Source organism: Hemitrygon akajei, chromosome 5 (genome assembly GCF_048418815.1).
Source record: "Hemitrygon akajei chromosome 5, sHemAka1.3, whole genome shotgun sequence".
Classification (NCBI taxonomy): domain Eukaryota; kingdom Metazoa; phylum Chordata; class Chondrichthyes; order Myliobatiformes; family Dasyatidae; genus Hemitrygon; species Hemitrygon akajei.
Window position 1 is genome coordinate 19,666,805 of NC_133128.1, and position 288,358 is coordinate 19,955,162.

At 41.2% G+C, this 288,358-nt stretch overlaps 2 protein-coding genes across 7 annotated transcripts; both read left to right on the forward strand.

Moving 5' to 3' along the window:
- Positions 1-27,834: 27,834 nt before the first annotated feature.
- On the forward strand, positions 27,835-178,230 carry LOC140727522 (bromodomain and WD repeat-containing protein 1-like). 6 transcript variants are annotated; one of them, XM_073044923.1, is made up of 40 exons: positions 27,882-28,139; positions 28,251-28,309; positions 28,409-28,438; positions 28,672-28,731; positions 37,726-37,876; positions 40,463-40,561; positions 40,653-40,813; positions 53,035-53,256; positions 54,241-54,341; positions 61,147-61,217; positions 63,949-64,049; positions 66,198-66,238; positions 70,174-70,272; positions 75,394-75,544; positions 80,793-80,927; positions 82,901-83,029; positions 88,208-88,433; positions 90,004-90,186; positions 94,722-94,905; positions 98,029-98,122; positions 99,505-99,648; positions 105,521-105,588; positions 127,135-127,315; positions 128,934-129,050; positions 135,014-135,121; positions 139,165-139,289; positions 140,306-140,388; positions 141,151-141,262; positions 146,207-146,268; positions 150,331-150,486; positions 150,620-150,740; positions 151,986-152,111; positions 154,485-154,563; positions 154,703-154,744; positions 156,063-156,206; positions 158,129-158,281; positions 160,304-160,473; positions 161,751-161,992; positions 168,191-168,340; positions 172,527-178,230. In XM_073044923.1, exons 1-40 carry the CDS (start codon positions 28,103-28,105, stop codon positions 173,246-173,248), a joined length of 5,439 nt encoding a protein of 1,812 aa, XP_072901024.1. In that variant the 5' UTR covers positions 27,882-28,102; the 3' UTR covers positions 173,249-178,230. The 6 variants fall into 6 exon arrangements, with proteins under 6 accessions (XP_072901028.1, XP_072901029.1, XP_072901027.1 ...); XM_073044924.1 differs by having other exon boundaries at positions 94,767-94,905; XM_073044925.1 differs by lacking the exons at positions 27,882-28,139; positions 28,251-28,309; positions 28,409-28,438; positions 28,672-28,731 and adding an exon at positions 37,199-37,327.
- A 6,923-nt stretch (positions 178,231-185,153) lies between these two features.
- On the forward strand, positions 185,154-213,486 carry psmg1 (proteasome (prosome, macropain) assembly chaperone 1). Its single transcript, XM_073044976.1, has 7 exons — positions 185,154-185,335; positions 188,568-188,677; positions 199,395-199,549; positions 201,770-201,832; positions 205,030-205,228; positions 208,088-208,224; positions 213,282-213,486. Exons 1-7 carry the CDS (start codon positions 185,232-185,234, stop codon positions 213,354-213,356), a joined length of 843 nt encoding a protein of 280 aa, XP_072901077.1. The 5' UTR covers positions 185,154-185,231; the 3' UTR covers positions 213,357-213,486.
- Positions 213,487-288,358: the final 74,872 nt, after the last annotated feature.

A 288,358-nucleotide genomic window follows, 5' to 3' on the forward strand; every position in this document is an offset into this window, starting at 1 on the left:
ATGGTTTCCGAAGTGTAAGCTATGTCACCACATACAACCTTTGGCTTCTTTTTCTTGTGGATATGCTCAATAAATCCATAATAGAATCAATGAAAGACTGCAACAGCTGGGTGTTCAACCAGTGTGCAGAAGACAACAGACTGAAAATACAAAAAGAGAGAGAAATAATAAATATTGAGAACATGAGTCCATAGATTGTGGAAACAATTCTGTCATGGGACAAGTGGCATTATCTCCTTTAGTTCAAGAGCCTGATGGTTGAGGGGTATCACTGCTCCTGAACCTGGTGGTTTGAGGCCTGAGGGTCCTGTACCTACCTGGTGGCAGCAGCAAGAAGAGATCATTACCTGGGTGGGGGTAGGAGGGAATCCCTAATGATGGATGCTGCTTTGCTGTAACAATGCTCCCATCTGTTTGTGCTGGATGGTGGGAAGGGCTTTACACGTGAGACTGGGACATATCCACTACTTTTGTAGGAATTCCTGTTCAAGGAGATTGGTGTTCCCATACCAGGCCATGATGCATCCAGTCAATATGCTCTCAACCACAGAGGTTTGTCAAAGTTTTAGATGTCATGCCAAATCTGTAAACACATAAGTAAGTGGAGGTGCTGCTATGCTCTGTTGTTGCACTTAAAGTGCTGGGCCCAGGACAGGTCCTCTGTAATGATAATAAGGAATTTAAAGTTGCTGATCCTCCAGTGAGGACTGGCTGATGGACCTCTGGTCTCCTCCTCCTGAGGTCCATAATTAACTCTGGTCTTGCTGATACTCAGTAAGAGGTGGTTGTGGCACCACTCAGCCAGATTTTCACTCTCCCTCCTATGTGCTGGTCTGTCGCCACCTTTGATTCAGCCTACAACAGTGGTATCATCAGCAACTTTGAAAATGGCATTGGAGTTGCATTTAGCCACACGGTTATAAATGTAAAATGATAGACTGGGGTGGGGGGGGGGGTTCTAATCATACAGCCTTGTGGTACACCTGTGCTGATGGAGATCATGCAGGAAACGTTGCCAATGCAAACTGACTGGGGTCTGCAAATGAGAAGTCCAGAATCCAATTGCACAAAGAGGTATTAAGGCCAAGGTCTTAAATCTTATTGATTAGTTTTTTGGGGACGATGGCATTGAATGCCAAACTGTAGTTGATAAGGAGTACCCTGATGTATATGTCTTTGCTGTTCATGTATTACAGGATTAAGTGAAAGGACAATCGGATGGCATCTGCAGTGGACCTGTTGTGTCAGAGCCAAAACAAGCTGCATTAGAGTTTAAAGAGATTTTGTGCTACTCTTGCATTTTCCACTCAAATCTAAGCATTAGGTTAAATACTTAGATTTTTATATTAATAACTAGTGGCCTTAGCACTCCACCATCTCTTTCAGTTGAATGTTCAATGGCCACATTGGAGGTACTGATCTCATGGAATAAATGTGTATATGAAAGATAAATTTTATCTGTTAAAGCAAAATGGCAAAAATATAATTTTACCCATTAAATGGAGAAATATTTATCAGTCAAAATTAAGAAAATAAGTAGTTAATCCAATTATTGGGAGTAGGCCAGTGGTGAGATTAGGAGTGTCAAGCTTTGGCTCGAAAGAGGTGTTGGCTCTGGGTAAGCTTCTGTTAAGGTCCCATTTTTTTATCTGTTATGTTTCTGTACCTAGTGTAGTAAATGGCTGTTGTGTGTTCTTTGTGCCAAATGTTACGAGTCTCCCAGGGAACTACACCTGCGTGAAGTGCACCCAGTTGCAGCTCCTTGAAGACTGTGTTAGGGATCTGGAGAGCAGCTGGATGAGCTTTGGCCTGTACGGAAGAGTGAGGAGATAATCAGAGTTAGGGGGGAAGTAATCACCCCAGAGTTGCAGGAGGGCGACTCAGGAGAAATGGAAATGTGAATAGGCAATTTGTGCAGAGCACCCCGTGGCCATTCCCCTCAATAATAAGTATACTACTACCTTCCGGGGAATGGCATGGAGACCAGGTTACTGGCACTGAGTACAGTTATAAGTCCGTGGTGCAGAAGGGAAAGGGGGAAGAGGGGAGCAGTAGTGATAGGTGACTCAATAGTGAGGGGAACAGACAGGAGATTCTGTGGGTGTGAATGGGACACCCAAAAGGTATGTTGCCTCCCAGGTGTCAGGGTCAGGGATGTCTCAGACTGCACCCACAACGTTTTTGAGAGGGAGCCAGAGCAGCCAGATGTCTTGGTACGTATTGGTACCAATGACATCGGAAGGAAAAGCAAAGAGAATTTAGAGAGCTATTAGGAAGGCTGAGAAGCAGGACCTCCCGGGTAGTAATTTCCGGATCACTGCCAGTGCCACGCACCAGTGAAGGTAGAAACAGGATGATCTGGCAGATAAATGCGTGGCTGAGAAGCTGGTGCGGGGTGGGGGCAGGGCTTCAGGTTCTTGGATCATTGGGATCTCTTCTGGGGGAGGTATGACCTGCTCAAAAGTGACGGGTTGCACCTGAACCCGAGGGGGACCGATATTCTCATGGGCAGGTTTGTTAGAGCTGTTGGGGAGGGTTCAAACTAATTTGGCAGGCGGGTGGAAACTGGAGTGAAGAGACTCGGGATAGGATGGATGGTATAAAAGCAAAGACAGTGTGCGTTAAGAGACAACACGAGGAAATCTGCAGATGCTGGAAATTCAAACAATACATACAAAATGCTGGTGGAACACAGCAGGCCAGGCAGCATCTATAAGGAGAAGCACTGTCAACGTTTCAGGCCAAGACCCTTCGTCAGGACTAACTGAAAGGAAAGATAGTAAGAGATTTGAAAGTAGTGGGGGGAGGGGGAAATGCAAATTGATAGGAGAAGACCGGAGGGGGGGGGGGGGGATGAAGCTAATAGCTGGAAAGGTGATACAGGGCTGGAGAAGGGAAAGGATCATGGGACAGGAGGCCTCGGGAGAAAGAAAGGGGGAGGGGGGAGCACCAGAGGAAGATAGAGAACAAGCAGAGTGATGGGCAGAGAGAGAGAAAAGAAACTAAATATGTCAGGGATGGGGTAAGGAGGGGAGGAGGCACAAACTAACGGAGATGGGAGTAGACTCTCACATGGTGGATTGGATAGTGGACTACTTGCCAGAGAGACCTCAGTATGTGCGGTTGGGAGACTGTAGGTCTGACACGGTGGTCAGCAGCACAGGGGCGCCGCAGGGAACCGTACTCTCTCCGGTCCTGTTCACCCTGTACACATCAGACTTCCAATATAACTCGGAGTCCTGCCATGTGCAGAAGTTTGCTGATGACACGGCCATAGTGGGGTGTGTCAGGAATGGACAGGAGGAGGAGTATAGGAAACTGATACAGGACTTTGTGATATGGTGCAACTCAAACTACCTGCGTCTCAATATCACCAAGACCAAGGAGATGGTGGTGGACTTTAGGAGATCTAGGCCTCATATGGAGCCAGTGATCATTAATGGAGAATGTGTGGAGCAGGTTAAGACCTACAAGTATCTGGGAGTACAGTTAGACGAGAAGCTAGACTGGACTGCCAACACAGATGCCTTGTGCAGGAAGGCACAGAGGCGACTGTACTTCCTAAGAAGGTTGGCGTCATTCAATGTCTGTGGTGAGATGCTGAAGATGTTCTATAGGTCAGTTGTGGAGAGCGCCCTCTTCTTTGTGGTGGCGTGTTGGGGAGGAAGCATTAAGAAGAGGGACGCCTCACGTCTTATTAAGCTGGTAAGGAAGGCGGGCTCTGTCGTGGGCAAAGTACTGGAGAGTTTAACATCGGTAGCTGAGCGAAGGGCGCTGAGTAGGCTACGGTCAATTATGGATAACTCTGAACATCATCTACATAGCACCATCCAGAGACAGAGAAGTAGTTTCAGCGACAGGTTACTATCGATGCAATGCTCCTCAGACAGGATGAAGAGGTCAATACTCCCCAATGCCATTAGGCTTTACAATTCTACCGCCAGGACTTAAGAACTTTTTAAAAGCTATTATTAATGCTTTTGAGATAGTGATTTAGATGCATATCATATTTTTTTACTGAGTTAAGTATTGTATGTAATTAGTTTTGCTACAACAAGTGTATGGGACATTGGAAAAAAGTTGGAATTTCCCCATGGGGATGAATAAAGTATCTATCTATCTATCTATCTATCTAATGGAAGTTAGAGAAGTCAATGTTCATGCCATCAGGTTGGAGGTTACCCAGCTGGTATATAAGGTATTGTTCCTCCAACCTGAGTTTGGATTCATTCTGACAGTAGAGGAGGCCATGGATAGACATCAGAATGGGGATGGGACGTGGAATTAAAATGTGTGGCCACTGGGAGATCCTGCTTTCTCTGGCAGACAGAGCGTAGGTGTTCAGCGAAACGGTCTCCCAGTTTGCGTCGGGTCTCACCAATATATAAAAGGCCACACCGGGAACAGTATACCACACCAGCCGACTCACAGGTGAAGTGTCGCCTCACCTGGAAGGACTGTCTGGGGCCCTGAATGGTGGTGAGGGAGGAAGTGTAAGGGCAGGTGTAGCACTTGCTCCGCTTACAAGGATAAGTGCCAGGAGGGAGATCGGTGGGAAGGGATGGGGGAGGGGGCGAGTGGACAAGGGAGTCACGTAGGGAGCAATCCCTGCGGAAAGCAGAAAGGAGGGGAGGGAAAGATTTGCTTGGTAGTGGGATCCCATTGGAGGTGGTGGAAGTTACAGAGAATTATACGTTGGACCTGGAGGCTGGTGGGGTGGTAGGTGAGCACAAGGGGAACCCTATCCCGAGTGGGGTGGCGGGCAGATGGGGTGAGGGCAGATGTGCGAGAAATGGGAGAGATGCGTTTGAGAGCAGAGTTGATGGTGGAAGAAGGGAAGCCCCTTTGTTTAAAAAAGGAAGACATCTCCTTCATCCTGGAATGAAAAGCCTCATCCTGAGAGCAGATGCGGCGGAGACGGAGGAATTGTGAGAAGGGGATAGCATTTTTGCAAGAGACAGGGTAGGAAGAGGAATAGTCCAGGTAGCTGTGAGAGTCTGTAGGCTTATAGTAGATATCAGTAGATAAGCTGACTCCAGAGATGGAGACAGAAAGATCAAGAAAGGGGAGGGAGGTGTCGAAAATGGACCAGGTAAATTTGAGGGCAGGGTGAAAGTTGGAGGCAAAGTTAATGAAGTCAATGAGCTCAGCATGCGTGCAGGAGGCAGCACCAATGCAGTCGTCAATGTTGTGAAGGAAAAGAGGGGGACGGATACCCGTATAGACTTGGAACATGGACTGTTCCACAAAGCCAACAAAAAGGCAGGCATAACTGGGACCCATGCGGGTGCCCATGGCTACACCCTTGGTTTGGAGGAAGTGGGAGGAGCCAAAGGAGAAATTATTGAGAGTAAGAACTAATTCCGCTAGATGGAGGAGAGTGGTGGTAGAGGGGAATTGGTTAGGTCTGGAATCCAAAAAGAAGCAAAGAGCTTTGAGACCATCCCGGTGGGGGATGGAGGTATATAGGGACTGGATGTCCATGGTGAAAATAAGGCGGTGGGGGCCAGGGAACTTAAAGTCATTGAAAAAATTCAAAGCGTTAGAAGTGTCACAAACATAGATGGGAAGGGATTGAACAAGGGGGGATAAGACAGTGTCAAGGTATGCAGAAATGAGTTCGGAGGGGCAGGAGCAAGCTGAGACAATAGGTCTACCTGGACAGGCAGGTTTGTGGATCTTGGGTAGGAGGTAGAAACGGGAAGTGCGGGGTGTGGGAACTATGAGGTTGGTGGCAGTGGATGGGAGATCCCCAGAGCTGAAGGTTGGTGATGGTATAGGACCATCTCTTCCAGCTCTTAGCTTCATCCCACCCCCTCCGGTCTTCTCCTATCATTTTGCATTTCCCCCTCCCCCCACTACTTTCAAATCTCTTACTAACTTTCCTTTCAGTTAGTCCTGACGAAGGGTCTCAGCCCGAAACGTCAACACTGCTTCTCCTCATAGATGCTACCTGGCCTGTTGTGTTCCACCAGCATTTTGTGTGTGTTGTGTGCGTTAAGAGAGTCAGGAAGGGTAGGCAGATGATAGGATAAAATTGCAGCCAGCAGTGTGAGTATCAGGATGCAGAATCAAAAAGGGTAGCAAATGCAGCACTAAAAGTGTTATATCTCAATGCACGGTGTATAAGAAATTATCTTGTTGCACTTTTACAGGTTGTTGGGTATGATGTGGCCATCACTGAATCATGGCTGAAGGATGGTTGTAGTTGGGAGCTGAATGTCCAAGGTTACACGTTGTAGAAGTAAGAAGGTCAGCAGAGGGGGCGGAATGGGTCTGCTGGTAAAGAACGTCATCAAATCAGTAGAAAGCTGTGACAGAGTATCCGAAGATGTTGAATCCTTGTGGGTTGAGTTAAGAAATTGCAAGTGTAAAAGGACCCTGATGGCAGTTCTATACAGGCCTCCCAACAGTAGCTGGGATGTAGACCACGGATTACAACAGGAAATAGAAAATGTATGTCAAAAGAGCAATGTTCTGATCAGCCATGGGAGATTTCAGCATGCAGCTTGATTGGGAAAGTCAGTTTGGAAATGAATCCTAAGAGAGTAAGTTTCTTGAATGTCTACGATAATGGCTTTTTAGAGCTGTTTGTCATTGAGCCTACTAGGGTATCAGCTATACTGGATTGCCACAATTCAGGACATTTACAGAGACAGGTGAATGAAAAGAGCCGGAAGGATAATTGGGCACCCAAGTCATCCCAACCACAAACTCTTCCAGTTGCTAGCATCCAGGAAACAGCATAAAAGCCAGTACTAACAGGCTCCGGGACAGCTTCTTCCACCAGGCCATCAGAATGATTGATTCATGCTGAGACAATTGTATTTCTATGTTCTATTGATTGTCCTGTTGTACATACTATTTATTACAAATTAATATAAGTTGCAGATTGCACATTTAGATAGAGACATAATGTAAAGGTTTTTACTCCTTGTGTGTGTGTGAAGGATGTAAGCAATAAAGTCAATTCAATGTAATGAAACGGAGGCGATTAGGGAGCTTAATGTAAAAGACCCTTAGGAGACTGATCACAATATGATGGAGTTCAACTCAAAATTTGATAGGGGGAAAGTAAAGTCTGATGTATTTCAGTGGAGAAAAGGAAATTACAGTGGTATGAGAGGAACTGGCCAAAATAAATCGGAAGGAGATACTAGCAGGGCTGCCAGCAGAGCAGCAAGGCATGACTTTCAAGGAAAAAATGAGGAAGGTGCAAGATAGATGTATTCCAAACACAAAGAAATTCTCAAATGGCAAAATAGTACAATCGTGGCTGACAATGGATGTCAAAGCTAATGTAAAAGCAAAAGAAAGGGCATAAAACAAAGCAAAATTAGTGGGCAGATAGAGGATTGGGAAGCTTTTAAAATTCTACAGAGTGCAACTAAAAGAAACATTAGGAAGGAAAAGATGAAATATGAAAGCAAGCTAGCAAACCATATCAACATGGATAGTAAAAACTTTTTCAAGTATGTTAGAGAGATGAGAGTGGATATAAGACCACTAGAAAATGACCCCAGAAAAATAATAACAGGGGCCAAGGAGATGGCAGATGAACTAAATGAGGATCTTGCATCTGTCTTCACTGTGGATGACACTGCCAGATCTTGAAGGGTGTGGGTGAAGAGAAGTGAGTGCAGTTACTATTACAGGAGAGAAAATTGCTGAACGACCCAAGGGTACATAAGCCATTGTGGAGGCATTAGTAATGAACTTCCAAAAATCATCGGACTCTGGCATGATGCTAGAGGACTGGAAAATTGCAAATGTCACTCCACTCTTTAAGAAAGGAGGAAGGCAACAGAAAGGAAATTATAGACCAGTTAGCCAGTTAGCTTCAGTGGTTGGGAAGATGTTGGAATCAATTGTTAAGGATGAGGTTATGGAGTACTTGGTGACACAGGACCAGATAGGGCAAAGTCAGCATGGTTTCCTTAAGGGAAAATCTTGCCTGATGAACCTATTAGAATTCTTTGAGGAGATTACAAGCAGGATAGATAAAGGGGATGCAGTGGATGCTGTATATTTGGACTTACAGAAAGTGCCACACATGAGGCTGCTTACCAAGTTAAGAGCTTATGGCATGACAGGAAAGTGACTGGCATAGTGGGCTGATTGGTAGGAGGCAGTGAGTGGGATCTCCTCTTGTTTGTGATGGGAATAAAAGGATCCTTTTCTGGCTGGCTGCCAGTGACTAGTTGTGTTCCGCAGGGGTCAGTGTGGAGACCACTTCTTTTTATGCTGTATATCAATGATTTAGATAGTGAATAGATGGTGTTGTTACCAAGTTTGCGATGATACAAAGATTGCTGTAAGTGCTGGTAGTGTTGAGGAAACAGGATACAGAAGGACTTGAACAAATTAGGAAAATGGGCAAGAGAGTGGCAAATGAAATACAATGTTGGAAAATGAATGGTCATGCACTTTGGCAGTAGAAATAAATGTGTAGACTATTTTCTAAACCAGGAGAAAAGCCAAAAATCTGAGATGCAAAGGGACTTGAGAGTCCTTGTGCAGAACACCCTAAAGGTTACTTTGCAGGTAGAGTCGGTGGTGAGGAAGGCAAATGCAATGTTAGCATTCATTTTGAGAGGTCTAGAATACAAGAGCAGGGATGTGATGCTGAGGCTTCATAAGGCACTGGTGAGGCCTCACCTTATACTGTTCAAGAGTATTTTGAACAGTTTTGGGCTGCTCATCTAAGAAAAGATGTGCTGGCATTGGACATTGGAAAAAAAGTTGAATTTCCCCATGGGGATGAATAAAGTATCTATCTATCTATCTATCTATCTATCTATCTATCTATCATACGAGGAACATTTGATGGCTCTGAGTCTGTACTTGCAATTTAGAAAGATGAGGTGGGATCTCATTTAATCCTTTAGGATGTTGAAAGGCCTAGACAGAGTAGATGTGGAAAGGATGTTTCCCTTGGTGGGGGAGTCTAGGACAAAGGTGCACAGCCTCAGGATAGAGGGGCATCCATTTAAAACAGATGCGGAGAAATTTTTTTAGCCAGAGGGTGGTGAATTTGTGGAATTTATTACCACAGGCAACTGGAAAGGCTAGGTTGTTGGGTGTATTTAAGACCATAAGACATAGCAGCAGAATTAGGCCATCTGGCCTATTGAGTCTGCTCCACCATTCAATCATGGCTGATCCTATTTTCTATCTCCTCCTCAACTCCAGTTCTGGTCTTCTCCCCATAACCTTTGATCCCATGTTCAAACAAGAATCTATCAATCTCTGTCTTAAATACACCCAACAATCAGCTGCATGTGGCAACAATTTCCACAAATTCATCACCCATTGGCTAAGGAAATTTCTCTGTATCTCTGCTTAAGGCGGAGCTTGATAGGTTCCTGATTGGACATGGCATCAAATGTTACGGGGAGAAGGTCGAGGAGTGGGGCTGAGGAAGGGATAAAAGGATCAGTCATGATTGAATGGCGGAGCGGACTCACTGGGCTAACTGGCCTAATTCTGCTCCTATGTCTTATGGTCCTATTTTAAATACTTTAAAGCAGTTCAGTGACGACTGTATTCGTAATCTAGATCCTATGTGAGTTGAATTTGTGTGCCCTTATCAAGTGCTGAATGGATTAGTAACTTTTAAAAATTAAACTCGGCCTATAGCAGGATCCAAAGTGAACAAACAACATATCCATATCAGGAGACACACAGACTAGGGTTAATGTGAAGAAGTGGGGAACTGGTTGAAGGAGCTTCGGTGAGTTTCTGTAAAGAATTGTCTTAACAGTGTAACTGACTTGGCACTTAACAAGTTGAAAACTCCTTCCACCAATCACTTGAGAATTGCACAATTCTTTGCAGATTTTTCCTTGAAAACAGATTTGTTTCAAAAGGATTCTACTCGCAGCTGTTAGTGTAAAGCTGTAACAGCTTGAGTTGTTGGAGCTCAGTCCCAGTGTCCTCTGTAAGGAGTTTGTATGTCCTCCCCGTGGAATGCATGGGTTTTCCCCAGGTGTTCTGGTTTCCTCCCACAGTCCAAAGACATACCAGGTAGGTTAATTGGTCATTGTAAATTGTGATGTGATTAGATTAGAGTTAAATTGGGAGTTGCTGGGCAGTATGACTTGAAGGGCCTATTCCACGCTGTATCTCTAAATAAATAAGCAACCATTCTTGCGCTGTCACAGAAACATGAAATTTAAAGCTGGATCGAGGCCATGTGGCTCATAGAGTCTGTGCGAAGAGCAATATAGTTTGTCCAATATCCTGCCTACTGAGCAACTATTTTTCTCCACTTATCATCTTGATGCAGGATTTCAACCCAAAACATCGAAAATTCCTTTCCTCCAACAGATGCTGTTGACCTGTTGAGTTCCTCCAGCAGACTGTTTGCTGCTCCCAGCTCCAGCATCTGCCGTCTTTAGTGTTTTCTTATCATTATATCTACCACCTCCACTTGAGTATTTCAAAACATAAACCCTTTGCATAAAATTTCTTGTCAGCTTGATCCTTTTGCTATTTTGATGCACGACTCTTCTACCAAAGTTCTTCATCTTCCTTATGAAAAGTTTTCACTGGAAAATTCAATCTAGCATACCTCTTCACTCTTTCTAAGGTCTTTACAACTTCCTTGAAGAATTGTGCCCAAACCAATGCTTAATGTAATTTCCAGGAAGTAAATAAAAAAATAGTTCAAATAACCAAGTATTCCTTTCCCATTTATAATGAGACATTTACAAATGGCCACTATTACCAGCCCTTGGAACTTTACCTCCCTGCACCCCTCTCTAACTTTTCCAGTATCTATGTTAGTTTGTTTATAATGAGATTTTGATGTCATTGATCATCTAAGTTGCTCTGTGAAAGTGATCACCTTGAACCAATTTGATACAACAGAAATTGTCTCATGGAAGTGGTAGATGCAGATATGAGAGTGATATATAAGAATCATTTAGACAGAAATGTGAACAAGGGGTTGAATAGAGGGATATAAACATTGTGCAGGCAAAAGGTAATAGGATTGGCATCATAACCAGAGGAGGCATCACTGGCGCAGATATCGAAGGGCCTGTTCCTTTGCTGGTCTAATAACAAAAAAAAAAGATTCTGGAGTATTCTGTGTGACTCCCTTAGATATGCTCTCCCTTTCAGTATGATCATAGGTGATCAGTCATGAGTTTCGACTTCATTTTTTTACTTGATTTTCCATCACGATATTTCCCCTATAGTCCAAGAATTGATGTCAAATTTTCCTCACCTAATGACTGTATCCATAGTTGGTTGTGATATAGAGCTCCAACAACTCTCTGGGAGAAGAAATTCTCTCTTAAATTGCTGTATGCCCTTGGTTCAAGATTCCTCTATTAGGTCAAACTTCCTTACAACTTCTATCTGTTAATCCATCTCAATATGAACAGCTCTCTGAATATTACAGAAGATTACAATTTCAATGTTGCTTGGATTTCCAGCATCTGCAGTTTTCTCTTGTTTATGGTTTCAGTCTTTTCTGATTTCCATCTGGTCCTTAAAAACTGAAGCACGAAGGCACAGGAGGTTTTCCTAAAATAGTATTGAATAGTGTTTACACAGTCCTTGAAATGTGGTCACGCCAAAGTCCTATATATTTGTAGCAAGATGTTCCAGTTTTTTATTCTTTAGTGTTCAAAGAATCAACCAGATTGTCGTAGGAATTTGGACCAGACCAAGACATGACAGAACCGGTGCTTTTCATTGTCACAGTTTTTTATAAAACTGTAACTATTTTTTCCAACTTGTCATGTCTTAACATACCTAATTTAATAGGACTTCCTTTTTTTTCCTAGTCTGAAATGTGGAGATGAACTGGGAGCATCTGATGATGAGTGGTCAGGGCAATAGAATGGCCACAACATATTTGATCTTGATTGCCTGAACCTTTTTTGATAGCAACAGTGGTAACTTAGAAGAGGCAATGCAGTTCAGGTGCTGAAAAATGTATAGAAGAAATCTAGTAGTCTCCACGTCCAGCACTGTGCACAGAAAACTGGTTTGTTTTGAATATTCCAGAACAATATAGTCTGCTCAAAAAGAATTTTGCACAGCAATCACAGCAGGGGCACAATGGTAACTTATGCCTGGAAGTATCTGGTTAGATAACCAGAAAATTTCAAAATGGTCTCAAAATTGTCAATTAACATGGAGAATGGTCTTTTATTCTACAATAAATATGTCAAGTTGATTTCTAAACAATGGTGCTTCTTTAACAATGCAAGTACTGGCAAGCCTCAATCAAGAGGTGTGTCGTAAGTTCTACCTGCCCTAACAAAAGATGACTAGATGACTTGCACCTTAAAATATTTCCATCAACATACCAGAATATGGATTCCTTGTGCAGTCAACACTTGATAAAACACACACATTGGGATGAACTTTAATTTTTAATTTAAGACTGTCCACGATAAAGTGAGGCATATTGATAGATAACAACATCAAGAGCAAATCAATAAAGGTGCTGAAGATTTGGTTGGAGGAGTCTTTGCCAAAAAGACCAAAGTTGATAATATGCAATGCCATTTAGATATAATCAGGCGGAATTTGATAAATGTGTAGTGTGTGCAATATGTGATCTAAATGGCCCAAGTCAGGTCCATTTCCTCAACATAATTATTGCAATCACCCAAACCATTTGCTACTTTGGAGATGAAAGGCTGAACAAATTTAAAGCAATGGGTCTCCGATGGCAAGCTGATCCTGATGATCATCTTAATCAGTGGTTATCCTGAAAGGTTTGTGTACTCTGTATGGAATTAGAAAGTGCTGAAGTTTCCATTTGCTTTGCCATCACTAAAAATATCCAGTAGGCTGGATAGTGATGAGGAAGACTCTCTATCCACAGTCCTTTCAGTACACTAGAAATCTCCACACCATGTAAGCTGTCCTCAGGGTTGCAGCAAGGAAAGGCTTTCAATGCACACAAAATACTGGAGGAATTCAGCAGGTCAGGGAGCATCTATGGAGGAGAATAAGTAGTTGACATTTAGGCCTGCAAAGTCGACTGTTTATTTCCCTCTATAGATGCTATTTGATTTGCTGAGTCCCTCCAACATTTAACGTGCTTTGCCCAAGATTTCCAGCATCTGCAAAATCCCTTGTGTTTATAAAGGACATCAAACACTTGCTGTTGGAAAAGTCTGAAGGAGTTGAATTGGTGTCTTTTCCAATTCATTCCCAACAGATTGGTAACGTAGGTATTTGTTCCACAAACTTTCCAGGGTTGCCTACCAGGACAGTGACAATGGGAAATGGAAGACTGCTAACTCAATGGAAGAAGCACTATGGTTGACCTGAAGCTTACTGTCCTTCCAGCATAAGAAACTATTCACAATTTAATGTTGCCAACGCAATATGGGTTATGAGTCGCATGATGTACTCATTGGAGATCTTACCAATACATTGGACATGAGCCAAACCTATTGTATAATGCCTTCTCTACCAACATACTATGCTCAAAATGTAAAATGACAGAACCTCTGCCTCTTATTAAAGTTCTGTAAAATAATTAGAAATGCATGGATTGTAGAAGTGTAAAATTGCTCAAAGTTCAAGGTAAATTTTATTATCAAAGTCACCATATACAACCCTGAGATTCATTTTCTTGCTTTGTGAATATAATTAGTAACTCTTACACTTACTCAGCACTAGTTATTAATCACTATAAAGCATTGTGGACTGAAAAAACATGGATTGACAGAAGCAAGTACTTTTTGATCAAGCCTCTCTCCTCTTACAGTCTTGCTCAGGCAGTTGCTTGACTGCTCTATAGGAGTGGGACAAACAACCTTGAGGGTCAGACCTTAGCATTACATTGAGGGGAAAGAATCAATGCTCTAATTCAATAAAGTGTCTACTCCAAAGCATATTAATTTTCAAAACCGTAAAGCAATCATGGTCAGGTAAATGAGAATTTGTAACCATCATTTCTAATGAGTGTCGGTAAAACACCAGTATACAAAGTTAGCAAGCAGAGGGCTGGAAGGAAACAGTTTTGTTGAAAAGTCTCCAGCTGTGGGAAGTTGCAGCAAAGTTCAAAGTAAATTTATCATTAAAATGCATATATGTTATCATATGAGATTCACGTTCCTGCAGGCATTCACATTAAAACCAAGAAATAGAATAGAATTAATGAAAAACTATACATAAAGACTAACAAGCAGCCTATGTGCAAAAGAAGACAAACTGCACAAATACAAAAAACTGAACAAATCTATAGAATAATAACTAAAACCGAATCAAAGAAAGACTGCCCAAATAGGACATTCACTCAGATTGCAGAAGACAACAAGCTGTGCAAATTCAAAAAGAAGAAACAAAAATTGCTGTAAGAATGGATATACGAATTTTAACGATGTACTTAGTTTTGTGAAATAAATTAAAGATAATGTGAGTATGGGTCTAAAGAGCAGATGAGCTGAGCAGAGCAGAAAATTGTAATAAAAGGGGAAGGATGCTGAAACCTTTTCAGCAAGATGTAATCTTAATCCAATGGAAGCAGGGCTGGCAGCAAAGTAGATCAGGGAGGGACAGTAATTTTTATACTAATTTGCAATGGTTATGTAAAAAAGGGGGTGAATAGTAGAAAGTGAAGCTGTAAAGCAAATGAGAGTTAGGTGTCATCTGTCGTACAATGGTATGGTTTTGGGTTCAAAACCCACTCCTAAGACAGGACCACAAATAATAGATTGACTCTCTAATGTAGTGCTCTTAAGGTTTTGGATGCAGTGTTAAATTAAGACATTGGCTGCTCTATCAACTGAGTATAAAAGATTCTTTGACACTAAACAGCAGGGAAGTGCACTGACTAATTCAATATTGCCACTAAAAATCAGATTATTTGTTCATTATCACCTTGCTGTTTGTGGAAACATGCATAGCTGTGATATTTCATGCATCCAAAAATGGCAAAACATTTGCTGTCATTGGCATTGAGATATCCTAAAAGGAGATTTAAGTTACTATATAAATGGAAAATTTGTATAATTGGCCACAGATCAGAAGATGTTAAAAATGCTCAACAGAATGGGCAACATTTAGAGTCATAGAAAAGTACAGTGCAGAAACAGACCTTTAGGCCCATCTAGTCCATGCCAAAACCACTTAAATTGCCTACTCCCATAGACCTGCACCAGGACCATAGCCCTCCATGCCCCTACTATCCATGTACTATCCAAACTTCTCTTAAACATTGAAGTTGAGCTCACATGCACCACTTGTGCTGTCTACTAATTCCACACTCTCACAACCCTCTGAGTGAAGACGTTTCCCCTTATGTTCCCCTTGAACTTTTCGCTATTCACCCTTAACCTATGACCTCTGGCTGTAGTCCCACCCAACCTCAGTGGAAAAAGCTTGCTTGCATTTATCCTATCTATACCCCTGATAATTTTGAGGACCAAAAATCAAGAACAAACCATTGACCTTAATTAATGGGATGGGTGGAGAGAAAAGTTGCAATACCTTTGTTAGGATGGATGCCAAAGTTATAGATATCCTTCTCTCATCAAGGTAACCGTTATTGTAAAATGGAGCAGTTAGAGACAGAAAAGAAACAAAAGAACAGACTTAAACTGAAATATTTAGCAAATTCTGTGAAGAACAAAAAAATTGGTTTCTTGAAAAGTTGAAAATCATGATAGCCAAAGGCTACTATACCTGTATGTCAAGATGAAAGGTGAAGTACTATTGTTTAATTTTACAATGGGCATTGTTGGGATAGTGTAATCAGAATCAGGTTCAATACAGCAGCATATGTCATGACATTTGTTAACTTTGTCGCAGTAGTAGAATGCAATACATAATAAATATAAGAAAAAAACTGAATTACAATAAGTATATATATGTATATTAAAGAGTTAAAATAAATAGTGCAAAAACAGAAAATAAATTTTAAAGTATTATTAAGATAGTTCTCATGGCCACAATGTCCATTTAGAAATCAGAGAACAGAGGGGAAGAAGTTGTTTCTGAGTTGCTGAGTGTGTGCCTTCAGGCTTCTATATCTCCTTTCTGACAGTAAAAATAAGAAGAGGGTGTGTCCTGGGTGGTAAGATTTCTTAATGATGGATGCCACTTCTTCAAGATGACCTGGATGCTACAGAGACTACTGCCCATGATGGAGCTGGCTAATTTTACAACTCTGCAACTTACTTCAATCCTGTGCAGTAGCCACCACACCACCACCACCCCCTCTATACCAGACAGTGATGCAGACAGTCAGAATGCTCTCCATGATACAGCTGTAGAAGTTTTCAAGTGTTTTAGGTGACAAACCAAATCTCATTAAACTCTTAATGAAATACAGCCACTGTCTTGTCATCTTTATAGCTACATCAACATGTGAACAGGTTAGGTCCACAGAGATACAGTATTGACACCCAAGAACTTGAAATTGCTCACTCTCTCCACTTCTGATCTCTATGAGGATTGGTTCATCTTCCCTTATCTTACCCTTCCTGAAGTCCAGAATCAGCTCTTTGGTCTTACTAACATTGAGTGCAAGGTTGTTGCGACTAGGAAGGGGAGGAGGGAAGAGAAGAGAGCGGTAGTGATAGGGGATTCTATAGTCAGGGGGGCAGATAGGAGATTTTGTGGGGAAGATCGGGAGTCTCGGATGGTATGTTGCTTCCCTGGTGCCGGGGTCCGAGACATCTCAGATCGGGTGCAGGTTATTCTCGAGAGGGAGGGCAAGAATCCAGATATTGTGGTCCATGTAGGGACCAATGACGTGGGTAGGATGAGTGAGGGGGTCCTGAGTAGGGAGTTCAGGGAGTTAGGTGCGAAGCTGAAGAGCAGGACCTCCAGGGTAACAATCTCAGGATTGCTACCTGTGCCACGTGCGAGTGAGGCAAGGAACAGGAGGATTATAAAGATTAATACATGGCTGAGAGGATGGTGCAGGAGGGAGGGCTTCAGGTTTGTAGATAATTGGGCCTTGTTCCAGGGAAGGTGGGATCTGTTCCGAAGGGACGGTTTACACCTGAACTGGAGCGGTACTAACATTCTTGCATGGAAGTTTGCTAGAGCTTCTTGGGGGGGTTTAAACTAAATTTGCAGGGGGCGGGGATCCAGAATGTGAGAGAGGATAGCGAGAGGAAGAATAAAGGACAGGTGGGGACTACACGGTTCCGGAATATTAAGTGTGTAGTAGAGGAAGGTGGGGCGGAACAAGTGATAAGGAGGACTCGTGTACAGAGGGATGGTCTGACGGAACATGGAGTTAAATGTGTTGAAAGAATAAGTAAATGTAGGAAGGACAACAAAATTCTAGGGGCGTATAGCTTGATGGGAGTTTGGGGAGCTGGGTTAAGCACAATAGGCAGCGATTCAAACAGAGAGAGGAGAAATGGGTTAAAAATTCTATATCTGAATGCACAAAGTGTCAGGAATAAGGCGGATGAGCTTGAAGCCCAGGTGCGAATGGGTAACTATGATGTTGTTGGGATAACGGAGACATGGCTGCAGGGAGATCAGACCTGGGAAATGAATGTACAAGGGTATACGTGCTATCGTAGGGACAGAAATGTGGGCAGAGGGGGTGGGGTGGCCCTGTTGGTGAGGAATGAGATTCAGTCCTTTGCAAGGGGGGACATAGGGTCAGGAGAAGTAGAGTCCAATTCTCTGGATGCTTTCAAGAAGGAGCTAGATAGGTATCTTATGGATAGGGGAATCAAGGGATATGGGGACAAGGCAGGAACCAGGTATTGATAGTAGAAGATCAGCCATGATTTCAAAATGGCAGTGCAGGCTTGAAGGGCCGAATGGTCTACTTCTGCACCTATTGTCTATTGTCTATAACACCACTCAACTAGCTGGTATTTCTCACTCCTGTATGCCCTCTCGTCACCATCTGAGGTTCTGCCAACAATGGTTGTATCATCAGTAAATTTATAGATGGTATTTGAGTTATTCCTAGCAAAACAGTCATGGGTGTAGAGAGAGTAGAGCAGTGGGCTAAGCACACATCCATGTGGTGCACCTTGTTGATCGCCAGTGAGGTGTAGATGTTATTTCCAATCCACACAGATTGTGGTCTTCCAGTCAGTAAGTCAAAGATCCAGTTGCAGAGGGAAGTACAGAGGCCCAGGTTCTGTAGCTTTTCAATCAGGTCTGTAGGAAAGATGGTGTTGAATGCTGAGCTTTAGTCAATAAACTGCATCCTAACATTGGACAGAGGCCAATATGAAAGGGGTGAATCATTAAAATGAGAGGTAACTGGGAGCTCAGGGTTTCTCTTGCAGACTAAATGGAGGTTTTCTGCAAAGTATTAACCCTATCTGCATTTTATTAATGGGTTTTCCAGATAGCTAGATAGATGCTTTTCTTATCTGATGCTTGAGGGGTAATAACTTCCTGAAACTGGTGGTGAGAGAGCTTAAGTTTCTGTATCTTCTTTCTGATGGCAGCAGTTAGAAAAGAGCATGACCTGGGTTGCAGGGGTCCCTGATGATGGATGCTGCTTTCCTGCAACAGCACTCTGTTTAGATGTGCTCAATGGTGGAGAGGGTTTATCCTTGATGGATTGGGCCGTATCCACTACTTCCTGCAGGATTTTCCAGTCAAGGGTGTTGTTTCCATTCCAGGCAGTGATGCGGCCAGAATATATGCTCTTCACCACACGTCTAAAGAAGTTTGTCAAAGTTTTAGATGTCATGCCAAATCTTTGCAGACTTCTAAGGAAGTAGAGGCATTGCCGTGCTTTCTTCTAAATTGCACTTATGTGTTGGGCCCAGGACAGGTCCTCTGAAATGCAAACACCAAAGAATATAAAGCTGCTAACCTTCTGATCTCCCGATGAGGCTGGCTTTGCAAAGGAATCTATTATAGATTCCTCTGGTTTCCTCCTCTTGAAGTTATTAATCAGCTTCTTCTTCTTGCTGACATTGAGAGAAAGGTTTTTGTCATGGCACCACTCAGCCAGATTTTCAGTCTCTCTCCTATATGCTGATTCAGCCAAGGTCAGCAAACTTAAATATGGCATTAGAGTTGTGCTGAGCCGTATAGTCATAAGTGTAAAGAGAGTAGAGCAGGGGTTTTAACACACAGCCTTGTGGTGCATCTGTGCTGATAGAGATTATTGAGGAGATATTGTTGCCAATCCAATCTGACTGGGGTCTGCAAGTGAGGAAATTGAGGATCCAATTGCACAAGAAAATATTGAGCCCAAGGTCTTAAAACTTATTTTTGGTGGAATGGCCAAAGAAGTAGCAAATGAGATTAAATGCAGAAAAATTCTAAGTATATATTTCAATAGGTTAAACAAAGTGAGGCAATCTAAACCAGAGGAAAATTAAAAGGTGCACAGAGAGAGATCTTTGAGTATGTATGCACAACCTATTAAAATTGACAAGTAAGGTTGAAAAAGTAATTATATAGAATAGCAGCAAGTTTAGAGGCATCTTAATGATGCAATTTGATGGAAAGATTGGCCACAGCCCAAATATTGTGTCCAGTTTTGGGAAAACACTTAAAAGAACAATATGAAGGGCACTAAGAAGGTTTAGAAGAGATTTATTATAACTACCTTGAGGAAGAGTGACTAGTTACAGGAAAGGAGATGTCACAATGTCTCCGGGAGAAGATGGGCTTGTCTTGCAACAAAGGCATTTCAAAAGAATCTGTTACAGGTAATTAAAATCATGAAGAGTCTCAACAGAATGGATAAAGATAGGCAGTTTCTATTAGAAAAGTGGTCAAGAATCACTAAACATGCAAGTTTAGATATGGAAGATATTTCATGATATTTACTTGAAAGGAAGTGGAGAATTGGAAATAGCATTGACTATTGGATTCAATGTGTCAAAGGGCTTCCATCCATGCTGCAGTTTTTCAGCAATTCTGCTAATGTAGGGTAAAGACCGTGTTGCATCATGGGGCTAAATTATGGTGGAATGCAACTCCACTGCTATGGATGGCCCGTGGTGCCTCAAGCGGCCCATTTTGAGTTATCATTATCTGTCCTGGTTATTCATTTAAAACAATGCCAAGAAACACATCTGAAAGGAAAGTATTCTGGAAGACATAAAGTAGGAAGTCCTAGTGATGTTAAAGAAAACTGAGCAGTGTAAAATTGGCTATCGAGTTGCTATCACCAATTTTGTATGTATTTTGCATCTCATCGTTACTCAGATTGACTTTACTTTTTCCTCAGCAGAAGAAATGGAATTATTGTCATTATTTTTCCATCAAGTCTTTAGAAAAGAACTTTAGTGAGAAGGTGCAGGTAAACACGTAAAGTTTCTTTTTGTTGTTCAACCTTAGTTCTTGATTCAGTAAAGACATCATGGTAGTTAGGACAGTGGATTGCACCTCCTGCAAGATGTGGGACTGGGAGTCAGGGAACCTCATGGTCTCTCTGATGAGGGAAGTGCAGCTCCTGACAGACTGGTCAAAGAAATGGATCCGTATATGGAGGTAGTCAGGTTCATAATGGAATAATAACCATAATAGAGTCAACAATAGACTGCACAAACTTGGGTGTTCAGTGTGCAAATACAAAAAGAAAGAAATAATAAATAAATAACCAGTAAATATTAAGAACATGAGATGAAGCATCCTTGAAAGTGAGTCCATAGGTTGTGGGAACATTTCAATAATGGGGCAAGTGAAGCTGAGTGAAGTTATCCCCTTTGGTTCAAGAGCCTGATGGTTCTTGAATCAAAGGGGGTAAAAGGTGGAAAGGTAGAATAGATACTGCCCAGAAAGTACAGGGCTTTAGGAATGAGGCTGAAAAGCAGGACTATGAAGGTACCTCTGGAGTATTCACAGAGCCACATGCTAGTCAGTAGAAGAATAGAAAGGTAGAACAGATGAAAGAGTGGCAGGGCAGGGATTCAGGTTTTAGATCATTAGAAACTCATCTAGCTCCGGGATGATCGGCAAAGAGGGACAGATTGCACCTTAACTGCTTGGGAACTGATATCCTAACCAGGAGGTTTACTGCTACTACTCAGGAGGGTTTAAACTAATTTGATAAGGGGGTGGCAACCAGACCACCAGGTCAGAAAGGGGAGGGATGGAGAGGAAGACAGGTGTAATGATAAGTAAAACCAGACAGGAGTAATGTAATAAACACAGTGGAATGGAGGGGTTGAAGTGAATATTATGGGTAAGAGTGATGAACTTAGAGCATGGATCAGTACATGGGACTATAATGTTGTGGTTTTAACAGACAATTGAGGGAAGGACAGAAATAGAAGCTTAATGTTTCAGTTTTGAATGTTTTATGAAAGTTAGAGAAGGAGGCAAAAAGGCAGGTGGTAGTTTGGGTAAATTACACTATTACAATATCACAGCCACACTCGAGGAGAACATAGTGGAAGGCTCATCCCCTAAGACTATATAGGTAGAACTCAAAATTAAGAAAGGTGTAATTACTCTGATGTGATTATACAACAGATATACCCCACCCTCTCCAAATCTAATAGCCACCATGATATTAAGGAAGAATAGGAAAAAAATGTGAAAACAATAGGGTTGTTGTAATGGGTGACTTCAAATTCCCTAATATAAACTGGGACCTCCTTAGTGCAAGGTGTAAATGGGGCAGAATTTGTTCGGTGCATCCAGGAGGGTTTCTTAAATCAGTATGTAGATCGTACAAGGAAGATCATTCTGGATGTGGTGTTGGGTAATGAGCCTGGCCAGGTCCTCTCAATAGAAGAGCAATTAAGGAACAGTGATCACAACTCATTCAATTTTAAGATAACTTAAGATAAGTATGGATCTTGCAGAAGAATAAATTGGAGCAAGGCAAGTTACAAGAATATTAGGCAGGAACTAGGGAGAGTTAATTGGGAACAGCTTTTTATTGAGCAAATCCACATCAGACATGTGGAGGATGGTTAAAGAGCAACTGCCCATATTAAAGGACAAATTAGGTTCCAGCAAGACTCAAGAAGAGAAAAGAAACATTTGCAAGGTTTAGCAATTCAAACAGAGCCCTTAAGGATTATAAAGAAGCAAAAACAAAAAATGAATGGAATTAAGAAAGGCAGGATGGGCCATGAAAAGTTCTTTGAACATTAGGCTTAAAGAGAATCCCAAGGCACTCTATACATAATATTAAGAGCAAGAGGATAATTAGGGTGTAAGTAGGACCTCTCAAAGATGAAGGAGGGGAGATGTGCTTGCAGGTAGAGAATGTAGATGAGGTCCTAAATGAGTACTTGGCAACCGTATTTACCAAGGATAAGGGTGTGGAGGATAGGGAAATTGGTGTGGAAGGTAATAACATGCCAGAGCATTTCAAAATAAAGGAGGAGGTAGTGCTGGGTATTTTAAAAAAAACATTAAGGTGGGTAAGTCCCCAGGGCCTGATAGGATATTCCCCAGTTTATTGACAGAAACAAGAGATGAAATTATTGGGGCCTTGACCAATATCTTCACTTCCTCTCTTGCCGCAGGCGAGATCCTCTGGGACTGGCTAATTGCTAATATTGGTCCATACACAAGATGAGATATAGGGATAATCCTGGAAACTAGAGACTGATGAGTCTTATGCCAATGGCAGAGAAGTTACTGGAGAGGATTCTTAGATAGGAATTATGAGCATTTGGAATCCATTGTTAATTAGGGAAAGTCAGCATAGCTTTGTCTGGGGCAAGTCATGTTTTACTCACTTGATTGAGTTTTTGAGGAGATTATGATGAAGGTTGAACTGTAGATATTGTCTACATGGACTTTAGTGAGGTGTTTGACAAGGTCGCTCATGGAAGGCTCATCCAGAAGCCTAAGATGCATGGTGTGGGATCTACAGTAATGGGTTATTTGGATCAGAATTGGTTTGCCTATAGAAGACATAAGTTAATGGTTGACAGAACTTATTTTGGTTGGAGCTGTGATTAGTAATGCTCCACAGGGATCCATACAGAGTCTTCTGCTGAGTTCAATAGTTGCAAAGTTATGTTGCAGTTTTCTCAAATTTTAGTTAGGAAGCATCTGAACTCTAGTTAGCATGGTTTCCTTAGGGCAAAATCTTGCCTAACAGATCTGTTGGAATTTTTTGAGGAAATAACATACTGGATAGACAAAGGAGAATCAGCTGAAGTTGTTTATTTGGATTATCACAAGGCCTTTGACAACGTGCCATTCATGAGGCTGCTAAACAAAATGAAAGAACATGGTATAATAGGAAAGATACTAGCTTGGACTGAACTTTGGCTTACTGGCAAAAGGATGCCCTTTTCTGGTTGGCTGCTAGTGATGAGTGATGTTCCACATGGGTCAATGTCGGGTCCTTTTCATATTACATGTTAATATGATGGATGATGGAATTGTTGGATTTTTGGTCAAATTTATGGATGATACAAAGACAGTTAGAGGGGCAGGTAATGTTGAGGAAGCAAGAAGTCTGCAAAAGAATTTGTACGAAGAATGGGCAAAGACATGGCAAAATGTAATGCATTGTGGGAGGGTATGGTCATATATTTTGGTAAAAGGAATAAAGGCGCAGACTTTTTTTTTTCTAAATGGGGAGTGAATTTAGAAATCAGAGGTGCAAAAGGACTTGGGAGTCTTGTGCAGGAGTCCCTAAAGGTTAACTTGCAGGTTGAGATGGTTGAGAAGGCAATTACAATGTTCATGTTCATTTCAGAAGGACTAGAATATAAAAGCAAGGATGTAATGCTAAGGCTTTATAAGGCATTGTTCATACCTCATTTGGAGTATTGTGAGCAGTTATGCGCCCCATACCTAAGAAAAGATGTGCAGCATTGGAGAGGTTCCAGAGGAGATTCACAAGAACGATCCCAAGAATGAATGAGGATGTCTGTGGGCCTGTACTCACTGGATGGAGTTCAGATGAGGGGGATCTCATAGAAATCAAGGACATCCTTTTAGAAGTGAAATGAGGAGTAATTTCTTCAGACAGACAATGGTGATGCTGTTTAATTCATTGCCACAGACAGCTTTGGAGGTCAAGTCATAAGGTACATTTAAAGAAGAGGTAAGTTCCTGATTAGTAAGGGCATCAAAGGTTACAGGAGAATGGAGTTGAGTGGGAAAATAAGTCAGGAAAGATGGAGCAGACTTGAAAGGCCAGAAGGCCTAATTCTCCTCTATGTCTTATGGTCTTATTGACTTCAATTCTGGTCATCTTATTACAAGAAGTATGAGGAGGCTTTGGAGAGATTGCAATAGAGGTTTACCAGGATGCTGCTTAGATTGAAGTGTATGAGCTATAATGAGAGGTGAGGCAAACCCAGGTTGTTTTCTGTGGGGAATGACTCACTTATTCTAGTTCTTGATTTAGAAAGCACCAGTGGAAGTGAAACCACCAGCCTATTTTTAGAAACAATTAGATGCTGAAGGAGCACTAGGTATTTCTAGGCCTTAACTTATTTAAGGTGGGAGATTCATTTTAAATCTGTGATTTACAGTATTCTTTGTCAAATGTTTCTTAGGCACATTGAATTAGATATAAAAATCATATACTTTTGTAGTATCAAAACAAACATTTGACAAACTATGCCTTTGACAGTTCTCTGAAAGAGAGGACATTACCTTGCCTTTTCTCAAAACTTTACCAATCCTCAAATCAGAGGACATTACACATCCTCTCATTTGACATTCATCCTAAATAAATTAACATTAACTATCCTCAGTTATTATATGAAAATTTTAATTTAACAATGATCTATTATGAAAAGCCTCCTGTTCTCTGGTCATCATGTAATTAATGGCATTCACTACTGGATCATTTTAACTTTCTTTTAAGCACTTCAGCTGTTTTACAGTTTAAAATAACCAATTTCTTAAAACTCTGCCATTCCATAATACTAAACACAATGTCAGTTGGCATAGTTGTACAACATTGATAAAGGACTGAATTGCCAAAGGTTCTATTGTTGAAGAGATGTTAAACTATCTGCTTAAAAGCTTGAATGCTATTAAGAATAGGAATATCAACTCAGACTGATGTTTCCCCTCTAACCAAGCTGATAATCAACCCTCAGTCATTGCTAGAATAGATGGCTTTGTCAAATATCTCGTTGGTGTAATTTCATTATACAAAATATTGTTTCAATGTTCTGTATTATTAATATTGAAACAACATTATGGTTATTAGTCTATTATGGATTAACTATGCCTACTTTGATAATAAATTATGCTTACTTTGATAATAAATTTACCTTGAACTTTGAAGATTAAACAGTTTGAGATAGTCTGGATGGCTATCAGTTAATGTTTCTCTAATGAGCCAAAAAAAAGTTCAGGTGAGAATACCTGTCAGACCTCTATTTCCAAAAAGCAGTCTGCTTTGTTTTTGAGATGTGGCTAGATTTGTTGTGTACATTAAATAATTTAGTTCAATCTGCCAATGAAATATAGAATTTTGTTTCTTCGCACTTCAAAGATTTTTGTCCAAAGTCCTTCTGCAGGTTATAACTTGCCAAGTGATTGTCTAAGTAAATTTTCCAAACATGGTAAGCGTTCCATCTCCGTCATCCTTTTGTCTCACATACCAATAATTACAAATGATTATTTTTCTCTCTCCCAACTCCTCTACCAATTAATTTGGTCTTCCCAGTTACTTAATTTTGTATACAGGGAAATAGATTCTCTCTGTTTATCTCATTGTTGGGCTGAAGAAATTAAAAATCTGTGGACAGCTTGCTGGTGCAAATCAAAGATTAGTGGACAAGTACATGAAACAAATATCTTAGTTCTTCCAGTTGGTGGAACAAGTTTTCAGAACTGACTTTGTGGATTAAAGTAATTACTGATATTTTGTTAGTCAGAGATCATTTCCAAGTAAAAAGTTATTTGTGGTATGCTGTTTGATAAGGCAGAATAACCAACACAGGTTTCTAAGAGGAGTTGTCTATGTCTGTGAACTGAAGTGGCCTGATCCCAATACCGGACTTGAACTGGCTATAATTTGTGTGAAATGGCCTGATTCAACAAAAAAAAAGCTAAGAAATTACACTGATGACATATGGTGAGGTGGTTGTCAACTGTAGTCTTAGGCCAAAGCCAATGAGGGGTGGACACATGATGCCCTAATGTATGTTCTTTGAGGGAGAACTCAGGAAACTAATTAGTGAGAACTCAGTGAAGACCAATTATCACAAGGAAAACCACATATCTGGGGCAAAGAGATCACTCAGTTGGCCAACAGGAGATTCCATTTTGTGTGAGAAATGAAGTTTGAGTATAGATCCAAAATCAACAATAAAATTTAGAAAATACATGCGTTTCATATAGTAAGTACACAATAAAGTTGCAAGTTGTTTGAATTAAGGTTTGTGTTTTTAATCACCTAACCCAAATTTGTTAATCAAGAGTCAACGCCATTTAGGTCTCTCATAATTTACATAGCTCAATTGTAAATCTTTTCCCAGTCTCCCCTCATATTTGTAATCTATCAGTTTGCAATATTTCCTTTGCAATTTCTTGCACCTTTTTTTGGTGTGGTGCTGTGACCAGAACAGTGCTGAAGAAACTTTAAACTGAGTCAGATTCAATGAGAGATTATCAACATTTCCACCAAAGAAAATGAAGTAATTTGAATGTTAGGTAAAATCTATTCATGTTGCTGCAGATAACAATTTTACCTATTCATAAAAATTGAAAGAATGCTCTGGTGAGAAAAGATAGTTATTTTTGAAGGTGGAACTTGAATTTGTGTGAAAGCTACTTGGCTCTACTTCAATATAAATTAATAAGATTAAAAATTATGAAACATTTTCTATATGCTGCTTACCTAAATGAGTTATATTGAAATGAGTCTTTATGATAGAGTTTTTCTTAATGCAGGCACACATTTTTGCAGTATTTATTCCATACCTAAAATTAGTCAAAAGTGCAAGTATAACAACATAAACAATAAAATTTACAAATCTTTATTGAAGTCGTGGTCAGGAAGGAGAACTTACTGCAAGTGCTGGTAATTTTGGAGATAACAATTATTAACTCTTTATCACAAAAAAAAATTATGCCGAGCGGGGACTACCTTCTAATACTTGATTCCTTCTTCTCCATATTATCAGGTTCTTAAACCGAACTGAAAATCATTAACGCTATCAGACTATATTTTTGAACTTGCGATTGTGCATTTGTATTTATATTGTCGTGTAATTTACGTTTATATTGGTAATATATTCTGCTACTGCGAAAAGCTAATGTTCATAATTTACCGTCTAAGTACGCCGAAGACGATAAATTTGGAACTTGATAGATTAGTCAACAGCAAACATAGGGAAATTATGAGAGATGTTGTCAAACACTTAACAGCCTTGCGGAGCAAAAAATATTACTTGGGGCAGAGGGCAGGCCTCTTATTAGAAAAGAAATACTATTATGTAAGGCAGAATAATTCCTCCTCCATAACGCTCCTCGACAATTAGTTTTAAGAGATACCCAGGGAAATGTGAATATCCGAAAAGTGACGAGTCAGAGGGACACTTGAAGTTATCCACGCTTTGGCTAATAGGGTATATTGAACGCAAATAATCATTTAATGAGCTGATTTCAACGTTAAGAAAGAGCACGGCAACCCGAGGGAAAGAGCGAGCGATCCCGGAGCTGAACTCTCACCGCCGTCAGCCCGCCGCCATCTCGCGGTGACGTTGCAGGAAGGCGGCAGCGGATCGATATAATCGCTCCCTCCATCTTCTTCACTCCCCAAAACACTGATCTGCTGCCGCCACACCGGAGTCTCTTTTTTTGTCTTCTTTATTTGCATTAACGCCGACCCGTGTTCTTCATCCACCGTGCTTATTACCATTCGTGGCCCCCACCAAAAGCAGCAGCTTTCCTCTGCAGTCGCTCTTTGGTCGGCCTTTCATCCATTGCACCCACCCCCCCTTCCTCGTTACTGACGCTTGGAACTCTTTTTCCATCCGCGTATGTGTACGGCCGACTGAGGCCGGCCTCAGCACTCCCTCAATGGCGACTGAAAATCTTGATTAAAGAGACTGGAGGCGGCCGGGCCCGGGGCTGAGCGAAACAGCGGCGGGATAATTCTGTTCCGTATATAAAAGCACACAATATACAGGGAAAAATATTCAAAAATATACATAATTACAAACAAAACCTCACGTATTAAAATCCTTCTTTGAAATTCAAGTACACAATTAAAAAATAAGGAAAAATGGCCGAGACAACCGCTATCTCTTCATTAGAATCAGGTAAGAGCAACATGCAAGAAAAGAAACTTAAAACACCTCAGTTGTTTGTTTTAAAAGGCAACGCTGCTGAAGAATAAAGAACCTCTTGTCTTTCCCCCCACCTTCTCTCAGAGCTCTACTTCCTAATCGCTCGCTTTCTCTCGGCCGGTCCTTGCCGAAATTCGGCGGAGGTGAGTGGTTTTTCTTTCAATTTAATAGCTCGGGCAACAGGACAACCATCTTCAGTTGTTACACCAACGAATAAAATATTTTTCTGTCTATTTTGGCAGGTACTGTTGCGAGAGCTGGAGGAGAAAGAGGTGGGTAGAGAGAGAGAGATGGTGGCAGCGACCGCTCAGTTCGTCTTCTCTGTCCTTTACTCCGTATGCTGCTCCTGTTCGGCCTCTTATGTCACTCCAATGCTATCTGATTTGACGGTTCTTTTTTCCCCCTCACTACATTAGTTTAAAAAAAACTCACCTGAGCTAGATATTTAAAGACTTGACATTTCGCTTTTTTTCCTTCCTTATAAACTCTCGCTTTCCTCCTCTAGCTGCTCCCAAAGCGTCTTGACTGGGAAGGTAACGAACACCACAGAAGCTATGAAAACTTTGTAAGTGTTTTTATTTAATATTTAATATTCTGTAATTGGTATATAGAAGTGAGAACTTTTATTTTAGTATTTAATTTTGGTAGGCGCAATTTCAGAAAAATCTGATTGAATAATGTTTGCCAATAGTTTGCCTCTTTTTTTTTAACTTGGGGTTATTTTGGGGTAAAAGGTGTTAAAATTGATAAATCGTTGAGAGACTAAATTTATTATATTTTTCTCTCGAAGTGGGAGTGGTTCAGGACAAATCATTCCGAAGTCGTCAGCACTTTACATAATTGGTCAAGACCCAATCATGATTTCGCTTTCATGCGCAGGAGCTTTCGCTCAGTTTGGTGAGCCAACGGCTGATTGGCTGATGGGAAAAAGATGGTTGTTTTACACTACGCATGCTTCAAACTTTCGGAGTGCTTTTAATGTGCGCGGAGATTTTATTACTGAGACGGCAGAAAGGATGGCATTAATATAAATTACTTTGAGTATACATTTGGTCATTGATATTCGAAGGAGAAAATAGATCGCAGATCCTGTGAGTTTTGAAATAATCGAAAATGCTGGAAATAAGACATCAAAGAATAGGAAAGTTCACGTTTCATGCTCACAATTTTTCATCGGAACGTTAAAGAAAAGTTTCAGATGCAGGGTCATGGATCTGAAATTCGCCCCCCCCCCCACCGAGATGCTGCCTATAGTATATTGTATTTCCAGCAATTTCTGTTTGTTTCAGATTCTCAATGGTCCCTTGGAATGAAGGTCAAGGACGTTAGAATAACCTGCCATTTGTTGATGGAAGTTCATTTTGCTTTAATAATGTTGTGTTCCTGATTTGATTGTAGCATTTTGATACTGGTTTTGGGCAGATGCTTATAATTATCCTTAAGTTAGAAAATGAAACTTTTGTTTCATTAAATTACTCACACTAATTGAGTTACATTACTCTTAATACGTCATTTCAGATTTTGTTGCGCCATTTCACTCATAGAGCAAAGAACTCCAGAGCTGTTTTGTGGGTGTCTGGGTGTCATGTATCTTGGTATTTCCTTATTTTGGTGGTTCAGGCGAGAGGGGTCACAGCCCTACGGATGCCGAGAGAGAGGATAAAAGGAGCAGATTATGGCAAGGTTTGTACTTTTGGACTGCACAGGTGCGGAAGGTGTTGACATCAGAGGCCTAATCTCAGCTGCAAATAAAAGAAGGATCGCCTCAAGCAGAGCGGCCATTGCTTGAGTGTGTTAGTGATAGTGTGAAGGCTTTGGTGTGAATAGGTGAAGGCACAGTTAAGAAGGGACAAGCCTTTTTCTTTTTTGGTATAGAATAGTCATGATGGAATGCTCCCCCTGTCAAATGAGGGAGTGACTATATTTGAAAAGTGCACTCAACTTCAGCGCCTGACTAACCAGATCAAGGAGTGGAGCTGGAGTTGGATGTACTTGGGATCATTTGTGAGTTGAAGATATTATAGATGTGACTTTAGAAGAGGTAGCTGCATCCAGAGTACAGGCTTTGGTTAACCACTAGGAGAAGTAAGGGGATTAAGAAGCCATTGTAGGGTTCCCTTGTGGCCATTTCCCTCAGCAACAAGTATACCCCTTTGAATATTGCTGGGGAGGATGACCCAGTAGATCATGGCACCAGCTGCCGGGCTCATTTCTGAGTTTCGTGAGGGAAGGGTAAAATTAGGTACTGCTGTATTTATAGGGGGACTCAATTGTAAGGAGGGCACAGAAAGGAGATCCCGTGGCCGCAAAAGAGGCACCAGGATAGTGTGTTGCCTCCGGGGTGCTAGGGTCTGTGATGTATCAGAGCAGCTGCGGGGTGTTCTCACCAATGATGTAGGCAGAAAAAGGGAAGAGGTGCTATGCAGTTGAGTATATAGAGTTAGGAAAGATTGTAATTCCAAGGTTGTAATCTCCAGATTATTCCCTGTGACACAGGCTCGTGCAGGGAGGAATGGGGTGACAGCACAGACGAATGAGTGGCTGTGGAGATGGTGCAAGGGACAGGGTTTCAAGTTCTTGGATCATTGGAACCTTTTCTGGGGAAGGGGTGACCTGTAAAAGAGGGATGGGTTGCACCTGAACTGGAGGGAAACCAATATCCTGGCTGGAAGATTTGCTGATGCTACCTGGGAGAATTTAATCTAGTTTTACAGCGGGCTGGGACCTAGGTCAGTAAGGGAAGGATCAGAACAGAAAGTAGATGTCAGGGAAGGTACTGAAAGGCAAAATTAAAATAACAGGTCTGTTGGGTTGGATAGTTTGAATTGTGTATATTTTAATGCTAGGTGTTAGGGTGATGAACTTAGAGCATGGATTAGGTGATTAATGTACCTTTTTGGAAGTTTTAGAAAAGATTGAGGAGGAGGTAAAGGAGTTGCACTACTAATGAGCGACAATATCACAGCTGCACTCAGTGGAGACCTAATGGAGGGGTTAGACACAGAGTCCATTTGATTAGAACTCAGGAATAAGAAGGGTACAATTACGCAAATGGGATTGTAATACAGACCCCCAAATAGCCACTGGGACATTGAGGAACAAATATGTAATCAGATCAAGGAAATGTGTAAAAACAATAGGGTTGTTGTCATGGGGGATTTCAACTTCCCTAACATAAACTGGGACCTTGGTGCTACGGGTCTAGAAGGGGTAGAATTTCAGTGTATCCAGGAAAGTTTCTTGAATCAATATATGGACAGTCCAATGAGAGGAGGGGTCATACTGGAGCTGGTGTTGGGGAATGAGCCTGGCCAAATGACTGGCCTTTCAGTGGATGAACAGTTAGGGAGCGGTGAGGACAACTTATCTTTTAGGATAGCTATAGATAAGGATGGGCATGGTTCTTGTGGGAGAGTTTTAAATTGGAGTCAGGCAAACTACGAGGGCATTAGGCAGGAACTAAGAAGTATTAATTGGAAATACCTTTTCTCTGGCAAGTCCACATCAGATGTGTGGAGGATGTTTAAAGTTCAATTGCCCGAAGTATGTGAAAGGTATGTTCCTGTTGAAAGGAAGGATGGGGATGGAAAAGTAAGAAAACCTTGGATGTCCAGAGAGGTGAAAATTTAGTCAAGAAGGAAAAGTACATAAAGCTTTGGGAGTTGTAATCAAACGAAGCACAGGAGTATAAGGAAGCCAGAAAAGAACTAAAGAAGGACATTAGGAAAGCCAGGAGAGGCCATGAAAAGTTCTTGGCAAGTAGGATTAAGGTGAATCCCAAGGCAGTTTATACATGATCAAGAGTAAGAATAACTACGGAGAGGGTGGGACTACTCAAAGATAAAGGGGGTATCATTTGCCTGGATGCAGAGAATGTGAGTGAGGTACTTAATGAGTACTTTGCTTTAGTATTTATCAAGAAAATGGAGCTGGAGGACCTGGAGATCAGTGCTGAGTGTATAAATACATTGAGCATTTAGAGGTCAAGGAGGAGGAAGTGTTGGGCTTCCTAAGGAGTATTAAGGTGGATTAATTCCCAGGTCCTGATGGTATTTACTCTGGGTTATTGAAATAGGCAAGAGCTGAGATTGTTGGGCACTTGTCCTCTCTAGCCACAGATGAGGTCCCAGAGGCCTGGTGAGTGGCTAATTTTGTAACTCTATTTAAAAAGGGAGCAAAGGACTGGTGAGACTCATGTCAGTTGTATGGAAACTGCTGGAGACAATTCTTAGGGATAGGGTATATGAGCATTTGGAACCTCATTGCTGAATTGGGCAGAGCCAGCATGGCTTTGTGTGTGGCAGGTCATGCCTTATCAACTTCTGACAAGTTGACCAGAGAGATTGATTGGGTAGGGCACTGGATGTTATCTACATGGATTTTAGTAAAGGGTTTGTCAATGTTCCTCTTGAGAGGCTAATCCAGAAGATTAAGATGCATGGTACCTGTGGCAAATCGGCTGTTTGGATTCAGAACTGGTTGGCACATAGAAAATGGAGGGTAGTGGTTGAAAGGACTTATTTCAGCTGGAGTTCTGTAATTGGTGGAGTACTACAGGGATCTATGCTGGGAGCTCTGTTGTTTGTAATGTATATAAGTGACCTGGATGAAAATGTAAATGGGCGGTTTAGTAAATTTGAGGATGACATCAAGATTTGTGGAGTTGTGGATAGTGTAGAAAACTGGCATAGAATATAGCATGATACAGACCAGTTGCAGATATGGACTGAGAAATGGCAGTTGGAGCTTAACCCAGATAAATGTGAAGTATTGCACCTCAGTAAGGCGAATGCAAGGAGACAATACACTAAGTTGCTTCGCAGGGAGATCTTGGGATCCAAGATCATAGCTCCTTGAAAGTGGCTATAAAGGTCGATGTGGTTAAGAAGGCCTATAGAATGCTTCCTTTTATTAGTCGAAGCGTTGAATTCTAAAGTCAAGAGGTTATGTTGCAACTCTATAAAATTCTGGTTGGGCCACTTCAGGAGTATTGCATACAGTTCTTGTTGCCCCAGTATAGAAGATCTTTGGAGAGGGTCTGAAGAGTTCACCAGGATGCTGCCTGGGTTAGAGAGCATGTGCTATCAGGAGAAGCTAGATAAACTTGGGTTGTTTTCTCTGGAGCATCGGAAGCTTAGAGGAGATCTAATAGAGATTTACAAAATTATGAAAGGCATAGATAGATTGAACAGAGAGTATCTTTTTCCCAGGATTCAAGTGTAAATGCCAGAGGGCATGCACTGAATGTGAGGGGGTAGGTTCAAGGGTGATGTGAGGGGTAAGTTTTTTAAACTCAGAAAATCGTCGATGCCTGGAATGCACTGTCTGGTATTGTGGTAGAGGCAATTGTATTAGAGGCATTTAAGAGACTTTTGGGTAGGTACATGGATATAAGGAAGATAGAGGGATATGGACAATGCTGTAGGTAGGAGGGATTTGTGTTTGAGTGCTTTTAATTTGTTTTTTAGCTGGTTCAACACAACATTGTAGGTGGAATGGCTGTTCCTGTGCGGTACTCTGCTATGTTCTATGATCTTTGCTTATGTTTTTTCCTGAAATAGTGAATTTTCTAATTTATGAAAAATAAGCATTAACTTTCAAAACAAGGAAATAGTTGAGACAGGTACAATAATATTGAACAATACATTTGGATAAGTAATTGATAGAAGATAGAACATAGAATAGTACAGGCCCTTTGGCCCAGTATGGTGTGCCCACCCTTCAACTTCCTCCAAGATCAAAAATGAGACCATAAGTTTTTTTCAGATATATAAAGAGTAAAGGCGAGGTGAGAGTAGATGTTGGACAGCTGGAAACTGATACAAGAGAGATAGTAACAGGATAAGTAAACGGTGGATGAGTAAGTATTTTGCATCGGTCTTCACTGTGGAAGACAGTAGTATTCTGGAAGTTTGAGAGCATTAAGGGACAGAAGTGAGTGCAGTTATTACTAGGGAAATGGTGCTTGGGAAACTGAAAGGTTTGTAGGTAGATAAATCACATGGACCTGATGGACTACATACCAGGGCTCTAAAAGAGGTAGCTGAAGAGATTGTGGCAGTGTTAGTAATGATCTTTCAAGAACCAATAGATTCTGGCATGGTTCTGGAGGACTGGAAAATTGTAAATGTCACTCCACTGTTTAAGACGGCAGGGAGGCAGAAGAAGGAACATTATTGGTTATTTAGCTTGATGACAGTGTTTGGAAAGATGTTGGAGTCGATTGTTAAGGGTGTGTTTTGGGTGTACTTGGAGGCACATGACAAAATAGGCCAAAGTCAGCATGTTTTTTTAAGGGAAAATATTGCTTGACAAATCTGTTAGAATTATTTGAAGAAATAACGAGCAGGATTGGCAAGGAGAATTGGTGGATGTTGTGTACTTGGAATTTCAGAAGGTCTTTGACTAGGTGCAGCACAAAAGGCTGCTAAACAAGATAAGAGCCCAAGGTATTACAGGAAAGATTCTAGCATTGGCTGATTGGTAGGAGGCAAAGAGTGGGAATAAAGGGATCCTTTTTGGTTTGGCTGTTGGTGAATAGCGGTGTTGGGATTGCCAGAAATTTGGATGATGAAATTGCTGGCTTTGTGGCCAGGTTTACAGATGATATGAAGATGGGTGGAGGAGCAGGTAGTGCTGAAGAAGTAGAGAGGCAGCAGAAGGACAGGGATTAGGAAAATGGGCAAAGAGGTAGCAGATGGAATACAGTGTTGGGAAGTGTCTGTTCATGCACTTTGGTAGTAGGAATAAAAATAGTCTATATTCTTAAAAAGTCCAAGGTGTGCAAGATTCCATACAGGTTCAATTGTAGATTGAATGGTAAAGCTGACAAAGGTGAATGCAATGTTAGCATTCATTTCAAGAGGACTAGAATACAAAAACAAGGCTGTTTAAGGCACTGGTGAGGCCTCACTTTGAGTATTGTAAGCAGCGATGGGCCTCTTATTTAAGAAAAGATGTGCTGACATTGGTGGGGATTCAGAGAAGGTTCACGTGAATGACTCTGGGAATGAAAGGGTTGTCATATGAGCAGCAATTTAGAAGAATGGGGGTGGGGGAGTGGGAGGATCTTACTGAAAGCTATCAAATGTTGAAGATAGTGGATGTGAAGAGATGTTTTGTATGGTTGGTGAGTCTAGGGCACAGCTCTAAAATAGAGGGATCTATACTTAGATGAGAAATGAGGAATTCCTTTAGCAAGGGAGCAGTGAATCTGTGGAATTCGATGTCACAGGTGGTTGTGGAAGTCAGTCATTGAGTGCATTTAAGGTTGTGGTTAATAGGCTTTTGATTAGTCAGGGAATGAAAGGTGTTGAAGAGAAGGCAAGAAAATGGGGTGGAGGGGAAATGGATCAGTCATGATGAAATGGTGGAGCAGACTCAATTGGCTGAATGGTCTAATTCTGCTCATATGTCTTAATTGTCTCACTTTAGTTATCCTCCTGTTTTTCATGTATCTGCATATCATGTTGGGGTTTTCATTAATCCTACTTGTCAAGACCACCTCGTGTCTCATTCTAGCTCACCTAAGTCCCTTCTTAATCTTGTTCCAGGCTAATTTATAACTTGCCAGAGCTCTCTGATCCTTGCTTTCTAAATCTTAGGTATGCTCTTTTCTTCCTCTTGACGAGATGTTCCATATCTCTTTTCAACAGTGGTTCCTTTATCTTACCATCCATTCCCTGTCTCAGTAGGACAAACCTATCCAGAACCCTGTGAAGCCCTCCACCTCTTTTTCCTCTCTCCCTGTTCCTTTTGAAATATTTAAACCAAGAACATACAGTCACTATTCCTGCACTTGTGATTGCCAAGTCTCTGTCCTGGCCACAACACTGTAGTCCCAAATACAGACCCATGTTTTAAGTTAATCACTTTTCATATTAAACTGGCCACGTTTCTACCCATCCAAATGACTGGGTAAGGAAGATTCAGGGAGCTATGAGCCAAATGCAGACAATATGACACAACCTTGATTGGCATGAATGAATTGGGCTGAAGGGCCTGTTGACCTGCTTTGTCAGTCTGTGACTCTGAAAATGTAAAATTCTCAGCATACTTTTCTTTGTGATGTACCCTCACAGCTCCAAAAGCTTTGATTTAATCCTGATCTCCAGGACTGTCTGTGTGAAATTGCTTCATGTTCCTGTGATTGGATAGGTTTCATTTCCTTGGATACTCCAGTTTCCTTTCACATCTGAATTGATGATTGGTAGGTTATTTGGTCACTGTAAATCATCTGCAATATAGGTGGAATACCTGCAATGTGGGCAGAATACTGAGGAGGTGGTGTTGTTAGGTGTGTTTGAGAATATGTACATGGCACAATGCAGTTGATGAGATTGCACAGAACTGGATGATTCTTGTGTCACGTGAAAATTTTACCTTGTACAGACAGGTAATCAAGCATCTTTTCATATGTTACTGAGATGCTGGACGATGCTAAGGATGTTCTACGAGTCTGTGGTGGCCAGTGCTATCATGTTTGCTGTTGTGTGCTGGGGCAGCAGGCTGAGGGTAACAGACACCAACAGAATCAACAAACTCATTCGTAAGGCCAGTGATGTTGTGGGGGTGGAACTGGACTGTCTGATGGTGGTGTCTGAAAAGAGGATGCTGTCCAAGTTGCATGCCATCTTGGACAATGTCTCCCATCCACTCCATAATGTACTGGTTAGGCACAGGAGTACATTCAGCCAGAGACTCATTCCACCGAGATGCAACACTGAGCGTCATAGGAAGTCATTCCTGCCTGTGGCCATCAAACTTTACAACTCCTCCCTCGGAGTGTCAGACACCCTGAGCCAATAGGCTGGCCCTGGACTAATTAACACTTGGATTTACTTATTGTTATTTAATTATTTATGGTTTTATATTGCTATATTTCTACTCTATTCTTGGTGCAACTGTAACGAAACCCAATTTCCCTCGGGATCAATAAAGTATGTCTGTCTGTCTGAGATGGAAATAGGGTATGTTAGGGTTGATTCTTAGCACAATGTCAGCTACAGTCCTGCGCAAAAGTCTTAGGCACCCTAGATTTTATTGAATGGTTTTAGATGGCGTGGCCTTCACAGGGACCTGATTTCAACATCATGGAGGCTGTCTGCAATTACCTGGAGAGACAGACACAAGCGAGCCAACAAATGTCTGCAAAAACTGTGGTAAATTCTCTAAGATATTTGATACAACCTAGCAACCGATTTTCTTAACAAATGCATGACAGTGTACCTGAGATGCATTTTTAAAGACAAAAGGTGGTCATACCAAATATTGATTTGATTTAGTCTTTTATTGTTTACTACACTTTATAGTAATTTTTTTATATTCAGAAACTTTATATTATTTTTGTAAGCATCTTTGCTTTACAGAATTTTTACATGTGCCTTAGACTTTTACACTGTTCTACATGTACAGTATCTGTTGTCCTTACTGGAAGCTATCAGCCATATATACATTGTATTCTACCTAATCATATGGTGCGCCTCTGCACTGCTTACTTTTCATGTCCAACCGTGAATGAAAATGTAAAACATTAAACAATCCCTTTGTGATGTTACAGCTTTTATCAAATCGGCATGTGCCGCCTGATTTCCTGCTACGGATATGCCAACGAATTGGCACATTGCTGGATAAGGAAGTTCCTCCAAGTGTGTTTGGAGTACAGTCCCTTCTTGGAGCGGGGCGACAATCGTTGCTTCGAACTGCAAAAGGTAAAGGCTTTCATGAACAGTCTGATGGGCTGTTCAATTGTCTAGGAAATTGAATAATGCAATGACTCACACCCTCTGTTACTGAGGTGTGGTGTTTGCAATGTCATAAGTTCTTAATTACTGGACTGAGTAATATATATAAGCATGAGATTAACCAGAGACAAGATAGGCAAATCAGTTGCCTGTGCTGTGAATCTTTTTGGTGCTTTAAGTTTTGTTTGTATCTCAAATGCTGGGTCATGATCTGGAGTAGGCATTTTAATTTGGTCTGATTATTTCTTTCTCTCTTCCACGGTGTCTAACTCATGACCAAAATGTTAGTTATAGTTGTTTGTTTTCTCTTCTCCCATTTTACGTCTAAGTTTTTCCCGCTTTTTCGTAGTATTGCCTTGTCTGTTGGATATGTTCATGATGCTTAGCTGCTTGGGTCTAACTTCTGTATTGTTTACACAAGACCATTGAAGAGAAAAGTAGCAGTTAAGTTGTTAAGAGTAGTACCTATTGTCTGATTACTTCGAGATGTTATTTTAAAGATATTCTTATCAGGGTATTTCAGTTCCACTTTTTGCTGTGTATTGTTAATTTCCTTGCACTGTTTTTTTTAAAAAAAGATACCATTCATTCAAAAGAAGTGAAATCATGATTCTTAAAGATTGCAACTTATTTCTCTCATGCAACTGCTTCTGAAAATAAACTGTATTGATACCTCAGGGTGATAATTGCTTAATGTTTTTCTACTCATAGAAATTAAGAAGCAGACAATATTTATAGCTAACTTTTGTTCCATTAGGAGAGTAAACTGTGGCTGTGGTGTAATTATTTATGGATGTGCAGAACTGAACAAATTCAATTTTTCTTGATGTGTTTTTAATAAAAAAATAACCTTTTTGCACTGCCCTATCACCAAAAAGAATGAGATTTCTTAATCTTTACCTTTTGTTATTGACTATCCTGTTCTTTCCAAAATAGTGCATATTATTTGATCTGTGTGTCATTGTAAGATGCATAGTTGCTTTAAACTGGCCAGCCTGTGATTAGAGGGGGCAGGAAATGGAAGTAGGTGGGAGCCATACAGTCCGTCAAGCCTGCTGCACCGTTCAAAGAAAGTAAAACTGATTCTGTGCCTCCAGCTCACCTTTCTGTCTGATTTGTGTCTCTCTTGTAGCTATTCATTGAATACTCAACTAATTACCAAATAAATATTCATAATTTCTGGTTTTGAGTCCTTAAAGCTAGGAAGGTGGTTGGCTTTATTGGTCTTTATTGTGAAAAGAAATGTATTGCAAAAAAGATGTCCTTACTGAAATTTTATGGATTTCTATGAGATTGTAGTTAGAAAATTGTGTACAGGTCTAGTCTTCATATTAAAGGAAAGACATACTGCTTGTAGAGGGAGTACAGTGAAGGTTCACTGGATATATTCCAGGGATTTTGGGAAAGACTATTATGAAGAAAGAGGAAATGGACAATGTCCATGATCTCTATATAAGAATGAGAGATGACTGGGTAGATTCGGGGATAGCATTTTCCCTGACTAATGCATCTTGGAACTAGAAGTTATTCTCTGAACAAGGGATCTGCTGTTCAGGATGGGTGAGGGGAAAAATTTCTTCACCCATAGTGTCGTGAAACTTTGGAAATGTTGCCCCAAGAGTGTTGTGGAGGTTCAGTTGCCAACTGCATTCAAAGCAGAGATGAGCAGATTTTTGAATATTGATGTAATCATGGAATATAGTTTTAGTCCATGAAAGGGGTGCTGAGGTAAAGATCACTCATTATTGAATGACACGGTTGACATGAAAGTGGAGCAGATCTCATATTTCGTTGGAATGGATGTTTTAATTCAATATATAACTTTTGAAGATTATTTTACTCATCAGTATCAGCTCTGCTAATAAAAAACATTGTTTTTCTGCAAACTTGATAAAATCAGCAGATGATAGAAATCAAAGCAACCCACTCAAAATGTTGGAGGAGCTCAACAGGTCAGGCAGTATCTACAGAAAAGAGTAAATAGTTGTAATTTTGGGCCATGGGCCTTCATCAAGAATGTTTCTCTGCAATTTGGTTGAGTTTTACCTGGTTATCCAATCAGCTTGATGTATCATAGACTAATATTTTGCTAAGTACCAGTTACTTTGATAAATCAATGCAGTAAGCTCGTGACAAAATTTGAGGGAAAATACGTGGCGTGGCGGGGTGGAAGTGCATCTCTACCAAAGGCGATGTAAGGTGCTTCTTCCCTCCACTAACCTGTAGGTCACCCTTGGGTAAAGTGTAGCACTTACTTAGCCTGAATAGAATGTGCTGCCTAGTATGGTGGTTGAGGCAAATACATCAGATTTTTAAGAGATGCTTGGGTAGGCACATGCACATAAGGAAGATGGAGGGATATGGATGTTGTGCAGATAAGAGGGAATAGTGTTCAGGTGTTTTTGATCTGCCTTGTAGCTGGTTCAGCACAACATTGTGGGCCAAAAGGCCTGTTCCTGTGCTGTACTGTTTATGTTCTATGTTTAACTTTGACCTCCCTCTACCTTAAGTCATTGGATAGATTGATTAATGATGTAACTTTCTTGTTTTAAGATTCCAAACAGGTAGTATGGAGAGGCACAGCTTTTGCATCTCTTCATAGAGGGAGACCACCTGAAATGCCTGTTTGTTATGGGAAACCACCTAGCGTGGGTAAGTGTGAAATTTGTTTAGTTCTGTTTTGAAAGTATATTTGATTGGAATTTCTCAGAATATTCACTCCGGTTCAATCTTCTGATTTCAGTGGAAATTGTCCGTGGCAGACAATTGACAGGATATGGACGTTTTAGTTCAATTTTTCCAACCAGCACCTTTCAGCAAATAAAGATGCATCGGAGGATTCTTGGACATCTGTCTTCTGTGTATTGTGTTGCTTTTGATCGCACAGGTCACAGGATTTTTACTGTAAGTATTCCGTGTCAGCTTATTTTGCGCTTTGCTTTGAATTTGTGCACTGAATAGAGATATTGAGTGTTTTCCAAATAGTATGGCATATCAGCGAGCTAAATTCAATTTTTGAACTGTGAGGCCAGTTGTTTTCAGATAGAAGGAAAACCATATTCTGGAATGCTTGTGTAGACTTTGTAGGGGTACTTTTGAATACTTGGGTAACAGATGTATATGGAATTGTATTTCTGCAATAAATAAGTGAGCACGATCAACAAAGATCTTTTAACATCTTTATTCTCCGAAATGGAAGGGCAAATTTTTTTTCTCTTTTGAAGTTATCAAAATGTTTAATACTCTCTAGCAGGTGCTGCCTGATCTGTTGAGCTTTTCCATTTTTTTCCCCTCTGTTCTGCATTTCTGGCTTCTGTAGGTTTTGTTTATCAAAACCTAAAGTTGGGTTTAAATGACTTAATAAAGGAATAATACAGGTGATCAATATTTTAAATGTCACTTAAAAACCACAATCACATTTAGTATCACTGACTTGTATAATGTGAAATTTGTTGTTTTGTGGTAGCAGTATAGTGCAAAGACGTCAAATTTCTTTAACTTGCAAACAAATAGTGTAAAACTAAACAAATAATGAGGGTAGTGTTCATGGACTTTTGAGAAATCTGAAGGAGAACAAGCTGTTTCTGAATCATTGAGTGTGGGTCTTCAGGCTTCTGTATTTCCTCCCTAATGCTAATAATGAATAAAGGGTATCTCCCAGATGGTGAGGGTCCTTAGTGATAGATGCCACTTTCTTGAGACAATGCTATTTTTGACAACATATGGTTGTTGACCATGATAATATTTCAATCAAACTAATATTTCAATTTGCTGGTCATAAGCATTGAATGATGAGATTAAATACTTAAAATGGCTATTTTTGCTTTTTAAGATGTTCATTTGTATTACAGCTATTAGTGCAAAGTTTCTTGTTTTCTTGTAGCTTAAGTTTTCAAGGTTTTTCTTAAAAGTAAATGTTTAAGTGTAATAATTGTTAGGTTTTTGATTAGGATAAATGGCTAAACATGTGTTTCAGTTTATTAAATTAACACATAACTTGCTTCAGTTGTGACTCATTATTTTTTAAACACCTGTAGGTGTGATTCATGATTAATCACAAGCTTGTATAAAACAAAATCAAGTGTGCTATGCAGTGTTGCATTTCTTATAGAGAATTGTTTGTGGCCTTTCGTGCATTTTTTACATTATGGTTAGTTCAGTCTTAAAGTTCAGATCTTTGTTACTTGTCTGATGCCATGTTTGCAATTAAGTTATTTCTGGATGCTATATGATTCTGCCTGTGCCTGGTCTTTTGAATATTTTATAACTTAAGAAGTAAGAGTAGGCTAAGACCACCTTTGAGTTTGTTTCATCATTACGTAAAATCATGGCTGGCATCATTATTATCCTAGGTTAAAATGAAATCTAAAAGTATATCTCTGTCAGCCTTGAATGTACTTAATAATTCTTCATTCTTATCCTTTTAGCATCGGGCGTTGCAAAAAATATAATCCCATAACATGCATCCCTAACTTTTAATCTCTTACTCCAGCCTCCAACTAAAGGGACAAACTTGTCTATACCTTTCCCAGTTAATAATTAATGTGTTTCCATAAAATCACCACTTTCTTCTTTTGTGTAACATGTAGGTCCATTTTGCTAAATATTTCCAGACATCTTAACAGTTTCATTCAGAAGTCAATGTAGAGGTTTTTGTTAACTGCTTCAAATTATATCCTATTTTAAATAAGAAGATCAAAGCAAAAGTATCCAGGTGCAGATTCACCAAGGCTATATGAAGTTGTAGCAAATCTTTGTTATATTTGTTCTTTATTTACCTTGCGATGAGGCCATTGTTACAGCGGTGCTAGAAAGTTCATGAACCCTGTAGAATTTTCTTTTCAAATCTTTTTATTACTATTGTTATTCAAAAATAGCACAAGTACGTCAAAGTAACAACACTTACAATGTTTCATAAAAGAAGAAATTATCTTGAGGATTGAAAATTTTTGTGAATTAAAAAAAAACTCTACTAAGCAAGAAAAGTGAGGTGGAAAAAAAAGAAACCCATTGGAGGTACAACCCCAGAGCCATGCGTCATACAAAAAGCTTCTAAAAATAAACATCAAACTGCCAACAAGAAAAAAAGATAAATCAAAAAAAGTTTACATTTAGATGGTGGAGGAAATCTATCAGTTAACTGAAATGATAATAACGAGCAAATGAGGCCCATCTCTTCTCAAAATCAAATAAAGGTTCAAAGGTTCGACTTCTAATTTTCTCCAAGCTAAGACACAACATCACTGAGACAACCATTGTGACAAAGTAGGAGCAGATATATCCTACTATTTCAACAAGATGGCCCTCCTAGCTATCAGTGTAACAAACGCAATAGCATGTTGGTCAGACACAGATATACCATGGATATTTTGAGGAATTATTCCAAAAAGCACAGTCAATTTATTAGGTTGTAAATTGATTCTGAGTGCTTTAGAAATTGTCGAAAAGACTGACTTACAAAACTGTTTTAATATAGAACATATGTGTCAGTGTAGCTATCTCAGTTTTACATCTATCACAATACCTGTCAACATTGGGAAATATTTTAGAAAGTCTCTCCTTCATCAAATGGTAACAATGTACAATTTTAAATTGAATCAGTGAATGACTAGCACAGATTGAAGAAGAGTTGACCAACTTCAGAATCTGTGTCCAATCCTCCCATTTAAAAGTCAAATTGAGTTCCTTCTCCCAATCCTGTTTAATCTTAAGTAAAGGACGCTTATCCCATTGTAATAATAAATTATAAATTCTTCAATAGAACCTTTTAATGAGGGGTTCATATTCATAATTGTATCTAACAAGTCAGCCTCCAATATGTAAGGAAAATTACTTAAATATTTTTGTAAAAAATGTCTAACTTGAAGATATTGTAAAAAGTGTGAATATGAGAGAGAATACTTATCGATTAATTGTTCAAAAGACATCAATCTGCCTTCTTTAAATAAATCCAAAAAAGAATTAATAACTTTATTTTTCCAAAGTAAAAAAAATTGGATCACTCCAAGAAGGTTTAAAAAAGTAATTAAAATAAATTATACTACAAAGTTTAAATTTTAAGAAGTTAAAATTGCGGAACTGGAGCCAAATTTGTAAAGAGTGCTTAACCACAAGATATAGGTTTAAATTGGCAACTTTAGCTAATTGTATAGGTAGAGCAACTCCTAATAACGAAGTTAAATAAAACTGTTTCACAGCTGTCAGTTCCAGGTCTACCCAAATTGGCTGATCATTCCTATCACCCCAATATAACCAAAAGGACATGTACCGTAAATTAACAGCCCAATAATACATTCTTAGATTAGGCAAAGCAAGACCTCCGTCCTTTTTCAACTTTTGCAAATGACATTTACCAATTCTTGGTCTTTTATTATCTCAAATAAAAGATAGAATAATAGAATCAATCCAATCAAAAAACATCTTAGTCAAAAAAAACAGGAATATTTTGAAATAAATATAAAAATTTTGGTAAAATCATCATTTTAACTACAGGAATACGACTAACAAGTAAAAATGTAAGTGGGTTCCATCTACTAAAGGAATACCTCAGAGTCCACTAAAGGAGGAAAATTGGCTTTATAAAGATCCTTATTTTTTAGTAATTATAACACCTAAATATCTAAAAGAATCCGTAACTTTAAAAGGAATATTATCATATATAGAGACAGATTCATTTAAAAGAAGTAATTCACTTTTACTAAAATTTATTTTATATCCTGAAAAGTCTCCAAATTTGTCAAATAATTTTAGCAAAGCAGGAATAGATTCTTCAGGCTTAGATATATATGCCAATAAATCATCAGCGTAAAGAGAGATCTTGTGCATTGTTTCACTCACAAAAATCCCATGAATATTTTCGGCTTCATGAAGAACAATAGCAAGGGGTTCTAATATTAAGTTAAATAACAAAGGATTTAATGGACAACCTTGTCTTGTCCCCCATGATAGCTGAAAAAAAGACCTACAGTTATTAGTGACAACAGTAGCAATAGGAGCTTTATATATCATTTTAATCCAATTATTGAAATTAATACCAAAACCAAATTTTTCTAAAACATTAAATAAATATTTCCATTTGACTCGATCAAATCCTTTTTCAGCATCCAAAGATATAACGCACTGTGGAGTTTTAGAAGAAGACGAATATATAATCTTAAATAATCTGGGAACATTTGAGAAAGAATAACGACCCTTTATAAAGCCTGTTTGATCTTTAAGAATGATTTTACCCAAAATACTCTCCAACTGATCGGCCATAATCTTTGAGAGAATCTTAGCATCAACATTCAATAATGAAATAGGTCTGTATAGGTCTGTATCTTTATCCTTTTTGAGAATTAAAGAAATTGAAGCTTCATTAAAAAGTAGAGGGTAAATCACTTTTCACAAAAGAATCTTTAACATCTCCAACATATATGGAGAAAGCAATTTTCCAAATTTTTTATAAAATTCTACAGGATAACCATCAAGTCCTGGGGCCTTATTAGATTGCATTGAAAAAATAGCTTTATGTATTTCAGATTCAGTAATTTGGGCATCAAGAGTTTTTTGATCCTCAGCAGAAATTTTAGGAAAAGCAATCTTTCATTAAAAAAAACCATTCATTTCAGAAGAGTCTACTGGACATTGAGATTTATAAAGTTCAGTATAAAAATCTTGAAAAATCTTATTAATTTCTTCATAATCCCGAGCCAGGGTACCATCTTTACTACGAATTTTCAAAAACTACCTCTTGGCTCCAGCTGATTTTAATTGAGATGCAAGTAGTTTATTATTTTTATCTCCAAACATATAAAATTGGCTCTTTAACTTAAGTAGATAACCTTCAATTGGATGAGTTAATAATAAGTTATATTGTGATTGAGAAGGTTTAGGAGCATGAAGATACGTATGGCCAGATTTGGGAACAGCTTCTTTCCAACTGTGATAAGACTGCTGAACAGATCCTGACCCGGATCTGGGCCGTAACTTCCAAATATCTGGACCTGACTTGCACTACAGTACCTTCCCTTTTCTATTTTCTAATTATGATTATAATTTAAATTTTTATTATATTTACTTCGATTTGTACTTCAGGGAGCATGAAGCGCAGAAACAAATCACTTTGATGATTGTATGCTCTAGTATCAATTGTTTGGTGACAATAAAGTATTTGTATTTGAAGTTCCACCCTTTTAAATAAGTCAATATTAGGGGAAGTTGCATAGATATTATCTAAATCTTTAATTTGTTCCGAAATTTTATCTAATTCTGCTTTAGTCTGTTTTTTAAGTTTAGTTGAATAAGAAATAATCTGACCACGTAAAAATGCTTTGAATGTATCCCATATAATTAATTTAGACATACCTCCTATATCATTAGAAAAAAATTCTTTTATCTGGCTTTCGATAAAACTGATAAAGTCAGTGTTTTGCAATAAAGTCTGAGGCATGCGCCATGGTGGACAGCCAAAAATGACATCGTCAAACTCAAAGGAAAACTCAAAGGCGCATTATCAAATATAGCAATAGCGTCATATTCACAGTTTTTAATATTAGGCAAAAAACGGGGATCAATTATAATATAATCAACCCTCAAATATTTTTTATAAACGTGAAAAAAAGGAATATTCTCTTATCAGGGTGTAAATGCCTCCATAATTCGATCAACTCAAAATCGGTCAAAAAGGAGTTAATAACTGACGCAGAACGATTTGGAAGTCGCTGATTAGTTGAGTTTTTGTCAATCATACGATTTAAACAACAGATAAGATCCCCACCTATTATCAACATATGCTCATTTAAATCTGGCAGTAAAGCAAATACTTTTTTTGAAAAAATAAGGATTATCTAAATTAGGACCATACAAATTAACCAAAACAACCTTTCTATTATAAATCACTCCTTTAACAATTAAAAATCTACCATTAGAATCTGATTCAGTATCCTCTTGAGTAAATATATTAGATTTAATAAAGATAGACATGCCCTTAGTTTTGCTCTGAGAAGTAGCATGGAGTTGTATTCCATTCCACCAGATCAAAATCTATTTTGATCTCCCGCCCTGATATGCGTCTCCTGAGCAAAAATTATATCAGGTTGGAATTGATTAATAATTTTAAGTCTTTTTTTGTTTAATAGGATGATTCCAACCACGTACATTCCAACTTATTACATTAATCTGTTTAACTGCCATACTATAATTTTATTCCAATTTACTTTATACATGCGCAGAACACATACCAATATGGGATTATCAAAGATAGCGGTGATGAAGAATACAGCCATATAGAAAACACACTTGCTCTGGAACCACCAAAGGAAAAAAAACTCCTAACTCTAAACCCACCCACCTTCCCAAAAGCCCGAAACAAAGGCAAGCAAACTAAGATAGATGCGAAGCCATGGGCCACTCTGTTGGTCTCGTCTCTCCCAACCCCCTCCCAGCCATTGATCTTTAATTGCCTTATTCTGATCTTGAATTGATCTCTGTGTACGAACGATATCTTCAGCCCATGCTGGCATTTCATCAGATCTTTCCTTTGGCATCTTTCCTTTTCCATTACCTTTGTCTGTAGGTTCATGCGGATTCTTCTCACTTCTTGTAGACATAGACATATTACTCCCCTTCAAGAATCAGCAATTAAAAATTTTAAATTCAAAATTTAAGCTGGGGGGAGGGAGAGAAAACTAAGAGCAGCACAGAATTAGTGCTACTCCATTGACAGACAGAGGCGGTCTCCCCCTCCCCTGTAGAATTTTCTATTTCTGCATAAGTATGACCTAAAATGTGATCAGATCTTCGTGTAAGTTCTAAAACTAGATAAAGAAAACCCAATTAAATTATAAAACGCAAAAAACATTTATTTGTTGAGAAAAATTACCAATATTACATGTATTGTTGGGAAAAGTATATGAACCCCTGGGGTAATGCCTTCTACAAAAGTAATTTGGAGCCAGCTGCTCCAATCAGTGAGATGTGGGTTGTGGAGATGACCTATAAAAAAGGCACACAAAATCAGGTTACTGACAGAGCTTGCTCTTCTCAGGAAAAATCTGTTTATATGCACCATGCTTAGATCAAAGCAACTTTTAGAGGACCTTGGAAGAAGAATTGTAGAGATGGGTCGAGCTGGAAAAGGCTACAAAAACATTTCTAAAGATCTGAGTGTTCATCAGCCCACTGTATGAGAAATTGTCTACAAATGGAGGAAACTCAGTACTGTTGCTACTCTCCCTAGGAGTGGGCATCCTGTAAAGATCACACCAAGAGCACAACATGCAATACTGAAGGGGATGAAAACGAACCCAAGGGTAACAGCAAAAGACCTGCAGAAATCTCTGTTCATGTGTCCACTATAAGAAAAACATTGAATAAGAAGGACACCCTGGTGGAAACCACTGCTCTCCAAAAAAAAATCATTTCTGTACGTCTCAAGATTGTAAAACACCCCTCAGATGTTCTACAGTGGTGCTTCTGGGATAATGTTCAGTGAACAGATGAGACAAAAGTTGAACTTTTTGGCAGAAGAATGCACATTTCTATCTTTGGAGGAAAAAAGGCACTGTACACCAACACCCAAACCTCATCCCAACTGCGAAGCACGTTGGAAGGAGCATCATGGTATGGGGCTGCTTTGCTGCCTCAGGGCCTGGATAGCTTGCAATCGTTGAGAGAACAATGAATTCAAGATTATATCAAGACATTTTACAGGAGAATGTCAGGGTAGCAGTCCATCATCTGAAGCTTAATGAAAGTTGGATAATGCAACAAGACAGTGATCCAAAAGACAAAAGTAAATCATCAACAGAATGGTTTAAAAATAGGAAAATTCATGTTTTGGGATGGCTGAGTCAAAATTCTGACCATAATCTTATAGAAATGTTGTGGAAGTCCTGAAGCAAGCAGTTCATGCAAGGAAACCCACCAATATCCAAGAGTTGAAGCAGTTTTGTAAGGAGAAATGGTCTAAAATACCTCTAAGCCAATGTGTGGGACTGATCAACAGTTATCAAAAACGTTTGGTTGAAGTTATTACTGTACAAGGGGTCACAGCAGTTATGGAAAGTAAAGGTTTGCATACTTTTCCCAGCAAATGCATGTAATATTGAATAATTTTTCTCAATAAATGAATGACAAATGATGTTTTTGTGTTATTTAATTGGGTTCTCTTTATCTAGTTTTTGGATTTGTGTGACTATCTGATCACATTTTAGGTCATATTTATGCAGAAATAGAGAAAATTCTGCAGGGTTCACAAACTATCTAGCATCACTGTACCTTGCTGTCTTAATCATTTGTTGTTCCTGCAGATAACATTCCTGTTTCAGAAAAATGGCATGCAGATCATATATAATGGTGTAGCTCACACCATTCAATGTGTTTTTCTGTTTCTACTATTAAAGCAGATATTCCCATGCTTCAGCTTGTACTCCAGCTGCTATCTTTTCTCATAATTGACTGAAAATGTCAATATCCTTTTGTAGGCACACAAGAAAATGTGAACAGGATAGGCTATTGAGCCCCTCCAAGTTTGGCTGCCATTTCACATGATCATGACTGCTACCCCATGGCTCAACTCCTGTTCTGTAACAGATCCCCTTCTGGTGATTTGCAGTTCTCTGGGGTAGAGTATTCCAGAAATTTGCTACCCTCTGTGAGAAGACCTTATCTTAAAAATGTCTGTCATTTGAGAGACTCCTGCTAGTGTAAACACCTCTTTTCAAAACCACGAACATACCCTGTCTTGCTCCCATTTGTATGTTGTATGTTTCAATTAGATCGCCCTTCATTTTTGCAAACTTTTTTGAAAGTTTGATCCTCATCTCAGAAGTTAGATTGAGGAATCTTGGTCAGTTGACGTCCTTCTCGCAGTTTGTTTTCCTCCTCTGTCAGCATCCTTGGAAATACTACACTTGGTTACTTTATCCAAGTCACTAAAATAGAGGGATCCCTGCACTCCAAGGCACCCTGCTCATTCCAGTCTGCTGAATAGAAATGTGCACATTCATTTCAACCTTGTGTCACAAACATGAGAAATTTGCAGATGCTTGAAATCCAAGCAACACACTGAAATGCTGGAGGAACTCAGCAGTCCAGGCAGCATCTGTGGAAAAGAGTACAACAGTTGACTTCTTGGACCAATACTTCATGTCCTTATTTTGAGGTTTCTAAGTGACACCTTATCAAACGTGCCTCAGAAATCTATTTTGTCCATTGACATTTTCTTTACCTACTGTTAGTTACATTCTCTAAATTTGTTAGGCAATTTTCACAAAACTACATTGGCATTGTTTAGTTGGCATCAAAAGTCCTGCTAAGCATCCCCATATTGTCCAACAGTCTCTTGACAATTGTTGCCTATAATTTTCTGGCATCTTTCACCTTCCTTTATTGAATAGTGGTATCATCATTAATGTTTTCTATTCCTCAGAAATCTTTCCAATATTAGTGGAAATATTTATGCTACCCGTAAAGGATGTTACCAGGACTTGAAGGACTGAATTACAGAGAGAGATTGAGTAGACTGAGATTCTTCCTCTGGAGCAAAGGAGTATGAGGAGTGATCTCACAGAGGTAGATATCATGAGGGACATGTGGTGAATGTGCACTTTTTTTTCCCCCTAGAGTTGGGGAATCAGAACTAGAAGGCATAGGTTTAAGGTGAAAGGTGTTTGGTTTAACAGAACCTGAGGGGCACCTTTTTCACCAGGAGAGTAGTCATTATATCAGAATGAGCTGCCAGTAAGAATCATTGAGGCAGGTACATAAACAACATGTGTAAAAAGTATACGGTTAGGAAAGGTTAAGAGAAAACATGGGCAAATGGACATTCTTAAATGGGAATCTTGGTCTCTATGGACCATTTGGACCAAAATGCATGTTTCCTGCTGTATGATGTCTACACTGGTCCTTAAGCAACATCAGGTGAGATCCACCCTGAGGAAAGTGAATGCGAGTAAGGTAGCTGGCCCAGACGGAGTGCTTGGCTGGGTACCGAAAGCATATGCTGACCAGCTTGCTGAGATGTTTACAAGTATATTTAACCTCTCATTGCAGCAAGCTATTGTTCCAACATGCCTTAAAACCTCCACCATCATCCCAGTGCCCAAAAAATCAGCTGTGAAGTATCTGAATGACTATTTCCCTGTACCGCTGACACCCATCCATAGCCATGAAGTGCTTTGAGAGACTTGTGCTCTCACACATTAAGGCTACAATCCCACCTGATCTGGACAAACACCAGTTTGCCTACCGGGCAAACCGCTTCACAGAGGATGCAATCACAACAGCCCTCCATATTGCTCTGACTCACTTTGAGGAACTGAACACTTACGTGAGGATGTTATTTGTGGATTTCAGTTCTGCATTTAACACAGTCACCCCCCATAAACTGGTCAGCAAACTGAACACTCTTGGCCTTGGTTCCTCCCTGTGCTCATGAGTCATGGACTTTCTCACAGACCGACCACAGCAAGTCAGAGTTGGTAAGCACACCTCCACCACTCTCATCTTAAAAATAGGCACCCCGCAGGGCTGTGTGCTGAGCCCTATGCTCTGTACACTCATCACACATGACTGCACCTCCATCTATACCTCCAACTCCATAATTAAATTTGCAGACAATACCACAGTGGTTGGCCTGATCTCGGATGAGGTGGATCATCTGATGAAGTGGTGTAAGGACAACGACCTGGTCCTTAACACTTCTAAAACAAAAGAGATGATCATTGACTTCAGGAGATTAAAGGACAGAGTACACACCCCCCTCCATATACATGGAGAGGTAGTGGAAAGTGTGGAAAACCTAAATTTCCTTGGAGTTATGTTGTTAAAACAGTTGACATGGACCACCAACACCTCGCTGCTTGTAAAAAAAAAAAAGGCACAACAAAGACTCTTCTTCCTCAGAAAGCTGAAACAGGCCAAACTCCCACAAAAGCTGTTGCTTAACTTCTACAGAAGCACAATTGAAACCATCCTGACTAACAGTGCTACAGCGTGGTATGCCAGCTGCACATCCGCTGAGCGACAAGGCCTGCATCGTGTGAAGGCGGCCCAGCGAATTGTCAGGATGGAGCTCCCAGGACTGGACACCATCTATTCCAGCAGACTCAGGAGGAAAGCAATCAACATAACCAGAGACACCACACACCCCAGCCACTCCTTGTTTGACCCACAGCAGTCCAGCAAAAGGTTCAGGACACTAAAAACCAGAACATATAGAATGAGGAACAGCTGCTACCCCAGAGCTGTGGCCTCCAATACACCACTCCCACAGAACAATGACTGAAACTATCAGCACACACATGCACACACAAGGACTCAAATACTTGCACTAACGGCACTTTGTGCATTACTGTGATATTCTGGTGCTGCTGCAATTTATTTTCTGCTACTTATCTATTTAATACTGTTTTTCTATTACTTTTTTTTAATCTGCTGCTTTATTTAATTGCCTGAGAGGAAGCCAAACAGAGTTTCATTTTATCCATGTATAATGACAGTAAAGGTCATTCAATTCAATTCAATTCAATTCAGTGCTGTAAGTCTTTGACTCTGTCCATCCACTATCTCTGGACCTATGTCTTTTCAAACCCAGGAAAACAGGCAGTTATGTCTGGGATTTGTCAGCTTTGATCCTAATAGTTTGCATCATATTTCGAAGGGATGATATGCTGCATCTTGTGAATGGAAGGGTTGAAAATCTAAAATGAACATTGAAATTAATTCTATTCTTAAATTCAGTCACATCAACTCCATCTTTGGTGATTGGTATGTTTTGCCAATTTCTGCTGTAGCTGTTTGTGACAAAATAAATCTATAGATTTTATGCATCTTGCATCTCAAAAGCTTTATCATTGTCATTTCATTTTAGTAGGATTTGTGTACAAGTTGTACCATCAAATGTTTTGTGAATCAGTTTGATTTGAGCTTCAATTATAGGCAAAATAAGTCTATCAAATTAATTTTAAGCTCTCATGTAATGATGTGGCAAATTCTACATGTGAGTTACCATGGTAGCTTGCACCACATAAGGTTAGGTTAAATTAGAGGAGTGGAAAATTAAGTGAGGTAAATGGGGGTTTAAAGGCTCTATAGAATTCAGAAAGTTGTTCAGCAACACGTTAATAATTATGTTCCAGGGCTCTGATGATTGTCTCGTAAAGATCTGGGCCACACACACTGGTCGATTACTCTCTACCTTGCGTGGCCACTCTACTGAAATTTCTGATATGGCCGTGAATTACGAGAACTCTATTTTAGCTGCTGGCAGTTGTGATAAGCTAATTCGAGTGTGGTGCTTGAGAACATGCGCTCCAGTAGCTGTGCTACAAGGACACACGGGATCCATTACTTCTTTGCAGGTAATATTAAAAATATGTAAAGTTTATGAAATTGTAAATACTATATTTAAAATCGTAATCAATAGGTTTGCTCTTTTCTTGATTCTACCAGTTTTCATATGGTGACTTAAGGATTTCATTCTGATGACAACAAAATTACATAAATTTCTTCTGCATAACCCTGAACTTAAAAACAATGATTTCAGCAAGTTAGCTCTGAAAGAGCTTGCATGTGCCTGCACGGAACAGAATTATGTACTTACTTTAAAAATCAGGCTTCTGCCTTTTAGTTTCATACAAATTAGTTCAGAAAAATAATTAACTGCAAAGGGTTCTAAAAAAACTTTTCTGTAATTGAATGTAGGTATGTAAAAGTCTTGCTCTTTCATTATGTGAACTGGTTGTTGTAACGTGATACTCAAATACTTCGATATATATAATTGCAGTAGATTCTTATTGGGGGAGAAAAGCGCAGCATGCTGATACAAATTGGAAGTTATTTTACAATCTGATCAGTCATTGTATTTTTCAACATACTTTTTAAATGGTTGTCCAGTCATTTTTGTATCAGCATCTCAAATTGACAATGCAACTCAGGCAAAGTTACTGGAATTCAGAATTTGGCATTAAAAATCCAGTTGGAAAGGTTGTCTGGATAGACATTGGGGTTAGATGCCATTGAGTGCTCCAATTATAGTTTTGAAATTTCAGTTTTGGCCACCATCTAAACATATAAATATTGTACATGATGTGTGAGTGCCCGGAACACAGATAAATGTTGATTCAACTACTTTACACATACGAATGTCAAAATAAATTAGTAAATAGAGATTCAGTATTATTAATGAGGTTTTGTCATTTAAAATTAAGTTTTTAATTTGTTGCAGCTGCATTAAAGCAAAGAATGTGATTCATCTATTTTTGCTGCTATTATGTAAATATGATTGAACTATTTACAATAGTCCTTGTGTTTTATGCATGATGCTGCTTTCTACAATTTTCCAGTTTGGTCCAATGAGTAAAGGCTCAGTCCGGTACATGGCCTCTACAGGATCTGATGGGAGTGTGTGTTTTTGGCAGTGGGATTCAGATACACTAAAGTTTAAGTAAGTTTTACTAAGTATTGATCAATGAGTGACATAAAGTGGCTATTTTGTAAATTGGGAAAATTATAATCTTGGTTTAATAATTTACCGGTTCTTTTAAAATATTTATTTAGTCTTTGCTGATATTTGTATGCACTACCACATTTGTAATATTTTCAAAGAGTAATAATGACCATTATTTATAAAACCTTCAATGTCAGTCAGAATAAATATTCTGAAATGACAAAGGAAATAAAATTGATTTTTTTCCCACATTGAAAATGATTTCTCACTTCCCGAAAATAATTTTATTCTCAAACAATAAGTGTGAAATATTATTGTACCATATCATTGGAAGCATGACAATAGTCAAAAAGAAAGAATGACAAAAAGATTTCAAGGGAGCAATTACAGTGAACAGAAATGTTTGTTCATGGTCAATTCGATACAAAATTATTTTCTCAATTGGTTACAAATGCTTTGCTCTCTGGATTTAGCAGATTAATTTAGGGTTATAATTGAAATTACAATATATGAGCGTGAACAGATCAAATGATTGAGAAGCACTATGTTTTTGCAGGCATGGTGAAATTTTCACATGCCAAATTTAACCAATAATGGGTCAATGATTCTTGATCTGAAAAACATTGCAGCAGCTGTTTGAGCACTTGAAATGTTTTAGTCTCAATGAATAAGAGACATTGTATAGTTACAGATCCTAAAAAAAGAATAGTTCTGATTGGTTAATGCTGTCATATGATTTTATGTAATGCTGCATATGTGAAACTCTGATAGAATTATACAATAGTAGGCACAGTAGAGGGCTATTCTCTATTGAAACTTTGCCACTTCCAGATGGAACAATCCAACCAACCTGCTTCTCCATTCTTTTCCCTGTAGCTCTGTACATTCCTAATTATATATTCAATTTCCTTTAAGGATCTAATCTTATTTTCACCTCCTGTGCAGGGGATAAATTCCAGATCCTAATCACTCTTTAAATATTTTTCTTGCATTTTCCCCTTGTTGATTTTTATTTGCTTAAATTTTAACCTCTGCCTTTCTGGTCCTTGAGCCATCTATTATAATTAAGTTTCCTTTACTTGATTAAATGCATCAAGACATCAAAACCTCTATCAAATGTCCTCATGATGTTTTGTTTCAAGGAAACAAGTTCCAGCTGAAATGTTGCTAAATATATCATCTGTCGTGTTTGAAAGGAATGCCAAGGTTGATGCAGGGTAATCCAGTTCATTTAACCTCGATGTCATTTTCTTTGTAGTGGTTTGATGCAAATGAGTAGATTGCTGGCTTTTCAGAAGACATTCAATTCAAAATCTACAGAAATGAATCATGTCAGACCATGTTTGTTCAGCAGGTTTCCTTTCCTAAAGATTTTAGTAATAGTCTCATCACTATTAAAACAATGCAAAACAATGCTGTCACCAGTTTGGTTTTAATTCATTAATTTCATTAGCTGTATTAATATCCACAAGCTGATACTTAAAAAAATTACAGTTTTTTATGCATTGTTGCTCATCTGCAGAATGTAGATATTGTGGAAAAGGCAAATTCAAATCCCATATTGTGCATGAGATGTTGGGAATGAGACTTTGTTGTGATCTTGTTCAGAGCATTCTGACTGGCTGCATCACCACCTCTGACTTGAGACTTCAATGCACAGGATTGGAAAGGGCTGCCAGCTACTATAGCTACCTTATGTTTCTTGCAACAAGCTGTGATCTCTTTACAAATGTATTCTTCTAAGACCGTAAGACTGTTGTGTGGTCTGTAGTATAGCCCCATTAACGTGGTCATACCTTTCTTATTTCTTAGTTGCATCCATAATGCCTCATTAGATGAATTCTTCAGTCTCTACTGACGAGGCACTGCCTTGACTAGTAACGCCACCCCTCCTGCTTTAATCCCTCAGCTCTGCCACATTTAAAGCAATGGAACCCCAGAGTATTGAGCTGCCAGTTCTGTCCCTCCTGTAAACAAGTTTCACTAATGGCTTTCTAGAGTGGAAGTCAGAGGAGTGGGTGACAGAGGTAGACAGAGTAGGAGGGCTTTTGGTTCAATGGGGCTTTGTCGATAGCGTGTCGAGGCGAGGTAAGCTACCTGTGAGGAATAGGAAGTATGTCTGTGAGGCCAGTGTTCTTTAGTGGGTGTCAGATGTGGGAAGTCGGGGAGACTCCCAGTCTCCTGGATGGCCGTATCTGTGCCAGGTGCGTCGAGCTGCAGCTCCTTGGGTTCCCCATCAGGGAACTGGAGCTGCAGCTCGATAACCTTTGTCTGGTCAGGGAAAGTGAGGAGGTGATAGAGAGGAGCTATTGGCAAGTAGTCTCACCGGGGCCTTGGGAGACAGGTAAGTGGGTAACAGTTAGGAGACGGAAGGGCAAGAGTCAGATACTAGAGAGTACCTCTGTGGCTGTCCCCCTTAACAATAAGTACTCCTGTTTGAGTACAGTTGGGGTGGGGGGAGGAGAACAATCTACCTGCGGGAAGCAACAGTGGCCGTGCCTTTGGCACAGAGTCTGGCCCTGTGGCTCAGAAGGGGAGGGAAAGGAAGAGGATGGCAACAGTGATAGGGGACTCTTTTTAGGGGGTCAGACAGGTGATTCTGCAGATGCAGGAAAGAAACACAGATGATAGTTTGCTTCCTAGGTGCCAGGGTCCAGGATATTTCAGATCACTTCTACGATATCCCAAAGTGAGAAGGTGATCAGCTAGAGGGCATAGTACATATTGGTACTAACGACATAGGTAGGAAAACGTCCTGAAAGTAGACTACAGGGAGTTAGGAAAGAAGCTGAGAAGCAGGACCTCAGAGGTAGTAATCTTGGGATTACTGCCTGTGTCACGCGACAGTGTGTATAGGGATAGAGTGAGGTGGAAGATAACTGTGTGGCTGAGGGATTGGAGCAGGGAGCAGAGATTAAATTTTTTGGATCCTTGGGACCTCTTTTGGGGCAGGCGCAACCTGTGCAAAAAGGATGGATTACACTTGAATCCAAGGGGGATGAATATCTTGGCAGGGAGGTTTGCTAAGGCTGTTGGGGAGAATTTAAAGTTGCTGAGGAATTGGGACCGAACTGAAGAGACGAAGGAAGGGGAGGTCGGCTCACAAATAGAGGAAGCTTACAGGGAGTGTGAGAGGGAAGATAGGCAAGTGATAGAGAAATGATGTGCTCAGACACATGGGTTGAGATGTGTCTATTTTAATGCAAGAAACATCATGAACAAAGTAGACGAGCTCAGAGCATGGATCAGTACTTGGAGCTATGGTGTTGTGACCATTACAGAGACTTGGATGACTCAAGGGCAGGAATAGTTACTTAGAGTGCCAGGCTTTAGGTGTTTCGGAAAGGACAGAGAGGGAGGCAAAAGAGGTAGGGGCGTAGCACTGTTGATCTGAGATGGTATCAAGGCTGCAGAAAAGGAGGAAGTCATGGAGGGTTTGTCTACTGAGTCTCTAGGTGGAAGTTAGAAACAGGAAGGGGTCAATAACTCTATTGGGTGTTTTTTTTTAATAGATCTCCCAATAGTAACAGGGACATCGAGGAGCAGATAGGGAGACAGATTCTAGAAAGGTGTAATAACAACAGGGTTGTGGTGGTGGGAGATTTTAATTTCCCCAAATATTGCTTAGCATCTTCCTAGAGCAAGGGGTTTAGATGGGGTGGAGTTTCTTACGTGTGTTCAGGAAGGTTTCCTGACACAATATGTAGATAAGCCTAGAAGAGGAGAGGCTGTACTTGATCTGGTATTGGGAAATGAACCTGGTCAGTTGTCAGATCTCTCAATGGGAGAGCATTTTGGAGATGGTAATCACAATTCTATCTCCTTTACCACAGCATTGGAGAGGGATAGGAACAGACAAGTTAGGGAAGTGTTTAATTGGAGTAAAGTGAAATATGAAGCTATCAGACAGGAACTTGGAAGTATAAATTGGGAGCAGATGTTCTCAGGGAAATGTATGCCAGAAATGTGGCAAATGTTCAGGGGATATTTGCGTGGCGTTCTACATAGGTAAGTTCCATTGAGAGAAAGGATAGTAGGGTACAGGAACCATGGTGTACAAAGGCTGTTGAAAATCTAGTCAAGAAGAAAAGAAAAGCTTAAGAAAGGTTGAAAGGCTATCAAGGAGCTTAAGAATGAAATTAGGAGAGCCAGAAGGGGCCATGAGAAGGCTTTGGCAAGCAGGATTAAGGAAAACCCCAAGGCATTCTACAAGTATGTGAAGAGCAAGAGGATAAGCCGTGAGAGAATAGGTCCAATCAAGTGTGACAGTGGAAAAGTGTGAATGGAACTAGAGGAGATAGCAGAGGTACTTAATGACTTAATACTTTGCTTCAGTATTCACTACGGAAAAGGACCTTGGGGATTGTAGGGATGAATTGCAGTGGACTGAAAAACTTGAGCATATAGACTTTAAGAAGCAGGATGTGCTGGAGCTTTTGGAAAGCATCAAATTGGATAAGTCATCGGGACCGGATGAAATAGACCCTTGGCTGTTGTGGGAGTTAAGGGGGGAGATTGCTGATCCTCTGGCAATGATCTTTGCATCATCAAGTGGGACGGGATTGGAGGGTTGCAGATGTTGTTCCCTTATTCAAGAAAGGGAGTAGAGATAGCCCAGGAAATGATAGACCAGTGAATTTTACTTAAGTGATTGGTAAGTTGATGCAGAAGATTGTGAGAGGCAGGATTTCTGAACATTTGGAGAGGCATAATATGATTAGGAGTTGTCAGCATGGCTTTGTCAAAGGCAGATCATACCTTACGAGCCTGATTGAATTTTTTGAGGATGTGACTAAACACATTGACGAAGGTAGAGCAATAGATGTAGTGTATATGGATTTCAGCAAGGCATTTGAAAAGGTACCCCATGCAAGGCTTATTGAGCAAGTAAGGAGGCATGGGATCCAAGGGGACCTTGCTTTGTTGATCCAGAATTGGCTTGCCCACAGAAGGCAAAGAGTGGTTGTAGAATGGTGATATTCTGCATGGGGATCGGTGACCAATGGTGTGCCTCAGGGATCTGTTCTGGGACCCCTTCTCTTTGTGATTTTTATAAATGACCTGGGTGAGGAAGTGGAGAGATGGGTTAGTAAATTTGCTGATGACACAAAGGTTAGAGGTGTTGTGGATAATGTGGAGGGCTGTCAGAGGTTACAGTGGATATCGCTAGGATGTAAAACTGGGCTGAGAAGTGGCAGATAGAGTTTACATGGAAGAGCCGGTTTAAGAGCTGAGAGGCAATATTACAGTTTTATAGGACCCTGGTCAGACCCCTCTTGGAGTACCGTGCTCAGTTCTGGTCACCTCACTGCAGGAAGGATGTGGAAACTATAGAAAGGGTGCAGAGGAGATTTTCAAGGATGTTGCCTGGATTGCGGAGCATGCCCTATGAGAATAAGCTGAGTGAACTTGGCCTTTTCTCCTTGGAGCGACGGAGGATGAGAGGTGACCTGATAGAGGCGTATAAGATGATGAGAGGCATTGATCGTGTGGATAATCAGATGCTTTTTCCCAGGGCTGAAATGCCTAACACGAGAGGGCACAATTTTGAAGGTGCTTGGAAGTAGGTACAGAGGAGATATTGGGTAAGGCTTTTACACAGAGAGTGGTGAGTGCACGGAATGGGCTGCCGGCGATGGTGATAGAGGAGGATACGGTAGGGTCTGTTAAGAGACTCCTGGATAGGTACATGGAGCTTAGGAAAATAAAGGGCTCTGTGTAACCCTAGGTCATTTCTAAACTAAGTACATGTTCAACACGGCATTGTGGGCTTGAAGGGCCTGTATTGTGCTGTAGGTTTTCTGTGTTCCTGTGGCTAGAATGTCAAAATTCCAAGTGTTGATTCCTGCCCTGAGCTTATCGACTTTTCCTATAATACTACTTGCATTGAAATATGCACAACTCAGTTCACTCATTGAACCATGCGCAACCTTTTGATTGCTGACTTTGTCTGAGGTCTTACTAACATCTGTCTCCACAGCCTCTCCACTGTTGGCACTCTGGTTCCCATTCCCCTGCAACTCTAGTTTAAACCCTCACTTTGCAATATTAGCAAACTTTACTGATAGGATATTGGTCCCCCTCCAGTTCAGATGCAAACTGTTCCTTCTGTACAGGTCCCACTTTCCTTGGAAGTGAGCCCAATGGTCCAAAAATCTTATGCCCTCCCTCCTACTCCAACTGCTTAGCCACGTGTAAAACTGTATAATCTTCCTTGTTCTGGCCTCATTTACAGGTGGCATGGGTAGTAATTCTGAGATCACAATTCTGGAGGTACTACGCCTAACTCTCAACTCCCTGTGCATAACCTTATCACTCATCCTACCCATGTCATTGGTACCCACATAGACCACTATTTCTGATGTTCATCCTCCCACTTAAGTTTGCTGTGGACTCAATCCGAGATGTCCTCGACCCTGGTACCAGGGAGACAACATACTCTCCTTGAATTCAATCTTGAATTCCTTTCAATTCTGAATTAGCGATTGAAGTTTACAGGAGCGGTTGAGACCATGCTGTGCAATGATTTGTTCTTCATTTATCTTCCTTTTCTATATGCTTTCCTTTATAAACTTTATTTGATGGCCATTTGGGCACCACTTGGGTTATATCTCGGCAAAATGGCTTAATTACAAATTTTCAAGAAGGCATTGGAGTTAAAAACAGTAGGTAAGACTGTTATTTCAGCTTTGATTGTTATAACACTATGTTATCATTCATCTGAAAAACAAAGAAAAACAGTTATTGAGAGGTTTAGCTAAAAAGACGTATTTTTCTTTAATCTTGAATTCCTTTCAATTAGGAATCAGCCATTGAAGTTTACAGAGAGGTCGAGACCAGGCTCTCCAATGATTTGTTCCTCATTTAGCATTGGTAAGTACGAGAAACACTTTGTACTTTTTAATTTTTATGAATCCTGAAAGTGATTGCCTGAAATGGAAGGCTATGAGGATAATTTAGATCAGCTGTGTTTGTTCTGCTCTGAAACATAGGATGCTGGACGGTAACCTTAAAAAGATTTATAAAATTTTGAAGAGCATAGATAGTCAGAATTGACCTAATTATACATTCATTCAGTAAGTACAATTTAGTAAATCCTTTTGCGGGTATTTTCAGAAGTGATCATAAATGTTTGAAACTGCATATGTTTATTCTTTGTCTCTGGGAGATAGGTGGAGTTTGCAGAGTTGAGTAAGAATTTTATGTATTGCGAGATTGTACAAATGTGTTCACTAATAGAGAGGTACCAATTCTGCACTTTGGAACTTTTAATGCTTGTTGTGGAATAACTTGGTAGGGAAGGTTTGTGCTTTTGCCAACTTGTTCAAAAATTTCCATAGACCATAAGAAATAGGAGCAGAATTAGGCCATTTGGCCCATCAAGTCTGCTTTGCCATTCAATCATGGCTGATCCTTTTCCCCCCTCAACCCTATTTCCCGGTCTTCTCCCCGTAACCTTTGATGCCGTGATCGATTAAGAAACTATCAAGCTCTGCCTTACAAACACCCAATGACCTGGCTTCCACAGCTGCCTGTAGTAACAAATTCCATAAATTCACCACCCTCTGGTTAAAGAAATTTCTGCACATCTGTTTTAAATGGACACTCCTCTATCCTGAGGCTGTGCCCTTTTTTCCTAGACATTCCCACCAAGGGGAAGCAGCCTTTCCACATCTACTTTCAAAAACTACTTTCCTCCTTTCTTAAAGAGTAAGAGTGATATTTGCAATTTTCTAGTCCTCTGACACCATGCCAGAGTCCAGTGATTTTTTGAAAGATCATTACAAATGCCTCCATAATCTCTACCACTACCTCTTTCAGAACCCTAGGGTGCAGTTCATCTGGTCCAGATGACTTGTGTCTTTCAATATTTTGAGCATCTTTTCCCTTGTAATCATAACTGTACTCACTTCTCTTCCTTCACAGCCTTTAACATCTGGCACACAGCTAGTGTCTTCAACAGTGAAGATTGATGCAAAATACTCATTTAGTTCATCTGCCATCTCTTTGTCCCTTGTTATTATTTCTCCAGCCACATTTACATACCTGAAAAAGCTTTTACTATCCGCTTGTTTAGCTTGCTTTCATATTTCATCTTTTCTTTCCTAATGATTCTTTTGGTTGCTCTCTGTCAGTTTTTAAAAGCTTCCCAATCCTCTACCCACTAATTTTTGCTTTTCTTGTAGTAGTAGTAGTAGTAGTAGTAGTAGTCAAAATACTTTATTGATCCCAAGTGAGAAATTCTTTTGCTACAGCAGCAACATTTAAAAACACACTTAGCGGTGTGCAGACTTAACTAATAAAGTACAGAATAATAATATACACAATAATAATTTACCAATGTCCATCAATGTATGAAAAATAAAACAGACTATTGTACTATGATGTGTGTTCTCCTGTCGCACAGATGAATTGTTGTATATGCTTATTGCATCTGATAGGAAAGATTTTCTGTAATGATCCTTGTGACAGCAGAACTGAATGAGTTTGTTTGAAAGAGTGCTCTGCTGCTTATTCAGTAGGACATGAAGAGGATGTGCCAGATTGTCCATAATGGATAAGTTTGCTTTGTGACCTCCTCTCTACCACTAACTCAAGAATCCGGGTCCAGCCTTTTTGATGAGTTTATTTAGACTTTTTGCATCACCAGCACCGATGCTGCTTCCCTAACTTAAAGCTGCAAAGAAGACTGCACTTGCTGCAACAGACTGGAAAAAGATCTCCAACATCCTGCTGCACACATTGAAGGATCTCAGCTTCCTTAGAAAATAGTCTGCTCATCCCCTTCTTGGAAACAGCCTTGGTGTTGGTTTTCCAGTCATGTCTGTTGTTGAGGTGAACACCTAAGTATTTGTACTCCTGCACCTCTATGCCCTCTCTTTTGCGTTTACATTAGCTTTGACTTCCCTTGTTAGCCATGGCCCCGCCCTCTCCAGGATAAGCCTACACTGTTGTCCTTGTCCACTGAACCCTTGTGGCTGCACCAAACTTCAGTGTGTTCCTCAGTACCTACTCTTGCAGTCTGGATTGTGTTATTTGGAAGCATTCCTCCACAGCCATCTCAATGTGCTGGCAGACCAACAAGTTCCAGGCAGACCAAGGGCATCATTCACAGAGTTGATGATTTGCCAGCCGTGGCCGATGTCCATCTCCATGTGTGCCCCTGAGAGCAGCCCGTACGTCAGAGGGAGCTCTGTCACGCGGCTGCTCTGGGTGAACTGTGACACAGGCCCTTGCGTCTTTCTTCATACCCTCTTTGCAAACCCAGTCTGCAAAAAGGTGAGCAATCATCTTATCGCCATTGCAACCATGCCGCAGGCAATTCATGTGGGGTAGAATCAATTACAATGGTTTAAAATTCTTGTCAAGCTATATGCGTGTATAGTGGTGCTGGAATACTGCACCTGGGTTTTCACCAGAAATTTGCCATACTGAACCATTAATTACATAAAAGTTGAGGGTTTATTGTACTGGACTCTTAGTGCTTTCAGTGTTAATGCTGTACCATGTTGTATCTGTAGAAAATCTGAACTGAGAGTTCTGTATTTTTGTCTGCAGTTTTTCCATTCTTCTAATTTACATATTAATTATTTTCTCTCATAAGGTGGTATGTTCCTAGCAGCTGGCAGCAGTGATCATGTGATTAGAATATATTATCTGGGATCTGGAACACCTGAGAAGATTTCTGAATTAGAATCTCACGTGGTAAAGATGTTCCTGAAGTTTTGAAGCACATTTTATTTGACTTCTGATTACTGCTTAATAATTTGGGATTATTGTTTAAAACAAATATGTTATCTGGTAGCTTTTAAAAACAATGAAATTGCTTTCAATTCAAGCATTAGTCATTAATCAAATTGCTTTACCTACACAATTACCATTGATTGCATCTCTTTTTAATAGTAAATGATTGCCTACTTAGTTCAATGGGACAATTGTGTTCAAGGGAGAGAGAGTTTTGTGGAAAAAGGCACAGTTTCAGGTGCCAAAACAATAATTAGAATTTCCTAAACTTGTTTCATCTGTTTAAAGAATTTATATTGGTTTAAGGGAATCTTAAAAATTACATCTAATGATGCTTTGAGATTCACTAAAACCACTCTGCTCCAAATATTGTTACACTATTGGCTCAAATGTAAACTACAGATGTGAATTAAAACATTGAACTGAGAGTGTTGGCCTGCGATATCAAGGTGATATTTGAATGAATATCATGTCAAGGACTCCTGGTAAAACTGAAGCCAATGATAATCAAGGTAATTCTACTGCAGCAGTTCCCAGCCTTTTTTATGCCATGGACCTCAGCCATTAACTAAGGGGTCTGTGGATCCCAGGTTGGAAACCCTGGCTGGGCCACATCTCATTCAAACAAAGATACTGGAGGTCAATAATTTAAGCCCAAAGACAGTTGCAGGAGTTCCTTACTGTAGTAAACTTAACTGACAGTATCATTCAGTGTGGAAACAGACCCATAAAATGTGCTGGCATTTAAACGTTTATTTACATGAATCTCATTTCGTTTTTGCCATGTTTCCATTAATCTCCCCCAGATTCTTTTTTTTTAACCAGGGACAGTTTATATCAAACAATTAATTTACCCACTTACATGCCTTTAGGATGAGGAAGGAAATCAGAACATTCAGAGGAAACCTATATGAAGCATAATAGTATCCAGCAATCAAAACATTATTAGTACATCTACATTTTCAGACTTTCACTACTCTGTCCATTGTTAGTCCTTGTGTCTAGTGTGTGCCATCTACAAAGAACGTTACAATTATTTGGCAAGGTTATTTTGGCAGCATCTCTCCACTCCCAAACATGCCACTAGATTTTTTCGAAGCATTTCAGGAGCTGCAAGATAATGCCACCACTTGAAGGATACTTAATATAACATCCTATCTTGGAAATAAATTTTTGCTGGTTTAAATCCTGGAAATTCCCCCTCACATTACTGTGTGAGTAACTTCACCGGAAGGATTTCAATAATTCAACTATATGGTTCACAATGAGTTAAGTGGCATGAACAATGCTGGCCTTGTAGTAATATTTACCTCCCATAAAATAATCGAACAAAATGACTTTATGGAGCATGTTTTAAATATTTGTACAAGAATGACCCAATGTCTTGCCTCTTTCACACTGATGGCCCTCCCGGAGAAAAGCATGTGCGTTCTGGTGTTTTTCTTCAAAGCTAATTAGTTCATGAAGCAAGCTTTCTCTTCCACTGTTTTAAATTAATGTTGTATTGAATCTTTCTTTCTAATGGAGGTACCTGTATCTGGAAACAATTGACTTGACATCAGTATTGTCTGTTCATTTCAGGCTAGCTTACAGTTAGTGACCAGAATATGAGCATAAGGAACAGGAGGAAACATGTGGCAACTTGAGCCTGCCCTTCTATTAAATAAGTTAATAGCTGATATGACTATTATTCTCAACACTTTTTTCTGCTTGATTTCCATAATCCTGTACTTTCAAGTGTTGCTGAAAAGGCGGCTTAACATATGGTATTGTGATTCAGAGGTGTGATTAACTACTAAGCCAAATGCCAATAACCAGTGTAAAGAAATGGAATGATCAAATGCTTTCAATGTCTGAAATCCAAAGAATAGGTTAATAGGTCCTTTGTCAAATGCCGACAAACTTGTCTTTCCATTATTTTAGCTTACTTTTCTGCAGAATACATAATATATTTATTTTTGTGGGCAGCCTTCTATGTAACAAAAAATGTATCAATTGTACAATGCAATGAGATTATTGTTATATGTGACTGGCGTTAAAATAGCTGACATACAAGCTGTGTTTTGTTAGTATTTTCTTAAATATTGACATTTATTTTTACTGTTCCAGGACAAAGTAGACAGTATTCAGTTCTCGAACAATGGTGATAGGTAAATATTTTATATATTACTGTATGTGTTAATAATGTAATAACATTGTTATTTTGGTTTGCTGTCTATAATGCTTCCTGGCAATTACTGGAAATTCCTGATTATAACTTGTTCATAACTAGATTACCATTGCAACAGTTTTGTTCAAAGCAACACACTTAATCTGCTGAGTATATATGTTCACATTAGTTAATACAGTAATTTTAATGAAGTGATTTTCATCTATTAAAAGTTGCATGGTTTTGTTAGTTAAAGGGTATTCTGAAGATAGTAATTTACAAACCTGTTTATTTTATGTAATCTTGAAAAGAGACTGTAAAACATAGAGGCAAAGTTCAGACATTCAGCCCATCTCCTGCTTTATCCCTGTAACCTTTGACACCCACAGTAAACCGGAACCCATCAACCACCTCCTTAAATTTACCCAACAAATTGGCCTCCACAACTTTCTGAGGCAAAGAATTCCTTAAGTTCACTACCCTCTGGCTAAAGAAGTTCCTCTCATATTTGTTCTAAATGGATGTCCTTTTATTCTAAGTTCTACTCTCTAGGTCTAGATTCCCTCACTATAGGAAATATCCTCTCCATTATCCACTCTAGGCCTTTCAGTATTCAATAGGTTTCAATGAGATCACCCCCTCCCTCATTTTTCTATACTCTTTTAACAAGTACAGGCCCAGAGCCATCATTTCAGGAATCATTTTTGTGACCCTTCTTGAGACCCTCTTCAATGCCAGCACATATTTTCTTAGATAAGGGGCTCAAAGCTGTTCACAGTACTCCAAGATGGTCTAACCAATGACTTGTAAAGCTTCAGCATTACATCCATATTTTTATATTCTTGCCCTCTTAAAATGAATGCTAACATTATATTTGCCTTTCATTCCACTGACTAGACCTGCAAGGTAATCTTCAGGGAATCCTGCACATGGACTCCCAAGTCCCTTTGCACCTCTGATTCGTTTATTCTTTCTAACAAATGTATGACCATACACTTCCCTACACTACATTCCATCTCCCACTTCTTTGCCCATTATCTCAATTTGTCTTGTCCTTCTTCAGACAACTTGTTTCCTCAATACTACATGTCTCTGCACCTATCTTATTGTTTAAAAACCTGTTCACAAAATCATCAGTTCTGTTATCAGTTGTAATTGTAATACCATTGTAATAATACTATAAGCTCTTAACTTGGTAAACATCCTTGTGTGGCACCTTGTCAAAGGCCTTCTGAAAATCCAAGTAAGCACCATCTACCAATTATCCTTTGTCTTTCTAGTTATTTTCTCTAATAATTCCAGAGATCTGTCAGGCAAGAATTCCCCTTAAGGAAAATATGTATTCTAAAATTGAAAATATAATCATTGTAAATTTGGTAATATATGTAGTAGAATGAATTTATGAAATAAAAGGTGTGTAATTTATTATTTTGATGGGGAATTATAACCAATTTAATAACATTTAAAGTAATTATCTTCCAGATTTAAGGTGCCATTTAAATGGGCTCTAACTCAACAGTAATCTGTTGTTGTTATAGTTATCAAAGTGGTTTTGTCTTAACCTATTTTTCTCGTTACTTAAGTCCTATCACCACTTTTAGGGCATAGGCTGTTGTCAGCAGCTCATTTAGTGTCTTCTGTTGTGGGCCAGTCTTACACATTGTCTCTAGGTGTAGCCCATCTTCTTTATATATCCTGTCTGTCTCATGGATGAGGTTCTTTGGAACTACTGCTGGTGTTTCTGTAGCACTGGGTTTTTAAGGAATAGGATTGTGCTATCCCCACAGCCAAACCAATGCATTTCGCAGACAGATGGAGTTAACTGTTTCTCTGCTAATCATTTATTAACATTGGCATTATTTTAGTAATACAGAAACTGAAAAAAAAGTTGCCAGATTCCTTGCATTTTCAAAGCTTATCTTTTATAAGCAAAAGGATTGCAAGAGACAGAATTTTTCCTCTGGAACACCAGAATAACAATCCACGTGTGGAGCCAAAACAGATGGGGCTGATCTTAAGTGAACAGTAGAGATAATAAAGTGGTAGTAGAATGGTAGAGGAATGAAAGTGGTAGTAGAGGATCTCCTCTCTGACTGGAAGGCTTTGTTGCTTGTCATATATGTCAATGATTTGGATGATAATGTAGGTAACTGGATTAGCAAATTTGTGGATGACACCAAGATTGGGGGTGCATTGGACAGTGAGGAAAGCTTTCAAAGTTTACAGAGGGATATGTATGTGTATTTACTCAGGAAATGGATCCAAAATCTATAGAAGTGAGGCTAAATGCTATCAACTTCATGGCCCCCCTTTACAGATTACAGAGCAGGAGGTCTTTGCTACCCTGAGGGAAATCAGGGTGGATGAATCCCCAGGGCCTGATGAGGTGTTCCCTCAGACCCTATGAGAGGCAAGTGCAGAAATAGCAGGGGCACTAGCAGGGCTACTTAAATCAACCCTAGTGACATGGGCAGTACCAGAGGATTGACTGTGTTGTTCTGCTGCTTAAAAAAAGGGCTCTAAACATAAACCAGGAAATTATAGGCCGGTGAGTCTGACATCAATGGTGAGAAAGTTATTGAAAGGTATTGTAAGGGACTGGATATTTGTATTTGGATAGACATGGACTGATTAAGGATAGTCAGCATGGCTTCATGCATTGTAGGTCATGTCTAACCAATGTTATAGAGTTTTTGAAGAAGTTACCAGGGAAGTGGATGAAAGTAAGGTAGTGGATATTGTCTACATGAACTTTAGTAAGGCATTTGACAAGATCACACATGGGAGGCTGATCAAGAAGGTTCAGTAGCTCAGCATTCAAGATGAGGTAGTAAATTGGATAAGACATTGGCTTTGTGGGAGAAGCCAGAGAGTAGTGGTAGAAAGTTTCCTCTATGACTGGATGCATGTGTTGTTTAATATCCAGATCATTGATATAGATGACAATGTAGTTAACCGGATCAGCAAATTTGCAGATGACATCAAGACTGGGGGTCCATTGGATAGTGAGGAAGGCTATTGTGGCTTGCAGTGGGATTTGCATCAGCTGGAAAAATGGGTTGAAAACTGGCAGATGGAATTTAATACAGACAAGTGAGGGGGTAGGACCAACCAGGGTAAGTCTTACACAGTGAATGGTGGGACACTGAGTGTGGTAGAACAGAGGGATCTGGTAATATAGGGCCATAATTCATTAAAACTGGTGTCACAGGTAGATAGGGTTGTAAAGAAAGCTTTTGGCACATTGGCCTTCATAAATCAATGTATTGAGTATAGAAGATGAGATGTTATGTTGAAGTTGTATGTTGGTGAAGCCTGATTTGGTGTATTGTGTGTAGTTTTGTTCATCTATCTACGGGAAAGATGTAAATAAGATTGAAAGAGTGCAGATATAATTTACAAGGATGTTACCTGGTCTGGAGGACCTGAATTATAAAGAAAAATTGAATAGGTTAAGTCTGTGGAATGTAGAAGATTGAGAGGAGATTTGATAGAAGTATATAAAATTATATATTTCTGGATATAATGGATAGGGTAAATGCAAGCACGCTTTTTCCATTGAGGTTGGGTGGGATTATAACCAGTGGTTATGGGTTAAAAGTACAAGGTGGGAGGTTTAAGGGGAATATGAGGGGAAATTTCTTCACTCAGAGTTGTGAGGGTGTGGAATGAGCTGCTCGCACAAGTGGTACATGTGTGCTTGTTTTCAGTGTTTGGGAGAGGTTTGAATAGGTTCATGTACAATAAGGTTAAGGAGGGCTATGGTCCTGGTGCAGATTGATGGAAGAAAGTAGTTTAAATGGTTTTGGCATGGACTAGATAGGCTGAAGGACCTATTTCTCTACTTCTACAATTCTATGGCTCTATGTTCTTCGCTTATATTTGGGTTTTGCATCTGCATGATGAAACTTTGTCTTGCTTATTTTTATAAATTAGATTTGTCAGTGGTAGCAGAGATGGAACAGCACGAATCTGGCGGTACCAGTCCCAAGAGTGGAGAAGTCTCTTACTGGACATGAGTGCCAAATTGCCAGGGTAAGATTTGGGATTTTCTGTTCTTAAAATTTGTATTGTCATATATGAGTATCTAAACAAATGGCTGTAAGGTATTTAACTGCAGGTGTATTAGCATTCAGATTTATTTGTTTTTTGCTTTGCGTAATATAGTTTTTCACTGAATATAGTTACATGTTGCTTTTCACATTGGTGTTTTCTGCACACAAAATGCTGGTGGAATGCAGCAGGCCAGGCAGCATCTATAGGAAGAAGCACAGTTGACGTTTTGGGCCGAGACCTTTTATCAGGACTAACTGGAAGGAAAGATATTAAGAGATTTGCGAGGGGGAGGGGCAGATCTTCCTATCATTTCGGATCTCCCCCTCCTCCTCCCACTTTCAAATCTCTTACTGTAGCAATGTGCTACACACAGCGCTGAAATAATGACACGCAGTCGGTAAGTCGTTTCGAGACTAGTTTATTCAAACTTCACGGTGCTGGAATTTAAATCCCTAGTGCCCGCCCTTTCCGGGCGGAAATGACATCAGAGGTGCATTACCAAAGTCTCCGCCCGCGCGCTGGCTATTTGTGAGCCGGTTTGCCTGTGCAGAAAGTGGGTCGCCACATAACCACCCCCCCCCCCAGAACCGGCGATACACCCCCCAATGTCCACAGTCTGGATCAGCCTCTGTTTGGGAGGTCTGCCTGTGCGCCGCGGTGCCTGAACCTCGACCGGCTGCGCCAAGTCCACATGGGCAGGTTTGAGTCGGTCAACTGTGAAAACCTCCTCTCTCCCCCCAATGTCCAGAACGTACGTGGACCCATTGTTGTTGATCACCTTGAATGGCCCCTCGTACGGCTGCTGTAGCGGTGCCCGGTGTCTGCCCCTTCGTACAAACACAAACTTGCAGTTCTGCAGGTCTTTGGGTACGTGGGTCGGGGTCCGTCCGTGCTGTGAAGTTGGTACGGGGGCCAGGTTGTCGAGCCTTTCGCGTAGCCTGTCCAGGACTGCTGCGGGTTCTTCCTCTTGCCCCCTTGGGGCTGGTATGAACTCTCCCGGGACGACCAGGGACGCGCCGTACACCAACTCGGCTGATGAGGCGTGCAGATCCTCTTTGGGTGCTGTGCGAATTCCAAGCAGGACCCAGGGAAGCTCGTCCATCCAGTTAGGTCCTTTCAGGCGGGCCATGAGAGCCGACTTAAAGTGACGGTGGAAGCGTTCGACTGTGGGTGGTAGGCAGTCGTGTGGTGCAGCTGCGTTCCCAATAGGCTGGCCACAGCCGACCACAAGCTGGAGGTGAACTGGGCGCCGCTGTCGGAGGTAATGTGGGCTGGTACCCCCGAAGCGTGCTACCCAGGTTGCGATCAGTGCTCGGGCGCAGGAATCGGCAGATGTGTCATTGAGCGGGGACCGCCTCTGGCCACCTCGTGAACCAGTCTACCATCGTTAGGAGGTACCGCGCTCCTCGGGACACTGGTACCACGATATCCACATGAATGTGGTCGAACCTCCGGTGGATGGGTTCGAACTGCTGCGGTGGGGCTTTAGTGTGCCGCTGCACCTTGGCTGTTTGGCACTGTGCGCACGTTCTGTCCCATTCACTGACCTGCTTGCGAAGTCTGTGCCACGCGAACTTGCTGGAGACCAGTCCTGATAGATGGGTGCGCCAAACCATGTATGGAGTCGAAAACTCGCTGCCTCCAGGCTGCCGGGACGATGGGGCGAGGTTGGCCGGTAGCCACGTCGCACAGGAGGGTCCTATCACCTGGGCCTACGAGAAGGTCTTGCAGTTGCAAACCCGAGACTGCAGTCCTGTAGCTGGGCATCTCGTCGTCTGCCTGCTGCGCCTCCGCCAGTGCTGCATAGTCCACCCCCAGGGACAGGGCCTGGACAGCTGGTCTGGAGAGTGCGTCCGCCACGACGTTGTCCTTTCCTGAGACATGCTGGATGTCCGTCATGTACTCGGAGATGTAGGACAGATGTCGCTGCTGGCGAGCCGACCAGGGATCGGACACCTTCGTGAACGCGACAGTCAACGGTTTGTGGTCCGTGAACACAGCGAATGGCCTGCCTTCTAAGAAGTACCTGGAATGCTGGATTGCCAGATACAGTGCCAACAGCTCCTGGTCGAAAGCACTGTACTTGAGTTCGGGTGGTCGTAAGTGCTTGCTGAAGAACGGCAGGGGTTGCCAGCGCCCCTCGATGAGCTGCTCCAGCACCCCACCAACTGCTGTGTCGGATGCGTCCACCGTGAGGGCGGTCGGAACGTCCATTCTGGGGTGCACCAGCATCGCGGCATTTGCCAAGGCTTCCTTGGCTTTAACGAAAGCGGCTGCGGCCTCCTTGTCCCAAGTAATGTCCTTGCCTTTACCCGACATCAGGGTGTACAAAGGGCACATGATACGGGCTGCTGAGGGGAGGAAACGGTGGTAGAAGTTCACCATACCAATGAACTCCTGCAGGCCTTTGACCGTGTTGGGCCGGGCAAAGTGGTAGATCGTGTCTACCTTGGCAGGCAGAGTTGTTGCCCCGTCTTTGGTAACCCTGTGGCCCAGGAAGTCGATGGTATCGAGACTGAACTGTCATTTGGTCGGGTTGATCGTGAGGCCGAAATCACTCAGGTGGGAGTAGAGCTGGCGGAGGTGGGACAGATGCTCCTGACGACAACTGCTGGCTATAAGGATGTCATCCAAATAGATGAACGCAAAGTCCAGGTCGCGTCCCACCGCGTCCATTAACTGCTGGAACGTCTGTGTGGCATTCTTCAGGCCGATCGGCATTTGGAGGAACTCAAACATGCTGAACGGGATGATGAGTGCTGTTTTGGGGATGTCTTCAGGGTGCACCGGGATTTGATGGTATCCCGGATGAGGTCTATTTTGGAAAAGATTCTTGCCCTGTGCAGGTTTGCTGCAAAGTCCTGTATGTGCGGCACGGGGTAGCGGTCTGGAGTGGTAGCCTCGTTCAGTCTGCAGTAGTCGCCGCATGGTCTCCAACCCCCAGCTGCTTTGGGCACCATGTGCAGGGGGGAGGCATATGGGCTGTCGGACCTTCGTACAATCCCCAATTCCTCCATCCTCTGAACTCCTCCTTTGCCAGGCGGAGCTTTTCCAGGGGGAGCTTTCGTGCGCGGGCGTGGAGGGGTGGTCCCTGGGTCGGGATGTGGTGCTGTACCCCGTGTCTGTGCATGGCTGCCGTGAACTGCAGTGCCAGAATCGATGGAAATTCCGCCAGGATTCTGGTGAATTCGTTGTCCGACAGTGTGATGGAGTCCAGGTGCGGGGCCAGCAACTTGGCTTCACCCAGGGAGAACGTCTGGAAAGTCTCGGCATGTACCAGTCTTTTCCCTTGCAAGTCGACCAGCAGGCTGTGAGCTCGCAAGAAGTCCGCCCCCATGAGTGGTTGGGCCACCGCGGCCAGTGTGAAGTCCCATGTGAACCGGCTGGCGCCGAACTGTAGCTGTACTGTGCGGGTGCCGTAGGTCCGTATCGTGCTGCCATTTGCGGCCCTCAGGGTGGGTCCTGGCTTCCTGTTGCAGGTGTCATACCCCGTCAGGGGCAAGACGCTGATCTCCGCTCCGGTGTCGACCAAGAAGCGGCATTCTGACTTTGTCCCAGACGTACAAGAGGCTGTCCTGGTGGCCTGCCGCCATAGTCATTAGCGGCATCTGGCCCTGGTCCTGGCCCTTGCAGGGCGGGCAACAACGGCGGGCTTTTGTGCCCCACCGCTGGTGGTAGAAACACCACTGTTCACTGACCTCCTCACTCCTGCCTCTGTGTTGTGTGTGCCCCACTGCCGGGCCTGGTCTGGTCCGCTGTTGGGCGCGTGGCCTGGTAATCTGACGGACGGACGCCGCACTCTCCCTCTTGGCTTTCCACAGCATGTCTGCCCGGGCTGCCACCTTCCGGGGGTTGCTGAAATCTGTGTCGGCCAGCAGCAGATGTATGTCCTTGGGCAGTTGCTCTAGGAACGCTTGCTCGAACATGAGGCAGGGCTTGTGTCCGTCAGCCAGGGACAGCATCTCGTTCATCAATGCTGATGGCAGTCTGTCTCCCAAACCGGCCAGGTGAAGTAGGCAGGCACCTCGCTCACGCCATGAGAGGCCAAAGGTTCCAATGAGCAGCGCCTTGAATGCTTCATATTTGCCTTCTTCCGGGGGCGATTGTATGAAATCTGCAACCTGGGCGGCCGTCTCCTGGTCAAGGGCGCTCACCACGTGGTAGTAATGCGTGGAATCAGAGGATATCTGCCGAATCTGGAACTGGGCTTCTGCTTGGCTAAACCACATGCATGGTCGCAGCGTCCAGAAAGTCGGCAGTTTTAGTGAAACTGCGTGAACAGATGAAGAGTCGGTCATCTTTGGTCCAAATCCCGTTTGGACCATCGGGGTCACCAATGTAGCGATGTGCTACACACAGCGCTGAAATAACGACACGCAGTCGGTAAGTCGTTTCGAGACTAGTTTATTCAAACTTCGCGGTGCTGGCAGTTAAATCCTTAGCGCCTGCCCTCTCCGGGCGGAAATGACATCAGAGGTGTATTACCAAAGTCTCCCCCAGCGCGCTGGCTATTTCTGAGCCGGTTCACCTGCGCAGAAAGTGGGTCGCCACATTACTATCTTTCCTTTCAGTTAGTCCTGACGAACGGTCTAGGCCAGAAACGTCAACTGTGCTGCTTCCTATAGATGCTGCCTAGCCTGATGCATTCCACCAGCATTTTGTGTGAATTGCTTGAATTTCCAGCATCTGCAGATTTCCTAGTGTTTGGGATTTTCTACTGAGTAGTGTTGATAAAATTTCAAAGGGGTTTTGCAAGTACTTCATGCTATAATTGTACACGTGGAGAATAAGAAGCAAATTCAGATTATTTTCTGACAAGTGAACTACCTTAATCTACCTCAACAGAGGTTTATGTGGCTTAATTGTAACATTCTAAAAGTACAATTATTTTTGACATGCTTTATTACAGCTATATTGTAAATGTCTCCAGCATTGATGAAATGAATGATGTTGATGAGGAACTAAAAGAGAAGGAAATTTGAGAAAATTCCAATGTATTCCCTGAATTTATATTTTAATATTGTGTTACTTTTGGTTTTCAATCATTGTGATATTTGCAAGTTATTTTTGATTTCTCTGTATTTATTGTATTTTTAATAGTGACGCTAGTCCAGGTGATGATAAGATCACAAAACTTAAAGTAACAATGGTGGCATGGGACCGTCATGACAATACTGTAATCACTGCTGTCAACAACCATACTTTAAAGGTGTGGGATTCTTATTCTGGACAATTGCTGCATATCCTAATGGTGAGTAGTAGTCAAATTATATGTTGAGGATTAACTCACTGCAAAACTGACTGACCAGTGTTGAGTAATTTAATATTATCAGGTGCATTACTTTAGTCACTATGAAAGGCTTACATGTAAATAAGCTCATGTTTTTCTCAGCTTATCCATCTCAAGATCTGCAGTTTGCTTTAAGTTCTGGTAAAATTGAATAAATATACAAATACCAAGTCTGTTTGTTTACGAATTGTCATGGATACATCATATTGGTAAACATGTAGGTGGACTTGAATATCTTAAGAAATGCTGTAGGAATCTTGATCTAAGCATTCATTGTTGACACCTAATGGAATATCATAATGAATAATGTTATACTATCAAATGAATATGAAGAACATATTAAACTCTCTCCCTTTGCTTATCTCTTATCATTCAAACTGGCTCCCTCCCCTATTTTTGAGCTAATGTATTAATTTTTTTGAATTTTATAGTTTAAGTTTATTTCCTTTCCTGGATTTTGGGATCCCATTATACAGTTTAGCAGTGTGAGAAGCATACCAAAAAATTGTGCTGAGGCAAACGAGATTTATTTATCTAGAGAGAAAACCCTTCTGGCCTATTGAGCTGTGCCGCCCACTGACCCACCTATTTAACCCTGCTCTAATTACAGGATGTTTGCAATGACCAAGTAATATGTTAACCAGCACATCTTTGGACTGTGGGAGGAAACCCATGCCCTCACTGGAAGAACATACAGACCGTCTTACAGAGGATGCTGGAATTGAACTCTGAAATTTGATGTCCTGAGCTGTAGTAGCATTACGCTAACCGCTACTTTACCATAGTGCCCCAGTGTTAAAAACAGATACAAATAGAATCCAAATGATTAACCAGCACTATTTTTCTGTGTCCTCATTTCCAAAGCTTTAAACAATTTATGTTTGTTTTACAATTACTTCTTGGAAAACCATATATAGATTTGATTGTATTAATGTCACTTTTGACTATGAAACACACGCACTGAATACTTGGCCTCCTCTTCAATAATACCACAATTATTACACATAGAAAAGACAAACTTAACATGGGGCAGAATATTAAATTTCAACTGTCAGGGGTTGACTTGGTAATAACATTGTTGTTTGAATTGGTAGGTAGAGGGCTTTAACCCTTCTTGCAACAGGTGTGCACTTTGCTGACATTAGTGCTTACTTTCAGTTTTGATGTAATGCGACAAAATTTTCATGATCCACAGGGTAGATTTTAAAAAAGCTTAATAAATATGATTGTGTGCTTTAATGTAATAAACTGGGGTTTTAAAATATATGCAAGCATATCAAGCAATGTGCAACACTCACGGATCTCAGTTGTGCAAAATTGTGCTGTGAATGTGAAAACTGTGAGTGATGTGGCTCCCGTCTCCTATTTGTGGGTCATTTAGTAGTAAATGGCCAATCTCAACAGCTGCTGAGAAGTTAGATATATCTATTTTGTTCATGTCTTTTGTTGATCATTCGCCACTGCCTTCCTCACTGCTGGTCTTTTTGAGTTCACCCATTCTTTCTGATGTTGCCTATCTTGCACTTTACAAACCCATGATCCCTCCGTGCTCCTCCAAACTTGATGCTTGTGGTATTCACTATCAGAATGATAGTGTAGAAAAGGCTGTGGCAATTAAGTTATTTAAGGGCTATCCCAATGCTTGCATGCCTTGGGCCTCATGATGGAATATTGTAGCCAGGTATTTTTTACGAAATTCATGCATGCATATTTAATTTTGACCTTTTGTCTATCAGTTGAGATATTAAATGGATGTTCTGCCTGCAAATTCAAATAAGGCTGGAGTGTTTTAGTCACTGACCAGAATAGATTATCTGATCATTATATCAGTCCCCTTTGTGGAACATTACTGTGTGTGAATTATTTGCTGTTCCTTGCAATGCAGCAGTGAGCACACTTCAGAAGAGCTTTGATTGTGTTGGCCACAAGATGTGTTGTGAAAGCGCAAGTTTTTCTTTCCTTGGTTCTGCATTTGTTGTACAGATCAAATCCAGGGAAACGCAGATAAATGCTGCAGTGTGCATTTAAAAAACAAATAAAAAAACAAACAGTTTTATCTGGAAAAGGTAAGTTGGATGACTTTGGTATCAGAAATTTAAATACTAAAGATTAGAATTTGTATTCTCATAACATTTACAGTTGTATTGCCTTTATTTAAGCTGGAGTGAAGCTGAGAAAATAGAGAAGAATTTTGTCATAGTTTTCAAGAAACTTGTTTAAAGTTGGCTCCTTTTGTATAATGCATCACTTTGAAATCAGTTTTATTTGTGTAGATTGTGCCTTTTCCTAGCTGTGCAGGATTTGAAGCATTTGGCTGAAGGAGCTAGTTATGGAGAAAATGCATTTGTACATAAGGTGACTTCTGATACCAAAATTATCACTGTTGTAAACCTTTTACCCATATCCTTGTTGAAGAGGTTGTAATTTTATCAGTGTGTTCAAATGAAATTTTAGTAAATAAGATTCTATACCATATGAAAAACAACACTTTCATTCATATGGTACGAAATTTTGATTTCATACCCAAGAATGAGTGTTCAAAGTAGTTCCTGGAGAGTAGAAGATAAAATGAAGCAATCATGTGGGTTTTTAAAATGAATGTGACATAGGAGACTGCAAATGTTGGAATCTGGAACAACATAAAGCTGGAAGATCAGACATCAATTAGCAGGGAAATGGACAGTCAATGTTTCAGACAATGTCCACTGAGTTCCTCCATTTTTTTGTGTTGCTTAAACAGATATAAACTTCTTGATGCTTATTTTGTTTCATTGAAGTAAAAATTATAATTGAAGTTTGTCTATATGAAAATAACTAATTTATGAGTTTCGTACAGAGTGTCTAATTTTTTTCTAAGTTTGGAATATGACTGAATGTGTCTTTCATAGTCTTCAGTGATGAGATATAGAGAAGTTATTGTTGTATATTCTGTTTTGTAAATAGATTGGGAAATGATTTGAAAGGATTGGATTCCTAATGTTGGCCTGAGGGGATTCCTTTTTGTGAGAAGATGGGCAGTTTTTTAAATATTAGTTTCCCCTTCACTTTACACATGACTTACTGATCCCTTTAACTACATACACTGACCTTTAGCTTTCCTCACAGCATTAATGATAGAATCAGTTATTCACAAGAGGTACTTTTGTTTGTTCTGTGGTTTCTTATAAACTGTTACTATTGTTCCTGCTCTATTATTGCTATCTGCTTTCTCTTTAATTTGCTTCCTGTCAGATAAAGGAATGGATATTATCCCTGAATTACCTCTGCAGCTTTCATTTCATTCCCTTACATTATTACCTTTCTTCCTACCTTGTATGTATCTTCAGAACAATGTCATGAATTATTCTTTGGTAACGAAACATCAGACTTTTCTGCTGATTTCAACATTGTCTATCACTTCAGATTTGTGAAATGTGCTTTCTTTCAAATACATGGTAGATCACGGAAACAGGCTGTTCAGCCCATCATTTCGAGCATAATGTTCTGAATATTTTTGCATGTCTGAAAGTGCAAAATCAGTTTACAGTGCATGTCTTACTTTGGCAAGATTCTGCTTTTAATCTTGCATGTTGGTAGTCCTTGACATGCATAAATCAGCTGGACAAATGTTGAAACCTTGATGCTGCTGAAGCCTTGTTACACATCCATGAATACATCCAAGATTGTTCACTAAATCTGCATGGTTGCAGAGTTAGTTCACAAAAAGATAAGAGAGGTTTAGACTGCGGAGTGGTAGCAGGACTTAGACTGAGCATGGTGAACTGAATCATGCATGCTTTGGCCTAGTAGGTATGAATTTTTTTCAGCACAGGCTAGATGCATGTTCAGCAAAGGCATGTTTCTGTGCTGTTCTACTCTATGACTCTTTGATTCTATGAAATATGAACTTTTGGTTGCTTTTAACCATGACTGGTGATCCATGGCCCATTTTTAATGTGAAGAATTCAATTTGAAGTAATTAGTGTTGTTAAGCCTAAACACTTGCATTAGTGGGGAATGTTGCATAATAGTCTTTTAACTTGTTTCTAATTGTCTTTCTGTAATGAACTTGGGGCCATTTAACCACTGGATACTTTGAAAGTTTACAGGGAAAGAACAACTAAGTTAATTGAATAACTGAGTTAAAATGGATCACAGAGCTTCAGATATATACACATGTGGATGAAAATCAGAGATGGCTGGAACATTGGAGCATGAATAAGCTATTGCATCATTCAATATTATAAAGGCTGATTATCCAAATACCCTATTCCAGCTTATTTCCCACATTCCTTAATTCACTTGCCTTAAGAAGAGCATCTAACTTGTTCTTAAATTTAATGCATGATTAAATTTCAACTGCTGTCAAAACATTGCAAAAAACTGCCAGTAATGTGAATAATTTCATGATAACTGCTGGCACTGTCTAGTCAATTTCATTCAGTTGTACAGCAGAAAAAGCTGGAAATACTTGGGCAACATTTTTCAGAAAGAAACAGTTAACCTTTAAGGCCAAAGATCTTTTATTGAAACTGGGAGAGAGACAAGAACAAGTTATTTTTTTCAAGTGCAGAGATGGTGTGTTGGGTGTGACATGGGGTTAAGTTATAGAGGTCCTCTGATTTAATGGGGATACTTAGAGAAATGGTTAGTGAGACAGAGAAACATAAAGTGGAATAAGATAGAAGATGAATTGGTGTGCCGCACAATAGGGCACAAGATAATAGACAAAGTTCAGAATGAGGATATGATTGAGAATTAAAGTGGTGTGAAATAAGGACTGCATCCAGGTGCTCTGTAAAATACTCACCCAATCTGCAGTTAGTCTCATTAAAGTAGAGGTGACTGTATTGTGAACACACAATTAAATACACCAGATTGGAAGAAGTGCAAGTGAATTGCTGCTTCACTCCTCTTTTAGTGCATCTTGGTCTGAATGGCTGCTATTTGAACACATCATGCATTTTTAAAAAATCATTACTGATGCTTGTGAATAGAATACCTATACAACTTATCTTTACAGCAATCCTGCCCTCACGCTAACACCCCGGTTCCGTTTGTGTTTGTGCTTATTTTCTCTTCAACTTAAAGGTTTTTTTTCCTTTTCTCTTGATTAGTTTTGACAAAGGGTCTTTGACCTCAAACTTTATTTCTCTTTCACAGTTACTGCCTGATCTGAATTATGATTTCATTTTCAGCATCTATATTTTAAAAAAATATTTTATTTTAGGGTCATGAAGATGAAGTGTTTGTTTTGGAGCCTCATCCATTTGACTCAAGAATAATTTTGTCTGCTGGTCACGATGGAAATATCTTTATTTGGGATATTACTAAAGGAACAAAATCTCACCATTACTTTAACATGGTAAGTGCACTAACTTGAGCAGATGTAGTAAACAGCAGGAAAGTAATATGCATAACATAAAAGGACCAAATAGGAAAATAGTGTGAAGACAGATGACAAGATGTGATAAGTAGAATTGAAAACATGAAAAGCTAGTAAATAATGCAAGTTTCAATCATTTGGACATTTACATTTTGTCAATATTGCATATTTTGAGAAGAACCATTGGACTTTGGTTGTTTTCAGAACATTACTTGGTATTGTCCAGAAATAAAGAAGCCTTTATTTGTTCTTTTTGAACTTTTTTTGTTCTTTGGAGATTCATATTCTTTGAAAAGTTAACATCTTAGGTCTTATAGGCGGTTGTAGATGTTTCTGGTATGTCAGGAGTTTGGACCATTGTGACTTGATGTGTATTCCATTTAGGGGTACAGAAAATGTTTTTGAAGGACCATTTGTCTGTGGGAGTGCTTCAGTATTGGGGAAATGGGATTAACATGGGGGGTTAAAGGCTGGTTATCACAAATGCATTTTTTGGAGTAGTAGAGATCCTCAAAGATTAATTTTTATTTCTGTTATTTACTATATAGAACATAGAATAGTACAGCACATTACAGGCCCTTCGGCCCACAATGTTGTGCCGACCCTCAAACCCTGTCTCCCATATATAACCCCCCACCTTAAATTCCTCCATATATTAATATATGTATTAATGATACAGGGCAGGGTGAAGAGTGTAACATATTCAAGTTTGGGAACTTGGACAAGGGTAAAGTAAATGGTAAGAAATGACGAAGAACAGTGAGAACATTGGGGTTCTCTGAATGCGGTAACTCAGGTATTAGAAAGGATGGTAAAGAAGTTATATGGCATGTTTTCTTTTATAGGCTGGGGCATAGAATAAAGAAATTGAGAAGTAGTGTTACAAATTTACAGAACTGGTTGGACTGCATTTGGAGTATTGTGTGAAGTTCTGGTCAGCACAATATGTATGAAAAGTATGGCTGTGCTGGGGAGTGTATAGAGGCGATTCACTGGGATGTTGCCTGAATTGGAGGACTTTACTTATGGAGATGGAATGGATAGACTATATTTGGCTTGTCTGGAATGAGGAAGCCTGTGAGAATTGAACTGAAAGTCTTTAGAATCCTTGGATATACTTAAGACTGAAATAGAATTCCAGTCATTAAGTAAAGAGCAGATGGGGGGGGGGGGAAGGGCAGGAAAGTGGACTTGAAGAATATCTCATCAATTATAATGTTAGCAAAAGGGGTGTAAGCTTGAGATGTCAATTTGCATACTTCGACTTCTTACTCAGTGCTAAAATCTGGGATAAAAATCAGACTTTTAAGTGTGCCTTTATTGTTCTTATAGATTCCACTTTAGCATTTGTTTTCATTCTTTCTCACAATTAACTCTGATCTGCAAGTGCAAGCAAAATTCAGTAAATATACTTGATTGATTTTCACTTTGTGCGGCATTGTTATTGTTTTACCCTGTTTTACTTCAGTGCGTTATGTGATGACTTTGATCTGTATGAATGGTATACAAGAAAAGCTTTTCACTGTATCTTGGTACATGTGACAATAATAAACTAAACCACTAAATGTACATTTTTGTAGTTTTTGGCTTCCAGTTAGTTTTGTTCATTTTTTTAACATAGTACCTTAGTCAAATTGTTTTTGTTTGAAATCCTTGTGTTTAATTTTGTTTGATTGAATTAAATAACTTGTTCCTAGTAAAAGAATATTTGTGTTGAATCAGATCATCAAGTCTCTTCTACCTCTTTACAATAAAGCCACGATCATGAGCTTTCTAAATAAGTTTTTCAGACTTACCTTTGTTTTATAATTCTGGTTTTTTCATTCTAAGCTGTTATTAATGCATCTTCCATGCAACCTGAAGTGTGTACTTTGAATAGGGTGCAATTAGATGTGGTTCAAAAAATATATTTAAGCATAATTGCATAGTTAAAATCCATGGTCTTCTTACAGATTGAAGGTCAAGGTCATGGTGCTGTATTTGACTGCAAGTTTTCACCAGATGGCCAGCATTTTGCTTGCACTGACTCACATGGACATTTGCTTATATTTGGATTTGGATGCAGTAAATTGTATGAAAAGGTAAGTTTTTGTGCTGTCTTGTTTTTTATGATCTTCCAAAAATGCATTAATTGTAATAAACAAAGTCTACAGTGGTGCATATGGGAGGAAGAAAACAAAGTAACGGTCACAGAATTGTACAGTATGGAAACAACCCATTTAACCCAACTCATCCATGCCAAATACTGGGCTTCCTTGTGTACTAATCCCATCTTTCAGCACTTTAACCTTTACGCTTAAGTGATTGAAGTGTTCATTGTAGAGATTTAAGTGCTTTCAGTGACTCAGCTTCAGTCACTCTCAGACAGTACATTCCAGGTACTTGCCAAAATCTGGTGAAGAAATAGCCCTTCATATCCACTATAAATCTCTTCCACTTTACCCTGAATGCATGTCCTATAGTTTTACCTACCTCTGATATGGAGGGAAAGTTCCCTGTGGTCTATCCTATCAGCATTCTTCATTATTTTTTAAACCTCAATCATGTCCCATCTGAACCTTCTTTGCTCCAGGAAAGACAGACATATAGCTTTTCCAATCTCTCTTCACAACTGAACTGATCCTCTGGCATTATCCTGTCACATTGCTGATTAGAGAGGAGATTAACGCAATAGAAAGGAAGGACATTAGCATGGAGGATGTGGAATCGATATGGGTAGAGCTGCATAACACTAAGGGGCAGAAAACACTGGTGGGAGTTGTGTATAGACCACCTAACAGTAGTAGTGAGGTTGGGGATGGCATTAAACAGGAAATTAGAAATGTGTGCAATAAAGGAACAGTAGTTATAATGGGTGACTTCAATCTACATATAGGTTGGGTGAACCAAATTGGTAAGGGTGCCGAGGAAGGGGATTTCTTGGAATGTATGCGGGATGGTTTTCTGTACCAACATGTGGAGGAACCAGCTAGAGAGGAGACTGGGTATTGATCAATGAGGAAGTGTTAGTTAGCAATCTTGTCGTGCGAGGCCCCTTGTGTAAGAGTGACCATAATATGGTGGAATTCTTCATTAAGATGGAGAGTGACATAGTTAATTCAGAAACAAAGGTTCTGAACTTAAAGAAGGGTAACTTTGAAGGTATGAGACGTGAATTAGCTAAGATAGACTGGCAAATGATACTTAAAGGGTTGACGGTGGATATGCAATGGCAAGCATTTAAAGATCGCATGGATGAACTACAACAATTGTTCATCCCAGTTTGGCAAAATAATAAACCAGGGAGGTAGTGCACCCGTGGCTGACAAGGGAAATTAGGGATAGTATCAAGTCCAAAGAAGGAACATATAAATTAGCAAAAAAAAGTGGTACACCTGAGGACTGGGAGAAATTCGGAGACCAGCAGAGGAGGACAAAGGGCTTAATTAGGAAAGGGAAAAAAGATTGAGAGAAAGCTGGCAGGGAACATAAAAACTGACTGTAAAAGCTTTTATAGATATGTGAAAAGAAAAAGATTGGTTGAGACAAATGTAGGTCCTTTACAGTCAGAAACAGGTGACTTGATCATGGGGAACAAGGACATGGCAGACCAATTGAATAACTACTTTATTTATGTCCTCCTTAGTGAAGACAGAACCAATCTTACGGAAATGGTAGGGGACCAAGGGTCTAGTGAGATGGAGGAACTGAGGGAAATACATGTTAGTAGGGAAGTGGTGTTGGGTAGATTGAAGGGATTAAAGGCAGATAAATCCCCAGGGCCAGATGGTCTGCATCCCAGAGTGCTTAAGGAAGTAGCCCAAGAAATAGTGGATGCATTAGTGATAATTTTTCAAAACTCCTTAGATTCTGGATTAGTTCCTGAGGATTGGAGGGTGGCTAATGTTACCCTACTTTTTAAAAAAGGAGGGAGAGAGAAACCGGGGAATTATAGACTGGTTAGCCTGACATAGGTGGTGGGGAAAATGCTAGAGTCAGTTATCAAAGATGTGATAATAGCACATTTGGAAAGCAGTGAAATCATCGGACAAAGTCAGCATGGATTTGTGAAAGGAAAATCATGTCTGACGAATCTTATAGAATTTTTTGAAGATGTAACTAGTAGAGTGGATAGGGGAGAGCCAGTAGATGTAGTATATTTAGATTTTCAAAAGGCTTTTGACAAGGTCCCACACAGGAGATTAGTGTGCAAACTTAAAGCACACGGTATTGGGGGTATGGTATTGATGTGGATAGAGAATTGATTGGCAGACAGGAAGCAAAGAGTGGGAGTAAACGGGACCTTTTCAGAATGGCAGGCAGTGACTAGTGGGGTACCGCAAGGCTCAGTGCTGGGACCCCAGTTGTTTACAATATATATTAATAATTTAGACGAGGGAATTAAATGCAGCATCTCCAAGTTTGTGGATGTAAGGAAGCTGGGCGGCAGTGTTAGCTGCGAGGAGGATGCTGAGAGGATGCAGGGTGACTTGGATAGGTTAGGTGAGTGGGCAAATTCATGGTAGATGCGATTTAATGTGGATAAATGTGAGGTTATCCACTTTGGTGGCAAGAACAGGAAACAGATTATTATCTGAATGGTGGCCGATTAGGAAAAGGGGAGGTGTAACGAGACCTGGGTGTCATCGTACACCAGTCATTGAAGGTGGGCATGCAGGTACAGCAGGCGGTGAAAAAGGCAAATGGTATGTTGGCATTCATAGCAAGAGGATTTGAGTACAGGAGCAAAGAGGTTCTGCTGCAGTTGTACAAGGCCTTGGTGAGACCATACCTGGAGTATTGTGTGCTGTTTTGGTCCCCTAATCTGAGAAAAGACATTCTTGCCATAGAGGGAGTACAAAGAAGGTTCACCAGATTGATTCCTGGGATGGCAGGACTTTCATATGAAGAAAGACTGAATCGACTAGGCTTATACTCGCTGGAATTTAGAAGATTGAGGGGGGATCTTATTGAAACGTACAAAATTCTAAAGGGATTGGACAGGCTAGATGCAGGAAGATTGTTTCCGATGTTGCGGAAGTCCAGAGTGAGGGGTCACAGTTTAAGGATAAAGGGGAAGCCTTTTAGGACCGAGATGAGGAATTACTTCTTCACACAGAGTGGTGAATCTGTGGAATTCTCTGCCACAGGAAACAGCTGAGGCCAGTTCTTTGGCTATATTTAAGAGGGAGTTAGATATGACCCTTGTGGCTAAAGGGATCAGGGGTATGGAGAGAAAGCAGGTACAGGGTTCTGAGTTGGATGATCAGCCATGATCATACTGAATGGCGGTGCAGGCTCGAAGGGCCAAATGGCCTACTCCACCTATTTTCTATGTTTCTACATCATTGGTGACCAGAACTGCATGCATTACTCCAGCTGAAGCCTAACTAAGGTTTTATAAAGTTGTAGCATAATCTCCCTATTTCTGCATTCATTTTTCTGACTTATGAAAATTAGTATTCTATTTGCCTTCCTACCACATTATCTGCCTGTGTTGCTACCTTCAAGGGTCTGTGGGATTGTATTCCAAGTCCCTGTCTTCCTCAATACTTCCTGAGATCTTACCATCCCTGGTTTATGTACTGGCCTCAGTATCCCAAATGCATCACCACAGTTTCCTGGAGTAAACTCATCTGCCATTTCTCATCCTACTTCACCAACAAGGATATCACCCAGTAGCTTAAGACTACGTTACACACTATCAACAACTCTTCCAATGCGCATGTCATCTGTGAACTTGATGTTCATGCCTCACACTTCTACATTCTACAGGTGTTTCATTTATTTTGCAACAGCATGATTATGGCTCAGCACACATCCTTGTGAGGTACCACTAGTCACAGGCATCCTGTTCTAAAAGATATTCTTATACCATTGCTCACTGTTCCCTATTGCCAAACCAGTGGTATGTTGAATACCAGGTGAAACGTGAAGTCTTTGGGGGTAACTACAAGTCTGTGTCTTTGCTGTTGCTTTGCTCACATTTGAGTGCTCGGTGACAAGTGCCGATGCTTTTTTTTTGCCGGTGGTTGGGGAGGAGGGATTGTTGCATGCTGCTGCTTACGCACGGGAGGGAGGAGCTTGGGCAGGGGGACTTTAGAGTTCTAACATGTGGCTGTCGTTCATTCTTTGGGGGTACTCCTCTGTTTTTGTTTTTGTGAAAAAGGCATTTCAGGATGTATATTGTATACTTTTCTCTGACATTAAATTGTACTTTTGAAACCAATTTTAGATTCATTTTGCCAACATGTCCTGGACTCCGTGGGCCCTAACCTTTGAACCAAATTTCCCATGTAGGGTCTTTCAAAAGCCTGACTAAAGTCCATGTAAATCATGCTGACTGCCCTGCCCTCATTAATACACTTCATTACATCTTCAAAGAATTTATTCAAATTGGTCAATGTCCCTCCTTTTCCTGGTGACATTAATCATCTCCCTTCTGAGCAGTTTCTCTCCCATTCAGCACCTTATCTATCATTGATGTTAGGCTCACAGGTCTATAATTACCAGGCTATTCCCTGCTACCTCTCTTGAAAATAAGCTGGCCAGTGGTGTAGTGGCACCCACATTGGACTTCGAGGTGAGTGGTCCCGTACCAGCTGGCTCCTTGCATGCTTTCCATCCGTGCTGGGTTGAGTGTCAAGCTAGCAACTCGTAAAACAAAAACAGACAACTGCTAAAGAAACGGCAAGATTGCTGCCTGATGTGCCACAAATCGCAGAGAGGAACAACAATGATCCATCAAAAGGGGGACAAAGTTTGGGAGAATTTTAGTGATGTTGAATAGGTGATTGGTATGTTCAGAAAAAAATTCTGTTTAATTTGCCAGTGATAGTGTTAGTAAATATTTTCCATGTTGGCTTCTATACTTAAAAACTCAACCATGTTGCTTTTTTAGCTTCTGGTGCTTTTGATACCTTTAGTAATAGAGACATCAACGTTTTCAACTGAAGTGGAACATTTGGTTATTTGTCAACGTCTTCAGATGAAACAAGTGCAAGTGGTACATTTTTTAAAGGTTGCATATTTGGTTTATTTGATTCATCTTAGTGGTATGACAGTTTAGGAGCCTGTTCAAAGGTTGTTGAAAGAAATTGAACCAAGGAGTAGTCAAATTAAAATCTATTTTGTGATAAAATTGCAGTACTTGGCACAGTAAGTTTGTTTTTCTGAGACTGGAAGTGAAGAAAAACAACAAATTTCAGGTCAGTGATAGGAAAATTGATTCTAAAAACTTTGTATGTACACTATATAAAGAATAAATGCTTTGTTTACAGATTCCAGAACAAATGTTTTTCCATACTGACTATCGGCCATTAATTCGTGATGGAAACAACTTTGTCTTGGATGAACAGACTCAACAGGCTCCCCATCTCATGCCACCACCATTTCTAGTGGATGTGGATGGGAATCCTCATCGAACAGAGTATCAGCGATTGGTGCCAGGACGTGAGAACTGTCAAGATGAACAACTCATACCACAGTTAGGATATGTGGCAACAAGTAAGTGTGTTAGTTGGCTATCAAAACAAATGGATTCAATATCTTAAACAATTAAAGGCATGGTACTGCTTTGTTTGGATTTCTATATTTACCTTCAATTTGAGTCTAATGGAATTTCTCATTTAAAAAAAATTGGCAGAATATGTTCTGCACATCATTTAATTTAAGATTTTTGTATTTTCTCTGTAGAGTGATCGTGCAGTGATTTCTTTGGGAAGAATAAAGTATTTAGTTCACCTCAAAGATGTCTAAAGTTGCTTTACAACTAGGGAAGAAGTTCTAAAGATTGGTCGTAACGTAGAGATTTCAGAACCAATTTGAACAGGATTTCTTGGAGAGCAAATAAACTAAAAGTAGGAGGAAGTCCAAATGCAGAGTTGTGGATGCAGAATATGTTTAAAGTTGAGATAGATTTTGAGACTGCAGCAGAGCTGAAGGCTAGAAGATTAGGAAGATGAATAGAATTAATGCTAATGATTCAAAAAGTCAAACCTTGAATGGCAGAGCAAACTTGAAGACCTTTTGACTGTCACCTTGAAATTCACTGACTACTTATTGAGAATCTACCATTGTCATTATCCCAACAGTCACCAGTGAATAGAAACATTGTTGCACCAACCGCAAAATTCAGTGGTCATTAAAACAAGTCAAAAGCTGAATTGAGTAAAATCTCAAGAATCTCATATGCTTGGGACTTTGAACTGGTAAATCTTCCAAATATTATTCCTATTAATACCCAAACATATTGTTAATTGCTATGTTTTTACATGTTACATAGTAAAATAAATTTTCCAGAGAACGTGATAAATTTAAAGGGAGTATTAGAACCAGGGTCTTGTGACAAATGGGGATCTTGGCAAACAGCACCTGCTGTGTGAGATCCTAAAGCATTGTGATTTCCAAATGTTTGGCGAGTGCATTATTGAAATTCCACTATTTTGTGGTAAAGGACTTCCCTTGAGGCTCAAAGCCTTTCCACCATTGATAAGATGTGTCAGAAATGTAATGGAGTGTTTCAACTTGCATGGATGAAAGCTACTGAAACAATAGTCTATTAAGTTAGATGCAACTGAAGTAGCATGCATGAGTGGCTCTTCATCCATTCCCTTAAATTTTATTTTCAAGTTCCATGTTCTAACAGATTTACAAGTATGTTGCTGTGCTTGACAGAACGTAATGCTTAGGAAGCTAGAGCAAGCTGGATCTTGTTTCTTGAGAGGAATAAGAATTCTGGAGTGATGAGAATGTGAATTTCATGCAGCAGTGTATTGAACAGTTGCATTTCAGAGGATTAAAGCATAGATGAGATAGGAAGGAATATTATGATTTGGGGGGTAAGTTTTTAGTTGTCTAGTTTTGAACGAAAAAGTTTTCATTTTCTTCTCAAAGTTGCGTAAAATACAGACTTAAATGAAACTTTTCACCATTCCTGTGCTAATCTTTCCCTTATTCCGTTTAGCAACATTTTGACTCACCCTTCCCTGGCCAGACCTTTCACAAAAAACTGCTTCAACTTTATGTAACAATATTATTCTTTTAAATATTTGTCAAATGTTTGATGCATTGATAGGTGATGGTGGTGTTATGGAGCAAGTAATTGGGCAGCAAACAAATGAACAAGATGAACAGAACGCAGAACTTAGTATTCTGGATGGCCTAATTCAAAATTTGCAACAGGAGCAAGACCAGCGGATGGGAACCGAACAAAATGAATTAAATGGTCCACATAACAGAGTCAGCACACCTGCAAGAGGTACATTTCTTACTGTAATTTGAATATTCCCCAAAGTGTCTGTTGTATGGTCGCAGGAATTTTGAAACTTGGTATGCAATTTTTTCAATAAGGTTCTCTCCAATGAGGAGTAACTTAATGTAATTCTCTAATCATTCTGAACATGTTGCATCCTAATTTAAGCCAATCATGTGAGCTTTTCTTTAATCAAGGATACACATTCAAACTGCTTTAAAAAAATACAAGAAATTGAATAGATTGCCAGCTAATCATGGCCTATCAGATATAAGTTGAAACACTAAAATTTTGGAATGTTTCCATACAGCACAATAAAAAGGTATGAAATTATGTTTGAAAGGAATCTTACAAGTGACTAAAATTGAAAACAGAATAATAAATATAGGAAATATTTCAGTGTTTTAATGATTTTTAACATTAATAATGATTTTAACGTCGGTAGTTTTCAAGTTTAGTCATTTCAAATACATTATTTTTTTAAGATGTGATACTATTACAGTGTTATAAATGTGAATTTAGAATTTATTTTACTTTTAGATTGAAGTCATTGTTCACAACTCTATCTATCAAGTTTACATCATCCTGATGTTATCATGTTCAAATTATTGCCTTAGATATTATCTTAAGTACAACATTACTGTGCAATCTGCCAGTATGCACTAATAAATGTACCACTTGTAAGTGAATTAATGTTGAGGTGTTCAAAATTCAAGTTCAAAGTACATTTATTATCAAAGTATGTATGCTGTATGCAACCTTGAGATTTGTCACCTTACAGGCAGCCTCAAAACAAACCTGGAAGAACCAGTCATAGCTAATACAGGAGCTCATTAATTGCAGGCCATGGTCTCAGTTCGGTGTAGAGTCAAGTAAACTTTGCTGAGCAGCAAGCTGAATACTGGCCTGGCCCTGACACACTGACCTTTTTAATCCAGTCCAGCATTTAAATTGGCTAAACAGTGCATCGTTCCTTGCTCTCAGAGCTGGGGCCTGATGCTTCAATGTGCTCTCGCGCCTGAGGCCTGCTGCCTTGATTCAGCCCACACCTGACCTTTAAAATCTGGCCCAACAGTTAAATCATCAAGTGTTAGCTTGTTCATTGTTCTTGGCCTGGGCGCAGCTGTCTCTACCCTGCCTCAAAGTTCAAAGTAAATTTTATTATCATAGTACATATGCGTATGTCACTATATACAGCCCTGAAATTCATTTTCTTTTAGGCATACTTAACAATCTTATAGAATAGTAACAATAAAAGAAACAGTGAGTGACCGCCTGAAAAGAGAGTTCAGCCAGAGTGCAAAAAACAACAAGCTGTACAAATGCAAATAGAACAAACAAAAATAAGATAAATAAATAAGCAATAAATTTTGAACATGAGTCCTTGAAAGTGAGTCCATTGGTTGTGGGAATAACATTTCAATAATAGGGCAAGTGAAGTTGCATGAAGTTACCCTGTTTGTTCAAGAGCATGATGGTTAAGGGATAGTAACTGTTCCTGAACTGGGTGGTGCAAGTCCTAAAGCTCTTGAACCAACTTCCTGATGGCAACAGCAAGAAGAGAGCGTGTCCTGGATGATGGGAGCTACTGATGATGGATGCTGCTTTCCTGCAACAGCGTTTCGTGGATGTGTTCAATGGATGGGAGGGATTTGCCCGCGGTGGACTGGGCTGTATCCACTTTTTTGTAGAGTTTTCCGTTCATGGGCATTGATGTTTCCTTGCCTCAGTTCTGCCACTTTGAATTGGCTCCAGATCCCCTCCAACAATGGTCGTGTATTGGCTCATCTCCTGCTCTCAGGTCCAGATCCGTCGCTTGATTCGACCTGAACATGCCAAGCCACAACCATTCTGCACCTCTGAGACTTCAGTTCACACTGCAAAAAATGCCAGTTTGTACTGGTCGTTCAGAAGCTCAGCTTTTAAAGGGAAGTTGCATGCTTTTGATTGGAGTGATCATTTTTCAAAAAAAAAATAGTTAATAGTTTTGTTTGCTGTCAGCAAGTGGTCTTTGTGCATCACCGGTGCCGTCTTAAACCGGGTATGATGATAGTGTTTGCTTTTTAAATTGTTTTCACATAGGTGATTCAGTTTTTTTGAAGAAAGTCTGTATAAGTAGGATAGGTATGCTATTTTATTTCACTGTGATTGAACTCTCTGAATATCAGGTTCATATATGTAAAAGGTCATAATTTGTCTTTGCTTCAAAAGAATGAACCAATGTCAGTTGGCATTTTTAAATGTACAGTCAGCCCTCCTTATCCGCGGGGGATTGGTTCCGGGACCCCCCCCACGGATACCAAAAAACGCAGATGCTCAAGTCCCTTATTTAACCTGTCTCAGTGCGGTGGACTTTAGGACCCTGGGGAACTCTGGACCTAATTTGGTCTGTCTCAGTGCAGTGGACTTTAGGACCCAGTGGAGCTGCAGACCTTATTTAACCTGTCTCAGTGTGGTGGACTTTAGGACCCATTGGAGCTCTGAACCTGTAGTGTTTCTGTTCCTTTGATGGAAAACGATCACGATTGAAAATAAAGTGGAAATAATAAAGCCATTGGAAAGAGGTGAAACGCCATCGGCCCATTGGAAAAGCATTTGGGCTACAGTCGGTCAACGATCGGAACAATTTTAAAGGATAAAGTGAGATGAATGGAGCATGTGAAAGACCCTGCCCTGATGAAAGCTACAATTATTACTAAGCAATGCAGTGGTTTAATTATTGAAATACATATGTTTCTTAAGTGTTTTATATGCATAGAAAGATGAAATATATACTGTATACTAAGACAAACGCTTGACTAACTGATGCTAAATAATACTGGATGTACCTGTTCCGATTTAGAGAACTTCCAGATTTTCCTTTTGATTCCCGATCCGCGGTAACCTACGCACATCCTCTCGTATACTTTAAATCATCTCTAGATTACTTATGATACCTAATACAATATAAATGATATGTAAATAGTTGTTATACTGTATTGTTTAGGGAATAATGACAAGGGAAAAAAAAACTCTACATACTGAAACAACAAGTGCTGGAGAGAGAACTTAGGGTTTTCCCGATCCGCGGTTGGTTGAATGCGGAACCTGTGGATAAGGAGGGCCAACTGTAATTAAAACACTACTAGATCATTATTATATGCATGAGAAGGCAGTTTCTTCCCATTTTGGAAGAAAATTGATTTTCTAACTGTTGGGTTGGAGATGATATCGAGCCTTTGACATTTTATCTTTATTACCTTTGTTCATGGCTTTCTAAAAAAGGGGAATTGAGATCCAAGCCAAAGGACAGAGATACTTGGCTGTGCACTGATCGTGTCATATTAATTAATTGCAAAGTAATTGGTTATTGTTTTCCAGATTTTTAAGGAACCAAAGTTAAGGCATATTGCCTCAACTTTGCCATTAAACATAATTTATTTTCTATATTTGTAGAAAAATTCTTTTGTAAGCATGAAGATGAAAAATAAAAGTCATGTATTGGTTAAACTTGCATGCTCTTTAAAGTCCTTTACCCTCATTAAGTTTAATTGCCTTTCTTGGATGCTGGGGAAGGTGGCAGATGTACGAGAGCAAGTGCTGAATATTATTGAGGAATATATGAATTATTATTAATAGCTGTGCTTATTGATAACTTTAGAGTAGAAAAAAAATGAAGAGACTTGTATAGGAATAGAGTACAAAATCAGGGAGGTTTTTTTATCATTTAATAATTTAGGTCAGCAATACTATTCTGATTTATAAGGATTGTCTTAGAATTGAAGATGTTCCTATCAAGAAAGATTTAGCAGTTAGGGAATATTTTCTTTGGGTAAAATGGAAATTGGATGAAAGTATTAAATTATGAAGGGGTTCAATAGTGTTGATGAGGAGGAAGGACTTTCATGAATAAGTTAAAAATCAAATTATAGGAGCTAGTATATAGTCATGAACAGATAAGTTGAAGATAAATTTCAGAGACAGTTTCTTATACAGAAGGACGAATTTTGAACTGCCACAGTAATCAATGTTTTCAAGAATAGACAATGTAAACAAGTAAAAACAAGGAATAGTGCCATATGGTGGGAGGAACTAATTGGAGTAAGATGAGTTCAAACATTTGCATTGGTCATCCAGTCTAATTTCCCCCTTTAGTGCTGTGGATTTGAAATAACCTTGTCCATCTTTTATGACAAGCCTTTAGTGCTAAGGACCACACTGCATTTTTGGAAACCAAAATACCAGAGAAACAAAGCAGTTTGAAATATAAATAGAATGAGACAGATTTTGATTTGAAGAAATATGTCTGCAGCTCTGAAATCTATTGTTTCATTTGAACTGTCTCCCATTTTAAAATAATGGAGACAAATGTTTACTTGAAATGTTTACTTAATTATGGAGATTAATATTGAACTTGGGGCTGGCAAATAACAGGTTTTACTATGTATTTAATACATTTTCTATTATCTGCAATGCTAAATGTTTATATTTTGCAGGTTAAATGATAATTTGATAATCATGCTTGAAGTTTTTATTTGTTTTTGTTCATTTTGTTTATCAAGCTATAAGGAACCCAAGCTCTGATGTTTTGTCACCACCAAATGTAGGATTGCGTCGAAGTGGGCAGATTGAGGGTGTTCGTCAGATGCATCATAATGCTCCTCGTAGCCAAATAGCAACAGAAAGGGACATAATGGCCTGGAAACGAAGAGTGGTGGTACCAGAAATACCACCAAGTGTGAACAGGTATGAAAGTATCTAAAATTGGTTGCTCTGAGATTTATTGGTTTACTTTGTATAATGAAGATTTTTTTCCATCAGGCTCTCCTACAGTAAAATTCGGCCACAGATGTAAGAAATGGGAGCTAAAGACGGTAGTCATTCATATTTGGAGAGGTATAATATGATTAGGTTTAGTCAGCATGGCTTTGTCAAGAACAGGTCGTGCCTTAGGAGCCTGATTGAATTTTTTAAGGATGTAACTAAACACATTGATGAAGGAGGAGCAGTAGATGTAGTGTATATGGATTACAGCAAGGCTTTTGATAAGGTACCCCATGCAAGGCTTATTGAGAAAGTAAGGAGTCATGGGATCCAAGGGGACATTGCTTTGTGGATCCAGAATTGGCTTGCCCACAGAAGGCAAAGAATGGTTGTAGATGGTTCATATTCGGCATGGAGGTTGGTCACCAGTGGAGTGCCTCAGGAATCTGTTCTCTGGAACTCCTGCTCTTTGTGATTTTTATAAATGACCTGGATGAAGAAGTAGAGGGAGGGGTTAGTTAATTTGCTGATGACACAAAGATTGGGGGTGTTGTGGATAGTGTGGAGGGCTGTCAGAGGTTACAGCAGGACATTGATAGGATGCAAAACTGGGCGGAGAAGTGGCAGATGGAGTTCAACCCAGTATTAATGGTCAGACTCTTGGCAATGTGGAGAATCAGGATCTTGGGGTCCGAAGTCATAGGACACTCAAGGCAGCTGCGCAGGTTGACTCTGTGTTTAAGAAGGCATACAGTGCACTGACTTTCATCAATCATGAGATTGAGTTTAAGAGCCGAGTGGTAATGTTGCAACTATAAAGGACCCTGGTTAGACCCCTCTTGGAGTACTGTGCTCAGTTCTGGTTGCCTCACTATAGGAAGGATATGGAAACCATAGAACGGGTGCAGAGGAGATTTACAAGGATGTTGCCTGGATTGGGGAGCATGCCTTATGAGAATACATTGAGTGAACTTGGCCTTTTTTCCTTGGAGCGATGGAGGATGAGAGGTGACCTGATAGAGGTGTATAAGATGATGAGAGGCTTTGATTGTGTGGATAGTGAGAGGAGTTTTCCCAGGGCTGGGATGGGCTAGCACAAGAGGGAACAGTTTTGAGGTGCTTGGAAGTAGGTACAGAGGAGATGGTAAGTTTTTTTACGCAGAGAGTGGTGAGTGTGTGTAATGGGCTGCTGGCAATGGTGGTGGAGGTGGATATGATAAGGTCTTTTAAGAGACTCCTTTAATAGGTACATGGAGCTCAGAAAAATAGAGGGCTATGGGTAACTCTAGGTAATTTCTAAAGTAAGGACATGTTCGGCACAGCTTTGTGGGCTGAAGGGCCTGTATCATGCTGTAGGTTTTCCATGTTTCTAATTAAAGCAGAAAAAGGACTTGGATGAATTGCTTTTCACATTCTTTTAAAGTAGTGGTCGCCAACCCTTCGATCGCGATTGACCGGTTGATCTTTGAGACTCCCAGTAGATCCCGAAAAAAAAATGAACAAAAAAACACAGATACTGTTGAGAGATTGTTTCCGGTTTGTGGGTTTTAGTTCCATTCTTTCTGCCCAGTGTGCATGTGTGTAGCTCCCCTGCACTACACAGTGTAATTCAATGGTCCCCAACCATCGGGCCGCAAGGAAATGATATGAGTCAGCTGCACTTTTCCTCATTTCTTGTCACACCCACTGTTGAACTTGAACGCAAGCGAGGTCATCAGTCACCTAAACGCAGTGGTACCCTCGCGGCAGAGATCACTGGTTGGCCACAGGCAGCAGGCGGGAAGCGCAGTTGCTACCGGTCCGGAGCGCGGACAAATGGGCACTGCCTCTAAACCTGTTCAGCACCCCGAATGTTCGTGGGGAAGCTGATGCTAAAATATTCACAGATGACCTAATTCGGGCTCAAGGTTTCGTAAGTATCAGAGCAGCTACCGCGCTGCGATCTACTAAAACAAACTTTTGTTGGCCGATAGATCCTACGGGGAGGGCGCGGGCCTGTCGCACTCTTCGCTCAGTCGGCCACGCTCTCTGGAATGCGACCGCTGAGGCCCCAGCACGGGGACCTTTGGCCCTGACCTGGTCCTCTCACCCCAGCCGCACCTGGCCAAGGCGTCTGGCGGCGGGCGGACGGAGGCTGCAGTTCAGGCCGGGAGGCTGTACGAGGCAATGAAGCCCTCAAAACGGCTTCGGCACCTTGAGTCCAAGCACCCTGCACTTAAAGACAAATGCGTTGAGATTTTTCAGCGGAAAAAACGTGAGCAAGCGAGACAGAAACTAAGTGCCGAGAGCCGCGAAAACTAAATTGCGGAATAGACTGGACATAAGGAACTTGTATCGGTGTATTCCGGTCGTGCTTAACACCACTCCCCCCCCCCCCCGTCGGCTGGTCCGCAAGAATATTGTCAATATTAAACAGGTCCGCGGTGCAAAAAAGAGTGGGTACCCCTGGTGTTTATACATTATTTCTACTTCTGGGTTGCGGGGGTTTACTTCCGGTCTTTTCTGCCCTGGTGCACATGCATGTAACTAGTCGATCTCGCCTTTAACTAAGACCAAGGTAGGGGATCTTGGGCTTAAAAAGATTGGTGACCACTATTTTAAAGTATTGACTAAGATGTGAGCTAACTCCTCCTTGAAACAAAAAATGCTAAGGATTTTTCTTTTGCATCCAACTGAGAGGGCTAACAGCTGCCTCAGTTTAAAACTATGCAAGAAAAAAAACAGGACCTCCAATTGCTTGGGTCTCTCCTACACAGAATGTATCAGTACAAGTTGAATGCTACATGTGCACCAAGTTTGAGATGAGTGTGTCATCGCTGATCAACTGGCATGTGGGCTTTAATATGGTAAAATATTAAAAACAGCAGTTGGCTCCATGTTTCATTTCCAAGATTACTTCAAGAAAATACTGTTCTGTGATTCCACTTCACTTTTCTAAGTTGATATTTGTAATTTGTGCCTGAGCTTGAGATAATTCCTCTGAGTTCATCCTTTTGCCCTTCTTCACAAATGAGGATTGCATGCTACCTTGTATTTTAACAAGTTTAAAATAATAATTGATACTTGTCCCAATTTTCATTATATTAATGGAAGGTATGTATTCAGCTTGCAGGAAGATTTTAGGATTGCCAAAAGTGAGGAGGAAATTGCCCTATATGTAAGAGAGAAGAAAAAACGATCAATTTATTCTGCACAAAGGGTAAGTGCTTTAACTGTACAATTATTGTACATAAACAGAAATGCCATAAATACTTTCTGTATTGAATTAAATCCAATCTCAAAAGATATTTTACAGATTAAAGTTTGTGAATTTAGGATTGGATATAGGCTGTTCCACAATAAAATTAGATAACCAACTTAATATTAACTTAATAATCTGTATACCTTCCCTCAGTTAAAGTATTCAGGCATACATAATCCAGATGAGGTTCTCCCAAGATTTTACACAACTGCTGTAAGACTTCTCTTAATATCAAAACTTCCTGAAACACAGGAAATTTGAGGCCCAACTAGCCTACTCAAGCTTATAAGCTTGCTCCATTATTTAATTATAAAATATCTGATATAATTAATGCTCAACTCTGCATTTCCATCTACCAATCAAAATACCAGAATGAGAATTCTTTTCTGATCCGCTTTTAATCTCTTAAGGAAAAAATTGGTACTGTAAGCAGTAAACCAGATGTGGTATCACTAATGCTGTATGTAATTCAAACATTATTTTCATATGCTAGTGTTCTGTCTCTCTGGCAATAGCACTCCCACTTTCCTTATTTGTTGTTGTATCAGTCTTTTCTGAATATTTTTTTTTTGAAGTCTATACTATGGCACCAAAATCTCATCTATCTTTCAAGAGTAGAACAATCTCCTGTTATCTAGAGAATATGCTTGTTTATTTTTCTTGCCAAAATGGGCTTTTTCCCATTTGCCCACCTTGTATTCTATTTGTGAAATCTCTGCCCATCTCCTTAATTCTTTGCAGCCTCTTGTCCTATTCACAATTTACTTTCCTGGTTACATTATAGACATCAGAAAATTTAGCAAATATACTTTCAATACCTTTACGAAATAATAAATTTAAAGCATTGAGATCCAAGGACTGATTGCTCTGGAAGCCACCTGTGTGTTCTGCCAATTAGAATAAGACTGCCATTGCTAAAAATGATGGAAATTTGTAGCCCTAATAGAGAATGGTCAATTTATTACTTTCTGCATGCAAAATACATAGGTTTTTGCAATTTTTTGATTTATGTAAATGCTAATCTCTAATTATCAAAGAGATTTAAAACTAATCTTTATTTTAAGTCTGTTTTAAAACTAGACTCTCCTATACAGTGCAGTATTAAAATATCAGAACTGAGTGAATGCTTAGCTTGTAAACCAGGGGTTCTGGCATATTTTTTACTGCATGTGACTAAACAGATACATTAGTTTTTTTGTTGTTTTCAACAAGCTGCACTTTTTAGCTCTACATAGAAATAATTCTCCTGCATTGTTTCCTTGATATGTCACCTTACATTGTTACATAATCAGCTTAATGTTTTGCGATGGAAAAATTCAGTTTTCTTATATTCATTTTAGAATGATTCCTTGGATTCATCTGAACGTACAAAAAGAAAAATGAGGGGACGCCGTTGTGAGCAGCGTAAATATCGAACTCGAGCTGCTGTTGAAGAATTGGCTGAATTTTTCCAAGAGGAAGCAGAAGAAGTTAGCACAGAAGAAGTTAGTGATATTAGTCTTAATCCCAGAAATAGCAATTTCATTTAATTTGGACTTTGACTGTATTATTTAGTACTCAATTGAAAACTTCGATTTGTGTACAGATCTGAGAGAGATTATAGGATATTGATAGTAAAATAGAAATTATGAAATTAACCTTAATGTAAGTAGTTACATCTCAAGCAATGCATTTTTTAGGTGGTAGAAACCTGATGTAAAATTTGTAATTTTAAACCAGATGGTTTGGACAATTTACCCAAAATTTATAAAGTTTGGGAAATACTAAGTCAACAGTCTTTTGGTAGGGTAGCATCGTGTATTTGCCTTAAGCAAATGCATGCATTTCTGGTACATTTAAAACTGCTTATTTGATTGTAGCTGGGAATTATTTTAATTGTTGTGGGATTATAGTTGTTGCACAACGCTGAAAGTGGAACTCTACCTTTGAGAGTTAAGTGGTGTTAAATTCTCTGGAGTATTACTTTAGCCCATTTGGAATGTAGTTCCAGGACATGTTGAATTCAATTTTAAAATTGTTAGGCACAATTGTTAAGCTCTGATGCCATTTTCTTAAACTCACCTGCAGCAGTGTTTATAAAACCGGAAGATATAGGAACAGAGTTAGGATATTTGGCCCATCGAGTCTGCTGTGCAATTTCATCATGGCTGATCCATTTTCCTTCTCTGTCCCAATCTCCTGCCTCTGTGCTGCAACCCCCACCCATATCTCTTCCTTGCCCTCATCAGTCAAGAATCTGTCAACCTCTGCCTTAAAAGTACTTCTAGACCTAGCCTCCACGGCTGCCTGTGGCGATGAATTCTATGGATTCACCAGTCTCTAGCTGAAGAAATGCTTTCTCATCTCCATTCTAAAAGGAAACCCCTCTATTCTGAAGCTGTCCTCTGGTCTTAGACACTCCCACCGTAGGAAGCATCCTCTCCACATCCACTCTATCAAGGCCTTTCTCCATTTGATAGATTTCAATGAGGTCACCTTTCATTCTTCTGAATTCCAGTGAATACAGGCCCAAAGTCATCAAATGCTCTTCATATGACAAACCATTCAATCCTAAAATCATGTTCATGAACCTTCTGTGAACCCTTTAGTTTCAGCATATCTTTTTTAAGGTAACGGGCCCAAAACTGCTTTCGGTACTTTCAAGTGAGGCCTCACCAGTGCTTTATAAAGTTTCAACATGACCTCTATGCTTTTACCTTATAGTCCTCTTGAAATGAATACTAACAACAGATTTGCCTTCCTCAGCACAGGGAATCCTACCCAAGGACTCCCAAGTCCCTCTGTGCCTCATTTTCTTTGTATTTTCTTTCCATTTAGAAAACTGTCAACCCTATCAAGTGCATAATCATATACTTCTCGACACTGTATTCCACCTGCCATTTCTTTGCCCATTCTCCTAATCTGTTCAAGTCCTTCTGTAGCACCTCTATTTCCTTAAAACTATCTGCCCCTCCACCTATCTTTGTGTTGTCTGCTGACTTCACAAAAAGTAATCAATTCCATCTTCTAACTCATTGATATATAATGTATATCATTGTATATAATGTCCCAACCCAGACCCCTAAGGAACACTACTAGTCACTGCAGCCAGCCAGAAAAGGCTCCCTTTATTCCCACTCTTTGCCTCCTGCCAATCAGCCACTGCTTTATCCATTCTAGAATCTCTCCTCTAATAGCATGAGCTCATAGCTTGTTAAGCAGCCTCATGTCTAGCACTTTGTCAAAGGCCTTCTGAAAGTCTAAGTACACATCCACTGAATCTCCTTTGTCTACTTGTTATTTCTTCAAAGAGTTCCAACAGATTTTTCAGGCAGCATTTTTCCCTTGAGGAAGCCATGCTGACTACAGCCTATTTTATCACTGATACCGCATCCTTAATAATTGACTCCAATATCTTCCCAACCACCGAGTTAAGACTAACAGGCTTGTGATTTCCTTCCTTATGCCTCTCTCCCTTTTTGAAGAGTGGAGTGACATTTGCAATTTTCCAGTCTTCCAGAACCATTCCATAATCTAGTAATTCTTGAAAGATCATTACTAATGCCTCCACTATCTCTTTAGCCACCTCCTTAAGAAGCTTGGGTGTACATCGTCTGGTCCAGGTGATTTGTCTACTTTCAGACCCTTCAATTTCACAAGACCCTTCTCCCTAGTAATGGCAACTTCACGCACTTGATGACACATGATGCCTGGTTCTTCAAACATACTGCTAGACTGATGTAAAATATTTATTCAGTTCAAATGCCATTTCCTTTTCCCCCATTACTACTTGTCCAGCATCGTTTTTCAGTGGTCTGATATCCACTCTCACCTCTTTTACATTTTGCATATCTGAAGAAACTTTTATGATCCTCTTAATATTATTTGCTAGTTTACTTTTGTATTCCATCTTTACTTATTTAATTGTTTTTTTAGATGCCTTCTGTTGATATTTAAAGGCTTCCTGATCCTCTAACTTCCCATTAATTTGTTCTATTATATGCCCTCTCTTAGGCTTGTATATTGGCTTTGACTTCTCTTGTTAGTCATGGTTGTCGTCTTACCTTTAGAGTACCTCTTCCTTTTTGGGATGTATATATCCTGTGCCTTCCGAATTGCTTCCAGAAATTCCAGCCATTGCTGCTCTGCCATCATCCCTGACAGTGTTCTTTTCCAATCAATTCTGACCAAGTCTTCTCTCATGCTTCTGTAATTCCCTTTATTCCACTGTAATACCTGATACATTTGACTTTGGCTTATCTTCTCAAAATTCAGGGTGAATTTGATTATATTATGATTACTTGCCCCTAAGGGTTCTTTTACCTTAAACTCTCTAATCAATTCTGGTTCATTGTACAACACCCAATCCAGAATATCTGATCCTCTAGTGGGGTCAACCACAAGCTGCTCTAAAAGGCTACCTATTAGTCATTCTAGAAATTCCCCATCTTTGGAATCTAGTACCATCCTGATTTTTCCAATCTACCTGCATTTTGAAATCACCCATGACTATTGTAACATTGCCCTTTTGGCATACATTTTCTATCTCCCATTGTAATTTGTAGACCTTATCCTTACTACTGTTTGGGGGTCAGTGTATAACTCTCATCAGGGTCTTTTTACCCTTGGCAGTTCCTTAGCTCTATCCACAGTGATTCAACACCTATGTTAACTCTTTCTAATGATTTGATTTCTTTTTTTTTAACCAACAGAGCAACACCACCCCCTCTACCTTCCTGCCTGTCCTTTTCATACAATGTGTACCCTTGGTTATTAAGTGCCCAGCTATAATTTTCTTTTTCATGATGCAATAATGCCAGGAACATCATACATTCCAGTCTGTAACTGTACTGCAACTTCCTTGACCTTGCTCTGTATACTGTGCACATTCCGATATAACACCTTCAGTCCTGTATCCACCCTTTTCTTTTCTGTCAACCTTTTACGTTGCAACCCATCCTGTTGACTGCTGTTTTGCCCTATCATCAGCCTCTCCTTGCCTCTGTTTATAAACCAACTACTTTATCTTCAGCACCATCACTCCTGTTCCCATCGCCCTGCCAAATTAGTTTTAACCCGCCGGAATGGCTTAAACTAATCTGCCCAAAATTCAGATAATTTCAAATTAAGAATTTTGAAGTAGCTGCTGCAAGCGTAATACACTGATTTTTTTTTAAAAAAGTAAAGCAATTGTCAATTCTTGACAAAATGGTTTGGAAGGGAGCTTGCTAAAGGTGCATTTAAGTGATAAATGATTTATTGTTATCCTTTCCCTCCTGAAATAATGTCTTCCTCCTACATAATGGATGAAATAAGGATGTAACACGTATCTGAGAATGAATAACAACTTCAGTCATGACCCATGTGTGCTGAAGATGATGATGTTTGGATATCTTTTCAAGAAACTGGTTGTTGCCCCATTAGGATTGATGAAGTTCAATGTTCAAAGTAAATTTATTGTCAAAGTACATATATGTCACCATATACAAGCCTGAGATTCATTTTCTTGTTGGCACAATAAATCCATTAACCATAATAGAATCAATAAAGACCACATGAAGAGGCAGGACAACCAGTGTATGATAGACAATAAACTGCAAATACAAAAAAAGGAAATAAAGGAATTATAATAATGATAAATAAGCAATAAATATTGGGAACATGGGATTAAGTGTCCTTGAAAGTGAGTCCATTGGTTGTGGGATCAGTTCAGTATTGGGGCGAGTGAAGTTATCCCTGGTTTAAGAGCCTGACGAATGAGGAATAAAAACAGCTCTTGAACCTGGTGGTGTGAGTCCTGAGGTACTCTGTACTATCTTTCTGATGGCAGCAGTGTGAAGAGAGCATGACCTGGGTTCTGGGGGTTCCTGATGATAGATGCGGCTTTCCTGTGACAACGCTCTGTCTTGATGTGCTCAGTGGTGGCAAGGGCTTTACCCATGATAGATTGGACTATATCCATTACTTTTTGTAGGATTTTCTGTTGTTCAAAGGCATCGGTGTTTCCATCCAAAACAATGATGCAGCCAGTCAATATACTCTCCACAACGCATCTTTGGAAGTTTGTCGAAGTTTTAGATGTTACACTGAATCTTCGGAAACTTCTAAGGAAATGAGAGTAAACGATTGGTCAATATGCTGAGGCCAAAGTCCTGACCATGAATAATGAGATAGGTGAAAATCCTTGATACAGTAAGATTGCAGATGCTGGAAACCTGGAGCAACACACACAAGATGCTAGAGAAATTCAGCAGGTCAGGCAGCATCCTGATGGCCCAAAAAGTGAAAATTTTTGTTATTTTGTATGCTGTATGATGCCTGTTTGTTGCTGGTCAAGAGTGTTGTATTTCGATAGATAAAAATTCATAAATAACAAGCCAATGGGTTTATAAAATCTATGCTATTCAAGTTTATTCAAATTCATTGTCAAACCAGTTCTCAAATTGGTCAACTCAACCTCTCTTTGTGCTCGCCATTGCCTTTTACAGTTTAAGATTGTTCATAGAGCCCATATGTCTAAATCTAAACTATCTTGATTCTACCCTGGCATTAGTCCGCTCTGTGATAAATGCAAGAGGGGCGTGGCCTCTCTCATCCATATGTACTGGCTCTGTCCTAGCTTGGAGAAATTCTGGAAAGATGTCTTCACTACATTATCGGGTATTCTGAATCAGCACCTAGAACCAAACCCCTTAATTGCTCTGTTCGGTTTTTGGGGCGAGACAGATTTATGTCTGGGTCCGACCAATTGCCGAATACTATCCTTTGCCTCTCTCCTGGCTAGATGCTTGATCCTCCTTAGATGGAGCGATGTTGCCCCGCCCACTCATGCGCAATGGCTTAATGACATTATGGCCTGCTTGGACCTCGAAAAAATTCATTATTCAGTTCTTAATTCGGATCTAAAGTTCCATAAGGTCTGGGGACCTTTTATCGAGTACTTTCATAACCTTCCTCTTGACTAGGGTTTTTTTCTTTTTTTTTCTTCTTTTCAGTCCTTTGCTTTCAGCTCCCTTTTTTTTTCTAGTAGTAGGCATTATTATCCTCTGTTGCTAAGTGTATTCACAGTCTGGGAGTTTGACTGTCCTGACCTATACTCTTTATATTGTGTTGTGGTCGGTCTGGAGTTGTTTTTTTTCTTGTGTTGTGGGGCTTGGGGAGGACACTAAGCTTACTTGTCTTTAATTTAGGTGCTTTTTTGTTAAATTCTCTTCCTTTGTAGCATATTGTTATTGTATGCTTAATTTTGCACTGTATTAATGCTCCTCATTGGGATTTGGGGTTTTTAATTTGTAAAATGTTTTGAAAAACTAAAAAAATTTTTTAAAAAAAATTCATTGTCAAACAGTGTAATAATGAAATATTATTGTCTCTTAGGAGAGTAATTCAGCAGAGGGCAGTGGAGGCTCTTCAGAAGAATGGCAGAGCGAAAGTAACAGCTCAAGGTAAAATGGCAATTAATTCAAATTGTATGTTTATACTTTTGATTTGCTGTAAAATACAAATTTGATTGCATTTAACTTGATATCATGGAAGATACAGTGGCATGCAAAAGTTTGGGCACCCCTGGTCAAAATATCTGTTACTCTGAATAGCTAAGTGAGTAAAAGATAACCTGATTTCCAAAAGGCATAAAGTTAAAGGTGACACATTTCTTTAATATTTTAAGCAAGATTACTTTATTATTTCCATCTTTTATAGTTCCAAAATAGTAAAAATGGAAAAGGGCCTGAAGCAAAAGTTTGGGTACCCTGCATGGTCAGTACTTAGTAACACCCCCTTTGGCAAATATCACAGCTTGTAAATGCTTTCTGTAGCTAGCTAAGAGTGTTTCCGTTCTTGTTTGGGGGATTTTTGCCCATTCTTCCTTGAAAAAGGCTTCTAGTTCTGTGAGATTCTTGGGCCATCTTGCATGCACTGCTCTTTTGAGGTCTATCCACAGAGTTTCGATGATGTTTAGTTCGGGGGACTGTGAGGGCCATGGCAAAACCTTCAGCTTGCGCCTCTCGAGTCCATTGTGGATTTTCAGATGTGTTTAGGGTCGTTATCTTGTTGTAGAAGCCATCCTCTTTTCATCTTCAGCTTTTTTTTTTACAGATGGTGTGATGTTTGCTTCCAGAATTTACTGGTATTAAATTGAATTCATTCTTTCCTCTACCAGTGAAATATTCCCCATGCCACTGGCTGCAACACAAGCCCAAAGCATGATCGATACACCTCCGTGCTTAACAGTTGGACAGGTGTTCTTTTCATGAAATTCTGCACCCTTTTTTCTGCAAACATACTTCTGCTCATTGCGGCCAAAAAGTTCTATTTTAACTTCATCAGTCCACAGGACTTGTTTCCAAAATGCATCAGGCTTGTTTAGATGTTCCTTTGCAAACTTCTGATGCTAAATTTTGTGGTTAGGACACAGGAAAGGTTTTCTTCTGACGACTCTTCCATGAAAGTCATATTTGTGCAGGTGTCGCTGCACAGTAGAACAGTGCACCACCACTCCAGAGTCTGCTAAATCTTCCTGAAGGTCTTTTGCAGTCAAACGGGGGTTTTGATTTACCTTTCTAGCAATCCTATGAGAAATTCTCTCGGAAAGTTTTCTTGGTCTTCCAGACCTCAACTTGACCTCCACCGTTCCTGTTAACTGCCATTTCTTAATTACATTACGAACTGAGGAAGCGGCTACCTGAAAATGCTTTGCTATCTTCTTATAGCCTTCTCCTCTGTTGTGGGCATCATTTATTTTCATTTTCAGAGTGCTTGGCAGCTGCTTAGAGGAACCCATGGCTGCTGATTGTTGGGACATGGTTTGAGGAGTCAGGATATTTATAAACCTTTGAAATTTGCATCACCTGGCCTTTCCTAACAATGATTGTGAACAAGCCATAACCATAACAAGCTATTGATGGTCTGAGACCTTTGTAAAAGTTATCTGAGAGCTCAAATCTCCTGGGGTGCCCAGTCTTTTGCATGGTGCTCCTTTCCTTTTTTTCCCCCCGCTCTGAAATTGTACAAAACAAAAATAATACACTAATCTGCCCTAAAATGTTGAAAAGAATGTTTCATCTTTAACTTTATGACTTTTGGAGATCAATTCATCTTCTACTCACTTGACTATTCACAGTAACAGAAATTTTGACCTGGGGTGCCCAAACTTTTGCATGCCTCTGTACTAGGATACTGCTACAAAACTTTGAAGGTTGGCATTTAAAGTGCAGAAGAAAAATACGATAATCTTGATATTTCAGGATGTTTACTATCAAGCTCTTAAAGTGCTGCTTTATATTGGCCTTCAGTGATAAAACTACTTGCATTGATGTCATGCATTTAACATAAAAGATACTTGTACAGCTTCATTTTCAAACAGCATTTGGTGCAGGCCCATATTAAGATAATGAGACCAATAATCCAGCTTGGCTAAAACAATTTTTAAGGAGTATCTTAAAGGATAGATCATGTAGAAGCCTTGTATCTATTTTCTGTCTGTCTTTGTTATATTTTGTGTTATGCGTTTATTATGGGTTATTTGACAAGTGGGTTGGGGCATGGTAGAAGCAAAGACTGTAGTTACATATTCACACTTCGTCTTGTGTCATTTGTAGTTTGGTTAAGCGGGGGGGGGGGGGGGGGGGGTGTAGACCAGGGAGTGATTGTTTTTTTTGACTGTTTAAATATAATTAACATTAACATTTAAATACGCTTAAGTATGCCTGGGCTGCTCATGTTGGTGTATTGTTAGTTTTTGTTTCATTAGTTTTATTATCCTTACAAGAATTGTTTATCTTTGGTTTTTCAATAAACGATTGAATGTACTTTCTTCAATTTAGAACTTTGTTTATTGTAGGGCGCATCATACAATGTCAAATGTCTGTGCTTAGTCTCTGAGTGATTTTGGTTAGTTTAAAGTAACTGCTACAGATGGGTAGAAATGATTGTTGAGGTAATTTGAATTTGGGTCATCAAATGTTGAAGGGAATGAGTTTAATTGTTTTTCCTGTTGGTGATGGTGTACCGGGCAGAGCCCCATTCCCACCTCGATTTCTCAGACCACATCTCTGTTATGCTAATCCCAGCATACAGACAGCTCGTCAGGCACTGCAGACCAGTTCAGAAGCAGGTGAAAACCTGGCCAGCAGGAGCCATCTCTGCTCTTCAAGACTGCTTTGAGCACACTGACTGGCACATGTTCAGGGAGGCTGCTTTGAGGAGTACACAGCGTCAGTGACCAGCTACATCAGCAAGTGCATTGGTGATGTTACTCTGTCCAAGACCATCACTATACGCACTAACCAGAAGCCATGGACGACCGCGAGGTGTTTGTGTGCTGAGGACCCATGACTCCGCCTTCAGAGCAGGCGACAAGGCAGCCCTAACAACAGCAAGGGCCAAACTGTCCCAGGCCATTAGAGGAGCAAAGCGTGCACACACCCAGCGAGGCCACAGCCATTTCCAGGACAGCGGTAACACGTGGCGCATGTGGAAGGGCATCCAGGACATCCCTGACTGTGCGGGTGATGCATCCCTCCCAAATGCGCTGACTAACTTCTATGCCTGTTTTGAGGCAGAATATGACGTGGCGGCAAGGAAGTCCACCCTTCCTACAAATGACCAGGTGCTGTGTCTCACCATGGCCAATGTGAGAAGAACCCTGTGCAGGGTCAACCCACAGAAGGCTACTGGACCAGACTGCATTCCTGGTAGAGTGCTCAGAGGATGTGCAGACCAGCTTGCAGATGTTCTTACTGACATCTTCAATATCTGCCTGAGCAGCGCCATCATTCCAACATGCTTCAAGGCCACCACCATCGTCCCCGTGCCAAAGAAGTCTTCAGTGTCCTGCCAAAATGACTTCCGTCCCATTGCACTCACATCCATCATCATGAAGTGTTTCAAGAGGCTCGTCATGAGGCATATCAAGACCCTGCTGCCCCCCTCATTGGGCCCCCCCTGCAGTTTGCGTACCATTCCAGCCGCTCAACAGACACAACGCCATTGCCATCACCCTCCACCTGGCCCTGGCCCACCTGGACAAAAAAGACACGTACGTTCGAATGCTGTTCATAGACTTCAGTGCAGTATTCAATACAATCATCCCTCAGAAACTGATTGGAAAGCTGAGCCTAATGGGCCTGAACACCTCCCTCTGCAACTGGATCCTAGACTTCCTGACTGGGAGACCTCAGTCAGTCCGGATCAGGAGCATCATCTCCAACACCATCACACTGAGCACGGGGGCTCCCCAGGGTTGCGTGCTCAGTCCACTGCTGTTCACTCTGCTGACCCATGACTGTGCTGCAACACACAGCTCGAACCACATCATCAAGTTCGCTGATGACACGACCGTGGTGGGTCTCATCAGCAGGAACTACAAGTCAGCTTACAGAGAGGAGGTGCAGCGGCTAACGGACTGGTACAGAGCCGACAACCTGTCCCTGAATGTGAACAAAACAAAAGTAGATGGTTGTTGACTTCAGGAGGGCATGGAGCAACCACTCCCCGCTGAACATCGACGGCTCCTCGGTAGAGATTGGTAAAAGCACCAAATTTCTTGGTGTTCACCTGGCAGAGAATCTCATGGTCCCTCAACACCAGCTCCATAGCAAAGAAAGCCCAGCAGCGTCTCTACTTTCTGCAAAGGCTGAGGAAAGTCCCCATCTCCCACCCCCCCCCCCCCCCCCAACCTCATCACATTCGACAGGGGTTGTACTGAGAGTATCCTGAGCAGCTGCATCACTGCCTGGTTCAGAAATTGCACCATCTCGGATTGCAAGACCCTGCAGCGGATAATGAGGTCAGCTGAGAAGATCATTGGGATCTCTCTTCCCGCCATTACGGACGTTTACACTACACGCTGCATCCATAAAGCAAACAGCATTATGAAGGACCCCCACGCACCCCTCATAAAAACTCTTCTCCCTCCTGCCGTCTGGGAAAAGGCACCAAAGCATTTGGGCTCTCCCGACCAGACTATGTAACAGTTTCTTCCCCCAAGCTCAGACTCCTCAATAGCCAGAGCCTGGACTGACACCTTACTGCCCTATTGTCCTGTTTATTATTTATTGTAATGCCTGCACTGTTTTGTGCATTTTATGCAGTCCTGGGTAGGTCTGTAGTCTAGTGTAGTTTTTTTCTGTGTTTTTTACGCAGTTCAGTCTAGTTTTTGTACTGTGCCATGTAACATGGTCCTGAAAAAAAGTCTCATTTTTACTTTGTACTGTACCAGCAGTTATGGTCGAAATGACAATAAAAGTGACTTGACTTGACTAAAGGCAGAATGGGGGAAGTGGAGAGATTTTCAGTGTTCGTGGAGAAAGCTTGAGAAATAGCAAGTGAGGCACAAAAATTTGAAAATGAGGTAGAAAAATTTAAAGCTGCAGCTTTGGGAAGGAAGGCAGTCAAAGGTGAAGAATGAACAATTTTGAGTAAAACAGAAAATGTGGAGTACTTGATATGTTGAAAGAAGTTGTTAATGTTTCACTTTGATGATAGGAAGGTAGTGTATGCAGTTTATGGCTAGCATATTAATATTCCTAAATATCCTTATCCTAAAATAACACTATAGAATGTGGAAGATAGAATATTGGGCAAGAAAGCATTACTAAAATTCTGGAAACTTTTTTCTCCCAATTGTTTATTGTTGTCCTCCATGGTGTGCTGTTCCAGTATGTACAACTGGTTAACACAAATGAACAGGGGAGGCATGTTGGTATAAGAAAAAATAGAGGGTTATGGGCTGTGTAGGAGGAAAGGCTTAGTTAGATTGATCATGGAAAATGTTTATTGAGGTAGGCACAATAATGTTGGTAGAACTCAGCCAGTCAAGCAGCATCTGTAGAAAGAGAAACCAGTTACTATTTTGGGTCTAAGACTTTCATTTAACCTGAACCATTAACTGGTGTGTCTTTCCAGATGCTCCTTGACTGGCTGATTTCTTGCAACATTTAATATTGTTTCAGATTCCAGCATCTGCTGCATGCTTACATTGAGCAGCACAACATTGTGGCACATGAATACTATTTATATGGTTATTTTAGAAACATAGAAAATAGGTGCAGGAGTAGGCCCTTCGAACCTGCACCGCCATTCAGTATGATCGTGGCTGATCATCCAACTCAGAACCCTGTACCTGCTTTCTCTCCATACCCCCTGATCCCTTTAGCCACAAGGGCCATATCTAACTCCCTCTTAAATATAGCCAATGAACCGGCCTCAACTGTTTCCTGTGGCAGAGAATTGCACAGATTTACCACTCTCTGTGTGAAAAAGTTTTTCCTTATCTCGGTCCTAAAAGGCTTCCCCTTTATCCTTAAACTGTGACCGCTCGTTCTGGACTTCCCCAACATAGGAAACAATCTTCCTGCATCTAGTCTGTCCAATCCCTTTAGAATTTTATACGTTTCAATACGATCCCCCCTCAATCTTCTAAATTCTAGTGAGTATAAGCCTAGTCGATTCAGTCTTTCTTCATATGAAAGTCCTGCCATCCCAGAAATCAATCTGGTGAACCATCTTTGTACTCCCTCTATGGCAAGAATGTCTTTCCTCAGATTAGGGGACCAAAACTGCACACAATACTCTAGGTGCGGTCTCACCAGGGCCTTGTACAACTGCAGTAGAACCTCCCTGCTCCTGTACTCAAATCCTTTTGCTATGAATGCCAACATACCATTTGCCGTCTTCACCGCCTGCTGTACCTGCATGCTCACCTTCAATGACTGGTGTACAATGATACCCAGGTCTCGTTGCACTTCCCCTTTTCCTAATCGGCCACCATTCAGATAATAATCTGTTTTCCTGTTCTTGCAACCAAAGTGGATAACCTCACATTTATCCACATTAAATTGCATCTGCCATGAATTTGCCCACTCACCTAACCTATCCAAGTCACCCTGCATCCCCTTAGTATCCTCCTCACAGCTAACACCGCAACCCAGCTTCGTATCATCCGCAAACTTGGAGATGCTGCATTTAATTCCCTCGTGAAAAAAAAAAGTTGAATTTCCCCATGGGGATGAATAAAGTATCTATCTATCTATCTATCTAAACAACTGGGGTCCCAGCATTGAGCCTTGCGGTACCCCACTAGTCACTGCCTGCCATTCCGAAAAGGTCCCGTTTACTCCCACTCTTTGCTTCCTGTCTGCCAACCAATTCTCTATCCACATCAATACCATATCCCCAATACCGTGTGCTTTAAGTTTGCACACTAATCTCCTGTGTGGGACCTTGTCAAAAGCCTTTTGAAAATCTAAATATACCACATCCACTGGCTCTCCCCTATCCACTCTACTAGTTACATCTTCAAAAATTTCTATAAGATTCGTCAGACATGATTTTCCTTTCACAAATCCATGCTGACTTTGTCCGATGATTTCACCTCTTTCCAAATGTGCTGTTATCACATCTTTGATAACTGACTCTAGCATTTTCCCCACCACCGATGTCAAACTAACCAGTCTATAATTCCCCGGTTTTTCTCTCCCTTTTTTAAAAAGTGGGGTTACATTAGCCACCCTCCAATCCTCAGGAACTAATCCAGAATCTAAGGAGTTTTGAAAAATTATCACTAATGCATCCACTATTTCTTGGGCTACTTCCTTAAGCACTCTGGGATGCAGACCATCTGGTCCTGGGGATTTATTTGCCTTTAATGCCTTCAATTTACCTAACACCACTTCCCTACTAACATGTATTTCCCTCAGTTCCTCCATCTCACGAGACCCTCAGTCCCTTACTATTTCCGGAAGATTATTTATGTCCTCCTTAGTGAAGACAGAACCAAAGTAGTTATTCAATTGGTCTGCCATATCTTTGTTCCCTATGATCAATTCACCTGTTTCTGACTGTAAGGGACCTACATTTGTTTTGACCAATCTTTTTCTTTTCACATATCTATAAAAGCTTTTACAGTCAGTTTTTATGTTCCCTGCCAGCTTTCTCTCATAATCTTTTTTCCCTTTCCTAATTAAGCCCTTTGTTCTCCTCTGCTGGTCTCTGAATTTCTCCCAGTCCTCAGGTGTGCTGCTTTTTTTTGCTAATTTATATGTTTCTTCTTTGGACTTGATACTATCCCTAATTTCCCTTGTCAGCCACGGGTGCACTACCTTCCCTGGTTATTCTTTTGCCAAACTGGGATGAACTATTGTTGTAGTTCATCCATGTGATCTTTAAATGCTTGCCATTGCATATCCACTGTCAACCCTTTAAGTATCATTTGCCAGTCTATCTTGGCTAATTCATGTCTCATACCTTCAAAGTTACCCTTCTTTAAGTTCAGAACCTTTGTTTCTGAATTAACTATGTCACTCTCCATCTTAATGAAGAATTTCACCATATTATGGTCACTCTTACCCAAGGGGCCTCGCACGACAAGATTGCTAACTAACCCTTCCTCATTGCTCAATACCCAATCTAGATTGGCCTGCTCTCTAGTTGGTTCCTTGACATGTTGGTTCAGAAAACCATCCCGCATACATTCCAAGAAATCCTCTTCCTCAGCACCCTTACCAATTTGGTTCACCCAATCTATATGTAGATTGAAGTCACCCATTATAACTACTGTTCCTTTATTGCACGCATTTCTAATTTCCTGTTTAATGTCGTCCCCAACCTCACTACTACTGTTAGGTGGCCTGTACTTAACTCCCACCAGCGTTTTCTGCCCCTTAGTGTTATGCAGCTCTACCCATATCGATTCCACATCCTCCAGGCTAATGTCCTTCCTTTCTATTGCGTTAATCTTCTCTCCAACCAGCAATGCTACCCCACCTCCTTTTCTTTCCAGTCTATCCCTCCTGAATATTGAATATCCCTGGATGTTGAACTCCCATCCTCGGTCATCTGGAGCCATGTCTCTGTGATCCCAACTATGTCATTCATTAAGAACTATCTGCACATTCAATTCATCCACCTTGTTACGAATGCTCCTCGCATTGACACACAAAGCCTTCAGGCTTGTTTTTACAACACTCTTCGCCCTTATACAATTATGTTGAAAAGTGGCTCTTTTTGCTTTTTGTCCTGGATTTGCCTGCCTGCCACTTTTACTTTTCACCTTACTACTTTTTGCTTCTACCCTCATTTTACACCCCTCTGTCTCTCTGCACTTGTTCCCATCTCCCTGTCACATTAGTTTAAATCCTCCTTAACAGCAGTAGCAAACGCTCCCCCTAGGACATTGGTTCTAGTCCAGCCCAGGTGCAAACCGTCCTGTTTATACCATTCATTAATTACCGTCCTGTTTATAACATTTTATGACTGTTGGAAAATAGTTGATGTTTTGGATGTGAGATCTTAAAAAATTGAGAAAAACAGTTAACCATGAACATTTAAAGTTTCAATTGTTACATGTATCAAAACTGTTACTAATGTCTGTAGTGTTCTTTCTTTCTTTTTCAATCTTTTTATTATTATTATTATTATTAATATCAACATAATAAGATTGATACACAGATAATGGGATTACAAACATACACATTTCAACTGAACATGAGAGAATACATAAGTTACAGTATAAATGAGTCTTCCCAAATCATGGACGATACAAGTAACCAATAAACAAGGCAAACCTAGGTATATTGTAATATGTATTTTAAAAAAAACAGAAAACAGAAAAAGAAATTTATGCAAAAAAAACTAATCTAACAATCTAATAACTAATAAGAAAAAAAAGTAAAAAGAAAACGGAAAAAGAAAAAATGAAAAAAAAGGGCTGTTTATAATATCTAACAAAGATACAAAATCATCAGTGTAGTCAACTCCGATCCTCTCAACATATGTAAAATCAAAACTGGAAAAACAAATAGGCTTGGAACAGGGTCATATTACATCATATGAAAATATTGAATAAATGGTCTCCATATCTTTTCAAATTTAATAGAAGTATCAAATACAACACATAATTTTTTCTAAATTTAGACATGACATAGTTTGAGAAAACCAATGAAATACGGTAGGAGGATTAATTTCTTTCCAATTCAACAAAATCGATCTTCTAGCCATTAATGTAAGAAATGCAATCATTCGACAAGCAGAAGAGGATAAATGAAGTGAGTCTATCATTGGTAAACCAAAAATTGCTGTAATAGGATGAGGTTGTAAATCAATGTTCAATGCCGTGGAAATAATATCAAAAATGTCTTTCCAATATTTTTTCAAAAGCGGACAAGACCAGAACATGTGAGTTAAAGACGCTATCTCTGAATGACATCTGTCACAAATAGGATTTATATAGGAATAAAAATGAGCCAATTTATCCTTGGACATATGAGCCCTATGCACAACCTTAAACTGTATTAATGAATGTTTAGCACATATAGATGATGTATTAACTAATTGAAGAATTTTATCCCAATTCTCAATAGGGATAGTAAGGTTAAGTTCTCTTTCCCAATCATTTTTAATCTTATAGAAGGGCTCTGAACGTATCTTCATAATTATATTGTAAAGTTTTGATATTAGCCCTTTCTGAGAAGGATTTAGTTCAAACAAATTCTCCAAAATACCTGAAGACACAAGATTTGGAAAAGTAGGAAGTACAGTATTTAAGAAATTCCTAATCTGTAAATATCTAAAAAAAAATGAAATCTAGGCAAATTATATTTATTAGATAATTGTTCAAAAGACATAAAACAATTATCCAAAAATAAATCGGAAAAACGTAGTAATCCTTTAGTCTTCCAAGCTGAATAAGCTTGATCTATAATAGAAGGATAAAAAAAGCAATTGGATACAATAGGAATATTTAAAACAAACTGAGTCAACCCAAAAAATTTCTGAAATTGAAACCATATACGTAAAGTATTTTTAACTATCGGATTGTCAATTCGTTTCTGCAATTTAGAAAGAGCAAAGGGAAGAGAAGACCCTAAAATAGAACCCAATGAAAATCCTTGTACAGATTTAATTTCCAGGTTCACCCAATGAGGGCTAAAAGATAAATCCCAATCCTTTAACCAGCACATCAAAATTCGGATATTGACTGCCCAATAATAAAATCTAAAATTAGGCAATGCCAATCCACCTTCCTTCCTTGCCTTCTGTAAATATTTTTTATCTAATGTAGGATTTTTATTCTGCCATATATATGAGGAAATTTTTGAATCAACATTAGCAAAAAAATTTCAGAATAAAAATTGGTACCGCTTGGAATATATATAAAAACTTGGGTAAAATAACCATCTTAATAGCATTAATCTGACCTATCAGAGATAAAGATACTGGTGACCATTTAGTAAACAAACATTTAATCTGATCAATTAGGGGTAAAAAATTAACCTTAAGTAAGTCCTTATAGTTTTTGGTGATTTTAATCCCTAAATAAATAAGAGTCATTAACTAATTTAGAAGGTAAATTTCCATAAATTGGAACCTGTGTATTTAAAGGAAACAATTCACTCTTATTAAGATTTCATTTATACCCGGAAAAATTACTAAATTGAGCCAACAATGATATAACTGCAGGAATGGATTTCTCAGGATCAGAAATAAATAATAAATCATCTGCATATAATGATAGCTTATATATATCCGTCCCACGATTAATGCCAAAAATGTTCTGTGATTCTCTGATAGCAATTGCCAAAGGCTCTAAAGCAATATCAAATAATAATGGACTAAGAGGATAGCCTTGTCTAGTACCCCGAAATAAACGAAAAAAGGGAGATCTTTGATTGTTAGTAAGCACCGAGGCTACTGGAGTATGATATATCAGTTTAATCCAGGAAATAAATGTCGGACTAAAATTAAACTTCTCAAGCACAGTAAAATGAGTATGGCCATTCAACTCTATCAAATGCTTTCTCTGCATCTAATGAAATGACACATTCTGAAGTGCTATGTGAAGGAGTATAAACAATATTCAATAATCTCCTAACATTGAAAAAAGAATAGCGATTTTAAATAAAGCCAGTTTGATCTTCTGAGATAATTTGAGGTAATACCTTCTTCAGCCTGGATGCCAGTAAATTGGAAAAGATCTTGGAATCTACATTCAATAGGGATATTGGTCTATAGGATGCACAGTCAGTAGGGTCTTTATCTTTCTTCAATATTAAAGAAATGGAAGCTCCATAAAAAGATTGTGGCAGATTACCCAATCTAATTGCTTCTTCAAACACCCTGCATAACCAAGGAGAAAGAGTAGCGGAAAAACATTAAAAAAATTCTACAGTATACCTATCTGGACCTGGTGCTTTCCCAGAATTCATAGAGGAAATAACCCTTTTAATTTCTGCATCCGTAATAGGAGTTTCTAATATTGAAAGATCATCTGATGATAATTTTGGAAAATGCAATTTCCCAAGAAAATCAGACATGGTATTATAATCATGAGGGAATTCAGAATGATACAGGGAGGTATAAAAATCTTGAAAAGATTTGTTTATCTCATCATGGTTAACTGTCAGATCCCCATTCTGCTAACGAATCTTAGTAATTTGACATTTAACCGAAGCATTCTTCAATTGACTCGCTAACAGTTTACCCGATTTATCACTATGTATATAAAAATCAGATCTGGTTTTCATTAATTGATTTTCAATCGAAGATGTAAGTAATAAACTATGTTCCATTTGAAGTTCAACCCTTTTTTTGTAAAGCTCCTCACTAGGAGTAGTCGAATATTTCTTGTCAATCTCTTTAATTTTTTCAACCAATAAAAAAGTTTCCTTCTTAATGCGTTTTCTCAGACCAACGGAGTAGGAGATAATCTGTCCACGTATATATGCTTTAAGTGTCCCAGAGTGTTCCACAAGAAATATCATCCGTGGAATTAGTTGAAAAGAAGAAATCAATCTGTTCCTTCATAAATTTAATAAAATCCAGATCCTGCAATAAGGTAGAATCAAATCGCCATTGTCTAGTATTAGAAGTTGTATCCGTAAATTTAATAGAAAGTTTGAATGGAGCATGGTCAGAGATGGCTATAATATCATAATTACAACCAATTACCGATGGAATAAAACAAGAGTCAATAAAAAAATTAATCAATTCTCGAGTAGGAATGATAAACATGTGAGAAAAATGAAAACTCTTTGTCCTTAGAATGCCAAAATCTCTAAATATTAAAAATTCCATTATAAGTCAAAAAAGAGTTAATATAAGTGGCCGACTTATTAGGTAAAATCTGAGTAGATATAGATCTGTCCAACAAAGGATTTAAACAACAATTAAAGTCACCACCCATTATTAGCTTATATTCATTTAGATTAGGTAGAGAAGTAAATAAGGACTTAAAAAAATTGGGATAATCCACATTTGGAGCATAAACATTAACCATAGCAAGCTTTTTGTTAAAAAGTAAGCCAGTAATTAACAAAAATCTACCATTCGGATCCGAAAAAATATCGTGTTGGACAAATGCAATAGAGGAGTCAATAAAAATTGAAACTCCCCTTACTTTAGCATTTGAATTCGAATGGTACTGTTGACACCACCAAAACCTTAAAAAAGCGATACTTGTCCTCTTTCCTCACATGAGTTTCTTGTGCAAAAATAATATGTGCATTCAGTCTTTGGAATACTTTGAAAATCTTTTTCTGTTTAATCGGATGGTTTAAGCCATTAGTATTCCAAGAGATAAAATTAATGGTCTGAGCCATATTTCTGAAATCAACCCTTTGGTATAGAAAGGGTTAACCAAATTATGAACTCATGCACCCGGAAGAGGAACAAAAATAAGGGGCGGACCCGGAAATGACAACAACGCTGACGTTTTAGTAGTTTAAAATCAGCCCAAATGAAAAAACTAAGAAAAACTGGTGTAAAGAGCATAAGATTTAGAAATAGACCCCCACCCCCCCCCACCCAAGAGGAGAAAAAGTCACCCCAGCCAGGAAAAGGCTGGGGAAAAAAGAGGAATGAAACTAAATCTACCCCCATATCAGCAGAAGGCAACTCCGTATATAAAGGATAAAAAAAGATCCACCCAATCTCTAAAGAAATAATAATCACTATATTGAAACCAAACTTCTTAATATAATTGCTAGTAAAAAAACCCAAAAAGAATAGAATCACTAGTAACTTATAAATTGGGTTAAAACCCAAACAAACCAAAAAAAAATTTAAACTGTGATAAGAAATGCATTATAGGAAGAAGACGAGAGAAAAAAAATGGCGAAATAAAAAAAACCAAAAATATTTTAGAGAAGAAACCGCCATCTTAGTAAAAAAAACATTCACCTTCGAAGGATTAATAATAATGACCAAAAATAAAGTACAGTGATTAAAGTAAGTAAAATAAAAAGATTAGTACATCAAAAAAAAACTTTAGATAGAGTATAAAATGTAGAGTAAACCTACACCAATAGCCAGAAACAAAATCTGGTTTTGGAAACAAAAACCATCTTACAACGATCAAAATCACTCATTTATTGAAGACGAGAATCAGCAGCAGTAGGGAAGTTCTCATTCAGAAAGCTTCTCGCTTCAGATGTAGAAAAGAAAACACGCCGAGATGCATTGGGAGGCGAGATTCTGAGCTTTGCAGGGTATAAGAGCGCAGGTTTTAGATTTTTCTCATAACATTCAGATATCAGAGGTTTAAAAAGAAACCTTGCCTTCATTACTTCTGGACTAAAATCCTCCACTAATCGAAAATCAAATTCTTGGAATTTGACCATCCCTACACGCCGAGCCACACGAATAAGTTGCTCTTTAACATGCACATATTGAAATCGGACAATTACAACCGGTGGTTTAGCTGAAGCACTTGGTGATCGACACATAATTCTGTGAGCGCGATCAAGTAATGGAGGACTGTCTGGGAATACAGAAGGGAACGCATCCTTTAAAAGTTGAGCAAAATACTTTGAGGGGTCCCCTTGTTCAATACCTTCCGGGAGACCAAGTATGCGTAAGTTCTGTCTTCTGGACCGATTTTCAAAGTTGACACGCTTGGCTTTAAGTGTTTCCACCTGTTTAATCGTCGAAGATAATTTCTGCTCCAGTTTTTCGATTATCAAGTCTCGCTTCCGAGCGTCCTCTTGCAAAGTTCTGATTAGAGCTTGCTGCTGGTTAACTACTGAATCAGTCTTATCCATATAATCCTGAAAAGCCTTTATATCTTGTTTGAAAATTCGTTGTTGTTCTTCAAATTTTTCATTTAAAACCTCCAATAACATTTCATAAGTCAATTCAGTGCGCTTAGGATCGGTCTTTTTCTTCTTCCCGTTAGAATCTTTCCCAGGGTCTCTCCCTTTAGATCTCAGAGCCATTTCTGTATTCATTTCTTCAAAATTCACAATAAACTCTTAAAGCTAAGTCCAAAAAAGTAGCAAGAATCTTTTGGTGTAGGTAAAAGTAAGTTAAATAAGGGTGATCATAGGTTAAAAGTAAAGGTTATGGAGCGAATCTGAAACAGTGCTCACTCCATGACCGTCTGTAGTGTTCTACGGTGAAGTTTTTACCGGTGTTGACCCATAAGTTTGAATTCACTATAATCAGAGTTTATTAACCTACGATATGAATTTAGTGAGCACTTCTGTACCGTTTCTGTTTTAGAACTTTAAGGGGCCAGAACTGACCACAGTATTTTAGAATAGATCTAATTAGTGTCTTGAAGAAGGACAGTCCAAATCCCTTAATTTTTCATATTGTATTGCGCAAGCTATGCAATTTAATGCCGTATTTTGTCTCTGCTACTTAACGGCATATTTGCTTCTTTCTTTGGACATTTAAAATTTTATTTGCTAAATGCAGGAATATTTCCATTTCTCATTTATAGTCTGGTTGTATTCATCATTTGTTGCTGAATTGTGTATGGTGTTGTTGCATATTTTATTAACCTTATTATCCTTCAAATACGTATCATCTACACAAATATATTTCTTTCTAATCCTCCAGAATCTTAATACGTAATCACAACAAAGAGTCCCATGAGGTCATTCTAGTCAGAATCAACTGAACTGGTAGAATAGTGCAAATATTTAGCTTTCCTGCTGTGAAATCCCATAAATTTGATACTGTAGTGATGTACTACACACAGCGCTGAAATAACGACACGCAGTCAGTAAGTCGTTTCGAGACTAGTTTATTCAAACTTCGCAGCGCTGGTCTCACAGGAGACCTTGCCCACGCCCAGGATTACGGCTGCACAGGTGGAAGGTCAACTGAGGAAGATCTGTACCAGCAAGGCGGCTGGACCGGATGGAGTTTCCCCACGATTACTGAGGGCCTGTGCGACTGAGCTGGGAGAACCACTACAGCACATCTTCAACATGAGCCTGGAGCAGAGAAGAGTACCCAGACAGTGGAAAACATCCTGTATTGTCCCGGTTCCGAAGAAACCACAACCAAAGGAGTTGAATGACTTCAGACCTGTTGCCTTGACGTCGCACGTTATGAAGACCATGGAGTGGCTGATAATACAGAATCTGAGGCCACAAACCAGGTACGCCCAGGATCCTCTTCAGTTTGCATATAAGGAGAAGGTGGGAGTGGAGGATGCTATCACGTATTTGCTGCACAAATCACTCTCTCACCTAGAGGGGGTCAGTTGTGCTGTGAGGATTACATTCCTTGACTTCTCTAGTGCCTTTAACACCATCCAGCCCAAGATCTTAAGGCACAAACTAACGGAGATGGGAGTAGACTCTCACATGGTGGATTGGATAGTGGACTACTTGACAGATAGACCTCAGTATGTGCTGTTGGGAGACTGTAGGTCTGACACGGTGGTCAGCAGCACAGGGGCGCCGCAGGGAACCGTACTCTCTCCGGTCCTGTTCACCCTGTACACATCAGACTTCCAATATAACTCGGAGTCCTGCCATGTGCAGAAGTTCGCTGATGACACGGCCATAGTGGGGTGTGTCAGGAATGGACAGGAGGAGGAGTATAGGAAACTGATACAGGACTTTGTGATATGGTGCAACTCAAACTACCTGCGTCTCAATATCACCAAGACCAAGGAGATGGTGGTGGACTTTAGGAGATCTAGGCCTCATATGGAGCCAGTGATCATTAATGGAGAATGTGTGGAGCAGGTTAAGACCTACAAGTATCTGGGAGTACAGTTAGACGAGAAGCTAGACTGGACTGCCAACACAGATGCCTTGTGCAGGAAGGCACAGAGTCGACTGTACTTCCTAAGAAGGTTGGCGTCATTCAATGTCTGTAGTGAGATGCTGAAGATGTTCTATAGGTCAGTTGTGGAGAGCGCCCTCTTCTTTGTGGTGGCATGTTGGGGAGGAAGCATTAAGAAGAGGGACGCCTCACGTCTTAATAAGCTGGTAAGGAAGGCGGGCTCTGTCGTGGGCAAAGTACTGGAGAGTTTAACATCGGTAGCTGAGCGAAGGGCGCTGAGTAGGCTACGGTCAATTATGGATAACTCTGAACATCCTCTACATAGCACCATCCAGAGACAGAGAAGCAGTTTCAGCGACAGGTTACTATCGATGCAATGCTCCTCAGACAGGATGAAGAGGTCAATACTCCCCAATGCCATTAGGCTTTACAATTCTACTGCCAGGACTTAAGAACTTTTTTAAAAGCTATTAATGCTTTTTGAGATAGTGATTTAGATGCATATCATATTTTTTACTGAGTTAAGTATTGTATGTAATTAGTTTTGCTACAACAAGTGTATGGGACATTGGAAAAAAAGTTGAATTTCCCCATGGGGATGAATAAAGTATCTATCTATCTATCTATCTAATCCGTAGCGCCCGTCCTCTCCGGGCGGAAATGACATCAGAGGTGCATTACCAAAGTCTCTCCCCGTGCGCTGGCTATTTGTGAGCCAGTTTGCCTGCGCAGAAAGTGGGTCGCCACATAACCCTCCGCCCCCCCGCCAGAACCGGTGATACACCCCCCAATGTCCAAAGTCTGGATTGGCCACAGTTTGGGAGGTCTGCCTCTGCACCGCGGTGCCTGAACCTCGACCGGCTAGGCTAAGTCCACCGTGAAAACCTCCTCTTCCCCCCAATGTCCAGAACATACGTGGACCCGTTGTTGTTGATCACCTTGAACAGCCCCTCGTACAGCTGCTGTAGTGGTGCCCGGTATCCGCCCCTTCGTACAAACACAAACTTACAGTTCTGTAGGTCTTTGGGTACATGGGTCAGGGTCCGTCCGTGCTGTGAAGTTGGTACGGGGGCCAGGTTGCCGAGCCTTTCGCGTAGCCTGTCCAGGACTGCTGTGGGTTCTTCCTCTTGCTCCCTTGGGGCTGGTATGAACTCTCCTGGGACGGCCAGGGGCGCGCCGTACACCAACTTGGCCGACGAGACGTGCAGATCCTCTTTGGGCGCTGTGCAAATTCCAAGCAGGACCCAGGGAAGCTCGTCCACCCAGTTAGGTCCTCTCAGGTGGGCCATGAGAGCCGACTTCAAGAGACGGTGGAAGTGTTCCACTAGTCCGTTCAACTGTGGGTGGTAGGCAGTAGTGTGGTGTAGCTGCGTTCCCAACAGGATGGTCACAACCGACTACAGGCTGGAGGTGAACTGGGCGCCTCTGTCGGAGGTAATGTGGGCCGGTACCCCAAAGCGGGCTACCCTGATTGCGATCAGTGCTCGGGCGCAGGAATCGGCAGATGTGTTGGTGAGCAGGACTGCCTCTGGCCACCTCGTGAACCGGTCTACCATAGTTAGGAGGTACTGCGCTCATCGGGACACTGGTAGGGGGCCCACGATATCCACATGAATGTGGGTGAACCTCCGGTGGGTGGGTTCGAACTGCTGCGGTGGGGCTTTAGTGTGTTGTTGCACCTTGGCTGTTTGGCACTGCGCGTACGTTCTGACCCATTCACTGACCTGCTTGTGAAGTCCGTGCCACGCGAACTTGCTGGAGACCAGCCGGACGGTTGTCCGGATAGATGGGTGCGCCAAACCATGTATGGAGTCGAAAACTGGCTGCCTCCAGGCTGCCGGGACGATGGGGCGAGGTTGGCCGATAGCCACGTTGCACAGGAGGGTCCTAGCACCTGGGCCTATGAGAAAGTCTTGCAGCTGCAAACCCGAGACTGCGGTCCTGTAGCTGGGCATCTCGTCGTCTGCCTGCTGTACCTCTGCCAGTGCTGCATAGTCCACCCCCAGGGACAGGGCCTGGACAGTTGGTCTGGAGAGTGCGTCCGCCACGACATTGTCCTTTCCCGAGACATGCTGGATGTCCGTCGTGTACTCGGAGATATAGGACAGATATCGCTGCTGGCGAGCCGACCAGGGATCGGACACCTTCGTGAACGTGGAGGTCAATGGTTTGTGGTCCGTGAACGCGGTGAACAGCCTGCCTTCTAAGAAGTACCTGAAATGCCGGATTGCCAGATACAGTGCCTACAGCTCCTGGTCGAAAGCACTGTACTTGAGTTCGGGTGGCTGTAGGTGCTTGCTGAAGAATGCCAGGGGTTGCCAGCGCCCCTCGATGAGCTGCTCCAGCACCCCACCGACTGCTGTGTCGGATGCGTCCACCGTGAGTGTGGTCGGAATGTCCGTTCTGGGGTGCATCAGCATCGCGGCACCTGCCAAGGCTTCCTTGGCTTTAACGAAAGTGGCCACGGCCTCCTCATCCCAAGTAATGTCCTTGCCTTTACTCGACATCAGGGTGTACAAAGGGCGTATGATACGGGCTGCTGAGGGGAGGAAACGGTGGTAGAAGTTCACCATACCAATGAACTCCTGCAGGCCTTTGACCGTGTTGGGCCGGGCAAAGTGGTAGATCGTGTCTACCTTGGCAGGCAGAGTTGTTGCCCCGTCTTTGGTAACCCTGTGGCCCAGGAAGTCGATGGTATCGAGACCGAACTGGCATTTGGCCGGGTTGATCGTGAGGCCGAAATCACTCAGGCGAGAGTAGAGCTGGCGGAGATGCTCCTGATGACAACTGCTGGCTATAAGGATGATGTCCAAATAGATGATCGCAAAGTCCAGGTCGCGTCCCACCGTGTCCATTAGCCGCTGGAACGCCTGTGCGGCATTCTTCAGGCCAAACGGCATTCGGAGGAACTCAAACAGGCCGAACGGGGTGATGTGTGCTGTTTTGGGGATGTCTTCAGGGTGCACTGGGATTTGATGGTATCCCCGGACGAGGTCTACTTTGGAAAAGATTCTTGCCCCGTGCAGGTTTGCTGCAAAGTCCTGTATGTGCGGCACAGTGTAGCGGTCTGGAGTTGTAGCCTCGTTCAGTCTGCGGTAGTCGCCGCATGGTCTCCAACCCCCGGCTGCTTTGGGCACCATGTGCAGGGGGGAGGCCCATGGGCTGTCGGACCGCCGTACGATCCCCAATTCCTCCATCCTCTTGAACTCCTGCTTCGCTAGGCAGAGCTTTTCCGGGGGGAGCCTTCGTGCGCGGGTGTGGAGGGGTGGTCCCTGGGTCGGGATGTGGTGCTGTACCCTGTGTCTGGGCATGGCTGCCGTGAACTGCAGTGCCAGAATCGATGGAAAGTCCACCAGGATTCTGGTGAATTTGTTGTCCGACAGTGTGATGGAGTCCAGGTGCGGGGCCAGCAACTTGGCTTCACCCAGGGAGAATGTCTCTGGAAAGTCTCGGCATGTACAAGTCTTTTCCCTCGCAAGTCGACCAGCAGGCTGTGAGCTCGCAAGAAGTCCACCCCCAGGAGTGGTTGGGCCACGGCGGCCAGTGTGAAGTCCCACGTGAACTGGCTGGCGCCGAACTGCAGCTGCACTGTGCGGGTGCCGTAGGTCTGTATCGTGCTGCCGTTTGCGGCCCTCAGCTTGGGTCCTGGCTTCCTGTTGCGGGTGTTGTACTCCGTCGGGGGCAAGATGCTGATCTCCGCTCCGGTGTCGACCAAGAAGCGGCGTCCCGACTGTTTCTCTCGACTGTTTCCCCCAGGCGTACAAGAGGCTGTCCTGGTGGCCAGCCGCCATAGTCATTAGCGGCAGCTGGCCCTTGCAGGGCGGGCAACAACGGCGGGCTTTTGTACCCCACTGCTGGTGGTAGAAACACCACTGTTCACTGGCCTCCTCACTCCTGCCTTTGTGTTGTGTGTGCCCCACTGCCGGGCCTGGTCTGGTCCGCTGTTGGGCGCGTGGCCTGATAACCTGACCGACGGACGCCACGCTCTCCCTCTTGGCTTTCCACAGCACATCTGCCTGGGCCGCCAGCTTCCGGGGGTCGCTGAAATCAGATGTATGTCCTCGGGCAGTTGCTCTAGGAACGCTTGCTCGAACATGAGGCAGGGCTTATGTCCGTCAGCCAGGGACAGCATCTCGTTTATCAATGCTGACGCCAGTCTGTCTCCCAAACCGTCCAGGTGAAGCAGGTGGGCACCTCGCTCATGCCGTGAGAGGCCAAAGGTCTCAATGAGCAGCGCTTTGAATGCTTCATATTTGCCTTCTTCCGGGGGTGACTGTATGAAATCTGCAACCTGGGCGGCCGTCTCCTGGTCAAGGGCGCTCACCATGTGATAGTAACGCTTGGAATCAGAAGAGATCTGCCGAATCTGGAACTGGGCTTCTGCTTGACTAAACCACACGTGTGGTCGCAGCGTCCAGAAAGTCGGCAGTTTTAGGGAAACTGCGTGATCAGATGAAGAGTCGGTCATCTTTGGTCCAAATCCCGTTTGGACTGTCGGGGTCACCAATGTAGCGATGTACTACACACAGCGCTGAGATAACGACACGCAGTCGGTAAGTCGTTTTGAGACTAGTTTATTCAAACTTCGCGGCGCTGGCATTTAATCCCTAGCGCCCGCCCTCTCCGGGTGGAAATGATGTCAGAGGTGTATTACCAAAGTCTCTCCCCGCGCGCTGGCTATTTGTGAGCCGGTTCGCCTGCGCAGAAAGTGGGTCACCACAATACACTTAATACGTGATTTATCAGGAAGCTTTCATTTAGACTGGAAGACATATAAACACAAAATAAACCTACCATGAAGTCAGCTTTGAAAAAAAAAGTCATAAGGAAATTATATTGCTTCATATTTCCACTTTCATAAGCAGAAAAAAAACTATGTAATTGTGTCATTTATGCCTTTCAAAAGGAATGCTTAAATACCAGACATCTCCAATGAACATGAATTTAATTTTCTTTTGTTTTGTGTTTAGTGATTCATCCAGTGATTATTCAGACTGGACAATGAATGCAGGAAATAATCTTCAGCCACCCAAAAGACCAAGCAGGCGGCGAGCTCCACGCTTACTGAGTAGCTCCGATGATGAACATGATGATAAAGCCAATGAACTTTGGACTAAAAAGATAAAGAAACCCAAAGGAAGACCACGAAAGGTAGCAGCAACTCATTGTGGGTTTAAAAAAAAAAGTTCCCCAGCATTTAAAGAAAGAATAACATTTTCTGTATTGGCAACGTAAGCCAGGGCAGGCACGAAACTGATATGATATTACTGCTATGCTGAGAGTGATGAGTAGCTTGATGCTCCTGCATTATAGTTAAAGTGACATGCAGTCACTTAGTTAGCATTTCTAAGGGCATCATGCCAATGAAAATATTTGAGCAAACATATTGTACATTATGGAAATTCAATTGAAATAGTTTGAATATGAATGGGAATATTTTCATGGAGTGGAACAACAAAAGGAAGAAAGGTAATCAAGGATAGACAATAATCCAAATCTGTCATAATCGGAACAGCCATGATCTTATGGGATGGAGGAGTAGGCTTGATGGACCAAGTGGTCTACTCCTAATTTGTCTTTGTTTTTGTGTTAACACGAGTTCTTCCTCATTATATTGAAGGAACCAAAAATGTATATGCCAATGAGTACTTTAAACTGAATCTATCTTTCTGATGCTGCTCTACCTACATCCATTAATGGCTATGTAATGTCGTAATTGTTATTACCATGGCAGTATATAAAAATCTATTACTAAACTAATATTTCAGAATCAGAATCAGGTTTATTATCACTGGCATGTGCTGTGAGCTTTGTTAACTTAGCAGTACCAGCAGTTCAATGCAATACATAATATAGAAGGAAAAAACCCAAAATAAAATAATAATAATAATAAATAAATCAATTGCAGTGTACATATATTGAATAGATTAAAAATCATGCAAAAACAGAAATACTATGTATTAAAAAAAGTGTGGTAGTGTCCAAGGGTTCAATGTCCATTTAGGAATCGATGGCAGAGGGAAAGAGGCTGTTCCCAAATCGCTGAGTGTGTCCCTTCAGGCTTCTGTAACTCCTACCTGATGGGAACAGTGAGAAAAGGGCATGCTGTGGATGCTGAAGGTCCTTAATAATGAACGCTGCCTTTCTAAGATACTATTTCTTGAAGATATCCTGGGTACTTTGTAGGCTAGTACCCAAGATGGAGCTGACTAAATTTACAACCCTCTGCATCGACTTTCAGTCCTGTGCAGTAGCCCCCCCCCATACCAGACAGTGATGCAGTCTGTCAGAATGCTCTCTACAGTACATCTAATAGAAGTTTTTGAGTGTATTTGTTGAACCTCTTCAAACTAATGAAGCATAGCTGCTGTCTTACCTTCTTTATAACTGCATTGATATGTTGGGTCCAGGTTAGATCCTCAGAGATCTTGATACCCAGGAACTTGAAGCTGCTCACTCTCTCAACTTCTGATCCCTCTATGAGGATTGGTATGTGGTCCTTCATCTTGCCCTTCTGGAAGTCCACAAACAGCTCTTTCTTCTTACTGATGTTGAGTGTCATGTTGTTGCTGCAACACCACTCTACTAGTTGACATATCTCACTTCTGTACGCCCTCGCATCACCATCTGAGATTCTACCAATAATTTTGTGTCGTCAGCAAATTTATAGACAGCAAGTTCATAATCATTATTGCATTTAGAAGATTGTTTAGTTTGCTAATTAAACATGTTTCTAATAATATGATTTGTATTTGTCCTTGTAATGCAGAAACCAAATCTTCTATCAACTAGTGATGGTTCAATGTTAGAGGAATGGCATCCACCAAAGTGGATTACTGACACTGTGCCGCGCAGATCACCTTATGTTCCACAAATGGGAGATGAGGTAGGGATGATAGCATCCAGAAAAAACAAGACTGTAATCAAGATTTGTCCATGGCAATCTTAAATGCAGTCTCCGTCATCTTTTTTTATTTGCTTAGAACGGAGCTTCCCTTCCTCCAACATGGATGCTCACCTACATCTCCTCCATTTCCTGAATGTCTGCCCTCACCCCATCTTCCTGCTGCCTTAGCAGGGATAGAGTTCATCTTGTCATCATCCACCACCACCTGATAAGGCTCTACATTCAGCACATGGTTCTCTACAACTTCCATCTTCAACAGGATCAAAGTACAAAACTCATCTTTACCTCTGTCCACTCTTCACTTTCTGCAGGAATCACTCCCCCCATGATTCTCTTGTCCATTCATCCCTCCCCACTAATCTCATTCCTGGCACTTATCTCTGCAAGTGGAAGATGGGCTACACCTGCCCGTTTACCTACTCCCTTGCCTCCATTCTGGGCCCCAAACAGTCCTTCCAGGTAAGGCAACACTTCATCTATTGTATACAATGCTCCCTATGCGGCCTCTGCATTGGTAAGATCTGATGTAGATTGGGGGACCTCTTTGTCAAGCATTTTTACTCCATCTGTGAAAAGCAGAATTTCTCAGTAGCTAACCATTTTAATTTAAATCCCCATTCCTATTATTTCTATCCATTGCCTCCTCTACTACCATGATGAGGCCATTCTCAGGTTGGAGGGCAACACCTCATATTCCTTTCAACAGTGGCTAATCCAGATATTGGAAGTTTGGAGAGGAGGGGACTTCAATCAGGTCCACTGCCTGAGGATAAAAGGTAGGAGCGGTTAGTGGCAATGTAATAGAACTTTGACCAACAATCAATCAGTATTTGGGATTAATTGGTAAGAGCAAATTAAAGGAAGGCAGGGCCAAGCACAGTGGCTGTGTCTGAGTGGACATAGTCAGAATGGTGATCTTAAGGCTTTACCTCTTCAAGGCTTCACCGAGGTAGAGATGACAGGCAGGATAGTGTAATGTTCCTCTTACAGGATGTGGAAAGGCAGGGAGATCTCCAGTGTCCCTGACCGTACAACTACTAGCAGTGCATACAGCTGCAGCTTCTGACTAACTATGTTAAGGAGTTGGAGCTGGTACTGGGTGAATTCATAGAGGAAGTCACAGAGGGGTTGTCTACGGAGTCTCTGTCGGTGTAAGTTAGGAATAGGAAAGGGTCAATAACTCTGAGTGTTTTTTATAGACCACCCAATAGTAACAGGGACGTTGAGGAGCAGATAGGGAGACAGATTCTGGAAAGGAGTAATAATAACAAGGTTGTTGTGGGAGATTTTAAATTCCCAAATATTGATTGGCATCTACGTAGAGTTGAGGGGTTTTGATGTGGTGGAGCTTGTTACGTGTGTTCAGGAAGGATTCTTCTCACAATATGTAGATAACCCTACAAGAGGAGAGGCTGTACTTGATCTGGTTATTGGGAAATGAAACTGGTCAGGTGTCAGGTCTCTCAGTGGGAGAGCACTTTGGAGATAGTGATCACAATTCTATCTCCTTTACTATAGCATTGGAGAGGGATAGGAACAGACAAGTTAGGGGAACTATGAGGCTATCAGGAACTTAGAAGCATAAATGGGAAACAGATGTTCTCAGGGAAACGTACGGAAGAAATTTAGCAAATGTTCAGGGGATATTTGTGTGGGGTTATGAGTAGGTACGTTCCAATGAGACATGGAAAAGGATGGTAGGGTACAAAATCTGTGGTACACAAAGGCTGTTGTAAATGTAGTTAAAAAGAAAAGAAGAGCTTACGAAAGGTTCAAAAAACTAGGTAATGATAGGAATCTAGAAGATTATAAAGCTAGCAGGAAGGAGCTTAAGAATGAAATTAGGAGAGCCAGAAGGGGCCATGAGTAGGCGTTGGCTGACAAGATTAAGGAAAACCTCAGGGCATTCTACAAGTATGTGAAGAGCAAGAGGGTAAGACGTGAGAGAATAGGACCAATCAAATGTGACAATGGAAAAGTGTATATGGAACCAAAGGAAATGGCAGAGGTACTTAGTGAATACTTTGCTTCAGTATTCACTATGGAATAGAACCTTGGCAATTGTAGGGATGAACAGAGCGGACTGAAAAGCTTGAGCACATAGACATTAAGAAAGAGGATGTGTTTGAGGTTTTGGGAAGCATCGTTGGATAAGTCTCTGGGACTGGATAGGATGTACCCCAGGCTACTGTGGGAAGCGAGGAGGAAATCGCTCAGCCTCTGATAATGATCTTTGCATCATCAATGAGGATGGGAGAGGTTCCGGAGGATTGGAGGGTTGCGGATGTTTCCCATTCAAGAAAGAGAGTAGGAATAGCCCAGTAAATTATAGGCCAGTGAGTCTTACTTCAGTGGTTGGTAAATTGATGGAGAAGATCCTGAGGCAGGATTTATGAACATTTGGAGAGGCATAATATGATTAGGAATAGTCAGCATGGCTTTGTCAAAGGCAGGTCATGCCTTACGTGCCTGATAGAATTTTTTGAGGATGTGATTAAGCACATTGATGAAGGTAGAGCAGTAGATGTAGTGTATATGGATTTCAGCAAGGCATTTGATAAGGTATCCCATGCAAGGCTTATTGAGAAAATAAGGAGACATGGGATCCAAAGGGACATTGCTACGTGGATCCAGAACTGGCTTGCCCACCGAAGGCAAAGAGTGTTTGTAGATGGTTCATATTCTGCATGGAGGCCGGTGACCAGTGGTGTGCCTCAGGGATCTATTCTGGGACCCCTACTTGTTGTGATTTTTGTAAATGACCTGGATGAGGAAGTAGAGGGAGAGGTTAGTAAATTTGCTGATGACAAAGGTTGGGGGTGTTGTGGATAGTGTGGAGGGCTGTCAGAGGTTACAATGATAGAGGTATACAAGATAATGAGAGGCATTGATCGTGTGGATCGTCAGAGGCTTTTCCCCAGGGCTGAAATGGCTAGCACGAGAGGACATAGTTTTAAGGTGCTTGGAAGTAAGTACAGAGGAGATGTCAGGGTTAAGTTTTTTACGCAAAGAGTGGTGAGTGTGTGGAATGAGCTGCCAGTGGCGGTGTTGGAGGCAGAAACAATACGGTCTTTTTAAGAGACTCCTGGATGGGTACATGGAGCTCAGAAAAATAGAGGGCTATGGGTAAAGCCTAGGTAGTTCTAAGGTAAGGACATGTTCGGCACAGTTTTGTGCTGTATGTTTTCTGTGTTTCTATGTTTAACTCAGTATCATTTGGGAGGCTGAAGTGATAGGTAGGACATATCAAGAGGTAATTACATCCAAGGTGTAGGACACAGGAAACTGGGTGACCGGAAGGGGAAAGGGGTTAAGGAGCCAGTGCAAAGTACCCCTGCAGCCAACCCCCTAAACAACAGATATATCACTTTGGATACTGTTTTGTGGGGGGGGGGGGGGGGGAAAGATAACCTAACAGAAGAGAGTCACAGTGGTCAGGTCTCTGACATTGAGTCTTCCTCTGTGACTCAGATGGGAAGTGGGAAGTAGAGGCATGCTCTGCTGATAGGGGATTTGTTAGTTCGGAGAATGGACAGGAGGATTCTGTGGGTGAAAACGAGATTCCCGGATGGTATGTTGCCTCCCAGGTTCCAGGATCTGGGGTTTCTCAGATCAATTACTCAGCATTCTTCAGTGGGAGAGTGAAAAGCAAGAAGTTGTGGTCCATGTAGGTACCAGTGACACAAGAAGTATGAGTGATGAGGTGCTGCACAAGGAGTTAGGTGCTAAGTTAAAGGGCAGGACCTCCAGGGTTGTGATCTCGGGATGCTACCTGTGCCATGTGCTAGTGAGCCTAATACTAGGAAGATTATACAGTTTAATATGTGACTAAGGATGTGGTGTAGGAGGGATGGCATAAGATGTTTTGTATCACTAGTTTCTCTTTCAGGGAAGGTAGGACCTGTACAGAAGGGGAGGGTTTGCATCTGAACTGGAGGGGGACTAATATCCTAGTGGGAAGATTTGTTAATGCTGCATGTTGGGTTTAAACTAAAGTTGCAAGGTGATGGGAAACTGAGTGTCAGAACAATTAATGGAGAGGTTGTGAAAGCAGATTTTGCTAAGACCTCAGACAAAGTTAGGAATCACAAGGTTGAGCATGGTGCAACAAAATTGAAAAGGGTGAAAACAGGACTGAAGGTGGTGTATCTGAATTTGCGCAGTGTGTGGAAGAAGGTGAACTTGCAGCATAGTTGCAGATTGGCAAGTATGATGTAGGAACTATGGCTGAAAGATCATAGCTGGGAGCTCAATATCCAAGGGCATACATTGTTATCAAAAGGATAGGCAGGAAGGCAAGGGGGTAGTGTTGCTCTGTTGGTAAGTATGAAATCAAATCATTAGAAAGAGGTGACATAGGGTTGGAAGATGATGAATCCCCTCTTAACTCTCATCTTCTCACCTGCCTATCACCTCCCCTGGTGCCCCTTCTCCTCCTGTTTCTCTCATGGTTGATATTCCTTCGTATCAGATTCCTTTTCCAGCCCTTTACCTTCTTTACTTGGATTCTTACTTCATCCACCCCCCAACCCCAATCTCTTACAAGCTTGTACTTTTGCTCTTCCTGCCACCTTCTCATTCAGGCTTCTTCCCCCTACTTTTGCAATCCTGATCAAGGGTTTTGACCCAAAACTTGGACTGTTTATTCATTTCCAAAGATGCTGCCTGATCTGCTGCATTCCTATAGCATTTGGTGTGTGTTGCAAGCAAAAGGTACATTTGTTTTTAAATATCTTTATTTCTGCTCAGTGTTTAATAATAATATTTGTTTCAAGTGTTTTGTCAAGTCATGGCAGTTATATCTGTGCCCATGATGAGAAAGATACAATTTTACCCTCCCTTCTAGCACTTGATCCACAGTACTGCAGGTCACAGTTCTTCCAAGTATACATCCAGGAACTGCTTAAACGTGTTGACTATTCCTGCCTCTATTCCCCTTTTAAGCAATGTATCCCAGACTCTTACAATCTCCTGGAAACATTGGTCCTTGCTTCTCCAGTCTTTCTAGCTGGTCCAGATCCTGCCGCCAGGGTCGATGGCCTCGCTGTCAACTACACCTCCAATCTTGGTGTCATGATTTGATGGTGAAAAATCTTTTGAATCACATTTCTTCCCCATTCTGATGTTTGGTCTGAACAAGAACTGAACCTCTGATCATGAATGCATGCTTTTATGCATTGAATTACTGCCACATGATTGTCTGATTAGATATTAGATTAATGAGCAGGTCTGCTGGTCTACCAAATGAATTGGCCACTGAGTGATCAAAGATATGGATAAGGCAATCAAGCACACTGAACAGTAGCCTTTGTATTCCTTATCGCTTTTCGGCAGCTGCCTCCACCTTCACGCTCCTTTTCTTCCATCTTGCTTCAGTCTTTTAACGCCATCTCTTCTGTCACTTCCCTGGCTCAATCTATATATCATCCTTCATTCCTCTCCAGCCGCCAATAACTTTGGACTCCTGTCTTGCTACACCACCTAGCTCCTTTGTTCTTAATACTGGCCATCTTCCCTCTCTGCTAATGTTGACAATTTCTTTTCTTCTGCAGATGCTACTCAACTTAAATTTTTTCTCATTTTTGTTTTCAGAATTTAATTTTATTTTTTAAAATTTGATTTGTTTAGAGATACTGTGGAACTGGCCCTTCTGGTCCAATAAGCTGATTTTTGTTAATTAACGCGATTAACATTCATCATAATGTGTGTCCTTTTAGTCCTCAACATCCTTTAAAATGAAAATGTTCAATCCCTTGACAGGAACACTATAAAGTGTGCCATGAATTGATAGATTCTATTAATGATTTAATTTTCAGGAAACAATTGGTGTGTCTCTTTCTGAAATACAATATCTTCCATCAAATTACCTGGGAAATTATTTACTTTGAAAATTTTGTAATACTTTGTACGTTGAACATTATTGGATGTATTTGTTTTAACAGGTTGTCTACTTTCGGCAAGGTCATGAAGCTTATGTTGAAGCTGTTAAAAAGGCTAAAATATACACCATCAGTAAACGCAAACAGCCATGGCACAAGATGGAACTTAGGGTAATACTGAAAATTTGAATTGAGTCAAATTTTATTTCCACAAGTATGTGAGTCATTTAATTTGTGGAGTTTCAGTGGTTACTGTGTTGTATTTCCATAATCTTTTTATTAACTTTCAAAGCTGAAGGCCCTCTGTTACAAGAAGTGCTTTGGTTAGTTTTCCTGTTATTGATGTGACCAAAGACCATAAGATATAGGAGCAGAATTGGGCTATTTGGCCCGTTGAGCCTGCTCAGCCATTTCATCACAGTTGATCCATTTTCCCTCTCAGCCCCAATCTCCTGCTTTCTCGCCGTATCATTTCATGCCCTGACTAATTAAGTATCTATTAACCTCTGCTTGTCCTCCACAGCCACCCTGTGGCAATAAGTTCCACATAAGTGCAATAAGACTTATCACCCTCTGGCTAAAGGAATATCTCCTCATCTCTGTTCTAAACGCAAGTCCCTCTATTCTGATGTTGTGTCCTCTGGTCTTAGGCTCCCCCACCAAAGGAATCCTCTCCATATCCACTGTATTAAGGCCTTCCAACACTAGATAGGTTTCAATTAGATCCCGTCTCATTCTTCTGAATTCCAGTGAGTACAGGCCCAGAGCCCTCAATTGGTCCTCATATGGTAAGACTTTAATTCCCGGAATCATTCTCAAGAACTTGCTCTGAACTCTCTCCAATGTCTATGCACCCTTTCTTAGATAAGTATTCCAAAACTGCTTACAATGCTCTGAGTCCTTCCACTGCCTTATAAATCCTCAACATTATATCCTTGCTTTTGTATTCTAGTCTCTCAAAATGAATGCTAACGTTGCATTTGCCTTCCTCATCACTGACTCAACCTGCAAATGAACCTTGAGGGAATCCTGCAAGAGGACTCCATAGTTCTTTGGCACCTTTGATTTTTAAATTTTCTCTTCATTAGGAAAATAGTCTACACTTTTACTTCTGCTACCAAAGTGCATGACCATGTACTTACTGACACAATATTCCATCTGCCTCTTCTTTGCTCATTCTCCTAATCTGTCCGAGTCTTCTCGAGCCTCCCTGCCCCTCCACTTGTCTTTGTATTGTCCACAAACTTGCCACAAACCCATCAATTCCGTCATCCAAATCATTGACATATAACATAAAAAGTGTTGGTCCTGACACAGACCCCTGTGGAACACAAGTCACTGGCAGCCAACCAGAAAAGGCTCCCTTTATTCCCAATGTTTGCCTGATACCAATCAGCTAGTGTTCTGTCCATGCTAGTATCGTTCCTGTAATTCCATGTGCTCATAGCTTGTTAAGCAGTCTCATGTGTGGCAACTTGTCATAGTCTTTCTGAAAATCCAAGTACACAACGTCCATCAATTTTCCTTTGTCTATCCTGCATGTGATTTCTTTAAAGTGTTACGTACCCCGTAACTGGGTTTACAGACCAGCAGAAATAGAAGAATCCATTGGAGTCTGGTGGTACCAAAAATTAAAGATGTTTATTAGTAAACTACGCAATACAATATCAAAAATGCAAATATACATATAAAACAGGTTAGCAATAATAAACATAGAAGTGCAGGAATAATAATCAACAATAATAAACAAGCTCTATCAATGTCTAGGGGTAAATGAATTGTCATAAGGGAATATGGAGTTCAGTTCAGTTCTTGTGTGCTGAGGTAGTTGTGGTTGTGTTGCAATCGTTGGGGGGAGAGAGAGAGCGAGCAAGAGATTGAGCAGCTGCAGCCAGCAAACCTTCTGTTGTATTCTGATTCCGTCGTACTATTGTGGTCATTCGGTTATGACCCTCCGTTCTCGGCCAGACCGTTCTTCTCTGGTGGACTTGTCACTCTGGCATGAGTGGACACACACACAAGTCCCCACCGGCCCTGCCGTCACACTGTGAGCTTTATTGACCGATCTCCTGATTTGGTCCACGAAGCCCCCACCTTCCTGTGGGTGCACAACACAGGGTCAGTGTCCACTGGTGTGTCTCGGGTGTCTCCCCACACCTGTCTTTTATCCCCACTGACGGGGTATCAGCCATCCATCAACTCAAAATGGCCATGTCAATCAAATCAGGCCACTCCTGCTGTCTCCTTAGGAATGTTAACAAGCAAAGTAACATCCTTGCAGCGAAAGGTAAACAATCCAGGAAGTCATAATACATAAATCAAATGTCTCCCTCCCTCTCTCTCTCTCTTATCTGTAGCAGATGTCCCTGCCTCTGTGCTTCATCTCTCTCTCTCATTAGCAGCATAGCAATAGCAATAGTTCATAGTTCTCAAAGGGGGAGGGAGGGGAAATGGTTAATTCTTCACCCCATTTCCATCAGGTCTGTTCAGCACTCATAACAAAAGAATTCTAACAGATTTGTCAGGTAAGATTTCCCTTAAGGAAACCATGCTGACTACAGCCTATTTTATCATGTGCCGTGAAGTACCAGAACCAGACCAACTGACCCATAATTTCTGTCTCCCTTCTTGAAGAGTGGAGTGACATTTGCAATTTTCTACTCCTCCGGAACCATGCCAAAATCTATTGACTCACTAATGCCTCCATAATCTCTTCAACCACCTCTTTCAGGACCCTGGGGTGTAGTCAATCTGAACCAGCCTTCAGACATTTGAGTTTCCCAAGAGCCTTTTCCCTAGTAAAGGCAACTTCATTCATTTCTGCCTCCTGACACTTTCAAACTTCTGACATACTTCTCGTGTCTTCCATAGTAAAGACTGATGCAATGTACTTAGTCAGTTTGTTTGCCATTTCCTTTACTCCTTACTACCTCTCCAGCATCATTTTCCAGTGGCATGATATCCAACCTTGTTTGTTTTTTTACTCTTTTTATATGTGAAGAAATGTTTGGTGTCCTCTTCAATATTTTTGGCTAGATTACCTTCATTTTGCATCTTTTCCTCCTTAATGATTTTAAGTTGTTTTCTGTTGGTCTTTAACAACTTCCCAATTCTCTAACTTACCACTAATTTTTGCTTTATTATATGCTTTCCTTTTGGCTTTTATGTTGGCTTTGACTTTTCTTGTCAGGTACAATGGTGTCATCCTGCCTTTAGAATATTACTACTTCATTGCAATGTATCTATCCTGTGCCTTCTGAATTACTGCCAGCAACTCTAGCCTCTGTCGTCATTCTTGCTAGAGTCATCTTCCAATCAGCTTTGGCCAGCATCTCTTTCATGCCTCTGTAATTCCCTTTACTCCACTGCAATACTGATACATTTGTTTTCAGATTCTCCTTCTCAAATTGCAGGATGAATTCTATCATATTATGATCATTGGTCTCCTAAGAGTTCCTTTACTTTAAGCTCTCTAATCAATTTCCATTAAATTGCAGAACACCTAATCCAGTATAGCTGATGCTCTGGTGTGCTCAACTTCGAGCTGCTCAAAAAAACCATCTTGTAGGCATTCTTCAAGTTTTCCCCCCTTGGGATCCAACACCAACCTGATTTTGCCAGTCCACCTGTTCTTGAAATCCCCTATGAGTATCATTACATTTTCCTTTTGTAATGTCTATTCTATCTCCTGTTGTAATTTGTAGCCCATCTCTTTGCTGCTGTTTGGCCTGTATATAATTTCCATCAGGGTCTTTTTACCCTTGCAATTTCTTAGCTCTACCCACAACGATTTTATACTTTTGATCCCATGTCACCTCTTTCTAAGGATTTCATTTCATATTTTTACCAATGGAGCCACCCCAATCCCTCTGCTTATCTGTCTGCCCTTTTGATAAATGTGTATCCTTGGATGTTAAGCTCTCACCTATAACTTTCCTTCAGCCACAACTCAGTGATGCTCACAATGTCATACCTGCCAATCACTAACTGTGCTACAGATTCATCTACCTTATTCCATACATTGAGTGCATTCAAATATAACCCCTTCCATTCTGTGTTTATCATCCTTAATATGTCCAATATATACTTTCCATAGTAATTGGAAAATTCTAGTTTGGTATTGATTGGTGCTGGGAAGTCGTGAACTTATGACTATGTACTTTCTAGGATTTGAGCAGTTGGGACTTTTATGACATTATTTCTATTTTATATAGGATCAGGAATTTTTGAAAATTGTTGGGTTAAAATATGAAGTTGGCCCTCCTACACTATGCTGCCTCAAGCTTGCCTTCATAGACCATGAAACAGGCAAAATTATGGACAAATCATTTTCAGTTAAGTATGTTATCCATATTTGTTCTCTTGATTAATTGCCTTTAACAATTTATACATGAATTTATTTGACTGTATTTCTGAAATTAATATCACAAATAAGGCTCTCACTAAAACAAATTGAGAAGATTACAATATTAGTTCCCAACCTTATTTGGCCTCCCTCTCATTATGAATCTGTCTCTGCCTCTTCTATAGTTTCTCTGCTCTCTGTTTTCACAAATGTGTCTAAGATGATGGTCAGAGGCTCTGCTATTTCTTCTCTTGTTACACTTAATGGCCTTGGGATAAATTTCAGTTGCCTAGTAATTTATTTACTTTGAAACAGGATAAACTCCACCAGCATTTCTCCTTCTAGGTTAAACTCCTTGTCTCTCTTTGCCATCTATGTTTGTGAAGGTATATAGAACGTTTACTCAGAATATTTCCTTTAATATGTTCAATATACACTTTTCATAGTTAATCCAGTCCTCCATATATATATTTTACCTGTCAATATTTTCCCATGTACTCTCTGCATTTCTTTACAGTCAAACTTTGAAATTTCCAATATTTTATATTTTCAAGTTTTCAGTATTAAAAAAAGCTCTGTGTTTGACTTAGCTTTCATTTATTTAAAATATGCTATCTCATATGATGCTTATTATAGGGTTGTTTTTTTGGAGTCAATGACAATAAGTTATTTTCAACTGTTCATTTATTTAGGTTGTCTAAATATCACTATTTTCTGTACAATATAGATTCTTTTTAATACTGGGCTTACTACAGTTATGAAATATTGTTGTTTAGGGATATGGTATATGTTTCTATCTGTAGGTGCATTGAGATTCATGTAAGTCAGATTTAACAAAAAAGTTCTTTGTATTCTTCTTATGATTTGTTTGTAACATATTATAACCTCTAAGAATTCCAATATGGTTAATTATACCACTGTATCATTGCCTGGGAATATATAAAATTATACATTAATCTCTCAGTGAATCTAAATACTGCAAATTGGAGAATAGATATTTTATATTCCAGGTACCATGACATGCCAGATGTGATAGATTTTCTTGTTTTACGTCAATTTTATGATGAAGCAAGAAAAAGGAATTGGAAAGCAAGTAAGTCTTATTTATTAATATCAATAATTATGTCTTTCTCCATAAATGCTAACTAAGTACTTCTATCTTTTTCTGTTTTTCCCAAGTTTTATTCATTCCTTTCTCCAATTGTAATTCTTCTTAAAAATTCTTCTACAGCTGTCATATGAAAGACCAATTCCACACTAGCCCCCAATTGTCCTTATGTATGCACGTCTTCAAAGGCTACTTTGTTAGGAAATGAACTGAGGCAATCTGTGATCTTCAGGCCTTTTGTATTCTACTTTTCAGAAGCCCTTACAATTGCAGTTGTGGCATGTTAGTGAATCCACTTGGCATTTAAATCATTGTTAATTGTGCAATATTTCTGTGATGGAAGTCGTGAAGCTCGGACCAAGTGTGGGAATTATAATGTAATGTGTCAAACATTGAACCATTAGGCTACTTAGAACGTGATTAATTAGAGTTAGCAAAACCTATTTTAACACGTATTCTCAAGTTATGTATCATATTTTAATGGAATCTGTTGAATATATAATGCAGAAATGAAATTCAGTTCGCGTATCTTTAAGCACTTGGCCTCTTCTATCTTCTAATAAACTTGGACCAAATCTCAGCTACTTTTGAATAGAACAATGGTTTGTGGAAATTGCTGGGTTCTGCTCCCATTGGAATCTAATTGTATGCTTTTAGGCAAGCTCTGGATCTGTACTGAAAGCTGTTCTGTTTATCACCTTATTTTAAGATTTCTTGCTTTAACGATTCATTATTTTGTTGCCTCAGATGACAAATTCCGATCTATAATAGATGATGCTTGGTGGTTTGGGACAGCATTGAGTCAGGAGCCATTCCAGGCAACATATCCAGATAGTCATTTCCAGTGTTACACTGTTTGGTAAGTTGGAAGAAACCATATATGAACTCCAAAGCCCATTCCTGTTAAGTGTAAGCTCAAAAGGTTTTAATCTATAGTAACAAGTGTATCATTGTGAAAGTTTTCTGATAAAGCCTTTACAAAAATAAAAATCATAATTCAAAATAATCCTCAGAATAGGAAATGTTAAAGTTATAGTGAGCAGTTGGTTCCTAAAGTTTAATTTCAAGAAATAGTACCTTTGAATTGTAGATAATTAATAAAGAAGGATGAATTGCCCAGAAGTTGTACACTTGCTATATGCACTCAATGGCAAAGCAACCTCCTATCCCAGTTATCCTGTTTTGCTCACTTCTCCCCACCTGCGACAATCATTGTGGCTGACAGCAGAGGTCTGGACACAGCTCAGACATCAGGATGCTGCCTTCACATCGGGGGATAAGACAGCTCTCAGGTCAGCAAGAACTGTGCTTTCCCGCGCCATCAGAAAGTCAAAATGGAATTATTCTCAGATAATATACAGCCATTTCTGTGACACCAGAGACATGAAGTGCATATGGCAGGGCATTCAAACCATAACAGACGACAAGTCCACTCTGAGTCAACAACAATGAAGCTTCTCTTCCTGAAAGGCTGAATATCTTTTGTGGTAGGTTTGGTGCACGGAACGATGTGGTGGTGAGGAAGGCTCCCCTCCCCCTTATGAGCAGGCACTCTGTCTGGCTGCAGCTGATGTAAGGAAGACCTTAGCTAGGGTCAACCCATATAAAGCTGCGGGGTCAGATAACATGCTTGGTTGGGTGCTGAGGGGCTGTGCGGCCCAGTTATCAGAGGTTATAACAGTCCTCTTCAACATCTCTCTGACCCACTTGGGCTTTAAGGTGGCCACCATCATCCCAGTGCCCAAGAGAGTGACAGTAACCTTTCTCAGTGGCTCTGACCTCAACAGTAATGAATACTTTGAGCAGTGGTTATGGGTCGCATTACATCCCATCTTCCTGTTCTATTGGATCCTTTCCAGTTCACTTATTGCGTGAATTGGTCCACTGATGCCATAATCTTTGCCATCTGACCCACCTGGAAATTGCCGTCTAATATGCCAGATTGCTGTCTATCAATTTCAGCTTAGCATTTAATATGATTATTTCTCAGAAGCTGGTGGGTAACCTGTTCTCTTTGGGTGTCAACACCTCTCTTAGTAACTGGATCTTAGACTTATTGACAGAAAAGCCAGTCCATCATTCATTGACAAAAACATTTCTAGCTCTATCACAGTGAGCACCAACAGTCCTAAGACTCCGTGCTCAGTCCACTGCTGTTCACACTGCTGACATATGACTGCATTGCTAGATTCAGTTTAAACTGAATCATTAAATTCACTGACAACACAACAGTGGTTGTCTTCTTCAGCCATGATGAAATGGCGTACAGAGAAGAGTTAGAGCAGCTTGTAGAATGGTGCGAGCACAACAACTTGAGTCTCTGTGGACAAGAACAAAGTGATGATTGTGGACTTTAGGAAGTTGGAGGCTGACCACTGTTCACTGCACATAACAGGCAATCTCACCTGGTTGCACAACACTACCTTTTTTGTCAAGAAGCACAGCAGAATCTTCACTTCTTGAGATTGAGGCAAGTGAGGCGCACCACCACCTCATTCTAATTAATTTTTACAGGAGCACCATTGAGAGTGTCCTGACCAGTGGCATCACCATCTGGTATGAGAACTGCAAAGCACAAGTCCCTACAAAGTATTGCAGTGACTGTTGAGAGGATCATTGGGATCTTACTTCCACCCACCAAAGATATTCATCAGTTGTGTCGTGTACTCAGGGCCCTTAACATTGTTAATGATCTCTCCTATCCATCCAACAGTGAGGAGGTACTGTTGCGTTAGGACAAGAACTGTTAGGATGGGAAACAGCTTCCCCCACAAATCATAGCCTTCTAAACCTTTCCAATCAATGTACCTGTCCATTTTTTTTAAAGGGTGTTATTGTAACTGCCTTAATCACTTCCTCTAGCAACTTATAACCATACAACATATAACAATTACAGCACGGAAACAGGCCATCTGGGCCCTTCTGGTCTGTGCCGAACGTTTACTCTCTCAAGCTTGTCCCACATAGATACTCATCTATCTTAAAGAAAAATGTTGCTCCCAAGTTCTTCTTCAGCTTTTCCCTTTTCACATTATGCCTTCTTGCCTCTGGGGGGAGGGACAAACGACTGAGAGCAGGATTCAACCTATCTATGCCACGTATGATTTTATTCATTTCTATCATCTCTCAGCTCGTCTGCTCCAAGGAATAAAATCCTAGTCCGCCCTGTATCTCTATAATTTAGTCCCTCAAGTCCTGAACAGCATCCTTGAATCTTTTCTGTACTCTTTCCCATTTATTAACTTTTTTCTTAAAGCAGGATGACCAGCACTAAACACTATCACAAGCATCCTATACATCTGCACCATTACCTCCCATTGTTTACATTCAGTGCCCTGACTCATAGAGGCCAGTATACCAAAAACTGGCCTCACCACCCTGTCTACCTGTGATTTCACCTTTGTGAACCAAGTACTCCAAAGCCCTTCTGTTCTACAGTATTCCCAGGACCCTGCTGTTCACTATGAAAGTTTTACCTGGATTCGATTTACAAAATGCAATGCCTTGCATCTATCCAAATTAAACTCCATTTGCCATTGCCCACTTCCTCAGTTGATTGAAATCCCTCTGTAAATTTTGATAACCTGCACGGTCAACTATACTATCTTCGTGTTACTTGCAAAGTTAATCACCATGTCCTGTAATTCTTATCCAAATTCTTGATCAAGATGACAAATAAATATGGAACCAGCACCAACCCCTGAGGCACACTACTAGTCTCAAGCTCCAGACTGAGAAACAACCTTCCACTATCACTCTATTTTCTACTTTCAAGCCATTTGTGTATCCAGCCAGCCAGCTCTCTGGATATCATACAATCTAACCTTACAGAGCAGCCTAACATGTGGAACCTTATCAAAAGCTTTTCTGAAGTCCATATAAACCACATCTACCGCCCTGTCCTCATCAACTGTCTTGGTCTCCTCATCACAAGCTCAGTCAAACATGATCTCCCATGCACAAAAGCCATACTGACTCCCAATAATCAACCCTTGCCTTTCTAGATATACATGGATCTTATCCTTTAGAATCCTCTCCAGTAATTTATCTACCATGGATGTTACATTTACTGGTGTAGAGTTCCCATGTTTTTCTTTGCTCTTACCTTGATAATCTCCAACCTGATGGCATCAACATTGATTTCTCTAACTTCCAGTAACTACTTGCCTTTATTTTTCCTCATTCTGTGGCCCCTACCCTGCCTCACTACCAGCCTTTTGTTCCCCACATCTTTCCCTTTATTCCATAGTCTATTGTAATCTCCTTTCAGATTCAGTCTTCTTTAGCCCTTTGCCTCTTCTACTCATCATCTCCCAGGTTCTCGTACCATTCCTTCTAATCCCCTTCCCCCACCCATCTACCTTCCCCCTTTCACATGGACTTGCCTCTTATTTGCTAGCTTGAGTTTCTCCTTCCCCCCCCCCCCCCACCTTTTTATTCAGGCCCTCTTCATTCCCATTTCTGATGAAATATTTTGGTCCAAAATGCTTACTTACTGTTAGTTTTCATCCATAGATGCTGTTTGACCTGCTGAGTTCCCCTAGATTTTTATTTGTGTTGTTTAACCTGATTTTAGTTTCCTTTTCCTAGCTCTCCCCATCCAAGTAATTTAAGAGGATATCAGCATCTTTGGTTTTTAGCTACTCTGCAAAAAATGATAAATTACCATCTTCCTTTATCTCATTGCTCTCCAAGAAGGATGAATAATTTATTTTCTGTCATTTTACAGATATTGTCTTTTGTATACTACTATTCTGTCATAGTTTAAGGAACCTTCCGTTTACTATTAAAATGTTTTATAATCAATATAGTTGCATTCTATCAGAAAATGTTGCAACTGTTGAAAGAGAAACAGTATTTCAGGATCTCCATTTAACTAGGAAATGGAGAAAACTAGATGGTTTCAAGATGTGGAGAAGGTGGGAAAGAGATGGACAGGACTGAAGAAACAGCATCTGTGGATGGAAACTAACTGTTTTGGGCAGAGACTAAAGAATGTGTAAGGGCCACCCAGCGTTACCTTGGTGATGCATTGTAGAGGTCACTCAGTTGACAGTTTAATGGGGGCAGTTAGAGAAATTAAACAAAAGCTATGAAACAGCACATCATCTTCCATCAGGTCATTTTGTTGCCCTACAACTGTGGATAATTTGCTTTATTTGTCTGTATCAGAACAGGTCATTAATGTGGTACGTCATCCATCTTGTAACCTTTGTTCGTTTTCTTTCTAACTGGATAATCTCTACTACATATCCTATAGCAATCCCACCCTCATCCTAACATGGGCATTTTATTTGTCCTTTATTTTTCTCAGCAGTTTAACGCCATGTTCTCACTTTCCTAGTTTTGAACATAGGTCTTTGAAATTAAATTTTCACTTGGTTTCTCTTTCCACAGATGCTGCCAAACCTACTGAATGTTTCTGGAATTTTCTATTTCTGTTTCAGATTTTCACTCTTTAGGTTTTTTTAGTTTTTAATTTACTGTGTTTTTTGTTTTGCCTTAGGCACTATCAATTTATACATTGTGATCGCACAGTGAAATAATCAGTAAATCAATTTATTTTGAGGGATAAGTAAGGATACTTAGAGAACTGGTAAACAACAGTATTCTTTCATTCTGAAAGTGAAACTTCAGGCAATATAGAATTTAATTATCACTTTGAGAAATATGTTCATGATTTGGTGTGGGAACTCGTGACTATACCTTGCATTTTAAAAAGGAACATATGAAAGCTTTGAAAGAGATCAGCATTTATCAAGATTTGTGATCAATAACTTGCTTTTCCATTTTGTCTCTAAAGCTGGGAGAATAACGAAATTGAGAGGCTCAGTCCTTGGGATATGGAACCCATTTCTGAAAATGGTAATTATCTAGAATCATATGCTAAAGTTGTTAGTTAAGCTTTCCATTGTAGATGTATGTTAATCAATTTCAAGTGATATTTTACAGGAATTATGTTAATAGACTCTGAAAGAAAAATGACCTTAACATTTGGCTAACAAAATTGCCTATAATACATGAAATAAGAGATAGAAACATGGAAAAGATACAGCACAATACAGGCCCTTTGGCCCACAAAGTTGTGCCAAACATGTCCCTACCTCAGAAATTGCTAGGCTTACCTATAGCCCTCTATTTTTCTAAGCTCCATGTACCTATCCAAAAGTCTCTTAAAAGACCCTATCATATCCGCCTCCACCACCGTTGCCGGCAGCCCATTCCACGCACTCACCACTCTCTGAGTAAAAAAAAATTTACCCCTGACCTCTCCTCTGCACCTACTTCCCAGTACCTTAAACCTGTGTCCTCCTGTGGCAACCATTTCAGCCCTGGGGAAAAAGCCTCTGACTATCCACACGATCAATGCCTCTCATCATCTTATACACCTCTATCAGGTCACCTCTCATTCTCTGTCGTTCCAAGAAGAAAAGGCCAAGTTCACTCAACCTATTCTCATAAGACATGCTCCCCAATCCAGGCAACATCCTTGTAAATCTCCTCTGCACTCAATGTTCATTATTGTTTTAAAAATGGCTTGAATTGTGTAATAATCAAACCAGAAAATGCAGAAAATACGCAGGTCGGGCAGCATCTGTGAAAAGAGAAACTGTTAACATTTTGTGTCCAGGGGATCTTACTCAACTCCAGTTCTGATTAAATATCCTAGAGCTGAAAGAGTTAATATTACTCTTTGTACAAGTGATCTGCTGAGTGTTTCCAGCATTTTCTGTTTTATTTTTCAGATTTCCAGAAAAGGATTTTTTTTCAATTTCATTTACTCTTGAAATGTGGATTTTTTTTTACATGATCTAACATTATTTGGTAATTTAATCTCAAGTATCTAACCATGACTATGGCATGTTATTTCTGCTGTCTGATAATAGCATATAAGCAGTTCAATATAAAATATTTCAGAAGGGATGAAATTTATATGAATATTTGGATTATGGAGAGGCAATCTGCCTTGTGTGCATCAATTTTGGTGAGAGGTGAGGTAAACTGTAATTTTAATTTGCGACCATTACCATATCTATCTGTGTGATAACTGTCCTACATATCAGTTGAATGTTCTTAACATTCCATGGCACAAGTAGTTATATTTAGTCAAAAACAGAAAATGCTGGAGGTATTAAGCAAGTAAAACAACATTGTTGAGGACAGAAATATTCAGGGATCTGATGAGAGGAGAGACTACCTGAAATAGTTCAGTAATATGCTTCAAGGGAATTAATATGCCAAATGGTGGTGGACTTTAGGAGCTCTAGGCCTCATATGGAGCCAGTGATCATTAATGGAGAATGTGTGGAGCAGGTTAAGACCTACAAGTATCTGGGAGTACAGTTAGACGAGAAGCTAGACTGGACTGCCAACACAGATGCCTTGCGCAGGAAGGCACAGAGTCGACTGTACTTCCTAAGAAGGTTGGCGTCATTCAATGTCTGTAGTGAGATGCTGAAGATGTTCTATAGGTCAGTTGTGGAGAGCGCCCTCTTCTTTGTGGTGGCGTGTTGGGGAGGAAGCATTAAGAAGAGGGACGCCTCACGTCTTAATAAGCTGGTAAGGAAGGCGGGCTCTGTTGTGGGCAAAGTACTGGAGAGTTTAACATTGGTAGCTGAGCGAAGGGCACTGAGTAGGCTACGGTCAATTATGGATAACTCTGAACATCCTCTACATAGCACCATCCAGAGACAGAGAAGCAGTTTCAGCGACAGGTTACTATCGATACAATGCTCCTCAGACAGGATGAAGAGGTCAATACTCCCCAATGCCATTAGGCTTTACAATTCTACCGCCAGGACTTAAGAACTTTTTAAAAGCTATTATTAATGCTTTTTGAGATAGTGATTTAGATGCATATCATATTTTTTACTGAGTTAAGTATTGTATGTAATTAGTTTTGCTACAACAAGTGTATGGGACATTGGAAAAAAAGTTGAATTTCCCCATGGGGATGAATAAAGTATCTATCTATCTATCTATCTATCTATCTAAATGGAGGATGATGTATATTGGTCACAAATGTATGTCGGGCATTGTTGGAATAATGGTGGAGGTTGTAGATATCAGAGTGGTATTGGGACACAGAAAATGAATAAAAATGACATGTGACTGAAAGCTTAAGGGCCATCCTGGTGAAATGAACAGAGGTGTTCTGCCCTCAATCTGTCATTGGTTTCTCGAGGAGACCTCCATCGTAAGCACTAAATACAATGCACTAAATTGGAAGAAGTGCAATTCAATTCCTGCTTCACCTGGAAGGATTGATTAAAAATTCCTGAATTGTGGAAAGAAATTAAACAGTAGATCAGTGACAAACATGAGAAAGCCTGCAGTTGCTGAAAATCCGAAGCAGCAACACACAAAACACTTGAGGAACTCAGCAGGTCAGACAGCATCTATGGAAAAGAATAAACAGTCCCTGTTTTGGGCCAAGACCCTTCTTCAAGACTGACAGGAAAGTGGGTAGATGCCAGAATAAAAAAGGTGGGGAGAGGGAAAAAGGCTAGCTGGAAGGTGCTGGTGAAGTCAGGTGGGTGGGAAAGGTCAATGGCTAGAGAAGAAAGAATCTGATAGGAGAGGAGAATGGACCATAGGAGAAAGGGGTGGAGGAATGGACACCGAAGAAATAGGCAGGTGAGAAGAAATGAAATTTCAGAATGGGGAATGGTGTTTGTGAGGGGATTGTATTTGTTAACAAGAAGGAGAAATTGATATTCATGCCATCAAGTTGGATGGTACCCAGATGGAATATAAGGTGTAGCTCCTGTATCCTGATGGTGGCCTCATCTTGGCACAAGAGGAAGCCATGGGTTGACACATCAGAACTGGAGTGGGAATCGGAATTAAAATATTTAGCCACCGGGAAGTCAGGTGTTGCATCTTCCGCAAATATGTAGTAGAGTGCTGTATGAAGGGGAATAGATGACTTTTAAATGTGGCTATATGTTTCAATTTGTGTATTTTTTCTCTTGTATCCAGCTGCTGAGTCTTAAACTAATTGTTATCTTGACAATTTTGTGATCTATATTATAAGCATCCCCTCTTTCATTCTTCACATCTCTGCAACTCTGTTTCTTTGAGTTTTGATGGTGGGTCATTGAAACCATGATATAGGAACAGAATTAGGTCATTTGACCCATCAAATCTGCTCCGCCATTTCATCACGGGTGATTCATATTTTCCTCTCGGCCTCAATCTCCTGCCTTCTCCCTGTATCCCTTCATGCTTTGACCAATCAAGAATCTGTCAACCTGTGCCTTAAATCTACATAAACACTTGGCCTCTACCACTGTCTGTGGCAAAGAATTCCACAGATTTGCCACTCTTTGGCTAAAGAAATTCCTCCTCAACTGTTCCAAAAGGAAACACTCTATTTTGAGGCTGTGTGATCTGGTCTTAGACTCTCCCACCATAGGAAACATCCTCTCCCCATCCACCCTATTTAGGCCTTTCACCATTTGATAGGTTTCAATGAGGTCACCCCTTTTTCTGAATTGTAGTGAATACAGGCACAGAACCATCAAATGTCTTCATATGACAAGCCCTTCAATCCTGCAATCATTTTTGTGAGCCTCCTTTAAACCCTCTCCAGTTTCATTGGATCAGCCATGATCTTGTTGAATGGCGGAGCAGGCTTGAGGGGCCGATTGGCCTACTCCTGCTCCTATCTCTTATGTTCTTATGTTATGTTCAGCACATCCTTTCTAAGAAAAGGAGGCCAAAACAGCTCAGAAAACTCTTGAGTGAGGCTTCACCAATGTTTTATAAAGTCTCAATGTTACATCCTTGACACTGTCTATTTCCATCTGCTGCTGCTTGACTTTGTGAGTGTTTCCAGCATTTTCACATTCTGTTTGGATTTGTGGCATCTGCAGATTTTTGCTATAGTTATTTGTGACCTTTTTATGTCCCTGTTCATTTTAGCCCAGTATCCTGATGATCCAAGTGCTGGTGTTTCTGTGACTGTGGAAGAGCTAGAAGCTCTGCTGTACAAACCTCAAGATGGAGAATGGGGTGACAGATCAAGAGATGAAGAATGTGAACGCATTATCAAGGGCATTGATGATGTTCTGACACTTGGTAGGTTTAAAAATGCATTTTTTTTTGGGGCTACAGCTTAATTGTCAGTGCTTAATTATCACAGCATCAATTGATAATGTGATATTGTCTAAGTATCCACTTCTACATATAATTGAGACATTTTATTTAACAGAAATAGCAGCTCCCTTTAATGCACCTGTGGATCTTCGTGCATATCCTACATACTGTGTGGTGGTTTCTTACCTCACTGACCTCAGCACTATCAGAAAGAGATTGGTCAATCGGTTTTACAGGTATATGATTTTTTCCCTAAAAAGAAATGTGAGATTATATGAATATGAGAATATATCAGTGTAATATTATTTTAACTTTTAAAAATTAGAGCTCAAAATTAGTGCTATAGCTTTGTTAACTTGATATATTTAAAGTTTATTTAATGGATGGATTTTCAAAATGAGCATCTACAAGTGAAATTATGTTCCATTTTTAGGTATCTTTAAATGATGTATTTTGACATTATTTCTTGCATTCAGATTTAAAAATAAAACATGTTCTTAGCAGTTGCCATAATCTTTTAATGCAACATTCTGAAGTGAAATGATTAATGAGATATTAAACCTAATGATACATTTAATGTTGTGAAACCCATGAATAACAGCATATTTTTCTTTTGGATGTTTAGGTGATGTTTAGGTCTTCAGCAACAACGTCAATAACTCTCATAATAAATCTATCACAGCTTGCTTCCAAGCTTGCTGTTCCTCCTAGACAGATCAAGTTAACTGTTATCTAATTAATTGTCATCATGTGCTATTACTTGATCTTTTATGAATAAAGTAAAGGTGAAAGATATAAAAATATAATTGTTTTAATGGAATGTTATGTGGAATGAGGAATGAAGAGAAATGTGAACAAAATTGCTGTCAAGAACACAGATTGATGGGGTGTATATAAACTTGGTAGTCCAGCATCTACACAATAGACTGGAAAAACTGAATTAGAATCCCAGCCTTGACTAGAAATAAAAGTGACCAGATTGTCTGTGTATGTGGAGGAAGGGAAAAATACCACCCATTTATATTTGCATAATCTTGCTGAAGTTTTGAAGTAAACTTTATATAAAGTGGCTTTTAATTAGGGGGATTCTGGAAGTTGGTTTTCTCTTTTTGTTGCATTTGTATCACCACTATTTAGAACTAGAGACAATAAATATTCAGCTATGAACTCCTTCAATATGCACTGCAATTCCATTTGCCATACACATAAAGGGAGTGTGGAAGCTTAGTTAAATGTTTTACACAACTTTTTTAAAAACTCTGATTTTAAATAATAAAATAATGGCAATGATTTCTATCTGCTTAAAATCAATGTTTAATTTTAAATGGAAATATTTCATTTAGTTATAACAGTGCTTCTATATTGGTACTTGACTGTTGAAGAGAAACCTTAGTACCCAACGTTTTTATAATGTTCTGCATCTTGCAAAGTCATTATGTTGAAGAAGAGTTATTATTTATGGCTTGTGATATAATTTGCAGGAGGATCACTGCACTTGTGTGGGAAGTGAGGTATTTAGAACACAATGCGCAAACTTTCAATGAACCAGACAGCCCTATTGTTAAATCAGCCAGAAGAATCACTGATCTGCTTCTTAAGTTCATTGAGTGAGTAAACCACTTTTTTTCCATAAACATCACTCAAAGATTCAAATTATACTTTGAAATTGTAATTCAAGAATTTGCAAATTATACAGTCAATAATTAAAGTAAAACCAATGCACTTGTATTCTCTCAGGGAAGGAGCTGTTCTAATGTTGTGATATCTATTTCTCTTCTGTCTGCACAGAAGTTGCCTAGTAATGGCCTCTGAAAAGAACAATTAAGTTGCTCAGTTCAGAGCAGGTTACTTGCATCATCCACTTGATAAAAAGGAGTTCTTTTACAGTATGGGAGGAGTCATTGTAACGTTGTATGGGTTAATCAGTGTTATCATTTTTAAATTATAGGTTTTTCTAAAATACACATTTGGATAGATGATGATCACTGATAATTGATCACTCTTCCTAAGAATGCATATAGATGGTTAAAACTCTCCTTGTCCCATCCACCCCATAATGTACTGGTTAGGCACAGGAGTACATTCAGCCAGGGACTCATTCCACCGAGATGTAACACTGAGTGTCATAGGAAGTCATTCCTACCTGTGGCCATCAAACTTTACAACTCCTCCCTTGGAGTGTCAGACACCCTGAGCCAATAGGCTGGTCCTGGATTTATTTCCACTTGGCGTGATTAACTTATTATTATTTAATTATTTATGGTTTTGTATTGCTATATTTCTTCACTATTCTTGGTTGGTGCGGCTGTAATGAAACCCAATTTCCCTAGGGATCAATAAAGTATGTCTGTCTGTCTGTAAACTGAATGACACCATCATCAATGGAGACCAAGGAATGTTAAATCTTGGCACATCATCCACGAGTTTACAAGAGTGGAAGAGTTCAGGCAGTTTCTATGTGATTTGTGTAATCATTACCCTTCCAATTCTTCTCAAAACTAAATTGGAGTGACATTTTTGAGGATGTTAGTTAAAGCACTTAATATATTGCTTTGCTGTAATTGTGAAATAGACAGCAATGTCACATGCATGGTTGTTAGACGAAGGATTAATTACTCTTTTTGTTGTAACAGGACTTGTGCAGAACACTTGAACTACTATTGCAGGAGTTTTGACTTTTGTTTAGATTAATGTAAGGGGCAAGTGGAGAAATGGTATTAAAGTAACCGGAATTTGTATTTCTCTGGATTCTTTAATGTAGTAAAATGTCCCAAAGTTCTTTATTCCTTCAGCAGTCAACACCAAGCCAAATTAAGAGCGTTAATCTAAAGACTGGAAGAAAAATTGAGTTGTTGTTGGGGGAAGGGGTGCTGGGTTTAAGCTGAAGAACTCGAAGGCAAAGTGGAAAGTTTAATTTCCATCATATGCAATTTAAATTCAGTTAATTATCTAGAATTTAAAAAGAATCATCTTGTTATTGATGATCACAAAACTACCATACTATAACACAATTCCATCTGATTCCCTAATATCCTTAAGGAGAGAAAATATATCGATCTTGTATGGGCTGATCAATTATCTTGTAATAGTATTCAAAGGGCTATCTCTCAAAAGAGGGACTATTTGGTTGCTCTTAGCTAACTTCTGTGGTAAATCAGATAAACCAGGTGGACCTTCATGCATCAGCATAGACACCAATTTAAGATAAAGTTGCTCCTGACCCCAGTTGATCTCAAAATCCGTTTAGTCATGTGGACTGGCATATAAGCTGGGAGAGTGTTCCATACCCAGTGAAACAAAATCATGCCCACAGATCTGTGTTTTTTTTTTACAGACAGCATGGTAGACTCTTGAATTGCAATTCTTATCCATTTGACTGGACAAATCCATCAGATGGAAAATGGAGGATATCAAGCAATAATTAGGTGCTGCATGCAGTGATCCACAGGAACAAGCAGTATCTTAGAGATAGAACTGACAACGTGTGCTCCTGAACCAGGCTGAATTCCAAGTTCAAATACAAGTTAGCATTTTAGGATCTCCATTTAACTGGGTTTAAAGTTGCAGCAAAGATGGGAAATTAATGGACGGGACAAAGGAAACATCTGTGAGTGACTTAGGGCTAGCCATCTTTACCATGAGAATGTGTTGTAGAGATCATTCAGCCAATAGGATAATGTGGACAGTCAAGGAAGCAATTGACTTATTGTGGCATTAATGCCCAGGTAAGACTGTAAATGTGTCGAAGGAAGGTGATTATTGTAATTTGATCTAAATCATTCCAAGCTCAGAACAGTAATGGAGATAGTTACAGATGATTGCACAATGTTTAATTCTACTTGCAATTCCTCAGAAAATAAAGCGATTGTTCAGCAAGATCCTACGGCATTGAATATTAATTATTTATTTTTAAAGAATATAACTTTTACTTTGCATTCACTGTATGCAAGCTTTTCTACTTGCCACATGTTTTATTCCAGGAAAAGAGACTGTTATGATATTTTTGAGATTTGGAATACAATGGAGAATTGTTCAGTGGACTCCCAAGAAGAGAACGAGGTATTTAATGATTTTAAATCATAACGTAGTTAACTGATTGTGGTTAATACTGTTAAAATGAAATTTTACATTATGTACTAATTAGTTAAAAGGAAACATGTCAAGAAATTACTGAAGCTCAAATGTTATCTGATTTTAGGGTGGTGCTACAACCAGTGTTGCAGGGACATCTACTCGGAGAGTGAGTAATATAGATGCTGATTTTGCTACTAAATATTGCATGATTATTAATCAAACTGGTAGGTTTAGGAGAAGCATGTCTCTACAATGGATTCCTTAAAAATATCAGTCGGGCTGCATGGAATCAGACCCCTTGGGCTCAACTAGTCCACGTAAACTGAGATTCCATCTAAACTAATCCCATTTGCATACATTTGGCCCATATCCCTCTCAACCTTTCCTAATTACTTTTTAAATACTATAATGTACCTGCCTCTACTGCTTCAACTGACACCTTATTCCATATACTGATCATCCCCGGGTGAAAAAAGTTGCACCACAAATTACTGTGAAACCTCTCCTCTTGCACCTTAAACCTGTACCCTCTAGTTCTTGATTCCCCAACCATGGGGACAAATGCTAAGCGCATTTATCCTGTCTATGCCCCTCATGATGTTATACACCTTTACAAGATCACCCCTCATTCTCCTATGCTCTAGTAAAAAATTTAGCTTTTGAGGTGCCCTTCCCATGGAATACAGAATTTCTTCATTTTCACTGTGCTCTGGCAGCTCTGTTAGCTCTGTTCTAGTTTATATTTGAGTACTGAGAAAGGAACTGGAGAACACAGGTGGCATTTTATGCTATCCATGTTGCTGAATGTAGACTTTAAACTAAATAAGTGGGGCAAAGGGGCCATAGCACTCTCGTTAAGTTACTGAATTAGTACCTAGAGGTCTGAACCATTGATCTGGATTTAGAGCTTGTATCCCATCACAGTAGCTAGAGAATTTAAATTAAATTAAAATGAAATATCAGTAACGATAGCCAAATTATTGGGTTATCTTTAAACAAAATTTCATCTGTTTCCTTAAAGGAAAGAAATTTAGCATCCTGTCTTATGGCTCATGTACATCAGCAGTCTTAGAGCAGTTTGACTGAATTTTAATTAAGTTCTAAAAATTCTCGAGTTCAAGGATGAATAGTAAATATTGCCCTGGCCAGCCATGTCAACAATTAATGAAATCTTAAAAAATATAAATTTATATAATTTATAATATAAATTTTCATAATTAACATCTCTTTGATGTCATTTTCATTTCAAGGAAATATTTTTATTTTTGTTTCAAACATTGATAGTCTTGCTTGCAATTAAATAAATGGTTAATTAGAGCAATATATTCCATGAGAAAGCTGTGGCTTCATCATTCTGGTAAAGAGTTGTAGGGCTTCTTTAACATCATTGTAAACACCGTTGTATTGGGTATATCCTATTACTCATGCACAAGTTCCTTTGTTTTTGATGCTTTGAGTGCTTAGATCTATTTTGTTCCTTTCAGAATCACCTGAGGCCTGAATTGGGTAGCAGTGTGATTTGTGATGCCAATGCATGGAAATTTCAGTGCAGAAATCTGGTGGAGATCCTATTTCAGTGTGAGGATTCTGAACCATTCAGGCAGCCTGTGGACCTCGCTGAATATCCAGTAGGTTAATTCAGCTCTTCCATGCATGCTAATTGAAAGCTCTTATCTTTAGAGTAAACTTGATAAGTGTCTCAATAACTTTTTAAGTATAAATTAATCCATCAAAGCACTGCATGTTTGGTGCAACCAAAGTCTAAATGCCAGATATACTTGTAATTTTGATTTGTTTTACATCTCTTAAATGGCGTTTCCACCACCACCACCTCTGGCAGCTCATTCCAGATTCCAGCTGCTCTTTGTGTGAGAGATTTACCCAATGTTACTCTTTTATCCTCCTCAATTCACACCTATGCCCCCTTGTTTTAGAATACCCCACCATTGGAAACAAGACACTGGCTGTGTGCCCTATGTATGCCTCTCATATTTTTATCTGTTTCTATCATGTCACCTGTCAGTCTCCTTTGCACCAGGAAATACAAACTGGGCCATCCATCCATTCTCTCTTAGAAATTACTCAAGCCCTTGAATCCAGACAACATCCTGTGAATCTTTTTTGCATCCTAAGTAGCCTAGTCATGTCCTTCCTATGGTGAGATAACCAGAACTGTGCACAATATTCTTGAGTGTGGCCTTAAAAACGTTTTGTGCTACTATAGCCTAACATCCAACTCACTGCCTTGACCAATGAAAGCAACTATGGCTTTCTCATTACACTGTCTACCTGTGTTCAAATTTTTAGGGATCTACTTCTACCCCAAGGTCTTACTATTGAAACACACTTTCCCATTTCTAATAGTCATATGAAAGGCTCCTTTCTTTTGGAATTAGTAACGAAACAAACATACTGTGACTTCTATTTCAGAAATATTTACTTACTGTACAATATTCAGCCTGGTTTGAAAGATTTTTGAAAAAAAATCTTCTTTAGCCATTCTTTTTCAGATGGAGAATAGCCTTCAAATTCAGCATTTTTAAAAACTTGTTACAAAATACTGTACTTACTGGAAATTGAGATGTGTTGAAACTTTTGTTCTTGTTATCAGAGAAGTAAATCATCCAAAATGTACTGGCTGAAGTATGCTTTTTTTTGCCTTGCTATTTAAATTTTTCCATTTTTAAAAAAAAAGTTGCATTGAAAATGAATATATTACAGATTGAGCACTCCTTATCCTAAATACTTGGGGCCGGAATTGTTTCAGATTTCGGATTTTTTGGATTTTGGAATATTTGCATCTCTATAATGACATACTTTAGGGATAGCACCCAACTCTAAACAAAAAAATCCATTTACATTATATATACAGCTTATATATGTGCTCTGAAGGAATGTAATATTTTTAATAGCTATCACTACCTCAGCTGCCCAGGTGAACAGTCAGTGACTGTTTGACATTGCCATCCTTCCTGACTCTGAATGTATGTTCTACTGGTAAGCAATCTTTGTCTTACAGTTGTTCATCATACACGTACTGATAGAGCTGTTCAGTGTGTTCGATTTTCATCAGTGATGATCTTGGAAAGCTCATCAATGTATTTCTCTGTTGCTTTGTGACCAGCAGATGCTTTATCAGTACAAATCTTTAAAAATTTAATGCTGAGCCTTTTCTTAAATTTCTGTAACCAGCCTACTGAATATTTACAATTACTTTTAGTTTGTCGTGATGGACCTTTGCTTGTTTCATGATCAACATACTGTTAAGCAGCAAATATTCACTTCATGCAGTATCTTCCTATTTTTCATTAATTTCTTTTATGTGAGGTCACTTCTCAGAACCATCTGTAGTGCGCAGAGACCTGCACATTGCTTGGGAGCCTTCCCAGTGCCTTGTGGAATTTTTCATTTGTGACATGTCAGCATTCAATATTTTTAGATTTGGAGGTTTTCGGGTTTTGGAATTTTGGGTAAGGGGTGCTCTATCTGTAGTGTAAAGAAGGAGGAATTGTAGACTTTCCTAAATTTTGATTATCTGATTAATACTTAGGACTACAGAGATATTATACACACTCCAATGGACTTGGGAACTATAAAAGAAACATTGGAAATGGAAAATTATGAAAGTCCAATAGATCTTTGCAAAGATGTGCGATTAATCTTTACTAACGCTAAAGCTTATTCCCCAAACAAAAAGTCTAAGGTAAGCTGAATGAACTTTGATATTTGATTGTGATAGACATTTGCGGAAACTGTCCTTAAATTATCAGGAAGATAGTTGGGGTTTCCTTTGTTTATTTGGGACATTATGCTGCTTAATTGGGACAGGAGTCTATTGCGGAACAGTTTCTAACAAGCATCAGTTACATGAAGTTGTGTGGCCATTAGACACTACACTGTGCTTGGACTGAGCCGTTTGTAAATGGTATCAATTGCTTATGTTTGTGTTCAAAAAGGAGTGATTTTGTCACTGATAGTTGGCAAGAAATAAGCAGTAAGACAATTCAGAACTGTTCACTGCATTTTTAAGCAGTCAAGCTTTGAGATGCCAGAAATGGCTAGGAGTGAAAATGAAATGAGTTCACTACTTCGTTAGGAACTACATAGAATTTGAAGGTATTGACAGTCATCTTGAATGTTACAATGGAAATGAAGATTGGGAGGATGTAATCATCAAAAGCATTATATAAAGGCAGTATGTTATCTGAACTAGGTTTCTGCGCTAATTTTGTTCATTTTGTTTCACAGGTATCTGTACTGGGATTGTTGTTGTTTGTCATATATGTAAATAATTGGGATAAAAATGTGGTTGGGTGGGTGAGAAAGTTTGTAAACAACAAAAAAATTAGTGCCATTATAAGAAATTGCTGAAGGGTACAGCAATTTTTAGATCATTTGCAGATATGTGCAGAGAAGTGGTAAATAAAATTTAATCCTGCAAATATGCACTTTGGGAGAGAACATAAAGGGAGAGTATACAGAAAATGGCAGGATCCTTACAGCATTAATGAACAGGGGGATCTTGGGTCCAGGTACTGTACTTGGTTTCCTAGAAGTGGCTGCACAGTTTGATAGGATGGTAGCGAAGGCATATGGCACTTGAACTAATGCTTCATTAGTTGTGGTATTGACTTCAACTTTATAAAACTCTGGTTAGGCCACATTCAATTCTGGTCACTTCATTGGAGGAAGGACGTGGAGGTTTTGGAGAGAGTGCAGGATGCTGCCTGATTTGGAGGACGTGTGGTTTGGTTGGACAAGCTGGAGCTGTTTTCTCTAGATTGGTAGAGGATGAGGGAAAATTTGATGGAAGTTTATAAAATTATGCAAAGCCTAGACAGACAAGATAGGCAGTATCTTTTCTCCAGTACTCAAATATCCAGTACCAGGTGGTATGTATCATGCACTTAAAGTGAAAGGAAAAAGTACAAATGAGATGTGGGAACAAGTTTTTTTTTAAAAACTGGGTTGGTGGGGCTTGGAATGCACCAGCAGGACTAGTGGTAGAGGCAGATGGCATAGGAGATTCTTGGGTAGACACATCAATACACAGAAGAGGGAGGGCTATGGTATACGCGTAGGGAAGAGGGGTTAGATTAATTAGTGATCATTGGTTTGACACTGTGCTGTGGGCTGAAGAGCCTGTGCTATACAGTTCTTTGTAGGGAGGCCATTTGGCAGAATGGGATCCACAGCCCTTCCCATGAGAAGCATTCCATTTGGCCCATTCCCTTATCATTATTTTCCAGTCCCTTTGCAACTTAATCTTTCAAGCATACAGTTAACACCCCTTTGATTCTTTTTGCTACCTTAATTACACTAAGGTTAATTGCATACTGTAAATTATCCCTACCAAAACATCATTGGGTTGAAGAAGGAGGTTAAGAGTATCTGGAGGAAACCCACTTGATCATCATGGAGAAAATGCATATACATAGCATCTCAAATCTGGATTGAAGTTGGTTATCTAGAATTGTGAGAGCTTATCTGTGATATTGATTCTTCCTTTTGAAAGATGGTTCTTCCATATTTTTGGTTCACATGCATAAAATAACTTAAAATGAGCCCCATAATAATAGGATCCATATTTGTTATGAATTGGTACTTAAAAGAAAGTTTAAAAATATATTGATTTTAAAAGAATATGATGATTAATTCAATTACAATATGAGTGCTATGATTCATGTTTTTTAAAAGAAAGTAATCTGTTTCTCCCAACAAATAGATATATAGCATGACTCTGAGACTGTCTGCGTTTTTTGAGAACCAGATTCGAAAAATCATCTCTGATTATAAAACTGCTCAAATGTACAATAAAAGGAATCAGCACAAATGGAGATGTAAGAAACGGATACACAGCTCTGATGCCTCTAGGTCAAGCAGTAGAGCATCCAGGTATGATAATTGCAGTGCAGTATTTTATTTAGACAGATAATTACAAAGAATAAACCTGTAATCAATTTTTTAAAAATTCCATAGAAATATTTGAGCTGTGTCACCAGGTGGGCTGGGGAGTATTCTATTACACTAGTATTTGGAGCAATTTTAGTGAAACTTATTACTCCATTTTATGGGGTAAGTGGAAGGGGTAGATTGGTTTTCACGTTTCTAATGGTCTATAAGTTATTGGTAGGGTGATAAAACATTAAGTTCATTAACAGTAGTTAAATGTAATGACTAGAATCATGTCATTCAAACTAAGGGATTTTAGTATTTTATTTTAATTACATGCAACAATTATAACAGTGGCTATGCAAATCAGACAAAGCTTGGTGGTTCATTATCTGGCTCAATGATGATGCTTGCAATGTTCCCTTCCCTTTCATTGGGATCCTGGTTCTTGCATGCCCATCCTATTCATTAGTAACCCATTCCTGACTCCCTTGAAAATTTATAATCCTTTGAAACCTCTTTTTAGAAAATGAATTTAAAATGTCCTGGGGTATTAATAGAAATAGCATTCGATGGTCTGGAAATTATGCTGGTCTGGCATTACCAGAGCACTGAACATCCTGGATTAACCAAGTTTTACTCTATAATACCATAAATAATTTTGTCATTTGCAAAGGAGTGGAATATTCTGTTTGTAAATGATATGAATGTCAATGATGGCAGAATTTTTTTTTCATCAAATTTAGAGAGCTCACATTGTAATTAATATATAGTTATTGGAAGGGCAAGTTCTGATAGCCATGAAAAAATAGCAGTGTATATGGAAAGAACTTTTAAATACAACATTTGGAAAAAAAAATCATCCAAGGATATTAAATGGAACACTTTCTTCAGATGTACAAAGGAGGATTTTGGAAGACTAACAATTTCTTTGTTTTAATAAGGGAATCAATGTAGCATCAATGTATTGTAATTTTTGCAAAAAGATTCCTTTCAAGTCCTTGTTTGAAGAATACAGTTTGCATGAATGCAAAACTTGAGAAAATAAGAGATATAATGTAGTGTTGATATACATAAGCATTTAGAGGTATTTGTGTATATCAACACCACATTTACTTGCTCTAAATCAAGTGTAAATTGTTTGAAATATACTAAGCTCTCACTAAGCAAACATTCCTTTATTATCTAATTGGACCACCATTTAACTTGCATTTATGATTTCAAGAAAATATCCAGCAGTTATCTTAAGCATTTTGTTTTTGTTTCTGTCAAATCTTCAGTCCAGAGCGAAAAAAGAAACCAATAAAGCCTCAAACAAAAGTTGAACATCTTCGTAAAACTTCTACCTCATTAAGCTCATCTCAGAACAGTACAAGTGGCACTGGTGATAGTGCCTCCAGTGATGCTTCTGAGCATTCTTCCACTTTACCCAGAGTAAGGAACACAAGGACCAGGGCACCTGCCTCAACGGTAAAGAAAGAGGGAAGAAAAGATTTATTGAATGGGTCAGTTGGATCAACAGGTGAGCAATGAAACTGATCAGTGTTTAATTTCTACAGAATGCTTAATGGCAGTGTAGTAAATGCATTTTTAAAATAAAAATGGTAGGCCATGGTAAATTTTAGTGATGCTACACTACGCTCAGTTCTTTGCTAATGTCTGTGCCACTTATTTTCTTCGCAACTGATGTCTTCTTGATTAACTCTCCTTACTTCTGCCTATTAATTTCAATGTACTGTTTGGATTCTAAAAGGTCAATTCTGTTCCAAACCAAGCTCTAGAAATAATTTGCTTGAACCTAACAAAATGTCAGTTCCTAGTAATGACCCTTCTCTGGTTTGAAAAACTGGCTGCAAATTGAGAAAGCAAACATGAGGAAATCTGCAGATGCTGGAAATTCAAGCAACACACACAAAATGCTGGTGAAACACAGCAGGCCAGGCAGCATCTATAGGGAGAAGCACTGTTGACGTTTCGGGCCGAGATCCTTTGTCAGGACTAACTGAAAGGAAAGATAGTAAAAGATTTGAAAGTAGCAGGGGGAGGGGAAAATGCAAAATGATAGGAGAAGACCAGAGGGGGTGGGGTGAAACAGAGCCGGAAAGGTGATTGGCAAAAGGGATATAGAGCTGGAGAAAGGAAAGGATAATTGGACGGGAGGCCTAGGGAGAAAGAAAGGGGAGGGGAGCACCAGAGGGAGATGGAGAACAGGCAGAGTGATGGGCAGAAAGAGAGGGAAAAAAAGGGGGGAAAAATCTAAATATATCAGGGATGGGGTAAGAAGGGGAGGAGGGGCATTAACGGAAGTTAGAGAAGTCAATGTTCATGCCATCAGGTTGCAGGCTACCCAGCTGGTATATGAGGTGTTGTTCCTCCAACCTGAGTGTGGCTTCATCTTGACAGTAGAGGCGGTCATGGATAGACATATCAGAATGGGAATTGGACATGGAATTAAAATGTGTGGCCACTGGGAGATCCTGCTGTCTCTGGCAGACAGAGCGTGGGTGTTCAGCGAAACGGTCTCCCAGTCTGTGTCGGGTCTCACCAATATATAAAAGGCCACACCGGGAGCACCGGACGCAGTATACCACACCAGCCGACTCACAGTTGAAGTGTCACCTCACCTGGAAGGACTGTCTGGGGCCCTGAATGGTGTTGAGGGAGGAAGTGTAAGGGCAAGTGCAAACAAGCAAACCTTTCGTCCATTTCTCTGTGAAGACGGTTGAGGGTTCCCTTCATGACTCTTTCCATTTACTCTTTAGCTATTAACCTAGCGTCTCTCGAGTTCTCATCAGCCATTCGTTTCTTTCGTCTCTGATGTCTTTCAACTTCAGTATTCCATTCTTGACAGAGACCAACTCCTCCTTTGAGTGACTCACTGACCAACACTTTTCTATCATCATAAAAATGATCTCAGAGGGCTTTGAAATCCAGGGCAGCATCATGGAAGTTCATGCTAGGATCCTGCAGCCTCTTCTGAATACGGTCAATGCGAATGAGTACTTTGTTCCAAAATTCTAGCAAAATCTCAATCATAACTCAACATGTGGTTGTACAACTGCCTTGCGTCACTTCTTGTTTCACTGGTTGTCATAGCACTACAATCTTGTAGCTCCATATCGTCCTTCTCTAGCTGTTTCAAGATGACTCCAACCAAGCTGTCAGCATCCTTCTGGCTTATCTGGATAAAACCAAGGAAGGACTCTCTAACATGGACTGTTTTCCTCTCAAAATCAACTTCCACATACCTCACTACTTCTGATATCTGCTCACGGTGTGCCTGATCAGGAGTCGAGTCGAACATGAGACCATAGTACTTGGCTTTATGAATGCTTCTCAGTAAACTCTGGTGAACAGTGGATGCCATCATGTGGATGAATTTGTTCTGGGCACCCAGTGAAAGATAAGATGTGGATCCAGGATGACCTTCCAAATGAGTGAGGTGTTCTTTTATGACAGGGTCGAAGAAGACCAGTAGTTTCAGTAAGCCAAGGAAATTTCCCACATTGGAGTCATTGTCTAGCTGAAGTGACTCCGTGTCCTCGCAAAGCCAGGTTCTGAGTCGCAAGGAATTTTATGCAGTGAAGGATTCTCGTCAAGATACTACGCCACTTCTGCTTTTCTTTCTCAATCTGTGACTGAAATACCGCGTCAATAACTCCCCTGTTTCCGGCTAAATTTCTTTCCATTTCTTTCTACTGTGTGAAGCATTCCCAATGATTCTTGGCATTTTCATGAACACTGATCCTTTCAGGTGCTTTTCACTGGTTGAATCCACTTTTCTGCTGCAATGAGGATTGATGGTCTGACTGGGAATAGAGAAGACAACAGATACAAAATGCAGACTTTTTAGAAGGGGATTAGACCTGCCATGAGCGAGTCACTTCCTCATCACGACCAGCTCCCAGTTTCCTCTTGAACCAAGTTTTGTTCATTGAGCGGTTATTTGTTGGCAGGAAAGGCCCCTCACTGTTCTGGAAATACTTTGAACCCAACATTATTATTTTTGTTCTCAATGCGTCAGGCAGAATTACTTTTCCAGTGTCCTTGTCGAACTTCAGAAGTCCAATGTCACGCTGTTCAATCACTTCTGGTATGATAGTTGGAGGTTCTTTGACACCATCCAGTTCACTAGGTTCAGTGTCGTCAGGTTCAATCTCATCAGGTAAAATCTCGTCAATAAACTCAACATCACCACCACCACCGTCTTCCCCTCCTGTCATGTCCACGTTCTCTGTGGCAGCCTCACTCTTAATCTCGTCATACTCAGATTTATCTGACTTGACTTCCTCCTTGGCTTGTGACGCATTTGTACTTGATCCCCCTTTGGATTCTAACAAGCTTGTAGCAGGTGCAGGTGACTATTTGTTCTGGGCTTTTCAAAGAAGGGTGCGAAGAACTTGCTTGACTTCTTGGCTTCTTCTCCCTCCAACTTTCGTCTCTTCTGTCCTTCAACTTTCCTTCTTCGTGAAGAAACGTTTCATGGTCTTCTTACAAAATGCTCTGAAATAAGGCCATCCTAGTGCTTCTCACCCATGATAATCAAAGACAGATCATACATCTGAAGAAAATTCTTTTTTCACTATCCGAGGATGGCTTGTCTGACTTTAATAGAAACTACTCAGTGGCGCCCCCCTTCAAGTGTTGCCCAGGGCACGTGCCATACCTGCCATACTTCAGATATGCCACTGGTACATACCAGCTGTGTGGTGAAAAAGGTACAACAGTACCTCTTTCACCTCAGATGGTTGAAAAAGTTTGGTATGGGTCCCCAAATCCTAAGAACTTTCTACAGGGGCACAATTGAGAGCATCCTGACTGGCTGCATCACTGCCTGATATGGGAACTGTACTTCCCTCAATCGCAGGACTCTGCAGAGAGTGGTGCGGACAGCCCAGTGCAGTTGTAGATGTTAACTTCTTGCTATTCAGGACATTTACAAAGACAGGTGTGTAAAAAGGGCCTGAAGGGTTATTGGGGACCCCCGTCACTCCAACCACAAACTGTTCCAATTGCTACCATCCGGGAAATGGTACCGCAGCTTAAAAGCCAGGACCAACAGGCTCTGGGACAGCTTCTTCCACCAGGCCATCAAACTGATTAATTCACATTGACACAATTCTATTTCTATGTTATATTGACTGTCCTGTTGTACATACTAATTATAAATTACTATACATTGCACATTTAGATGGAGACTAACGTAAAGATTTTTACTCATATGACGGATGTAAGCATTTTGGTGTTCCAAAATGCAGAGGATTCTGGGTGTTCAAGCACATGATTTGAAAAAAAAATTATAATAAAGTGCTGAAAATAGTCATCTTATTGATGCCTCTCATAAATTTGAACATTTCCATGAGGTCATCCCTTGTTTTCCAGTGTTCTAAGGAATAAAGACTTAGCCTAGCCAGTCCCTCCGTAACTCAGACCTTCTGGTCCTGGCAAAATCTTTAAGTCTTTTCTGCACTCTTTCTAGTTTAACCAAGTTTTTCTTATAATCAGGTGACCAAAGCTGCACACAGTGTTCCGAGTGGATGGTCTTTTCCCCAAGATAAAGGTGTCCAGAACTAGGGAGTATAGATTTAGGGTGAGGGAGGAAAGATTTAAATGTGAGGGGCACCTTTTTCCATGCAGAGGGTGATAAGTACAGAGAAAGTTGTTGAGACAAGTGCAATTATCATTTATAAAGTACTTGAATAGGTATATAGAAGTCCATAAGACAGGAATGCAATTAGACCATTTGGTCCATCGAGTCTGCACAACATTCCATCATAGCTCACTTACCCCTTTCAACCCCATTCTCCTGAAGGGCAGGAAAGGATATTGGCGAAATGCAGTAAGTTGGAAGTAGCTGGGTAGGCACTGTGGTCAGCATGGACCTGTTGGGCGAAAGGGCCTGCACGTGTGCTATGTTCTTGCTCCTTTATTGCTCTAACAAACAATGTTTGGGGAATTTAAGAACACAGTCAAGTTTATTATCCCATGTGGGACCTTGTAAAAAGTTTGTTGAAGTCCATGTAGGCCTTATCTACTGTCCCCCTCTCACTAATCCTCTTTGTCACCACTTAAAAATCCTCAATTAAACTTGTAAGACACTATTTCCCATGATGATCCAATGTGCCTGATTTTGTGCTGTATGACACATTCAGTGAGACCCGAGGTAACGTGTAGGTGGCTAAAGAAGTCTACATGGTGTGGTAGAGCAACACACACAAAATGCTGGTGGAACGCAGCAGGCCAGGCAGCATCTATAGGGAGAATCACTGTCGACGTTTCAGGCCAAGACCCTTCATCAGGACTAACTGAAAGGAAAGGTAGTAAGAGATTTGAAAGTAGGAGGGGGAGGGGGAAATGCGAAATGATAGGAGAAGACCAGAGGGGGTGGGGTGAAGCTGAGAGCCAGACAGGTGATTGGCAAAAGGGATACAGAGCTAGAGAAAGGAAAGGATCATGGGACGGGAAGCCTAGGGAGAAAGAAAGGGAGAGGGGAGCACCAGAGGGAGATGGAGAACAGGCAGAGTGATTGGCAGAGAGAGAAAAAAAACCTAAATATATCAGGGATGGGGTAAGAAGGGGAGGGGCATTAACGGAAGTTAGAGAAGTCAATGTTCATGCCATCAGGTTGGAGGCTGCCCAGCCGGTATATGAGGTGTTGTTCCTCCAACTGGAGTGTGGCTTCAGCTTGACAATAGAGGAGGCCACGGATAGACATATCAGAATAGGAATGGGACGTGGAATTAAAATGTGTGGCCACTGGGAGATCCTGCTTTCTCTGGCGGACTGAGCGTAGGTGTTCAGCGAAACGGTCTCCCAGTCTGTGTCAGGTCTCACCAATATATAAAAGGCCACACCGGGAGCACCGGATGCAGTATACCACACCAGCTGACTCACAGGTGAAGTGTCGCCTCACCTGGAAGGACTGTCTGGGGCCCTGAATGGTGGTGAGGGAGGAAGTGTAAGGGCAGGTGTAGCACTTGTTCCGCTTGCAAGGTTAAGTGCCAGGAGGGAGATTGGTGGGAAGGGATGGGGGGGGGGGGGGGATGAATGGATAAGGGAGTCGCATAGAGAGTGATCCCTGCAGAAAGCAGAAAGGGGGGGGGGAGGGAAAGATGTGCTTGGTGTGGACTTTATTTGCAAAAGAAGGAATGAAAAAGTAGCAAGATTCTGTTGGATCTGTATAAAAGTCTTCTGTGCCACATAAAATGCACTGTTGAAGCCACTATATTACAGTGAGAATGTGAAAATAGTAAACAGTATAAAGAGGAATTACAAGGATGTTTAGATTGAACATGATTGGCTATGAGGCATGAATGACCAACGTGGAGTTGTTTTCTTTAGATGTTGGTGAAATAATTAAAGGTTTAGAATATTAACTGATCTACTTAATACAGAATTCCAGAGCCATGGTTCCTTTAATATAATAATTAAAAGAGGAGTTAGAATTGAAATAATTCTGGAATTGACAACCTGAGTTTGTCTGAGTTGGTCTGGGATAGGAAAAAATTAGTGCATTGAAAAAAATGTGGTTGTGCACTTGAAGTACCACACAAAGCAACGGAGATAGACTTGGGAGCTTTTTGTTGATGATGTGAATACTATGGGACACAATAGCTTTCTATGCTGTGATTTTATGAAAACAATGACTCAGAAAAGATTTGTGTACCTGTGTAAACCAAACAAAGATATGAGCTGCTTTCTGCAATATTGTATTTCACAGTATCAGAAAGTGGAGACTCCAGTGAAAGTTCTGCCGAAGCGAATAATTGTACTAAGAAATCTTCAACCTCTTCAAACTGTACTGAAACAGAATGTGTGGCAGGCAGCAGTAGGACAGTAAAAAAGCGAATCTTATCTAAACACAAAATAGGTGAGTGTGATTAAACCAGTGAGTTTTATATGTGAATTAAGCTGAAAGGGTCGTTTTATTTGGATAACTTAGGATTTGAATCTCAAACTTTGATTTGGATGCAATTGGCCATATAATCTACCATCTTTTACTGTGCACTTTGAGTTAATAGTACTTGGTGTACTCAATTTGTTAATGAATTATTTAAATTAAGTGTATTTTGATACATAATGGCATTTTGCTGTTCGTTTTTTTGGCCTAGATGTTTAAAGTTGATAGAATCTTAATTAGAGTTTTCAGCTGGATTTTGTAACATGAATCATTGTTTAAAAATATAACATTATTTAGTATTCTGGTTACTTCACAAAAAATAAGCAAGTTGCAAATTATCTCTCATATTTTTCTTTAAAACATAATGTTTTTTTTTGGTTCAGCTTCGGCTCAGAGATTGTAGTAATCCTTGCCACAGATTACGAAATGCCTAATGCAGTTTTTCCAGAGTTGGATATAGCCCAGCTGTACCATTAGATATTGACAGAGCCTACGACTGGATCCCGATACATCCAGAACAAGAACCACCCACAAAATAGTTGGCTAGCTGTCTGGCATAAGCTTTCTTTCCATGTACTTGATATACCAACCAAAACAATTTAAAAAATAATCTCAACTTCCATCTACCTAATACCTTTCAGTTGCTTCCTTCTTTTGAAATCATGATCTTACTTGGCACAGATTTGTGCAGATCCAGTATTATCAGTGGTGGGGAATTGCCACATTTCTGAGCTCCAGTAACATTAGAGAGTATTAAGAAAAACTGCCATAAATAGTGACCATATTTTTGGTTTTGCTGCATAATCACCGAAGTCCTGACAGTTATATGGGTAAAGGCGACCATGATTCTGCCAAATTCAGGCCCTTGTATTTCACCAGCATTCTCATCCTGCAAAGTGACCTGGTTTATACACTCAGTGGCCACTTTATTTAAGTACCTCTTACACAGTGGCATGCAAAAGTTTGGGCACCCCCGGTCAAAATTTCTGTTACTGTGAATGGTTAAGTGAGTAGAAGATGAACTGATCTCAAAAAGTCATAGAGTTAAAGATGAAACATTTTAAGCAAGATTAGTGTATTATTTTTGTTTTGTACAATTTTAGAATGGGGGGAAAAAGGGAAAGGAGCACCATGTAAAAGATTGGGTACCCCAAGAAATTTGAGCTCTCAGATAACTTTTACCAAATTCTCAGACCTTAATTAGCTTGTTAGGGCTATGGCTTGTTCACAGTCATCGTTAGGAAAGGCCAGGTGATGCAAATTTCAAAGGTTTATAAATATCCTGACTCCTTAAACCTTGTCCCAACAATCAGCAGCCATGGGCTCCTCTAAGCACTCTGAAAATTAAAAAAAATGATGCCCACAGAGCAGGAGAAGGCTATAAGAAGATAGCAAAGCATTTTCAGGTAGCCGCTTCCTCAGTACATAATGTAATTAAGAAATGGCAGTTAATAGGAATGGTGAAGGTCAAGTTGAGGTCTGGAAGTCCAAGAAAACTTTCCGAGAGAATTGCTCGTAGGATAGCTAGAAAGGCAAATCAAAACCCCTGTTTGACTGCAAAAGACTTCAGGAAGATTTAGCAGACTCTGGAGTGGTGGTGCACTGTTCTACTGTGCAGCAACACTTGCACAAATATTACCTTCATGGAAGAGTCATCAGAAGAAAACCTTTCCTGAGTCCTCACCACAAAATTTAGCGTCAGAAGTTTGCAAAGGAACATCTAAACAAGCCTGATGCATTTTGAAAACAAGCCCTGTGGACTGATGAAGTTAAAATAGAACTTTTTGGCTGCAATGATCAAAGGTATGTTTGAAGAAAAAAGGGTGCAGGATTTCATGAAAAGAACACCTCTCCAACTGTTAAGCATGGGGGTGTATCGATCATGCTTTGACCTTGTGTTCCAGCCCGTGGCACAGGGAACATTTCACTGGTAAAGGGAAGAATGAATTCAATTAAATACCAGCAAATTCTGGAAGCAAACATCACACTGTCTGTTTTAAAAAAAAAAGCTGAAGATGAAAAGATAGCTTCTACAACAGGATAACGACCCTAAACACATCTCAAAATCCACAATGGACTGCCTCAAGAGGCGCAAGCTGAATGTTTTACCATGGCCCTCACAGTCCCCCGACCTAAACATAATCAAAAATCTGTGGATAGCCCTCAAAAGAGCAGTGCATGCAAGACGGCCCAAGAATCTCTCAGAACTAGAAGCCTTTTTCAAGGAAGAATAGGCGAAAATCCCCCCAAACAAGAATTGAAAGACTCTTAGCTGGCTACAGAAGGTGTTTACAAGCTGTGATACTTGCCCAAGGGGATGTTACTAAGTACTGACTATGCAGGGTGCCCAAACTTTTGCTTTGGGGCCCTTTCCTTTTTTGTTATTTCGAAACTGTGAAAAATAGAAATAAAAAAAAGTAACCTTGCTTAAAATATTAAAGAAATTTGTCATCTTTAACATTATGCCTTTTGGAAATCAGTTCATCTTTTACTCGCTTAGCTATTCACAGTTACTGAAATTTTAACCAGGGGTGCCCATACCTTTGCATACCACTGTACCTAATAAACTGGCCATTGAGTGTATGTTTGTGGTCTTCTGTAACCCATCCATTTCAACAGTTGATGTGTTTGTTCAGGGATGCTCTGCACAGCACTGTGACTAGCGGCTATTTTCACCTTTCTGTCAGCTTGAATTCGTCTGGCCATTCTCCCACAAAACTAGCAATCGGATTTCTTTTCTCTTTTTTTTACTTTTCCCACTAGTCTCTAAACTCTAGAGACTGGTGTGCGCAAAAATTCCAGTAGATCAGTTTTTCACATACTTCAAGCCACCCTGTACCATAGAACCATAGAACATTACAGCACAGAAACAGGCCTTTTGGCCCTTCTTGGCTGTGCCAAACCATTTTTCTGCCTAGTCCCACTGACCTGCACCTGGGCCATATCCCTCCAAACCCCTCATCCATATACCTGTCCAAGTTTTTCTTAAATGTCAAAAGTGAGCCCGCATTCACCACTTCATCTGGCAGCTCATTCCACACCCACCACTCTCTGCGTGAAGAAGCCCCCCCAATGTTCCCGTAAACTTTTCCCCCTTCACCCTTAACCCATGACCTCTGGTGTTTTTCTCCCCTAGCCTCAGTGGAAAAAGCCTGCTTGCGTTCACTGTATACCCATCATAATTTTATACACCTCTATCAAATCACCCCTCATTCTCCTACGCTCAAGGGAATAAAGTCCTAACCTATTCAACCTTTCTCTGTAACTCAGTTTCTCAAGTCCCGGCAACATCCTTGTAAACCTTTGCACTCTTTCAACCTTATTAATCTTTCTTGTAATTAGGTGACCAAAACTGCACACAATACTCCAACACGAGGAAATCTGCAGATGCTGGAAATTCAAGCAACACACTCAAAGTGCTGGTGGAACACAGCAGGCCAGGCAGCATCTATACGGAGAAGCACTGTCAACGTTTCAGGCCGAGACCCTTCAGGGTCTCAGCCCGAAACGTTGACAGTGCTTCTCCATATAGATGCTCTCTGGCCTGCTGCGTTCCACCAGCATTTTGTGTGTATTGGACAATACTCCAAATTTGGTCTCACCAATGTCTTATACAACCTCACCATTACATTCCAACTCTTATACTCAATACTTTGATTTTTTAATGACCAATGTACCAAAAGCTTTCTTTACAACCCTACCTACTTGTGAAGCCACTTCTAGGGAATTATGTATCTGTACTCCCAGATCCCTCTTCTACTGCACTCCTCAGTGTCCTACCATTTACCTTGTATGTTCTACCTTGGTTTGACCTTCCGAAGTGCAATACCTCACGCTTGTCCGCATTAAACTCCATTGGTCTGGCACCAACAATCATTCCACAGGCAAAATCGCTTAGATTGTATTTCTCCCCCATTCTGATGTTTAGTTTGAATAATAACTGAACCTCTTGACCATGTCTGCATGCTTTGAGTTGCTGTCACATGATTGGTGGATTAGGTATTTACATTAACAAACAGGTATACAGGTGTCCCTAATAACGTGGCCATTGAGTGTATTTCATTAATATTGCTACCAGGGATTCCTATTTGGCTGTTTCTAATTTCTGCTTATTTTATAGCTGTCTTCAAATTAAAATATTTCTGTTCTGTTTCAGAAACAAGTGCTACTGGTACTCGGATAAATGGACATAATAGAAAATTGGTCCGTCAGACCACAGCAGCTAAAAAACGCAAGATATTGAGTGATTCTGAGGAAGACTCGCAACCAGAAAGGGATCAGGAGATATTTGGTGGTGTTAAAAAAAGAAAAAATGTCAATGTTGTGGAAGATGATGACTCTATCTCTGATATCCAGGAGCAGCAGCCAAGGGAGGAGGTTGTTCACAGCAAAAGTAGTTCCAGTAGCAGAACTAGTTCTACATCTGAAGGCAGCTCAAGCTCCAGTTCTGAATCAAAATCACAGACAGACCCTGAATCTGAATCAGGATCTGCTTCTGACTTAGACAGTGATTACAATGTGAAAGCAAAGTCAAAAGTTAAAGTGAAAAAAAAATTGAAAAAAGGTAGACCTAGAAAAGTTAAACGGAGAGGAAAAAATAAAGCTGTCACTAAACAAGGCACCAACAGATTAGAATACATAAAACAGCAGAATATCTTGGACAGTGAAGAGGAAGAGGGAGATGATGACGATGACTCTGATTATGTCAAAAGGGATTGTGTTTGTAGACCCTCTGCAATAAGGACCAGAAATCAAGGCAGAAGGACTGTAAGATATGACGATTATGATTCCGATACGGATGGTGTCTTACATAATGAGAATAATGGAATATCCAGGTCTGGACGTGTACGGCGGATACCCATGAGAGTGAGAGATTGAGAGGCAGCCATTTATTGGCATCGTACCACTGTGAATTTTTTCTCTAGAATTTCAGGGATTATATTTATATTTTTTTCTGGATTTATTTTCTGAGGGGGTTGGAAGCTGGCTGTTCACAGATACAAAAAATCATAATTGACGCTGCAAACATTAAGCACCATTTAACAGCACAACATACGGAAAAAGGACATAAGGAACTCTAGTCATGTCTGTGGACCATGCAAGAAAAGAGTCTCTAACTTACATTTGTCTCCTATTGAACACTACAACAAAATGTATTTATTTTTACTGCTTTGCGTGTACTTTAGGTCAGCTGTCTCTTCAGTAGTCCAAGTAGCTGTGTTTCCAAATTTGGGTGCTGGATTATGAATCAAAAAGGATCAGTTTGCATCCATCTCACTAACTGTGATAATGACTCCATGAATTGAATTTGTGTTCAAACGTTTTTTTCAAAACTGTGTACTTTAATACCGATTTAGAAATTATTTTTGGAAGAGGATGAGTTTAAGAGAATGAAATAGCACTGCAGTATGGAAAAGATGAGAGTTTCTTTGAAGTAGGTGTGCAAAATTAAACAGAAGTCTGTAACTTTGCCCTAATTCCAGTGTACCTTATTTGGATGAATAATAATTTAATCTGTTGGGATTTTGTTTGTCATTTGTCTGTTTAGTCAGCAGCCATAGTAACTGATTAATTTTCTGATCATCGTGTTTGGTTAAAGGACAGAATAAAGCATTGTTTGCTGCTGGCCTTAATGCTCAGAGTATATACTACATTTCCCCATTTATTGCAAGCTTGAGAGCAAAGAGAAATTAAATATTTATACTGTGCCAATTTTATACAAATAGTGCAGAATATGCGCATTTTGAATTGTAATGGATCATTTGGTGTTGAAATGAGGGGAATAAAAATTAACTTAGAAGCAGATAAACTATAAAATGCAAGAAAAAATGTACTTGAATCTGGTTTAAACTTGGTTATACCTCTTTTTCTGGTAAATTATTTAAGTTAAAAATTAATCCAGTCTAGTTTATGTAATTAAATTTGTTGATGTTTCAACAGCTATGCAAATATTCAGTGCTAGCCAAAAGGTAGTCTTAAAATTAAGTCCTTCATTAAGGGCATTTTCAAAATATTTCATTAAAAATGGCGATCTGAGTTAAACCCAAGCATGCTTAACTTACTAACTCTGGAATGATATGGTGCACTTTTGCTGTAATAAATGGTGTGTTTATTCCAAAATAATGCAATTTTCCTAAATGTGCAGAAAGTTAATTGTATCTTCAACCTATACTTTCAACTGGTCTTATATCCACTTACAGAGTTTGTATAATTAGGTCATTTTTTGTGCTGTTCAACTTTAAAGGCAGTGATTTACACTGATGTGCAGTAATGTAGGTTAAGCCAGTCTTGGCTGAATGTCCATCTATGTGTAGCTGGTGAACATTTAGACTTAGCTAACCAAAGTGTTAAAGGGATTAGTGTTTTTACCCAAACTTGATCTAGACTTCAATCAGCAACAAGCTGCTCAACATGTTTTGTAAAATAATAGGTTCTCCCGTTTATTTTCTCAGCCCAGTCTGATTAACTGCTATGACCTTACAATTGTGCAGACTGATATTAGCCAGCAACAAATAATTGGGAATTTGCTTTTATGTGTCTCTTGGCGCAACGCTATACTGAAGAGTCTGGTGTGTGTCTTTAAATTCCAAGTTATTTTCTAATTTAATTTCTTCAGCAAAAGTCACCTGGGGTGGCACAATGTTTGACCGGGTCTGCAACAAATCAGTGATGCCCGAATGTTGGTAGATAGTATCTTCAACTTGGTAAAATGTTACAAACCACAAATTTCACAAGAGTGCCACAAGAAAACTGATTCATTATTTTATGTTCCATTATTTTGGAATGAAATGCATCAAAATTAATTTTCGCTGTTGCTAATAGTCAGGATTCTTCTGCCTATATATAATATTTATTGAAATCTATAATGTATCCCCCATGATACAAGATTGATGTTTTTACTGAAAATGTTGATGCACTGTTATTAGTATATTCCGAGAGATGGTATCATAATTTTGAAGATCAATGCAAAACTGTAGGTTTTTTCACAGGAATGTGCAAACTTCACTTTTGTTTATGGTAAGCCATTTATTTAGTGAAGTATTTGTACTTAAATCAGGTCAGTTTAATTTTTCCAAATTAGATTTACCTACAATTTAATGTCTTCACCTTTAGACTTCTCAGATTCTAAGATAACAGTTAAATTAAACTTCTACTCCTTGCAGAGTTTTTCAGCGATCAAACAAAGGATTTGTATGTCTGAGATTGCCATACTGCTTTAACTTTTGCAGCGTGGGACCAGTAGCCATCATTCTTTAGAGATGTCCTATCATCTGGATCAATTTCCATTTACCACTTTTTTTTCTAGGATGACAAATGGAAGGAAAACATAATTTTTTAAAAAGAAGTTCTTTTATACTGTTCAATTATAAAATGCATAGGTATTTTCCATTTCTCATATGCAAAATGTTGTTTGCCAAATGATCACTCTGAAGAGGAAGTAGTTGAACACTTGTCAAGAGAATGTTCTGAGATTTAGTATGATGATGGCAGCCAGCTTTGCTCAATTTGATAGTATTTTTAAAAAATATGTACAACCGCCTGTAACAGCAAGTGGCCTTTTAGCTCATCCACAGTTTATTGGTGTGGAGTTGTGCTTATAAAGAGATTTGGTGCCTTTAGTTTTGTCTGTGCCTACAATTATGCTAGATGATATTCATAATCTTTTGATGTTATTTGTCCTCAGGAACACATTAAACTATGTTTTTCCTTTGCAAACCATGCCATTCCTTCCCATGTTTAATTCTAATGTTACAGAATATTTCACTCTTAGATTTAATATCATTTCAAAATGGAAAGCTTTGAAGTGGTGATAGTTTTTTGTAAAATGTTAACAGGTGATTTTAGCCTAATTTGCAGGAGAAGGAACCCATAGAGTCAGGTGGATTCAATATCATTTCATTGCTTCAACAGTAAGTAACATTAGGAAAAACCAAGCAAGAATTGGCAAAAGATTGAGTTTTCTGGTGGACATTAGGTTAAAATTGTCTCCAAGTAACTTGTCTGATTTTCATTTCTTGCATTAACCAAAAGTCAAAACTTATTGTCGTCATTGATTTTATTTTAGGTTAAGCATTCCCTTGATAATATTTTGACTTGAGTATAAGTGGTGAAAATACTGCAGATAGAAAATGATGCCTAATTATAGAGGGGTGGATAATTCTCTCAGATACTTGCATTTCATTGGTAATTGTTAACTAGATAACAACCAATATCTGTAATGAGTAATGAACCATCAGTGGAATCAGAGTATCCCAACTGTTCTTATCCCAACTATATTTCAATGGATGCAAAGAAGACAGTTTAGAAAATAGTAAAGATGAAGTCATTTTGATATCTAAAATATCATGCAATGCTGACATTGAGGTAATCATTAATTGGTATAAACTAAATCTTCATGATGGCTTTAATTTTATTTATTGAAATGTTTTCCTCTTGCCCATTCCAATAACATATTGAACAACAAAATTCAAAGAGATTGTTGTAAATTTAGGAAATGGGCACATGGTACTAGTGTTTCAAAGTATGCATTCCAACCTTAACAAGAAGGTATTTTTGCTTTATTGTGCCCATTTTCTTCCAGCACCTGTGCATATCCTACTCCCATTCCAAACTCTCATTGTTAAATCATATTTTCCCTGCAAATCATGGTAAAATTCCTAAAGGAAATAATTTTTAAAAATGCACTTTGCAATTGACTTACTCCCTTGGAATTCTAACATTTAGAGACTGCACAAAATCAATATGAATCTATCTGTGTTTTCCAACTTTGAAACAGAAAATGCTGTGAATAATCAGCACCTGTGGAGAAGCATAACTTTTCAACAGGTTTTTGGCTCTGTTTCGCAACACTTTGCATCCCTAAATCCATCCCATGGTTCTGTAATCTACTTAGAGCTTTATAACTCCGCTCTGTCCCTTTATATTGTGGTAAAATTAAAATAATATAAACAGGCGTGTTTCTTTTATTGCCAATGACAAAAGCTGAGTAGTTAAATGCAATACTTTACAGCATTATGCTATTTAGCCAATCTGTTATCAAAATCGAATCATGTTATATCAGCAGAGATTATCACCCTAACATCTCTCAAGATACACTAATGTATTCTAATAAAAAAAATTAGTTTAATTAATCTTGAGCAAGATTAATAAAATTTGAGTATCAATTTGAATGGGTACAACTCCATAAAATCTGGCATCTTCCACTAATTTTTAGCCTTAATAATATAAGCAGGTTGAATGGAATCATTGATTCTGGATACTCTCAAGAAGAAACTTCACCTGAGTTGCTTAAAATGTGCCTACGTGGTTAATGTCAGAAAGTTGTTCAATTGGAGACTACATTGGAATGAGATAAATAGTAACGTGAAATAGGAAATGCATTTTCTCTTCCTTCCTTTCTTCCCTTCCCCCACCACCTATCTCAGAGATGCCAAAACAATTAGTATTGACATGACCCTCCTTCCCCTATCAGCTAAAGAACTATGGTTGAAGGTGTAATTAGTAATGAAGGCATTGGCACAATTGCGTACCATTCTGTTACATAGTTGAAATTTCCCTATTTTTCAATTATTCTGTGCATGTGCACAGGCTGCCTTGATAAAAATCTATCTTGTTTTTGTTAATTGAAATATACTACAAAAATAATACCCCTTGATCATAAATTATAAACACTGTGTTTCTCAGGCATTGTTTTGAACAACATATTATATTGCACAATGGAATTGTCCTAAAATGTAATTTAAAATCTCCACATTTGTCAGATAATGATGCAGTAGTTTCAATGAATTAATTTTCTGGATGTGTTGCTTGATATTTTTGTCTTTGCGCATGATGTATTAAAGAATGATAACTAAGAACAATGATTTCCATTTGCATTTTGTATTGCATACACAGCTTATTTGGAAATTCTGCCTCGTTTACAGAAGAGGTTTATTATCCAGAGCAAATGGGCTTTCAAAAGACTGCCTCAAAAAGAATCAACCTTCCTATAATCTTCAGACATGCAGTGTTTAGCATGTTTTTTCATTTTTTATATTAAAATACATTAATTTACTGCAAAGGTTATAAAGCTAGTTCAATTTCTGAACGAGCTTAACAATAGTTTTGTGCATGGCTAACATATGCTATGACTGAATTGATACACTACCTATAGTTTAAGCTTAGAATTAATTACAAATACTAAAGTTTTGTTTTATATTGACGTAAATTCCTGAGATGTTAGCTCAAAGATGAACTTTATCAATTTATGGAAATGTGTATCATTGACTATGCTTTTGAGTTCCAGGTAGGAGCACAGTATTGTAGGAGTGACATTTAAGATTTTGTAATAACTGTTTAAAAATTGAATAATGATAGAATTAATAGATATTGATTTAATACAGGCAGTTAACTAAGATCTTGGTTTTCAATAATGGTCCATGATTTACTGTGCTGTATATTTTGCAATATAGTGGGTAATGTTTCCATACATTTTGCATTTTGGAGGCTAATGTGTGTGACAAAGTGCAATGAATCAAATCATGTGATTATTGCGTTTTGATATTTTATTTGGGAAGAAGAGCACAATTTCCAAAGCTGATGACGGCAGTGCCAAATTGGAATGTCTGATATGAATTTTAATTTCTACTCCTGCATAGACAAATTTATTAATTAGTGGTAGGATTTTCTGATTTTGGAGAGACAGACAAAGAGTTACAGAATAATGGTGCCCACTTCTGCAGGAGCAAAATTCACTGTTGCACTGAAAGCAGTAATAGCGACTATTAAGTACTGTATCTGGCAACTTGGTGACAAAGGCAAAAGGCTATGAGCTCCAGTGTGTGGATTAGAACGACATGGGTTAATAGTTTTTTTTAAAAGTTTAAACATGTTGCACATTAGAGATTTTCTCCAAAGTATCCACTTTAAAATAGCTGTTTATTAATTTTCCTGGGACATTGTTTTTGCCAAATTGTTTCAATTTTGATCTCAGGACTGTTTATATGTGTTAACTGATGAATCAGATTATTCAGGGAGAGGTGTTTACCTAACTGGAAAACTTCAGTTTTCTTATGAAAGGAAAAACATTGGCAGTTTATTTTATTTTTTGGCAATTTATTGTAAATTGTGCATATGTAAATATATAGAAACTTGAAAATTTTGCCTTAGCAGCATAGAATCTTGTGTAAATTAGTGTATGTGGCTGTAGTTATGCTATTTTCCAGGTTTATGCAGAAAATTGATTCCCATTGTAAAAATAAAATCATTGTTTAAAAATAAAAAGCATTCAAAAAGTTGTATTTTGGTCAGGATTTTGTGGTGAGTTATATTATCCACCTGGGTCTACCAGAGAATACCTAACAACAAAGTTCAAAGTAAATTTATTATCTGTGCATATATGCCACCATATACAACCCAGAGATTAATTTTCTTGTGGACATACTCAATGAATCTGTAATAGAATAATAGCCAGAACAGAATTAATGAAAGACTGCACCAACTTGTGTGATCAACCAGTGTGCAAAAGACAACTGTGCAGATTACATAAATAATAAGCAATAAATATGAACATGAGATGAAGAGTCCTTGAAAGTGAGTCCATAGACATTTCAATGATGAGGCAAGTGAAGTTGAGTGATGTTTGAGGGATAATCACTGTTCCTGAACCTGGTGGTGTGAATCCTGAGACTCCTGTACACCTCCCTGATGGCACCAGTGAGAAGAGAGCATGTCTTTGAGTGGTGGGGCCCTTGATGATGAGTGCTGCTTTTCTTCAACAGTGTTTTGTTCAGATGTGTTCAATGGTGCAAAGGGCTTTACCTGTGATGGACTGGGCTATATCCACTAATTTTTGTAGGATATTCTGTTCAAAGGCTTTGGTGTTTCCATGCCAGGCTGTGATGCAGTCAGTCAATGTACTCTCCACTACACATTCATAGAAGTTTGTCAAAGTATTAAAGTCATGCTGAATCTTTACAAACTCCTAAGGAATCAGAGGAACACACACAAAATGCTGGTGGAACGCAGCAGGCCAGGCAGCATCTATAGGGAGAAGCGCTGTCGACGTTTTGGGCCGAGACCCTTCGTCAGGACTTAGGAATAAGTGTAGAGCAGGGGGCTAAGCAGACAGCTTTGTGGTTCTGGTCTTGGAGTTTATTGATTAGTTTTGAGGGGATGATGGTATTGAATGCCAAGCTGTAGTCAATAGAGAGTATCACTTCCTACCTCTACATTGCAGCTTTGTCCCTAAACTTTCCTTCACATTTCTCATTTACGTTCGGCCAATTGGGCATTTTCAGATTTTACATGTTGCTGTTGGTAACTATCCCTCTTACATTATCTGTCCACGCTCTTGACCTGGATGAGCAGAAATGTCCAACTGAAATTTGGGAAGAATGAAACAATTACCTTTAGTTCCTATTACAGATTCTGTTTTTTGCTTGCCATCCCTTCAGCACCTGAGAAGCTGCACAAGACCACATGTACATGTAACCTTGTTATACTTTACCCAAATGCCACATGGAGCCTCAGTATTACACCCTTTTATATTCTAGTCCTCTCAAAATGAATGCTAACGTTGCATTTGCCTGCCTCAGCACCAACTCAACCTGCAAATTAACCTTTAGCGAATCCTACATGTGGACTCCCAATCCCTTGACATCTCTGATTTTTGAATTTTCATCATTTAGAAAATAATCACCCTTATCATTCCTTCTAGCAAAGTGCATGACCATACACTTTCCTACACTATATTCCATCTGCCTCTTCTTTGCCCATTCTCCTAATCTTAGTCCTTCTGCAGACTCTGTTTCCTCAACACTTTTTTATCACTAATTTTTATTGCAACACCAACAAATTACATTCAATACAACCAGTTACTGATTACACTTTGACTGTTAACCCAGCCACCCACCAACCCTCATCCCCATCCCCCTCTCTACCCCCACCCCTCTGCCCTCCACCAACCAAACTGAATGGTAGTGCATACACAGACAGAGCATTCCTATTTTAACAGAAGATGTTTTAAGTTAGATATTAAATTTGTCCACATTAAGATTGTCTCAACACTATCTGACTCTCCACCGATCTTGGTATCATCCACAAACGTGGCCACAAAGCTATCAATTCCATCATCCAAATCATTGATATTTAACATGAAAAGAAGAGGTCCCAACACCGGCTCCTAAGGAACAGCACTAGTCACTGACAGTCAACCAGTGAAGGCTCCTTCATCCCCACTCTTAGCCTCCTGCCAGTCAGCCAATCTTCTAACCATACTAGTACTTTCCCTACCCTTTTAAGCAGCTTCATGTGTGGCTTCTTGTCAAAGGCCTTCTGAAAATCCAAGTAAACAACATCCACTGACTTTCTTTTGTCTGTCCTGCCTGTTATTTTCACAAAGAATTCCAACAGATTTGTCAGGCAAGATTTTCCCTTGAGGAAACCAAGCTGACTATGGCCTATTTTATCATGTGCCTCCAGGAACCCTGAGATCTTATCCTTAATAATCGACTCCCAACATCTTCTCAACTACTGAAGTCAGGCTAACTAGCCTACAATTTTCTTTTTTCCTTCTTCCCTTCTTAAAGAGTGAAGTGACATCTACAATTCTCAAGTCCTCTGGAACCATTCCATAATCTTGTGGTTACTGCTAATGCCTCCACAATCTCTTCAGTTACCTCTTTCAGAACCCTAGGGTGTAGTCCATCTGGTCCAGGTGACTTATCTACCTTCAGGCCTTTCAACTTCTCAAGCACCTTCTCCCTCAATAGCAATTACACTCACATATGCCTCCTGACACTCTTGAATTTCTGCCATACTGCTAGCGTCTTCCATAGTGACAACTGATGCAAAATACTTATTAATTTGTCTGCATTTTTGCCTCAATTTAAAATTCTTTATACATCTGAAAAATCTTCTGGAATCCTCTTATTATTGGATAGCTTACATCTTTTGTCTCTCTATACCTTTTTTTTTAGTTGCCTTCTGTTGGGTTTTAAAAGCTTTCAAATCTTCTCTAACGTCCACAGATATTTGCTATATCGTATGTCCTCTCTATTGCGTTAATGCTGTCTTTGACTTCCCTTGTCAGCCACAGTTTCATCATCCTCCCTTCTTCGGGATGTATCTATTCTACACCTAAATTGTTCCCAGAAGCTCCAGCCATTGCTGCTCTGCTGCCCTCCCTTCTAGTGTCCCCTTCCATAAGACCTTGGTCCATCAAGTCTGCTTCACCATTCAATCATGGGCTGATCCAATTCTTCCAGTCATCCCCATACCCTTTGATGCCCTGCCTAATCAAGAGCCTGTCTATCTCTGCCTTAAATGCACCCAACGACTTGGCCTCCACTGCCGCTCGAGGCAACACATTCCACAGGTTTGCCACCCTCTGACTAATTTCTCCATATCTCTGTTCTAAATGGACATCCTTCAATCCTGAAGTCGTAGCCTCTTGTCCTAGAATCCCCTACCATGGGAAATAACTTTGCCATATCTAATCTGTTCAGGCCTTCTAATTAACTTTGGCCAGCTCCTCTCTCATTCCTCCGCAATTCCCTTTCTTCCACTGCAGTACCGATATACCTGAAAGGTTATCTTCTCCCTCTCAAACTGCAGGGTGAATTCTATCATATTATCATCACTGCCTCTTAAGGAATCCTTTCGCTGAGCTCCCCAATCAATGCTGTCCCATTATGTAACATCCAATCCTGAACTGCGTTTCCCTAGTGGGCTCAACCACAAGCTGCTCCAATAAGTCATCTTCCCACAATAAATCTGTATCTTCTGATCCTATTTCAACTCTTTCTTAAGATTTAATTTCATCCTTACCAGCAGAGCCATGTCACCCACTCAGCCTACCTGCCTGTCCTATTGATACAATGTGTATCTCCCAACTACCATCTTTTTTACAGCCACGACTCAGTGAAGCCCACAATGTCATACCCTGCCAATCTTCAGCAGATGTTCAAGATCATCTACCTTGTTCTGTATGTAGCGTGCATTCAAATGTAACACCTTCAGTCCCATTTTCATCAATCTTTTTGATTTTTGCCCCAATGTTACACTTCACCTCATCCCATCATCTGCCTGTCCTTCTTCATAGTCTCACAACACACTGCCTCTACAGTAGTTGGGTACCAACTGTCCCATCCTCAGCTCTATCATTCTGGCTCCCATCCCCCTGCCAAATTAGTTTAAACCATCCTGAACAGCACTAGCAAACCTACTCACAAAGTTATTGGTCCCCCTTGGGTTCAGGTGTAATCTGTCCCTTTGGTAGAGGTTGCACTTTGCCCAGAAGAGATCCCAATGATCCGGAAATCTGATACCCTGCACCAATTCCCCAGCCATGCATTCATCTGCCAAATCATTCTATTTTCACCCTCGCTGGTATGTGGCACAGGCAGCAATCCAGAGATCACAACACTGGAGGTCATGTTGCTCAGCTCTCTCCTTAACTTCCTATAAACTCTTTGCAGGACCTCATCCCTTTTCCTGCCTATGTCGTTGGTCATCAGAAATCCTCCCCTTTAGAATGCTGTGGACCCAGTCTGAGACATCCATGACCCTGGCACCTGGGAGGCAACATAATTCCAGCCATAACCGACCTCTCAAAGCACTTCATTGTGGTAGATATGAGTTCTACCAGTCAGTAGTCATTGAGGATGCTCATGCTGCCGTTCTTGGGGGTCCAGATATGATTGCTGTCATTTTTTTCAGTGAGAAATAGAACACTCCAGCTAGTTGGTGGGTACAGCTTCTCAGTACTTGGCCAGGTTCACCATTGGAGCTCCTTGCAAGGAATCACCTCTTGAAGGTTTCTGAGAACGAGATCACAGGGTCTTCAGACTCTGTGGGGATTCACACAGGTGTCGTGCCATTCCCCCTTTCAACGCGTGCATAAAAGGTGTCGAGCTTATCGGGAGGCGAAGCAAAACTTCCACTCATGCCGTTAGCAGTAAGGCCATGCACACCCCGCCACAGCCGCCGTGTCTCTAATTTCACACGGAATTATCTTTCTGCTCTCACGACGGCCTTCTGTACCTGGACTTCTTCCTGAATCACTGGTCTTGGAAACCACCCATCACACCTCACCTCTGCAGACTCTCCATCTCTTGGTTCAGCCAGGGCTTCTGGTTTATGTATAAATTGATGTTTATTTTGAGAATTTAGTGCGCCTGATGCCATGAGCCCGTGATGCTGCTGCAGGTTAATCATTGACCTGTGCATATAACAGTAAATTCAACTTTCACTTGATTTTGTCATGATTTTCTAAATGTCCTGCAATAATCTCCTTACTAATGGATTCCAGCAATTTCAAAGTGACAGATCTTAGTCTATAATACATTGATTTCTCTTCCCCCCCCCCTTTAATTAAAAATAGCGTTTCATTTGTGGTTTTCCAAACCACTTGGACCTCTCGAGGATCCGGGGGATTTTTGCCAATGCACGCATCCGCTATCACTGTAATCTTTTAAGACTCCAAAGCGTCAGGTCCAGGACACCTATTAGCTTTAATAGCTCTATTAGCTTGCAAAGTGCTATTTTTCTGCTGTCTGGAGATAGTTTGAATTCCTCCCTTTTCATAGTCGTTTACCTTCGCATAGACTCGCAGCAGAGAACCTCTTCTATCTGCGTTCCGGCTGCGGGCAGAATGTCCCCCTTCTATCGTGGAGCAACAGGTAGCTGAGTGGGCGGCGCGCCCTCTGGTGGCGTGTGTCTTTTCAGGGGAAGGATGCCCTCTGGCGGTGGCCGTGTGTATTTGCTGCCGACGTGCGCCCTCCGGCGGTGCGTGTGTGCATTTTCTGGGTAACGGCGTCCTCTGCCGGGCGACGGGAGTTGGTGATTCGCCGCCTGGGAGACCGCAGGATCTGCCCGGCAAATGGCCACGTTTTTCGGGGAGGTTGTTTCCGTCTTCTCCCGGGCGGTGGACGAGGAGGACGAAGATGAGGATGAGGAGATCAGAAATGAGTTGGCGGGACGCAGGTGAGGTTAGACCGAGGCCCCGGGAAGTGGGGCTCCGTGTGTCGGTACTGGGCCGCAGGAGGAGCCTCCAGGCCACCCTTGCTGCTATCGAATGGACCAGCAGCTGCTGGGATTTACTGGTTTGTGGGATGGACCAGCAGCTGTTGGGTTTTTCTTGGTTTCCTGGGCTGGATTGGCATCAGGTGGGATTCATTGGTCTGTTGGGATAGACCAGCAACTACTAGGATTTACTGGTCTGTTGGGATTGGTCTAACATCTATTGGGATTGTCGTGGCCCCGTTGGGATTAATTTGCCTATTGAGACTGGCCGGGAGTTGCTGGGATTTACTTGCCTTTTAGGTACAGTTTCTGTTTTCTGGAGGTAGCTAGTATTGAGATGCAGGATGCTGGGATTAATTCATGGTCTGCATGGATTGACCCAAACCAACTGGGTTTGACTCACAAACTGTTGGGAATGTCCTGCATCTGTTGGAATTAACTCATCTCTAAGAGTCCATTCAGAGTTGCAGGGTCATGTAGTCTGTGGGGATTACTTCCACTCTGCTGGGATTAATGGGTCTGTTGAGATGGCCTAGCCTTTCTGGAATTAACTCCTAGTTTATTAGGATGAACCAGCCTGCTGGGATTATCTCCTGGCCTGGAGGAATTTATGTGTTGGTGTGGGGCTGGAACAGAGATTGTTTCCAGGTTTGTTGGGATTTAATGATCTTCAGAGAAGGACCTGTATTTGTTAGGACCTGTTGGAACTGTCCAAGGTCTAAGCCTGGTAGGAGATGAGACAGTGGATTCATGCTCCTCCAGACGGGAAACTGCTAGAATATTGGCTTCAGGAAGCTTTGCCACCAGGACTAAGATACTCTGCTCGGATACAGGAAACCGCTGCAGCTCAAATCTGCAGCAGCTATCAAAACAAAATATCAACAAATCCTTCGCTTCCCCCACCCCAACAGATCTAATGTTAACCAGTCCTGGTGAAGGGTGTAGGTCTGAAACATTGACTGTTTACTCTCTTCCATTGATGCTGCCTGGCCTGCTGAGTTCCTCCAGCATTTTGTGTGTGTTGCTTAATATCACCTGCATATGTCATGAAATTTGTTTCTATGGGGCAGCACAATGAAATACATAATAAAAATAACTAAATTACAGCAAATATATGTTCAGCTAATTAAGCAGTGAAAATAAAGGTGGTGAGGTAGTGTTCATGGGTTCAATGTCCATTCAGATGTCGGGTGTTAGAGGGGAAGAAGCTGTTCCTGAATCGGTGAGTGTGTGTCTTCAGGCTCCTGTACTTTCTCCTTGATGGTAGCAGTGAGAAGAGAGCATGTCCTGGGTGATGGATCCTGCCTCTCTGAGCCATCTCTCCTGGATGCTAAGAAGGTTAGTCCCATGGTGGAACTGACTGAGTTCACAACTTCCTGCAGCTTACTTTGATCCTGTGCAATAGCCCACTCCCCAATACCAAACAGTGATACAGCCAGTTAGAAAGCTCTCCGTGGTACATCTGTAGAAATCTGCAAGTGTCTTTGGTGCCTTCCAAGTCTCCTCAAACCCTTACTGTTAAGGAGAAGGCAACTCGTGTGCAGCTCTGCGCTCTTGATTCTTCTACTATAATTGGGATTGATACTTCATTAGTTTTGATTCGTCTCCATACGCCCATTCTGGTCTGTAGGGATTAGCTTATGTTTGCTATGATTAACCCAAGGTAGCTGAGTCTCTTAGGATAAAATGTATGTTGTAGTTATACTGGGGTTTTATTGCGATTACCCAGAAGAGATTTAGATTGCACTTGGATCTGTTGGGGTGAGTCTGTTGAGAACGACCTGTTGGGATGGGTTGGCCGGGTAACGCAGCGATTGGTGCAATTGTTTACAGAATGAGATTCAATGTCCACCGCTGTCTGTAAGGAACTTGTACGTTCTCCCCGTGATCGCATGTTTTCCTCCGGGTGCTCTGGTTTCCTCCCACTTCCCAAAGGTCAGGGTTAATAAGTTGTGGGCATGCTTTGTTGGCACTGGAAGCGTGGTACAGTTGCGGCTGCCTCCGTCCGGCACATCCTCGGACTGTGTCAGTCGTTGATGCAAATGACGCATTTCACTGGATTTTTCACTGATTCGATGTACACATTAAATCTTTTATCTTACAGCATTTTCTCTGTGTTTTGTGGAATTACTCTGGATTTGTCATGGTGACCCCAGGGTTACTGCTCCACTAATGAATTGGAGAGTTGTGAGACAGCAAGTTGGTCAGATTCCATTAATATGAAGAAAGTTAGACTCAATAAATCGATAAGACCACAGACACAGGAACATGTTTAGGTCATTTGGCTATCATGTCTGCTCATGGCTGATTTATTATCCCTCTCAACCCCATTCTCCTGCCTTCCTCTTGTACCCTTTGATGCCCTGACTAATCAAGAACTTAACTATTTTTGCTTTAAATATACCCTATGACTTGGCCTCCACAGCTGCCTATGGCAATGAATTCCCTGGATTCATCATTCACTGGCTAAAGAATGATCTCATCTCTGTTCTAAGTGGACATCCCTCTGTCCTGCCTGAGACTATGCTGTCTGGTCCTAGACTCCCCCACTATCAGAAACATTCACTCTGTCTATCAATATTCGATAGGTTTCAATGAGATGCCCCTGCCCTGCTAATTTTCTGAATTCCAGCGAGTACTGATCCAGCACCATCAAACACTGCTCGTACCCTTTCATTCCTGGGATCATTCTAGTGAACCTCCTCTAGACCCTCTTAGCACATCCTTTCTCAGATAAGGGCCCAAAACCGCTTACCAATGCTTTATAAAGCATCAACATTATATCCTTACTTTCATATTCTAGTCCACTCAAAATGAATGTTAACATTGCATTTGCCTTCCTCACCACCAACTTGACCTGCAAGTTAACCAGATCGGTCCTTGCCTTTCGTCACCCTGAGCTAGCTTTGAGTACTCTCCCCTGGAGAGCTATGGTGGCCAAATCATTGAACGTATTGAAGGCCAAGGTAGCCAGATCTCTAGCCCCAGAGGAGATGGGTTATCTACACGTCAGGCAGGGTGGAGCAGAGTTCTGAGTCAGTTGTGTCAAATAGTGGAGCAGGCTAGAGGGGGCTTGCTGCCTATTCCTGTTGCTGCTGCTGTTCTGCTTCGGTGAAACTTTTGGGCGTGACATGACTGTTCTGTTCGTGCTTGGATTGTGAGTTTTTCCTGAAAAGTATGTCTTCCTCATCAGGGGTATTTCCGTCCAGTGGAATCCAGAGAGTAGGACATCGGGTGAAGACACGGCCAGCCAGAGTTTCCCTTGCTCAACTTTTCTCGTTGCTGTTGGAGAGAATGCTGTTGGTGAGTAAGGACAGGGGGTGGGGTGGGGAGTCGCTGTTTCCCTGCAACTCCGACCTTCATTCTATCTAAAGCCAAACTTAACACAGTGTCGAACAGCTGAAATACACAGGTTAGGCAGGCAGTATCTGGCAGCCGGGAAGAGGAGCTGACGTCGATGACCTTGCGTCAGAATTCAGGTTGTAAGTAGAGCTGAAGCTCAGTTGAAAAAGGATCTAGTGCTTTCCCGGCGTATGTGACGAATAAACTCTTCTCAGGCTTCCAGCCCGGGACAGGTATCGATCTTAACTGACGTTTTGATGACAAACTCTATCATCTTCATTGGGGATTTTAGCATTGGTTAAAATTGATACCCGGCTGGAAGCCTGAGAAGAGTTTATTCATCAAGGGCAGTTGTCTCCCATCAGCTATTTGGTTCTTGCACCAAAAGGTACGGTAATGTAGTGGTTAGTGCATCGCTTTACAGTAGCCAGCTGTATAAGATAGGGGCTCGATTCCCGCTGCTGTCTGCAAGGAGCTTGTACGTTCCTCTGGGTGCTCCAGTTTCATCCCACAATGTAAAGACGTACTTTATTGTTAGTGAGTTACGGGCATGCCATGTCGGAGGCATAAATATGGCAACACTCTGAGCTATGGCTGCTGATTTGATTTGACACAAATTACATATTTCACAGTATGTTTCACGGTACAGATATGACAAGGTTTTTTTTAAAATCTTTCGTCTTTTTCTACCTGCACAGCCCAAACCACTACCTCATTATAGAAAGACTGCAGCCTCACTGCACTACAATCAAATTCTGTTTTAGTTTTACTTGATTCACATGCAGTGTCTGTTAAATATTATAATTGTACCTGTCTCTACCACTTCCTCTGGCAGCTCATTCCATAAACCCACCTCCCTCTGTGTGAAAATGTTGTCCGTCAGGTCCACCTTAAATCTCTCACCTCTCACCTTAAACTTATGCCCCCCTGGTTTTAGATTCCCTTGCCCTGGGTAAGATTATCTACTCCCCTATTGATTTTATACTGCTGTGCAAAAGTCTCAGGCACAGTGGCCTCGGGAGCCGAAGAGCTTTGCACAGCACTGTAACAATTGTATTTATTGCACTATATTGCTGTTGCAAAAATAAAATCTCATTTCATGATAAACTTGGATACTGATACGGGTCACTGTTGTGGACTGAGAGTGGGAAGGGAGCAGAGAGAGGTGAATCATGGTTGGGAGAAGGGGAAAGGAGAGGGTAAGGAACGGGAAGCACCAGCGAGACATTCTGTAATGATCAGTAAACCAATTGTTGGAATCTAATGATTGCCCCTGGCAATGAAAGCCTTGCCCCTGGCACTCCTTCTCTGCCTCCTGTCCCACACCCCTCCTGCATCATTCCTAACATCCATTGCGCTCGCCAGATTTACAGACTCGCTCTTCACTCCACGTTGACAAATATAGTACAGTGCACAATCTTAGATACCCGAGCTATATATAGTAGGTGCTGAAGACATGCACAGTACTATATGTCTAGACCTCTACAAGGTCACCACCAGCCTCCTTCTCTCTGGGATAAAAGATCTGGCCTATGCAGAGTCTCTTCTAGCTCAGTTAGCCGGACAGCAAGTGTGGACAGAGAAACAGAGGAAATGAACTTTCATTAGAAAAAGGAAAAGGTACAAATGAATCCCGATTTAAGTTAGAGCGATAGGGGAGAGGTGGGGAGACCAAGGAGATTGTGATTAACAAGCATTGTTTGATGCCAGTGAGAGAGAGGGGTGAGGGCTTGTTAACCACACGTGTGTGTGGAAGAGATGTAGTGAGTGAGAGGTCTGATGGAACAAACAAAGCTGGAACAGAAATACAGAAGTTAGCTGCTGAAAATCTGAAAGGAAGCAAATCTGGGAAATGCCCAACAGGTCAGGCAGCAGCTGTGAAGAGAGACTGTCAGAATCAGAATCAGGTTTGATTTTACTGGGACACACACAAAATGCTGGTGGAACACAGCAGGCCAGGCAGCATCTATAGGGAGAAGCACTGTCGACGTTTCGGGCTGAGACCCTTGGTCAGGACTGATTTTACTGGCATATGTTGTGAGATCTGATGTTATGCAGTAGCAGTACATTGCAATAATGATAAAAAACTAAATTATAGTAAGTGCATATACATTAAAAAGTTAATAGTGTAGAAAGAGAATAAAAAGTAGTGAGGTAGTGTTCATGAAAATTCAATGTCCATTCAGGAATCCAATGGCAGAGGCTGTTCCTGAATTGTTGAGTGTGTGCCTTCAGGCTCCTGTACTGATGGTAACAATGAGAAGAGGACATGTCCTGGGTGATGGGGTCTCTTGATGATAGATCCTGCCTTTTTGAGGCATCGCTCCTTGAAGATGTCTTGAATGCTGGGAAGTGGAGTTTAATGTTACAGGACAATGACTTTTCACGAGTACTGACCACAAACTAGATGATACAAACTAGTTATCCAAATTCAGTGGTGAACCTTGAGGGCTCTGTCACGTGCCTAGTCAGAAGAGGAGATGCTGGTCACCAGACTCACACCAATTTTCATGAAATTTGCAAGAAAGCAAGGACAGAGAACTCAAAGTAGGAGTGGGACAGATAATCAGAGTACTGGGCAAATGGAACTTCAGAGACCACGTTATGCTGATTTGTCACCACCTTTGTTTCGGCCAACGACACTGGTGTTGTTGACAAACTTAAATATGGCATCAGAGTTGTGCTTAGCCTCATAGTTATAAGTATAAATCGAATAGAGTGTGGGCTGAGCACAACCTTGTGGTGCACCTCTGTGCTGATGGAGATTGTGGAGGAGATGTTGTTGCCAATCTGAACTGACTGGAATCTGCAAATGAGGAAATAGAGGATCCAATTGCACAAGGAGATGTTTAGGCCAAGGTCTTGAAGCTTATTGATTAGTTTTGAGGGGATGGTGGTATTGAATGCTGAGCTTTGGTCAATAAAGAGCATCCTGATGTATGCATCTTTGCTGTCCACACGTTCCAGGGTTGAGTGAAGAGCCAATGAGATGGCATCTGCTGTGGACCTGTTGTGCCGGTAGGAAAACTGGAGAGGATCCCAGTTGCTTCTCAGGCAGCAGTTGATAAGTTTCATCACCAGCCTCTCAAAACACTTCATCACTATGGATGTGAGTGCTACTGGTTGACAGTCATTGAGGCAGGTTATCACATCCTTCTTAGGCTCCGGTATAATTGAAACCTGCTTAAAGCAGGTGGGTATGTCAGACTACCAAAGCGAGAGGTTAGTGATGTTGGTGAACTCTCCAGATGGTTGACCAGCACGGGTCTTTCTTACTTGGCCAGGTATCCCATCTGGGCCAGATGCTTACAGTGGGTTCTCCCTCCTGAAGTATGCTCTCGCGTTGGCTTCTGAAATTGAAATCACAAGGTCATCACAGACTGTGGGAGTTTGTGAAGGTTCCTCCATGTTTTGATGGCCAAAGTAAGCATAGAAGGCATTGAGCTCATCTGACAGCAAAGCCTTGTTGTCACCCATGTCACTTGGTTTCACTTTGTAAGAGGTGATAGCATTCAAGCCCTGCCACAGCTGTCGAGCATCCTTTAGGGATTCAAGTTTGCTAAGAGTTGCTAAGATCTTGATTTAATTTTTTTACCTACAGAGCCACCCCACCTCCTCTGTCTACCTGCCTGTCCTTTTAACATAGAAGTGAGAGTTCCAGTGAATGATATGAGCCAGTCCTGTTTGCTAGTAATTGGCCAGTATCCTTCTAAACCTTGAAACAAAACTCAGTTTTGGGAGAGAACAATTGAAAAGGAACTTTGCAGATGTGAAGTGCTTTAAGTTTAGAGACGTAGAGCACTACAGCACAGAAACAGGCCCTTTGGCCCATCTAATCTGTGCCAAACTGTTATTCTGCCTAGTCTGATTGACCTGGACCATGGACCTTGTATCCCTCTTTTCCATGTACTTATCCAAACTTCACTTAAATGTATCCACGACTTCTCTCTGGCAGCTCGTTCCACACTCTCACCACCCTCTTGAGTGAAGAATTCCCTCTCAGGTACCTCTTCAACATTTCACCTTTCACCTGTAACCCACGACCTCTAGTTCTAGTTTCACCCAACCTCAGTGGAAAAAGCCTGCTTGCATCTACTCCCCTCATAATTTTATATACCTCTATCAGATCTCCCCTCATTCTCCTACGCCCCAGGGAATAAAGTCCTAACCTATTCAACAGTTCCCTGTAACTTGGGTCCATAAGACGCAGTACCAATCTTGTAAACTTTCTCTGTACTCTTTCAATTTTATTGATAACTTTTCAATAGGTAGATGACCAGAACTGCACACAATACTCCAAATTTGGTCTCACTGTCTTATATAACATCAGCATAACATCCCAACTCCTGTACTCAGCACTCTGAAGGCCAGTGTGCATTTTCACCTTGTGAGCTCTTGTTGTGACCTGATCTACTCTTGTTGCTGCAAAGGAGAAAGAGAAGAAATGGAAAGAATCTTAGGCTACATCCACACTAGATCGGATAATTTTGAAAGTGAAAGTGCGCGTTTGTGTAGTTACAGACTAGAAAAACTTAAAACGATGGACAGCTGTTGGCTCTCACATGGGAGAACTTAAAAGTAAAAAAAAAACACAAATACTGGAGCGTACAGAGGCAACCGACAGGGAGTTCACGGACAGACTGACCCGGCTGACGATGAACATTGAAAAACTGATGAACTCTGTTGCATTAATAAAGCACCTTGTTAAATGTATAAAACATGTCTGCATCAGTATTATCTTGTATTTCCATACAATGTTACATTAGGCTGTTACACATCTATTGTCAGAGAAGTACTTGCATAAATAGGTAAACCACCTTCATACGAGCAAGGACAGAAAACAGGGCAAAGTGAGTACAGTATACTTATTTATTCAGTAAGTTATGGGTCAAAGTATTTGGTGAGAACATTTCTAACTCTTCTGGCGTCAGTCTCTTTGCCATCTGTTCTGAAATTGTTAGATTGTGTGGGGGGTTGCGTTCAGGAAAACAATGAACTGGCGCGCTGCCATCTGAAAGTGTTTTCAGATTTCTCCAGTTACCCCGTCCACACTGATCTGCTCGAGCAGCATTTTCAAAAATACCCACTCTGGAAAGTGTTTCTGAAATTCTCCGGTTTTGGGGGATGAAAACGCCGTTTTAGTGTGGACGGAGGGTAAAAATGAAGAGAAAAAGCTTCGGTTACAGATTTATCCGGCGTCGTGTGGACGTAGCCTTAGCCGTTTGATGATGACATGGCTTTGCTCTCCAAGTGCCATTAAAAGCATTTGCTACAAATAAATAATAAATAATTTAATGTGCATTTTTATTTTTAAATGACCATAAGTACACAAATAAATAATTGCAATTCAAAGTCAACATGAGTGAATCTGCAGATGCTGGAAATAAATAAAAACACAAAATGCTGGCAGAACTCAGCAGGCCAGACAGCATCTATGGGAGGAGGTAGTGACGACATTTCGGGCCGAAACCCTTCATCAGGAGTGAAGTAACATGGGATGGTCGAGGGGGGATAAGAAGTGGGGGGAGGGATGAAGTAGAGAGCTGGGAAGTGATAGGCTGGAAGGAAATGGGCTAGGGGGAAGGTGGAGAATTATGGGAAATAAAAGAGAAAGAAAGGTAGGGCTGTGGGGAAATTGTAGTGGGGGGGGGGGGGAAAGAGAGAGAAAGAACCAGACTAAAATTATAGATAGGGATGGGGTAAGGTGGGGGGCAGGGGTATCAACGGAGGTCTGTGAGTTGAATATTCATGCCGGCAGGTAGGAGGCTACCTAGGCGTATGGCCTCATCTTGACGGTAGAGGAGGCCATGGACAGACATATCGGAGTGGGAGTGTTCTGTGGAATTGAAGTGTGTGGCCACAGGGAGATCCCGCCACTGCTGGAGGACTGAGCGCCGGTGTTCGGCAAAACGGTCTCCCAGTCTGTGGCGGGTCTCCCCAATGTATAAACGGCCACATCGGGAGCACCGGATACAGTATATCACCCCAGTTGACTCGCAGGTGAAGTGGTGCCTCACCTGAAAGGACTGTCTGGGGCCTGGGATGGTGGTGAGGGAAGAAGTGTGGGGGCAGGTGTAGCACTTCTTCCGTTTGCAGGGATGAGTGCCTGGAGGGAGGTCGGTGGGGAGGGATGGGGGGGATGAATGGACAAGGGAGTCGCGTAGGGAGTGATCCCTGCGGAAAGCCAAGAGTGGGGGGGAGGGGAAGATGTGGTTGGTGGTGGGATCCCGTAGGAGGTGGCGGAAGTTACGGAGGATTATACGTTGGATCTGTAGGCTGGTAGGGTGATAGGTGAGGACCAGGGGGACTCTATCCCTGGTGGGCTGACGGGGAGATGGGGTGAGGGCAGAGGTGCGTGAAATATGGGAGACGCGATGGAGGGCAGAGTTGATAGTGGACGAAAGGAAGTCCCTTTCTTTAAAAACGGAAGACATCTCCTTTGTCCTAGAATGAAAGGCCTCATCCTGAGAGCAGATGAGGCGGAGGTGGAGGAATTGAGAGAAAGGGATTGAATTTTTGCAGGAGACAGGGTGGGAGGAGGAATAGTCTAGGTAGCTGTGGGAGTCTGTAGGTTTGTGTCTGCTTGCTCCTGCCCCACTGAACTCATTTCTGCCTATCTCGACTCTGATTTATCTCCCCTTGTTCAATCCCTTCCCACCTATATCCGTGATACTTCCCATGCTTTACATATCTTAAAAGATTTCAAGTTCCCTGGCCCCCACTGCCTCATTTTCACCATGGACGTCCAGTCCCTATATACCTCTATCCCCCACCAGGAAGGTCTCCAAGCTCTCCGTTTCTTCCTGGATTCCAGACCCAGCCAGTCACCCTCTACCACCACTCTTCTCCGCCTCGCGGAATTAGTCCTCACCCTTAACAATTTCTGCTTTGGCTCCTCCCACTTCCTCCAAACTAAAGGTGTAGCCACGGGCACCCGCATGGGTCCTAGCTATGCCTGCCTTTTTGTCGGCCATTTGTAGCAATCTATGTTCCAAGCCTACACCGGTATCTGTCCTCCTCTTTCCTTGCGTTATATCGACGACTGCATCGGCACTGCTTCCTGCACACATGCTGAGCTCGTCGACTTCATTAACTTCACCTCCAACAACTTTCACCCCGCCCTCAAATTCACCTGGTCTATTTCCGACACCTCCCTAGATCTTTCTGTCTCTATCTCTGGAGACAGCCTATCCACCGATATCTACTACAAACCTACTAACTCCCACAGCTACCTAGACTATTCCTCCTCCCACCCTGTCTCCTGCAAAAATGCTATCCCTTTCTCTCAATTCCTCCGCCTCCGCCGCATCTGCTCTCAGGATGAGGCCTTTCATTCTAGGACAAAGGAGGTATCTTCCTTTTTGAAAGAAAGTGGCTTCCCTTTGTCCACTATCAACTCTGCCCTCCATCGCGTCTCCCGTATTTCATACACCTCTGCCCTCACCCCATCCCCCCGCCAGCCCACCAGGGATAGAGTTCCCCTGGTCCTCACCTATCACCCTACCAGCCTACAGATCCAACGTGTAATCCTCCGTAACTTCCACCACCTCCTACGGGATCCCACCACCAACCACATCTTCCCCTCCCCCCCACTCTTGGCTTTCCGCAGGGATCACTCCCTACGCGACTCCCTTGTCCATTCATCCCCCCCATCCCTCCCCACCGACCTCCCTCCGGGCACTCATCCCTGCAAACGGAAGAAGTGCTACGCCTGCCCCCACACTTCTTCCCTCACCACCATCCCAGGCCCCAGACAGTCCTTTCAGGTGAGGCACCATTTCACCTGCGAGTCAACTGGGGTGATATACTGTATCCAGTGCTCCCAATGTGGCCGTTTATACATTGGGGAGACCCGCCGCAGACTGGGAGACCATTTCGCCGAACACCGGCGCTCGGTCCTCCAGCAGTGGCGGGATCTCCCTGTGGCCACACACTTCAATTCCACAGACCACTCCCACTCCGACATGTCTGTCCATGGCCTCCTCTACCGTCAAGATGAGGTCGCGCGCAGGTCGATGGAGCAATACCTTGTCTCCCGCCTAGGTAGCCTCCTCCCTGCCGGCATGAACATCCAACTCACAGACCTCCGTTGATACCCCTGCCCCCCCCCCCCCTTACCCCATCCCTATCTATAATTTTAGTCTGGTTCTCTTTCTCTCTCTTTTCCCCCCTCACTACAATCTCCCCCCAGCCCTACCTTTCTTTCTCTTTTATTTCCCATAATTCTCCACCTTCCCCCTAGCCCATTTCCTTCCAGCCTATCACTTCCCAGCTCTCTACTTCATCCCTCCCCCCACTTCTTATCCCCCCCTCGACCATCCCATGTTACTTCACTCCTGCTGAAGGGTTTCGACCCGAAACGTCGTCACTACCTCCTCCCATAGATGCTGTCTGGCCTGCTGAGTTCTGCCAGCATTTTGTGTTTTTTAAATATCCGCTATCCGTAAGTAGAGTGTTCCAATGAAACCTTTCATAAGCTGAAATGGCGTAAAGTGAAGAAACAATTACCATTAATTTACATGGGAAAAATTTTTGAGGGTCCCAGATCCAAAACATAACCTACCAAATCAAACCAAATAGACATAAAACCTAAAATAACACTAACATATATAAAGCAGGAATTATATGATAAGTACACAGCCTATATAAAGTAGAAATAACGTATGCACAGTGTAGTTTCACTTACGAGAATTGTGAAGATTTAGTCAAAACCGATTTGTAGAAAAATATCGGCATGTACAAGCATGCGCACACACCTGCCCGCACAAGGCTTCACGGTCATGGTAATCTTTCTCGGGGTAAACACAAGTTTAAAGCGGGTGCCTTTTTTCATAAAAGCGCAAATCATCTTTGGATTTCTTACGGTTAGCAAAAACAGGTACTAATGTAAGTCTTTTGTAAAAGCGAAGTGGCATAAAGTGAACTTGCGTAAAGCAGGGGGACACCTGTATCTGGCCTGACCGTTGCATTTAAAGGCATAATTTGCTGCCACAGTAGCGTAGTAGTTAGCATGATTCTATTACAGCTCTGGGTATCGGGAGTACGGAGTTCAATTCCAAGTGCATCTGTGCGTCTGTGCGTCCTCCCTGTGGAATGCATGGGTTTTCTCCAGGTACTCCAGTCTCCTCTCACCGATTAGTAGGTTAATTGGACATTGTAAATTGTCCTGTGATTAAGCTAAGGTTAAATTAGGGATGCTTGTTGTGTAGCTGAAATGGTTGGAGTGGCCTATTCCGTGCAGTCTCTCAATAAAATTTGACAGTATTTTATTTTGTGCTAGGGTATATCCCTGGTCAGAGCAGGTTCTTTGGCATCATGGTCAGTGTAGACATGGACCAACCTAAACTAATCCCATCTACCTGCACAAGATCCAGGTAGATGGGCATCCAGGTTGCCCTCTTCCCATGTTCCAGAAAAAAATTCCAAGTGTTTCCAATTTTCCCATTGCTAATACATTCCAAAACAGAACATCCTGGTGAACCTCTTGTGCATGTTGAATAATCTAATCTGGTGTCCATCTATGCCCAGTGAGGACGTATTAAATATGTCTGCTATATCACCCTTAATACATTTTGCAGTGGATCACCTCACTTTTCCAGATCAAACTCTGCCATTTCTGTCCAAATTTCCAACTAATCGATATCTTGCTGTATCCTTCGACAACCTTCTTCTTTACTTTAAGTTCCAGCAATTTTTGTCATCTGAAGACCCGCTAATCAGACCATCTATACTTCCATTCGAATTGTCCATGATGGATGTTGATCCTGAAGGAAAGTCTAGGACAATGATTGCGAAATCAGGTCTATTTATCAAAGGGACATTGAAACATAAAGTGAAATGGTCACCTACCTTCAGGAAAGCTGTAAATAAGGTTGAAAGAGTACAGAGAATATTTACAATTTGTCGGGTCTGGAGGAGCTGAGTTATATGGAAAGATTGAATAGGTTAGGACTTATTCTTTGGAATGTAAAAGATCAAGAGAAGATTTGATAGAGTTATACAAAATTATGAAGGGTATAGATAGGGTAAATGTAAGCAGGCTTTTCCACTGACATTGGGTGGGACTGCAACCAGAAGTCATGGGTTAAGGGTGAAAGGTGAAAAGTTTAAGAGGAATATGAGGGGAAACTTCTTTACGCAGAGGGTCGTGAGAGTATTTAATGAACTACCAGTGTAAGTTGGTCATGCAAGCTCGATTTCAACATTCAAGAGATGTTAGGTGCATGGGTGGTAGGGGTATGGGGGACTACGTTCTTGGTGCAGCTTGATGGGAGAAGGCAGATTAAATGCTTGGCATGGGCTGAGGGGCCTCTTTCTATGTGACTGTGAGTATTTGCATTAGCAGCCAGCAGAACCTAGGGGGCAGCCTGGCACCAACATAGCATTGCCACCAGGCTCGGCAGAACAACACAGAATACAATAAGCCCCAATTCCAACTCAGGGCCCTAGTTCCTGTGCTTTATTTACATTGACTGGGTTCTATTTCTGAACTTTATGCACATACCACATTCACTTTGAACTACAATTGTGTAAAAAAAAAAATAAATTTAAATGTTGTGGTCTGCACAGGACTTGCGTCCTGGAGAATCTGTTTGTACAGGACCTGTAAAGTCCTGAGCCTGTTGGTTTGCTGTAGTTTTACATTATTGACTGTGCACTCTTTGTGTTTATTTAATAGGGTTTCTGAACTCTTTCGTACAGTGCAGTGGGAGTTGGGAGATCATCGGAGCTGTTAGATTATGGAACGAGCGAAGTACAAGAACAGATCCTGTGGATAAGCAGTTTCCATCAGATTCATCATGCCTTCTCTACCGACTGACATCCAACCCATCAGTGAGTTGCCTTGTGATTAGGTAGAAGAAGGACATAGGCACCTCCCAGGCTTTCAGACCCAGAAGGTCTCTACTCTGTCCTGAGACAGTGTCGTAGCTCTCTAAACTTAGAAGATGGACTCTCAACCCCTACAGAGTCCTGACCTTCACAGACTTAATAAATTGCTTTGAATATCTGTCAGTCTGAGTAAATTTACTAGTAAGATTGAGTTTTGCAAAATATTGTAAGTAGTGTACCAGTTCATCTTTCACATGACAACCCAGGATCTGAGGCTGTGAAATACTACAGAATCCAGATCTGAAATAAAATGCTGAAATATTTAGCAGGTCAGTCAGCGTCAGGAGCTGTTGATGTTTGAGACTGATGATGTTCATTGGCGATATGAGACTGAATGTAGAAAACTAGCTCAAAGTGTGATGGGGTGATGTGGACCATGACAGTGAGACAGATGGAGAGCCATAAAGCCTTACAGTAGGCCATTGAGCCCAATTCATTCATTCTGACCCAAACGTTTACCTGAGCTAGTCCCATTTGCCATAGCCCTTTTCTATCCAGGTAACTGTCCAAATGTCTTTTCAACCTTGTAATTTTACCCCCACTCTATAGCTTCCATTAGCAGCTCGAGCTGTATGGCCACCACCCACTGTGTGTGAAAGATGTTGCCCCTCAGGACCCTTTTAAGTTTTTCCCTACTCACCTTAAGTCTCTGTTCTCTAGCTTTAGACTTCCCTACCCTGGGAGAAAGGCTGTGGCCGAAATAAACCCCTCATGATTTTGTATGGTGGTATAAACTGTGGGCAGGAAAGCTGAGATCTACAAGTGGCCCCATCTTGTTTGCCAGTGAATTGTGCACTTTTCAGCAGGTAATGAGTGTCACAGAGTCACAGAGCACAGGCACAGGCCCTTCATCCCATCATGCCTACGCCAGACATCAAACAGCCATCCATATTAATCCCATTTGGAATGGAAACAGAGGAGTGACTAGGTCAAAGGGTGTTATACGCAGAATCCCTCTTGAAGGATTGCTCTTTCATTTGATGTGTCTTGATGTCTTTCTGACTGTATGTCTTTCTCTGAGTGAAAGCTATTGATGGCTGTATATTGGGTGATGAGTTGATTGATTTTTGACTAAATTTAGTGCTGTTTCCTAACCCAAAAAATCAGCTTTGAGGGAAAATTGATTAAACCAAGCTACAGGAAGTGCGAAGTGAAATGCTTTGGCATTGTTTTTGACCACAGGACAGTGACACGTAGGAGCAAAGCTAGGCCATTCAGCCCATTGAGTCTCTTCCTCCATTTGATCATGGCTGATTTATCTTGCATTCTCCTGCCTTCTTCCCACAACCTTTGACACCTTTTCTAATCAATGACTTGATCTCCACAGCTATCTGTGGCAATGAACTTTACAGATTCACCACCATCTTATTTTACTCTTTATACATATCAAAACCCCATTAGTAGACGGGAGGAGAGTTAATGCTGTGTATGAAGTCGTAATTTGCTCAAAGACATGCTTGGGGCCTAATTTTTCTGGATTTTACAGAATTAGAATTCTCATCATCATAAACATCTGTTTTGATTGTAAGTATCGCTGATTGTTAAATTAGATTTTGCACACCTTTACTTATGAAGGCTAATGCTCCCCAAGTGCTGATGTAACTTTTTGCACCTACAGCAGACACTAAACTTTAAAACTGCTTCATTAGTAGTAAAGTAGAACATAAAATTGTACAGCATAGTACAGGCTCTTTGGCCCCATGTTGTGCTCACCCTTTAACCTACTTGAAGATCAATCTAACTCTTCCCTCCCACATAGCCCACCATTTTTCTTTCATCCATGTACCTATTGAAAAGTTTCTTAAATGTCCCTATACTTTCTAAAAATCACCTTAAAGTTGTGACCCTTGTATTAGCCATTGTTGCCCTGTGGAAAAAGTGTCTGGCTCTCCACTATATATACACCTCTCACCCTCTTGTGTAGCTCTCTCCAACCTATCCTCACAGGACATGCTCTCTAATCCAGGCAGCACCCTGGTAAATTTCTGCACCCTCTCCAAAGCTTTCACTTCCTTCCTGTAATGAGGTGAACTGAACTGAACACAATACTCATTTGAAGTAGAGTAGAACACTCTAATGCCAGAAAATATTCTGTAACAATGCAGGTCGTTTCCTTTTTAGTGTTGTGTTTGTTCATCATGCAATCTGTTTCTGTAACTGCAGATTCTGACTTGCCATTGCAATTGCTACGTGGCTGAGGATCAGCTTTTCCAGTGGGCTGAGAAGGTACGTGCTCTTCTACAGTCTAGTCCGGTCAGTGTTACACCTGTGTTATTGTGGGTCCTGCGTCTCATTCGTAGGCAAAGGCTTATTGGTTGAACCCTCATTTGCCCACAGACAAGGAAGTGTTGGCATTCAGAGATTACTGTAGTGGATTAGTAACCCTCATCGTTATGTTCCGTGTCGTATGACCATGATTGTTTCCGGCAAATTTTTCTACAGAAGTGGTTTGCCATTGCCTTTCTCTGGGCAGTGTCTTTACAAGACGGGTGATTCCAGCCATTATCAATCAGTACTCTTCAGAGATTGCCTGGCGTCAGTGGTCGCATAACCAGGACTTGTGATATGGACTAGCTGCTCATACAACCATCCGCTACCTGCTCCCATGGTTTCACGTGACTATGATCAGGGTGCTAATCAGGTGTTACATCTTGACCTGCAGGCCAGTGGAGGGAAGGAGTGCCTTACACCCACTTTGGTAGAGACGTATCTCTATGAGATACAATATCTCTAGAGACGATATGTTTTAACCTACAATTTGAGAAGGAGAAGGGAAAATCGGATGTGTCAGTATTACAATTGAACAAAGGGAACTATGGAGCTATGAGGGAGTTGCTGGCCAAAGTTCAATGGAACAATACCCTAGCAGGGAAGACAGTGGAACAACAATGGCAGGTATTTCTGGGAATAATGCAGAAGGTGCAGGATTGGTTCATTCCAAAGAGGAAGAAAGATCCTAAGGGGAGTAAGGGGCGGCCGTGGCTGATGAGGGAAGTAAAGGGCAGTATAAAAATAAAAAAGAAGAAGTATAACATAGCAAAGATGAGCAAGAAACCGGAGGACTGGGAAGCTTTTAAAGAGCAACAGAAGATAACAAAAAAGGTAATATGCCAAGAAAAAATGAGGTACAAAGGTAAACTAGCCAAGAATATAAAGGAGGATAGTAAAAGCTTCTTTAGGTATGTGAATAGCAAAAAAATAGTTAAGACCAAAATTGGGCCATTGAAGACAGAAACGGGTGAATTTATTATGGGGAACAAGGAAATGGCAGATGAGTTGAACAGGTACTTTGGATCTGTCTTCACTAGGGAAGACACAAACAATCTCCCAGAAGTAATAGTGGCCAAAGGAACTAGGGTAAAGGATGAACTGAAGGAAATTTATATTAGGCAAGAAACGGTGTTGGATAAACTGTTGAGTCTGAAGGTTGTTAAGTCCCCGGGACCTGATGGTCTGCATCCCAGGGTACTTAAAGAGGTGGCTCTAGAAATCATGGACGCATTGGTAATCATTTTCCAATGTTCTATAGATTCAGGAACAGTTCCTGCTGATTGGAGGGTGGCTAATGTTGTCCCACTTTTCAAGAAAGGAGGGAGAGAGAAAACAGGGAATTATAGACCGGTTAGCCTGACGTTAGTGGTGGGAAAGATGCTGGAGTCAATTATAAAAGAGGAAATTATGACACATTTGGATAGCAGTAGAAGGATCAGTCCGAGTCAGCATGGACTTATGAAGGGAAAATCATGCTTGACTAATCTTTTGGAGTTTTTTGAGGATGTAACTATGAAAATGGACAAGGGAGAGCCAGTCGATGTAGTGTACCTGGACTTCCAGAAAGCTTTTGATAAAGTCCCATATAGGAGATTAGTGGGCAAAATTAGGGCACATGGTATTGGGGGCAGAGTACTAACATGGATTGAAAATTGGTTGGCTGACAGGAAACAAAGAGTAGTGATTAACTGGTCCCTTTCGGAATGGCAGGCTGTGACCAGTGGGGTACCGCAAGGTTCGGTGCTGGGACCGCAGCTGTTTACAATATACATTAATGATTTAGATGAAGGGATTAAAAGTAACATTAGCAAATTTGCTGATGACAAAGCTGGGTGGCAGTGTGAAATGTGAGGAGGATGTTATGAGAATGCAGGGTGACTTGGACAGGTTGGGTGAGTGGGCAAATGTATGGCAGATGTAGTTTAATGTGGATAAATGTGAGGTTATCCACTTTGGTGGCAAGAACAGGAAGGCAGATTACTATCTAAATGGAGTCAAGTTAGGAAAAGAGGAAGTACAACGAGATCTAGGTGTTCTTGTACATCAGTCAAGGAAAGCAAGCATGCAGGTACAGCAGGCAGTGAAGAAAGCTAATGGCATGCTGGCTTTTATAACAAGAGGAATTGAGTATAGGAGTAAAGAGGTCCTTCTGCAACTGTACAGGGCCCTGGTGAGACCCCACCTGGAGTATTGTGTGTAGTTTTGGTCTCCAAATTTGAGGAAGGACATTCTTGCTATTGAGGGAGTGCAGCGTAGGTTCACAAGGTTAATTCCTGGAATAGTGGGACTGTCATATGTTGAAAGATTGGAGCGACTGGGCTTGTATACACTGGAATTTAGAAGGATGAGAGGGGATCTGATTGAAACATATAAGATTATTAAGCGATTGGACACACTGGAGGCAGGAAGCATGTTCCCACTGATGGTTGAGTCCAGAACTAGAGGCCACAGTTTAAGAATAAGGGGTAGGCCATTTAGAACAGAGATGCGGAAAAACTTTTTCACCCAGAGAGTAGTGGATATGTGGAATGCTCTGCCCCAGAAGGCAGTGGAGGCCAAGTCTCTGGATGCATTCAAGAGAGACTTAGATAGAGCTCTTCTAGATAGCGGGGTCAAGGGATATGGGGAGAGGGCAGGAACGGGGTACTGATTGTGTATAATCAGCCATGATCACAGTGAATGGCGGTGCTGGCTAGAAGGGCCGAATGGCCTACTCCTGCACCTACTATCTATTGTATCTCCACCCTGCCATCTATAGTAATCGTAGACCCAGAGGAAGTGGTCAGAAACCACTGTGAGCAGCTGAGAACTTGGACACCACATAAAAAAAGAATGCAAGGGAGCTTGTGTTAGTAATAACAACCACACACAAATAGTGAGAAGTTGGGAGGTGCTAGGTGTTAACTGTAGAGGGCTGAAGAAGGAACCTGATCGGGGAAAACAGTGAACATGGAATAAAGGAACGAAGGTTGTGTGGACACGGAGGTGTAGTCACACACTCAGCTGGGTGTTTTCAAGGTAATCAAATGGGCCAAGTTCACTAACCATTACAGGAGACGTGCTAATTGGTGCAAGGGAGTGCAGTCTTGTTGTTTGTTTTTCCTGTGTCTGTTACTCAGGGAAAGAAACATTTTTTCTGCTTCTCATTACAGGTTTTTGAAAATGTCCAGAAAAGGAGCCTAAATGTGATAGTTCTGTCATGTTCATCCGTTACTGAATATAAATCATCCAAGTCCATTCCAAGCATCCCTGTACCATTCCTTCGAGCCCTGAAGACAAATGCACTGCAGGAGACTCCCCACTGCCAGTTACTAGAACAGCCCAATGTGATCTCTGGGCTCCCAGCAGCAGGTATGGATTCAATGGCAAGGGGGATGGAAGTGGAATGATTGATGAATATTTCTTTACGTTTTTGTGTTTAGGTTACTTATATCTCCAGTGATCAAAAAAAATCTTTCTCATAGCATGCAAGACTGAAAAGACAGGACTATAATTTTCTCACTTCCAAGCTGTATTAAACTGATGGAAATGTTCCAGTTTTTGTCTGCAATTGCTTTCACTTTCTCTTCCACTGACATAATGTTTATGTAATTAAACTGTTCACTGGTGCACAATGACACCCTTCCCTTCATTGTGCACCTTTTTCTCAGTCTCACTGCTTCCAGTTCTGAATACATTTCTATTCAAATGCCTTCTATTTATTTATTTAGATCATAAGACCATAAGATAATAAGAGCAGAATTGGGCCATTTGGCCTATCAAGCCTCCTCCGCCATTTCATCATGGCTGATCCATTTTTTAGCTAAGCCCCAATCTCCTGCCTTCTTCCCGTATCCCTTTATGCCCTGACCAGTCAAGAATCTATCAACCTCTGCCTTAAATATACATAAAGACTTGGCCTCCATAGCTGCCTGTGGCAAAGAATTCCACAAATTCACCGCTCTCTGGCTAAAGAATTTCCTCCTCATCTCCATTCTAAATGAATGCCCCTCTATTCTGAGGCTCTGTCCTCTGGTCTTAGACTCTCCCACCATACATCCTCTCCGTATCCACTCTGTCAAGGCTTTTCACCATTGGATAGGTTTCAATTAGATCACCCCTCATTCTTCTGAATTCCAATGAATATAGGTGCAGAGCCATCAACATTCTTCAAATGACAACCCACTTTATTGATTGATTAAGATATAGTGTGGAATAAGCCCTTCCGGCCCTTTGAACTGCGCTGCCCATTAATCCCCTGATTTAACCCTAGCCTAATCACACAACAATTTACAATGACCAATGAACCTACAAACCAGTGTTTTGGACTGTGGGAGGAAACCAGAGCACCCGAAGGAAATCCAGGTGGTCACAGGGAGAATGCACAAACTGTTTACAGACAGTGGCAGGACTTGAACCCAAGTAGCTGGCACTGTAGATCTTAGTGCTAACCACTACGCTGCCGTGCCACTCCACGCTTTCTTTGTGAACTTGAATCCCACACTAGCCCATGAATCGCATTACCCTCATCACGCAGAGCACAGTTGTGCATAAAGATCACCTTCTCTTCCCTCTCAACTCATTTCTATCTTCCTTTTTTGAAAAACCATACCTTTGGAAAATCCTAGTACTTGTCATCTATCTTCTACACTCGTATGGTAATAGAGCGGTGACCTGATCTTAACAATGAGTCTTGGACAGATTCTGAATTGTAATGTAAGAGCATGTGCCCTACTGTTGTTCAGTAACTTGATGTATGGGCAGTGAATGGCACTTTGAGTTGCTGACCTAGCTGTGAATGGCTATGGCTGTGAATAACTTTTGCCACGTGTGGCTTGATAGTCCCAATCCATTGCTGTAACTTAATACAGTTCTTAATTTATGAAAATGTTCTGTTTTTCAATGTTGTCTACTGTAGAAACCTACCCTTTCAACTTAGACCATTGACGAGGGGTTCCCATCCTTGGGTCCGTGGACCCCTCGATTATTGGTAAGGCTCCATTGCAAAAAAAAGGTTGGGAACCCCACCATAGACCACAAGACAGAGGAGCAGATTTAGGCCATTTGGCCCATTGAGACTGTTACACCATTTGATCATGGCTGATTTGAACTTCGATAAGCTAGTTATCTGATATCTGTTTCTGGGAATTGGCTATTTTTATCTTCATCTCTGTGATGGTGCTTGAATTCCTGCATTTATCCAGTAGTATCGTTGGTGGCCAGGAAGGTTAAACCTATATCCCACTACTCCTTCTATAGTACTGACTGCATCTCTTCAAGTGGGCTGTCCAGTAGCACTTCCTCAGTGCTTGCTAAAATTGCCCCATAAATAATTTGTCTTTCTGAGCCCTGGATGTGATTAAATGGGTAGCTCATACAAAGAGCAATCACGTACTCAAATATCAAAGATCAAATTGAAAGGATAGATTACTGCAGGAGACAACACTGAATTTTCAAATGTTAACAGTGAAAAGTAGTTCTCAGAATTACTTTAAAACTGTACACTTGAAATCCACGATATAATGGTGGCAGCCCACTCCTTTGTACAATTACTTCTGTAACCTCTGTAAGATAATTTAGGTAATAAATTGACTGAAAATTGACCTTTAAGCCGTGCTGTCCTGAAGCAAACTAATTTGAATTGAAAATCAGGTACTAAGTAGAGCCCATTGAAATGTAGATTGTTGGGTTTCCTCTGGATAGTTAAACTTGCTAGTTTTATTTTAGATGTACTGCATGATAACATGCCTGCGCTGCCCAATTACATCCATATGTCCAATTAACCTACTAACCCGTGTGCCTGTCATGGGGAGAACGTACAACTCTATGGACAGCGGCGGATTTGAACCTTGGTCACTGCCGCTATAACAGGGTTACGTTACGCTAACTGCCATGGTACTGTGCCGCCCCAATTTGGTCGCCTGGGTCTTTTATTTCCCATGTTTTCTCACATAAAGAGCAGTAGCTCACAGGATTTGGATTCACATCTCGACACCTCAGCCAAAGCGGCTGTTTCTCTTGTATGATCCCAGTTATTGAACTGAGGCCGTAAGTGAGAATTTTGCTGTCACCCTAAAGAAGATGAACCAAATTAACTCTGACCAGAGTGGAGCACATCAGTGTTGTGTGTGGCTTGACTGCAGTTTGGATGTTTGCTTTCTGAGAATTTGGGAGGGTTGGTGTGGAGAAATATCAAAAACTGAGAGGTGTGTTTTTGTTCTTTGTTCCCAGTTCTGACCTACTGTCAGGTTCGAGAGATTCCTGCTGTACTCTACCATTGCTATAGTGATATTACAGCATTAGATACTTTGACCATAGAAGCCTTTAAGCCAGTGCTCGCGTGTAGGAGCTTGAATACTTTGGTAAAGGTAAGGACAATTTATTCTTAATCGTTACATGGACATACAGTTGGCGTTGGTATTAGTCTTACTGTCTCATGTACCATGATGAGGTGAAAAGCTTGTCTAGAAACAGTTCATACGGGTCAAATCATTACAGTACATTGAGCTTTGCAGTGGTTGTGTGTTGTGCCAGACCATCATAGGAAACGTGCAGGGGAGTTTTTGAAATGGAAAAGCCGTTGCACTGGGGCAGTTCCACTCTCTTGCCCTCAGAAGTCCAAGTTCAGTGGTACAAACAAGCATCACAAACTGGGGTCTTCTCTGGTTGCAGTAGATAACCATGATGTCTTCTGTGCCCTGTCATGCCCTTCGCTCTCCATGGAGCATTGCAGTACCTCCTTCCTGGCTGTTGGGTGTCACTGTAGATCTCATCCGCCCAGTCTGCTAGAGCTGACTTAGCATGCTGGTACAATATGTCCCTAACTCACAGGAATATGAGCTAGAATAAGATAAAACAATAATAATACAGAATAAAGTGTCAAAGCTACCAGAAGAAAAAGTACAATGCAGGTAAACAATAAAGTGCAAGATGATATTGAAGTAGATTGTGAGGCCAAGAATCCATCTTATCCTACAAGAAGTCCATTCAAAACTGTGGGATAGAAACTGTCCTTAAGCTTGATCTTCGTGCTGCAAGCATATATCAAAGACTGTTAGGCAGGAAAGGTAACATTTGTCTGTAAGTTGTGTACAAACTGCAAGCAAGCTATCTTGGCATTATAACCATATAACAATTACAGCACAGAAACAGGCCATCTCGGCCCTTCTAGTCCACGCCGAACGTTAAAGGTTCCTAAAGAACTTTTAGGTTTAAAGCAAGAGTCTAATTGATAAAAGTAACAGTTTGATATAATTCTGGGAACTGGAATTTGAAATAAGAACTTAAAGCTTATTAATTCCACTTCTCTGCTTTCCTCATGTCTCTACTGAAGGGGACCGTTAGAATCTGTGGTCAGTACCCAGCCAGTATCTTGTCAAGTCAGTATACTTTATGTGCCAGTTTACAAATGTAACACTTAACCAACAGGCTGGTATATGTCTTGGGGAAAAGGAGATCCAGCCACACACCAACCCACCTCCCGTACACGCAGGTGCTGTGAGAATCAAGTTTATGCCTCGCGCACGCACACAGTATCAAATTCACACCAGATACTGTTATGAAATACACTTTAAAGAGTTTACTAAAACTAAAAGAGTACTAGGCAATACAATATATATGAAAGGAAAGAAAAAAACAAAAAGCGCCAACTTATCAAAGTTCAGTCAGTTTAGTGCACATCGTTGGAGCTCAACCATCGAACCATTCGACCCCTCATCGCTTGCCTCCGACCTCCACGTCTTCGCACCTGGGACCACCCCCGGTGGTCAACCAAGCAGTGCAGCGCACGTCCACCTTCCTCGGCGTCTTCCTCTTGACTCTCCTCAAAAGACCGCGAAAACCCCCCCCCCCCCCCAAGTTCCCAGCCTCACAAGACAAAATAACATTCCCCATTGGTTAACAAATGAATACAATCCCCATATCAGCAAGTCTAAAGCTAAACAACTGCGAGAGAAACACTTATCAGACAAAGAAACATTCCTACTCTTAACAAACCAAAGAAGCCATTTTGAGTAACATACACAGGACTTTGTACACAAAGTTTTCCAGCTGTTCTTCACAGTGGGTCCCATCATAGCCAGGACTCGTTGTGTATTTGTATACATTCTGCAGTCCAACATGGTCAGAATAACTCTTTCTGCCGTATGATTTCTAGTTAACCATTCTCTTTTTCATTAGACTTATAATCCAGAAACTAGCCCAAGATACTTTGTAGCTGGATTAACAAAATGGATACTGAGCTGAAGAAGTAAATTGGGTAGTGTGGGGTGATCATGAGGATGACATTATGGTTTACAAGTGTTGTAATAAACCTACTTAGTTATTAACTTGGGCCCTTAGCTCCTTAGTGGGGCGTAGGTCATTGACGCCCTTCTCTCTCCATTGTCCTCTGAAGTCGCTGGTATGGTTGGAGTTCATCAACGCTTCTTCAATCCATTGCATCCACTGTGCAGGGGATTGGCCTGTACATCTTTACTAGAGCCCCGTTTCCTCCTCTCATGGCGGGGACGTAGGGTTGGACTTTGAGAGGCGTGGTAAAAGATAGCAGAATAACCAGAGGAACTTTTGAGAGATGGAAAGAATGGCTGAGCGGAATCAGGAACGGAGAAGTTGGTGAGGGGAATGGAGTGGGGGAAAAGAGGATGATAGATTGCAGCATAAGGAGAAGGTACCTGAATAGGATCATGAGGCAGTGAGTGAATTGAGATGTCCACCAGGATGGTATTGGAGCATAGTAATTCTTTGTGAGATGGCTACAGCAGATCCATTCATTACATCTGTTAGAATTGTTCTGCTGTCTTAATTGTTAATCCTTCAGCTCAATTTACCTCATTGTGGCCCTTGCACATCATTTGTCCACCTGCACTGCACTTTCTTTGTAACTGCAGAATGCTATATTCTGCATTCTCTTCTCTTCTAATTACTTATGGTTAGATCTGATTGAATGACATGCAGACAAAAGCTTTTCACTGTATCTCAGTAGATATACAATAACAATAATATCTCAATGTTTAAAGCATTGGAGGCAGGAGGCAGGGACAGTGAGTGAGGACTTGAATTGAAAATCAAAAATTACAGATGCTGTGTGAAAACAGGAAAGCACTCAGCAGGTCCAGCAATATTAACGGAAAGATAAACCGAGCTGACGTTTCAGCTCAAAGAGTCTTCGTTGGAACTGGAACCATGAGACGACAAGTTCGTTTTCATTTACAGAAAAGGTAGGAAAGGAATGGATAGGAAGAGGAAGATCTCCACATGAATCACCTGGGAAACTATGGCTTAATCCTACCAAGGATATCTCTTGGTGATTCTTTGTTCCTCAGCATGGATACTGCCTGATCTGCGGCGTTCCTCCAGCATTTTCAAGATTCAAGGCGGCTTAAACTCATTTCCATTATACCAGTGTAAAAGAGAACAAAATAATTGTTACTCCTGATCCATTGCAGCACAAAATAAACCCACAAATCGATTGTATGTCCAGAAAGTGATGCTGGACACAGGAGTGTTTGTACATTAAGCGACCCTGAATCAGAATCAGGTTTAATATCACCGGCACATGTTTATATATATATATATATATATATATATATATATATATATAAAACTGTAAATTACAGTAAGAAGTGTGAGTGTGTATATATATAAAGTTAAGTAAGTAGTGCAAAAAGAGAGAAAAAAAGGAGTAAGGTAGTGTTTATGGGTTCAATGTACATTAAGAAATTTGATGGCAGAGGGGAAGAAGCTGTTCCCAAATCTTTTCCTCTGACAGGAAATGTTGCTTCTATTCATTCTCCCCCAGCCTTAAATTTAATCTCACATTCCTGTTTATGGTGAAGGGTTTTCAACCAGAACTTCAACCAGATACAAGATGGTGGCCTGCATGGCACTGCAGCCACTCCAGCTCCAACCAATGGTGGAAGTTCTTGTCCTGTTTGTGTTTTCTATGACCAAAAAACACGAAAACATTAAAATCCTCAAGTCTAGCTCGCTAGTGAGCAGAATAATGAAGGTGTTCAACAGTCATGGACTAACACAGGGAGCGGGCTCTCGCTTCGTGTCGTGGTCTACTACCCATGGAGGAGGACTGTGCGTCTAATCATTGAGAACTGGTGTGTGAACACCTCAGGATGAGATGAGGATACTGTTGATACAATGAGGATACTGTTTTTAATGGTGAACTGCAGACCCTTCCTTCTACTTACTGAGGGAGTTCACTGCCATCGTGATTACTGCTGTTTAAATCTGCAAACTTCCCCGTGCTGGTACTGGGGAAACGCTGGGGGAGCTCTACAGTGCAATCTACAATCTCAAAGCCACTCGCTCTGATGGCTGGTGACTTCAATCCTGCCAATTTAAAAACAGTCCTGGTTTATACCAAAGTTTTCGGAGACTACAAGCTATACCCTGGCCTCACCTCGGGTTCTCAGACTACATTTCCATATTGCTAATCGCTTTTGTTAACCACTGGTTAAACAAGTCAAATCATTTCACAGCGAGATCAGGACCTGGCCAGAAGGTGCCACTGCAGTGCTGTAGGGTTGCAGAGTTGCTTCAAAAACAGGGCAGGAGCATATTTGGGGAGGAGGCTACCTACAATCATCACGTCAACGTTGATGAATATGTGGGATCGGTGACTGGTTACATAGGAAAATGCATTGAGGACGTTACCATGATTAAACTAGGACAAATCAGAAAAAAATTATTTGCACCATGATCCAGAGAAACGTTTTGTTTGCTTGTACAGTATATGCAGTCAGATGACAATAAACTTTAAACTTGAACTTGTTTCTTTCAGTGCAGTCGCTACCTGACATGCTGTGTGTGTCTAGCACCATGTTTCCATGGGAGGACAGGAAATGTTGGCCATTTGGAACCTGTGGGATATAACAAAAATACTACGGCGAGACTAAATGAATAGCTGTGCGAAATGATAACAATTTCCTCTCTCTATTTCCCTTTCTCTCTCAACTCTACATTATATACACTTAGAGTATATTAAATACGGAAATGGCCTAGATAGTGTGTGAGTGGAGAGGATATTTCCTGTAGTGGGGGTGTCTAGGACCAGGGGGGAATGCCTCAGAATACAAGGACATCTCATTAGAACAGAGATAAGAAGGAATTTCTTTAGTCACAGCATGGCAAATCAATGGAATTTATTGCCACGTTTGGCTCTGGAGGCCAAGTCATTGGGTATATTTAAAGCGGAGGTTGATAGGATCCTGATTAGTCTTCGTGTCAAAGGTTCTGGTGAGAAGGTAGGAGAATGAGTTGAGATGTATGATAAATCAGCCACAATGGAATGGACTGGGTGGCCTAACTTTGCTCCTGTGTCTTTTTGTCTTATGTCTTTGATTTTCCAGCCCGGCAACCCTTGGAGGCTAAAAGCTATTGACATTTGACTAGTTTCTTTGCTTCCTTGCAGGATAACTCCCGAAGTGCAGAAATACTGAAACAGCTAGTAGATGCCAACAAGATCCAGAGCAACCTGTATACATGAGACTAACAATTTCTAATTCGTTTGTACATTAGCACTGGAGTGGATTCCAGAAGAACGTTATTTGCTACCTGCCTTTAGTGATGTTTTATTAAATATTGAAATAATAAACCATATTAGTTTTGTTCAACAACGTCTCGAAGTATTTTGAAAAAAACTGATAATTACTGTACACATTCTCAGTTTATTTCTTTAATTTTTATCTGGGAAGTTTTTTTTTGTTTCTGATTGCAATTTGGACATTTCTAAGCTCTGAACTCATTTTGCTAAATGGTTCTATATGTTGTTCAATTATTAAACTATGCAGAAAAAAAGTTGCCTTCATGAGCACCACAGTAGTGTAGCGGGTAGCACAGTGCTATTACAGCTTGGTGCGTCGGAGTACGGAGTTCAGTTCCGGCAACCTCTATAAGGAATTTGTACGTCCTTTCCATGGAATGTGTGGGTTTTCTCCACGTGCTCCGGTGTTTGGAGGTGTACCGGCTAGTAGGTTAATTGGTCATTGTAAATTTCCTCATGATGAGGCTGGGGTTAAATCTAGGGTTGTTGGGGTTTGCTGGGCCGTAGAGGCCTATCCGCACTGAATAGATAAATAAATAGAATAAATTTTTCTTAAGTCATTGGCCTGTTATTTGCCAGAATGGTGGGAAGGGCAAGAGAGAGCATTTTCACATATCTGAAGTTTTTTTTTTAAAAGCACTGACCATTTACAACTTGGGATGATTTGTCCTTGTTACCTCTCTGCCTGGGATCTGCTGTTGATTAAACGAAAAATCGTCCAAGTGCCATCAAATGATTACACAGCTGCACACACACAAGTTATTTGATGAAAGATAAAACGGCTGGATATTGAGAAATAAAATGCTGGAGATTTACTGCTGGTCCCTCGGTGATTGTAAAGAGGAAAGATGCTTTGGGCACAGAATCAATTTAAAAGCTAGTTGCTTCAGGCTGGCATCCTGGAACAACAGGAAGGAGATTCCATATCTGCACGAGCACTCTGCTGACAATTGAACCTGTCTGTGAATTTCCACTTTCTTCAGATCAGTGTACGTTTACATTATTACAGCATAACACCAAATGTAGTACTTTTAGTACCGAGGATGCTTTCTTTTGAAGTACTGTATTCGGGAGGAAATGCTCTGTTTTGGAATCACTTCTGCAGAGGACATCCTTGCCTTTAAACTACCAGTGGCTGCACAGAAAGCTATCTGACCCTCCTCCCACTTTTGTCTGCAAAAGTTGTTTGAAGTCAGGGAACTGATTCCACAATCTGATGAAACATTCCTTTAGAAAAGATTAAATAACTGAAAATGAATTGAAAGCAAGAGGCAAAGAAACGGGGAAGTTTAAGTGGCGAAGGGAATGCACATATCCTGACATAGTTTGCGTATGGCTATTTGCTTTGGCAGGACGTCACAGTCCTGTTACCCACGTTGTTTCAGCTTTATTGACCAGGTGAAACTAGGTTGTGAGTTAGTAGGGTTCCTGCATTCAAACTAATGACCACATCAGCTGGACTGCATTTTGAAAAGATTGTCTTCCGGGTGAGGAGTAAAGATAAGGAGTGTCCTGATGAAGGCCGGAAACATCGACTGTTTATTTCCCTCCATAGATTCTGCCTGACCCGCTGAGGTCCTCCAGCATTTTGTGTGTGTAGCCTCTGTCCTGGCATTGATTTTTCCAACTTCTGGTGATTTCTCCCCACCTCTCCCTTCTCTATTCCAACTCCCTTTGTAGCTTTACTCTTCTGTTCACCTGTCCATCATCTCCCTCTGGTGCCCCCTTCCCTTTCTCCCACGCTCCCCTATCCTCCATGATCCACTCTCCTCCTCCTTCAGCCCTTTACCTCTTTCATCAATCACCTCACAGCTTCTCACTTCACCCCCCCATTTAACCTTCCCCTTCACCTGCCTTTACCTATAACCTTCTAGCTTGTACTCCTTCCCCTCTTCTATCCTCTTCCCCCTTTCTTTCCAGTCCTAATAAAGAGCCTTACCCCGAAACATCGGCTCTTTATTGCTCTCCATAAATGCTGCCTGACCTAAGTTCCTCCAGCATTTTGTGTGTGTTTTATCACAAGTCTTCATCTGTCTTCTGAGAACAAGGGAGTTCTGATGGATTCGCCCATGTTTTAGCCTCAGAAAAACCTAAATGCTCTTTTGGGAGTCTGCTATTAGCAAGTGAATGTTGTGAATTTTAAATACTTAAGTAATTGCAAGATTTTTATGCTGCATTCACACATCAATAAGTGTGAAATATAAGCAGAATGTTTGTCACAGGAAGTGCACTCATGAGTGAGCAATTAGCATTAGTTCAAGTTTATTGTTACTCAGCTATATACAGTACATGTATACAACCAAAGAAATGTTCCTCTGGACTAAGGTACACAACACAGTACATATAACTCAAACACAACACATAAAATAACATTACCACAAGTAAATTGACAAATTGTAAAGTGCATTTACAACACAAGAAGTAAACAGAGTAACTTTATTGGTGCTTCATAGGTGATGAGAGCTGGCTGGTGGCAGGGAATTGAATGGACTCACAGCCTGGGGGAAGAATCTTGTTAGCTGTTCCCCATCCTAACAGCTCTTGTCCTAATGCTATGGAGCCTCCTGCCTGATGGTAGGAGGTCGAAGAGATTGTTGGACGGACGGGAGAGGTCATTGGTAACGCTGAGTGCCTGTGTACACAGCACTCATGATAGATATCTTGGATGGGTGGAAGAGAGACCCTGATGATCCCCTCGGAAGTCCTTGCAGTGTTAGAATGTACTCTTCAAACCAGCAGAGCCGGCTGCAATTGGTGCTGCTGCCTGATGGCTCTGTGGATCCAGGTGCTGGCGATAGAAGATGATTCGTGGGCAGCTCAGAAAACTACTAGATATATATTATCTGAACTATGATCGCTGCATTGTGCAGCCTGTAATTTCCCTTTAAGAAATGTACATTTGAATAGTATAGCAACCTAGCGATTTTACAATCTTCTGAATGATTCAGTGAACTTGGTTCTCGAGAATGCAGGTACAGGACCAAGGTTGGACATTGCCGAGTGGACTTCAAGCCAGATTAAAGCATCGAAATCTGAGAACGTTCATTGAACGTGTTCGGCTCCACTACCTGCCAGCCAAGATCCCCCATCTGGGCACCTCCCGCTGCCTGCGTTTGACTCGTCTCCTTGTCTTCTTGCTACTACCATCAGGTGGGAGGTGCAGGAGGCTTGGCTCCCTTGCCACCGGTTCATAAACAGTTGGTGCCCTACAACCATCGGCTCCTGGACTGGTGTGAATGGCTTCACTCTTCTCAGTGCCCAACTGACTCCACAGTCTGCTTTTTCATGGACTCTATTGTGTTTCTTTATTTTGCTGTGGGTGCCTGCAAGAAAATGGATCTCAGGGTTGTATGTAGTATGTATATACGTTACTGGCATGTTAACAAAGTGGTTAGTACAGCGCTTTACAGTGCCAGCGATTTCAATTTCCGCCACTATAAGCAGTTTATACGTTCTCCCTGTGACTGTGTGGGTTTTCTCCAGGTGCTCTGGTAATTGGTCGGTTAATTGGTCATTGTAAGTTGTCCCGTGATTAGGCTAGGATTAAACTGGGGGGATTGTTGGGTGGTGTGACACAAAGAGCCGGAAGGACCTGCACTGTATCTCAATAAATAAAAATTATATTTACTTTGAACTTTGGGTATTACGTGTTCCCCTGAGTGCCATGGTTTCCTTCTATATCTCAAAGCTGCGCTGGTGGGTTCATTAGTGACTGTAAGCTACCCCTCCTGTAGTTAAGTTGCAAAGGATCAAAGAGAAGTTTCCTAGGCCTGGAAGTAAAGAGAGGGTGACTGTTCTGCTGTGACCTAGCATCGATCCTGTAGGCCAAAGGGCCCATGTCATAATAAAACAAAATATGTAAAGAATTTGCATGCTTCTTATCTGGGAATGTTATACATTCTGGAAGGTCCATTGAAGGAAATACAATGAAAATACTGCACCTGCAAATAAATTATAAGCTCAAGAGATTCTGCAGATGCTGGAAATCCAGAGCAACACAGAGACACAGAGAGGGGGGGAGAGAGAGAGAGACAGACAGACACACACACACACACACACACACACACACTCACACACACACACTACTAGAGGATCTCGGCAAGTTAGGGAGCATCAATCATCAATGGAGGGGAATAAACAGTTGAGACTTGGTCCAAAGTGTTAACTATTTATTCCTCTCCATAGACGCTGCCTGACCTACTGAGATCCTCCAGCATTTGGTGTGTGTGGCGGTGTTCTGCCCTTCCAAATAAATTAAAGGCTAACTGATTTCCTGGACATAAATTATATGAGATTCTTCAAATCTGCTTAATGAAACCTAGAGTTGTCTGTGCTTTAATCATTTGCCATCTTCTCCCCTTCTTCCTCAGTTACAGTTCCACAAACTGGGGGCACGGTTAGCATAATGCTGTTACAGTGCCAACAACCCGGGTTCAATTGCTCCTTTGCCTGGAGGCAGTTCGTATGTTCTCCCTGTGAACATGTGGATTCCAAATTCCAAAGATGTACAGGTCAGTAGGATCGGGACGGCCAGTTACCATGTTGTATCTGAAAATATAAGAGCATTGCTCACCCTCTCGTGCCTCTTCGGTGTCTGAATCAGGTTTATTATCACTGACGTATTTTGTGAAATTTGTTGTTTCATGACAGCAGTACAGTGCAAGAGATAAAAAGGAATAAATAGAGTGAGAGGCGAATAGTGAGGTAGTGTTCACAGGTTCCTGGACTGTTCAGAAATCTGATTGCAGAAGGGAAGAAGAAGCTGTTCCTAGAACATTGATTGTGGGGCCTTCACGCTCCTGTGCCTCCTCCCAGTGATAGTAACAGGAGGGCAGGCCCAGGATAGTAAGGGTCTATGAACAACCACTTTCTTGAGGCACTGCTTCGGGAAGATGACCTCGATGGCGGGGATGCAGATGGCTGAGTGTTTTTGGTATGTACAGCACTGTGCAAAAGTCTTAGCGATGCCCTAGCCAAATAGATGTTCCTAAAGCCTTTGCACAGTACAGTTTTCATTCTATTGAAGGAGGCATCAGATCAAATAGACTAGGCCTATGGTGATTGTGGAGAAGGGAAATCTCACCAGAACTATTGGGAAACCATTTGACATGCTGCCGAATCTCCTAATCAGAACTTGATTCTGTCCTTACTTGATGGAGCAGTGAGCTGATGATCTGAACTACACAGCCTGGAAGCAGACATAGTGAGGGCATAAAAGGGATGTATACTTGGAAAAAAGCGGTGGCAAGACCATGCGGAAAGAACAGAGGGACAACTGGGAAAATGTGGCTTAATGGACTAATGGGCCAGACCACGTTCACATTCAGATGTATGTATTTATTGACATGGAAACATATGGTGAAATGCGTCACTTGTGTTGACAACCAACACACACAAGGATGTGCTGTAGGCGGCCCGCAGGCCCACGTAGTATGCCCACTATGTTCAACAATAGAGCAATGCGGCTCACAACACGAATCAATCATCAACAACAACCTCAGCAAAACAAGAACCTTATCCACCCTCCCAACCCTCTCACACACAGGCCTCTAACCGTAGGACAGGCTGCCTCCAGGCCTCCAGGCCTTGGCACTGGACTCTACCTCTCAACTTCCCTCCTCTACCTTTCAACAGGGCCAGCGACTAAACAATTAGTGTGTGCAATCCTGCTTAATTCTGCTTTCCTTTCTGGGTTAATCGTGCCCCACGAAAGGAAGAGAAGGGTTAGTGAAAATAACATAGTGAGGATAAGTTAAAAAATACCTTAAAGAACATAATTCATGATTTCTCCCCCTCAAAATGCAGTTTTCAGACTGCTGACTGTACTATACTAAAACATTAATTGAAACTTCAGAAAAAGTCTGAGGTAATTCATTCAGACTGGATTTAGGTTGCTCTGAAATATTACTGAGTTCAAAAGGCCTGCTCCAGCTCAAAAGGAAATATAACAGACAATTTATATGAAGTCGGGTGGGAGCTCTGTGTAACCAAGGGGAATAATAAGAAGTGCATATGCGGGCCAGATGGGGGAGAACAATCTGCACTGCTTTATGGAAAATTCTGAATATTTATCTTATAGATTCAAATTTTCCTGCAGACGCTGTTTTACTGCCGATGACTGGAGAATGTCGGTGGATGGGGAGAATCTTATGGTTCGTCATTAGGCTGATTGCTGACAATGTATCTAATGGACATTGCTTATTGCAAGAACAAAAGGTTATAAAAGCAGTGGGGAAAAGTTATAAAAGATCTAGGCTGCAAAGAAAAACAAAATTAAAAAATGATCTGTCTTTGATTCATTGTTAGGACAGTAATGTCATCACATGGAATTCTTTTCATGAAAGAGCCTGAGGGAGCTGATTTAATGTCTGCAGTTGGATAACATACAAAATACTGGCAGAGGAATCTAAAGAGACCCTCCAGCTTAGACTTATTCAAAAAGGTCACAGCTGGTCCTCCCCCTTGGTGAAGCCCGAAGTATGACCTGAAACATCTCTTAAGTTTGCGGCATGTTAGGATATCATATCCCACCCGAGCCGTTCTGTGTGATTGGATAGGCAATTCCACAATTCCCATCACTGCAGAGTGGATATGGCAGAAGCAGTACTGGATAGGCTTGCAGTAGGGGTGCTTCGGGGTGGGGAGGGTATTGCCATCATAGAGAGAGAGAGAGAGGCAGAGACAAAGATTCCGGGTAGAGAGTTGGGGAGATGATCAGGAAAGGCGATTGCGAAGGGACCACATTGAGAAAAGCTGCTTTGGAGTCAGTAAGGATCGTGGGGGTGGAAGTCAAAGTTCAAAGTAAATTTATTATCAAGGTCCATATATGTTATCACGTACAACCCTGTAGTTCATTTACTTGTGGGCATTCACAGTAAATCCAAGAAACACAATAGAAGACTGCATAAAACCGGATGGACAAGCGACCAGTGTGTGAAAGACAACAAACAGTGCAAATACAAAAATAAAATAATAATATAATAATAATAATAATAATGATAATGATGATGATGATGATGATGATGATAATAATAATAAATAAACAATAATTAGCAAGAGTGTGAGTTGAAGAGTCCTTGAAAGTGAGTCCAACGGCTGGGGGAGCAGTTCTGCGTTGAGGTGAGTAAAGTTCTTACTTTGGTTCAAGTGCCTGATGATTGAGGGGTAATAACTGTTCCTAAACATGCTGGTGTAGGTTCTAAGAATCCTGTGCCTCCTTCTTGATGGCAGCAGCAAGAAGAAAGCACGGCCTAGATGGTGGAGGACGTTGATAATGATGCTGCATTCCTGCGACAGTGCTCCCTGTAGATGCACTCAGTGGTGGGGAGAGCTTTACCCCTGACGGACTGGCCGTATCCACTAATTTTTGCAGGCATTTCTGTTCAAGGGCATTGGTGTTTCCAGTCAATATATTCTCCACTGCCTATCAATAGAAGTTAGTCAAAGTTCTAGATGACATGCCGAATTTCTAAGAAAGTAGAGGTGCTGCTGTGCTTTCTTTGTAATGGCACTTACAATACGTGCTAGAGTCAGGACAGATCCTCTGAAATGATAGCACAAGAATTTAAAGTTGCTGACCATCTCCACCTCTGATTCCTTGATGAGGACTGGCTGATGGACCTCCGGTTTCCTCTTCCTGTAGTTAATAATCAGCTCCTTGGTCTTGCTGACTGAGTGAGAGATTGTTGTTGTGCCATCACTCAGCCAGATTCTGAATCACTCCCCTACATGCTGATTTGTCAGCACCTTTGATTTGGCCAATGACAGCGGTGTCATCAGCAAAACCTAAATATGGCATTGGGATGTGCTTAGCCACAGAGTCATGAGTGTAAAGCAAGTAGAGCAGTGGGCTAAGCACACATCCTTGTGGTGCACCTGTGCTGATGGTGAGTGATTGTGGAGATGTTGCTGCCAATCCAAAATGACTGGGGTCTACAAGTGCAGAAATTGAGGATCCAGTTGCACAAGGAGCTATTGACACCTAGGTCTTGGACTTTATTGATTAAGTTTTGAGAAAATGATGGTATTGAATGCCGAGCTATAGTCAATGACGAGCATTCTGATGTAAGCATCTTCACTGTCCAGCTGTTCCAGGGTCCAGTGACGAGCCAATGGAATGGCATCTGCTGTTGACCTGTTGTGACAGTAGGCAAATTGGATCAGGTCCAAGGCTCTTCTCAGATAGGAGTTGATAAGTTTCATCACCACCCTCTCAAAGCACTTCATCACAGTGGATGTAAGTGCTACTGGATGATAGTCATTAAGGCAGGTTACCATGTTCTTAGGCACTGATATAATTGAAGCCTGTTTGAGGCCAGTGGGTACCTCAGACTGCTGAAGTGAGAGGTTAATGATATCAGCAAACACTCCAGCCAGTTGATTGGTTCAGGTCTTTAGTATTTCAGGTATGCCTGGCACTTTTATCCAGGAACCATGTCTTGTCCGGATGCTTTCTATGGGTTCACCCTCCTGAATGACACTCTCACATCAATCTCAGAGACTGAAATCACAGAGTCATCAGGGGCTGTAGGAATATGTGAAGGTCCATTAAGGCAACGTCAGCATTCGAGGCATTGGGCTCATCTAGGAGCGAAATCGTGTTTGGTTTCACTTTGTAGGAGGTGATAGAATTCAAGCCCTGCCCAGCTGTCAAGCATCCTTCAGTGATTCAGGTTTGGTCCAGGATTTACACTTTGTACGTGAGATGGCTTTTCAGAGAAAGTATTTTACTTGGTTGCCAGACCTGATCAGCGGTATTTGCAGATTGAGGATCTTCTGTTTGGGAAAGACTCTGAATGAACTTGGGGGGGCGCACTCTTCTGTGACAACTGTGGCATATTCATTCAGATCCTTTGATAAGTCCTTGAATGTGGCCCAGTCCACTGATTTGAGGCAATCCTGTAGCCTCTCCACTGCCTCTCGCAACCTGCTCTTCATTGTCCTCATCTCTGGGGTCTTTCTCTTCAGCCTCTGTCCGTGTGGAAGTAGAAGAAAGACAGCTCAGTGATCAGATTTCCTGAAATGTGGTCTAGGGATGGAACAGTAGGCATAGTATAACAGTGCTTGAGTGAGTTGCGACCCCCTTGTGCTACTGTTGATATGTTGATGGTAATGTCCCTGACAATGATTTCAAATGCATCGGCGTGTTCTTTTATAATAGTTTTCCATATTTTAAGAGTCCATTTCAATGCCCTACAAGACATTCTTTAAATGTGAAATACCCTTCGAGAATAAGACCATATATTTTGGGTATATACCTCAAGAATGGTTGAAAAGAGATAAATATTTAATGAATATACTGCTGGTGGCTGGCAAAAAGACTCTTTCTAGGAAATGGTTATCACAGGAGAGCACAACCTTAAATGCATGGATGGAAATTACAATGGACATTTACAAAATGGAGAAGATAACAGCATCTGTTAATCATAAGCTGGAACAATTTGATTCATACTGGGAAAAATGGTTTAACTACATAACACCTCATAGGCCTGATTTTATCCTCACAAATCAATGAATATGTTGAAAAAAAAAATCACTCCCTGCTTGTACATAGTTTTCTCCTTTCGCTTGTTCTTTCTTTCCTCTCTTTTCTATAAGTGTATAGCTCAGATAAATATTATGTGGAGATCTGTGGCATATATGACTATATGATATATATGTACAATATTTGAAATACATCTTACGGAAATGTTTGTTTGAGATGAACAATAAAAAATAAATTACAAAAAAATACATCGGCGTAGCCTCTTTTGTTTGGTTTTGCTGTACTCTACCTCGAGTGCATGTTGAACATCGGCCTTTGGCGGTACGGAAGCAGCGGTCAGAATCACAGAGAAGAGCTCTCCTGGTAAGTAGAACAGTCAGCTGTTAATCATTAGATGTTCCAGCTCGGGGGAACAAGAGTGTGACCATATTGCTACATTCAAGTGCTACAAAGAGTTGATCATGAAACACAGATCCCCACCTCTTGCCTTCTTTGAAACAGCAGCCCAGTCCATCCTGTGTATTGAGAAGCCCTCAGGTCTTACTGACTTACTATATTCAGCTTGTCTAGAGGGAGCCATGTCTCCGTGAAACAGAGAATGCAACAATTCCTCATTTCCCTCCGATACAGCCATCCTGCCCTTAGGTCCTCAATCTTGTTCTCCGGTGACTATACATTTGCTACCAAAATGCGGGGTAGAGGGAGTTTCAGTTGTCTGCATCTCAGCCTGGCTTGGAGTGCTCCCCTCCTTTCTCTCTTCCAGCTATGATGATGTACCTTCGTAAGCTTAAAGATGCCGTTCCTGCATTGTTGAGAGTTCAGTCTGCCATGTCCTTCAGAAGGTCGTGAAATCACTAGTTTGTTCAGACGATTCAAAAGTACATTACTTAAAAGGAAGTTCTGGCTGCAGATTGCAGTGAAGGTAGCTCAGAAACAATAGATTTAGAAGTTTTGTAAACTGCGTGCAAAGTGTCGCCACGTTTCACCAGTGCTACGTTGCAAAGCGCTATTTGGGGTATAAGGCTGATGACTGGAGGGACTGGCTGAATGATTAGAGAGACTCACCTTGTTGAATGTGGGGTGACGTTACAGAGGTGATCTGGAGAATGAGTTTGTGGATTTTGAAGTGAGATGGGTAACTATGACTTTCAGTGCTGGCCCAGGTGGGGTAAAACCTTTTCTCATCGCCTCTTTTAACTCAATGAATGGCATTTGGTGCTCAGTTTGTGACTGTATCTGCACTGGATAAACTAACTGCAGGTTGAGAGGCTGCTTTGTAAAACATCTCCATTCAGTCCTCAGTCATGACCAGCCTTCTGCCAATTCAGTTCTCCATCCCACTCCCACTCTGACCTATTTACCCTTGAGCTCTTGCATTGTTCCAACAAATCCCAAAGTAAACTTTAATAACATCGCAATGTAATCTTAATAACCGTAAAACATCTTGGCAGGTTGCAGTCTCAGGTCTCAGCACTGAATCATTCCTCCTCGTTCCTGTCTGAGCGGGACTTTTCTGACACAGGGACAACCACATAGAACTTGAACTCAGTTTTTCCCTCTACCCAGATCTGCTGAGTTTTTCCAGAATTTTCTTTTATTCTGTATTTCCAGCAACTGCTTGCTCCTGGTCCCAGAATGTTGGTTTTAGTTTCTCTGACTATATACATGCTGTTTTCCCTCTATTTAACACTTCTATTTACATTCATCTGGACACAACAGCCTTGAGCAACTGGTATTAATTCCCCTCTTTTAGGTGAGACTGAAATCAGTTCTGTCATCTGGACAGCTGTGGTCTCTATTGCAGATGTTAGCCTGAGTTCTAGGCAAAGTGTGAATAGGTTCCGACTTTGTACCCTGGAGTGCAGGAGAATGAGGGGAGATTTGATAGAAATATATAAAATTATGAGGAGTATAGATGCAGTTAATGCAAGCAGGCTGTTTCCACCGAAGCTGGGTGAAACTAGAACTAGAGATCATAGGTTAAGGGTGACAGGTGAAATATGGCGCCACAGTAGTGTGGGAATTACAGTTCCGGGTGGCAGAGTTCAGAGTTCAGTCCCGGCATCCACTGTAAGGGGCTTGTACGTCCTCATGGAATGTGTAGATTCTCCCCCAGGTGCGCCAGTTTCTTCCCGCAGTCCAAAGACATACCGAGTAAGTTAATGGATCATTGTAAATTGTTTTGTGATTAAGTTAGGGTTAAGTCAGGGGTTGTCAGGCAGCTTGGCTTGAATGGCTGGAAGGGCTATTCTGTGCTGTACTGCTAAAAAAATTAAGAGGGACTTGAGGGGGGGGGGATCTTGTTCACTCAGGGGGCAGTGAGAATGTGGAACGAACTGCCAGAGGGAGTGAGTTTGATTTCAATATTTAAGAGATGTTTGGATAAGGACATGGGTGTGGAGACCTCTGGTCCAGGTGCTGGTGGATGGGACTAGCAGAATAACAGTTCAGCATAGACTAAGTGAGCTGAAGGGCCTGTTTCTGTGCTGTAGTGCTCTATGACTATGACTATGATCCTTTTTCCTCTCCACCCCTTCACTTCCCTACAATGATGCTTCCTTTCTATATTTTCCTACTTCGGATGCATGGTCATTAACCTGAAATATTTCCTACAGGCACATTGAACACAAGCTTCTCTAAGCAACATTCCTAGGATAAATGGAAAGAGAGTATTGTCAACCATTATACATGCCATTCTTCTTCACTCTTGTCAACTGAGAGGTTTGGTAATGTGATGAATATTCACTTTCTAAAACCCAGGGGCTTATTGCTGACCTCAGCTTTCTAGCACAACAGAATGACCCAGAATGACCCTTGTGGTTGCCTATCAAATTTCTAACCAATCTATCTTTAAATCATCAGCAAACTTGATCACATCTTCACCAAGTCATTGATGAAGGGCCTTGGCCCAAAACATCGTCAGTTTTTTCCCTCCGTAGATGCTGTCTGACCTGCTGAGTTCCTCCAGCAATTTGTGCGTTGCTCAAGATTTCCAGCATCTGCAGAATCCCTTGTGTTTAGGGGTTGTAATCCTGTCTGAACAAACCTTAATGGTTTCCTGTTAGCCATACTGATCCTGGAGGCACATGGGACCATGGTGACTTCATAGATTGGATTCAAGTTGGGCATGACTATTAGAATACATAGGGTGGTTGTGGAGGGACGTTATTCTATGATCAGAGATGTCGCACAGGGATCAGGGATGGGGGCTCTGTTGTTTGTGATACATTTTTATAGAAATTTAATTGGGTTGATTAGTACGTTTGCAAATGCTCATATACAGTACTGTGCAAAACTCAGGCAGATATTTATATAACTAAGGTGCTTAAGACTTTTGCACAGTACTGTATTGGAGTGGAGAGCGAGTTTGTAAATCTGGCAGGGCAAAGAACGTTGGGAATGGTGAGGATGGTGTGCCGCGGGTGTGGGGGGTGTGGGACAGGTGGCAGAGAAGGGATGCCAAGGGCAGGGTGTGACACGGATGCAGATACATACAAGCCCTGAGACACCAATCAAGGTCATTTAATTCCAAACGATTGGTTTATTGATCATTCCAGAATGTCTCTCAGGTGCTTCCCACTCCCTCCCCTTTCCCAGCCACGATTCCCTTCTCCCTGCCTTTTTCCCTCTCTCTGTCGACAATGGGGACCCATATCAGAATCAAGTTTATCGTCACTCACATACTTGTTGAAATTTGTTTTTTTGTGTGGCAGCAGTACAGTGCAATACATAAAGTTGCTGCAGTACTGTGCAAAGGTCTTATCGATATATATGTGGCTCAGACTTTTGCATGGCATTGTATACAGAAAATATAAACTGCAAATGGCAGCCCGGAGTATCTGTGAAGTGTCATCACTTTGGTAAAGTTGGGAACATGACTCTTGTAATGTGATAACGCCTAGACAACCTCTTTTGGTAATGGCGACTGGGAGATAAATATTGACCTGCGTTACAGGAGTAATAACCCTGCCTATAAAATAGCGAGATGGGAGATGAGATGAGAAGAGAAAGGGGTTCAATTTAACATCTGACCCAATGGTGCTGCCTTCCCACAGCATTCATTGGCCCAGCCTTGATACTGTGCCGGAGTTTCTGAAGCGCTACTTAACCCTCAAACCTCAGAGTGGAGAAACACACTGAGCCAGGTAGGCACAATGACAGTCGTTGTTGTCGTTCCCTTCCACGGCTTGTGGAACTTCGGGCACACCTTGCCGTTTCTGCTGGCGTTTGTCTGCTTCCCGAGGCTCGACGCTCAACGCGGTACGGATGGAAAGCGTGCAAGGAGCCGGCCGGGTTTGAACCCGGGATTCAAACGCTGGCCTCGAAGTCCGCTGCGGATGGTAGCACATCAATGAGAAATAAACCCAGGTCCTAAATCACCAGTTTGGGGGAGTGAAGTCTGGAGGAAGATCTAGACTTGCAGGTGGATTCAGTGACTGTTGAAGTGCAAGGGAGCCTAGGACTAATCAGGTGCTAGGTCTGAGTTGCAAATGGTTTTTGAGAAGACCTTTTGCAGCACTTTGTGTAACTGAGTGGCACGGTAGTGTTGTAGTTAGCGTGTAGCTTTACAGCTGTAGTGATCTCCAGTTGGGGTGGAATTCCGTACGGAGTTTATACGTTCTCCCTGCGACCCTGTGGGTTTCCTCTGCGTGCTCCAGTTTTCTCCCACGTTACAAAGACTGCTTAGGATTAGTGAGTTGTGGGCACGCTATGCTGCTGTCGGAAGCATGGTGACACTTGAGGGCTGCCCAGCACCATCCTCACTGATTTGATTTGCCACAAATGACACATTTTGCTGCATGTTTCAATGTTTGAATGTGCAGCAAAGATTTTTGTCTTCAACTGTGCGGGCGTCGGAAGGGTGCAGTTCTGTCAATCAGAACCCTACTGTGATCTGGCCACTAGATGGCGGTGCAGCCCTGTTTATCTCGAACTGAGCTACTCATCTGGTGGACTAGTCGCTATTTGTTTCACAAGGATGTAGTTGCTTTCTTTATAACTAAGAAGGGAGAATCCCTTTTCTGAAGTCTAAGTCATGCTCTTGCCTAATCTGTCAGAGAGACAATCAAGTGTCCTTGTTAAATATCTGTGTAGTAACCAGTTGCTGCATTCTCAGTTGCTGAGGTAATATTTGTTTTTAATAGACAATAGACAGTAGGTGCAGGAGTAGGCCATTCGGCCCTTCTAGCCAGCACCACCATTCACTGTGATCATGGCTGATTATACACAATCAGTATCCCGTTCCTGCCCTCTCCCCATATCCCTTGACCCCGCTATCTATAAGAGCTCTATCTAACTCTCTCTTGAATGCATCCAGAGACTTGGCCTTCACTGCCTTCTGGGGCAGAGCATTCCACATATCCACCACTCTCTGGGTGAAAAAGTTTTTCCGCATCTCTGTTCTAAATGGCCTACCCCTTATTCTTAAACTGTGGCCTCTAATTCTGGACTCACCCATCAACGGGAACATGCTTCCTGCCTCCAGTGTGTCTAATCCCTTAATAATCTTATATGTTTCAATCAGATCTGCTCTCATCCTTCTAAATTCCAATGTATACAAGCCCAGTCGCTCTAATCTTTCAACATATGGCAGTCCCGCCATTCCGGGAATTAACCTTGTGAACCTACGCTGCACTCCCTCAATAGCAAGAATGTCCTTCCTCAAATTTGGAGACCAAAACTGCACACAATACTCCAGGTGGGGTCTCACCAGGGCCCTGTACAGCTGCAGAAGGACCTCTTTACTCCTATACTCAATTCCTCTTGTTATAAAAGCCAGCATGCCATTAGCTTTCTTCACTGCCTGCTGTACCTGCATGCTTGCTTTCATTGACTGATGTACAAGAACACCTAGATCTCATTGTACTTCCCCTTTTCCTAACTTGACTCCATTTAGATAGTAATCTGCCTTCCTGTTCTTGCCACCAAAGTGGATAACCTTACATTTATCCACATTAAACTGCATCTGCCATACATTTGCCCACTCACCCAACCTGTCCAAGTCACCCTGCATTCTCATAACATCCTCCTCACATTTCACACTGCCACCCAGCTTTGTCATCAACAAATTTGCTAATGTTACTTTTAATCCCTTCATCTAAATCATTAATGTATATTGTAAACAGCTGCGGTCCCAGCACCAAACCTTGCGGTACCCCACTGGTCACAGCCTGCCATTCCGAAAGGGACCCATTAATCACTACTCTTTTTTTACTCGTTTTTGCAATGTGTTGGTTCTTTATAAATCTATGACCCCCCTCCCCCCCATCAGCTTCTTATTCTGGTTTTTGCCTCCTTCCTTCCTAGTCCCAATGAAGGGTCTCAGCCCGAAACGTCGAGAGTTTATTCCCCTCCGTAGGTGCTGTCTGACCCGCTGAGTTCCTCCAGCAATTTGTGCGTTGCTCAAGATTTCCAGCATCTGCAGAATCCCTTGTGTTTAGGGGTTGTAATCCTGTCTGAACAAACCTTAATGGTTTCCTGTTAGCCATATTAAAAAGGAAACTTCTACTTTTAAAACTATTTTTTGGTATTAAATTCATAGAATATGTCTAAGATTCTTTTTCTTGCTGGAGGGGGTTAGGTTGTACTAAGCCAGATCATGCAAGAGAGAGCCAGGAAATCACATACAATAAGATTGGGTAAAATTGGATGTAATCAGAGAGTGCACAGTGAAAACTACGTGCAGCACCGCCTCTCCAAATTCAGCTTTCATATATTATGAAATGGACGCTGTTACAGTTATACAGACAAAATGCTGTATGAACTCACCAAGTCAGGCAGCGTCTGCGCAGGGGAAGAAATTGTCTATCTTTAGGTCCTAGTCCTGATGTGAGGTCACGGGCCAAAACATCAGCCGTTTATTCCACTCTATAGATGCTGCCCGACTTGCTGAGCTCCAGCAGCACCTTGTGTGTGTTGCTCAAAATTTCCAGCATCGGCAGAAACTAAAAGTTCAAAGTATGTATAGAGTATACAACCTTGTGATTCATCTTCTTGCAGACAGCCACAAAACAACGAAATAGGACCCACTTAAAGAACATCCCCACACAACAACACTACCAACACCCAATGTGTGAAAAATAAGAAAAGATCATGCAAACAATAAAAGGTAGACAAATAACATGAACTGCAGAATCCCCAGAGGTGAGCCCACAGGCACGGAGCGGCCGAGGTGAGTGAATCCTGACGGCTGCAGGATAACAGCTGCTCCTGACCCCCAGGTTCCTGCACCTTCCACCTGCCGGCACCAGTGGGAAGCCACTGGCCAAACGCAGGCTGACGCCGCTGATCATCTTCCGCTCGCGTCCTCAGCGCGGAGTAATGGAGCTGAGCACGGGTTTGTGCTCTGCTGTTAGGAACCGACATCGGGTACACCCCCACCGATAACCGTAGGTGCACCTTCCGCTCGCGTCCTCAGCGCGGAGTAATGGAGCCAAGCACGGGTTTGTGCTCTGCTGTTAGGAACCGACGTCGCGTGCACCCCCACCGATGACCGTAGGTGCACCTTCCGCTCTCGTCCTCGTTGAATCTTCCAGACTGTTCAGTTGGCTTGAAGAGGAAAGTCCAGGTTACAATCGATTGCAGTTCAGAAGAATTGTATTCAGGAGGGGAAAGGTATCTATGAGTTCCGTGAGTTGTTTTTAGGATGTCGCCATTGTTCTCTGGTGCCGTCTTGCCAGAAACCAACAGTTACAGTGATCTCTTTTTCTCAGAGTTGTCAAGTTTCTTCGATGATAGGTGCCCTCCAAAGAAGTGCCTATTCGAGACATGGTCCTGAGCAACGAATGCTGGCAGCTTATTTGACTGAGGGGATAATACAGTCTAACCCTTTCTCTCCCTCAGTGTCAGCCGGGACAATTTGACCAGCGCACTCACTCAGCCGTAGTCAACGATTTGGCGCTGGGGTGCTGAACTCCACTGCAGTGAGCCCTCGCTGCCATGAGTTCAGCTAATTCTGTGCCGACCAGGCACGGACAGGGAGGGGACCTTTCTGAGCTGCATAACCTGGTACCACCCGGGGGGGGGGGGGGTGCAGGAGGGGAGGGTTAAATAAACCACTGGGCTTGCAATGGTAAAAGGGATTAATTCTATTTTGACTTCTTATGTTTCTCTGACGGAGATTATACAACATGTTGTACAGATGGTGACCATGTGTACTTCGGGCTGTGAAGAGGGAACAATACATAACCTAACCACAAAAGTACTTGCTAAATTTACAGTAAAATTTATTTAGCTAAATGCAGTGAACACTTCTAACACATTAATTTAAGTAATTCAATGGTGTTTAAACTTTAGTGATGGGTGGTCTTTTAAACAATAACTAAACCATTATTTATTAAAACTGATAGCTGCAATATTTATGTCCGGGTCAGAGGTGAAGCGAGGTTTAGTTTCACCGAAGATTTACATTGTTCCTTTCTCACTTGTTAACATCTCGCATCCTGTGGCCTGAAATAGAAACCTCTTGCCCCTCATTCCTCAACTGCACACAATGCTTTTGGCCGCATTTCCTGTAATCACTGACCCTTCACCCCTGAGGTTTTATACACTTTCTGGTATAAATGTTTCCTTTTGCCCTCGGCTCTATTAGTGTGGCGAACAGTTGCGAGAAAAAAAATCAGAGCCAGCAAAATGGGATCCAGATTAGATTGCTGTCTTGTATATGGAAGGCAGTTCAGACAGAGTTTCACTTTAACCCCATCATTGCCCAAGTGTGTTAAACCTTTTCAAAGTTAATATCTACCAGTGATGAAGCTCTAGTTCCACTGCCAGCACACCTTCTCAGCTCAGAAAGCACAAGTGGCGACGATAGAAAAATCTGCACCACGTTAAATATAAGGAAAATGAAAATGAGGGAACAGAGCTTCTTAATTTTCTGAATTTCTTACAGTGTTTGCTTTGTAAGGTAAATGTATTTCTGAAAGGGTAGAATGGTCAAGTAATGGCTGCTTGACAAAGCACAAGTGAGTTTGGTGCAGAATTTAGCTCTCGATGCCTCTGTGGGCAGGACAAACATGTTCCGATAACCCCGTAGCTTTGCAAATTGGTGAGATTCGAGGGTGAGGCTTAGAGTTTAGGGCCTCGTCTTCGACGAGCCTGGAGTTTGAGGCCTAGTGTTTGGTGATTGGGAGGTCCTTGGGGTTGATGCCAGAGGATCGGGGTATGAGGAGTGAGTTGGAAGTTTGGAAGTTGAGGGCCCATTGAGAGGAACCGAGTCTGCAAATCTCAAGTGTGCTGGGGAAGTGGAAGGTCAATATCTGCAAGTTCGATTTCAAGCTGGGGACTGGAGGTCAATGAAGACGGCCTTACTTGGGGTGAAAGGATGTGTGTGGGTCAGACGGAGGAATGGGTCTTGTTTTCCTGTTGTTGATTGGTTGCTTTTTTGTGTTGTTCTGCCGAGCATTGTTTCGGCGCCAGAATGAGAGGCGACACTTGCAGGCTGACCCAGAGCACCCTTGGGTAGGTTAGTTGTTAACAACAAACAGTGCATTTCACTGCACACTTGATAAATAAACTTGAATCTCAGTGGTGTATTCAATCACAGCCTTGTATAGAGTAAGCAAGAGACTGGATTAAAATCACCTCAGTAAATCTGCCGTCTTCCCCCTTCCTCTCCAGTCCTGAAGAAGAGTCTCGGCCCAAGACGTCGACTGTTTATTCATCTCCATGGATGCTGCCCGAGCTGCTGAGCCTGCCAGCATTTTGCGTGTGTTGCTCGGTGAATCTATGCATGATCATAAGGTGGCATGATAGTCCAAAGTGATAAAGCATCCTCTAGGTACAACAACACTACCTGAACTATCAACGACGAGGAAACACAAGAGGTTCTGCAGATGCTGGAAACCCGGTGTAACACATACAAGATGCCGGAAGAGCTACCAGGTCAGACGCATCCATGAAAAGGAATAGAGTTGACGTTTCGGGCAAAGATCCCCCTTGGTTCAGTCCTTTCCCACCTACGTCCGTGACGCTTCACATACTCTCTTCAGCAACTTGCGGTTCCCTGACCCAATCGCCTCAATTTCACCATGAATGTCCAGTCCCTATACACTCAGATCTCTCCTCAAGAAGGCCTCAAAGCCCTTCGCTTCTTTCTAGACAACAGGTCCTGATGAAGGATTTCAGCTTGAAACATCGACTTTTTATTCCTTTCCAGAGATGCTGCCTGACCTATTGAGTTCCACCAGCACTATGTGTGTGTTCCTGACAAAGACTAATGATATTTTTTAATTGCTACGAATTAGGATTAAAAAAAGATTTCTTAATTATTTTCCCTTCTTCCAGTTTTTCCTGCATTTTTAAATAAAAAATAATGATTTTGTTTTCTATGCAAGGCCTTTTACTGTCTTTCCAATATGAGCTTTCCTGTGAAAAGCAAATAGTGCTAACATTGTCGCATTTCATGGCTGGATTCAATGCCTTTTATTACATAGAAGGTTAGTTTCTGAAGTAGATTTTATCTAATAATTAGTAACAGGCCTAGATATGTGAAGTCTGGAGGCAAAGGAATGTGGTTTTCATTTAGTCTGACTTGAGGGACTGAACACTTCAGGTCTCACTGGGAGTTACTAGTGCAGAGTTCAGCTCCTGTAATCTTTGTAATTACTGTAGCTCCCAGCTATCGCATTATTGTCATTGTAACCCACAGCATTTAAATCTGAATGAGAATCAGACAAAAAACAAATAAACACTAATAATTTGAAAATTTGCAAATGGAATATTGTGTACAAATGAATGAATGGATATTTTTGTCCATGTGTTGGGCGTGCTTTATAAAACCTTACACAGATCCAGACAGATCAAAGGCACGATTAGTTTTAGACTGATATTAATTACGCTAATCCAACTATACTCCTTTCGGGGCTGTACTTGTTTCTGCAGCTATTGAATTCACAGAATCAGCTACGTCACTCTGGGGTCAGACTTCGTTCTATGAGAAGTCATTAACGATAACCGGTCTGTAGAATTTTTTTTAATGTTTCTCCAAATGGCCAAGTCAAAGTAACATTTGAATATCATCCACAGGACTTAGATCATTAAATGTACAGCACTGGATAGGCCTTACCCTGTCCATGTATTTCCTTAGCCAGAAATGTTACCTTGCCAAATCTTTGAAGATCTTTAAAAATTGTTCAAACGTAGGTTTTATACATAGAACATAGCACACAGTGCAGGCACTTTGGCCCACAATGTTGCCCACAAATTTATTTATTGAGGTTCAGCACGGACTAGGCCCTTCCGGCCTATTTGAGACACACTGCTCAGCAGTCCACCCAATTTAATCCTGGCCTGATCACATGATAATTTACAATGTCAAGTCAAGTCAAGTCACTTTTATTGTCACTTTGACCATAACTGCTGGTACAGTACATAGTAAAAATGAGACAACATTTTTTCAGGACCATGGTGTTACATGATACAGTACAAAAACTAGACTGAACTACGTAAAAAGACAACACAGAAAAAACTACACTAGACTACAGACCTACCCAGGACCAATTTACCTACCAACTAGTACGTCTTTGGACTATGGGAGGAAACCGGAGCACCCAGAGGAAACCCACACGGTCATGGGGAAATGTACAAACTCCTTACAGGCTACGGCCGGAATTAAACCTGGGTCGCTGGTACTGCAAAAAGTTGTACTAGCCACTAAGCTACCTTGAATCCAAGATCAGTAGAATGCTTCCCTCCCACATAGCTCCCATGTTTTTCTCAACCATGTGCCTCTCCAAGTGTCTTTTAGATCTCCCTGGTGTACCTGCCCCTACCACTGCTCCAGCAGGGTGCTCGATACACGCCCGTCACTCTGTGTAAAAAAAATCCCTCTGGACTCCGCCTTTCCTCCGATCACCGTGAAATAATGCCCTCTCACATTATCCATTTCTGTCCGAGGAAAAGTTGCTATATTTCATAGTTTTTTTGTGTTCTTTCGGTAGAAATTGTTTTTTTAAATCTGTATGATGTGCTTTTGATACCATTCACATCTGTGGAGGTATGGTCACCATACTGAGTGATTTTTATATATTTTCTGGCTTATATGCAAAATTGACTCTGGACATCTGTAAAAAAAGAATCCTTTTGTTACTCAGGTTTGTACTTGTTATTCTGTGAGTGCAGTGAAGATTCATTAGAATTAGGTCCAGGTTTGGTGGGTTCGCCTTGTGGGAATTTGGCTGGAACTGTATTCTCTAAAGTTTTGTCTAGATCTCAACAAAGATTTCTGACAGAGGTCACCAGCCTGCCTTCAGAGAGAATATTTCCTCTGGATGTGGAGTCTAGAAAAAGGAGAATTTCTCTCAGAATAAAGAGCAGGCTATTTGGGACTGACATGAGGAGAAATATCCTCGGGCAAAGCGTGATGAATCTTTGGATATCTCTCCATCTGAAGGTTGTAAGAATTCAATCATTGAATTCAAAGCTGGAATGATTTCTGTCTATTAATGGATTCAGGGATAATACTGGAAATAGTGTTAAGGTAGAAGATTGACATTAATCATGATATTAATGAATGGCAGTGTAGACAAAAGGCCGAAGTGGCTAGTCCACTCTCTGTACATGCGTGAAGATTCTGTATAGTTGGAAACATGACAGGATTAGAATTTTCAGAATGGCAGACAGTGACCAGTGGGGTACCGCAAGGCTCAGTGCTGGGACCCCAGTTGTTTACAATATATATTAATGATTTAGAAGAGGGAATTAAATGCAGCATCTCCAAGTTTGCGGATGACACGAAGCTGGGCGGCGGTGTTAACTGTGAGGAGGATGCTAAGAGGATGCAGGGTGACTTGGATAGGTTAGGTGAGTGGGCAAATTCATGGCAGATGCAATTTAATGTGGATAAATGTGAGGTTATCCACTTTGGTTGCAAGAACAGGAAAACAGATTATTATCTGAACGGTGGCCGATTAGGAAAAGGAGAGATGCAACGAGACCTGGGTGTCATTGTACACCAGTCATTGAAGGTGGGCGTGCAGGTACAGCAGGCGGTGAAAAAGGCAAATGGTATGTTGGCATTCATAGCAAAAAGATTTGAGTACAGGAGCAGGGAGGTTCTACTGCAGTTGTACAAGGCCTTGGTGAGACCGCACCTAAAATATTGTGTGCAGTTTTGGTCCCCTAATCTGAGGAAAGACATTCTTGCCATAGAGGGAGTACAGAGAAGGTTCACCAGATTGATTCCTGGGATGGCAGGACTTTCATATGAAGAAAAACTGGATCGACTAGGCTTATACTCACTGGAATTTAGAAGATTGAGGGGGGATCTTATTGAAACGTATAAAATTCTAAAGGGATTGGACAGGCTAGATGCAGGGAGATTGTTTCCGATGTTGGGGAAGTCCAGAACGAGGGGTCACAGTTTAAGGATAAAGGGGAAGCCTTTTAGGACTGAGATGAGGAAAAACTTCTTCACACAGAGAGTGGAGAATCTGTGGAATTCTCTGCCACAGGAAACTGTTGAGGCCGGTTCATTGGCTATATTTAAGAGGGAGTTAGATATGGCCCTTGTGGCTAAAGGGATCAGGGGGCATGGAGAGAAAGCAGGTACAGGGTTCTGAGTTGGATGATCAGCCATGATCATACTGAATGGCGGTGCAGGCTCGAAGGGCCGAATGGCCTACTCCTGCACCGTTTTTCTATGTTTCTATGTTTCTATGACAGCCAATTTGCATCTCACAAATATGAATGTGATAATGATTAGGTAATCTGATTTAGTCATGCTGATTGAAGAGCAAATATTGAGCAAGGTTACCATGGCAACTCCATGCTTCACTTCAAAGTAAAAGCACCAGATCTTTTGGCTTGTTTTATGACCAGCCAAGAGACATTTCCAGCTATATGTACCACTTTGTAGTAAAGTAGGAAACTGTGGTCAACAGCTATTTAATTTGTATTAAGTTATTAATTTTTACATACATTTACATAGCCTAATAAATATATAAGCTAGGGATGTGTCCAGGAGAGGGTAGCACCTCTGGTGAAGGACTTGTCATGTCCATTCTCGCGCAGCTCACTCACCTTTGGTCCCCTCTGGACACACAGCTCTCACCTGAGGCTCCAAGTAACTGTGACAGTGGCCACAGCCCAGTACACCACTTCGACAGGCGGGCTAAACCAGGTGAGGTTAGCTGGTGGACCTCAATACGTCGGCGAGGTAGGGACATGCTTGTCCTAGCATGGGAACTCCGCTCCGGCGAGATCAACAGCAAGATCCAATGGCCAGGAAGGTGGGTCTGTGACGCTTCTTGGAGAGTAAAGGTCATGGCAAGACACAGAAGATATCATGGTCATCCACAGCCACCAAGGAAAACCCCAGTTTGTGACGACTACTCATACCTCCAAAACAGGACTTCCAAGGTTGAGAGAGTGGACCAGCCCCAGTGCAATGGCTTTTCCACTTCAAAAACTCTCCCACAAGGTCACATCATCTTAACCCGACCTTCAAGTCCTGCGGCGATGGAGGAGGGGCAAAGTGACAGGGAAGGTAACCATTGGCTTTTACTGTCACTGTCAGAGATGATGGACGGCCAATCACATAGCCTCAATTACATGGTGAAATGAGTTCCGTTTGTTCAAAACAGTCTCTCTTTTATCTGTTAGGGAATAAATTTTACTTCTTTTCCAGAACTTTTCTCAGAAGATCTTGCAGTCTGATCAGAATCAGATTTATTATCACCGTCTTTTATGATTTGAAATTGGTTGTTTTATGCAGCGGTATGGTGCAAACATAAATTTACTCTAAAGTACAAAGTAAATAAATACTGCAAAAATAGGAATAATGAAATAGTGTTCATGGGTTCCTCCAAGAGGACCATAACTTTGCCATGGTTTGGAGGCTTGTGTGCCTCAATGAATATGTTGGCTGGAGTCAGGGGTTTATGCTTTGGCTCTTGTTAGGGTCATCCATGCCAAGCAGGTCAAAGGGTAGAGGCCAGACTAAGAGTGGTTCACCTCAAGGATTCATCTCAGAGCTAACAACGCTGACCGGTAGAACAAAATTTGAAAGGCAGCGGCAATGAAGAATCCTTCGATATCAGTGACGGTATTCCTGAGTCTCCACCTGAGACTTGCATGAGTGACAGTAGTGAAAACCGAGAGGAAGCTACTGACATGATGAAGGAAGTCCTGAACACCGCCAGAGATGGAGGACCTTCATTGCAGCCCTCAATGGGCTATAAGTAAGTTCACGGTTTCATGGGCTGCTCAGATTGCAAAGGGGAAGAAGCTGTTCCTATAACATTGAGTGTATGTCTTCGGTCTCTTGTACCTCTGTCCTGATGGTAGAAATGAGAAGGGGCTTCGCCTGGGTTGTGAGGGACCTTAGTGGAGGATATTACCTTCCTGAGTCACTCCCTCTTGAAAATGTCCTCAATGGTGTGGAGGGTTGTGCCAAATCCAGTGCTGACGCCAGTCCAGGAACCGGATTGGTGCAGGTCGCAGCTGTAGGGCCAGTTCAGTGATAAAGCCTCAGAATAGTGAGCTGAACACTGGTTTGTCCATCACTCTCAGCCTCGACACCTTAATCATTTTAATGTGGCTCAGCGCTTAAATCGGCTAGACATCAATTTATTTCTCGCTCCTTGGCCTGGGCAATGCTGCTTCAATCTGGCCCAATGCTCCAGCAATGGCCATGGCCGTACTAGCATTCTAGAGAGGCCAGCTCACCAAATCCTTTGGAATACCACAAAGACACCAAGTAGTACAGCTAGTTCGAAACCACAACTCCCAAAGGGAAATTACGGGATGTGGATTGCAGTGATAATAGTATTTACTCAGCAACATTGTGCATTCAATGGCCAATTTCTACAGAAACAGATAACTCCATGCTGTTGAGAAAAATATTCCTGGCGGCATCATGGAATTTTCCATCTTTAGGCTCCTCGTCCCCATCCAAACAGTATAAGAGCATCTCTGTGTCTGATGTGACTAACCTTTCCCTGACCCTCTCCACCATTCTGTTGAAGGGCATGGACTTGCCAAGTTGCTTGCAATAGCTCACGCTACCCTGTAACTTGGCTAATTGTCTTCAAGCAAAAGCAAACCACATTTTCTTGGAATTGTCATTAAGGATGATTTTCAGCATCGTGGGGCACTTCTCCGGAGATCGAAAATAAACTTACTGATTTTCAAAAAAAAAAAATCAACAAAATTGAATCTGGGACTTAAGAGTCCTGTGCTGAATAATCAAATCCCAGGAGTTTTCAATTTTTCTACATGGATAGTGTAGAAAATAGGGTAGTGTGAAAACATTTGTAAATTTATGCAAGAAAGTACTCTACCTCAAGCGGAAGGGAAGATGGCCAATGAGTGACAATTATGAACAAAGAAAGAATTGCAACCAACACCAAACATCTTTATTTCTAGTTCACCTTGCAATTTTAACCATGCATTGCTCTTCCCACTCATTGACTGACGTATCCAACCAGTGCTTTAGTGAGATGATTTATCAGGATTAGTTACTGAACAACATTTCATCACAAATTAGATGTTTTACCTGGTAAAGAAATAAAATCTATGACTTTTGTTTTGATTTAGGTTGTTGGAAGAAAGTAACACACTAGAACTGGGAATAGCTGGTGGCTTTTTCTGTTTGCTGCATCCAAGATGAGATCCTTTCAAACTGACTTGTTCAAAGCTCCCAATTCTTGTGTCGACAATAGTGCCAATGCACTTCCAATAATTTCCTCAGGTTTTGTATGTGAGGGTAGAGTTTCAGTTGGTGAAGTGTTTTAATCAACTATGATGTACGTTCATAGAGTCATGGAAAGCTACAGCACAGAAATCGGCCCTTCAGCCCATCTACTTTGTGCCAAACCATTTAAAAACTGCCTAGTCCGAACGACTTGCATCCAGACCATAGCTCTCCATATCCCTCTCATCTGTGTCCTTGCTCGTGGTCACATTTCTCTTATCCACAGGAATCAACCCTAGTCCTAATTCCGGGCGAGTTTCCATTCACATTCCGTGCCATGCTCTAATCAGGTCTGGCCTCACTGTCAGACAGCTCTCAGGTCCCCACTACTAGATTTCTGCCCACATTCCTGACCCCACACTGAGCACAAACCTTTCCAAGCCGTGTACCCACCTTCGGAGAGCTTGCCACTCCGAGACGCCGGCAAAGCCAGTCGTAGGTGACCGTGACTGGCTGCCCCGGCAGTTCCTTGGATGTGTTGCTTGTTAACACAAATGTCGCATCTCACTGTATGTTTCAATGCACATGAAATTTAAAAAAACCTGAATCTGAAACTAAATAGGCGGAGCAGACTCGATGGGCCAAATGGCCTAATTCTGCTCCTATGTCCTATGGTCTTATAGCTTGACAGGTTCTGGACTGGACATGGCATCAAAGGTTAATGGGAGAAGATTGGGAAGGGAGGCTGAGGAGGGGAATAAAGGATCAGCCCTGACTGAATGGCGGAGCAGACTTGAAGGGCCATGTGACCTAACTCTGCTCCTGTGTCTTATGGTATATTGACTTATGAATTGAACTAGGTTCCCACCACCAAGCATATCCTTCTCTCCCCCCTCCCCCCAACTTCTGCTTTCCGTAGGGATCTTCATTGCCCACTTGTCCCTCCTGACTGACCTCCCTCCTGGCACTTATCCTTGCAAGCAAAACAAATGCCACATCTGTCCCTACACCTCCTCCCTCACTACCATTCAGGACCCCAAAATGTCCTTCCAGGTGAGGCGACACTTCACCTTGTGAGTCTGTTGGTGTAATCTACTGTATTCAGTGCTGCCGGTGTGGCCTCCTGTATATCAGGGAGACCCCACGTAAATTAGGGGACCACTTCGCCAAGCCAGAGAAAGGAGGATCTCCCGGTGGCTGCCCACTTCAATCCTACTTCTCATTCTCTTTCCGACGTGTCAGTCCTTGGTCTCCTTTACTGCCGCGATGAGGCCACCCTCAGGTTGGAGGAGCGGCACCTTATACTCCATCTGGCTAGTCTCCAACCTAACGGCACGAACATCGATTTCTCAAACTTCCGGTAATTGCCCCCCCCCACCCCTCTCCTTCACCATTCCCCATTCCTGTTTCCTTCTCTCTCCTTATCTCCTTACCTGCCTATCACGTCTCTCTGGTGCTCTTCCCCATTCCCTTTCTTCCATGATCTTCTACTCTCTCCTGTCAGATTCCCCCTCCTCCAGCCCTTTATCTCTTTCACTAATCAACTTTCCAGCTCTTTATTTCACCGCCTTCCCTCCTCCCGCGTTCACCTATCACCTTGTATTTCCCTTCCTACCACTTTCTTGCTCTGACTTCTCATCTTCTTTCTCCCCAGTCCTGACGAAGGCTCTCGGCCCGAAACGTCGACTGTTCTCTTTTCCATGGATGCTGCCTGGCCTGCCGAGTTCCTCCTGCAGTTTACGTGTGTTGCTTGGATTTCCAGCAGCTGCAGATTTTCGCTGTTTGTCAACGGGGTTCAAGCGCAGTCTGAGCATAAAACACGTTGATGGACGAATGTAGCAGGCCAGGCAGCATCTGCGGAGGGAAATGGATAGTCAATGACTCGGGTTGAGGCCCTTCATCTGGACTGGAAAATAGAGGGAAGATGGCTAGTAAAATAAGGTGAAGGGAAGATCGGTGGAGCCAGCTGAGGGGGTGATAGGAAGGGAAGGCAGAAATAGTAACAAAAGCTGGGAGGCAACAGATGGAGGCAACAAAGGGCTGCAGATGAGGAGACTGAGAGCAGGACAATGTGGGGCACAGTGGGGCAGGAAGAAGCTGTTACTACAGCATCTCGTAAAGTCGATCTCTACCATTATGAATGCCCTGTGATTTTATTTCTCCTTGCTGAACTCATACTAGCTTTGTTTCAAGAACATTAGCAGATGGCAAAAACTAAGTTGTGCACTCTGTGGCCACTTTATTAGGTATAAATACGGAAAAATCTGCAGTTGCTGGAAATCTAAAGCGACCCTCACAAAGTGCTGGAGGACATCAGCAGGCCAGGCAGCATCTATGGAAAAGATTTGGGCCGAGACCCTCCATCAGGACTGAAGTTATTAGGTATTAGGTACACCTGTTTGTTAATGCAAATATCTAATCAGCCAATCATGCGGCAGCAACTCAATGCATTAAAGCATGCAGACATGGTCAAGAGGTTCAGTAGTTGTTCAGGTCAGACATCAGAATGGGGAAGAAGTGTGATCTAAGTGACTTTGACCGTGGCATGATTGTTGATGGTAGACTGGAGTGGCTTGATTATTCAGAAACTGCTGATCCTCTGGGATTTTCACACAGCACAGTATCTAGAGTGTAGAGAGATTGGTGCGAAAAACAAAAAACAACATTCAGTGAGTGGCAGTTCTGTGGGCGAAAATGACTTGTTAAAGAGAGAGGTCAGAGTGGAACAGGCAGACTGGTTCAAGCTGACAGAAAAATGACAGTAACTCAAGTAACCACACATTACAACAGTGTTGTGCAGAAGAGTATTTCTGAATGCACAACACGTCAAACCTTGAAGTCCATACACTCAGTGGCTTGTGTCTAATAAAGTAGTCACCGAGTGCACATTATCATGAAATGAAACAAATGCCAAGAGTCACTTAAGAAATAGTGTGACGTCCAGTTTGTGCTTAACTATAGAACTGTCCCATTAAAATCAGACATTAAAATCGTATGTGGACATTGTGTAGAAAGAAGAGTTTAGTTGGCTATTTGATTACTAATATAACTGGTCCAGCACAATATTGTGGGCTGAAGGATCTGTTCCTGGGCTGTATGATTCTATGTTCTGTTTGGTCTCCCTGTGATGTGCCTTTTGGTAAATTTAAACCTAATATTGATAGATTTCTTTTAACTAAATGTATTAAAGAAATAGAGCAAAGGCTGGAGTCTGGTCACAGATCAGCATAGATCTCATTGACTGGTGAATCAGGTTCAAAGGGTCAAATTCTTTAATTCTGCTCCTGGGTTTCACACCACTGGCAGCATGTTTTTCCACACATATCTGCTCACTGCGAGGACACTAACTGAATTCAGGAAATGTCTAAAAATAGACCAGGCTTTCTGCCTGATGGCTAGAAGTTGCTCTTTATTGCTTTCGATTGTGAACTAAACAGAATCCTGGTGAAAAAACACCTTGCTGACTGCATACCATTTAATTAAACATTCGTCTTTGCCATTATTCAAATGTGTGTACTCCCCTGTGAAATGAAATCTTCAGCTGGTACACAGATATGTATGTTAAATCGGAGCAGCTTTGTACATTTCGTTAACGAATCTGCCTCTCATTAAGTAATTTTCTTTGGAGAAATCTCAGACGTAGGAATTTTATTCAGGTGTGCAAGAAGGCTAATCACATTGGTAGATATCCCTAAAGACTTGGAGCCCAACATTGAGAAATCCTAGTGGAATTCTTATATCTCTGCAAGCAAACAGAGACAGACGAATCACGCAAAGCACTGAACACTAGATGAATATACAGACAGCTTACAGTATTCATTCATTTGTTATATTTAGGCCCCAGTGTTGTAAATTCAGCTTACTTGGGCTAACTCTTGAAGAACAAAAACAAATTGAAAAAACAGCCAAATTCCCTTCATTTATTTGGGAAAAATGTTGCTTAATTAGGACAGGAGACCGTTGCTGAACTAGCATCGGTTGCGTGCGCTTGTGTGTCCTTTAGACCGTGCTTAGAGTGAACTACCGTAGATTTCGGATTTTAAGCCGCTACTTTTTTCCCACATTTTGAACAGCTTTGAACACTGCGGCCTTTACTACGGAGCGGCTAATGCATGATTTTTTTCATGCCGCCTCGTAAACATTTTGCCTCATAACAGTAGACCAATAAAATTGATGAGTAGTTCACAGAGGTCCAATGAAATTGTACGATAAATCAAGCGCACTTTCACAATTAAATTATTGTAAATCAGTCATTTGTACTCACCCTCATCAACATGGAAAACACTCGAAGAAAAGCATTGTGCTGCCTTTATGGCAGTTATTTAGTTTATAATATTTTCGCTTAGTAATTCATTTTCTAGTTAAAGTTAGAAGTGTTTTAACTATATTTGTTTTCTGTACTACATCGCGGGATGCTATGACGTCACACCTGGTTTCGCGGTGTCTTGTGGGAAAAATGCCAGTTTGCAATAAAACGGGACGGAGGGAGGGAGCGCATTACGCGAGCGGCTTTGGATCTGAGCAAACGCTGCTTTTAAGTTAAAGGCGATCAATAACTTTTCCTGGTAGGCTGCAGTATATATATTTTTTACCAGTAGTTAGGAGATATTGGAATGTTGTTCAGTAAAGAAGTATACGCAACGTATATTTAAAAGTAGCCGCGTTACGGGCACGGTTCGAAAAAAAGCATTTGCAATATGTATTTGTTTTTGTTACCATATGGATTTAATTAAAAGTTAAAAAATCCTCACGTGTAATATCTTTCTGTGTAAATATCTCATATTACAACGTGGGACACCTGCGGCCGAAAATCCGGTGCGGCCTAAAATCCGGTGCGGCCTGTACAATTAAAAAATTGATTTTATTTCTAAAATTAGAGCCAGCGGCTTTTAATCAGGTACGCTCTGTAGTCCGGAATCTACGGTATTTTAAAATAGCGGTGGCTGCTGCGATTTTTGTCATTTAGAGTTGGTGAGAAGTTAGCAATAAGACAATTCAGAATCGTTTCGCTCACTGTGGTTTCAAGCCTACAGATACCTGAAATGGTTGGGAGTGAAAACGAAACGATTTCACTTCACTACAACATATTAAGAACTACGATGAATTTGAAGTAACAAGAATTATCTTGAATTTTATACAAAAAAATAGAAGATTTGGAGACCGCAATTGTTGAGGGATTGTATGAAGGCAGTTCATTATCTACATTACGTGTCTGCATTAATTTTGCCCATTTTGCGGTCAATCAAAAGAACACAGCAGTGTCCACTGGATTAATTCCTCTGTTGATAACTTTTAGGAAATAATACGCAGTTTTATAGTAACGTAGAAGCATTGACAGTGTTTGTTCTGTTTTTCATTTAAATAAATAACTTGTTACTCAGTCAAATAGTAGTTTATTTTTTTTATATTTTTTTAACTATTTTCATGGAACTTTGCCTAATCGAGGTAGCCGCTTAATTGGGCCAAAATGTACTGGTCTTGATGTGTCCCAATTAAGCAGAATACACTGTTTCATAAAGAATGAAACAAAGGCTTTAAGCTCAGAATTGGATGACATGTCACTTGCTTTTTGGGTGTCAGGCATGCATAATGAGATCATTGTTCATGTAATGCCCATTTCTGTCCATAACAGGATACATTGAAGACCAGTGCTCTCAACATCATATATCAAAGAGTAGTCTCAGTAGAATGGAAACACATCAGAGTTTGTTACTTGTTTTGATAATTAATGAGATGCTTGGTTGGTATTGGGAGATCTGACTGATCTCCTTCCTAAACCATGTTGACTGGCTGCATCATGGCCTGCCATGGAATGCCCTTGTATTTCATCTGAAATGATAACATGGAGGAATTTAATGTTGCTGACCCTCTCTGCCTCTAATCCCTTGATGAAGACTGGCTCATGGACCCCCGGTTTCCGGTCTTGTTGTATATTGGTTGTGTGACGTACTGCTGAACATTGTTGGCATGCTATGTTGGCAACGGAAGAATGGCACCACTTTGCAAGCTGCCCATTGCACATTCTCAGACTGTGTTGGTTGTTAACACAAACAACACATTTCACACTATGTTTTGATGTACATTTGAGTAATAAGACTAATCTGAATGTAATTCACCTTGCAGCCTCTGCCCATCACTTAGGAATTTGCCTTTCTGGCCTCATCAATTTCATATACAACCTCTTATCATTGCAATCTTCTTCAAGCTGCCAAGTTTTCAATTAGCTTACAGGGTTCCCTCTCCACCATCTTTTTTTCTATTCCTCTATTCTGGCTTCCTTTTTACCTCTTCTCTCCTCCTCACCTACCCACCACCTCCCCCTGATGTCCGTCCTCTTTCCCTTTCTCCCATAGTCCACTCTCCTCTCCTATCAGATTCCTTCTTCTTCAGCCCTTTACTTTTTCCACCCATCACGTCCTAGGTTCATCTCCCTTCCCCCACCCACCTATTTTACCCCTCACCCGGCCTTACCTATCAGCTTCCAGTTTGTAATCCTTTCCCTTCCCCCACCTTCTTATTCTGGCATCTTCTCTCTTCTTTTTTTCAGTTCTGATGAAGGGTCTTGGCCTGAAACATCGACTGTTTATTCCTCTCCGTAGATGCTGCCTCCAGCATTTTTCTGTGCATGTTACTCTGGATTTTCAGTATCTGCCAAATCTCGTGTTTCTGTTTATATCGTACAGTATGTTTCTCTTTTTAACAACTGGCTGATAATATCACAGCTGCTGGTTAAATGCCAGAGAGTGTGAGATCTAGCAAGGATTAATTGGTTCAGGGTAGCATGCATTGGGCTGGCTGGTGGTGTAGTGGCATCAGCACTGGACTTCCAGGTAGATGGTCCTGAGTTCAAGTCCAGCCAGGTCCCAACCTGGGCAACAGCAGTTTCTGTGTGGAAGAAAGGCCTGGCAATCTACTTCCATGTCTTGCCAGATAGACCCTCTGGTCCACGAGGTCACGAAGAGTCGGACTTGACTTAACGACTGAACAACAACAAAGCACTCAGGGAAATAGGACAGATAAAGATAAAGAGCTCTGATCCTTTGATAGGGTGAATTAACAGTGTTTTAAATCCATCTTAGGGATTGTGGTTAAATAATTAAGTATCAGTAAAGATAGTAGTCAAAACTGATGTATGGTTGTATAGTTTTGGATCATGCCTACAGTGTTGGCTGTTTACCATCTACAATAATGATGTTTTTAAAGTACGTAAACCATTACTGAGAAAAATAATAATGAAATAGTTCTTTGTACTTTTCTGAGATACTCCCATCAGATCAAAGATGACTTATTTCCATTCTGGTTTTGTGGGATCTGAAGTGACTAATGAGGCCAATTTGGGAACCACAGTCACGACATGATAACAAACATTCAGTGAAATATAATGCCCATGGGGCAGACAAAGCTGCTCTTAATCTGTTACATTGAGTCCCCAGGACCTCCACTGAAGGTTATAATTAGTTCAGACCACTCTCTTGTGGAAATTTCACCTCAGATTCTGTCAGAACATGAATGTGTTGGTTTGAGCGCATTGTTTACGGTCATTACACAATGGAAAAATCAGCAGGATAGCAACCAAAAGAAAATCTACTGATTTATAGCTTTTTAGTAGATTGTGCAAACTAGCTTAGATTTGCACGAAACGTTTAATGCTTAAATCCTGGGCTTCTAGTCCAATTTCAAGTGGGCTTTTGTGGAACTGGAGTGAATGACTTGGCCCTGATATTAGATCTTTACCATCATCTATCTCTTCACATGGATTCCCCCAGATAAAACATCTTCAAAACACCTCTATGCTCAGTAAAAGAGAACTTTTTAATAGTTTTCCTCTATTCTTTAGCCAGAGTTTGGTGAACCTGTGGAATTCTTTGCCACAGATGTCTGTGAAAGCCAAGTCTTTGGGTATACTTAAAGCAGAAGTTGATAGGTTTTAGCTTAGTCAGGGCGTCATAGGTTAAGGGGAGAAGGCAGGCGAATGAAGTTGCGAGGGAAAATCAATCAGCCGTGAACAAATGGCAGAGCAGACTCAATGGGCCGAATGGCTAATTCTCTTCCTATGTCTTATGATCTTATTATTATGAAGACTTAACTTGTGGTGCATTAGACCCCCTTGTTCAAGCTCTGCCTTAGCTACTGTCAAAATACCATTGCAATATCACATAATCAAATGTTACATTGACTACTCTGAAGGGCCAGATTAGAGTATGACTATGCTAGTAGTAAACCGAAACTAAGTTGGATTTATACAGAGCCAAGCTATTGCTGAGGGAGGCACAGTAGCATAGTGGCTAGTGTAGCACCTTCCAGTGCCAGCGATTGGGGTTCAATTCCCGGCACTGCCTGTAAGGTGCAAGGTGAACGCAAACATGAGAAAGTCTTGCAGATGCTGGAAGTCCAAGCACTGCACACAAAATGGTGGAGGAACTCAGCAGGCCAGGCACCACCTCTGGAGAAAAGAGTAAGCAGTCGATTTTTCGGGCCGAGACCTTTCCTTAGGTCTCATCAAAAAAGGTGACCTCATTGGTTTCTTCCAGGTGCTCCAGTTCCCCCCCCCCCCCCCCCCCCCCCACATTCCAAAGTTGTACGGGTTAGTAGCAATTATTAATTTGTGGGCATGCTACATTGGTGCCAGAAGCATGGCGACAATTGCAGGTTTCCCTCAGCACATCCTTAGAGTATTTTGGTTGTTGACACCAACAGCGCGTTTTACAATGCTTCAATGTACATGTGACAAATTAAGCCGATCCTTATCTTTATAGAAGCATTCCAAGCTACTTAGAGACACATTCAAATGAGACACTGTAGTTCTCAGCACAAAACCAGTTGTTGACTGGTTTCTTATTGAAGGCTTGGCAACATTTGCAAGACTTCTATAACTTCTGGAATTTCCCACAGTCTGTGGTAACCAAACAGAATAACAATTGACGGACACAAAAGTGAACAACACGATAACATGAATTATTATCTTGAATTAATAGCAGAGTAAACACATGTGACCATTTTGTAGCCAAATCCAAAATGCTGAAATGATGAATACACTGTCCTGTTCTATAGTAATTAACTTAATGATTGACTATCATCCAGCTTCAAACAAAAGCACAACCAGTTTCTGTACAAACTGCCAGTATCGAGTACATTGTTGTCCTGAGTAGTTGTTGTTCCAAACATTTCCTCTAGATGATGTACTGAGAAAAATTAAGCATATTTGGTATTATGATATTGCAAACTTACCTCCCATACCTAATAAAGTGGACGCTGAATGCACATTTGAGATCTGCTGCTGCTGTGGCCCGTACACTTCAAAGTTGTGTGTTCAGAGATGCTGTACGGCATACTGCTGCTGTAATGTGCGTTTTCTCAGGTACTGTTGTCTTCTTGTCAACTTGAACAAGTATGGACAATTCTCCTCTGACCATTCTGATTCACAAGGTGTTTTCACCACAGAACAGCCACTCACTGTGTGTTTCTTTTTGTTTCTCGCACCATTCTCTGTAAGCTTTAGAGACTGTTATGCGTGAAAATCCCATGAAATCAGCAGTTTCTGAGATACTCAAACCACCCCATCTGGCACCAACAATTATTCCACAGTTAAAGTCACTTAGATCACATTTCTTCCCCATTATAATATTTGGGCTGAACAGCAACTGAACCTCTTGACCATGTCTGCATGCTTTAATGCATTGAGTTGCTGGATGATTAAGAGCTGCTGTACAGGCGTACCTAATAAATAGCCACTAATTGGAGATTGCTGAGCCCATGTGAAGAGGTAAACACTATTAGTAAAGATAGAAGCCAGCAAGTACTTCTTGCCATATTTTCATTTAAAGCTTAAGCTTTAATCAGATGAGACAGATTGAATCTCTCTGTTCATGTTAGTGTATGGAAAAACACTCAAGGCATCGGAGTTCTTCCCATTGTTCTGGCCAACAATCAGTTAAGGTTTATTAGTAATGTGTACATAGAAATGTATTGTTTGCATTAACAGCCAACATTACCTAGGGGCAGCCTGAAAAGATTGCCACACATTCTAGTACCAAAAGATCACAATTGGCACAACAACACAGAACCCAACAAGCAGCAGCAAAAACAAGCCTCGTTCTTCCTTCCCACCCACACATATACACAGTCCTTTAACCCCCAGGCATGCCTCCAGTAGACATGGACTTGGGCTTGCCGTCACTGGATGTCAACCTCCCAAATGAAATCTGAGGCCTTCAGTGTTCAAAATAAACTTACTATCAAAGTACATATATAGCACCATACACAACTCCGAGATTCATTTTCTTGTGGACACACTCAGTAAATTCAAGAACCATAATAGAATCAATGGAAGACTTCACCTAACAAGGCATATAACAGGCCGCACCCAACAGGGTGGACAAACAACCAATGTGCAAGAAGACTATCAAAGTTTTAGATGTCATGCTGACTTCTGGACTTTTGATTTGACCTTTGGACCTCGATCCTCAGACACTCTGATCACCGAATACTAGGCCTTGAAAACCAGACTTGCTGATGATGGGACCCTGAACACTAGGCCTAGGCTTTGGTCTCACTGATTTGCAAACTCAGGTGGCCATCAGAATTTGTTCGTCTTGGTCCTATAGAACTCCAACTCCAGAACTTGCTGACGTGAGGGTGTAGCCCATCTATATTCTGGTTCAATATCTGACATCTGCCCACAAATGTCCCATGTCTGCATCAAGTTTGCCAATGCAGAGTGGGGTCTTAGATAGCTTGGAGCTCTAATTTCTTGATATTCCTGCCTCTAAATCCTGATATGACCCCTAACTCCCCTTTCTGTCCCCAAAAATCCTTACAAATTAAAAAAAAACACATTAAAGATTAAAAAACTAAATCTGAAAGTCAGTGCTGCCAATGCATACCTCCACCGCAGGTCATCGGAGACCGCAACTTGGCGCCATCTTGAAAGGACATATTACTTCCAGCCTAAATTGAAAGTACAAACACGAGAAATTCTGCAGACGCTGGAAATCCAAAGCCACACCGAACTCCGTAGATCAGGCAACATCTATGGAAATGAATAAAGAGTTGCCGTTTTGGGCTGATATCCTTGGTCAGGACCAGAAAGGAAGGGGGAAGAAGGTGGGGGAGGGGAAGGACTACAAGCTAGAAGGTGATAGGTGAAGCCAGGTTGGTGGAGGGGGGGGGGGGGGGATGAAGTAAAAAGCTGGGAGGTGATAGGTGGAAAAGGTAAAAGACTGGAGAAGAAGGAATCTAATAGGAGAGGAGAATGGACCATGGGAGAAAGGGGAGGAAAAGGAAGGAGGAGAGGATAGGCAGGAGAGGAGAAGGAAAGAGTTAAGAGAAGAAGCAGAGTGGAGAATTGAAAAAGAGGGAAGGGGAGGGGAAAAAACTGCCTGAAGTTGAAGAAACCAATGTTCACGCCATCAGGTTGGAGGCTACCCAGACCGAATATGTGGCTCCTTCACCTTTAGAGTGGTTTTGTCATAGCAATACAGGAGGCCATGGGCTGACATGCCGGAACAGGACTGGGGATTGGAATTAAAATGGTTGGCCACTGGGAAATCCTGCTTTTTGTGGATGGAACAAAGGTACCTGACAAACTAGTACCTCAAGTTATGTTGGGTCTCACCAGTGTATAGGAGGCTGCTTTGGAAGCACTGGATTAGATGATCCCAACGGATTCACAGGTGAAGTGTTGCCTCACTGGAAGCATCATTTGGGGTCCAGAATGGAGGTGAGGGTGGAGGTGAATGGGCAGGTGTAACAAGTCTTCCGCTTGCAGGGAGTGAGATTAGAGGGGAGGGATGACTGGACAAGGAATCATGGAGGGAGAAATCCCAGTGGAAGGTAGAGAGTGGGAGGGGGGTGACTATGTGCTTGGTGGTAGGATCCCTTTGAAGATGGCGGAAGTTGTGGAGAATGATGCACTGGATGTGGAGCCTCATGGGGTGGTAGGTAAGGACGAGAGGATCCCTGTTAAGGCAGCAGGAAGATGGGGTGAGGGCAGGTGTCCAGGGAAAATATGGGTCCTCGGGTTTAACATTTCATCCGTATGACAGTGCTTCCTTTCTTTCACCATCACTCATTATGTTTAGTTCCTGAAATGAGGCAAGGAGAATAGCTCATTCCCCATGAAGCACAGCTCCACAAAAAGTGTTCTCTGAGAAGAGAGGACATGCTAATAGCTTGTTCCCAAATCGATGTTGCTGCTGGCCTTACGTTCTTTGTCCAATATTAGTGTTGGATTTACATGATAGTCTGTGGGTGCTGAGATACATCCTAGGATGTGCTGGGACACATCATCAGTGATGTAACCTGGACTCATTGGGTATTTCAGGTCTTTCAACATTAGACACTTCACCTAGTCAGGGTTTCCACTGATAGGTGAGACTAGAACTAGGGGACATAGCCTCAAGATTCGGGGGAGTAGATTTAGGACAGAGACGAGGAGGAACTGCTTTTCCCAGAGGGTGGTGAATCTGTGGAATTCTCTGCCCAATGAAGCAGTGGAAGCTACCTCAGTAAATATATTTAAGACAAGGTTGGATAGATTTTTGCATAGTAGGGGAATTAAGGGTAATGGGGGAAAAGGCAGGTAGGTGGAGATGAGTCTATGGCCAGATCAGCCATGATCTTGTTGAATGACAGAGCAGGCTCAACAGGCCCGATGGCCTACTCCTGCTCCTATTTCCTACATTCTTATGTTCTTATCAGGCCCTGGCTTGTGTCCCAGCAGCATTGGTCCCTGGGTCACACCTTTTGATCCATAGGCATCTGGAGGGCTTGCTCAGCAGCCTCTGTGACGGTCCTGATGACCCACTTCTTTGCAGCAATGCCAAGTAGAGAGTTAGGTTCTGCACAGCGAGCAGCCAGCAGAACCTCTACACCCCACCTTTATAGGCTCACATTGTGACCTCCACCCCTGCGTCTGGCACTTCTGTACCAGCTCCTGGTATTTTGCTGTTATTCACTCAGACACCTCCTCAATCTGGTTTTCCCAAGGTTCTGTCAGTTCTGTCATGACCACCTACTTCGAGGTTTCTGACAGAATGATCATGTGAGGCCTCAGGGATGATGAAGCGATGAAGTCGAACAAATCTTCTCATTAAATCAAAACTGCTGGAAGAAGAGGCCTGGAACAATCCGTGGTGTTCCTTCAAAATCATGGAATACCTTCGGCAGCAAGAGTTCAATGGTTCAAGAAGGAAGCCATTTTGAATTTTACCGGTTTTCATCGGAGTTGAGAGAGGCGGGACTGCGCAGGCGTGTGATGTCGGGCAGTGAAGTGCGGGAGATTTAAAAGGAACACAGCCCGATACAGCGGGCAGTGGAGTGAGCCGGGAGTAGAGTGGAGGCCTAAGGGCTTTGGCTCAACGGGCTTCGGCGGAACCGGGCGAGGCGAGGAAGACCGGAACTGCAGAGCTCTCACAGCTAGTTGCTTGGTAAGTAGTCCTGCTTCCTTTTACACTTATAACTTTAAAAGTATTGTTAAATAGTGTGATAGTTAGCTGTACTGGGGCAAAGGGTTCTTGCATAACTAATACTAGTACATTAAATTAACTATATAGCATGGAGCAGGTGATGTGTTACTGCTGCGAGATGTGGGAACCGGTAGACCCCATTGAGGGACACGGCGACTACATTTGCAGCAAGTGTTTGTTGCTCGAGGAACTCCAGCTTCATATTGATGAGCTGCAGTCCGAGCTTCAGACACTGCGACACATCAGGGAGGGGGAGGGTTACCTGGACTCTGTGTACCAGGAGATAGCCACACCTAATAGATTAACTAATGTAGATTGCAGTCAAGCACAGGATGGTGTGGCTATGAGTGAGGCAAGTAGGGGAATCCAGGAGGTAGGGCTGGAGGAGATGCAGGCCTTGCTCTTGTCCAACAGATTCGAGGCTTTAACTCCCTGTGAGGGCAGGAGCGGGGACTGTGGGGAGGATGAGCAACCTGCTCATAGCACCGTGGAGTGGGGGGCCATTCCAGAGGGGGGAGTCAATAGAAATGTTGTAGTAATAGGGGACAGTATCGTCAGGGGGATAGACAGGGTTCTCTGCAACTGAGAGCGAGAGTCCCGAAGGCTATGTTGCCTGCCTGGTGCCAGGGTTAAGGACATCTCTTCTGGGATGGAGAGAAACTTGCAGTGGGACGGGGAGGATCCAGTTGTCTTAGTACACGTCGGTACTAATGACATAGATAGGACAAGGAAGAAGGTTCTGTTACAGGAATATGAGCAGCTAGGGGTCAAATTAAAAAACAGAACCTCAAGGGTAATAATCTCTGGATTATTACCTGAGCCACGAGCAAATTTGGCTAAGTTAAATAAAATTAGGGAGTTAAACGCGTGGCTCAAAGACTGGTGTGGGAGAAGTGGGTTTTGCTTCTTGGGACACTGGCACCAGTACTGGGACAGGAGAGAACTGTTCCGGAGGGACGGGCTTCACCTAAACCGGACTGGGGTTAGTGTCCTGGCGAATCATATAACTAGGGCTGCAGAGAGGTCTTTAAACTAACTAGTGGGGGGGGGGGGAGGATTCTAGAGAGCAAATAATTAAAAAGACAATGGAGAAGGTAATGGATGTAGGTAAAAGTGGAGGAATAAAAAGACAGAGTGTGTCAGGAGGGGAAAGAATGTACGGAGATAAGCGTAAAGTTGTACAAAAGGAAAAGGTAGGAAATAAGTGTCAAACATATTTGAAAGTCCTTTATTTGAATGCACGTAGTATTAGGAATAAAACTGATGAGTTGACGGTACAAATAATTACGTATGGTTATGATATTGTGGCAATTACGGAAACATGGCTGCAGGGTGACCAGGACTGGGAATTAAACATACAAGGGTATTCGACAATTAGGAGAGACAGGCAAGAAGGAAAAGGAGGTGGGGTGGCTATGTTAATAAAGCAAGAAATCACTGCAATAAAGCGAAATGATATTGGCTCAAAGGATCAGGATAACGAAACAATTTGGGTAGAAATAAGAAATAGTAAAGGGAAAAAAGCAATGGTGGGAGTAGTCTATAGGCCTCCAAACAGCTGTAACTCAGTTGGTCGGAGCATAAATCAGGAAATAGTTGGGGCTTGTAATAAGGGAACAGCTATAATTATGGGGGATTTTAACTTTCATATTGACTGGACTAATCAAGTCGGACACGGCAGCCTTGAAGAAGAGTTTATTGAGTGTATTCGGGATGGGTTCCTTGAACAATACGTTACTGAGCCGACAAGGGGGCAAGCAGTCTTAGATCTGGTCCTGTGTAATGAGACAGGACTAATAAAAAATGTCCTAGTAAAGGATCCCCTTGGAATGAGTGACCATAACATGGTCGAATTCCATATTCAATTAGAGGATGAGAGGGTTGGATCTCAAACAAGCGTACTGAGCTTAAATAAAGGAGACTATAATGGTATGAGAGCGGAATTGCTTAAGATGGATTGGGAAAATAGATTAAAAGGGTAGATCGGTACTTGATCAGTGGTGTATATTTAAGGAGTTATTTTACAACTATCAAGAAAAATATATTCCACTGAAGAAAAAAGGGTGTAAAAGAAAAAATAGTTATCCGTGGCTAAGTAAAGAAATAAAGCAAAGTATACGACTAAAAAGAAAGTTATATAAGGTAGCTAAATCTAGTGGGAAGATTGAAGATCGAGAAGCTTTTAAAGATCAGCAGCAAATAACAAAAAGATTGATTAAGAAAGGGAAGATAGATTATGAAAGTAAATTGGCGAAAAACATAAAAGCAGATAGTAAGAGTTTTTATAGTTACATAAAAAGAAAAAGGGTGGCTAAAGTAAATGTTGGTCCCCTAGAAGATGAGACCGGGAAATTAATGGTAGGGGACATGGAGATGGCGGAAACGCTGAACAAATATTTTGTATCAGTTTTTACAGTAGAGGACACTCAAAATATCCCAACACTGGATAAGCAGGGGGCTCTAGGGGGAGAGAAGCTAACTACGATTCAAATCACCAAGGAAATGGTACTTGATAAATTAATGGGACTGAAGGTGGATGAATCCCCTGGACCGGATGGCTTGCATCCTAGGGTCTTAAGGGAAGTGGCGGTCGGGATTGTGGATGCATTAGTGATAATTTTTCAAAACTCGCTGGACTCGGCAATGGTCCCGGCAGATTGGAAAAATGCTAATGTAACTCCTTTATTTAAAAAGGGCAATAGACAGAAGGCTGGGAATTATAGGCCAGTTAGCCTAACATCTGTGGTTGGCAAAATGTTGGAATCGATAATTAAGGAAACAGTAACAGGGCATTTGGATAAACATAGCTTAATAGGACAAAGTCAGCATGGCTTTACAAAAGGGAAGTCATGTTTGACAAATTTGTTGGAGTTCTTTGAGGACATAACATATAGGGTAGATAAAGGGGAACCAGTGGATGTGGTGTATTTGGACTTCCAAAAGGCATTTGACAAGGTGCCACACCAAAGATTATTACTTAAAGTAAAAAATCATGGGATTGGGGATAATATTCTGGCATGGGTGGAGGATTGGCTTTCTAACAGAAAACAGAGAGTTGGGATAAATAGTTTATTCTCAGACTGGCAGTTGGTGACTAGTGGTGTACCGCAGGGGTCGGTGTTGGGACCCCAACTCTTTACAATCTATATTAATGATTTGGAGAAAGGGACTAAGTGCAACGTATCGAAGTTTGCTGATGACACAAAGATGGGAGGGAGTGTAATGAGTGCGGAGGACATTGAAACCCTGCAGGGGGACATAGATAGGCTGAGTGATTGGGCAGACATTTGGCAGATGAAATATAATACTGACAAGTGTGAGGTCTTGCACTTTGGCAGGAAAAATAATAGAGCAAGTTATTATCTAAATGGAGAGAAAATGGAAAGTGCTTCTGTGCAAAGGGATCTGGGGGTCCTGGTGCAGGAAACACAAAAAGTTAGTATGCAAGTGCAGCAGGTGGTCAAGAAGGCCAATGGAATGCTGGCTTTTATTGCTAGGGGGATGGAGTATAAGAACAGGGAGGTCTTACTGCAGTTGTACCGGGTATTGGTGAGACCACACCTGGAGTACTGCGTGCAGTTCTGGTGTCCATATTTAAGAAAGGACATACTGGCTCTTGAGGCAGTGCAGAGAAGGTTCACTAGGTTAATTCCGGGGATGGGTGGGTTGATGTATGATGAGAGGTTGAGTAGATTGGGACTCTACTCATTGGAGTTCCGAAGAATGAGAGGCGATCTTATTGAAACATATAAGATGTGAAGGGGCTTGATCGGGTGGATGCGGGGAGAATGTTCCCAATGATGGGTGAAACTAGGACTAGGGGGCATAATCTTAAAATAAGGGGATGCTATTCCAGGACTGAGATGCAGAGAAATTTCTTCACTCAGAGGGTAGTGGGGCTATGGAATTTACTGCCCCAGAGAGCTGTGGAAGCTACTACACTCAATAAATTCAAAACGGAGATAGACATTTTCCTGGATAAAAATGGCATTAGGGGATATGGTCAGTGAGCAGGTAAGTGGACATGAGGCTAGGTTTAGATCAGCCATGTGATCTCCTGGACCAGTTTTCGATAGCCTGGATGGGTCGGAGAGGAATTTTCCAGATTTTTTCTCCTCAATTGGCAACTGGGTTTTTTTTCCCCGGGTGATCACATGGGTTTGGGCGGGATGAATAATAAAATAAAATGGGCGGCATGGTGCCCTGTTGGTTGGCACTGTTGCCTTGTGGGATTCGGTGAAAACTAGAGTTAAGATTGGATCAGCCATGATCTTGTTGAATGGCGGAGCAGGCTTGAGGGGCCGATTGGCCTACTCCTGCTCCTATCTCTTATGTTCTTATGTTATGTATGTTCTTATGTTCTAAGGCTTATCATCTCTTTCTCAAGAGCCATCAAAGATAAATACTGGGCTTGCAGCTGACATCCATACCTCATAAAATGCTAAATAGACAACATTGGTAATGTTATACTTGAGACTTCCCATGAAGACAGAAATTAGAGAACATGCTTTTCCTTTTATGTAAGGAGGACAATTCATTTAATACTGTGAAATAGTACCAGATTTCAGCAACAATTAATTGTGTTAATACACAATGTTCATCAGTCCCAGAAATGATCTTGGTATATGGTTAATTAGTTACTGCTTAAACTTTGTATCTATTGAACTGGCCCATTATTTTATAATTGAGTCTTCTGGAGTAAGTATAAAAACACTTACAATTGAATCTGAAGCTAAAAATAAGACAGAAAAGTCCTAACTAAGGACAGAAGAAAGAGTATAAGAGGTCATTTATACCAGCAATGGTCTAGACTGTAAATAGAGGTAGCAATAAAAGATTACTGACAGTGAGAAATGTCACTGTCTGATTCCAGGAAACTGGCAGCCATTCAAATGGCCTTGTCCAAGAAATTGGAGTCAATTTGTGAAAGTTTTGAGTTTTTTTTACTTGGATGATGTTTAAGTAAACGGTATGTGCTGGATGATCTCTGCACTGGAAATGATTGCTACAACTAAAACAAGTTAGAGTCACACTGAAATGGGTTTGTTTCACAAAGCACTTAGAAATGATTCATAGGGTTTTAAGGCCATAGTACCTTTGGGCTGAGAAGGAAGCCATTCTGCCCTGAGGAACTATGCTGTCCACAGTGGAGTTGTTCCCCTTTCCTAACCTTTCGTTCATGTACAGTGCTGCTGATAAAATCAGCCTGAAAGAGAACTAAAATCTGAAACACTCAGCATGTTTAAAAAATATGATGATTACAAACCCTAATATTCCCCTTTTGGTAAAGGAAGTACCGGTAGGTTCTTCCTATAAGCCTCTTAATATTAAATAGCTTGGTAAATATCCCTTCTGAGTCAAGGAAAGTATCCCTTGTTTGGATAGTCCCTCATTTTCAACTCAGAGAAAGCTCTACCAAGTTGCACCATTGTAGTAGCTGTGTCTTATCCAGAAATGATGACTCGAACTGTACATAGTCCTGAAGCATTATCTTAAGCAAGTTTTATAAGCTTCTAGCCTCACCCTACATTTGAGTGTAGGAAGGGCAGAGAATGTCCTCAGGCTTGGATGGAGGTGGGGGTTGATGGGCTTCAAAGTCCATCATCAAGAGCAACGTTTTAGCACCACCACTGACCAAGCTGGGTGACATAGTTAGCAGATTGGGATTGTGGGAGATTGTGACTGAACCAGCACGATGGATATTCCTTGGGTAGATCCATTTGTCCATGATAGCATTGGTATAAATGACCACCACACTGTCCTTGTGGAAACAAGGTGCCATCTTCATTCAGTTGCCTTCCATCATGACACAAGGAACTGCAATAGTATTAAGTTAAATTAATAGCAAAAACTCCAATTGTACTAAATGGGACAGAGCAGTTCTGTCTGGTGAAGAGGCATCTGTGAGGCACTGTAGATATCAGTTCCAGCACAAATGTATCCCACCACAATCTGTAAGTTTGGCATAACCTTCAATCTAGCGTTACCATCAATACTAGGATGTTGCCATTCCTATTAATCCTAGGGATAAGCCTGGCTCAGTAAGGACTATACGACTCATGTTTACAGATTTCTACAGATGTGCTACGGAAAGCTTTCTAACTGGTTCCATCACCATCGGGTATGGAGTGGCCACTGCAGAGGATCGGAGAAAGTTGGAGAAAGTTGTAAACTCAGCCAACTCCATCACAGGCACTAGCCAGAAGACCATGAGACCATAACATACAGGAGCAGAATTAGGCCATCTGGCCCATTACGTCTTCTTTGCTATTTCTTGATGGCTGATTCATTTTTCCTCTCAGCCCCAATCCCCTGCTTTCCCCCGCCCCCCGTATCTCTTCATGCCCTGACCAATTAAGAATCTATCAACCTCAGCCTTAAATATGCATAAAGACTTGGCCTCCACGGCTGGCTGTGGCAATGAATTCCACATATTAACTACTCTCTGTCTAAAGAAATTCCTTCTCATCTCTGTTCTGAAAGGACACCCCTCTATTCTGAGGCTGTGTCCTCTGGTCAGACACACCCACCTTAGGAGACATCCTCTCCACATCTGCTGTACTGAGGCCTTTCACCATTTGATAGGTTTCAGTGAGGTCACCCCTCATTCTTCTGAATTCCAGTAAATACAGGCTCAAACACTCTTTACATGACAAGCTGTTTAATCCTGGAATCATTTTTGTGAACTTTCTTTAAACCCTCTCCAGTTTCAGCGCATTCTTTCTTTCTAAGATAAAGGGTCCAAAACTGCTCACAATACTTAAGGTGAGGCCTCACCAGTTCTTTATAAACCTTTTATCCTTGCTTTTATATTCTAGTCCTCTTGAAATGAAGGCTAACATCACATTTGGCTTCCTCACTACAGACTCAACCTGCAAATTAACCTTTAGGTAATCCTGCACAAGAACTTGCAAATCCTTTTGCACCTCAGATTTTTGTATTTTCTCTCCATTTAGAAAATAGTCAACCCTTTCATTTCTTCTACCAAAGTGTATGACCATACACTTCCCAACATTGTATTCCATCTGCCACTTCTTTGCCCATTCTCCTAATCTTTCTAAGTCCTTCTGTAGCCTCCCTATTTCCTCAAAGCAACCTGTCTGTCCACCTCTCTTAGTATCGTCTGCAAACTTTGCAACTAAGCCATTAATTCCATCATCCAATTTCATCATTGACATATAATGTAAAAATTATCAGTTCCAACACAGATCCCCGTGGAACACCACTAGTCACTGGCAGCCAACCAGAAAAGGCTCCATTTATTCCCACTCTTTGCCTTCTGCCAATTAGCCACTGCTTTATCTATGTTAGAATATCCCCTGTTATATCATGGACTTGTAGCTTGTAAACAGCCTCATGTGTGGCAACTTGTCAAAGACCTTCTGAGAATCCACCCCAGCTTGAAGGATATCTTCAAAGACAATGGCTCAAAAAGGTAGCATCTGTTATTAAGGACTCCCATCACCTAGGGCATGCTCTCTTCTCATTGCTACCATCAAGGAGGAAGTACAGGAGCCTGAAGACACACAGTAAACATTTTAGGAACATGTTCATCCACTCTGCCCTCCGATTTCTGAATGGATAATGAGCTGATGTACACTACCTCACTATTTTTTTGCTCTCTTTTTGCACTACTTAATTAATTAATTATATATATGTAACTGGGTGACCGTCGAATCTTATTCAGTATCGTTAAAAGTGTACTCAGGCATTCACCTGGGTAATAGTTGTCTGTGCCTTTAAGTGGAGACGGTGATGTCATTATGCACGCGCGGGATAGTGGGGAGACCATTTTGTTTTCTGCTGCAGGAGCTGATGGGACATTGGAATCGAGTTCCCCCAGAGGTATTGAGCTTGGTGAGGAAAGGTGAGCATTAATTTACAACATCCATGTGAATTCGTTTATGCTTGTTGGTGAATCCAGAATATCGGTAATTTGACATGTTTTACATGTGGATGCTTTAGATTTTCACGAGTAAAGAGCGCGACGCTGGATAGCGTGGCTTGCAAAGTTCCTCACCAGCCAAGTAGGTCAGTCTTCCTGTAATTTAACTACCAGGCAACAGCTTGTAAAAGTTGTGCCAAAGTGTACCTTTCGTCTAACTTGATTGTATCATGACTGATTGTGCATGTAATATCGTAGTGTGAATGTTTAGTCTCCGTTCAGGGGTTCAGCATGTGTGTACTAACAAGTAGTAGACATCTTAGATGAGATGCATTCGCTTACATTTTTCGCTGCTATGTATAAGATACAGGGTTGGGGGGGGGTTCTAATGTTGTTTGTATTGTGTTCCTTCAGAACTGCCACCACCGTGTTAGTGCTGTATTAGTTTTGTGCGATTTTCTTTGTATTTTTATACTGCATACGCAATTGGTTGAGACACAAGTGTGTGCATCGCAGGCTAAACGGAGATTGTGACGGCAGGACCTGATTGTAAAGTCGTTCGTTTTGTTTTAAGACCCTCTTCTACCATCTAAAATAGATAAAGGAATTAAAACCCAAAAAAGTATTTGTGGTCCTGAGTGTGTACTTTTCCCCAGGCTACAATTTATTTATTTATTTATTATGGCAATTTATAGTTATCTTTATTATGCAATGTACGGCTGCCACAAAACACCGTTCTTCATGGCACTTGTCTGTGGTATTAAACCTGGTCCTGACTCGGACTGAATCAGAATTTCAATCCTGATTCAATAGGGCTTATTAGGAGCAGTGTCAGGTCCTAACGATGGCCTGGTAATGGCTGAGTCATAAACCAAATGGATTCTGCAGGTGCTGGAAATCTTGAGCAACCATTTTGTGTGTGTTGCTGGAATCAGCCTAGTGATACTGCAGTAGAGGACTGCTTGCACTATAAACCGCAAAGGCAGTAGACCGAACTAAGTAATCTCACAGACAACGATTCAGATGGAAACTCTGCAGCCCTACAATGTCGGGTCAGAAATGTTTGTGGGCAATTAGTGCAGGTAAGTCAAAGAGCACCCGCAACCTCATTTAGGGAAGGCACTGTAGCTTAACTTTTAGCTTAATGCTATCACCGCGCCAGTGACCTGGGTTCAATTCTGCTGTCTGTAAGGACTTTGTATGTTCTCTCTGTGACCACGTGGGCTTCCCCCAGGTGCTTGGATTTCCTCCTGGTAAGATGGCAGCTTGCGTGGGCACAGCGGCCACTCTGGGTCCCACCAAAGGTGTATTCTCTTTACATCTTTCTTTATGTTCACACGACGCTGCTAGTTATTAATAACATCAGACGTACGCAGATCTGCCCCACTAGTGATTTGCGTGATAGTGGAGAAGCTGAACCTCATGTGGACTGTGCTGCTGCCTGCTACAGGAAGGCTTCCGAGCTGGAGCACGGAGGGACGTGCGTCCAACAAATGCAGCGAGCGGTTGCCTTGGATGTTTTTCTCATGATCCTAAGACCCTGTTGGACATTGGTAATGTGAAATGCTGTAACTCCAGTTCACTAGTTCATTGGGGAAACCAGTGATGGGGAAGCTGTGTTGCCTCGGTTGAAGCGTGCACTTGGCCCGCATGCCGTGGGGTTGCCTGTCGGGGCCGGCCAGGGCAGAGGTGTGACGGGTTTGCTGGGTCAGGGGCTGGTTCCTCCTATCGGTGCTTTCTCCAGTGCTCACTTGGTGAAAGAAAAGCTGGATTGTGTTCGTCTGTGGCTGCACTAGTGTGTGATGATTGGATTGCTGTGGGCATTTTTATCCAGATAACATCCATGCAGCATCAATCTACAGAACATGACACTCAAGGACTTGGGCTATATTATTTTTTGAGTGACTGTACATTTACTGCTATCATATATGTGCTATATATGCCTTGTGTTGTGCATGTCTGTCAGTACTGCATTTTGCACCTTGGTCCCAGAGGAGTGCTGTTTCATTTGGCTGTATTCCTCAGTATTCATGTATAGTTGAATGACAAGTAAACTTGAACTTGAAAGACATATGGGTTAATAGGTTAAACACGAGGAAATCTGCAGATGCTGGAAATTCAAAATGCTGGTGGAACACAGCAGGCCAGGCAGCATCTATAGGGAGAAGCGCTGTCGATGTTTCAGGCCGAGACGAAGGGTCTCGGCCTGAAATGTCGACAGTGCTTCTCCTTATAGAAGTGATGCACCATCAATAACTCACTCTGAGACGTAAGAAGCGAGGTATCGGCTTTTATTGACTGGAAGAATGAACAACACTACATCCTGGAGAATGAGGGCCGGGCTCAGGCCTCAATCGCCTTTATACAGCGAACTGTGGGAGGAGCCACAGGAGCAGTCCAGACAGGTATATGTAGTTCACCACAAGAAGCCTGCTGTGTTCCACCAGCATTTTGTGTGTGGATTAATAGGTTAATTGGTTACGTGGGTGTGATTGAGTGTCGAGGGCTCGTTGGGCTGGAAAGACTTGTTACCGTGCTGTATCTCTAAATAAAAAATGAAAATAAAAACCAGCATGTGAACATTAAAGGTATAGCTGAAGCATTCACAACCAGAGCAACACACACAAAATGGAGGAGGAAATCAGCAGGTCAGGCAGCATCTATGGAAATGAATAAACAGTCGATGTTTCGGGCCGTGATCCTTCTTCAGGACTGGACTGTCCCGAATACAGGGCCAGACAATGCCCCAGCTGTAGAACTGAAGAGCTGTGTTGCAAAATATTGAAGACGGTCTACATTCTGAAGTTGTTCCATATTAAGAAGATGAGAAGATTCAAGAAATTTACAGAGTTGTGAACACAGCCTAGTACATCCTGCAAAGCAACCTTCCCTCCTTCGTTGACTCCATCTTGTTGGATCCTGATGCTATTGTAATCCAAAAGTTCTTCAGAAGTCTAGAGTGAGGCATAAAACTTGTTGCTTACAATTGTTTTATTAAATGTTACAAAAGCAATGGAGAAGACCGAAGAAGAAGCACGGCAAGAGAGTACAAAGGAAAGAGAGAGACTAAAAACTGGTGTGGTCGTCTTATACCAGACCAGAGGTTCCAATAGAAATTCCAACAGAAAATCCATTGATAACAGTTAACCGATAAAACAGCCAGATTCAAGTAATATGACTCCCACCTGTGAAACCAAGAAGTTTCTAGAAAAGTACAGAAGCAACTGTAACCACTGTAAAGCTCACTGAACAATTACATGTATATCGGCGCTTATATAAAAATACAAACTACAAGTTAAACTACGAGAAAAATAACAATTCTACACCAAATCCAACAGCCTACACTTCCAGAAAGAAACCAACATGATCAACAATTCTTTTCATCCCAGTCACTCTCAATTCTCTCCCCTCCCATGAGGCAGAAGACGCTGGTGGCTGAAAGCGTGAACCACAGGCTGAAGGATAGCTTCTATCCTGTTGTTGTCAGACTTTTGAATGTGCCTCCTATAACCAATAGGTGAAATCTTGACCTGTTGCCCTCCCAGTCCACAGCATTGTGATCCTTGCCCTTTATTCGACTACCTGCATTGTACTTTCTTTGTGACTGCAACATTATATTCTGCATTCTGTTTTCTTTTTACTACCTCTAAGTGCATATCTACAGGACAAGGCAGAATAATAGTATGGCACAGACTAGATCAGTCGAAGGGCCTTTTTCTCAGCCATAGTTCCCTATGAACTCAGTGTACTGATGTATGGCATAGTATGTCTGGCTGACATGTGAAACAAATTCTTCTGACTACATTTTGGCACATGTGACAATAATAAACCAATTACAATACTATGGAGACAGAGTCAAGTTTCATTGTAGAATTTCAACCTAAAACATTAGTAATTCCTTTTCCCCCATCAGATGCTGCCCAACCCACTGAGTTCTTGCAGCAGACTGATTGTAACTCCAGTTTCACTACTATGTGTTTTCAAATGAACAAAAACAAAAATACACTCACTGGCCACTTTATTAGGTGCCTCCTGTACTTCATAACAAGGTCACTGAGTGTATGTTTGTAGTCTTCTGCTGTTGTAGCACATCCATTTCAAGGTTTGACATGCTGTGTGTTCAGAGATGCTCTTCTGCACACCGCTGTTTATCTGCATTCCTTTCTTCCTCTCTCTGACCAATTATCAAGAGCCTAGTTTACAGCCGAGAAATGAAAGTGAATTACTCTTACTCCAGCTAAGCTCTCTTGGTGTTGAAATCCAGCTACGTTCAAAACGTCTGATTGTGTCTGCTTCGCACGGTCATAAATCCAGCATTGTCTGTTGCTGCTCTGGAAGTATCAATGTTGCAAACTACCTCCACGAGCATCAAATTAAAGCTACAGATTGCTAGGATAATGACAACAATATTAAATCAATATAATATGAGCCACTCATATTTGGTCAGACTGATTTTTGATTATCTCAGAATGCATTCAGTGGCCACTTTATTAGGTACACTTGTACACCTGTTCATTAATGCAAATATCTAATCAGCCAATCATGTGGCTGCAAATCAATGCATAGAAGCATGCAGACATGGTCAAGAGGTTCAGCTGTTGCTCAGATCAAACATCAGAATGTGGAAGAAATGTGATTTAAGTGACTTTGACCATGGAATGGCTGTTGGTGCCAGACAGGGTAGTTTGAGTATCTCAGAAACTGCTGATTTCTTGGTATTTTCAATCTCAACATTCTCTAGTGTTTACAGACGATGGTCTGAGAAACAAAACCAAAAAACAATCTATTGAGTGGCAGTTCTGTGGGCGAAAACACCTTGTTAACAAGAGAGGTCAGAGGAGAATGGCCAGACTGGTTCAAGCTGATAGGAAGGTGGCTGTAACTCAAATAACCACAGTGTTACTACAGTGGTCTGCAGAAGTACATCTCCGAATGTATGACTCATAGAACTCTGAAGTGATACCTAATAAAGTGGCCTCTGAGTGTGTGCTTCCACATGCTGGTGTGTCTTGAGCAGTAGTTCCGTATGTTGTGCAATAACGCTCACTGTCACTGAGAATGCTGGAAATTCCCTTCATAAGAGAAATGCCCATGCAAAAGGATTTAAATTGTCAAAGCATGTCCAGATTTCAAGTGGGGAAAATAATTATTCTGCATAGACTTGGATAAATTTCCTCTCAGGATATCATAGGAATCCTTTTCTTGGATTAGAGGGAAAACACAAACCTCAGCACAATGGGAAAACAATGCTGAAAACTGAGGGGGAGAAGGCAGCGGGATGAAATTCTTTCCAACTACTGTCTTGACGTGCGCAAATTAACCAGCAAATGAATCACTTGACATCTGCAGGAACACCCAGAAGCTATGTTAGGTTGCTAATATTCATTACTAAAATCTTTGTACAAAGCAGCAAGATGTTTATTGATCTGTTATTATTCTACGCCCCTGCACTCTTTGGGATCTATTTATTTGAACAAGGTAGATCCCTGTGGGGCAACTGGGGAATTTTTATTTAATTTTGTTTCATGAAATCACATTTATCTGCCTACTCAAAGCTGCCCACTGCATCCTGGTGCCTGTGACAGTAATAAGCCAATTACAATTTTATTATTTAAACAGACAATATCACAGGGCAACTTCAGCAATTGGTTCTAATGATCCATCCTGTAGAGTCTCGACTTCTTTGAGGACTTAAGTGCCTACATCTTGAGGTCACTGGAAAATTAAAAAAAAACTACATTTACATCTAGTTTAAACCCTGTGGCGTAGTGGCTAGCACAACGCTGTTACAGCTTGGGGTGCCAGAGTTTGGAGTTCAGTCGGTAAGGGGTTTGTACACAGAATGCATGGGTTTCCTCCTACAGTTCAAAGATTTACTGGGTATGTTAATTGGTCATTGTAAATTGTCCTGTGATTGTGTTAGGGTTAAATCAGGGTTGCTGGGCTGTGTGTCTCGAAGGGCTGGAAAAGCCTATTCTGCGCTGTATCTCTAAATAAAAATAAGAATAAATAATATAACATTTTGAAAGATTCTGATCACCAATTCATATCCAGTACAGACAATGGTAACATTGAAGGCTGAGTGGAGCATGTTAACCAAATTACCTGACGCAGAATCAGAATCAAATTTGTTATCACTGACATACGTCATGAAATTTTCTGTTTCACGACAACAGTACAGTGCAACATAAAACATGTTGTATCAGGGGCTCCCAACCTTTTTTATGCCATGGACCAACCAACATCATTACGCAAGAGCCCCATGGACCACAGATTGGGAACCCCTAAATTACAATAAGAAATATATACTGTATATATATATTAAATAAGTCCTGCAAAAAGGGAACAAAACTAGTGAAGTGGTGTTCATGGGTTTATTGTCCATTCTGAAATCTGGTGGCAGAGGGGAAGGAGTGTGTGTCTTCAGGCTCCTGTACCGTCTAGTAATGAGAAAGGAGCGTGTCCTGGATGGTGGGGGTCCTTAATGATGGATGCTTTCTTTTTGAGGCGTCAGCTTTTGAAGATGTCCTCGATGCTGGTGAGGTTAGTGCCCATGATGGAGCTAACTGAATTTACAGCTGTCCACAGTTTCCATACATTACACTTCCTCCCCCTTTAGATTAATGCAACATAAAATTGTATATGTAAAAACATTCAACTTCCCTTTCATAAAACCATATTCCGAATAAACATGCTTTCACAATAGCAGTCCATAACTACCTTCACAGTTATAAAGGTTCAGTCCTTTGGGTGGTGCTCTGTTTCTTTCAGGATAGCATCTCTGGACCTGTGGAGTGACATCAGGTTTGGCAGGTATCTTGTCAACGATAAAGTTCTCATCACGCCCTTCGACCTGTGAAGTGCGTCAAGTTTGATAGGTGTCAAGGTTTGGAGTTGTTGATTTGTTGCCATCTGTGATCGCCTTCTTGTGCTGTTTAATTCTCATTATTTCATCCTGTAACTGTCAGTGCAGTTGGTGATATTTTCTGACATTCAGGCTCGTACTCATTGCCAATTTGTTGTGCCTGTGCACAACTACATATCAATTAAATAAAAGTATGGATGTGGGAGATGGCTTTAACTGGTGTATTTGCATTGTAGCGAGAGTGAGAGGGAACACAGTGCACATGTGTAGACAACAGGTCAATGTACAGGCGCAGCCAACAGATCAGTATGTAGTGCAGAGGGGTGGGAGGTCATTGCTCTAAAAGAAATAGATTTATACGTTACACAAACAGTTAGAATGCTCTCTATGGTACATCTTCAGAAATTTGCTAGTCTTTGGTGATTTTACCAAATCTCTGCAAACTTGTAAAAAAATATAGCTGCTGGCTTGCCTTCTTCATAAATGTTGGGTCCAGGATAGACCTTCAAAGATGTTAACACACAGGAACTTGAAACTGTTCACACTTTCCACTGCTGACCCCTTGATGAGGATTGGTGTGTGTTTCCTTGACTTCCCCTTTCTGAAGTCCACAATCAATTCCTTGGTCTTACTGACATTGTGCAAGGTTGTTGTTGTAACACCACTCAACCAGCTGATCTATCTCACTGCTGTGTGCTTCCTTGTCACCATCTGAGATTCTGCTGATAACACCTGTGTCATTGGTGAACTTATAGATAGTGTCTGCGTTCTTCCTCGCCACACAGTCGTGGGTGTAGGGAGAGTAAAACAGCGGGCTAAGCATGTATCATTGATGCGCACTGGCGTTGATTGTTAGTGAGGAGGAGATGATATTTCTTATCAGTACAGACAGTGATCTCCTGATGAGAAAGTCAATGATCCTTTAATATTATACACTATTATCTGTGGGGTTAACCAAATTTAAATAAAGAAGGCAATTTTGAATTATCTATCCAAATCTATATTTAAGATGAACCAATATTGTTTAAATAATCCCAGCAATTTTTGATGCTACTGCCTGGAGAAATTGCTGATGAGGGATGGGTAAGTAGATAATATTTCTTGCCCACAATGAAGTTAAATCTTTGAACTTTGAAGAAATTCTCCCTTATGGGAGTGGGGAAGATTTGAAGAACATGAGCCTTATGCGAGATTCTGATGCAATATGCGCTCTTTGTTCGATTTCTATGTTCTGTATTTGCACAAGCTGTGGTTGCAGTTGTGAATTCTATCATGCTCAGTCTTGTTCCCCTCACTTGTTGTAGCAGCTGATGCAACTGCTGAGATGTGCTAATCAGAATTTAAGATGATAACACTCCAGGGAAAACCCAGTGTGCCGATGATGTAAGAGTTAACTGAATACTGACATCCATTGCAACAAAAAAAAATTACTTTAACTTTTGTTTGTAAGCTTGATTCCTATCTGGCAGGTTACAAGTTTGGATGCCAGAAAAATGGGAAATGGGACTATAAGTGATGAACTACTTCTAGAAGTGAGGTGACCGACATTGTTTGCAAACCTCACATGGTTTGGGGTGAGGAACATCAGAGTTTTGGTAATAAACAAATAAGTTCAACCAATAACAATACAACTGGAAGATATTAGTCATAAAACATAGCAAATTATCTTATCCATACACACAACGCTAAATTTTGGAGGAACTCAGCAGGTCAGGCAGCATTTATGGAAACAGTTGACGTTTCGGGCTGAGAATCTTCATCAGGACTCATCAAAAAAGGTGACCATGTTGGTTTCTTCATTGTGCTTCAGTTTCCTCCCCCCTTCCTCTTACTCTGACTTCTCCTCTTTCTTTCCAGTCCTGTTAAAGGGTCTCAGCCCAAAACGTTGACTGTTTACTCTTTTCCATACATGCTGCTTGACCTGCTGAGTTCCTTCAGTATTTTGTGTGTGTTTCTTTGGACTTCCAGCATCTGCAGATTTTTTTCCAAATTTGTCTTATCATTTTAGTCTAATTTTATGGATGAGAATTCCTTTAATAAGAAGGTTTCCAACATTCAAATACTTAAGTAAGATAGTATTAATTATGAAATGTGGTATAAAAAGCGCTCAATTAGCTTGGTGGACAGAAGCTGGCACTTCCTGTAAAAACATTCCTTTATCTATTGGACAGTTGAAAAACTTCAGTCCTGACATTATCAAACTGTGGTAGAGGGTCTCATGAAAGTATGTTGGGGGTGGAGAATGGTGTACGTTAAGGTTAAAAGAGGGACTTAAGTACTCAAATGAGTTGTTTTATTTAGTGTTTACAATTAGAATGGAGAGCTACTGTAAAAATGATCTGGAAGTCTGTATTCTGCCTTGTCCTGTGTCATTATCTGCCTAATCATGAGCCAATCAGATCAGCCATGACCTTATCAAATCATGGCCGGGTATGGAACTCCAGAGCATAGGAATGCAAGAGGCTACAGGGGGTGGTGCCCAGTTCTATCATGGGTACAGCTTACCCACCATCAAAGATATCTACAAGAAGAAATGTCTCAGAAGGCAACATCCATCATCAAGGAACCCCACCATCTGGACCATGCTCTCTTCTCATTACCTAGGCAGGTAATACAAGAACCTGAAGACCATAAGACCATTCAGCCCATTTAAGTCCGCTCTGTCATTCCATCACAGCTGATCCCAGATCCTACTCAACCCCATACACCTGCCTTCTCGCCATATCCTTTGATGCCCTGACTGATCAGGAAATGATCAACTTCCACCTTAAGTGGATGCTAAAAGGCTAATTTTTCTAGCATTTATACCCTGGGTGTGTGTGTATATATATATATATATATATATGTACCCATGACAAAAACCTTGAACCTCAACTTGAACCTGTGGTACTGACTAGCCAACTTCTGCTCCTAATTGTTTTGTGTTCATATGTACAGTCACTAAATCCAGGATGGAGTAATGCACAAAATGCAACTTAATTAACAAGGTAGAAAGTCAGATTTCTTAAATTGAATTCTTAAGTATTTGGTTTATTTTTAACATTTAAGACTTTGATCATTGTCAAATCTTGAGTTCTCACATACTGAGTTTAGTTTCACATTCTTGGCTTTGGTTGCTTCAAACATATCAAGTCAAGTCAACTTTTATTGTCATTTCGACCATAACTGCTGGTACAGTGCATAGTAAAAATGAGACAACTTTTTTCAGGACCATTGTGTTACATGGCACAGTACAAAAACTAGACTGAACTACGTAATAAAAAAACACAGAGAAAGCTATACTAGATTACAGACCTACACTGGACTGCATAAAGTGCACAAAAACAGTGCAGGGCAGTACAATAAATAATAAACAGGACAGTAGGGCAAGGTGTCAGTCCAGGCTTCGGGTATTGAGGAGTCTGATAGCTTGGGGGAAGAAACTGTTATATAGTCTGGTCGTAAGAGCCCGAATGCTTCGGAGCCTTTTCCCAGACGGCAGGAGGGAGAAGAGATTGTATGACGGGTGCATGGGGTCCTTCATAATGCTGTTTCCTTTGTGGATGCAATGTGTAGTGTAAATGTCTGTAATGGCGGGAAGAGAGGCCCTGATGATCTTCTCAGCTGACCTCACTATCCGTTGCAGGGTCTTGCGATCCGCGATGGTACAATTTCCGAACCAGGCAGTGAAGCAGTTGCTCAGGATGCTCTCAATGCAACCCCTGTAGAATGTAATGAGGATGTGGGGTGGGAGATGGACTTTCCTCAGCCTTCGCAAAAAGTAGAGATGCTGCTGGGCTTTCTTTGCTATGGAGCTGGTGTTGAGGGACCAGGTGAGATTCTATGTCAGGTGAACACCAAGAAATTTGGTGCTCTTTACGATCTCTACCGAGGAGCCGTTGATGTTCAGCAGGGAGTGGTCGCTCCATGCCCTCCTGAAGTCAACAACCATCTCTTTTGTTTTGTTCACATTGAGAGACAGATTGTTGGCTCTGCACCAGTCCATTAGCCGCTGCACCTCTTCTCTGTAAGCTGACTTGTCGTTCTTGCTGATGAGACCCACCACGGTCATGTCATCAGTGAACTTGATGATGTGGTTCGAGCTGTGTGTTGCAGCACAGTCATGGGTCAGCAGAGTGAACAGCAGTGGACTGAGCACGCAACCCTGGGGGGCCCCCGTGCTCAGTGTGATGGTGTTGGAGATGCTGCTCCCGATCCGGACTGACTGAGATCTCTCATTTGAAAAGATATGGAGACCGTTTATTCAATATTTTCATATGATGTAATATGACCCTGTTCCAAGCCTATTTGATTTTCCAGTTTTGATTTTATATATGTTGAGAGGATCGGAGTTGACGACACTGATGATTTTGTATTTTTGTGAGTTATTATAAACAGCCCTTTTTTCCATTTTTTCTTTTTCTCTTTTTTCTGTTTTTTTATTATATATTATGATATACCTAGGTTTGTCTTGTTTATTTGTATATTGTATCATCCATGATTTGGGAATACTCATTTATACTGTAATCATTGCTTATGTATTCTTTCATGTTCAGTTGAAATGTGTATGTTTGTAATCCCATTATCTATGTATCAATTTTATTTTGTTGATATTAATAACAATAATAAAAAGATTGAAAAAGAAAGAAAGGAAGTCTAGGACCCAGTTGCAGAGGGAGGTGTTCAGGCCCAGTAGGCTCAGCTTTCCAATCAGTTTCTGAGGGATGATTGTGTTGAATGTTGAACTAAAGTCTATGAACAGCATCTGAACGTATGTGTCTTTTTTGTCCAGGTGGGTTAGGGCCAGGTGGAGGGTGGTGGCAATGGCGTCATCTGTTGAGCGGTTGGGACGGTACGCAAACTGCAGGGGGTCCAGTGAGGGGGGCAGCAGGGTCTTGATATGCCTCATGATGAGCCTCTCGAAAAACTTCATGATGATGGATGTAAGTGCAATGGGATGGTAGTCATTTAGGCAGGACACTGAAGACTTCTTCGGCACGGGGATGATGGTGGCGGCCTTGAAGTACGTTGGAATGGTGGCGCTGCTCAGGGAGATGTTGAAGATGTCAGTGAGAACATCTGCTAGCTGGTCTGCACATCCTCTGAGCACTCTACCAGGGATGTTGTCTGGTCCAGCAGCCTTCCGTGGGTTGACCCTGCACAGGGTTCTTCTCACGTCAGCCACGGAGAGACACAGCACCTGGTCATTCACAGGAGGGGTGGACTTCCTCGCCCCCAAGTCATTTTTTGCCTCAAACCGGGTGTAGAAGTTATTCAGTGCATTTGGGAGGGAGGCATCACCTGCACAGTCAGGTGATGTTGTCTTGTAATTGGTTATGTCCTGGATGCCCTTCCACAGTGTCGCCGCTGTCCTGGAAGTGACTGTGGATTAGCTGGGCATGTGCACGCTTTGCCCCTCTGATGGCTCGGGACAGTTTGGCCCTTGCTGTTGTTAGAGCTGCCTTGTCGCCTGCACCTTCATCCATGGCTTCTGGTTGGCACATATAGTGATGGTCTTGGACAGAGAAACATCATCAATGCACTTGCTGATGTAGCTGGTCACTGATGCTGTTGTACTCCTCTAAGTTGGTAGAGTCTGTTACAATTTAGAAAATTGAAAGGCTTAGTTTGAGTGGACATGCACAAGATGTTTTCAATAGTGGGGCAAGTCTAGGATCAGAAGGCACAGCCTCAGAATAGAGGGACGTCCCTTTAGAACAGAGATGAGGAGGAATTTCTTTAGCCAGCTGATGGTGAATCTGTGGAGTTCATTGCCACAGCTGTGGAGCCCAAAACATAGGGTATATTTAAATCAGTGGTTGATAGGTTCATGATTAGTAAGGAACTCAAAGATTATGGGGAGAAGCCAGGAGAATGGGGCTGAGTGAAAAAATAATTCAACCATGATTGAATCATGGAGCAGACTTGATGGGCTGAAGGGCCGAATTCTGCTACTGCGTCTCATGGTCAAAAGAAACAGAATTTGGCTGACAACCTCAGTGATGGAAAACTGGGGAAGAGAGTAGAATGCCTTGCTGGTAGGGTTAGATGAGGCATGGGGAGGAATCTTCTGCCATGAGTGGACTGCTCCTGGGATGGGCTGTTTTATAAAACACCCTTTGAAAGTTTCAGATGAGCCATGCTAATTAGGGATCCATTTCCAATTGTATCTTTATCATTTCACATTAAATTGGAACCCATTTATGTTAAACTTGTGGTGCAGTCCTCAACAACTGTGTGCTGATTACTCACTTACAAATTTGTCTGTAATGTGCTTACACAGGGAGTCTGTTGACCAAATGCGATGATGTAAAATTGTATTTTGATGGCAGTTTATTTAAACGCAGATAGGGTTGTAAACTGTTCTCCATTTACATAGAAGAATTAGCTGGTCCATGAAACTGTGAGGTTCAAAGTAAATTTATTATCGAAGTACATATATGTCATCACTTATAACCCCGAAATTCATTTTCTTGCAGGCATTCATAGTTAGTACAAGAAACATAATAGAATCAATGAAAGACCAATTCTCCCATCAGACCCACAAATGCTTTGGGGTAAAATTGGTCACTGCTCCCTACTTTATCTACCCTGCCTTTCTTTCCTCCATTTCAGAAAATATTTGGATAGTTTTTATCTATTCTGCTGGGATAGGTATAAAAATCATTTGCCTTTTACAGAACTAAGCTAGATTTTAATTTAATTCAGTGGAAATGAAGTGTTTTATCGCAGTGTTCTCCATCATTTTACCTTCCAACCCCCCAGCAATAAATGTATAAATAGTCCTTATCGGACACTGATTTAATAAAGGACTTCCCAACCTGGGGTCCATGGACCCCTCGGTTAATGGTAGGGGTCCTTGGCATATAAGAGACTGGGAACCCTTGGTTTAGTGAAAAATTAACCATCATTCTGATAAATGGCTATAGAGTGAGTGTTGGAGTACAACTCTGAAGCTTGATTCTGTTCTTTCCTGCTGACATAATCACATGCAAATTTGTCAGAATTAGATCACCAAGCAGCCTGTAAGACTGGGAAGGCTGATTTAATTTGCTGTTTCTTAGGCAAGAGGATCTGCGGTCTGTGCAATACCTCAGTAGCTGTCTTGCCAAGTATTTTATGACATGATTTATCTGACCAGATTTAACAAATTGCTTGTTGTATGTGCAGTTTTTCGGCACATAGGAAAATAACAAGATTAAAAAGATATAGGATTACGGATGTGCTGCATGGTAAGAAAGTCTATTTTTTTCTGGAAGCCCCTTGTACCTCTTAGCTGATTCAAAAGACCCTTCACATGAACAGCACAGTAGCATAGTGGTTGCCGCCACGCCTTACAATGCCAGCGAACCGGGTTCAATTCTCACCACTGCTTGTAAGGAGTTTGTACATTCTCCCTATGACCACGTGCCAGTTTCCTCTTACAACCCAAAGATGTACCGATGTACAGGTTAATTGGTCATTGTAAATTGTGTCATGATTAGACTAGGCTCGAAAGGCAGGAAAGGTCTATTTGGTGTTGTATCTCAATAAATAAATAAAATAAAATACCCAGTAGTTACTGAGAAGCTATTTCAGCTGTGGGCGGATCCTCCCCTCTTTGCCCAGGTGTACCGAGGCCAGCATCCAAGCTAAAATTAGTAGCGATGGTACATTGACACTGAATGCTTTCCATTACATGCCATAGCGTTTTAAAGGGACCACCTTTGAAAAGTGGAGAATTCATTGTCTGTTTACATTAACCAGTCCAACTTCACATATAAAATTTATGTGTTTTGGCTGCTGACGATGTGAAATCTGGTGCTTGTATTTTGAGTAGGAGGGCTTCAAAGCTGTGGTTGTAATTCAGAAACAACCGCACGACAGATTGATTTTGTGCCTGACTGGTCTGCAAAACAAAGTATTCTTATTTCCTCATAAAACATCCAACCAGTGCTAATCCTGCTTTCCCTGACATTGTACTCTCTGAGGAGCCAACAGTCATTGAAATAATTATTTGCCTTCACTGTGATCTGCCACTTCCTACAATCTCAAGTGTAGCTTCACGTGTCCCTTATACGCATTGCCCATGAAGTCGGGGTTACAGTCAATATTCGCTTGCAGGTTGCAGGGTTGTTCCAGGCTACTGCTGCTAATTTAGGCCCAATGTCACTGTTTGGTTCTCTAGTATTGTTTTGGGGTTCATCTATTGATATTTATTTTGTTATTTGTATGTCTTGGTTATGATTTACACTGCTGTCCTGTAAGTATTTCATTTCAGCAGTTTTCTACAAGAGCAGTGTGTCCTGCTGGTAGAATGTTTTGGTTTTGGCTAGAGAAAAGACACCATGTTGTTCAACTTAGGAACATTGTGTCAGCCAATCAGGATGGTGGGATCGGGAGAAATTTCTAGAGAGAGTGGAGCAAAGAGAGTTTACTGACGGACAGTAGTCTGGTTCATAGGTGTTTGGGCAGGAGCTGGGCAAGGACAGAAGGGAAGATGCCACAGAATTTTGTTGGAAGGAGAGAATTAGGGTCATCCAGCTCAGCGAGTCTGCTTTGCCATTTGATCATGGCTGATTTGTTGTCGTATGCAACCCCATTCTCCCTTTAACGGCATTCATGTATATGCAGACATCAAGTGAACTGGTGTTCCTTGGTTTCCAATCAACTCCAATCTGCAGCTCCAAGGATTGTTCAGAGCTGCATTTTAAATTCAATCTACAATCCACATTCAAATCTGAAGATTTGTTGCTGTCGAAATTAATATTTGCTATACACCCTAACATCAGGTATGAGTCCTCTGATTCATGTTTGAGTCAGTAACATGCATATATCAAAACTAGAAGCATAACCCAGCAGCATTTCCTGGAAAAAAATACTGTCATTGTTTAGTATGAACAATAACATTTTTATATTTATTCTTTTTCTGGATCTTGGCATCATGTTAAAAGCCTGCATTTACTTCCTATGCTTAATTACCCATGAGAAGGTAGTAATAAGCTGCCTTACAGGTTGAATGGCTGGTAAGGAAGGCAAAAACAATGATAACATTTATTCCCAGAGGTCTAGGCATCAAAGGTTACAGGGAGAAGGCAGGAGATTAACATTTATTTTGTATGTCTGAAGTGTGGGTGTGAAGTAGAAGGTGTTTGAAAATTATATGTCATTCAAAGGAAGCATTGTAGATACATTGTAACTGTAGAACTGTTTTGCTGTTACTTTTGATCTGTAGCATATAAAAATGTAATGTAATATTGGGTCAGACAGGCCTCGTCGGCGCATGGCCTAGTGGATAAGGCATCGGTCTAGTGATCTGAAGGTCACTGGTTTGAGCCTCAGCTGAGGCGGCGTGTTGTGTCCTTGAGGAAGGCACTTAACAACACATTGCTCTGCGACGACACCGGTGCCAAGCTGCTCGGGTCCTAGTGCCCTTCCCCTAGACAACATTGGTGACCTGCAGCATGGGCAACTGCCGGTACAACCCTGCGCCCTGCCTTGAAAACCTTCAAAGGCGCAAATCCATGGTCTCTCGAGACAAACGGATGCCTATAAAGGCTTCGTCCAAGAGTGTCTCAAATAGTTGTTCATTTTGCTAACCAATTTCTCTCCTGTGACTTTATTCACAGTAACAAACCTGAGAATAACACATAGCTTGAAAATGTGTTAAATAACGAGGAAGCTTGCAAATGTGCTAAGCTGTAAAGAGAACTGGAATGGCCTGTAAAAAAGCATAGACCTCTAGCTACACACAACAAACAAAACTTGAATTCTTCTTAAATTCAACAGCAGGGTGGTTGTGCTCTGTGGTTAACTGTGGCACAATGGGCACAGTCTTGCCTCCAGGTTGTGGTTATGAGATCAAATTTCTCTCTTGAGTCTTGAGCACAAAAATAGGGATAAACACTGGCAGTACAGAGGGAATGCTACATTGTCTGTGGTGTTATCCTTTCACTAAGGTCTCTCAAAGTGATATATATCTCAAAGTCAAAGTAAAGTTTATAATCAAAGTGTGAATATGTTACCGTATTGCCTTGAGATTCATTTTCTGGCAGATATTTATAGAGAAAATAAGAAATACGATAGAAGTTATCAAAAACGATACAGTTCACAAACAACCAATGTACAAAAGTACAACCAATTTGTACAAATAAAACAAGTTATACTGAGAACTTGAGTTGTCAAGTCCCTGAAAATGAATCTATAGGTTATGGAATCAGTTCAGAGTTATGGAGAGTACAGCTAACGACACTGGCTCTGGAGCCTGGTGATAATATACCATTCTTGAACCTGGTGGTATTGGCCCTAAGCTTCTTGTACCTCCTTCCTGGCGGCAGCAGTGAGAAGAGAGCATGACCTGGATGGTGGAGATTGTTGATGAATGCTGCTCTCCTGTGGCAGTACGCCATGTAAATTTTTCAATGGTGATAAGGGCCGCTTTCTGTAATTTTTTTCCATTGCTAGGCATTGGTGTTTCCAGACCAGTGCATGATGCAGTCAGTTAAGAACTAACGATTGCAGCTATATAGGACCGTGGTCAGACCCCACTTGGAGTACTGTGCTCAGTTTTGGTTGCCTCAGTACAGGAAGGATGTGGAAGCCATAGAAAGGGTGCAGAGGAGATTTACAAGGATATTGCCTGGATTGGGGAGCATGTCTTATGAGAATAGGTTGAGTGAACTTGGCCTTTTCTCCTTGGAGCAACAGAGGATGAGAGATGACCTGATAGAGTTGTATAAGATGATGAGAGGAGTTGATCGTGTGGATAGTCAGAGGCTTTTTCCCAGGGCTGGAATGGTTGCCACAAGAGGACACAGGTTTAAGGTGCTGGGAAGTAGGTGCAGAGGAGATGTCAGGGGTAAGTTTTTTACTCAGGTAGCGGTGAGTGTGTGCAATGGGCTGCTGGCAAAGGTGGTGAAGGCAGATACGATAGGGTCTTTTAAGAGACTTTTGGATAGGTACATGGAGCTTAGAAAAATAGAGGGCTATAGGTAAGCCTAGTAATTTCTAGGGTAGGGACATGTTCGGCACAACCTTGTGGGCCGAAGGGCCTGTATTGTGCTGTATGTTTTCTGTGTTTCTATGATGAGGGTATTTTAAAGAAGAATATGGAACTTATCCCTGCTTTATGGCATTATCTATACCTCAACCAACAATCATCGAGACAAGCTGCCTGGTTATTATCTAATTGTAGGAATCTGGTGTACTTAAATTGGTTTCTTTGTTTCTGACATTACAGCTGCGATTTACACTTCATAAAGAGTTTTATTTGCAAATAAGAACTTTATAGAGTCCTGAGATCATGAAAAGGGCTTTTTAACTAGATATTTCTTTTTACAATAAACCAAAGAACTGACGCCTTCGAAAGGTGAAAAATAATTGAACATAAGATTGAATAGTTTAGGCTACAAATAATAGGTTTATTTTTCCTGTTTTATAATTATAGAAGTGAAATCTTGGTTTGTATCACAGCCCAGGTGGTTTGCTTATGAAGAATGCACATTGCTGTGAACATAGAACATAGAACTTAGAACACTACAGCACAGTACAGGCCCTTTGGCTTATGATGTGACAACCTTATAACCTACTCTAAGATCAATATAACTCTTCCTTCCTACATAGGCCTCCATTTTTCTATTATCCACGTGCATACTTAAAAGTCTCTTAAATGTCCCTAACGTATCTGCCTCTATGGTCGCCCATGAAAGTGCATTCCACACACCCACCACAATCTGTGTGAAAAGGTTACCTCTGACGTTGTCCCTATATATTCCTCTAATCACGTAAAATTTATGACCCCTCCCCCTCCCACCCTCTTATTAGCAATTTTCACCCTGGAAAAACGCCTCTGACTATCCACTAGATTTATGTCACTTATCACCATCTATCAAGTCACCACTTATCCTCCTTTGCTCCAAAGAGAAAACCCCTAGTTCACTCAACCTATCCTCACAAGACGCTCTCTCTAAATCAGGCAGCACCCTGATAAATCTCCTCTGCGCCCTCTCTAAAGCTTCCACATCCATCCTATCATGAGGCAGTCAGAACTGAACACAATAGTCCAACCAGGGTATTATAGAGCTGCAACATTACCTTGTGGAAACGTTGTGATGGTCATGATTTCCTGCCTAAAGCCAGATGGTGTATTTAATGCTGTGATGATCATTTCTTTGATATTGCCTTAATTCACACAAATTACAGTTAAAATGCCTAATCAGAGATTACGAATAAGGCAATGAGTGTGTTGTGAGAAGCTTGCTGATTTTAGTCATACGTTGAAATTATGGAGTTCCTAGATGAACAGCTAATGAGGTGGATGTACTTACAGATGTGCTTAGTTAAGCGTTGTGAGTGGATTATTCTACTTAGTCTCCCTCATCAGGGATATCTGGATCAGTTAATTGTTCTTGCATTGTGTGACAGAAGAAGGCTAAAGTGCTGTGGATCTGTGTATAGACCCTACCTTTACCTGAGCCAAAGTGTGCCTTGCAGAAATTTCCAAGCTGAAGAATGACTGGTGTGAGTTATGATATGATGTGCAAAGTCTGGATGAGTTTAGGCATAAGGAGATTGTGGAATGCACTTCACTCAGGATGTGTGTTGCAAGAGTTGTTTATACATCTGACATGTAAAGCAAGTCAAGGTATTCATGTTAAATTGTGGGAAAAGTGCATTAGGTCTTAGGTGTGGTTGATGAATCATTAAATAACATGTTTCTTAACAGAATTCCCTAATACTTTGAGACAAGTAGGGAAATACTGAGATCTCCAAGTCATAATCACACAGTAACAAACAATCCAGGGGATAATTCTGGGACGAACAAAATCAGAGGGAAAAAGGAATTGTTGGTTTCAGTTCAAAGCTCTGTATCGGCAACTAGAGAGAGAAGGAAAACGTATTCAAAGTCAGGGTACCTTGAGGAGACTTTGCAATGGCATAGTAGACAAGAGACAAGGTAAATGATCAAAGTACATACAGTCAGCCCTCCTTATCTGCAGGGGATTGGTTCCAGGATCCCCCGCGGATACCAAAAAACGCGGATGCTCAAGTCCCTTATTTAATCTGTCTCAGTGTGGTGGACTTTAGGGCCCGGCGGAGCTCTGAACCTGCTATGTTTCTGCTCTGTTGATGGAAAATGATCACAATTGAAAATAAAGTGGAAATAATAAAGCGATTGGAAAGAGGTGAAATGCCATCGGTCATTGGAAAAGCATTAGGCTACAGTCGGTCAACGATCGGAACAATTTTGAAGGATAAATTGAGGATAATGAAGCGTGTGAAAGGCCCCAATGAAAGCTACAATTAAATCATCTCTAGATTGCTTATAGTACCTAATACAATGTAGATGCTATGTAAGTAGTTGTTATACTGTATTGTTTAGGGAATAATGACAAGGAAAAAAAAGTCTATAGATGTTCAAACAATGAGTGCTGGAGAGAGAATTCCAGGTTTTTCAGATCCGCTGTTGGTAGAACCCACGCATGCGGAACCCACGGATAAGGAGGGCTGACTGTATAAATCACCACATACAACCCTGAGATTCATTTTCCTGTGGGCATACTCAGCAAATCTATAGAACAGTAACTCCATATAACACATGCTTGAGGGGTAGTAACTGTTCTTGAACCTGGCGGTGCGGGTCCTGAGGCTCTTGTACCTTCTACCTGATGGCAGCAACAAGAAAATAGCACGGTCTGGGTGGTGAGGATCTCTGATGATGGATGCTGCTTTCCTGAGAGTTTTGTGTAGATATGCTCCATAATGGGAGAGTTTACCTGTGATGTACTGGGCCAATTCCATTACCTTTTACAGGATTTTCCATTCAAAGGTTTGGTGTTCCCATACCAGGTCATGATGCAGCCAGTCAATACACTCTTCACCACACATCTATAGAAGTTTCTCAAAGTTTTGGAAGTCATTCTGAATCTCCACAGGCTCCTAAGGAAGTAAAGACTCCCCCGTGCTTTCTTCATAATTGCACTTATGTGCTAGGTCCGGGGCAGATCCTCTAAAATAGTAATACCCAGGAATTTAAAGTTGCTAACCCTCTCCACCTCTAATCCTCTGAAGAAGACTGGCTCATGGGCCTCTGGTTTCCCTCTCCTGAAGTCTATGATCAGTGCCTTGGACTTGGACACAAGAGAATGCAAATTCCGGAATTTGGAGCAACAAACAATCTGCTGGAGTAACACACACAAAAGGTCCTTCATCAGGTCTCAGTCTGCAACATAACTGTTTATTCTCTCCACAGCTACTACTTGACCTGCTGAGTTCCTGGAGCACTTCGTACATGTTGCACTGGATCTCCAGTATTTGCAGAATCTCTCATGTTTATAATCTGCTGGAGGAGCTCAGTGGGTAGAAAAATATCTGTTAGAGGAAAGGAGATGTTAAGACTAATGCAGGATTTCAACTCAAGATGGTGACAATTCCTTTCTTCCCACAAATGCTGCTTGACTGCAGCAGATTACAGTCTCTGGTGTCTCCATTAGTCTCACACAATCCTGAGCTAAATCCATGGAGCATTATTCCTTTGCCCTCACTGGATGACAGTCCTGGAATTTTCGGTCATTGGCAAAAGGCTAGCAATAGTTTGGGAAGACAAATATTTCCATCTTCCCGGGCCAGCCAATAAATGTGGCACTGCTGACAGCAGAGAATGCAACGTGTCCACTGTTCCTTGAGCTTCAGAGATTTTGGGACTGAAGCCAAGTAACTCTGGGTATTGCAGCTGTGAATTTCCTTATCCCTGTCAGTGATAAATGTTATCATTTATACACTGACCTGACATAAGGACCGAGAACAAAGCAGGTGGTAAAGAAAACAACAGCTCACTTTGATGAGCTCAGCCACATTACACATACTTCATCGTAGGCATCATGTCAGATTACACTCAAAAGATTACCCTTTGTATCGTGCTGGGCATGGCCCATTGATTCATTTCTCAAACACCTGATGTGAAATTCCAAAGGTGTTGATTGAATTCAGTAATGTCACTACACTTTTATAGTAATTTATTATGGGAAATTAGATGATGTAGATTATTGACCAGCTATTCAATGTGAGGTGCATGACCTAATCCCAGTGTATATGACATTGCAATTTAGTTTGATTATATATCTACAATATCCTAATCATTTGCTAAAAATCTGTATGATTCATTCAGGGAATATTGACCTCATTGCCTATGTTATTGATTGTTGTCAATTATTGTTGTTAAGGTGGTTATAAGCTGCCTTCCTGAAGACTAGAAGTCTTCTGATGAACTCTTAGATCAGGATGACATCATATTGAAGAATTAATGAAAAAAGTGCACAAGTCATGGGGTTATATGACTCCAAGAAGAACTTGCGCATGTGTATGTTGTGTTTGTACATAGGCATATTATATAAATAGGTACAAAATTAAAAATTCAAAGTTCAAAGAAAATTTATTATCTAAGTCTGTACGTGTCACCGCATACTACCATTCACAGTAGGTGCAAAGAAACACAATAGAACTACACACTAACAACCAATGTACATAAAATTGCAAACTACAGATACAAAAAGGAAAAACAATTAATAATAATGATAAATTAAAAAAAATTAATAATGTTGATAACACAAGTTGTAGAATCCTTGAAAGTGAGTCCATAGATTGTGGAATCAGTGCTGAGGTGAGTGGTTCAGGAGCCTGATGGTTGTAGGGTAATAACTGCTCATGAACCTGGTGGAGGGACCCAAGACTCCAGGAGCTCCTGGAGGCAGCAGTGAGAAGATAGCATGGCCTGGATGGTGTCTGTCCTTGATGATGGATGCTGCTTTCTTGTAGCAGTGCTCACTGTAGTTGTGCTCAGTGGCGAGGATGGTTTCTCCTGTGATGAATAGGGCTGTATCCACCACTTATTGTTGGCCCTGGTGTTTCCATAAGGGGCCAAACAAGTCACGTGGTTTTGGAACATAATGAAGATGAACGAAGCTGATTGATTAGACAACAAGACAGTGGCCATACTTAACTAGGAGTTTGAAGCGGTTTGGCATGTCAACAAATACACTCAAAAGCTTCTATAGTTGCACTGTGGAGAGCATTCTGACAGGCTGCATCAGTGTCTGATATGGAGGGGCTTCTGCACAGGACCACAAGAAGCTGCAGAAGGTTGTAAATCTAGTCACCTCCATCTTGGGCACTAGCCTACGAAGTATCCAGGACATCTTTAGGAGGTGGTGTCTCAGAAAGGCAGCGTCCATTATTAAAGACCTCCAGCACCCAGGGCATACCCTTTTCTCACTGTTACCATCAGTTAGGAGACATAGAAAGCTGAAGGCACACACTCAGTGATTCAGGACCAGCTTCTCCCCCTCTGCCATCCGATTCCTAAATAGACTTTGAAGCTTTGAATACTACCTCACTTTTTAATATAGAGCATTTCTGTTCTTACACATTTTTAAAATCTATTCATTACACATAATTGATTTACTTGTTTATTTATTATGTCTTAATGTATTTATTGTTATCATTACTATCCATGCTAGATTATGCATTGCATTGAACTGCTGCTGCTAAGTTAACAAATTTCACGTCACATGCCGGTGATAATAAACCTGATTCTGATTCTGATTCAGAGTCAGCTCACACACAATGAATGCACAGGGCAAGCATCAAGGAATCTTCTGAGCTCAGAACCCTGAACCCCCATCACTGGTGCACAGAGGTTGTGTGACTGTCGTTTGTGTGCGAAGATGACATCAGTAGTATAGCCATACATCCCATTGCTGACTGTTGTATATCTTTCTCTCACTGATGTCATCAGTTTTTAAAATTTAGAAATCACCTCTGGTTTTTAGTACCTTAACTATGAGATAATGCTCAATGTCGGTAAGATTCCTATTTCTTTTATCCTACTCCACAATCCTTACTGCAACCAAAAAGTGATGACCATAGTGAATTAGTAGGTGCCCATGCCTATTTTTAAATTCTATCACCCTTTGATGCTTTTACATGGGAGGTAGGGTAATATTGTGTAATTTATTATATCTCACTATGAAAAGGATAACTGGCTAGCCATTTACAGCTAAATATCGGGTAATATTTGTGAATCTATGCAAGCTTTCCATCAGCTCTTAATTCTACCATCAAGCTACTTGCATTTATAAACAATAGCTAACCATTTCTGAGCTACATTATATTTTTACTTCTGACCGTGTTAAGTGAAGTAGCTTCTCCAAACTGTGACATTGTGTTTCCAAGTCTGCCCAAAGTCAGTAACAAATCACACAAAAATACTGTGACAACGTACATGATAACAAAAGTAAATAGAATGTAGATGTTGAAATTCTGAAATAAAGATGGAAAATACTGAAAAGGTCCCGAAGAAGGGTGTCGGCCTGAAATTTCGACTGTTTATTAATGCTGCCTGACCTCCTTAGTTCCCCAGCAATTTGTGTGTGTTGCTTTGGATTTCCAGCATCTGTAGACTATCTTGTGTTGATAAATACTGGAAAGGTTCTGTGGACCTGAAACATGGCCTCACATAAAATCATCAGTTTATTCCCCTCTATGGCTGCTGCCTAACCTGCTGAGCTCCACCAGCATTTAATGTGTTTGTTCTGGATATCCAGCATCTACAGAATCTCTTACTTTTCTGAAACATTGACTGTTTCTTTTTCCACTGACCCTGCCTGACTGTGTGAAATTAAGACACTGGCATAGGTAACCATTATCCAGTTTCTTTAGCCATGTTGATTGCTTTTTGGCCGAGTAGGAATGGGTTGTACTGATTCCCAGTTGTAAATTTATTTTAATGATCCACGAACTTGCTCCTTTTGAGCAAATTGAACTAAATGGTCTACTTGTGTTCCCATGTTTTTCATCCAAACTTAATTTCTTTTGGTGTCTGTCCCAGTACAACAGTCTCCCTCACGTACTTTATAACTGTAGCTTCAAAGTTTCAACTTCGTCCCACTATTACTGCAACACTGTTCTCACAAAACTTTGTCATTTTCTGCAGAAAAGCCTTGATTCTCTTCCATCTTCCTTGTTCCCCTGAGGCCCAGGCTGAGTCAGACACTTCATAGCTTCCCAGGTGTCTGTGGTCTTTCACTATTCAGTGGAGACTGAACACAGTAAAAGGAAGCTACTGTGGTGTGGAACCAGCTGGCAGACAGTGGGAAGATCAGCAGCAGTTTGGTTTTAACCAAATGACCTTGGCAATAGTTCTGAAATGCTGATAAGTAAAGCAATTATGGTCCAGCACAAATCTTGTATAGTTACAATGTAAGCATTATCTAGAGCTACAGCATGGGCCCATGCAGTCCAGTTATACCCATGTGACCAGTTAGTCGCTAACCTGTACTTCTTTGGAATGTGAGAGCATCCAAAGGAAACCTATGTGGTGACAGGGAAAATGTACAAAGGAGTGGTGGTAAAAGCAGATACATTCGGGATATTTAAGAAACTTGTAGACAGGCACATGAATAATAGAAATAAAGAGGGTTATGTAGGATGGAAAGATTAGATTGACCTTAGAGTAGGTTAAAAGGTTGGCACAACTTTGTCGGCCAATGGGCCTGTACTATGCTGTAGTGCTCTATGTTCTATGCTATAATCATCTAACATTGGTAATGAATTGGTAATGTAACACTGAGTGTCATAGGAAGTCATTCCTACCTGTGGCCATCAAACTTTACAACTCCTCCCTCGGAGTGTCAGACACCCTGAGCCAATAGGCGGGTCCTGGACTTATTTTTTCCACTTGGCATGATTAACTTATTATTATTTAATTATCTATGGTTTTATATTGCTATATTTCTTCACTATTCTTGGTGGTGCGGCTTTGACGAAACCCAGTTTCCCTCAGGATCAATAAAGTATGTCTGTCTGAACGCTCAATTTTCATTGTTCAAATTGCTGACAAGGCTTTCCATGTCACTGCCAATGGGATACTCAGGTGATTTGACACAATGAGTTACAGAATCAGCTCAACAAGAGGATGGATTCATTTCCAAATTAAACTTCACTGATATTTTATAATTACACACTTGAATTAGCAATAGATAAAAATTGCATAAAGTGGATTCATTGAATGGTGTTCTCAAACATCTCAGTTTAGCTGAGCTACCTGTAGAACATACTGGCACAGATAATTTGAAAACCATTGTCAGGGGTCTTGTGTCTTGGCCAAACATTGGTAGAGATTTGGAAAAAGTCATATCCATTGCCAAAATTTGCCTGGAGTTCAGAGAAATATCACCATCATGACCATGGGAATAGGTCACTTGAGATTTCCATTAAACCTGCGCATGTCAACATTTGTTAACAATGGAATGATGCTGTCTTTGTACTCAGCTGGTTTGAAGTTTGACATATGCTTATACAACAGTGAAACAAAACATTGAATGGTTGTGGTGGATCTTTGCAAAGCTTTGCCTACTGTCAGAATTAGTGTTAGACAATAAACCACAGTTCACTTCCCATTTATTTGAGAAATCTTCTTGTAAAAGTTTCAAGTGTTTGTTCACACCGTTGTGTCAGTACTTTTGGCAGGGCAGCAGAGAGACCTATACAGGCATTGAGAAAAGCTTTGAAGTAAGTTTCCAAGGTTCCTTCAGCTTCTCAATGAATCATTGATTGGCTAACCTTTCCAAAATTACTGAGGAATATCACATTTTACTACAGGCTTCATTCAGTGGCAATGATTATGCATTTTTTTGCACATATTTAAATTTGTATGCAGCCTACGTTAGTGAGGTAAGTGTTTTGTTTTACTGAGATGCAACCCGGAACAGGTGCTTCAGGCCCTTCACACCGTGTCACCCAGCTATCCCCAATTTAATCCTAGTCTAATCATGGGAAAAATTATAATGACCAATTAACCTACTAGCCGTTACGTCTTTGGACTGTGGGAGGAAATCCAAGCAGCTGGAGAAGACCCTTATATTCCACAGGGTGAACATAGAAGCCTTCTTGCAGATGATGCTGGAATTGAACTCTGAACTCAGATGTCCTGATCCGTAATAGTGTCACGCTAACCGCTACGTACCGTGGAGCATTGTTAAATGTGGAAATGAGAAGGTTAAATCGATGACGGAAGTCAAATGACTGAATCTGAAATGAAATAGTAAATTCCTGAAGAATGTTCACAAGCTTGTTTTCAAAAAGGAAATTAGTTGGTATATTCATGCATAATGTATAAATGAACTGTCACAAATGTCAATTTGTGTACATAAGGTGTAAGCACCATGTTTATTGTAATTAGAGCTTGCAGTCCCTTAGCAATTTGTTACTGCTGTTTTGAAAACAAATTTTATGACATATGTGAGTGTTAGAAACATAACAACATAGAAAACCTACAGCACAATACAGGCCCTTCAGCCCACAATGCTGTGCCGAACATGTACTACCTTAGAAATTACCTAGGGATATCAAAGGCCCTCTATTTTTCTAAATAAGCTCCATGTACCTATCCAGGTGTCTCTTAACAGACTCTATTATATCTGCCTCCACCTCCATCACTGGCAGTGCATTCCATGCACCCACCACTCTCTGTGTGATAAACTTACCCCTGACATTCCCTCTGTGCCTACTTCCAAGCACCTTAAAACTATGTACCCTCGTGTTAGCCATTTCAGCCCTGGGGAAAAAGCCTCTGATGCTATCATGTTTGCTGTTGTGTG

Bases quoted from the DNA above. Each gene is read 5' to 3' on its own strand.
- LOC140727522 (XM_073044923.1), top strand. From the start codon at position 28,103: ATGGCCGAGACAACCGCTATCTCTTCATTAGAATCAG. The intron at 150,741-151,985 runs GTATATGATTTT...TATAATTTGCAG, and splicing joins TTGGTCAATCGGTTTTACAG to GAGGATCACTGCACTTGTGT. The intron at 160,474-161,750 runs GTATGATAATTG...TCAAATCTTCAG, and splicing joins TCAAGCAGTAGAGCATCCAG to TCCAGAGCGAAAAAAGAAAC.
- psmg1 (XM_073044976.1), top strand. From the start codon at position 185,232: ATGGCCACGTTTTTCGGGGAGGTTGTTTCCGTCTTCTCCCGGGCGGTG. The intron at 199,550-201,769 runs GTGAGTTGCCTT...CTGTAACTGCAG, and splicing joins GACTGACATCCAACCCATCA to ATTCTGACTTGCCATTGCAA. The intron at 208,225-213,281 runs GTAAGGACAATT...GCTTCCTTGCAG, and splicing joins GCTTGAATACTTTGGTAAAG to GATAACTCCCGAAGTGCAGA.